At 35.7% G+C, this 288358-nt stretch overlaps 2 protein-coding genes and 1 pseudogene across 8 annotated transcripts in view; 2 read left to right on the top strand and 1 right to left on the bottom strand.

The window, feature by feature from the left end:
- The first annotated feature begins 94063 nt into the window (after positions 1–94063).
- Positions 94064–97323, top strand: LOC130458076 (60S ribosomal protein L31-like; annotated as a pseudogene).
- A 21745-nt stretch (positions 97324–119068) lies between these two features.
- EFR3A (EFR3 homolog A) lies at positions 119069–277117 on the top strand. 7 transcript variants are annotated; one of them, XM_056823077.1, is made up of 25 exons: positions 120939–121230; positions 133407–133547; positions 167818–167894; positions 172162–172289; positions 180866–181016; positions 187540–187661; positions 192604–192753; positions 194403–194537; positions 206968–207046; positions 208338–208473; positions 211470–211634; positions 226719–226833; positions 227481–227532; positions 229297–229469; positions 235656–235731; positions 237494–237655; positions 237942–238073; positions 239392–239459; positions 240644–240771; positions 252173–252264; positions 258504–258555; positions 261790–261893; positions 273056–273105; positions 274525–274619; positions 275902–277117. In XM_056823077.1, coding segments are annotated over exons 1-25 (2595 nt in total). In that variant the 5' UTR covers positions 120939–121220; the 3' UTR covers positions 275904–277117. The 7 variants fall into 7 exon arrangements, 6 of the variants coding, with proteins under 6 accessions (XP_007488406.1, XP_056679056.1, XP_007488408.1 ...); XM_056823078.1 differs by lacking the exon at positions 133407–133547 and having other exon boundaries at positions 120908–121230; XM_056823076.1 differs by having other exon boundaries at positions 274525–277117.
- Positions 277118–285182: 8065 nt separating this feature from the next.
- Positions 285183–288358, bottom strand: part of OC90 (otoconin 90) — a 70236-nt gene continuing 67060 nt past the window's right edge. Inside the window, exons 14-15 of the mRNA XM_056821022.1 lie at positions 285474–285820; positions 285183–285360 (exon numbers count right to left, since the gene is read on the bottom strand). Coding sequence (XP_056677000.1) covers positions 285510–285820 — 311 coding nt within the window. The 3' untranslated portion in view covers positions 285183–285360; positions 285474–285509. The remainder of the gene's footprint in view (positions 285361–285473; positions 285821–288358) is intronic.

Genomic DNA, 288358 nt, shown 5'->3' with positions numbered 1-288358 from the left:
GCAGACAGATAGATCAAGATAAGATGTATTATTTTGGGAGGGGGAATAGTAAACAGAATAGATGGATTATGTTAGGAATAACTTTAAGATAAGTAAATTGTGTGGAATCAGGTTGACACCATGCTAACAAAACAAATGGTGGATAGAGGAATAATCCAGGGACTTTGAATGATAGAGACTGGAGGAAATGCAAAGGTTTCCATCCACAGCAGGGGATGGTTGAGAAGGCTTAGAATCTCGAGGGAAGAGGAGATTCCAGAGGAGAGGCAGCTGGTCTCTCTCTATCTGCCTTGAGACAGCAAAAAAGGTCTGATCTGAGAATGGATTCTGAGCATTAAACTAAATCCCTCCTTGAACTTGAACTCCCCCCCCCAAAGATGCCAAAGATACCAAGAAGTGTGGCAGAAACCTAAAAAGAAAAAGAAGCAGCCTAACAAGATCTCACACAGCTCCTGTGACACTCTGGGTCTGGACATTGGCTCTGCTGTGACAAAGACCAGGGGTCACAAACCTGAACCTCTCAGAGGCCAGGCTGCCAAGCCTGAGTCTCTCAACTTTGGAGGGAGAGAAAGAGAGATTTAGACAGACAGGGACTTCCTTTCTCCTCTTTCCTCTAGACCTTAATTCTTCAGACATCTTCCTGTTTTACCCCTGATCATTATTGTTAGAATAAAGATCTTTCATTTATCCTAAACTGATTTCCTTGTGAGTGAAGGAAATAGTTACAGTGAAAGAGGGAGAGAATCGATTTCTCTCTCTTTTCCCCAAGGGAAGCAGTCATTTACAGGACCAGTTATTAGAGGGAGTAAAAGGCAGGGTTAGTGAGGAGACATATTTGAAGAAGATTGAAGGGGAGGAATAATACCTCTCACCCTCCTTCTATCTTCTGGGGCATATATCATCAACTCCTCCATAACACCCAAAACAACCCCCTAATTCACAGATACTATGCTAAACTCTGAGATTACAAAGCAAGGGAAGACAGGACTTACTCTAAAAGAGCTCACAGGCTAGCTGGGGAGACAACATGCAAACAATTACATATAGACAAGATAAACTGGAGATAATTAACAGAAGGAAGGACCAGCACTAAGGAGGAGATCAGTCTTACAACTCTTTTTCAATCTTCAAATATCTTTATTGGAAGGCCATGCATTGCCTTCATTTACTGTATTTCAAATCACTGTGCATTTAGTTTAGTGAAAACACTGCCTGCATTTTTCTAGAACAACAACAAAAAAAAACCTAAAAATTGTTTCAGGGATGTAGAGAAATATCCAACTTAAATAGCGAAAAAGTGTACCATAATAACAGCTGCACTGCAGTCATTTCTGCATCTCCCATGTTTCTTAAATAACTAGCCTGTCTGATAAAACACAATATAAAGAGCAATTGTGAAAAACTGAGACATTTACATATACTTCTAAAGTCTTATTGAGAATATCCTGTTGGCATTGAATAATCTCATTCTGGATCAAAGATTCTGCTCTGTTTTCATGTTAGGAAGCCCTCCCATCAAACTAAGGATTCTGCGGGGACTTTTCTTGTACTGGTAGGAACTAGGTGGAAGACAGGCTGTACCACTGCTCTCCCCATTAGAATAGCTATATTGGCAGGAGATAGGAGAGGGGCAGGTTCTCATCTCTTAACTATAATCAGAATAGGAGATTCAGAAAGGGCCTAATGGCATCAAAACTTTTCTGCTACCAGAGTTTCATTCCATTGAGACTTTATCATTTATTAAAATGTCACAGGAAATAATCATTCAAACACTTTAAGTCAAGGATTCTCACTTTGGATTTTGAGAAAGATTTCAGAAAGTCAAGGAACTTGCATTTGGGAGAGATGGAAATTACATCTTTATTTTTACTAATCTCTAGTTGAAATTTAGCATTTCTTTCCATTTTTTAAACTCTTACCTTCCACCTTAGAAACAATACTGTGTATTGGCTCCAAGGGAGAAGAGGGGTTATGGCTAGGCAATGAGGGTTAAGTGACTTGACCAGGGTCATACAGCTAGGAAGTATCTGAGTCCAGATTTGAACCTAGGACATCCTTTCTCTAGACCTGGCTCTCAATTCACTAAGCTACCCCCTTTCCTTTTTAAATATAGTCCAAAAACTACTTTAGTATTTAAGCAGTATCTTTGATTTTATCATAAATAGAAATAAGATATTTTCATTTCACATTGTGTTTGTTGCACATATCATGAAATACTGATGCCTTGAAATCGCTGTAATCAGTCAATAACTACTTGCACCATAAGTCCCAAAACCCATTGGTAGGAGTCAGTTGGTTACATTAGACCCTTCAGGGAAATTTCTCTTTGGATAAGTTCTGAGATTTGTTCTCTTGGTTGAGCTCAATTATCTCACTCTCAGTGGGAGAGCCCCTTTACTGTATTACCTGAAGAAAGACTTCTATGTATACTTTCTCTCTGATTTCTATTTTGCTATACAGTTGGATAAATGGGTTTCATTGATAATTGTTCATTGTGAAATTGAAATTTGTTGTGAAAGGAATCAAGCCTTATATACAAAGCATGTGCTCCTCTTTTCCCTCCATTAATGAAACGGGGATCAAAAATTAACATAAATTTCAAAACCACATTTCCTAAACTAATATTTAAGGGAACAGATGAATTCTAGCCCGTGCTGTCTTTCTCTGAGGAGAACAGAGTGGCCAATCATCTGACTCCAACCTCTTACTTCCCTCCTGGGCAGGAATTAAAGTCTTTCTTGAAGAGTCAGGGGTTAGGGGGAGAAAAGACTAGAAATGTTTATTATGCTTTACTCTGAGCCACACAGAGATACCCCAATACAGTATTGTGATTTTTTTCACCAAAGAAATTTCTATAAACAGTCAGTGAAAATTTATTAAGAGTCTCCACTGTGCCAGGCACTGTGCTAACGATATTGGGGGGGGGGAATACAAATAAAGACAAAAGGCAGTCCCTGCTTTCAAGAAACGTATATTCTAATGGGGGAGACAACATGCAAGCAACTATGTACAAACTCCTTATTGCCTCCAGGATCAAATGCATGTTGGGGAGTGTTTGGGAAAAGATAATGAGTTCTATTTTGGACATATTTAGTTTGAGATGTCTAGCAAACATAAAATTTGAGATGTCTGAAAGGTAGTTAGAGATGCAAGACAAGATCAGCAGAGAGGTTGAGACAGGAAATGTAATAAGAATCATTAGTAGAGAGATGATAATTAAATTCATGGAAGCTGATGAGATCACCAAAATAGTAGTACAGATAGAAAAAAGAAGAACGCCCAGGACAGAATTCTGAGGGACACCTAAAGTTAGAGGGAATTATCTGGAAGAGGTTCCAGAAAAGGAGACAGAGAAGTAGTGGTCTGGTAGTTAGAATGAGACCCAGGAGAATGTAGAGTCCCAAAAACCTAGAGAAGAGGGTCAAGGAAGACAATTAACAGTCAGAGGCTGCGGAGAGGTCAAGGAAAATTAAAGTTGAGAAAAGGCATGGAAGAGATCATTGATTACTTTGGAGGGAACAGTTTAGGTAGAATAATAAAGTTAAAAGCCAGATTTTAAGAAGTTAAGTAGCCTATCTTTGGCTTTGCCCAAAGGGCGCAGGGAGGTTTGAGGGAAGGACCTTGTCTTCTAGGCAGGCAATTTAATTTAGATTTTCAAATCTTGGATCTACTTTGACTATGATCCATGAAAGGTCTCAAAGGAAAGAAAACCTGAATGCCACAGAAAGAAGATGATACCACAAAGAAAAGCGCGTCTTTCCAAGTCCAAAGGAAAAGAAAGGTTATGGGTTAAAAAAATGTGACCGTCTCTGAGCACTCTGTACTTTGCAATCCCCGCAATTCCAGGGCCGAGTTGGCCACTTGCTGATGTGGATATTGGAGAACAGGAGCTAAGTGGTCAGTCAAAAAACCTTTAAGTGCCTACTATATGTTAAGCACTATTCTAAGTGCTTAGGATGAAAAAAGGGCAAAAAAACATTCTACAAACAAAACCAATGCAATCAATATTGGAAGGGAAACAACAAGAAGGGGGAGAATTTTATAACAAGTATCTCTGACAAAGGCTTGATTTCTCGAATATATGGAGAACTGAGTTAAATTTATAAGAATAGAAAGTATTCCCCAATTGACAAATGCTCAAAGGCTATGAACAGGCAATTCTTAGATGAAGTAATTAACATTACCCTTAGTCACATGAAAAAGTATTCCAAATCACTATTAATTAGAAAAATGGAAATTAAATGGAAATGTAAACTACTTCACATCTATCAGCCTGGATAATATGGCCCCAAAAAGGAAAATAATACATGTTGCAGAGGATGTGGAAAAATTGGACCCTAATACACCATTGAAGGAACTATGAACTGCTACAACCATTCTGGAGAGCAATTTGGAACCATACCCAAAGGGTCACAAAACTGCTCCTGACCTTTGACCTAGCAATACCACTACTAAGTCTATATCCCAAAATGATCAAAGATAGAGAGAAGGGACCAATTTATACAAAGATGTTTCCAGCAGCTCTTTTTGTTGTGGCAAAGTATTTATTTGAAACTGAAGAGAAATTCATCAATTGGGGAATAGCTGAATGAGTTATGGTAAAGGATTCTAATGGAATATTATTGTGTCATAAGAAATAACAAATAGAATGATCCTAAAAAATAGCCTAGAAAGACTTATATGAAGTGATGTAAAGTGAAGTGAGCAGAATAATTATAACAGCAATCATGTACCATGATCAGTTGTCAATAACTTAACTATTATCAGCAATACAAGGATCCAAGCCAACTCTCCACCACAGAAGAAACAGATGGAGTCTGAATGCAAATTGAAGAATGCCACTTTCCACTTTATCTCTCTCATGAGTTTTTTCTTATATAAGTTGTGTGTCTACTTTCACAACATGATGAACATGAAAATATATACTGCACAAGAGCACATGTATAACCTATATCATATTGCCTGTTGTCTCAAGGGGGGAAGGAGAGGAAGGGAAAGAGAAAACATGGATCACAAAATATCAGAAAAGATTAATAAAACTTGTATTGTCATGTAAAGAGAATAAAATTAAAAAAAAATAATCCCTGCCCTCAAGGAGCTTATGATCTCATGGAAGAAAAGACAAACAAACAAATATGTACAAACTATATATACAAGATGAATGGAAAAGTTAATAAAGGGAAAGAACTGGAATTAAGAGCAGTTGGGAAAAGCTTCCTATAGAAGATGGACTTCAGGGACTCCAATAGGTGGAAATAAAGAGGAAGAACTTTCAAGACATGGGAGATGAGATGGAGTGTCATGTTGATAGAATAGCAAAGTGGTCAATGTCACTATAATGAAAAGTATTTGTTGAGGAATAAGGTGTAAGACCAGAAAGCTAGGAATGAACTAGGTTATGAAGGGATTTGAGTGCCAGGTGGAGAATTTTTTAATGCAATAGGAAGCCACTAGAGTTTATTTATTATGGGATTGGTGTAGTCAGACTTCTGTTTTAGGAAAAACACTTTGGTGGCTGAATGGAGAATGGGTTGAAGTGGGGAGATACTTAAGACAGGCAGAACCACCATCAGGCTATTATAATAATCCCAGTATGAGGTGATAAAAGCCTGCATTAGAATGATGACAGTATCAGAGGAGAAAGGGGGGGTATATTTGAGAGAAAAAACCTTTTTTTTTCCAAAAAGCTTTTGGAAAATGGGTCTGGTGCTCATATTGGGAGCCATGTGCCTCTCTACCTGACTCCTCAGCTCCGCTTGTCCCAATAGAATTAGCAAGAAGGGGGTATCTCTATAGTACCTCTCTTGGATTTTATCTTCTTTTTCTCACAAACCCCTTAAAGGATCAAAGTCACTAGCACCCTGAAACTTAAGAACTAGGGTTATATCCCTGTCCTACAGATCACACTTTTTCTCTCAATCTCTCTGCTTTCTGTGGTCACAGTCAAAGGCCAGTTATACAATTTAGCCTAATGTGTGTAAAGTTCTGTCCAACTCTAAAATAATATGATTCTTATGACCTAAAAATAAGTTTGATTGTAGAAGAACATGGAAGCAAGAGGTCTTAAGGCTGAAGAAATAAGTACATATATATATATATATGCATATATATGTATATATTGCTTAGTGAGAGGATATTCAATGCATGACTTGCCAACAAATCCTACATCATCCAAGATTCCATGCTCTGTGTTGTTTAAGGGAAAGGTTTTTTTAAGAGCATCAGAGAGAGGTCTATATGAGATTATAATTGGATGTCACACAAATTAAAAATGAAGTATACCACTTGTATCTATATAAAATGTACCAATGAATGTTTGTTTAATTGAATTGGTAAATTCTAGGACCATGAGGCTATTATGGAGGCATATGAAGGGAATGATAATTACAACCACATTTTGTAGAGCTTTAGGGTTTATATATAATGTTTCTCATAGTAACTCTATAAGGCAGGGAGTAGCAAGAGAAGTATTGCTTCTGCTTTATAAACAAAGAATCTGAGTTTTGGAGAAATAAAACTTTTTGACCAGAATCACAGATCTAGTTAGTGTCAGAACAAAAAATGAAATCTAGGTCTCCTGTCTTCATATACAGTATCCATTCGATACTGGATAGGTAAGTAGGTAGAATTGAAAGGGCAAATACTATGGGTAAGTCACCAAAAAGCACAGGGCACCCTATCCAATCAGGTTCTGTGAAATGAGCATCAGGCTTGAAGTATGGCAGCTTTTTCTACCCAGAAGGGTCATAAATACAAAACTAGAGTCCCAACACCTTATTTACAAGTGAGAAAACTGAGGCTCAAGGACACATATAGAAAATGATAGAGCTTATATCCAAGTTTAGGTCTTTTCTCTAAGTATAACACTTTTTACTGAACCATGTTATGCCAAATATAAACAGGATTATAGAATCACAAAATTTCAAAGCTGAAGTGACCATCTAGATAGTGATGATCTAGCCCAAGGGTTACTGGGAGAGATTTCAGTGGGTCCATGAACTTGAATGAGAAAAACAAATACATCCTTATTTTCACTATAACATAACTAAAATGTAACATTTACTTTGATTATTTAAAAGTATTATTATTTGAAAAAGATTCATAGACTTCCCCAGACAACCAAAAAGTCCATGATATTTATTTTTAAAAGGTTAAGAATCCCTAATTCAGATCAATTTATAGCTGAAAAAAAACATTCTTTCTACAAATGTTCATGCAAACTTCGCTTACTGGTTTTGAATGAGGTAGAACTCATTACTTCCAAAAGCAAAACATTCCACTTTTGAATAACACTAACTGTTATGAATTTTTCTGGTCAGTGTTCTGGGATCTGCCATCTGAGAGAATGGGGCCATACCCTATCCTGTTTGGCCTTCCTGAGTGCCAGTGAATTGTAAACTAGGTAATGGAGAAGAACATACCAACCTAAAGATTGTAGATTCCTAGGACAAAGTCATATATTTAAAAATGGGATCAAACTTAGAAGTCATCTAACCTAACTCCTCTTATTTTACAAATGAAAAAACTGAGACACAGAAAGATGAAGTGACAGAATTGAACCCATGTCCTCTGACTTGGAATTGACCATTCTGTCCACCATCTAGAACTGTCAGTGCAATATTCCATAGACCTAGGACTAGATGTCTTAGGTCAGGCTTGTGGGAAAGGAGCAAAAAGGCTTAGTAAGAGATCAAAACAGCATTTGAAATGTCCAGAGCCTTAAAAGGATGAAAGTACAATGCCTATATCACCTACATTATCCAATGATCATTGCTTTGTTCCTTTCTCTGGAGAAAAATGCATATGATATTCAGCTGACATCATTCAGAGGCATATCTAGAGTAGAAGCTAACTCTGACAATAGCATTCATCACTGCTTACTCTTCCAGTTCTGGAGCTAGCTTTATGAGGTCTCTGGAGTATGAAGAATCAAAACCATGCGCCAGCTCTGCATAACAGCAACAATCCTCTCTTCAATCCTTCTCCCTCTCTAATGATCTCCAACTTTCCTATAGTATTTTTCTTGCATTTCTGAATTGTCCCCATTATAATCTACCTATGAGGATTATTCTTTTGTGTATATACCTTTTTTCCTTATTTTCTAGTAGAATGCAATATTTTTGAGGACAAAATTATGTCCTATGTCATCTTGATGAATAGATGTGATATGGTTTGTAGAAGCAGAATGGTAGAATGGGTTAGAGTATTCAAGTTAGGGACAAGAAGTCTTGGTTTCTAAGGAAACCTCATATATCTTCTAGCAACAATGCAAGGATCCAGGGCAATTCCAAGGGATTGATGATGAAAAAGGCTGTCCACCTCCATAGAAGGAAATGACAGAGTCTAAATGCAGATTGAAGCATATTATTCTTCACTTTATTTCCTCCATGATTTTTTTCTTTAGTATAATTGATAGATGTGTCTAATTTCACAACATAATGAACATGAAAATAGGAACACAACACATGTTCAACCCATATGATATTGCCTGCTATCTTGGGGAGGGGAGAAGTGTGGAAGGGAGAGATAGAAAATGAATAGCAAAATGTGAGAAAATAATTATTAAAAGATGTAGTGACATGTAATCTGGAAAAATATTAAAAATTAATTTGTAAAAAGATATCTGCTAGCTATGTGTCTCTAGTCAAGTCATTTAACTTGTCTGAAGTTAATTAAGTTTCTGCATTTAATTATTATATTATAACTTATTATATTTATTATTAATTATATTATCATTGTTACTTAAAATTAATTATATAATGTATTTGTTATAGGAATTTAATTAATTTAAATAACTTCTAAGAAGTTAAACTCAGTTTCCACAATGTGAAAAAATAAAATTATTAATAGTACCTTCCTCATATGGAAGGAAATAATAATAACTATACATATGTGTATATATATATGTATATATATATATATAATGAGGATTTATAGTGCTTTAAGGTTTACAAAAACACTTTCCCATTTGATCATCAAAAGTCCACAGATTAGATGTTATTATTATGAGTACTTGAGTGAAAAGGAAATTCAGTCTTTTCAAAGTCACACAACCATTATTTTTCAGAGGGGAGACATGTACCTAAGTCATCCAGACTGAAGCCAATTCTCTATCACAGAAAACTATTTCTCTGTTTTGCACCTAGTAAGCACTTAATAAATGTTTCTCAATTCTTATCCATCTCACCAAAGATTGGACTTTTTCAAGAACACACCCAATTTATTAAGTTTCCTTGAGCTTAATGTTTCTACAAAATGATTGGTGGACAAAAGAAGTCAGAAGAATGAGATAAGTCAAAACATGAAAAATACAGCTCAGGATACATAGAATCCTGACCCAGAGTGACCAGAAGAATCTTGGCCTCTTTTACAATCAGAGATTAGAAATGTAGGTCAGAACTCAATTTCTTTTGACCGCAGGCAAATGCAAAATTCTCAGAGCTAAGAAAAGTGATGGATGTGACAGGTTATAGAATCTAGCTTCCAAATGAGATTTCAGAAAAGGCTCTGGAATTGTTTCAGCCTCTACATAGCAACACCATTAAAAAAAAAAACTCTTTCCCCCAATGTTTTCTTGAAACAAGAACTCTAATTGCTAATGATTATACCCCAAATATTGTGATAAACATATTCCTATAAAGGTGAAATAAGGACAATGTCTGTGAGACAGGACTACACTCCATAAAGCCAAAGAATATGAAAATAAAACTTTTTATTCAAAATTAATGCACTCATATTATCAGGTAGTGTCATGAAGAAAATGAGCACTGTTCCTCAAGTCAGGAGTTCTGGATTCCTGTCCTGACTCTGTCTCCTACTTACTATGTGACCTTGGGGGAAAAAAATCACTCGAGTCCTCTGAGTCTCGGCTTCCTCATCTGTAAAAGAGAAATAATAATACTTGTACTAACTGAAGCATTGTTATAAGGATAATATGAGATGACACATAGAAAGCAATTTATAATCACTAAATGCAATATGAATATTAGCTATTGCTATATGGTTTTATAAAGACAACCTTCCTCAGGGGACATATTTATCATAAATACCCGAGAGAGAAAATTAGCCCAATCTTAATCAGTTGAGGAGGGATTTGAACTAGATTAATTACTGTCAAACTTTTAGGTTTCAGGATATTTTGTCCCATCAAATTATTGAGCACCACACCTCAAAAACCTTTGTACATGTGAGATATATATATATATGTATATGTATGATATTTTGATATTTATTATATTTTGATATTTACCTTTGATATTTATTTTATTAAAGATTAAGGGGAAGCTAGGTGGCTCAGTGGATAGAGCTGTAGGTCTGGAGATAGAAGGTCCTGGATTCAAATCTGGCCTCAGATACTTTCTGGCTGTGAGGCATTGGGAAAGTCATTTATTTAGTATCAATTTGAAGACAGAAGGTAAGGATTTTACAGAAGGAGGAGGAGAAGGAAGGGGGGGAAGAAGAGGAAAAAAAAGAGAAAAAATAAACACATCTTACTATTATTATTGTTACATTTATTTGTGGTTGGACTCAACATATAATAGGTGGCCACCAGGGATTTAATTTCTAAATTCCAAAATGAATTGCTAAAGTAAAATGAATTTATGGTAGTTTATTTACAATAGATGGAAGATATTAAGGAATGAGAGAGAGAGAGAGAGAGAGAGAGAGAGAGAGAGAGAGAGAGAGAGAGAGAGAGAGAGAGAGAGAGAGAGAGAGAGAGAGAGAGAGAGAGAGAGAGAGAGAGAGAGAGAGAGAGAGAGAGAGAGAGAGAGAGAGAGAGAGAGAGAGAGAGAGAGAGAGAACGGACTCTGGCTTCCTCTGAGCCAGTTAGGAATTTTTTTTTTATTTTTAAATCCCTTATCTTCTATTTTAGAATTATACTATCAATTCCAAGATAGAAGAACAGTAAGGGCTAGGTAATTAGAGTTAAGTGACTTGCCCAGGGTCACACCACAAGTAAGTGTCTGAGGTGGAATTTTAACTGAAATCTTCCTGACTCCTGACCCCAGGTGCTCTATCCACTATCCCACCTAGCCACCCCAAAATTAGATTAGATGAAATTATGTCTAAGGTTATTGTAGCTCTAAATCCTGACTCTACTTACAGGATAAATGCATAAGAAAAGAATAGCAAAGTTCTCTGAGATCTGGTGAGGGACAGATCACTATCAAAGTAGAAGTAGATCAGGAAATACATCTTGAAGAAGTTACATTTGAGTTAGAGCTTCAAAACTTTACAAAATTTTAAGTCAAAGATGATGAAGGCAATTCATTAATTATTACTATTATTAATTATTAAAGGCAGGGAAGAAATATGAGTAAAAGTCAGAAAAATTTTAAAATCTTGAGACATTTTACTAGTCTTATTCACTGTGACTAGAACATAGAATAGGTAAGGGAAGCTGAAGGACCTGTAATTCCACTGGTCTCAGGAACTCCTGGGTGTTAAATGTTCTACCAGTGAAGTTTAACAATTTTTGTGCAATGTTAAAAGCCTAAAGTCTCAACAATTTAAAGTCAAGGATTTAAAGAGATGTCTTGAATAAAGATGCGACCCAATTATAGCCTGAAATGTTCTTAAGTGGAGACCAGAATAAATTGTTACTGGGAAATATTTAATAAAATAAATAAAAAACAATAAAGCATCGATAATGCTAATATGTGGTTTTCTAAGTCAACATACAGTACACAGGAATGCTTAGGTATGCTTTCATGGTCTTTGTTTTTATATGAGTTCAATTTGTTGTTTAGTTGTTTTTAATTGCTGATTGACTCTTTTATGACTCTATTTGAGTTGTTATTGTTTTGTTTTTTGGCAAAGATACTGGAGTAGTTTGCCATTTCCTCCTCTAGTTCATTTTAAAGATGAAAAAACTGAGGTAAACAGGGTTAAGTGACTTGCCCCGGGTCACCCAGCTAGTGAGGCCAGACTTGAACTCTATCCACTGCATCACCTTGCTGCTAAATTCAATACTACTGGTCTAGAACACAGAAATTAAATTACTTGTCCTGAATCATGCAGCTATTAAGGGCAAGGTTCAGGACCTTCATTCTGTTCCTCCTGACTTCAAAGGTAGCTCTCTTTCACTATTTCTTACTGCTTCTCAGCAAGTAAGAAGAAGCTATGTGATGTAATAATAATTCATAGCAATATGGCAATTTAAAATATGATTTCTATAATCCAATTTGGGCCAAAATGGGTTGACACAGTGTGTTGAGTGTTGGACCTGAAATCAGAAAGATTCATCTTCCTGAATTGACACTTAATAGATGATTGACCATGGACAAGTCACTTAACCTTGTTTGACTCAGTTTCCTCCCCTGTAAAACAAGGTGGATAAGGAAGTAGCAAAATACTCTAGTATCTTTACCAAGAAAACCCTAAATGGAGTCACAAAGACTTGAACATAAATGAAATGACTGACCACTACCATCAACAACAGTCTAATTTAATCTTTACTACAACCCTATGAGACATTCTCTAGACATTATTACTCTCATTTTACAGATAAATTAATTTCAGCTCAGATAAGTTAAATTACTTGACTATAATTTCATAGTTAATAAATGTCAGAGGCAAGATTTGAAACCAAGTTTTGCTGACTGCAAGTCCAGAATGATGTCCATGTGGGTGTACTACCTCCCAGAAAGAGCTTTCAAGATGAAAAAGGTGGGATGGAGTAAAAATAAATGAATGGGGACCTTGAAGGCCACCTTAAAGAGCCTTGACTTGCTTGGCAGGCAATGGGGAGGTAATGGAGGTTTTTAAGTGAAAGAATGATGTGATTACAGCAGTACATTAGAAAGATTAATCTGGCCCTAGTGTGACGGATGAATTGATAGAGAGAGAAATCTACCTACAAAGAACAGTGGTTCTTCCATCTCCAAAATTAGAGGTCTAAAAATAATACCTTATAAAGTTCAGACTTCATACTGGGGAAATGCCAGCCCTAAATTTAAAAAGAAAAAATCACCAGGTTGTAAAAATGTTTAAAAACCCAGGCTGTGCATTCTGAATGCCAAGGGAATCCAAAAGAGATCATTTGCAACATCTCTGGGCAAATGAAAAGAAACCATAATCCAATCTGGATGTGCAGAATCAGAGTCCTCAGCACCCTCATTCTATCTAAGGGTGACCTGGGTGGCAGCAAGACCAGGACCAAGCTGTTTGTCAGAGGGAATGTCTACTGACAATGCCATTATTCCAAACACCATGGCCCCTTCCATTACAACAAGGCTACAACTAAGAGATAAGGTTAAAGACTATAGCTCTGGAACTACCAGGAAAGAAGAGTTCCTCTCTGAATGAAAGCCAGAAAACCATCTCTCTAACTTACAGTTATAGAGTCCGACTACCAAAGGATTTTGAGATTAAGTGAATTACTCAAGATCTATAAATAGCAAGTATATTTCAGAGTTGAGACTTGAATCTAGGACTTCCTGCTCTAGCTCCTGTGCTGTGCAAACATTCTACATGATCTCACAAAAGCCTAGACTGTTGGAATCTGAAGCGTCCTTAGAGTTTAAAATGTTAGAATATAGAACCTAGAACTCCAGTGGAATGAGGGGCCTCAGAGTTCAGTCATCAAATTCATCTCAAACAAGAATCCCTTTTCCAACAATCTTAACAAGTGGTTATTCGCTTGAAGATTTGTTGGTGAAAGGAAACATAGTACCTCCTCAAGAAATCCATTTCATGATGAAACAGTTCTATATGTTGGAAATTTTTTTCTTAATATTGAGCCAAAATCAGACTCTGAAATTTCCACCTATGGTTTTGGAAGTGAGGAGGAAAAGTTCAGTTTTCTATAATGTCCCTTTAAATATTTGAAGACAACTATAATGATTCCTTCTCCTATTGCTATAAGTCTTCTTATATGAACCTGTCCTCCTCTGGTAGGGTTTCTGGTGTCCTTAGCATCCCAGTCACTTTTCTCTGGATACACTCAAATTTGTCAATGTCCTTCCTAAAAGATATATCCTAATTTACCCAACAAAAGTGAGTATAATCCTATTGATAGGTAGTGAAGGGCAGGAATGGACCTTTAATAAAATAGAGGCCATCCAAGCAATACTAATGAAAAAACCAGAGCTTAGTGGAAATTTTGAAATACAAACATGAGTCAAGAGAAACATTAAAAAGTAAATACAGATGAGGAACTATAAGGGATATAATGAGGATGAAACATTTACATTCCAATATGGGGAGATTACAAGTGAGTCTAAATATTCTAATATCACCTCATTCTAAATATAATTTCTTGAATTTATATTGTTACATTAATAAATGAACCAATTACACTCATTTTAACATATGATCACATGTTGAATAAGAATCAAAGATAAGACATAAAATTCAACACTTTAAAGACTTCAGAGCAAGTCAACCAAATAAAACTTCCCTTATATAACTTTAATTAACCACTTCTAAGTCTTGTTGCTTCATAAATTTTATTTGTCACTGCAGTCCTTCACCTGATTCAGGAACAACTTCTGATTAAAGTAATTTTCTGCTAGAAAAACAAAACAAAACACATGTCCAAAACTGAACATAATACTTCAGATGTAATCAGATCAGGTCAGAGTATATTGGAAGATTATAACTTCCCTCATTCTGAACACTATGCTTCTATTAATTCATTTTAAAATTATATTAGCTTATTTTGCTTACCTTGCCATATTATTTACCAAGATTGATCGAACATAAGAAGAATGTGGTCTCCATCATGTCTCTAGCTCCAGCTTCCTACACTACAGACTGAGGAACTTCTCCTTGGGTGAAAGCTGAGACTCTCCCTCAGCTGAGCTGAGTTATCTTATTCTCAATGGAAGCACTCTCAGAGTTGCTTCACTTTATTGTCAGGTATATATTCTCCTATAAAGACTTTCTTTGATTTCTATTTTGCTATTGATTTGGATAAATAAGTTTTCTTGTCAACTGTTTGGGAGTTCATTGTAGAATTCATATTTAATGGCAAAGAAGTCCAACCCTGGATATAAAACTTGGGATGCTTCTTCCCCTCAATCAGTGAATAATGATCAGAAGTTTAGCTTGAACCTAAAGACAATATCCTCTACTAATAGATCTAATGGAGCACAAAGATATAATTCTTCCCAGTAATTCCTCTCTCTGGGAAGAACAGCCTTTAGTCTCAACCTTTTTCTTCCTCTCAACCTTTTTCTTCCCACTCCTGACAGGAATTAAATTATTATTTAGAGAAGGGTGGAGGAGAAGAGTCTAGAAATGCCTATGACACCCTGATGTGGATAGAGCCCTTGCTAATGATGAGGAGATGAGGAGAAGTGAGGAAGAAAAATAATGACCTGGCCAGGGTCAAACAGCTACTAAGTATCTGAGGCAAGATCCAAAAACAGATATTCCTAAGAATAAGTCCTGCACTTGAAGAGATTATTCCATTCTGAAGCAATGCCACCTGGCCTAAAAGTCAAAAGGCCTGATTTCTTGTCCAGTTTTGTTATTAAATATATCTGTGACTTTGAGCAAGTCCCATCAGTCTCTTCATTTCCATTTATCACCTGCAAAACAGGGTTATCAATACTCAGTCCAATTATCTCACAAGGTTTCTAAGGAGAAAAATGACAGTCTGAAAAATAAGTGAGCAATTTTTAAAGATCTATAAAAATATGATGTTCATTTTATGTGCCTAAAATACATATCCAGTAGTTTATTTTTGTTTGGGTTTTTTATTCAAAGTAGTCTTAATGATCATAATTTACTTGCTTGTCCATGTGGTTATGACTGAAACTACCTCAACAATAGCAGCATGATTTTGATATTTGGAAAGAGAGACTCAGACAGAAGCAGTCAGACCTAGGCAAATTCTGCTTTTCTGGTTACTAATTCCATTCACAGCAGTGGCATGCCATTGAGTGGCAATCCCATTGCATTGCCAGCAAGCCCTGTGTCACTGTATTAAGCAGTTATTTACATTTCAGTAGTAGATTAGATGACTGTGATTGTAGCTTCCATTTTAAAGTCATCAGATGCACTGGAGATTCTTCTTTGCTAACAAAAAGTCCCTGGTTACCTCGATTTTTAGCTTTTCATGCCTAAAAGTAAAAGAAGGAAAAACAAATTAAAAAACAGAATATGAAAAACTATAGCCAACTTTTCTCAAGGAGCTCCCTATATTCCATGGCCCTCAAGTGAACCCATCCTAAAAATTTTGATGGTAGGATATAGGGAAGAGAGAGAATATCTCCACAGGAGATTCACTAAGTTTTCCAAAGATTCAATGAACAACTACAAAACCTATGAAAAGGAATAAATATAGTGTGATAGAGTACTTCATGTTTGGGTTCTGGGATCATATATTTAGAACTAGAGCTATTAAATCCAATTTCCTCTTGTGCAGATGGGGAAACTGAGGCAGAGAGAAGTTAAATAATTTGCCCAGCATCACACAGCTAGGATATGTCTGAAGTGGGATTTGAACCCAAGGTCTTCCTGACTTCAAGGGCACTCCAGTGCCCTCCCCACAATAGCAGCAGTGTCAATAAATAAATAAATAAATAAATAAATAAATAAATAAATAAATAAATAAATAAATAAATGAATGAATGAATAAATGAATGAATGAATGAATAAATAAATAAATGAATGAATGAATGAATAAATGAATGAATAAATAAATGAATGAATGAATACAATTTTAATCAATTAAAATATAATTGGGAAATACTAAACAAATAAACTAAATACAATAGAATATAGATAATGTTAATATATGCTTTTCTCTGCTGATGTGGGGCCATGAGTGTCCTTATATATGGCTTAATGGCCCTCATTTCTTTTTGAGTCTGACACTATTGAACTATACCATCCAATTAGCTGTGTAAAATGTGTCCCCTATTCTGAGTCTTATGTTGCTCTTTTGCAAAATGAGGATAACAATAATAGTTAGATAGCATTTACTATGTTCCAAGTGTAAATCTTGAAATTTCTCAGACTTGTGAATGTTAAAAATTTCCACATTGGGGAATTCTCCATTGGAACAATTCCCTACTGGGAACTTTCCACATTTGGATGTGAGAACTCTACATGGATCAGAAATGGGATGACCTCTACTCCACCCATACTTAGGACTGCTTTAGGGGAAAAAACTCCTTGCTAAACAATGAGGGTACTTGGGCCCATACTTATAGTGAGGCAAAAAGTTCTTTAAGCCATGCCTATTTTTAGAATTAATACAATGGGGTGCTAAGTACCTATTAAAGATCAGGCAACTTGTAAAGTTGCCAGGAACAAAGAGGTAAAAATTTATTCAGAAGTTTTTCTGGTTCAAACTTACTAAAGGGATTAGTCGACCCAGCAGTGTTTTTTTCTGATTCAAACTTACTAAAGGGATTAGTCGACCCAGCAGTGAATTCAGAATGGGCTGCCCTTTGAAAAACGTCTACTGTGATTGGTAGATGGAAGAACTTAGGGGAGGTGACATAGGAGAAAACCCCCTATATAAGAAAAAGTAGAATCTCTTGAAAAACAATCCTTTTGGAGAGAAAATCTCTTGAGAAGAAATCTCTTATGAGATTTGCTTGAAAAATCCTTTTGGGAATCTCTTGAGAGAGGCTCTGGAGAAGGGAAGCTCTTGGAGGACAATCTGTAAGGAGGTCTCACTGGAGCTCCTCTGAGGGAACTCTGTCCCTCTGGAGGCTCTTAAGAGAGGCCCTTTGAAACAGTCTCTGGCTGGAAGGCTCTTTGAGGAGGACTCTGGCTGGAACTCTCTCTGAGGAGACTCTGTCACTAGAATCCTTGCTTAGACAGACCTTGTGGTGAGTGATAAAAGACTGACTGACTGATCTCTCTCTCTTAAGACTCAGGTCTAGGCCATGTTGGCTTAAGGCCCTTCATACTTATTTCCTTTTTCTCTCTTTCTTTAATTCCTCATTGTATTATTAATTAAATTCTCTATAAAAACCCAGTTAACTTGGGTATATTCATAATTGGGAATATTTCCCTGGCAACCACCTTATATTTGATTTAAAACCAAGACACTGTAGTGAAACATATTTTCTGTGGTCAAATTTACTCACCCACTCTTATATCTATCTCGCATTATTTTACTCACTACAGTTGAAGACCTCAACCATTTTAACTCTTACAGTTTATGACCCCAACTCTTTTAACTGCCACATTTTATGGCAGACAACTATTTTAATTATTACAGTTTATGGCGACCCTTGAGAGAAAACTGAGGCAAACGGAGGTAAGTAACTCGCCCATGATCACACAGCTAGTATCTGAGGGTAGATTTGAATTCAAATCTTCCTGAATACAAACCCAGAGTGATCTCTGCTATACCACCAATCTACCCCAGTCTCCTTCATAAAATTTGAAGAAGCTGGATTTCAGAATGATCAGGTCCTCAGCAAACTTGCAAAACAAATAACATCTGTTTGTATTCCAGCTCCATAGTTTCCCTCTGCTAAGCCCTCTGCTCCCTTCCAAATCCCTGCTCTAAGCTCTCTGCTGCTTTCCTCTGGGCACCATATACCCTCTTCGTCTCCATGCAGTGCCCTACATCAAAGATCAATGGCCCCATCAACATGGCTCCAGTAACCACAGACCAACAACGCTCTCTCAACTTGTGCAGCTCTCGCCTGTGTACTTACATAAACCTGCAATGGGGAGTCCACCCAACATTCTTGGGGCCTTATAGTTTTCTTAACATCATGTGTATAACAGTACAAAACAAGGTATAGTCATGTTATCACCCCAAAAGACCAACCCACATTTTTTCCTATTGCCCTAATGATTCTTAGGTCTTGGGGGTTTTGTTTGTTTGTTGTGCTCTTCTTAAGATAACAGATTTAGAGTTGGAAAGGATCATAGAAGTCATAGAGTCCAATCCCTTCTTTTAATAATTAAGAAAATGAGGCTGAGAAAGGTTGAATGACTCACCTGGAGTCTCCCTCCTCTGCTTAAACCCAGGCTGCTACAAACTCTATTAGTTCAGTTAACTGTTTGAGCCCCCAGATCAAATACTAAATCCACTAACACATAAGGCAGGCTTTGGCACTGAGGCTGACTCCTTTATGATTCCAACACATAGTCACAACATAAAGTAATGAAGATACTTTGAAAAAAAATGGCATTCTTAACCTTAGAATTGTTCTTGACTATTCTTGACTATTCAGTATGGATTATTGAACTATTCTTGACTATCCTTCAAAAGGAGGTCTCTTTATAAAAGAAAGTAAAACTAGGAGGTAGCTAGGTGGTATGGTGGGTAGAAAACAGGATCTGGAGTCATGCAGACCTGAGTTCAAATCCAGTTTCAGGCATTTATAGTTGTATGATCTTAGACAAGTCAATTAATTCTGTGTACCTCAATTTCTTCATTGATAAAATGAACTGGAGAAGAAAATGGCAAACCATTCCAAGGATCACAAAGGGTCATACATGACTGAAATGACTGAACAATAATGGAAAAACAAAGAAAGCAAAGGAAATCAGGAGGGATAGAGCAGGAATAGAAACCTCAGTTGGACATCAACTTCTGACAAAAGGTTTTTAAACCTAAAGAGACCACAGAGGTCACTGTGTCCAATCTTTTCAGTTTGATGAAGAGCTGAAAAAATTAAGCCTGGAGGTTGTGACTTGCACAAAGTCAGACAACTAGTAAAATAGATAAGCCAGAATTCAATCCTAGGTCTTATCTGGAGCTTATCAGTCTTCAAATGATATTCAAATTAAATACATGTCAAACAAATAGGAGAGATTATTGATATTTTAGAACAAATGTAGATCTCAAAAAAAAAAAAAGACTGAATCTTGACAGTTTGAACTTGATACTTCTCTGAGATGTTGGCTTTTTGGTCCCTTAAACCACATGTACATGGGGTGTATGGGGTGCTCAGGGAGGGGTAGAATCTCTGGTATGGAGGGCTTGTCGTGCCCTCCTAGGGCAGTTCTCCAGCCTCTGACCCCCACCTGACACCCAGCTCTCACCTGTGGCTCCCAGTAGCTGCTAGCATGTGGCAGCAGCCACACCTCGGCAATGGCTTCGACAGGCCGGCCAAACCTTGTGAGGGTAGCCATTGACCCATAGTGAACCAGGGCTTTGCTCAACCAGCATGTGAAGACTGCTTTGGCTGAACAGACGGAAGAAACCAATAAGAAGGTTCAACGGCTGAGAGGGCGACGCAGCGAAGCACTGTGGAGTGCTTAGGACATGTTGGAGCACAAAGGACAACATGGCCATCCAATGCAGCTGAGGAAGTCTCCAGACGTAACAATTTTTTCATGCCACTGGACCCAGGCTTCCAATGCTGAGAGAGTGGGACTGTCTCTTTGCATCGGCTTTTCCACTGAAATCTCTTTCACGCACAAGTATCTTTGTGCACACTCATCTATCCTAACCCCGTTCATCCTCTTCAAGACCTGCGGTGATGGGGGAGTGACGACGTAACAGGTGGAGGTGACCACTGGCAGTTGTAGTCACGATCCTGCATGTAGGCGGCCCACGGACCAGTGGTCGCTTGGCCCTGTGGGCAGCAGGACGTTCTGCAGCATCCTGGGTGACTGAGCAGCCCTCTCTAGGATAGCACTGCTCACTCTAATCAAGGGAGGGGACTAGAAAAGGTATCCCAAACATTGCCTGCCCTACATACACCTGGTCAGCATACCGCGGCTGGCGGGTCATCCCCTTTAAGTGGTCGAAATCAAATAAAAAAATACAAAGAAACTCCTACTAGGAGCATGGAACATCAGGACATTACTTGATAGAGAAAATACCCCAAGACCTGAGAGAAGAACAGCTCTAATCGGTAAAGAACTGGCGCGATATAACATCGACATCGCAGCCTTAAGCAAAACACGCTTACCAGAAAAGGGATCACACAGCGAACCCACCACTGGATACACCTTCTTCTGGAAAGGTAGAGCCTCAAATGAAGACAGAATCCACGGTGTTGGCCTGACCATCAAGACCAGTTTGCTCAAACAGCTGCCAAACTTGCCTATGGGCATCAGCGAGAGGCTCATGAAGATCCGTTTGCCTCTCAGCAAAGACTGGCATGCCACAATCATCAGTGCATATGCCCCAACACTGACCAGCATAGAGGAGACCATCGAGCAGTTCTACTCTGACCTGAGTGCCATCCTGCACTCAGTGCCCACAAATGACAAGCTGATACTACTGGGAGACTTCAACGCCCGCGTTGGCCAGGACCATGAAAGATGGAAAGGAGTGCTCGGCAAACACACCGTGGCCAAAATGAACAACAACGGCTTACTACTACTCAGCAAAGGCTCAGAGTTCAACCTCACCATCACAAACACTGTGTTCAGAATGGCAAACAAATATAAAACAACATGGATGCACCCACAATCAAAACAGTGGCATCTCATTGACTACATCATTGTACGCCAGCGAGACATCCAGGATGTACAGATCACCAGAGCCATGAGAGGAGCTGAATGCTGGACAGACCACCAATTGGTTAGAGCAACTGTTCAAATGAGCATTGCGCCTCGCCATCCAAAACGCGCCCAGACCGTTCGCACATTTTACAGAGTGAGTCGTCTTAGAGATCCATCTTATTTACAAACATTCCAGTCCTGCCTGGACAACAAGTGTCTGCCAAGGGAGCACTCACTGGAAGCTCAACTGAGAAATGGAACCAGTTCAGAGACGCAGTGAAGGAAACATCAAAGGCAGTCCTAGGCCCAAAACAGCAAAACCACCAGGACTGGTTCGACAAGAACAACACTGCTATTGAAGACCTATTGAGCAAAAAGAACAAAGCCTTTATGGAGTGGCAAAATAACCCAAACTCTGCTCCTAAAAAGGACAGATTCAAGTCTCTCCAAGCCACGGCTCAGCGTGAGATCAGGAAGATGCAAGACCGATGGTGGGGAAAAAAGGCAGAAGAAATCCAGCGGTTTGCTGATATGAAAAACTACAAACAATTTTTCAGTGCCCTCAAGACTGTCTATGGGCCATCAAAACCCACCACCACTCCCTTGCTATCCTCTGACGGTGACACTCTCATAAAAGATAAAAAAGGCATCAACAACAGGTGGAAAGAACACTTCAGTCAGCTTCTCAACAGACCCTCTTCAGTCGACCATAGTGCCCTTGACCAGATCCCCCAAAACCACTTCATTGAACAACTTGATGTCCCTCCTTCAATAGAGGAAGTCCAAAAAGCCATCAAACAAATGAGTGCAGGCAAGGCACCCGGTAAAGACGGGATCCCAACCGAGGTGTACAAGGCCTTAAATGGAAAGGCGCTCCAGGCATTCCACATAGTGCTTACCAGCATATGGGAAGAGGAAGACATGCCCCCAGAACTCAGAGATGCCACCATCATAGCCCTATACAAGAACAAAGGCTCACGAGAAGCCTGTGACAACTACAGAGGCATCTCACTACTCTCCACTGCCAGAAAGATCCTCGCCCATGTTATTATACTCAACAGACTCCTGTCATCTATTTCAGAGCAGAACCTGCCTGAATCACAATGTGGCTTCCGACCAGATCGCAGCACCATCGACATGATCTTCACAGTGAGGCAAATGCAGGAAAAATGCCTTGAGCAGAACCTGAGTCTTGTTACAAGGGAATCACTTTAAAGGACTGATATATATTAATTTAAGGTTGCCAAGGAATTCAGCTATGTAATTCCTAAATGAAACTCAAGTCAGCAGTAAATCTTTTATGGAGTTTAATTACAATAGGAGTAAGAAAGGAATTAGAGATAGAGAGAGAGAAAAAGGGAGAGAAGGGAATAGGGCTTAAATACCCCTTCTGTTTAGGCTGGGCCAAAAGGCCAAGCCCTTAGATAGCTGGGGCAAAGAAAAGAGATCAGTCCCTATTACTCACGTGACCAAAATGGAGAAACAGTCTCAGAGGCCCCCACCTTCAGCTTCCTTCAGAGCAAGCTTCTCAGAGCACACCACAACCACTCCGGCCAACTCCTCAAACCCCCCGAGCCTTCAGACCCCCCTGATCTTTAAGGAAACCATCCAAGTTGCCTCCCCTCAGTTCTCACATCTACCAATCACTGTCCATCAATTTCCCTGTGCCAATGGAGGCTCTAGCTTAACCCAGGACCGCCCAGAGGCTTTGCACATGTCTGTTGAAGGTCATATTTTCAAATAATTAAATCTTTGCTCCTTTGCTACAGCCCTTTCTAAATCCTGTTAACCTGAGTAGGGTAGAGATTGGAATAATTAAATTTTGATCTAGGCTGCAGCCCTTACTCAATCCTGTTAGGACTGAATAGGGTGGAGATTGATTCCAAGTATCTCCATTGTATCAATTCTAAAATCAATCATGACTCAAAGAAATTCCTGTTCTATGCTTAAGCATAGGTCAAAGTCCTTTCCATTGTTCAGCAAAGGGTTTCTGTCCTAAAGTAATCTTAAGAAGGGAAGGAGAAGGAACCTCCCATGCCAATGGGATTCACATTCCAATAGTCAAGACCCACTATCAATAGGAAATTTTTCAAGTATGAAATTTCCCAATGGTGAAATTTCCAACATTTATAAGTCTAAGAAATTTTGAGGTTTACAGTCTCTACATTGTCTTCATAGACCTGACAAAGGCATTCGACACAGTGAACAGGGACTTATTGTGGGTGATCCTCAGCAAGCTCGGTTGCCCAGCAAAATTTGTCAAACTGATCCAGCTCTTTCATGTCGACATGACGGGGGAAGTCCTATCTGGTGGAGAGACTTCTGATCACTTCAACATCTCCAATGGCGTGAAACAAGGCTGTGTCCTCGCTCCAGTGCTATTCAGCCTATACTTCACCCAAGTATTACGACATACTGTGATGGATCTAGACCTGGGCATCTACATCAAATACCGACTAGGTGGCTCACTATTTGACCTTCGCCGCCTGACTGCAAAAACAAAGACAACAGAGAGACTCATCCTGGAAGCTCTCTTTGCAGATGACTGTGCTCTCATGGCCCACCAAGAAAATCATCTCCAAACCATTGTGGACAGGTTCTCCACCGCAACAAAACTGTTTGGCCTGACTATCAGCCTCAGCAAAACAGAGGTGCTGTTCCAACCTGCACCAGGGAGGCCAACTAACCAGCCATGCATTACAATCGACGGCACGCAGCTTTCTAACGTCAACACTTTCAAGTACCTGGGCAGCACCATCGCCAATGATGGGTCCCTAGACCACAAGATTAATGCCAGCATTCAAAAGGCCAGCCAGGCACTCGGGCGGCTGCGCTGCAAATTCCTCCAACACAGAGGTGTAAGCCCTGCGACGAAGCTCAAAGTGTATAACGCAGTGGTCCTCAGCTCGCTCCTGTACGGTTGTGAGACATGGACACTGTACCGGAAGCACATGAAACAGCTGGAGTAATTCCACCAACGCTCCCTCCGGTCAATCATGAGGATCCGATGGCAGGACCGAATCACCAACCAGGAAGTCCTCGACAGAGCCAACTCCACCAGCATCGAAGTCATGGTCCTCAAAACCCAGCTTCAATGGTCTGGACACATCATCTGCATGGACCCACAGCGAATACCAAGACAGGTATTCTATGGTGAACTGTCAGCTGGACTCGGGAAACAAGGCCGACCAAAGAAAAGATTCAAGGATCAGCTAAAGTCCAACTTGAAGTGGGCTGGCATTACACCAAAGCAACTAGAACTCGCTGCCTCTGACAGAAGCAGCTGGCGAACCCACATTAACCATGCCGCCACCACCATTGAAGATGAGCGACGTCAACGTCTTGCCGCTGCGCGTGAATGCCGACACCAGGCCACAACCGCACCTCCCGTAACAACTGGTGTCCCATGCCCCATGTGCCACAAACTCTGTGTCTCAGTCTTTGGACTCCAAAGCCACATAAGGGTACACCGTAGATGAAACTGCACAAAGACAATAGTCATTCTTGATCACCGAGAGACTACTATATATATATACATATATATTCATCTTCAAATAGAGATGAATGCTGAGAGCCTGGAACACAAAATAGGGGAAAAACAGAAATGTCTAACTAGTCTGAACAAATATAAATCCACCCTCCAACAAGGAAGCGGGGGGGGGGGGGAGTGTTTACATTACTATATGGAGATAAAATATAAGGGCTAACGTAATTACTAATAAAATGTAATAGAAATGTATTGAATAATATAATATTATAATAATAATACTGAAAATAACAATAACATAGTTAACTTTTACATAAAGCTTTAAAGTTTACATAGAACATTAAGTACAAATGTCTCATTTAATCTCATTTGGCATAATAAATTCTGATTGACTGAGATGGAGACCTGAGTTAAATTCTTAGGACTTCCTACCTCTTAGCTTCATCAGGAGGAAGTATAGTGCAGAAGACATTGATTCAAATCCAATCTCTTCCATCTTACATATATGGCCTTAGGTGAATCATTTAAACTCTCTAGGACTCATTTTCCTCATCTATAAGTAACTAGCAGGGATCTTTTTGGAATAAAGTTTGACTGGATCCAGTTTTTAAAACTTCCTTTTAAGGGATTTTGATAAAGAGATGATTTCTCTCAGACCATACTTTCTCCAGAGGTATATAGGGTGTTCCAGAAGGACTAGCACCTCTGGGATGAGGTCTCGATGTGCCCTTCTAAGGACTGATCTCTCACCTTTCATATTTACCTGTCACCCACCCCTTATCTGTGGCTCCAGGAAGCTATAGCCTTCACTCCAGTGAAACTTCCTTGGAAAACAGGCTGACTCAAGTTAAGGGCAGCAATCTTCAAGCCTGTCAGTGAGTAGGGAGATGTCTACCCCAAGCATGTGAAGACTTCCACTGGGGGAATGAATGGGCTGATGAGGACAATTTGTTCCAATGATCGTGAAGACAGCTGCTAAAAGTTTGGTCAGACATCAAGATTCCAAGGTCATTCGCTTCATTCCAGGCCATTGCTAGTCATCTTGACTTTTGTCCTATCACTAGATTTTGATAACTCTGGGAGAGTGGGGCTGACATCTTTGCACAACGCTGCCTCACTTAAATCCAACTCAGGCACAGGTCAACATATCACCCTGAGATGTCATCAGTCCATTTTGAACTGAAAGATGAATAGTAACAATAACAATCCCAGCTTTACAGATGAAGAAACTGAGGCTTAAGGATGTGAAGAGACTTATGCAAGGTCTCACAGATAGTAAATGTCTCAGGGTGGGTTTGAACTAAGGGTATCCTGACTCTAATTTCAGCACTTGATCCACTTTTCCACCTACCTAACTAGGTGAACTAAGGGATAATGTGTCCAGGATTGCATTTTAGGGAGATCACTTTGGCAAATAAGTGGAGAATGGACTGGAGTAGGGACAGACATGATACAGGGAAACCAAATAAATGACTATTGCAATGATCTAAGTGTAAGGAGATGAGGACCTACTTCGAGGTGGTGACTGCTGTCAAAGGAGAGAAGTGAGCATTTTCCAAAAATGTTATGAAAGGAAAATGATGGAATTTGACAACTAAAAACATATAGGTTTCAAGTCTGAATGCCTGGGAGGATGAGGGTATCCTCAACAGTAATAGAGATGTTAGGAAGAGGATTGAGGAAGAGAGAAAATAAATGGCTTTTAATGGGGGAAAAAACTAAAATAAGACAAAAGATACATTTCTAAAAATAGAGAGATGAAGAGAAAAAGCAGTATCCCCAGCAATAGTAGCAACAGTAGTACTTTTTAAAATATTTGTTTATTACCTTAAAGTTTCCATGTATCTCCCTTACTTCCTCCCCTCCTACACTAGAGACAAAAAGATATCATTTGACAAAAAGATATATTTATATTTTATATATAATTATGCCTTGCTTGTTTCTATTTATTGATTTTTTTCTCTGATGGTAGAAATACACGTCATTCTTGAAATATTCTTTCTGTTGCTATATATAATAGTATCATAGTTCTGCTTGTTTTACTTGTCAAAATTTCATGTAGCTCTTCCCATTTTTTAAAAAAATTAACTCTCATTATTTCTTACACCACAGTAGTATTCTATTGCAATCATATGTCACAACTTGCTTAGCCATTACCCAATTGATATGCATCTCTTCAATTTCCAGTTATTTGCCACCACAGAGATGCTACAAATATTATAGAATGTATAGGTTCTTTTCTTTTTCCCCTGATCACCTTAGGAAGTAAATCTAATAGAGGAATTGCTGGATCAAAAAGTATATATAGTTTTCTAAATCTTAAGGAGTAATTCTAGATTACTCTCCAAAATGGTTAGATCAGTTCACAGTTCAACCAGCAATGTATTAGTGTCCTCATTTTTCCATAACTTCTCCAACATTTGTCATTTTGATCTTTTATCAGTTCAGCCAATATGATATCTATATAAGATGATATCTCAAAATTGTTTTGATTTGCATTCTCTAATAATAAAAATTTAGAGTAATTTTTCAAATAGTTATATATAGCTTTGATATTTTTCATCCCAAAATTACCTGTTCATATCTCTTGACCATTTATCAAATGAGGAACCTCTCATATTCTCATAAATTTGACAAAGCTTCCAAGAGAATGATATTAAGTCTTAAGGTAGATGAAACCTTTTTGTTTCTCTAGATCTCCACAAAGCTTAAGAAGGGAATAAAATATGGCTAGTTGGCTGGAACAATGGTGAATTTACACCATTCTCCATTTCTCCTTTCTATTTTATTGTTCCATGCAACAAGCAGCATGGTTCAGTCCCAAGTGTTTTGCTACTATTTTAAATTTTGTATGCTGATTTCATTTTTGGTAAAGGAACGGTGATTCAATGGATAAGATGCTGGATTTGGAATCAGAAAAACAAGTCCAAATCCAGCCTCAGCTACTTCTACCTTTATTTCTGAAGGCAAGTAATTTAACTTATACCTGCCTCATTTCCTCATCTCTAAAATGGGGATAATATTAGTAACTACCTCCCAGAGTTATGAAGATAAAATGAAATAGTATTTGTAAAGCACTTTTGTAAACCCAAAAGTTCTATGTAAATTCTGGCTGTTATTATTATAAAAATAAGATCATATTAATTATGTGCTAAGTTCAGGTTTTGCTTTAGAGAATGTAATAAGGAGGAAGACACCGTGGATAATTGATTATATCAAGTTCAGCTGTCTGGGAGACCATCCTCTTAAGTTGGCAGTGAAAAGATTGTCCAGGGGCTCAGAGAATTTTACGAATTTTACTCACAATTTTTTTAAAGTTTCCTAGCTTTTTAGGGAAAAAAGTAACATGAAATTGGCATTTTCATTCTAAATTAAAATCTTTGTAACTCATTACCTCCAAACATACAGGTTCCTTACACTCAAAATTGATCAGGATTTTTTTTCTCTCCCTCCCAAGGAGAGAGGAGGGGAAAGGGAAGAGTAGTTCAGGAGCAGGTCCTCAGGGGTTGCAGATCAATTGTACTGACTTCCTGCAAAAGAAGGAAGGTTAAAAGCATTTCAGAGCCAAATTGACCTCTACATTGATACCTGTTAGGCCACAAGCAAGGGGGGAAATGCCTAGCAAAAACATAGGAAAAAGTTATTACTTTCTTTAAATGTTTTTTTCTAATTCCAATGCTTAGTTACAGTGATCTGTTGTATATTATAAACTAGAAGAAAAAAAACACCTATTAAAAATTCTATTTTAAAAGTAAGTAATAAATTCAAAAGAAAATTGTAATCTAATTTTTTTCCAATATATGCACCTTTTTATTGATATGCTAACTCATTTAACACAAAAAAAGAACATATAACTTATTAAAGTCATAGTCTAAAATTATATCTTATTTTCCTGAGAGTAGGCTGGAATTGTTGTGGTAGACAGCAATTATATTACTTTGTTCAGAAAAATGTTTGAAAAGTCCAAATCCCATATTGAATTTATTTGTCTTCTGTGAAGGAATCTTAACTTTTCCTTTTCCTCTTAAATTTTTATTCCTGAAAATAACAGGAAACTGGCCAATAAGCCCAGCCCTTATGAGCCTGCAAACATCATATTATCAGGATGACTGATTCAATTCCTCATGTTAGGAAAGGCTGGAAAGACTGCCTCTGGGAGAGTTAAGGTATTCTATAATGGAATTGCTTTGGAGAGACTTTGAATTGTGCATAGATATTCTATAACTAGCTCTGTTTTGCTAACTCCATGATGAATGGCAACCTTTTTGATTGTCTATAATTGCATAATCAGACCAAGGGATGGATGTCCTTGAAAGGCCTTTGTGTCAGCCTCGCCTCTTGATTTAACTTCATCTTTTTAGCTGACTTCTTCCTAAGGTAGGATGTCCAGTGAGAAACAATGTTTTAAGGGTCTTGGGTCTCTTCACCATCCAAGGTCAAAATATGTCTCCAGTTCTTTGCCTAAGTCTATATTTATTCTTTTGTTCTAAAAGAAGGGACTGGGGCTTAAACCTTTGGGATTTTTTTACTTTCATTTATTAATTTATTTTATTCATTTATTTAGAATATTTTCCCATGGTTACATGATTCATGATTCCACCCTACCTCCTGTCTTTCCTCCTGAAGCTGACAAGCAGTTCCATTGGGTTACACAAGTATCACTGTTCAAAACCCATTTCCATATTATTCATATTTGCAGTAGAGTGCATTTTTCTTCTGCATTTCTGCTCCCACAGTTCTTTCTCTGGATGTGGATAGTGTTCTTTCTCATAAGTTCCTCTGGACTGTCCTGGAGCATTGCATTGCTGCTAATAGAGAAGTCCATTATATTCGATTGTATCAGTTTGTGTACAATGTTCTCCTGGTTCTGCTCTTTTCACTCTGCATCAATTCCTGGAGGTCTTTCCAGTTCACATGAAATTCCTCCACTTTATTATTCCTTTGAGCACAATAGAATTCCATCACCATCAGATGCCATAATTCAGCCATTCTCCAATCAATGGAAACCCCCTCATTTTCCAATTTTTTTGCCAGCACAAAGAGCACAGCTATAAATATTTTTGTACAAGTCTTTTTTTCCTTATTATTTCTTTGAGGTACAAATCCATCAATGGTATGGCTAGATTAAAGGGCAGGCATTCTTTTAAAGCCCTTTGTGCATAATTCCAAATTGCCCTCCAGAATGATTGGATCAATTCACAACTCCACCAGCAGTGCATAAGTGACCTAATTTTGCCGCATCCTCTCCAACATTTATCACTTTTCTTTGCTGCCATATTGGCCAATCTGCTAGATGTACCTCAGAGTTGTTTTAATTTGCATTTCTCTAATCAGGAGGGATTTAGAACACTTTTTCATATAATTATTGATAGTTTTTATTTCTGCATCTGAAAACTGTCAATTCATATTCCTTGACCATTTATCTATTGTGAATAATTGGGAAACAGTGGCAAACATCTAGAATTTTTTTGTAAATTTGACTTAGTTCCTTACATATTTGGGATATTAAACCTTTGTCAGAGAATTTTGTTATAAAATTTTTCTCAGTTTTTTGCCTTTTTGCCTTTACCCATTTTGAATTTATCTTGATAGAGGGTGTAAGATGTTGATCTAAACCTAATTTTTCCCATACTGTTTTCTAATTTTCCCAGCAGTTTTTGTCAAATAATGAGTTCTTATCCCAAAAGCTGGGATCTTTGGATTTATTGAACACTAGTTTGCTAAGGTCATTTACCCCTAATCTATTCCATTGATCTACCCTTCTCTTAGCCAGTACCATATTGTTTTGATGACCACTGCTTTATAGAACAGTTTAAGATCTGGTACTGCTAGGGCCCCATTCTTCACATTTTTTTTCATGATTTCCCTTGATATTCTTGATCTTTTGTTCTTCCAAATGAACTTTGTTATTGTTTTTTCTAATTCAGCAAAAAATTTTCTTGATAGTTTGATAGGTATGGCACTGAATAAGTAGATTAATTTGGATAGAATTGACATTTTTATTAACTAGTGCTATCCATGAGCAATTAATGTTTTTTCCAATTATTTAGGTACAGTTTTGTGTGAAAAGTGATTTCTAGTTGTGTTAATATAATTCTTGTGTTTTTCTTGGCAGATAGATTCCTAAATATTTTATATTGTGTAGAGTGATTTTAAATGGAGTTTCTCTTTCTAACTCCTGCTGCTGAATTTTGTTGGGAATATAAAGAAATGTTGATGATTTATGTGGATGTAGTTTGTACCCTGCAATTTTGCTGAAGTTGGTGATTATTTCCACTAGCCATTTAGTTGATTTTCTAGGATTCTTTAAGTATACTAGTTTCCTCATTGCCTCTTTAATCCTTCAAATTCTTTTTCTTCTCTAACTGGTACTGCTAGTGTTCCTAGGACAATGTTAAATAATACAGGTGATAATGAACATTCTTGCTTCACTACTGATCTTATTGGGAATGCTTCTAAACCTTGTGAATTTTTAAAGATAGAAGAGTAAGCAACTCGAGGCCTAGGAGTCTGGATGTCAAGGACTTCAGGAGTTGAGTCCATGCTAGATTTTGCAGCCAGCCTATCATTGATGACCCAAGGAACAATCTTAACAATAGAGACCAGCTTAGTTGATTGCTGAGATTCATTCAGCAGCTGTGTTAAATTTGGATAAAAAATTTGATGGGACCAGTGCTAATGGAGGGACCATTAAATATAAGCCTATATTTTCTAGAGACTAAAGTAGTAGTGTATCACCAAGATATCAAAGAAGAACACTCGTGTTTCTTTCTAACTATATCTTTTAAGTCATTATTCCTTGGTTAAAGTTAGTCAGAGGTAAATGGTTAAATGGAATTGGGGTCCTACTCCTTGGTGGCTAACAGTGGCAAACATCTAGAATGAGAATTTGAGCTAATTTCATTAGAGAAAAGACACTAACTTTGAGAGGGAGATAGAGGAGTTTAATTCTTATATAATGAGCCCAGTGAGTATAGTTGCTACAGGAGGAGCTTTTTACTTCCTCCAAACTCTTTTTATCTATTAGTCAAAACAAAGGCTTTGCTCCCCTCTAAAGACACTGCAATGTTGGCTATCCTCTCAAGCTATGGCTATATCCTTTCTCTTAGACACTTCAACACACTAATCATAAAGCAAGCACTTGAATCTTCGTTGTTCTCCACTTCCACTTCCAGATTCCCTTTACCTCTATTACTCAGCAATCTCTCCTCCTTTTAAGTCTATTCCAACAAAATTTTCCTGCCCTTATTCTGACTTCAGTATTGACATTATATTCTCTCTAATTCCCTAACCACCCAGTTCCTCAGCCTCCTTAAACCCTACAACCTACTCCTTACCTTCACCCCAATAAGACATTCAAAATGTATTCATTAAGTGTCAATAGGTACCAGAAAATAGGCTTAATGGTAGTGATACAAAGAAGGTCAAGAAATTGTTCCATTTTCAAGGAATTCACAATAAAAGAGGGAGAAACTGGGCAAAGTTATGTTTAAAAAAAGACATAGATAGATGATTACTTGTAAATAATCAACAAAAGGAAGGCACTGTCATTAAAAAGGATCTTCAAAGGTTTCTTATAAAAGGTAAGATTTTAGCCAAGACTTAAAGCAAGATAGAAAGAAAAATAAAACAGGAAAAAGATGGAGAGAGAATTCCAGGCATGTGAGAAAGCTGTTGAAAAACTCCAGTGATTCCCTCTCACTTTCAAGTTTAAATACCAAATCCTCTGTTTGCTGTTTAAGAACTTGAATAACTAAACCCCACTCCACTTGACTGCCTTCTATTCTCCTATCATCTTTCCAATCTTCTTATACCTCATATACCTCCCCAACATTGACACTGGCCTCCTTAGTGTTTCCCAAAAAAAGACATTCTATCTCTACTCTGGGGCATTTTCTTTATTTGTCCTCCATGCCTGGAATGTTTTCCCTCCTTATGTCTACCTTCTGGCTTCCTTGTCTTCCTTTGAGTCCCAATCAAAATCTCACCTTCTACAAGAAACCTTTCCCAATCACTCTTAATTCTAGTGCCTTGCCTCTGTTGGTTATTTCCTTTTTATCCTGTTGAAAGAATATTTATACATATATGTTTGGAAGCTCCATTAGACTATGAGCTCCTTAAGGGCTTTCTTGTGGTTCAATCTGATCTTAGTTTTCATGACCCCATGGGCTACAGCATACCAAGCCCTTCGATCCATCACTATCTCCCAAAGTCAGGACTGCTTTTTGTCTTTCTTTGTATCCGTTCTATTTAGCACAGTGCCCGGCACAGAGTAGGCACTTGAGAACAGTATCTGATTGACTGAAAATGATCAGTCGGAAGATGTCCCTACACGTAGAGAATCCCTGAATCTCACCTTTATCCACAAGTATTCCCCATTCTTAAATAGAAATCCTGACATTCTTCACACTAACCATTACCTTCTCTCGTTCTATCTTTGTGCCTCTCCTCTTCTAACCTTATTCTTTGACCTCATGAAGAACTCTAATCCCTCCATTGCTCAGTGATTTCTAAGGCTATTACCCCTAATTTATCTCTAATTTCTTCCCATTCCAATCTCAACCTTATTGCTACCGATTCCAATTCTAAATTATCCTCTGCTTTCAAATCCTTTCCAATCACCTATTGTCCTATCAATTAATATCTCATACCAGACCTCAGTTTTGGCCTATTGTCACTATGTGTCCTTTATTCCTAAGCATAGTAGAAAGCAATGAATATACTCTTTTTGATTGATTGGTTGAATGAAGATGAAAGATGAATGCAAGATATTTCTCATGTGTGTATAATAAGGGTTTAGGACAGTTAAGTGGCCCAGTAGAGAGAGCTCTAGACCTGGAATCAAAAAGACCTGAATTCAAATTTGGCCTCAGATACTTACTAACCATGTGACTCTGGGCAAGTCACTTAACTTTGTTTGGCTCAGTTTCCTCATCTGTAAAATGAATTGGAGAAGAAAATGGCAAAACACTCCAATATCTTTGCCAAGAAAACCCCAAAAGGAAATAACCAACAGAGGCAAGGCACTAGAATAGTATCTTGACGAAGAAAACCTCAAATGGGATCACCAAGAGTTCCCACTTGCCTCAACTCTTAGACCACTCATGAGGTTACACCTAGGTGGCTTTTGATTGGTCAGTCTGGGTCATGTGTTCTGACATCCAGGCAAATAATCACACCATGTCAATGCCATGTTAGGGGCTTCTGGCCACCCATTCAGGACATCAGAAATTACACTGTCACCCTGTGTCCTACCTTAGTCCACATGTGCCAGCTAATGAATTATATTTTTATGCTAATTTCACTCAAAATCACCCCCCTCTGATTATTTTGGGAAACTAGCATGTTAGGTAGAAATAAGACTAGAGGATCACAGCCCCCTTTTTGTCAGACTTCCATCCTCTTTTTTTTCTTTAGTACAGCAACTTTAGTCAAGGCAGATGGTGGGCAACTGCCATATTGCTACATTTATCTTACATGCTCTGAACCATGCTTACATAGGCTCTGAACCACCTTCAAGAGACTTTGAATGTGAATCAAGGAATTGTTATAAATTTATACATATGTAAATTTAATATGGTTTTAAATTTAACTTTATTATTTTTCCTTGTTTTGGGGAGAATTGATCCATATATTATTTAATGTGGTTTTTTTAGATCAATAACTTACCTAATAGCTTATCCATACATCCTGTACCAAGTCTATTATTGATATGTTACATTCAAGTTATGTTAGGATTAGATCCTGAGCAGGATCTTATCCTCCTGCAGGGGAATTATGTAATTATCCTAAAAGTCTAAAGTCTAAGATTTAAAGCAATTTTAGAAAATGATATCTTCAATAACCTTGGTCAGGAAAGCAGATCTAGAGAAGATGCTGTAAGGACAATCATGATTTCAAATGGACTACAAAGATGACAACAATAGAGGACATTTCCAGAAATCAAATACTACATTATGATACTCTGAGGGAATCTGTGGATATAATGTACTGAACTATGAGAGGGTTAAACCCTACATCCACTTTCGTTCTTCCCATGAGTTGTTATTTTATTCTGATTGTAAAACTCTTGTGCCACCAATGGCTCCTTGTCAATATGCCTATCGATCATTTTATTTTTTTATTACCCAAATTGTAATTATACTCTATGAAATGTGCAGTATCTTTTGTGTCCTTATGCACCCTAATGGAACATTCCTATAATGTGTAGATACCATATGTGGAATGATTCACTAGGGAGTCTGACATGTTAATTTCCTTGTAAATCAAAAGTAAGGAGACTTACCATGATGGTCTCCCAAAGAATAAGAGTGGGGCATTATGTGAATTAAATATTTAGGGGACTCCAGTTTCAGAAAAACTTACCTCATGTAGTAGGACCCCATAGAGTTGTATGTTTTAATTTGCCAGTGTGGCAGACAAGGTTCCTGACTGGTGAAAGTCAAGGAATGTATGTTAAATTTTTTATGTTTTGACTGGATATTTAAATTGATGGTCACCAGGGATTTAATTTCTAAATCCCAAAATTAATTACTAAAGTAAAATGTAATTTATGGTAATTTATTTTTACAATAGAGGAAAGATATTAAGGAGTGAGAGAGAGAAAGAGAGAGAGAGAAAAAGAGAGAGAGAGAGAGAGAGAGAGAGAGAGAGAGAGAGAGAGAGAGAGAGAGAGAGAGAGAGAGAGAGAGAGAGAGAGAGAGAGAACTCTGGCTTCCTCTGAGACAGGTAGAAATTCTAAGCCCCAACCAGGGAAAAGGATTCTCAACATGATCAGCCTTTCTTGGAGATTCACACCTCCAGAAAGGGCAAGGAATTAAATCAGCCTTTGAACTCACCATGGTGACCATCTAAAATGAAAGCAGTCTGAGGTCTCCTGCATGAGCTCCTCCAGGAGCTGCACTTGCTGTGCAGTTCCACAGCAAAGTTTCTTCACTCCAAATCTGAGTGTCTGTCTTCCAGTTTCTCCTCAAGTGTCTGTCTTCCAGTCCATGTCTTCCAGTCCAGCACGGAGTGACTGATCCTTTGATCTATCCTTGTGTGCCTCTGTTTCCCCTATTTAAAGATCTTTTTTTCTCTTGTGTCACCACCCCTAAATTTTAGAGGAAGGTTTTAGACTAAGTTTAAAAGGACAATAGGTCAAGTAACTCACTCTTTTGGTAATTTTTTCAGGCAAACCAGCACTCTCTCTCTCTTAGACAAGCAGTCCAATTCTTATCTATACAAGTCCTCTCTGGCAATTGGAGTTGCAACATTGAGCTGTTGAGACTGGGACATGTGGGCTAGGAATCTGGGAAAAAAGACTTGCAATGTGGCTGGAGACTTTGGATAGTTAGGACAATTTGATAACCTTTTTCTTTCTTTCTTTTTCTTTACTAATAAATAATTATAAATCTAAGTCTCCAAGATTAATTTTAATTATAACAAAACCCTCAATGTGGCATTTAAAACATGTTAAAGTTTCAGTTGGGTGGAGGGAGCAGAAATGAAAAGAAGAAAAATGCAACAACAAAAGTATGGAGAAATTACTCAAAAACTTGAAAGAAACTTGAGGGAACTTAGATATCCCCTCAAGCACAGAATCAAAAAGCAATGTGGATTCTTTCTGAATGTTGTAGTCAGATAGGTTATGTCCATCTTCCAGCTGCCTCCCAGCAAAGATCAACCTCCAATGGTCTCAGGGAATGCCTTCTTTGACCTAGATCTTTGCCTTGACATTCTCAATAGGGTCTGTAGGCCCTTCACAAAGATATGTATCACATTCCTGAAATAAAGGGCCACATGCACAGTAGATTCCTTCTGGAAGTTGTAGTCAACAGAATAAGTATGCTCACCTTAGAGCTGCTTGATAAAAAAGATCAATCTCTGCAGGTCTGAAAGCAGAGATTACTAAAAAAGATCACTCCAGATTTTTTTCCACATTATTCTCTTTTACATACTGTACATTCAAGCCAGATTGGCCTACTTTCTGTTTCATGAATTTAACATTCTGTCTCACACCTCTATGACTTTTCACATCGTGTCCTAAATGATTGGAATACATTTCCTCAGCACCTACACCTCTTTGGATTCATAGCTTCCTTCAAAACTCAGATTATATACCATCAATTATGTAAAACTTTTCTTTATCTCTGTAGGTGTTCAAATCCTTTCTATTGTCAAATATTATATCTACCCACACAAAATATAAGCTCTTTGGAGATACAATGTTTCTAATTTCTCTTTGCATCATTATATATCTAATATATAGTGCCTTTCATGTACTAGGTACTGAATAAATACTTGTTAATGGAATTGAAAATCAGTGGAATGAAATCAACCATAAAATATTAAAAAGTGAAAAGTGGATTAGAAAAATAGCTGCATTCAAGCAACACACTTAAAATAGTACATTTTTAAAAGAGTGAAATTATGTATTCAATGACTTTGAACAGAACAATAACAAAATTAAGTGTGAAATTCTTTGACAATTATCTAATGGAAATCTCAAGGATCATAATCCATTGACACACTCATAGTAACTAACCATATAAAAAAGCTATCATAAGCAAGTCATAACTAAATATTTAAAGTCTGCAACATTAAGTATGTCCTTTGCAGAGTATATGGTATCGAGAAGGAAAATATGAACAAAATAAATAATTTAAATGGCCAATAAATTATTTCATCTTAAATAGGTGGTTCAAAGGACAACTCCTAGAAACAATAGTGACACTAAAAGAAATTATAACACTTATACAACATGCCAAAATTTATGAGAGCAGGTAAATTAGTCCTTAGGAAAAGGTGTATCTCTGAAAACCCATATCAAAAATATACATAATAAGGTAATTAAGAATGAAACTAAAAAAAAAACTAGAAAAAACAACAAATAGTCCTAAAAGAAGAACAAAAGTAAATATTGTGAAAATCAAAATAGAGGTAAATAAAATTAAAAGATTCCAATAAGAAAAGAAAGAGGTATTTGAAAAAATTAAAATAAAGTTAACTATGAGTTAATTTGATGTTTTAAAAAGAGGAGACAGTAGAATAAATAAAAAAGATCACTGGCTTTTAAGTAAAAAAACAAAAACCTAGGTTCATATGTTGCCTCTAAATAGTAATTCCTCTGTACTCCCTGGAAAGTTACATAACCTCCTTGAGTCTTAATTTCCTCATCTGCAAAATGAGAAGTGAACTAGAAGGCATCTAATGTCTCTTCCAGTACATAGAGAGTAATCCTTGGAAGAGAAAAGAAGAATTAATGATGAATAGAGAAGAAAATAAAATATCAGAATCTATAGTACCAAAAAGTTAGTAACAGATAAAATGAATATTCACCACACACACACACACACACACTAACAAAATAGGAAACAGAAAATCTAAATAGCCTGGATTTCAAAAGAAATCCAGCAAACTATAAATGAATTCCTAAAGAAAAAAAGATTTTTTTTGTTCAAATGCCTTTATAAGTTGTTTATATCAAGCACTTAAATAACAAATAATTCCCATATGAATAACAATTCAGAAAAATAATGAAAAAGGCTAAGTCTATTTTGTGAAATTAATTTGATCCAGATATCCAAATCATTGAGAAATTCAGCAGCAAAAAAAAAAATATTTTAAAACTCACTAAAGACTGTTGATACGAAAATATTAAATAAAATGTTAGCAATAAGACTGTAGCAATATATTCTGATAATTATTCATTTTGTCCACATATTTATTCCAATTACTGAGGAGTCTTAATATTGAATCTTTTATTTTCAATTTCACTATCCAAATGTATTCTAATCTATAATGTAAGTGTGTAATTCTTTAGTTAACAGATTAGAGGAAAGAAAATAAGAAATTCAATAAAATGGGGATCAAAACAATTTGACAAAGATATGAAATGGACTAAAAATCATTACATTTTGAACCTTACACTAAATGAGAAGAGAAAAAAGTCTAGTCTGATTTCCTTCTTTAGGTGGAAGGATATGTTTTATTTCTTCAAAATACAGAATGCTTCAAAATGAGTGTCATGTATACAGAGACCACTCCAATCTTCTCTGTAATCATTCCACTTCTAGTATATGTGCAGCTGAAGCAAGCACAGAAGGATAATTTTTCTTTTTCTTTCTTTTTTGGGGGAGGGTCTGGGTAGGTTTTTAAGGCATTACAAGGTGGTGGAGGGGCTTAGGGAACTTGGGTTAATTTATCCTCAACTGTACAAAAGGATAAAGGACTCAGGCTGGAAGTTTCAGAGACATGCTCACAAGGGATCTAAAAAGGTCTCCAAGCTGAAGTTGCTCAAGCTTGGAGTGTCAGCATAATGACATCAGTCATCAGGAGCATCTGGGATGTGTCACCATACATAGGGATTCTCTCTTCAATTTGGGCTCTATATCAGACCTCTCCCATAGCCAAGATAAACGTTTTCTGCAGTCACATCCATAAATCAACTCTCACCGTAGCAAGGTACAGAGGTGCAGCCCAAAATTGTAAATTGTATATTATAATTATTTATTAGTAAATTGTAGAGGGAGGCATAGCCCTTGCTGACTATGTAGGGGACTTACTGAGTTGGCTTCAGAGCTTCTTTGGAGAAAGGCAAGGGCAAAAGATACTTCAGGGAGAAAAGAGATGTTTTTGGAAACTGAAGACATGAAAAAAAGAGTCCAGCTTTTCAATTTATACCTGATATCCAACTTGCTCCCCCTAGCAACTCTGCAGAAAGGACATTCTTCTAGGTGAAATCAGGCCTTACCTTCTGATTTGAACTGAGATCTTATCTCACAGTTAAATAGCTCATGCACTCTTTTATACATTTTATATGTATTTTATAAATAGCTCATGCACTCTACCATTTTGCATAGATAATGGTTTTATTCACATTTGATTTTTGTAAAGATCTTTTGTGTAACAGATATTTGGTAATTTGTTGTCAAATATAAGAGGCTACCTCTTTCCTTAGAAGCTAAACGATAATGACTTCCCTTCTGAAACCAGACTTTTATCTCTAGATTAAAAAGATATTTGAGGTGTGGTGGATAGATATTATACTAGCCCAAAATAGTTTTTAGTGACTTTTTCTCTTGGAGACATGCTTCTCCCAAATCCCTCAACTAGCATACTTGGCTTTCTTCCTCTCCATGGAAGCATGCCAGTACTCAAGACATTGAATTCATGGAGCTGATTTATACATTTAGACAACCTATGAGGACATACCAGTTTTACATATTTTCTGTTTTATGCTTTGCCAGATAATTATTATTAGAGAATTATTTTTAAAATTTGTTTCCATTTTATCTCTTAAGGACTCCAATAATTTCAATTTATAGATAAGAAACACCTTGATTGATGAGAGCTTTTAAGCATTTCATATTATCAAATCAAATGCTTTTCTATAATCCATAAATAATAAATGCATCATGCATTTAATTGTGGAATAGTATGTGAACTACTGTAGAATTTCACTCATAGAAACTTAACTGTATCCCATGTATACTTGGTTGAGTGATATAATGCCCAAGTTACATATAGAGGATTTTCATAATAAAACTTGTATGAATGGGAAAAAAAATATGTAGGTTGGTACTTGGTATTCTCTATATCACCTTTTGGATGCAGTAATAAGATCTAAATTTTTTTCCACACCTTTGATAACTTTGTCTATTTCAGATCTTGTGAAATGATCGCTCAAGGCCATCACAATTGTGATGTGCCACCTCCAGCCTTGATATAATTTGTATACATATGGATTAATTTGACTGCTTTCCTTAGCCATTCTTTTAGCAGTATTTCTACTTTTGTACATCTAAGACTTGAAAAGTTAAAATCAAAATAAGTATTGTGACTCTATTATTTAGGATGGTGGGTAAAATGTATACTATAAAAGTGTTTACAAATACTTCCTTTTTTCTTCTCATGTTCTTTCATTTTCATCCTCAAATGTTCTCAAGAGGTCTTTTCTGCATTGGATCATTAACTAAGCTATTATAAACTCTTTTTTACCTTCTTTCTGTTATTCTGTTAGAGGAGGAAAAATTTTCAATCATATTTCTCCATAGGATTTTACAAACATGTTTATATTTTAACCTGATATACCGTTCTTTAGGTTTTCATTTCTCCTTTCTTGTGAAATAATTATAGTACCTGTGGACTAAGAAATTTTTAGGATTATTTGATGTTATGGTAACTGACATATCAGCTGAACTTCTATTTGTGATTAATAGTCTATGTCTATGTCCTTTCTTTTTCCCATTGCCATTTTTCACTCAATGGCTTATTTGAATATGTCAGAATGTAAAAATTAAATTCATCTCTAATAATAAAAATATTTTATTTTATGAGGTTTATTAAGGATTATTAGAAATCAAGGATACAAAATAAAAACCACATGCCATGGCTGATTAGCCCATTCAAAATCCCTGAGCTTAGCTTACCACTATACTTGCTACATCATTGCAATGGAAGAGAAGAGTGCATGGGAGACATTACTGGCAATTAAATACCAATTGTGATCTCACCAACTTGGGGACTCAGGTGAGATTATAGGGAATTCTGGGAAATACCAAGGACTTCTGGGGATTGAAGTCTAGGGTTCAAAATCTCCATTTTTACAAGAATCAAGTTGCATTGTATTGTATACTTTAACATTTTTCTCTTTCTTTTTGTCAATCTTTTCTTCTAATTTTGTAATAATTTAGAGCATTACTCTAATGAACTAGTGGTCTAACAGTACACTGACTTGGGAATGATTGCCACACTAGTAAAGAATCATTTTTTTTGTCCTTTAAAATACAATTTTATCTTTTGTGATATTATTTGGAATTTACCATGTCCTATTCGTACTGATGATTCTTTGCTCAAAGAAAGCATTCATTCTATATAGATATGATATTTCTGTATGGTCTGTATGGTAAGATCATCCTTTGGTCTTATTCATTCCTTTTCTTTATTCGTGTTTTTGAATGTTTTTATTAAGCCATTATCAGCTATTAGTGTCCTACCACAAATAAGTTCATCATATTAGATTTCCACACCTGGTAGGGACTTCAATCAATGGCACACAAAATTTAGAAGCTAAGAAGGTTCAGCAAGCACATAAGTGGTATGTAATAGTAGAACAATCCAGGCAACAGGAAGACCTGGGAGAAGATTTAATTTAATGTAGTAGAAACAGCTTTAAATATAAAGTCAAAAGACTATATTTTAATCTTAACTCTGCTTCTTATTAGCTATGTGAACTTTAAAAAGTCCCCCTTCCTCTCTGCTAATCAGTTCATTATCTATAAAATGTGAATGATAATAATTTTAGTAGCTATCTCATAGGGTACATTGTGAGTTTTGAAATATAAAATTTATACAAGATATTTGTGAATGTGAGTAGACATACATATGAATATATTTTACACATATGCATATATATGTATATGATATTAACCAAGGAACTTAAAGAAATTTGAATTAAAAGGATAAAAATCTCACCAAGTCAAAATATAATTGTAATATGTCATTTTTCTATCACTGACTGCCCTGTCACCAGTGAAAAATAGTTTTCTCTGATGTTATTGATTCTTCCTAAAACCATTTTGTTTTTCACCCAAATCCTGTGATCTTCTAAATGCTTACAAATTGATTCTTATTGTTATGATCTAGTCCTTCCTTCCCTGGTCTGACTGAAATCTGAAGGCTCTGGGGGAAGCAAGCCTATCCTTTTCCTCAAGAATACACATGATGTTTGTCCTTTTCCAAACTTGGAGCTAAATGTTCTAATATCATCACTAGAGATTCCATGAGGAGTCTACCTCATTCCCAAAGTTTCTCAATGACCCAGAAAATTGGAATACATCTGTTTTCTTCAAGGAATGTTGGAATCCTTCTCTTTTGTATTGCAAATTCTTATTCACCCATTTCAAGTGCTGCCTGTCTCAGAAGTTTCTAGAGTTCATTGCTGATCTTTTTTGGTGATGATAAAGGTGGAAACAACATTAAATAGCCTAGCATTTTCTCGGGTTCTTTCAGCAAAATAATTCTCTAGCTGCTGTACTCTGAGAATATTCTAATGAATGCCATAGTCTGAGAAATGACCCTTAACTGTTTTTTTTCTTCTATACTTTTGATGGGTTGACTATTTTTCCTACATAACAAGATGTCATATTCCTATGAATATTTGGCAATACCCGTCTCAAAGGACACCATAACTAAAATAGAATCATATTAAATTTGGGAAGAAACATATATTGGTATATGAGTTGAACACAAATATCCAGCTAGTGACAGAGCCACACATAACATTTACAGAGAGATCTAAAGCATTAGCATCTTGGGGGAAATACTGTGAGATGAATCCAGTCATTTGAGCTCATTACATCAGGTTCTTACAAAACTCCCTAGCTTTCTGAGCTAATTCCACATTTTTCATGTTTGTTATTTCATTCCCTGGCCATATTTTGAAAAGATTTTTCCCCTTCTTTTTGTTAAAAATCATAAAAAGTCAGAAAGCTACTTTCCTAAGGCTATTAAATATTTTATGTGAAAGTAACTAACAATGAGGGCTTTTAAAACTACATATAGAATCATAAAGTTTAGAAAGATTTTGGAAATTATCTGGTCCAACTTTCCTCATTTTACAGATGAAGATACTAAGGCTTTAGAAAAAATAAAAGTGGAGTGACTTGCCCATAGTTACAAAGGTAGTGATAAAATTGGGTTTATAACTCTTGGTTTTTTTTATATATAAGCCTTTTTTTCATTATAAATCTAGAATCACAGCAATGTGTAAGGCAAAAAAAAAAAGAATATAGAGATCCTTTGGGACCACCTAAATATGAATTTCCTTCACAGAATTCCTACAAAATATTAAAGATATCCTCTGCTTCAAGCTCTCCAGAGAGGACTAATTCACCAATTCCCTGGACATATCATTTTACTTTCAGACAGCTATAATTATTAAAAGGCTTTTCTTTACCTTGAGCCAAAATCTGTCTCTTTACAATTTGTAGTCATTGCTGCTTCTGCTCTGTGGGCTTTTGTGCAAAGGCATATCATGGTCCGACTTGTCCCTCAAGCCAATTAATTTGGCAGTCATGTGGAGAATCAATAGGAAAGGGAATATACTAGAAATACGAATCAGAAGCCCAAACTTATGAGGCCTATAACATAATGTTAAAGTTGGAAGAAGCCTCAGTGGCCATATGGACTTAGCTAGGGTTCCATAATTTGGGGTCTGTGGACTTGGTTTTTTTTTTATATTTTAATAACTATTTTTCAATATAATTGTCTTCCCTTGTCATCTTATGAAATTTATTTATCCTTTTAAAAGCATTATTCTACTATTGTTCCGTCTGAAATGGATGAGGCTGGGACTTCCCTCGGGATTTGACTGAAAGCTGTACTGTGAGACATCTATAATTTTGGTTTCTAGCAATGGCCCAGATAATTGTCTACCCCAAAACAGCTCTATTGGATGAGCCACGGCATACCCAAGTAACTGGCCTGCTCCCTTCTCAGTTGGTAACCTTGCAGGCATCATTGATGGATGGAAGAGGAGAGCTCTTTCTTTCTCAAGTCTTCTATAAGGCTGAAGAAATTGGAGAGATAGACCTGGAGCATGCAGGAGCGATTGGTGGAGATTATGTGGGTATCCATCCTATGGATCTCTTCTGGTCTTTGGAACCCAAGAAGATGTTATCTAGGCTATTGAAATGGAATGTGATAAATAGCCTCTTCTTGGTTCATCTGGGTGTGTATGATTTAATGCAGTTTTTAAGTAGTTCACCTGACAGTCTCATGGCCAGTGAGACTATGGAAATATGTTCCTTAAGATGAAAGTGATCGTCTAGTGACTCTGGTCCAAAGGTTCTTGCTTTTTGATTTTTGTAGATTTTGTAGATTTTTGTGTCATGTATCCCTTTGGTAGCCTGGTAAAGCTTAATGGATTTCTGTACAATGTTCTTAAATGCATAAAATGAAATATACAGGGTAACAAAATAATTTGATTATATTAAAATAAAAAATTTCCCCCATCTAAACTCATGGAACCCCTAACTCCTTCACTTTAAAAATGAGGAAACGGAGGCCAAAAGAAGGAAAACAACTCATCTGCTTTACAAGAGTCAGTGGTCAGGATGAAACTAGAGATCCAGGTTAGAATAAATGTTAAAATCCTTCCTGCTGGAGCTCCCTATAAGACTAGGTATTGAAATGAAATTTAGAAACCTTAGTCTCAACCCTAGTCATGCTGGGTTAGCAGAATATAAACTCCATGAGGGCAGGGAGGAATTATTTTTCATTTTTGTCCTTGTATATATATATGCATATGTATATCATATCACAGTGCCTTACAGACACATGGTAGCTAATTAATAAATCTTGAATTTAATTAGGAAATGATGTGGTAATCTGTAAAGGATTGTGGCTTAGAGTCATTTGGACCTGAATTCAAATTCTAGTTCTGACATTTACTAGGTATGTGATTTTAGGTTTCATTCTTCTCACTGTTGTTATATTTAAAATAGGTTCTTGCCATAAACTGTAAGAGTTAAAATAGTTAAGGATATAAATTGTAGTGATTAAAATAGTGGAAGATATAAATTATAGTAGATATAAGAGTGGGTGAGTAAGTTGTGACCACAGAAAATATGTTTTCACTACAGTGTCTTGATTTAAATCAAATATAAGGTGGTCACCAGGGAAATATTCCCAATTATGAATATACCCAAGTCAACTGGGTTTTATAGAGAATTTTAATTAATAATACAATGAGGAATTAAAGAAAGAGAGAAAGAGTAAGAAATGAATAAGTATGAAGGGCCTTAAGCCAACATGGCCTAGACCTGAGTCTTAAGAGAGAGATCAGTCAGTCTTTAATCACTCACCATAAGATCTGTCCAAGCAAGGATCTAGACACCAGTTCAGCCAGCCATCCTTCTCCAGAGAGGGATTCTTCTCACTGTCTTCAAGAGACTTTTTCTTTTCCTTATATAGGGAATTTTTTCCTTTGTCACCTCCCCTAAATTCTTACATCTACCAATCACTATAGATGTTTTCCAAAGGACAGCCCATTCTGAATTCACATTTTGTTATCACCTTAATTCACATCTTGCTCTCACCTTTTCTGGGTAGACTAAAACTTCTGAGTAATTCACATCAGGAAAGCTCTGAGTAAGTTTTCACCTCTTTGCTCCTTGTAAGTTCACAAGTTGCCTGACCTTTATAGGTACTTAGCACCCCATTGTATTACTTCTAAAAATAGGCAAGGCTTAAAGAACTTTTTGCCTCATTATAAGTATGGGTTTAAGTACTTTCATTGTTTAGCAAGGAATTCTCTCCCCTAAAGCAGTCCTAAGTACAGGTGGAGTAGAGGTCCTCCCATTTCTGATCCAAGTAGAGTTCTCACATTTTAGATGGGGAATGGTCCCTAATAGGGAGTTGTCCCAATGGAGAATTCCCCAATGGGGAATTTTTTAACATTCACAAGTCTGAGAAATTTCAAGATTCACACTGTCCAATGAGTAAAATGAGTGTTAGACTAGATAATCAATCTAAAATCCTTTCTAATTCTATCTTTATAATGCTAAGATCTCTGTGACTCCTTTCTTTTTGAAGCCTAAGATTCTATTAAATATAATTTCCTTTCCCCTTTCTCCATTAATCAGTCAGCCACTTCTTCCCACTTTAAAGACAAGGAATCTAGGACCTCTCCAGGCATCTTGCTATCTGCCTTGATACTCTCCCCTTCTCTCTCTAACTGGAACAAATATCCTCTGAACCTCCTGAGCCTTGACTTCAGTAGGCCATGCTACACTCCCAGAAAAGACAGATCTTGGTGATTATTAGAACAATATCAACAAAAATCTTGAAATAAAAGGTGGATGAGATTTAAGAATAAGAATCATGAATGATATAGAAAGGGCAGCCAATTCTGGCTTCTTCCATTTGTATAGATAGATAGATAGATAGATAGATAGATAGATAGATTTCTATAAGACATCTTTTTTGGATAAACAACTTAGAATCAGATATTTTAAATACTGTATGACAAAATGTTAAATTAAAAAATTTAATTAAATAATTATTTTAATTAAATGTTATTACTAATATTTTACAATTAAAAGGGTTTTGTAGTGTTAATAGAATAAAATTTTAAAATATTCTATTTCCTTCATGAGATTTGTATTGTCATGTGACTTCTATCATGACATAAGCAATATGAAAATATGTATTATGTGAAAATACAGATATAACCTATGTCTGACTAATACCACCCCTTTGGGAAGGGAGGGGAGGGAGTGAGAAAACTTGAATTCTAAAATGTCGAAAAACAATTGTAAAAAATTTTTTCTACATGTAATTAAATAAATAAAAATTTAAAACCTGAAAAATAAAAAATAAATAAAAACAAAAAAATAAAAACAAGTATTATTCTGGGAAGTCCACTGGTTTCATAAGACCTCCAACAGGCTCTAAGTTACATGCACACACACAGTGTTAAGAATTCCTAGTCTAATTCATATTTGAACAAGTGGTTTCCATGAGTGAATTCATACATGTCATTATCATATTGGGAAAACAGAGAGGTTAATTGGGGCTGAGACTGGCATTCTCAAGAGAATGTGATGGAAGAGAATAGAGTTCATTAGAAAAGAATGCCAAGGATGTTAATTACCTAATTCAATTCTCTGTTATTGGCTTGCAATTTTGTTTCATTAAATATTTTTGTTTTTAAATTAGTCATCTAGCCTTGTCTCCTTTTACCAAAAGATACATTTGATGGGGACATGAACCAAAAGAGAGCCTCCACAAGTCTAAACCTGTTCTATCTGAGCCCAGATCTTGGGCTTCTGAAGTATAGGCTACATCATTATTTTTATAGAAAACTGAGGACCAGAGACATGATGTGATTTGTCTAAGGCCACATCGCTAGTGTCAGAACTCAAATTCTCCAAAATCACATAATCTCAGAGTTGAAAGGAATGTCAGAGACCTTTAAAAGTTCACCTTTACCAAACAAAAAACCTCTTTAGATTACAGTCAACAAAGGGTAATCCCTCATTTGCTTTCATACTTCCAGTAAAGGGGAACCCAATATTTCACAGTACAAACTATTTCTTTAAAGGTAGTTTCCACTGGTTGGAAGTATATCCTGACAACAAGACTAAATCTTCCTCTCTGCAATTTTCACCCATTGTTCCAAATTCTACCCTCTGGGGCAAATCAGAACAAGTCTAGACCCTCTTCTACATAACTTCTAAATTACTGGTTGGCATCTATTATGCTCCCCCAAGCCTTCTCCGGGTTAAACATCTCCAGTTGTTATGATTCTCATATGATTATCTATACTATCCAATTCACTCACCACAATGGTCACCCTTGGATTCATCCCATCATGTCTATTACTTACCTAAAATATGATGATCAAAAGTGAACACAATACTCCAAATATGGTCTGAGCTGAAAGAGTATTGAAGAACCATTATCTGACTCATTTTGTATATTATGTCTCTCTTATCACAGTCCAAGATCATGTTATCCATTTTGGCTTCCATGATACCCTATTGATTCAAACTGGAATTGTCCTCTTCTTAAACCCACAGATTTTAATTTTCTTTTAGAAAATTTGTTCATCTATTTTTCTCCATTTTTTACTTGTGAAGTTTGTTTTCTGAAACCATATGAAAAGCTTTATATTTGACTATTAAATTTTATATTATTTGATTTGGCCCAATGCCCTAAATTGTCAAGATCATGTTGTATCCAAGATCAAATGAATCCTATAATACTGAGACTAGGTCCTGTATTCTTTCCAATGTACCAAATTATCTCTCTTCTTCTAAACTGTCAAGATCATGTTGTATCCTGATTTTGCCATATCATAAGAATACATCTGAGATTTAAAGATAAAAGAGACCTCAGAGGTTATCTAGGCCTACCCTTTTATTTTTCAAATGAAGAACCTGAGGGTCTGGAAAGCTGTGACCCCCCAATACACACATGCATGTGCATGCACGCACACACACATGCGCGCACGTGCACAGTCCCAGAGGTAATAAGTTTGGAACCCAGATCCTCCTCCCACCACTGCACCCTAAGTATCCTAATATGTTAGTTATTCCTTCTAGCTTCTTGTCACCTATAAATATGATAAGCATTTCTTCTATGGCATCATTTAATTCACTGATGAAAACATTAAAGAGTACAAGGACTACAATAGGAGTCTGTGGCATTCTGTTATAGATATCCCTCTAAATTAATCTCAAACTATTAATGACTCCTCTTTAGGACCAGCCATTTAGCTAGTTGTAAATTCACCTATATTTGCCATCATCTAACCCACATCCTTCTATCTTGTCCATGAAGACAAGCATGAAAAAAATTGTCAAATGAATTCTGGAATCCCGAGACCAGATCCTGTATCCTTTCCAATGTCCATGTTGTTTCACTACTTACTTCATAGAGGTATTGTAAAGATCAAGTGTTTCAAGAGATTTACAGCTATATCCATCTACATGTATATATGCCTACACATATATATGTGTGTGCAAAGATATATAGCTATACCTATCTATACACATAAACATAACAATAATAAAAGCTACTATTTATATAGCACTTCAAAAATTTCAAAATACTCAACAAGTAAGTATCATCACATTTTATTTTCCTAATAACCCTAGGAGATAGGAACTATTATTTGCCCCATTTTAAAGATTAGGGTTGGTGATAAGGAATCAAGAACAAAACCAATTAGGAAGCAGTCCCCTTTGATACAACAAAGTACATATAAACAAATGTATTCACCCCTCGACATTCAGTTTTGCTTAGGAACTCCTGGAGCAATGTGCAGTCTCCACAGACATCTCCATGTCATCTTCCACAAGGAATTTAGTCTCTGGATTCCAGGAGGCAGCAAATTTCTTACCCTTATTTTTTTTTCAAAAGGAATCTAAAACTTTTCATTTTAAAATAAAAATACATTCCTCACTGAGAAGGATATCAACACACACATACCCAGGACAATATGGGATACACATAGGAATCACACAAGGGTACATGGTCAAGTCATAAGGCATATGAATCAATTATCAAACATCATAGAATCCAAAGAAATTTTTAAAAATAACTTCTGGGAGAAATAAAGAATATAAAAAATGTGAAAAATTCTAGGAAAAGGGGGCAAAAAATTCACAAATCACAACAAGTTCTTGTAGCAATCCATGTCACATAAACCTGCAACGACAATCACTCACTAACCCAATTTAGCAGTGTGGACAACAGTAAGTTGTCACATCATGAAAGAAAATAGGAAAAAAATTAGGTCTCAAAAAATGGGAAATAGCATTCCCTGGTATGACCCTTTTTTTTTTCACTTTCAAGGATAATTGTAAAAATGGATATTTGAACCCCACACCAAAGGAGCCAAAACAATTGATATTATATATTTGATAAAGAGTGTGATACAAGGAAGTCCTGCATTCAATATATGCCGCAACCTTGAGTCTCACACATGATCAAGTCCTTGAACTCTTTAAGCAGAAAGTCATCAATCTTCATAGGACTGGTTTGGTTTTTTACCTTTTGTGCTTGTGTGGCACTTTGTAGGTTAACTTCTGTGCTCCTTTTTTCCTTGATTCAGACATATTCATTGAGCAAAAGTCTCATGATATAAGTTAGTGGCAGGCTGAAAGTCCAAAGTTTTCTGGGTATACACTATATGTTAGGCAAATATACAACTTAGGTTATTCTATTGCAAAAAGTAAAGCAGTTAAAAGAATCTTTTCAATATTGGTGAAGTGCTTTAAATATAAAAAATGAGAGAATAACTCAAATACTGTATCTCACGTGCAGTAAGAAAAACAATAATGAAAAATAACAAAATTTTATATATTTCAGAATTACAGAGGTAAAATAAAGAAGCTACTTGCTGAAAAATAAGATTCATTTCCTTTAAGTCACCATGATTCACTGAGTGAGTACAAATGAGGTAAATAAAGTAATGGAGGTATAGCATCAATAATACATTTAAGAGGAAAAAAAATTAGAGAAGGCATAAACTGTTATAAAAGGCACATTAGGTCAATATAGATCACTAATATAGTTTTGGTTTTTATTTTTCTTTTTTGAGGTAATATATGTATTGTTCTATAAGGGAAATTTGTTCAAGGATAAGGATTAAATAAAGTGCAACAAAATAATATAGATCCAACAATAGGGAAGTCTTATCACGATCAATAGTCAAATAAAAATCAATACAATAAATTATTCATTATCAACAGAAGGTACTCATTTTTCATGGCTACCATGAATCCATGAGTACCTCTCCCCAATTTTAATCACTGTTGGTGTAGTCAATAGGACTTGGAATGGTCCATCATAAGCTGGTTCAGTCAACCCAGTACATTTTAAATTCTTTATGTAGACGCTATCACTGGGGTTTAAATCAAGAAGTGAGAAGTCTGTGGTGCCTGCTTGAACAGCAGCTCCAGTCATGGAGTTCTCTCAGTTTTGTTTGTAATTATCTGATATATGTGGCAATGGTTGTATCCCTTCCTAACAATGAGGTATAGGCAGGGGTAAATGGTTGTGCCTGAATAGATGAATGTCCAAATAGCATCTCAAATGGTGAAATGTGTAAATCACCTTTGGGTCTGCTTCTGAGATAAAATAGGGCCAAAAGTAGAATTTCAGGCCATTTTAAATGAGACTCCATGCACAATTTTCTAATCATAGTTTTAAGTTCTTTATTCATTGTTTTAACTTGGCCAGAGCTCTGGGGAAAGTATGGTGTATGAAATTTAGGAGTTATTCCCAAATATGAATAAATTTGTGATAAGACTGAATCTGTAAAATGAGTTCCTCTATCTGAATCAATTTGTGTTCGTAGGCCGAAACAATGAATAATTTCTTTCAAAAGAATTTTGGTAACAAAAGCAGATGTGGCCTGAGCAGTAGAAAATTCTTCAGGCCACCTGGTCAGCTGATCAACTATAACTAAACAAAATTTATACTTTCCATATTTTGGCATAGAGATAAAATCAATTTGTAAGTGTTCAAATGATGTGTACGCAAGAAGATATCCACCAAAGGTTTTTCCTCAAAAGACATGTTGATTAAAGGCCTGGCAGATAGGACAGGCTGTACATACTTTGGAGGCAATTGTAGTTACTCCAGGTGCTATCCATACTTTTTTAACAGAGTTCACAATGCCTTGAGTGCCAAAATAGCCATGTTTATGGATGGATTGACAAATTTGGTTATAGAAATTTCTAGGGAGCAAGGGTTTGTCTTCTGATGATACCCATACTCCATTAATTTGCTTACCTTTAATTTTTTTTCCATTTTCCCACTTCTTTGTCATTGTAGAAAAGGGATGGATCGAAATCATTAATAACTGTTAGGGTCAAAATTAACTTAGGCCCTTCTAAGGCCACTAGCTTTGCTGCTACATCTACTTGTTCATTTCCCCTGGAGACAAGGTCAGTACCATGTGTGTGAGCAGAGTAGTGAACAATAGCTATGGCTTTGGGGAGCCAGAGGGCAGAAAGAAGGTCAGTAATAAGGTCTGCATTGGAAATACATTTTCCATCTGATGTTAAGAATCCCCTCTGAAGCCATAGCATGGCATATGCCAAATGCATAATGGGAGTCCATGTAAATCATGACTCTCTTATCCTTTGCAATGACAGATGTGTGTTTTAGAGCTGTAAGTTCTGCACCTCATGTGCTTACATTTGAGGGTAAGGAACCTGATCTTTTTTGTGACATGGATTGGTTCATCTTCATAACTGGAAACATCTCTTTTAAATTCTTTAATAACCTGTCATGTGAAAGGTTTATGTTGTCTTAATGTTAAGACATCCCCATTTGGTACTGATGTGGGCACTTCCCTTAAGGGGAAAAGATATTCAGAGGAATCAGTCTGTGCTTGTGGTTTTCTAGGAGATGTCTATGTGGATACTGAGTTAGTACAAATAGGAACCTGCATGGTAGGGGGATGAGGGTTTTGGGGGGCTAGGATTGGTAGTGGGGTGGGAGAAGGGACAGGGCAGAAAGGGGCATCAGGAGAAGGAGGGGGAGAGGGAGTTTTAGCCAGTAGTTTCTCAAAACAAGAGAGGTTGTTTTCCATCTGAGACATATGAGAATAGTCTGTCTGCATTTCAGGAGAAATGGGATTTTTCTCTCTGAATAGTTTGGAAACAGGCTCATAAAAATTTAAATTAGACATTTGAATGGGATACTCCTTTTCTACTGGATCATGTGAAAAGTGTTTAGAATTTACCAATTGAATTTCTGGTGCTTGTATTTTTGCTTGCAATTTCCAATTTTCAGTCTTTTGCATCTTAATATTAATAAGTAGGAAAAGAAGAATTCCTAGCAGCATTAGGAAAAGGAGCCATTTGGGAACCTTAATGGTTTCCAATTTGACAAAAGTCAAAAGGCTTTTGTATAGAGAAGTGATCATATTGTTCTGTTTTTATTCTCTACAATGATATAGTGTGGCTGTATTGGATTGTTTTTTAGTGTTTATATATATATATATATATATATATATATATATATATATATATATATATATATATATATAATTGGTGCTTCCTTTAGGGGGCAGCTCAGCAGAAAAGGTGAAAAACAAAAAGTGAGTGCTCAATATTAGCCACTAGTGGCAGGGATGAGGAGATTTAAGTCAAGGATTATGGGCTGGTTTTAAGGGTTAAGACTCTTTCTAACTAGAGTGGAAAGAGGTGTTTTTTGTTTGTTTATTTGGTTGGTTGTTTTTTGCTAAGAAGGAGTATAGGAAGCTGAGTGGGGTGTTTTTGTTTTTTTGTTTGTTTGTTTTTAAACAGCATATAGTTAGGAAAGAGGACCAGTATCCCCCTGAAAAGGGAAAATGAATCCCCCTCCACTGGAGTGGGGTTTGGGGACAGAGAATTTAAAGCTTAATAGTATCAGGAACAGCCAGCAGCAGTGACGGGAAAAGGAGTTAGCAGGAACAGCTTCTGTGAGGGAGAGACCTGGCTACCCAGCTTTCCTGGTGGGCAGGTGTAGGCAATGAGCCTGAGAAGGCTTTAAAGAGATTTCATGAGGGAGAAGGGAGAAATAAAACCACAGCAGGAGAAGAAATCTGGTTCCTCTAGTTCTTAGTCCTTTCATTGTTGCCAAAAGTTTTTGTAGTAGTAAAAATAAATAAGTACTCCTATTACTGAAACATATATAGAAATTTTAATGATAAATTAAAAGAGAGAAAAGAAAAAAGGTTCTTTTGGTTAAGTGAACAGAGCAAAAAAGCCATAGATTCACACCTGCAAAACTTTAACAAAAGCACAAATTCCAAAAAAAGAGCTGTGGGTCTCAGCCAAATTTATCTCTCAAGCATCCTCATGTAAAATGAGGACTTAACTTAAAATGATACTGGGTATGTAGCTCAGGTGGGGCATATTTCCCACTTGCACACTTCCAACCTATTTTCTTTTGTTTGTCCTTCTTTCTTTATCTCCTTTCCCTCCTAAAAATACTGTTTTACTTCTGACCACTACCTCCCTTTATTTGCCCTCCTTTTTTTTTTAAACCCTTACCTTCTGTCTTGGAGTCAATACTGTGTATTGGCTCCAAGGCAGAAGAGTGGTAAGGACTAGGCAATGGGGGTCAAGTGACTTGCCCAGGGTCACACAACTGGGAAATGTCTGAGGCCAGATTTGAACCTAGGACCTCCCATCTCTAGGCCTAGCTCTCAATCCACTGAGCTACCCAGCTGCCCCCATTTGCCCTCCTTTTTATCATCCTCCCTTTTATTTTATCCTTTTCCCCTCCCTTTTCTCTATTGAGTAAGAAAGTTTTCTATGCCAAATTGAGTACATATAAATAATTATTCTTTCTTTGAACCAATTCTAATGAAAGTAAGGTTCAGATCTCTGCTTCACTGCCCACCACTGCTCTCATTTCCCCCTCTACTTTAAAAGTTCTTCCATGTGTGCTGCTTATTTGGGAGGTCATTTTCTCTTTTCTTCCTTTCTCTACTCCCTTCTCCCAATGAATCTCTCTTGTTTACCTCTTCATTTTTTTTGAGATCATCCCAATATAATCATCTCAAGCCTATGTCTTCTGTATATGTACACTTTAACTGCTCTAATAATGATAAAGTTCATAGGAGTTTTATCTTCCTCCATGGGAGTATGAGCAGTTTAACCTTATTGAGTCTTTTATTATTTTTCTTTCATGTTTATTTTTTAAATTTGTCTTAACTCTTGTGTTTGAATGTCTAATTTTCTATTCAACTCTGATCTTTTCATCAAGAATGCTTAAGGTCTCATATTTCATTAAATATCCATTTTTTTCCTCTGACTGAGTACACAGTTTCTATGTGTATGTTAATAATCTTGGTTGTAATACTAGCTCCTTTGCCTTCTGGACATATATTCATATAGTCCAATCCCTCTACTCTTTTTCTGTGGCTTCACAGTATTTGAGTTGCTTCCCACTGGTTGCTTGAAGTAATTGCTTTCTTAACTGAGAGCTTTAGAATTTAGCTATAATATTCCTGAGAGTTTTCATTTTGTGATCTCAGTGGATTTTTCAGTTTCTATTTTATTCTCTGTCACTAAACTATCGGGGAAATTGTCCTTTATAATTTCTTAAAACATTATGTTTAGGGGCTTTTTTGATCTTGACTTTCCAATAAGGGATTGAAACTGATGTTCTTAAACATCTCTTCCAGATAAAACTATGTAAATATATAAAGAAACTATAGACTAAGAAGTATAGGAAATATAAAATCTAATCTTGGATTGTCCAATAACTGTGCAAGCTTGAGCAAGTGACCTCACCTATATGAACCTTCTTCCTCATCCATGAAATGAAAGTAATAATAGCTTTTAACCTTGGAAATGAAAATAAGGACACAAGAAGAGGCTTCAGTGTTGATAGACTGAAACAAAAGAAAAGAAAAAGAATGATGTTACTTAGTAAAGGACTATATACATGTTAAACGTGATGGTTTATGATTATCTCTGAATTTTTCCAGAACTAAGTTGTTTGGGGGAATTTAATCAGATCTTGAGATAATATTCCTAGTTATAGCATGCAAAATTGTGAGAGGTTCAAATGACAGAAAATTTGATGAGTGCAGGAGAAGAAATGAGTGGATAAAGAAAGTTCCTCACAATTTTATTTGTTATTTTAGGAGGGCTCATCTTTTGATCTTTATCCCAAAAATTCAACTTCTCTCTCTTAAATATCCTTTCCAGACCGAAATTCTTTGATGTAACTAAAAGCATCCATTGAATTGAAAATGGCCCTTAAGTAAGCAACTTAAGAAATCCCTTCTCTCTAGCTTTAAGTGAAAATGACTTTATAAAGAACAGAAGATACTTTAGGATGCATACTTTTTTAAAAAGAGCTGGAAATTCCAGAAAGGCATATTTAGACAGATGTAAGGAAAAGGCTATTTAATGCTGTATTGCTTGGGTACATCACTTGGGTCACATGATTAAACATTTCATGGCCTCATCAGTAAAATTAAAGAAGTGGGCAAGATGGCCTTTGAGATTCCTTTCAGTTCAACATCTATGATCTTAAATCCATAGGCTAAGAGAGATTCCTAACGAACTCCACTATAAACATTCCTCCAACCTGACATAAACCCACCAATTACTAATCTTTAGGTTCAGTCATTTTTTTTTACTTTTGTTTGTCAGTAATTTCAGGCATATCTGATTCTTCAAGGCTCTTTTTGGGGTGTTCTTGGCAAAGATACCGGAGTTGTTTGCCATTTCTTCCTCAAGCCCACTTTACAAATGAAGAACCTGAGACAAATAGGGTTTGCTCAGGGTCATATAGCTATTAAGTTTCCAAGACTGGATTTGAAATCAGTGACTCCAGGTCTAGTGTTCTATCCATTGTGCCACCTGGATGCCCATTCAGTTCTAAATCCACATAACTGTGACTTTATCTAACTCCTATCATTAGACTTTATACACAATGATACCATGAGATATATTATTAAACACTTTCTTCAGATTCAGATATGTGTCAGTGGCATTTCCCTAATGCTGTAGATACAAAAAGAAAAAGTGACGTTAGTCTGCCAACATCTATTCTTGAATAAAAGCCATCTTGGTTTTTAACACTCATCTGTTTCCCTTTCTAAATATTTTCAACTCATCCCTTTAGTAATACTTTCTCCAATGAAGTATTGATTATTTGGGCAAGCAATAATTTTATATGCTTTTCCATGCACCTGTCCATTTGGAGCTTAATACTTATACTTCATAAGAACACAAAATGGTATATGGGGATGCTGACTTCATTGTTTTCATTTCATCTGGATTCAGCACTATCAAAATAATTTCAAGTGCTAACTTCAAGTAAAGTGGAAAACTTGGGCAATTTTATGGTTGATTAGAGGCCATCCTCTCTGCATAATGTCTTGTCACTCTTGTCCCAGCCACAACTGACTGCTCTCCCCATTGAACCTTCTCATTGGACATGTCACACTCATAAAATTACTTCCAATTTTGGACAAGTTCTCCTTGAAAATGATGATTATCAACCTGCTCAGGAAAGGAAACACAAAGCAGAAAAGTCAAACAGGACTCCAAGGGCAAATTGGCCTAGTCAAGTTCACGTTTCAACTAGGGGAAATCTTAGGATGGAGAAAAGAATATTGCCTCTTCCTCAACTATTTTACACAGGTGAGTTAAGACAGTATAAAATGCTTGCCACATGAAAGGGTTGAGACTAAAAGAGTAAGACAGACCCAGTATATTATTTCCACTGATGCAGCACCATATATCCCTTCTGCTGCTGCCATGAAATGGGAAAATGGCCAAGGATGGGACTATTCAGTATTTAACATGCTATTTTGGGTCCTTTCAGCACAGTGTCAGTAATAGCTGGAAGCAGAATCACACAGTTAACCAGAACTAGGACTAGAAATTCTAATAATGTTCCATGGAATTTCTCCCATAAGTGAATTCAACCTTGATACGCAAGAGAAAGAAACTGGGATTTTTTTTGGTTGCAACAAGGAGATATTAAAATTTTTTAAACAGGAGGATGAGATTATCAGAGTTTTGTTTTAGGAAGATTAATGTGTAGAAAGGAATGAAGAGAAGCAAGATCAGTTAAAATGCTACTGAAATAACCCATGTGAAAAGGAATAAGGGCCTGAACTAAAGTGATGTCAATAGGAATGATAAAGTAGAAAGCTGTTTTAGCTATAGAAATTAAAAAACTCCAACTTCCAAAAAACAGATTTTGTCCAAAATTTATTTACAATTGCATAACTCTACAGTCTGGAAAAAATAAGTGGCCCTTGATAGGAAGAAGTAGTAGGAAAGTTCCACACTGGTTTTATTAGTCCTGAAAAAATTGAAAAACCACCTGAATTCAACAAATGAAATTGACTCCATAATCCTTTTTCTTCATGCCCATTTGGCCTATAATTATTCTTTTCATTTCCATCATTGTTGTTGTCTGCCGATATCTTTGCTTTAGGTGTTTGAAACATGGCTTCTGACAAACCAGGAATGGAGAAATAAAAATCCTCATGATAGTTCAAATGTCACTTTGACAAAGTTCCAATAAATCTGTTTCAATATGTTTCTTTTCTTATTCTTAAGCGACAATGTCTTGTACCTCTAACATTTTTATTAATTCAATCCTCTTTTTAAGGACAAAACATTTATTGTGATTGCATCTGGATGTTCTTTTTCAAGCATGGGCACAAAGTGTTGTTCAAGATGCTATAATGGAGGGGGGAAAAGGATGGAGTCCCCCAACACTGAATTCAGGACCAGAGTGTGGTAGAGATGAAATGGAGCTAAAGGGTGGAGAGAGAGGATAGATAGTTTCTCCCCCCTCCTTCCTCAATAAACCCACACTAACTGTCTTCAGGGCTACAGACTGCTTTTCATCAGAGGCAGGGCTGAAGTAAATCCAGGACTAAACAGCTTCTTCTTCCTTGGGGAAGAAATATAGTTCTCCCCAAAGCTTCTGGTCCCTCTGCCTGAATATTATGAACAGGCACTAGATCTATTGTAAAAAATAGACTCGAATCCAGGACTTCAATCCCCAGAATTCCTTGCTCTACTTCCCCAGAATGCTTTGTAATATCACTGAATTCTCACCTGGGCCGAGAGTAAGATGGGGTATTTAAACCTGGTTGTGAATAGGCTCGGGCTCTCTCTTTTGGACTTCCGTTTTGGAGCAGACAGGTCACTTTTCGTAATGTAGGTGAGGTTGTCTATTGTCTAGGCCCCTGTGCCTAGACATGTGCTTTCTTATTCTGTATTTCTTTAAATCCTTAACCTTTAATAAACCTCATAAAAATAATACTCCTTGCAGAGAGAAGCTAATTTCTACCTGCCTCAGTCTCCCCTAAATTTTAACTGTTACACTATAGAACAGCTATTTATTTGAGGAACACTCAAAGGGTAAGGTAAGTGAGGGATTAGATAATGGGAAATAGGAAGTTCCTAAACCCTAACAATTGAACCCCTTCTCCCCAAATCCTACAGGGTCAGGCTTTTCCTGCCTGACCCTCTGGGGTCAATTGTGGGAGCTGTCTTGACTTCTAACTGTCCTAGTTATAATATGAAGTTCAAAAAGCTTTGGGAGGATGGAGAAGAAATCTTCTTGAGGTGGATAACTTTATATCCAAAGTCCTATCCACTTCTGTTGTCTTCTGTTGGATTCAGGGGGTCTGGATTCAGGGAAGGGTGACCAGGGCTTAGGGGTGCTTTCAGAGCAACCTTTCTGAAGGGCTTCCCAAAGAGAACTGAAGTTAACTGCTTGGGTCTTCTCAGCTCTTCTCTGTTCTTTCTCTGGAATTCTCTGTTCCTCTTGCCCTTCCCCCACTTCTCTTGTTCCTTTGGCAGATTGAGTCTAAGTTTCCTCTCTTACAATGCTGCCAATGCCATTATATCATTAGACTCTGAAAGAAATAGCCCAATGTGACTGAAGAGGTCCTTCAGCCTGTGATAAAGTCACAAGAGGAGGAATGCAGGTTTTCAGCTCAGTATCAGTAGAAATATTAATGGAAATTAACATCTCTTTAAAAAATCTGCATTTAATCAACTGCAAACTCAACATTAGCCAGAGCTATATCACTGAAATAAAAAAACAAAATAGCATGATTTTAAGTCACACTAGTCGAAATAGAATTCTAGTGTCATACAGGGGTATGCATACCTTCCCAAGATGTGTCTGACCTAACAACTACAACCCACTCAGTGATTTGTATTGGGACATGTTATATTGCCAGAAGTAACTTATCAACAAATCAACAAACATGTATAAATGCTTACTACTTGGTAAATAATACCAAACCAGGTACTGGAACACACAAAGGTAAAACAAAAATGGTCTCTGCCCTAAAGACAGTTATCGAAATAACCAATATGCACACTTGAGTAGACACAAATTCAATAGAAACTAAATACAAGGTAATTTGGAGAGGAGAAGTAGGCCTTAGGAGCAGGGGAGATCAAAAAGAATCTCATGTAGGAGTAAGACCTTTAGGAATAGTTTTGAAGGAGACTGAGCTTTCCAGGAGATAGAGGTGAAGAGGGAATGAAATCCAGACAAGAGAGATGGCCAATGTAAAAGTAGGGACAGAATCAATCTATCAAGTATTAAATAGCTACTATGTATCTGATATTATGCTAGGTACTGAGATTCAGGTTCAACGAAATGATCCTATTTATAATGAATTTTTATTCTATTCTTTGGGGTTCAGTAATTTTTAGTAATGTCCAACTTTTCATGACCCCATTTGGCATTTTTTTGGCAAAGATAATGGAGTGGTTTACCATTTCCTCCTCCAGCTCATTTAACAAATGAGGAAACTAAGACAAATGAGCTTAAGTGATTTAGCCCAGGGTAATACAGCTAATAAGTGTGTGAGGCCAGATTCAAACTCAGGAAGGTGAGTTTTTCTGACTCCAGATCCAGCACTCTATCCACTCTACCACCTAGCTGACCCTTCTTCCTATTAGAAGAGACAAAAACACTTATAACAATATGTGTGCATAAATATGAAGTTAATAAATGAGTGTATATAATATACATACTCAAAGTAGTTGAACACAACTTATTACAGGAGGAGGACACTACCAGTTCAGTGAGGGATCAAGAAGGGGTTCATGCAGAAGACAATGTTTGGATCAGATCTTATTGGAAAAGAGGGGCTCTATGAGGCAGAGATGAAGAAGGAATGCATGGGAGGCAACCCCTGTAAAGGCAAAGCATCAGGAGATGGATTGTCATGAGTGAAGAATAAAGGAAGAAAAGGACAGTTAGCTGTAAGGAAGAGTGTGAACACTGCATCTCCTCTCTCCCTGCCTTTGTATCAGCTGTCCACCACATCTAGAATGCATTTCCTCTTTTTCTCCACCTCACAGAGTCTCTTTCTCTTTCTCTTCCTTTAAGATCCAACTCTGCCTCTTTCCAAAGAGACTAAAGGGGTAGGGTGGAGCCCAGGGTGTTTAGGACTTTAAAGGATAAACAGATAAGTTTATTTTTTTATGAAAGGCAATGGGAAGCCACTAGAGTTGATTGAGTAGGAGAATCACATGGTCGGATCCGCACTTAAAGAAAATTGCTTTGGCAGCAGCATACAGGATGGACTCCAGCAGTGAGAGGCTTCAGTAAGGAGACCAATTAGGAAGGTGTTGCAATAATCTAGGCAAGAGGTGATGAGGGCTCTGGACATGGAGAGAAAGGGTCAGATAAGAGAGATGTTATGAAGGTAGACACAGTAAGATTTGGCAATCGATTGGATTCGTAGCCTGAGGGAGAACGGGAAGTCAAGGATAAGGCTGAGATAACAGAATTTAAACATTGAAAGGATGGTGATGCTTCCAACAAAAATAGGGAAGTCTGAAAGAGAAAAGGATTTCAGAGGATAAGTCAAGTTTTAGAAATATTAAGTTTCTGTTGTTCCTGGGATTTACAATTTGAAATATCTACTAGGAAATTGGTAGAGAAAATGGAAAGTTAGAAAAGGACCTTGCATAAAACCTTAGGGAATATGCAAAGTTAGGAGACATTATGTGGATGATGAACAAGAAAAGGAGAGAAAAAAGAGTAGTCATGGAAACCTAGAGAAAAAAAATGATATCAATGAAAATAGAAGTGGTCAGCAGTATTAAATGCTGAAGATAAATTGTGAAAGTTTAGGACTACTAAAAAATTTAACAATTAAGAGATCTTAAGAAATTCAATTTCAACTGAGTGATGACACTGAAAGAGGCTGACAACTCAAAGGATAGAGTAAGAGGAAAGGAAGTGGAGGTAATGAGAACAATCTTTTCTTTTTGTGCGTCCTTTATTGCAAAATTTTTTAAATATTCAATTGCATATAAAATAATTTTTAACATTCATTTTTTAAAACTCTGAGTTCCAAATTCCCTCCCTCTTTCTCCTCCTCCCTCCCTAAAACAGCAAGCAATTTTAATAGGTCATATATCTGCAGTCATGCAAAGCATATTTCCATATTAATCATATTGTGAAAGAAAACTCAGACCAAAAAACACACACAAATAAAGTAAAAAACAATATGATTCAATCTGCATTCAGATTTCATTAGGTCTTTCTCTGGAGGTGGCTTGTAGCATTTTTTATCTTGAGTCATTAGGAATTGCCATAAATCTTTGTATTACTGAGAAAAGTCAAGTCATTCACAGTTGATCATCATACAATATTGCTATTACTATGTATAATGTTCTCCTAGTTCTGTTCACTTCACTTTAAGTTTTTCCAGGTAGACAATTGTTTCAAGGAGTTTGGCTGAGAAAGGGAAGTGAAATATAGAATGAATGCTTGAAGGGAATGTAGCATCTAAGTGAAAGATATTTTTAAGGATGGAAAAGTCTTGGGCATGTTTGAAGACTACAGAAGGAATTAGATGATAAGGAGAGATTAAAGAGAGGAGAATGACTGAAAATGCAATATGCTGGAGAATGTGGGAGGGGATAGGATCAAGTGCACATATAGAGGAGCTGGCTTAGGCAAAAGGAAAGACCACCTCAATGCCAGTGACTAGGAGAAAGGAGAGATGCTGTCAAGAAAATGCTATATATATGAGAGACTGAATAGAGGCTAGTGAGTTTCAATTAGTGAGTGAAAGAGATTAATGTAAAATAGAATCATGTGATTCTGGGCAAAAGCTGAATACTTTAGAAACACCAGTGGTATTTTCATTACCACGGTCAATTTGAAACATAGTTCCATAGCTAGGAGAATGTGAGATCCATAGCAAATTATACTATTCCTAATATTAGGAGGATTCCAAACTTAATTATTCACCTATATCTGAAGAAAAAAAAATTTACCTTTATTCTCTGTAATATAACCCATATAATATGGGCAGCCTTCACCACCCCAGCATAGAGCAAGTAGAAGGGTTATAGAGAAATGTCAAGTCAATAATCCATACTTGAGTGAAGGGTAGTTGAAGTTAATGAAAGTTTGGAGGAATCGAGATTCTGATCTTCTGGCTTACAGCTTTGAGAGAGAAGGCATTATCATTCAGATTCTTTTTTTTTTTTTTTGGTCTTTGACAGAAGAAAAAGAGTCCAGGAAGAAGGTAATATGTAGAGAAGGAAAGTAAAGTGAAATAATATGCTTTGGTCTGCATTAAGACTTTATCAGTGCTTTTTCTGGAGGTGGATGAAATTTTTCATTATGAGTCTCTGGGATTATCTTGGAATACTATATTGCTGAGAATAAATTATTCAATTGTTCATCAGAAAATTTTGCTATTACTGTACACTATGTTCTTCTGGTTCTGCTCTCTTCACTTTGCATCAATTCATGTAAGTTCAAGTTTTTCCAAAATTATCCTGCTCACCATTTCTTATAACTCAATAGTATTCCAGTAAGATCATATACCACAACTTGTTCAGCCATTCCCCAATCAATGGATAACCCCTCTACTGACAATTCTTTACTACCACAAAAAGAGCTGCAATAAAATATTTTTGCACAAATAGGTCCTTCCCCGCCCCTTTTTTTCTCTCTTTGGGATACAGAATGAGTAGTGATATTACTGGACTGATGGGGTATGCATTGTTTTAGAGCACTTTAGAAATAGTTCCATATTGCTCTCCAGAATATCTGGATCAGATCACAACTCAACAATTGCATTAGTGTCTGAATTTTTCCACATCTCCTCCAACATTTATCATTTTCATTTTCTATGATATTAGCTAATTTGATAGGTATGAGGTGGTGCCCCGTGGTTATTTCAATATTAATTTCTCTAATCAAGAGTAATATAGACATTTTATATGACTATAGATAGATTATATCCTTTGACCATTTATTGTCTGGAGAATAATTTATTTTTTATAATTTTGAATCAGTTCTTTACACATTTGAGAAGTGAGAGCCATATTAGAGATAAAAAGTTTTAATTTAATATAATCAAAATTATGTATTTTATATCCTCTAATCCTCTCCACCTCCTGTTTGGTCACAAATTCGTCCCTCATCCGTAGAGTTAACTGATAAACTATTCCACATTCCATACATAAAACATACTAATTTGCTTATTGTATCACCCTTTATGTCCAAATGATGTTCCCCTGTAGACCTTATCTTGGTGTCTGGTGTCAATCCTCAGTTTCTGTCACACCATTTTGATATTATCCCAATTTTTGTTAAATAGTGCCAACTTTAGTACCTTAAATATCTTAGGAACCACCTTCTGAATTTCATTTATATGTGTGCATATATATATATAATAAAGAGTACTAGATTTGGAGTCCGAATCTGGGGTTTAAATCTCAGTTCTGCCACTCAGTGCCCACGTGTCTTTATACTTACAAGTCCTTTCCCCTCTTTGGGCCTTTAGGGTTTCTTTCTGTTTAATATCCTAAGAGTTTAGGGGCCATCCATATCCCCACAAAAGCATACAGACCATTGGAACCCCACACTCTCTAGAGAATAACATCTTCTCTAGGGAAATGCAACAGATAGGACCTGTCTCACTTGAGCAAAGTACATTGGTCCCTGGATCAGAGCCAAAAACAAGCAAAGCCTTGGGGGGGGGGGGGGCAGGCTGGGCTTGTTACTAGACACTGTGGAATCCAGGTCCTTTAGGAAGCCAGATATAACAAAGACAAGCTAAAACTCTGCATTCCCAGTCAATGCACTGAAGGGAATTGGGCAGAGAACTGACTAACACCAAAATGATTAGCAAAATATTATAGGAGGTTCAATGATCCTGCAAAGAGAAGGCTTCAACTGTCCTAAAGTGACTGACGCTATGGGGAAAGAGGATAGGAGTTGCTGATGGATTCCACGCCTGAACCCTGGACACAGAACAACAGAATGTTAAGACTAGAAGGTACCTCAACATTAATATAGTTAGTCCAACCCATATCAGAAAAAGAATCATCACTACAGCAATAAGGGATCATCTAGGATCTCTATGTAGACTTAGAGAGAGAGAAAAATCCCATCATTTCCTGAGGCAGAACATCCCCCTTTGGACACCTTCAATAATTCATAAGGTTTCCCCGACTTCAAACCTAACTTTACCTCTGTGGTACTTCTACCTATTGCTTCTGATTTTGCCCTCTGGGTCCAAATAGAACAAACATTGCAGTCCTTCAGATACTTGTACACAGAAATCAGCAATCCTCTCACCTCCAATCTTCTCTTCTCCAGGATAAGCGTTTTCTAGTTCCTTCAGTTGATCCTGAGGGCAGAAGGAAGGTAGACTTCTATGCCACTAAACAATAATTCCCATTAATCTAAGGATCATTCAGGGGCATTTTCTAAATGTTGTAATAAAGTGTCCTTTGCACAATTAAATGAGAATGGCCTGCCTATTTTCCCCCTGGAAAGGTTTCAGAAAGATTTGTTCCTTGGCATTTCAATAAATAGAAGGCTTATTTTAATCTCAAGAAGATAATTCTGGGAAATGCATAGGCTTTGCCGTGACTTATTTATCCAAATATTCCTCCATTCTATTACTTAAATTAGCAGATTTCACCAAATACCACAAAATAAGCACAACAATACGTTTTGGAGAGGCAAGGAGAGGAGTTAGATGCTAAATTTAAAAGACCTGTTTGCCTTGCACATGATTAGTGGAAGGAATCATAGCTTCATGTCTCTAAACCTCTCTTACAGTGCCATCTAATGCCCTAAAGCTAAGAATTCACATTTCAGAAGCTCTTATCCAAAATGCTTTCTACCTCTAATAAAGTGATTTATATGTATTTGATGAGTACCTCCTGGAGGCATAGATCATGGAATTAAAAAAAAAATGTATCAAACACAGGTCCTATAGTTATCGACAGACACAAATAAGCAACTCATCTACAACTTATAACTGAGAACTTAAGTGACTTGCCTAGGGTCATAGGGCTAGTATATATCAGAATCAATACTTGAACCCAGGCCTTCCTGACACCAAAGCTCTCTGTCCACTATGCTATCACACGCATGCACGCACACACATGGATTAAATTTTATAGCACAATGGAAGAATAGGGTAATATTATTAATATAATGCAGTTGTCATAGTCATTCAGTAAAATAAAAAGCATTTACTAAGTGCCTACTATGTGCTGGGCACTGTGATAAATGTTGAGGATACCAAGAAAGGTCTCCCAAAAGGCCTTGCCCTCAAGGATCACATATTCATTTCATCTCTGAAGAATAAATAACACTTTAACTTAAATTTGGGGTTATAATCCCATTCTTTGGAGTTGAGAGAGATGTTGTTATGGTTGTTATTGTTTAGTCCATCCTTCCATTGCATCTGACTCTTTATGACCCCATGGATCATGCTGTCCATAAGGTTTTCTTGGCAAAGATACTGGAGCGATTAACCATTTCCTTCTGTAGTGGTTTAAACCAAATAGAGGTTAAGTGTCACCCAGGTCCCACAGCTAGTAAGTGTCTAAGGCCAGATTTTAAGTTGGGCCTTCCTGACTCAGGGCCCAGAGCTCTATCCACAGAGCTATCTACCTGCCTCTTGACTGATTGACAAAGAACGTCAGGAATGAAGAATGTCAGAATTGAAAGGAACCTCAGCGGTCATCGTCTAATCCAGCCTATGTCTGAATAAGAATCTGCACAAACATATTTCTCCCCCAAAATTGTCATTTCTTCTTTGCTTGAAAACCCGCAGTGAGAAGGATCCCATTACCTATAAAGACAGAACATTCCATTAGGGGTGGCTCTTATGCTTTTGAAATTTCAGCCTTGGTATCTCTTCAGAGATCCAGATCCCACTGCTTACGAAACATCACCACCTAGTGTCCCATCAGCACCTAAACCTCGGCTTGCCTTTCTCCTCCAGTCTTCCTCCTTTTAAATTCATCATTTCTCTCTCTAGCACCACAACGTACCAAATGTTCCATGGGGATGTGCTTTTATAGTTATCAATCAACCAATAAGCATTTATTAAGCACTTACTATATGTTAAACTTTATGCCACGTGCTGAGACTACAAAGACAAAAAAATAAATAAATAACCTGTCAGAAAAAGGGAGGGTTGGAGGCTGGATTTGGGGGCAAAAAAATAATAAGATCTGTTTTAGAAATGTTGAGTTTGATGCCTTGGGACATCCAGTTCAAAATGACCTCTAGGCAAGTGAATATAGTATTAAAGATTTAGAACTGGAAGGGAGCTTCGAAGTCATCAAGTCCAATTCCCTTCCCATTCTATATAGGAGGAAAATGAGAACCACAGAAGTATTACCAGTAAGGTCCTCTACAACATGGAATAAACTTCCCTTTCCAATTTGTTCTCACATCCATCCTCCATATTTCCATTTTCCTTCCAAGCTCTGTCTGGAAACTCTGAACCCCCTATGTACTGGACTCTTTCTCCTTCATACCACAGTATTTGTTCCCTCTGCCTGGAATATCCTTCTTCCTAATGTGGTCTACTTAGTTTCCTTCCTTCCTTCCTTTAAAGCCCAACTCAAATGCTACCTTCCCCAGGAAGCTTTCCATGATTCTGCTATTATTGGAATAGGAGCTAATTACTGTAGCTTTATCCTTCATCATTTAAATGGGAAAATGCCTGGCACTTATCACAATGCCTGTCTGTAGACACTTAATCAATGTTTATTGGCTGACTGATGTATCTATGTATTAATGATTTGTTGTGTCACATTTCCAGCTTTCACAAAGACTCCACTACTGAGCTCAGCAACTTGTAATAAAGCATGACAATCTGCACTTGGTTTTGCTGTCTAAATTCCTACAACAGATTACAGCAAAAAATAAATACATAAAAAGTTAATAAGACTAACTCTTCATAGTGAGGCTCTCTACTATGCATATATCATGTAATATTACTATGATGATGATATAATTGTTGTTATTAATGTACAGAATTATAACAGTGTATAAATATAACATAACCATGTTCATTCTCACAATATTTTAAAAATTCCAGCTACAATCTAATTTTCAAACTAAATTGTAAACGATAAGTGGTCAGAGATTATACCTAACTATAAACTTTCTGTCTCACAATGGTCTGCACACAAAAGTCACTTAATAAATGCTTATTGGTAAATTACCGATATAATCTAGGACCTTGCCTTGCCCTTTTATCTCTTTGGATTATTGTTTTTGACCTGAGAGTGTTGACTTAAAGAGTTAAAAGTTCAGGACACAAATCACATTCTATTTTTTCTCACACCAAAGTCTCCGTTCTTTGTGTGGGTTTTCCTGAAATTTCTAAAGCTGAAGACAATAGAAGATTATTATATTCCATTTTTTATCATCTCCTATAATTGAGCAATGCAGCATTAACATGACAAATATGAGTCTATTTTCCTTATTTTCTAACACTTGTTTCTCCAGCAATTGTAATAAGGATTGCTTTTCTAAACCTCGGTTTCTTCATCTGTAAAATGAAGATAATAATACGTACTTCCTAGGACTACATTGTGAGGACAAAGCTCTGAAAGCATTTTGAAAACAATACAGTGCTATCCAAATGGAAGACATTCTTCCACAGACTCTGGAAGGATCAAAATGCTATTGGAATGGGAGCTAATTAGTAAAGCTTTATCTTTTCTCACTGATGTAGGGAAATGTCCAGCCTTAGCACAATGCCCACCACATAGTAGATGCTTAATCGTTTATTGACTGATTGATATATTTATGATTTATTATGCCCTGGAGTCATATTTCCAGGTTTCAGAAATATTCTACTACTGAGATGAGCCACTTGCCATAAATCATGACAAACTGCAGGTTGTTTTGCCATCCAATTTCCTGCAGCAGTCTACAGCAACAAAACATTGTTAAGTTTTTCTCATTCAGAGAATCTCTGATAGCATCTGCATAGTGTCAGTTAAATGGTGCAGAGGAAATATCTACAGTCTGGAAAAAAAAATACAAAGGCTGTTTAGAGCTGTGAAAGGGACCTTAAAGATCATTCGATACCAGCACTCCACCATTTTACTGCTGCAGAAATTCAAACATAGAGAGGAAAAATGACAGAGCAGGCCTCAAAACTCGTGTATTTTAAGTATTGAGCATTACACTGTGGCCCAGGGGGAAGAGGCAAAAAGGGGAAAAAACACAAAGATGAATTCATTATATGCACAATTTACACAGACACATAATTGAACTTACACCCAGAGGTATGCACGTACATAGTGAGACAAATATTGGCATGGGTTTATACTTACATAGATGCCCTGTTTATTTGTGTTCCTAAAAGATAATCAGCTCCGACAAACCATTTTTGTTGGATGGATGGAACTGGATGCAAATAATTAGCTTCTATTTTGGGAGGCTACAGTAATCAGTGCCTGTGACACACCTGATTGACTGCCTGCCCCAAGAAAGTCATTGCTTCAAGTGGCAAGGTGGACATATGTTCCATTCCAGTCTCTGTGGAAAGGGGATTAAAAGCTTGACTAATATCCGAAATCTTGGATATGATGGCCAAAGGATCCTTCCCATAACTTGGAGCCCTGCCTCCTGGCAGTGAGCTCATTCCAGGGAGGGACCACACACAAGGTCTGTGTCTACTCTGCAGCAAACAGACTTTAAAGCCCTACATGAAGTACCTTAACAAAATAGTAGGAATAAATTTGTCAGTTTAGCATAGCTGATTCTGTTTTTTTTCAGTCTCCTTTTTCAAATTGGACTTTTTTGAGACTATTATTTGTCTATAAGTTATTTTTCAAAAATAAGATAAGCATTTGTATTTGATGTAGTAAATAACATATGTGCAAAATATTGATAAACCTGTGTAGACCCTCTTATTTGACACACAACTAAGGAATATAAGCAACTTTGTCAATCATTTCAAAGTATTCAAATTATGTAAACAATTTGGGAACCCCCACAGATCAGAGAATAAAAAAGCCCTTCTGAGGTCACAAGCCTTCCTAGGGCTCAATAAGGGAAAACTCTGTATTTCCCCACACTTGAGACTAAAGCAAGTTTGTGTTAACTCAAAGCTAGTGCTAATTAGTTGGTAGAGATTTGGGAGATTTGCTGGGTGACCACATGGAGGATGGCCTTGTTGAATCCAGAAAGAAGGAAGCCTATAAGAACCTCTAAAACATAAGGTGGTGGCTTGGTTTTAGAGCATATCATATTGTTTGCCCAATTTGTAAACAAAAATAAAGATGTTATTCATATGCATTGTATGTTATATGCCAAGACAATTCTCACGGTTCTGAATTCTTTTTTTAAGGCTATAAGAAATGATAAATAAGATGATTTCAGAAAATTCTGGAAAGATCTACAGGGACTTATGCAGAGCAAAATAAGCAGAACTGGGAGGACATTGTACACAGTAACAGCAATATTGTAAGATGATCAACTGTGAAAATTTGGCTACTCTCAGCAATCCCATAGTCTGGGACATCTTGACAGACTTATGACAGGGGATGCTATCTACTTCCAGGGAAAGAAGTGTTGGAGACAGGTGGATATGGATCAAAGCATGCTATCTTTCATATCGATGTATTTATGCTTTTATTTGGGGGTTTTGGTTTTGTATGAGTGTGCTCTTACAATTACCAATATGGAAGTGTGTTTTCCATGAGAATATATGTATGGCTCAGATCAAATTGCTTAATATCTCTGAGAAGAAAAGGAAGAAAAGGAGGGAAGGAGATGGTTTGGATCTTACAATTTTGGAAATGTGTTGAAAATTATTATTACATGTCACTGGGAAAATGAAATATATGAATTTTTAAAATATCTGTGTTTGGATCTTACAATTTTGGAAATATGTTGAAAATTATTTACATGTCACTGGGGAAATGAAATATATGAATTTTTAAAAATATCTGTGTTTGGGTCTTACAATTTTGGAAATATGTTGAAAATTATTTACATGTCACTAGTAAAATGAAATATATGAATTTTTTAAATAGCTGTTTATTTAGCTTCGTAATGTCATGGAGAATCAGGATATGGTACGTGTTTAGGGGTCCAAAAGCTAGACCTTATGTTTCTTGTGCCACTTATAAGCAATATAATCTTAGTAAAGTCATTTAGCTTCTCTGTACCTCAGTTTCCTTCCCAGCAAAAATGGAAATGAATGACAACTGAACATTGTCTTATTGTGTTGATATTGTACCTCAGTTTCCCTCCAGTAAAAATAGAGATAAATACTCATTAAGTCCTGTCAAATTTATTGTGTTGATATGAGGATCCAATAAGCAAGAATCCAACAAGCTTTCCAAAGAAAAGCTATCATACTGTTCTATTCTTTTATTTCCAAATTTGACTCATAAACTCTGAGTAATTTTTATTGGCACATTTTGTTTTCACATCCTCTAAATTTATCTTCTTTCCCCTTTTCAGAGAGACTATTCCTTATAACAAGTAATTTGCTTTCATTTCAATTGTATGGGATTTCAAGCCCAAGCCATACATGAAAAATAATCCTTAACATAAAATGTCCAACAAGGTCATCCAGCTTCTGTTGAAGACTTACAAGAAGGCAAAATTCATTGAGCTTGTACTCTATTTAAACCAGCAGACACTTTTCAAAACTGCTATAAACTATTATTTTGCTAGATTCTCCCCAAACTCTACATTTCCTCTCCACACTGAGCACTCACATAATCCATTTCCTAAACCTATGATGCACTCCCTCTTAACCTTTACTTCTCAGAATTCTCATCATCTTTGCAGATTCAGTTCATCAGACCACACCTTCCTAATCTTTCCAGTTGGTTCCATTCCACCATCTGATTTAACAGTAGATATACCCCTTCAAAACACATGCCCCTTTGAAACACAGCAGAGTCAGGAAGACCTAAATTTAAATCTGGTCTAAGACATTTAATAGCAGCGGGTCCCTGGACAAGTTGCTTAATCTCTGTATGCCTCAATTTTCTCAGCTGTAAAATAAGAATATAATACCAGAGTTGTAAGGAGACTAAAATGAATTAATACTTGAAAAGTACATTTACACACCTTAAAGTTCTCTATAAATATTGTTATTAAATAGTTACTCTACTTCCAGGTAATCATGGCTGCAATCTAGATGCCACACACTTCCTCTCCCCGGCACCAAACGAAACAGACTAGATCAAAGGAGCATAAAAATCACCTTTGGCGGAACAGGACTCCCCAGTATCCCACAGAGGTGAAGGTACATTGGGCTTGAACATTTCCACACTATAATAAGAAGGAGGGAAAGCTTGCACAGAAACCTGAACTGAGCCTCCCTTCCCCCACCCAACCTCCCCCACCAAACCAGAGTGAGCTACCTGAGCGCTCACCGGGACAGCGAGTGAGTGGGGAACGTCTCTGTCTGGAGGGGAGGGGGAACTCCAGGATCCTTGGGATCTGGGGACTGTCAGGAAAAAACGTAACAGGACGGTTTCACTGGAGAACCCAGTGCTGATCAGAGGGGTCCATGGAGCTGTACTTGGGGCTGTTGCACTGAACATCTGGGCGGAGCTGAACACCTGGGCAGTGTGGCTGTGATCAGGAACCCAGCTCTCTAAGAAACCTCTGAGGCTGGGAAGAACTAGTCTGAAGCAACCTAAATTCACAGAAAAACCGCCCATATCACCCAGACCCCAGACCAAAAAGGAAAGGGGAATAAAACCACCAAAGGGATGGCTCACATGGCCCAAAATCAAGCCTCCAGGAAGAAAGGGAAAAAAGTGACTATTGAAAACTTTTATGGTGGAAGTACTCAAGGGAAAGAGGAGAATGAGGAGGAAACCCAAAAAAAATCAGAACATGCCTCCCAAAATGGAAACTATCAACAAGCTCTGGAAGATCTCAAACTGGAACTTATCCAAAAGATGGAAACCTGGAAAGAAAAATGGGAGAAAGAGATCAGCAGTATGACAGATAAGACTGCTCAATTGGAAAAAGAGCTCGAAGCATCCAATAGAAGGGCAGACAAAGCTGAAAAGCAAAACCAATCCCTAACGACCAGAATCAAGCAACTCGAAGAAAGTGAGACCATAAAACAGCAAGAATCAATAAAGCAAACCCAAAAAATTAATGAATTAGAAGAAAACATAAAATATCTCACTGAGAAGGTCACCGATCTGGAAAACAGAGGGAGCAGAGAAAACCTCCAAATTATCAGTTTCCCAGAAAAACCAGAGATAAACAAAAAACTCAATATTATTCTACAGGAGATTATAAAAGAAAATTGCCCCCACATTCTGGAGCAAGGGGACAAAATAGAAATAGAAAGGATTCATAGATCACCCTCTATACTAAATCCCCAAAAGACAACCCCTAGGAATATAATTGCCAAATTCAAGAGCTTCCAAGAAAAGGAGAAAATTCTACAAACAGCCAAGAAGAGGAGCTTCAGATATAAGGGGGCTGCCATAAGGATCACACACGACTTAGCGGCTAACACACTAAGAGACCACAAAGCATGGAACACAATATTTAGAAAGGCAAGAGAGCTGGGTCTCCAACCAAGAATCAACTACCCAGCAAAACTGACTATATACTTCCAGGGGGAAGTATAGGCATTCAACAAAATAGAAGATTTCCAAGCATTTGCTAAGAAAAGACCAGAACTTAGTGGAAAATTTGATATCCAAGCACAGAAAGCAAGAGAAACATGAAAAGGTAAATATGAAAGAAAGGGAACAGGAGATAAATCTTATCTTTTTCTTTAAGTCAAATTCTCTTCTATAAGAACTACATTTACATCAAATTATATATATTAATATGTGGGGAAAATGTTTTGTGTAACTCTCAAAAATTGTATCATAAGAGTAGTTAGAAGAAACATGCATACGGGAAAGATTGGGGCATTAAGAAGATTTGGGGAAAGTTGGGGCAAAGAAAGGAAAAGGGAGAGGAGAACCATCGATAACACTAAGATTTACTTCAAGAAATAGGGGGCGACTTAATAGAATAATCTTTCCCATATAAAGATACACATGGGAAGGGGAGGGGAAGAACTCTCATATGAGAAGGAGAGGAAGAGAGCGTGAAGTGGAATTACTTAAACCTTACTCTCAGTGAAATCAAATCTGAGAGGGAAGAACATCTAGATCCAGTGGGATCCTGAATTCTATCTTATCCATTAGGGCAAGAAAGAAAGGAAAATTAAGGAGGGGGAGAAGGGAGGGAGTATAAAAAGGGAGGGAAGGAGAGGGGGAAGGGGAAGGGAACATAAAAAGGGAGGGGCTAGAAAAGGAAGCATCTCAAAGGAGGGGACTAGGGGGACTGACCTAAAGTAAATCACTGGTTCAAAAGGAAATAGCTAAAGAAGAAAGGTCAGAAATAGGGGAAGATATCAAAATGCCAGCGAATCCACAAATGACAATCATAACTTTGAATGTGAATGGGATGAACTCACCCATAAAACGTAGACAAATAGCAGAGTGGATTAGAACCCCAAACCCTACCATATGTTGTCTTCAAGAAACACATATGAGGCAGGTTGACACTCACATAGTTAGAATTAAAGGTTGGAGTAAGACCTTTTGGGCCTCAACTGATAGAAAGAAGGCAGGAGTTGCAATCATGATATCTGACAAAGCCAAAGCACAAATAGACCTGATCAAAAGGGATAGGAAAGGTAAATATATTCTGCTAAAAGGGAGTATAGACAATGAGGAAATATCACTAATCAACGTGTATGCACCAAATGGTATAGCATCCAAATTTTTAATAGAGAAACTAGGAGAATTGAAGGAGGAAATAGACAGTAAAACCATATTAGTGGGAGACTTGAACCAACGACTATCAAATTTAGATAAATCAAACCAAAAAATAAACAAGAAAGAGGTAAAAAATGTGAATGAAATCTTAGAAAAATTAGAGTTAATAGACATATGGAGAAAAATAAATAGGGATAAAAAGGAATACACCTTCTTCTCAGCACCACATGGCACATTCACAAAAATAGATCATACACTAGGTCATAGAAACATGGCACTCAAATGCAGAAAAGCAGAAATAATAAATGCAGCCTTTTCAGATCACAAGGCAATAAAAATATTGATCGGCAAGGGTACATGGAGAGCCAAATCAAAAATTAATTGGAAATTAAACAATATGATACTCAAAAATCAGATAGTTAGAGAAGAAATCATAGAAACAATTAATAATTTCGTTGAGGAAAATGACAACAGCAAGACATCCTTTCAAACCTTATGGGATGCAGCCAAGGCAGTACTTAGAGGAAAATTCATATCCCTGAGTGCATATATTAACAAATTAGGGAGGACAGAGATCAAGGAATTGGAAATGCAAGTCAAAAAACTTGAGAACGAACAAATTAAAAACCCCCAGAAGAAAACCATACTAGAGATCCTAAAAATTAAGGGAGAAATTAATAAAATCGAAAGTGATAGAACTATTGATTTAATAAATAAGACAAAAAGCTGGTACTTTGAAAAAACAGACAAAATAGACAAAGTACTGGTTAATATAATTAACAAAAGGAAAGAAGAAAGGCAAATTAACAGCATCAAGGATGAAAAGGGGGATCTCACCTCCAATGAAGAGGAAATTAAGGCAATCATTAAAAACTACTTTGCCCAACTATATGGCAATAAATATACCAACCCAGGTGATATGGATGAATATTTACAAAAATATAAATTGCCTAGACTAACAGAAGAAGAAGTAGTTTTCTTAAATAATCCCATATCAGAAAAAGAAATACAACAGGCCATCAAAGAACTTCCTAAGAAAAAATCCCCAGGGCCGGATGGATTCACCAGTGAATTCTATCAAACATTCAGAGAACAGTTAATCCCAATACTATACAAACTATTTGACATAATAAGCAAAGAGGGAGTTCTACCAAACTCCTTTTATGACACAAGCATGGTACTGATTCCAAAACCAGGCAGGCCAAAAACAAAGAAAGAAAATTATAGAGCAATCTCCCTAATGAATATAGATGCAAAAATCTTAAATAGGATACTAGCAAAAAGACTCCAGCAAGTGATCAGAAGGGTCATCCACCATGATCAAGTAGGATTCATGCCAGGGATGCAGGTCTGGTTCAATATTAGGAAAACCATCCACATAATTGACCACATCAACAAGCAAACCAACAAAAATCACATGATTATTTCAATAGATGCAGAAAAGGCCTTTGATAAAATACAACACCCATTCTTATTAAAAACACTGGAAAGCATAGGAATAGAAGGGTCATTCCTAAAAATAATAAACAGTATATATCTAAAACCATCAACAATATCATCTGCAATGGGGATGAACTAAATCCATTCCCATTAAGATGAGGAGTGAAACAAGGATGCCCATTATCACCTCTATTATTTGACATTGTATTAGAAACACTAGCAGTAGCAATTTAGAGAAGAAAAAGAAATTGAAGGCATCAAAATAGGCAAGGAGGAGACCAAGTTATCACTCTTTGCAGATGGCATGATGGTCTACTTAAAGAATCCTAGAGATGCAACCCAAAAAGCTAATCAAAATAATCAACAACTTTAGCAAAGTTGCAGGATACAAAATAAACCCACATAAGTCATCAGCATTTCTATATAATTCCAACACAGCTCAGCAGCAAGAACTAGAAAGAGAAATCCCATTCAAAATCACCTTAGATAAAATAAAATACCTAGGAATCTATCTCCCGAGACAAACACAGGATCTATATGAACACAACTACAAAACACTTTCCACACAACTAAAACTAGACTTGAACAATTGGAAGAACATTAACTGCTCATGGGTAGGACGAGCCAATATAATAAAAATGACCATCCTACCCAAACTCATCTATCTATTTAGTGCCATACCCATGGAACTTCCAAAAATCTTTTTTACTGATTTAGAAAAAACCATAATAAAGTTCATTTGGAAGAACAAAAGATCAAGGATACCCAGGGAAATAATGAAAAAAAATACAAAGGAAGGGGGTCTTGCAGTCCCAGATCTCAGACTATATTATAAAGCAGCAGTCATCAAAACAATTTGGTACTGGCTAAGAGACAGAAAGGAGGATCAATGGAATAGACTGGGGGCAAGCAACCTCAGCAAGACAGAATATGACAAACCCAAAGATCCCAGCTTTTGGGACAAAAATCCACTATTTCATAAAAACTGCTGGGAAAATTGGAGGACAGTGTGGGAAAGATTAGGTTTAGATCAACACCTCATACCCTACACCAAGATAAATTCAAAATGGGTGAATGATTTGAACATAAAGAAGGAAACTATAAGAAAATTAGGCAAACACAGAATAGTATACATGTCAGACCTTTGGGAAGGGAAATACTTCAAAACCAAGCAAGAATTAGAAAGAGTTACAAAATGCAAAATAAATAATCTGGATTACATCAAATTAAAAAGTTTTTGTACAAACAAAACCAATGTAACCAAAATCAGAAGGGTAGCAACAAATTGGGAAACAATCTTCATAAAAACCTCTGACAAAGGTTTAATTACTCAAATTTAGAAAGAACTAAATCAATTGTACAAAAAATCAAGCCATTCTCCAATTGACAAATGGGCAAGGGACATGAACAGGCATTTCGCAGCCAAAGAAATCAAAACTATTAATAAGCACATGAAAAAGTGCTCTACATCTCTTATAATCAGAGAGATGGAAATCAAAACAACTCTGAGGTATCACCTCACACCTAGCAGATTGGCTAACATGACAGCTATGGAAAGTAATGAATGCTGGAGGGGATGTGGCAAAGTGGGGACACTAATTCATTGCTGGTGGAGTTGTGAATTGATCCAACCATTCTGGAGGGCAATTTGGAACTATGCCCAAAGGGTGATAAAAGACTGTCTGCCCTTTGATCCAGCTATAGCACTGCTGGGTTTGTACCCCAAAGAAATAATAAGGAAAAAGACTTGTACAAGAATATTCATAGCTGCATTCTTTGTGGTGGCCAAAAATTGGACAATGAGGGGATGCCCGTCAATTGGAGAATGGCTGAACAAATTGTGGTATATGTTGGTGATGGAATACTATTGTGCTAAAAGGAATAATAAAGTAGAGGAATTCCATGGAGACTGGAACAACCTCCAGGAAGTGATGCAGAGCGCAAGAAGCAGAACCAGTAAAACATTGTACACAGAGACTGATACATTGTGGTACATTCGAAGGTGATGGACTTCTCCATTAGTATCAATGCAGTGTCCCTGAACAATCTGCAGGGATCTAAAAAATACTATCCACAAGCAGAGGATAAACTGTGGGAGTAAAAACACCAATGAAAAGAAACTACTTGACTACAGGGTTGGAGGAGATATGACTGAGGAGAGACTCTAAATGAACACTATAATGCAAATTCCAATAACAGTGAAATGGGTTCAGGTCAAGAACACATGTGATAACCAGTGGAATCGTGCGTCGGCTATGGGAGAGGGAAAGGTGGTGGGAGGGGGGGGAGGGAAGGAAAAGAAAATGATCTTTGTTTCCAGTGAATAATGTATGGAAATGACCAAATAAAATAATGTTTAAAATTTAAAAAAAATAGTTACTCTGTGCCACACAGTGCTAAGCACTGGGGAAAGAAAGATATGCCATTCAGTCTGCATTCAGAGTTAGAATCAGAAATGTGATAATGCTTTCTAACTCCCCAAGGTGTCTGGTCCAATAATATTCCACATGCTTTTTCAAAAGTTATATCATGATGCCAGAATCTTTGAAATTAAACTTAAAAATCATCACCCAATTATTTGATAATAGGTAATGACTTCATATGTGGTGATTATTCCTCTTCATTTTAGGATTACTGTTACATGATCTCAATCAGCAGGAGATTGAGATAGGCTTATAGTTGACACAATAACAAGCACAGAAATAGCCCTTTAAGTAAGAGAAGTAGAAAGCAAGCCAGGCATGATGATGTGGATTTTTCAAGGCATTTTGCCTATATAATCCCACCCATTCCTCACAGTATGCAAGGTAGGCACTACAAACTACAGATAAGGAAACTGAGGACCAAGTGACATACTTGGAATTACACTGCTGACAGTTACCAGAGACAAGACATGACCTGAGGTCTCCTCCCAGCCCCAAAACAACATGTTATTCTGCTAGATCCATGCCTCATTAATTTTTATTTTAATTCTAAATCTATTCAATTTCCTTCCTTAACACACTCTACAGGATTCCAAGACTAAATTGTTAAGCAGATGGGGAAGGCTCCCCTGTTGCCAAGCTCTTAAGGCCAAAAATTCACGGATAGAAATTTCATAGAAATTCCTGGAATTTTGACTCTACTGTTTAGATACTCATTAAAAATGTAAGAGGGTCTTGGTCACAGAGCCAAGCTTAACCATATTTTATATGCAAAACCATCCAGCAAAAGAGAGTTCTTTTTGGAAGCAATCACCCAAATAATGCTCTCAAATTCCAGTTTGATGATCCATGGTGAATGCAGCTAAGATATATACTATAGGGAAAAATATGAAATCCAGTGTATCAAAGACCAATCCCCCCCCAATTCTAATTTGCAACAAACCCATCAATTTCAATATCAATAATAAGTTTTGAGTATAATAGATTATGTCTTTACCTACACTCGTATCCTTGCTATTCACTTTTTCCCTAGAGGCAGCTGGTTGAGAAGTACATAGGACACTAGAATCAAGAAGATCTTAGTTCAAATGTGTCCTCAAATACATAGCTTTGTGAACTTGTGAAAAATCATTTAATCTCTATTGGCTTCAATTTTCGCAACTCTAAAATCAAGACAATAATAGCATTTGTTTTATAGGGTTGTGAGGCTCAAATGAAATAATATTTGCCTGACACATTATAAGCACTTAATAAATGCTTATTCTATTTCTTTTTCCCTGACCTGCCAAGCCAAAGAATAGGAGAAAAAATCACTCAGAACTCAACACTTACAGAAATATGTTTAGCCACACTCTTTGTGGTTGCAAAAAAATAATTGGAAAATGAGGGGATGCCCTTCAATTGGGGAGTGACTAAACAAATTGTGGCATCTGTTGATAATGGAATACTATTGTTCTCAAAGGAATAATGAACTGGAGGAATTCCATGTGAACTGGAACAACCTCCAGGAATTGATGCAGAATGAGAGGAGCAGAACCAGGAGAACATTGTACATGGAGACAGATACACTGATGGACTTCTCTACTAGCAGCAATGCAATGATCCAGGACAATTCTGAGGGACTTATGAGAAAGAACACTATTCACATCCAGGAAAAGAACTGTGGGAGCAGAAACATAAAAAAAAAAATATGATCAATCACATGGGTTGATGGGGATATGATTGGGGAAGTAGACTCTAAACACTCTTGCAAATATTAATAATATGGAAATAGATCTTGATCAGTGACATGTGTAAAATCCAGTGGAATTGCTCATTGGCTATGGAAGGGGGTGGGAAGAGGGAAGGGAAAGAACATGAATCATGTAACCATGGAAAAATATTCTAAATTAATTAATTAATTAATTAAATAATTTTAAAAATTCAATTTTAATGTTTGCCCCTTTCCCTCTACCTTAGTCTTTCTGTAGGCTAGTTACCTTCCATGAAAGGTCTTATAATATTTCTCTGCTCAGGGTGATATATGATAAAGAGAAAAAACCTCATCTTTGAATTTCTCTTTGCAGTTCTAATAACCTTGTCATATCCTTAGCACCAAAATGAAGGTTGTTTGGTTAAGGTGGAAACTTAATAGTTAACCACAATCATTCACCTGTTTTTCACAAGCTCAAGGCCAGGAGCCAACATTTTTCAGCCCTCTGCTTTTCCTAAAATGGCCTCTTGTTGTAGTTTCCTTCAGTGTGCTCAGCTATTTATTCAGGATAGGAATGAGAGTCATTAATACAGCTCCAACACATAGAAGGGAGGAGAAGCAGAGGGGAGGTCAATCTTGCTGGGCACCAGGAACATGTCTCCCTCAGCATTCCTCTTCATTTTGGTCTTCACTGACCATCAGCAGCAGGTCCTTGGCATTCCTCCTCAATTCAATGCGCCAGTGGACATATATAGGTTATGTGACTTTGGAAGTCTCTCTGGGCTCCAGTTTTCTCAACTATAAAATAAGAAGGTATACTAGATGATCTATAAAGTCCTTTCAAACTCTAGCATTCTATGCTCTTCAGTCTTAGTAGAAGTAGAGAGTACTAGGCACATGGTACCCAGCACACACTAGACCATTTACTCATTTAAAGACTTTGCTTAAAGTCAAGAAAATAATGGCTCAATACTGGTGCTGACATAAACTCTATGATAATCAAGGAACTCTACTTCTGAGCACTTGTTTCCTCATATGTACATAGGGATAATAGTATTTATACAATTTACTTCACAGAAATGTTGGGTCTTCAGTGGCTTCAAGTTCAATGTGAGTTAAAACTGATAAAACATCTAGGAAAGAGAATGTGATCAGTCTACATTGGAAGAGTCTGTGTGTCTAAAAATAAGGAAATGGTTGCCTCTCCATACGCTGCCATGATTAGATACTATCAAGTTCACTATGCTGTTTGGTCCACATCAAAGCGTTGATGAACTGAACTGGAAAGCCATGCCAAGGGCAACCAAAATGATGGAGACCCTTTAGGCATCAGTGTGCTGGTAACTGTTTAACAACTGGCTCCAGACCAATGAGAAATATAGACATGACTCACTTTTACTTTTAATCTGCATCATTAACATTTTCTTTATCACCTTTCTCAGAATCAACCATTCACTCCCTATCCTAGATAGAGCCCAACGATCTATGATATTCTCAACTTCCTCCTTCACCACTACTGACTATAAGGATCTTATCAGTATATCATGATGGAGACATGTCTTAAAGTTGGGCAGCAGGTCCCACCCATTAGCCCATATTCTCAGTATAAATCACTATCTTGTTTCCTCTCTCTGGGGTCTGTAGAATCAACTCTGCCCACTAGAATGCTTAACCATACCAACCAACACTTAACAGATGTTTGCCAGACAAGCCCTACTCTTAGCCCTGTTTTGTGGTCAAACATATCCAAGTGCTGCTGACCATCCTTAGCAGACTCAAAACTCTTGGGATGAGGAATAGGATTGGTTTTTGCCTTTATCTTTGTAAGGCATCCAGCATCATAGCATTTTACATAAAGCAGCTATTTAATAAATATTGACTGGGCGGATCTGTAAAACCCTTTATGTTTCATAGAGCAGACTATCATCTACATTCCTTAGATGAGGAAATTGAGACTTGAATATGTGAAATGATTTTTCAAGGTCATATAGTTAATAAGTTGCAGGACCCAGGATTGAAGTTCAGGGCTTCACGCTAGTCCACTACTGTGGGTGGCTCTTTCTGAGCACAGTATTTTTCCACCCCACTGTTTGCTTTAAGGCGATAAAATTTCTCTGCATTTATTACAATACTTTTAGTCTTAAAATAACCATTAAAATCTCTGGTATGATGATGACTTTAGGGATCTATTTCATAAGCTTCTTTAGTACTTTGGGAAAAATCAAAGCAACTGATTATATACAAAACTCTTCCCCAGAGGGACTCACCATTCAATTTCTCTGATACATCAATGTGTGTAAATGCATGACAATTATCAGATTTTGTTACTACAGAATGTATGTCATCTCCTGGGGATTAGCTTTTTTATTTCCCTAGCAGATTATATCCTTACAGGTCCAAAGATTAGAACCAAATCATGTCACCAATAGAGCATTTTTTCCTATGAGTTTTAAATGCTTCATCTTTGCAATTTATGCTATCCCTTAGAAGCCTGAAATTGTTTCCTTCATCAGACAAGATCCTTCCTGGTGTGATTATTATAGAATTGCTTAGGAAGCCTATTTCTTCTACCATTCTATGCATTTTATAGTCTAATATGCTAATAATTATCAATCTCTCCATTTAAAAGCTAGGAGGAACAATACAGAAATACAAAATGAGTGAGATTCAGTCTGTAGATCTGAACTAGATGAACCTTTTACATTTGATTCTTTATAGACTTTTCTTGGTCTCTCTCTATAGTTTCTCCATATTGACTCATTTCTAGGAGTACAAAAAAGTCTAAATAATAGCATGATTGCATAAAAACCAACTTAGCCAAGCAGAGAGGTGAGCAAGGGAAATAATTTCACTCATACTTTTAAGCTAGAATAATAAGTTTCATCCATGTCAGGATTAAGAGTTTCCTGAAGGTTCACTAAGTTTCCCTGCTTTGAGTATGAACACAGATAAAAATCATCTTCAAATGGGATATGCTAAGGAGGATCTTAGATGGAGATCCAGGAGACCTGGGTTCTGTTATGATTCTAACAGGAATTGGCTGAATGACATGGGGCAAGTTTTTCATATCTTGGTACCACCATTTCTTCATGTATCTATTCATGAAAAGCATTTTATAAACCATAAGCAGATATCTATAAATGTAAGATGTTATTAAATTGAAAGGTCTAGACTAGATGATTTTATAGAAAAACACTATATATACATAGGATAAACAGTAAATAATCAAGAGAGGGAAGGCACCAGAAATAAGAGGAATTGGGAAAGGCTTCCTATAAAAGATAAAATTATAACTGGAACTTGAAAGAATCCAGCAAAGACAGGATGAAGAGATGAGGTGGGATAGCATTCTAGGCATGGCTGTCAGCTAGAAGTTGAGAGATGGAATTTCTTGTTCAGAGAACAACAGGTAGGCCATTGTGAATGAATCATAGAGTATGAGGCAGGTGGGAGGAAGGAGAATGTAATGTGTAAGAAGACTGGAAATGTAAGAGAGAAAAGGCTAGGTTATGAAGGACTTTGAACACCAAATAGGATATTATATCTGGCTTATATTTGGCTGGATAGAGGGAGCAGGAGAAACTTGGGGCAAGCAGACTCACCAGTAAGCTATTACAACAATCCAAGCATGATGTAATAAGGACCTGCATCAGGGTGATGGTAGTATCAGAGAGAAAAGAGAGGGAGCATCTGAGAGATGTAATAGAAAGTGAAATTGGCAGGCTTTCAGATTAGACATGGGGAATAAAAGAACATGCAGCATCGATTATGACACCTAAATTGTGCCTGGGGAGCTCTGAGGATAATGGCGCCCTCAAAAGTGATAGGAATGTTTATAAGAGGGGATGATTTAGGAGAAAGGATAAGAGATTGGTAGTCAGATAGATAGGAGGAAACCCCTGAGAGAATAGTGTATAAAAAATTTAGAGAGAAGAGTGTTAATGAGAGTGTCAAAGGCTACAAAGAGAAGAATAGAGCCTGGAAGAAAAGGCCATTGGATTCTGCAATTAAAAGAATTTACTGGTAATTTGAGAAAGAGAACAATTAGGTCAGAGGCTGGATTAAAGGGAAGAAGGAAGTGAGGAGAGAAGTGGAAGCAGGTACTATAGTCAGCCTTCTCATAGAGGTTTGCCACAAAGGGCAGAAGACATATAGAATAATAGTTCAGGGGATGGGAGGATCAAGTGAGGGGTTTTTGAGGATGGGGCAAATCTACATGTTTGTAGGCAGTAAGGAAGGAATTAGAAGACAGGAAGATATTGGAGACAAGCAATAGGGTAGGGATGACAGAGTAGGCAATCAACTGGAAGAGAAAAGATAGAATGGAATCACTTGCAGGTAGAAGGGTTTACTTTAGCAAGGAGTAGGACCAAGACAGGGGTGAAAGAGGAAATAGACGCAGAAGATGTCTGGGTAACATAAGATGAAGAGGAAGGGCAAAAAGAGAAGTTTTGGTGAATAATCTCATTTTTTCTGTTGAATATGAAGCAAAGTTATTGGCAGAGAGGGCTGAGGCAGAGGAAGCCAAGAGGGAAGTTTGAAGAAGGATACAAAAGTTTGGAAGAACCAAGGTAGTCAGTAGGAGAGTGAGTTGATTGCCTAGCAACAGTAAGAGCCCAAACAAGGTTGTGTAAGCATAAATTTGTAGTGATCCCAATCAAATCCATTGCATAATTTTTTCCACCTTCATTTAGCAGCAAGTGAGCAGGAAGGAAAGCAGCAGATGGTGGAGGGATTCAACGATGCAATCACTGATATGATAGGGGAGCCAGAGGCTCAAGAGTGTAAATTTGAACTGGTTCACTAAAAGATCAAGATGGGGAAATGAAAAAAATCAATTAATTGAGGGGGTAATGACCTAAGAGAAATGAGGGGTCAAGGGATTGGAGGTGATAGTATAGGTTAAAAATAAAATTTGGTTAATGGGAAGCACACAGGCCTACAGTATTATGACAGTAGACTTCCATAGGGTTAACCCCAGAACCTAAAAGAGCACTTGTCCCTTTTAGAATCCCACTTGGAAGAGCAGGTTAGAGGAGTGGGCCTAGAATAGGAGTTGTAGTTAATAAAATCATATCTTAAAATCTTCTTTCTCTGTGACTAAGAAGATTTTTCTTTTCTGGAACTGTAGAGCATGAGATCCTAAGAGTACTGAGGAGTAGAAATTGGCACCAGGTGATCTCTAGCCAAGGCTAGGAGATGATGAGAGACTAAATGGTGGGGGTTGGGACACTCACAAATTAAAGTACAATCTTGAAAGCCAGCCTTTCTTATTGCTTGAAGTATTTTTATACCTAAAATTATAAATAGGATCATGAGACATAATAAAAGTCATTTTGGTTAGTAAGTCAAAAAGGAATTTCCACTAGTCTACACCATACTGGTGGCAGTAATAGTATACAAAAGAAGAAAAAGCACAATTACCCTAATTATTCCTAGAATTGCACTACTATCAAAAAGAGATGGCAGCCTTGTGTGATGGAGGGGCAGCAAGATGGCCCAATGGACAGAGTCAGGACTGAAAATAGGAAAGAGAGCTCTGGCATTAAGAGGGGTTAATGAAGGCTTCCCTTAGAAAATGGTGTTTTAGTTGGGATTTAAAGGATGACAGGGTAGTCACTTGTCAGAGAAGAGGAGGAAGAACATTTCATGTACGGAGGACAGCCAGAAAAAATGCCCAGAGCCTGTCTTATTTGTGGAACATCAAGGAATCATTGGATTGAAGAATATGTGTCAGGGAGTAAGTTATAGGAAGACTAGAAAGGTAAGAGGTAATTAAGTTATGAAGGGCACTGAATGCCAAACATAACATAAATTTTCTCCTGGAGGCAACAGGAAGACAATGGAGTTTATTTGGAGGTGGCGGAGGCGTGGAGTAGTACAGAGGTGATCAAACCCACTAGCAAGTTACTGCAGTCATCAAGGTGAGAGGTGGCAAGGTTCTGCATTAAATGGTAGCAGTGTCAGAGGAGAAAAGGGGGCAAATTCCAGAGACGTTGCAAAGTTAAATTGACAGGTCTTGGCAATAGATTGGATACAGGAAGTTAGAGATAGTGAAGAGTCCAAAATGACTTCTAGGTAGTGAATTTAAGGGTTTAGAAAGAAGTGTTGCTCTTTACAATATTTGGGAAATTAGTAAGGTGGGGGAAGTGAAGGTTTGGGGAAAGGTAATGAGTTCTGTTTTGAACATATTGAGTTTGAGCTGTCTGGTGAACATCCAATTTAAGATGTCGAAAGGGCAGTTGGAGAGGCAAGACTGCAAGTCAGCAGAGAGACTGGGGCAGGAACGATAGATTTCACAATCATCAGCATGAAGATGGTCATAAATGAGATCTCCAAGGGAAGTATGATGGACAGAGAAGAGGAGAGGACTGGGGACAGAAACTTAAGGAATACCTTTGATTAGAGGGTGCATCTTGAGGGGGTGCAGCAAAGTAGACAAAGAGGAGTGGCCAAATAGGTAGTAGGAAAACCAAAAGAGAATGGCATCCCCCCCCCCAAAAAAAAGAGAGAAGAGCATATCCAGGAGAGAGTACTCAGCAGTGTTAAAATCTTGAGAGATGTTAAGGAGATGATTGGTAAAATTGAACAAAGTAGTTTCAGTGGAAAGATAAGGTTGGAAGCCACATTGTAAGAGGTAAAGAAGATTGTGAAAGGAGAAAAAGTGAGTTATCTATTGGGTTTAGCTACGAAAGGGCCAGAAGAGAAACAGGACTATAGCAGGGATTGAATCATCAAGTAAGAAATGTTTTTTTCAGAATAGGGAAGACATGGGTATGTTAGTAAGAAGTAAAAAAGGAGGCAATAGAGAGGGAGGGATTAAAATAAGTAAAAGATTTTCCTTCATGAGTTTTTTTTTTAAATATGTGATATGTGTCTTCTGTCACAGCATGGAAAATATGGAAATATGTACTTCATGAAATATTGTTATCAACTATAACAGACCACTTGGGGTGGGAGAAGGTAGAGAATCTGAATTGCAAAATGTCAGAAAACAATTATAAAGAATTCTTTCTATATTCAATTTAAAAAGAATAAAGGAAAGCAAAAAAAGGAAAGGGAAAGAGTGGGGATGACACATGGGGCAATCTGTTGGAGGAAATTAGGATGGGATGTGATTGCTAGAACAAGAAGGATTTGCTCTGGAAAGGAATGAGGCCTTTTCTTCATGTGAAACAGGGGTGAAGGAGGAGAAAGTGGCAGATGGTAGTTGAGTGACAGGAAATGAGGAAGAGGGAAGCAGAGGTGGCTCACAGCAAATGGCCTCAATTATTTCTGTAAAATAGGAGGGAGGCAAGGTTCTCAGCCAACAAAATGGAAAGTTTGAGGGGGCATAAAAGGTCTGGAAGAGCTGCTGTGGAGAATGGGATAGTATATTGATTAATTAGGGAGGTATAGTATGATTGCTTAGCAGCAGTGGGGGCCCAGTTGAGGTTATGTAACATAAATCTGTAATGGACTGAGGCAGAATGGTTACATGTTTTATTTTTAATTTTTTTAGCAGCACAAATGTAGGTGTGAAGTGATCTAAGGCTGAGACTTGGCTGAATATTATTGATGATATGACAAAGCTGTTAGAGATTCAAAAGAAGAGGCAATATGGAACTGAAATAGTTAACCAAGGATTCAAGATGGGGAGAACAGAAAAGAATGGCTAGTGCAGGTGAGATGGTCTGGGAGAGAAGTGAGGGATCAAAGGATTGGAGGTCCCCTATGAGGTGTGGATAGTTATCTAAGGTTAGGTAAGGCAAGGAGAGCAAGAGGGGAAAAGTCAGTAGACTATGGTTGGATGAGGAGATTTTCCAATCCTTGAACTCAGAAGAGGTACATTTGTGGGTGATGGCAAGATTGAGAATATGACCGTCTTTGTGTGTGATGAGGTATGATAGAGGAATAGTTCATAGGAGGAAAGTAAATTGAGGACACAAGTGGTTAGAGTATTTGAGAGAGAATCAATATACATCCTGAAATTTCCTTAGTAGGAATGCTGGAATTGGTGAGGAAAGAAATACTGTTAAAGAGGTCTCAGACTTAGAAGGATGGTAGGGAAGGCATTTGGAAGGAGGTAAGGGAAGTCTGAAGAGAACTACTATCAGGATTTTGATTGGATGCTAGATATGAAGAGCATGAACCTCAAAGAAAGAGAGATTACAGTGAAGGAAGGAAGGAAAACCTGGAACCAGAAGCAATGACTATTCAACACACCTGCTTTGGAGGGTTATCTGAAGAGAATGAATGAAGATATGCAGCAGCCAATACTGGAAAGGGAGATTGGGAGGCTATGACTGAAAGGAAGTTTACTCACCTAGAGTTCCCTATGTAATGAAATCAAAGGTTTGTACTTCATTGTTCCTCACTAAAGGGAGGAGGAGGAGGAGCAGCAGAAGCAGGAGGAAGAAGAAACACTTTGAAAGTAAATATAAAAACATAAAATTCAAAACAGCTTTTGGTTAAAATTTTTATTTTGCTCACAATAAAATAAAAGTTTTGTTTACATGAAATGTTGTTCGATATTTTTTTTCTGAAACTAGGATCTATCTAGCTGATACTTTTGTACACTGTTAATGAACAATAAATGTAACTATAACTCTAGGAACAACTTGGCATTATTCCTGAAATGGAATATAAAATCCATAATGGCTGGGATTACTTTTCATTTTGTTTTTCTATCTTTAATGCCCAGCTCAAAGCTTTCTACTTAAAGGTGCTTAATAAGTGCCAATTAGATTAGGCTGAAACTAGGAAAAAAAAGATAATTATGGAAGAAAAAATTACTTTTTAAAGCCTTTATTTACTTGTTTTTAGTAGAAGATAATAGCACAGAAAAGAAGCAAGCCACAGGTGCACTCTGGAGACTTTTTTTCTTTTTTTTTTCTTTTTTCTTAAAACTATTTTATTTGGTCATTTCAAAACATTATTAATTGGAGACAAAGATCATTTTCTTTTCCTCCCCCCCCCATAGCCAACACACAATTCCACTTGGTTTCACATGTGTTCTTGATTCGAACCCATTTCCATGTTGTTGGCATTTGCATTAGAGTGTTCATTTAGAGTGTCTCTTCAGATATGCCCCCTCAACCCCTGTAGTCAAGCAGTTGCCTTTCCTTGGTGTTTTTACTCCCACAGTTTGTCCTCTGCTTGTGGATAGCGTTTTTTCTCCTAGATCTCTGTAGATTGCTCAGGGACATTGCATTGACACTAATGGAGAAGTCCATTACATTCGATTGTACCACAGTGATTCAGTCTCTGGGCACAATGTTTTCCTGGTTCTGCTCCTTTCCCTCTGCATCACTTCCTGGAGATTGTTCCAGACTCCATGGAATTCCTCCACTTCATTATTTCTTTTAGCACAATAGTATTCCATCACCAACATATGCCACAATTTGTTCAGCCATTCTCCAATTGATGGGCATCCCCTCATTTTCCAATATTTGGCCACCACAAAGAATGCAGCTATGAATATTCTTGTACAAGTCTTTTTCCTTATTATCTCTTTGGGGTACAAACCCAGCAGTGCTATGGCTGGATCAAAGGGCAGATAGTCTTTTAGTGCCCTTTGGGCATAGTTCCAAATTGCCCTCCAGAATGGTTGGATCAGTTCACAACTCCACCAGCAATGAATTAATGTCCCTACTTTGCCACATCCCCTCCAGCATTCATTACTTTTCTTTGCTGTCATGTTAGCCAATCTGCTAGGTGTGAGGTGATACCTCAGAGTTGTTTTGATCTGCATCTCTCTGATTATAAGAGATGTAGAGCACTTTTTCATGTGCTTATTAATAGTTTTGATTTCTTTGGCTGCGAACTGCCTATTCGTGTCCCTTGCCCATTTATCAATTGGAGAATGGCTTGATTTTTTGTACAATTGATTTAGCTCTTTGTAAATTTGAGTAATTAGACCTTTGTCAGAGATTTTTATGAAGATTGTTTCCCAATTTGTTGCTTCCCTTCTGATTTTAGTTACATTGGTTTTGTTTGTACAAAAGCTTTTTAATTTGATGTAGTCAAAATTATTTATTTTACATTTTGTGACTCTTTCTAAGTCTTGCTTGGTTTTAAAATATTTCCCTTCCCAAAGATCTGACATGTATACTATTCTGTGTTTGCCTAATTTACTTATAGTTTCCTTCTTTATGTTCAAGTCATTCACCCATTTTGAATTTATCTTGGTGTAGGGTATGAGGTGTTGATCCAAACCTAATCTCTCTCACACTGCCTTCCAATTTTCCCAGCAGTTTTTATCTAATAGTGGATTTTTGTCCCAAAAGCTGAGATCTTTGAGTTTATCATATACTGACTTTTTTTTAAGATCTGTCACTTCTATAAAAAGTTGTAAGCTTCCTCAGACACTTCCCAGCTGTGTGACCCTGGGCAAGTCACTTGACCCCCATTGCCTAGCCCTTACCACTCTTCTGCCTTGGAACCAATACACAGTATTGATTCCAAGATGGAAGGAAAGGGTTTAAAAAAAAAAGTTGTGAGCTTTTTTATCCAACACTCCTCACAGGCAATGTCAGCTCCCCCTTAAAAATACACAAGCTCACAAAGCATTATATTCAAGTTAATAGAAACTGAGTACTTTGAAAGTAATAATAGAATGTTCCTCAGTGAGTGACCTTCTAAAGACTCCTATAAAATTTGTGACTGACAGGCAAGGGCACTAGGATTTGATTCTCCAAGTGGTACTTCCCTAAATGGCTCCTCTGTCTCTTCCCCATTGCCTGTCTTAAGTAATTCTCACAGGCTGACACACTCAGTTGCTTATTGATCATTGGAGGTGGTCCTACCTATTATTCTCTTCTAATACTAAACTTCAGCTTTCTTATGTTTCCAGCAGGCACTGGTCATCTCACTATCATCACTGTTCACATTTCCCATTGATTCCTGCTTTTTAGTTTTCCTTTATTAGCTTTCTTCTGCTCTAAACTCAGGTCATTTCCCTTTGAGGTTTGGTGCTTTCATTTTCCTTCAACAAATTACATCTTTTTTTTTCCTTTTTCATCTTCTTTTCCACTTGTTAATTCTCTATTTGATGTTCTCTATAATTTTGTACTACATAGACATTTTGTTCTTATCCATTTTCTCAGGGGACTGACTCTCTCACAGAGTTCATATGATGCAAGTCTCTGAGATTTATTGCTAAAACTCAAAAAAAAAGTTCCAATTATTGTTGAGCTTTATTTAAAATTCCATCTTAAATCTCTACCAGTAGGTATCTTGAAGAATTGAAAGAACCTCATCCTGTGTTGAAAAAGCAAGTCTCTCTCTACACTCCCATGTAATTTTGGGGGGGCCATATTTACCAGAGCCATCCAGTCCACACCTACCACTCAGTGTTACAGAGAATTCTAAGGCTGGGTTTTCAGGGTGGGGAGTTGAGGGGAGAGGTGCCTTCTCTCTACTGCCATCACTTGATCTCCACTAGTTGTGTCCTCTCCCTTCACACACACTGTTAGGTGCCAGTGACTAAGAGCTAGTACCATTTTAACATTAATTAGTCATTACAAACATTTTCTTAAATGATATTGTACGAACAAAAATAAACATTTCCCCTAATTGGGGGTTTAGGGAGCAAACATACTATTCCTTATGCTACCTTGGACTCTGAGGGAGAATGGGCCTACTCTTATCCTAATTCCTACATGACACTGATCTTACTAATTTCATATTCAGATACAGCATGAATCCTACATGATTCCTTAATTTAGCTACATTAATCTGGGTCCTTTGGCCATTCCTAAAAGTTACTCCTTGCTTGGGGGCGGGGGGGAGGCATTAATGCTATTGGTAAAACTCAGAAAAGATTATGACTCCTAGATTCCTGTAAATCTCTCCTAACTTCTAACTTATTTCCTTCACCTAAAATAGACAAAAACAAATGTAGAAATCAAGGACTGACATCCTCGTGGCCTCAATGGGGAGAAGGCTCCCAAACTTCTCCCTTTATAGCATTATCTTTCACTCAACATGAGCATAAGACTCAACAAGACACCTCCCCACCTCACCCCAAGAGTACAGTTGAAGAGAGTGAAGTGAAGAGACTAGTCCAAAGCCGACACAGGCCTTTTTAAAGATTCTCTTCATTCAAGGTCCCTAGAGCAGAGAGCAGCAAAGTATGTCCAGGTCAAATTTGTAGACTACAAAAAGTATTTACATTTTTTAAGCAAAGTTTTTTTGAGTGTGTGTGTGTGTGTGTGTGTGTGTGTGTGTGTGTGTGTGTGTGTGTGTGTTTTAAGGTAAAAACCATTCTTAGAACTCCCTATAAAAACAGGGTGGATGGGATGATCTAGTCAATTGAAAAATTTTCCTCCTAACCATATGGTTATTAGCAGACTAGAACCAGTAGTAGAGTGTCTATGGATGCTCAAATATGTCTCAGGCACTTAGATTCTATGTCATTATGACTCTCCCAGAAATAGCCTCTTTAGCCTCTCCTTGGGGAGAGACGCTGCCCAAGGCACTCTATATGTATAGCAGACACTAATTGTATATTCAGGTAAGGTATGTCCAGTACTTGTTGGAATTTTCTATTAGGATACAGTGTTTGAGGGAACACATATCCATTCTTACCCAAATTGTAGCAAGTTCCCCATTTCCCCCAGGGCGATTCAATTGGATTATTTGCAAAATCAAAGAATCATAGGATCTCAAAGTTTAAAGGGACCTCAGAAACCATTTTGTCAGCATTGTGCCCCCCCAAAATTTCCCTCTATAATACATCTAACAGTTCCTCATTCAATCTTTACTTGAAGAATTCTAGTAGGGGAGAAATCAATAATACCTCCTCATAGCAACTTATTACATATTGGTATGACTCTTTGAATTAGGAAAATTTTTTCCCTTATAACAAATCTACTATTGCCTTTGTACAAATTTCGCCCAATAGCTCCTAGTTTTCCCTTTATAGTCAAGCAGAACAGATCTAGTCCTTTTTCATTCAACGACTGAAAATACTTTAGGACAGTTAGTGACTTTCTCCTCTAAGGCTTCTTTTCTACAATCTAGATTATTCATTTGGTTAGGGCCAAAGCAGATTCCAAGTCATGCTTTACAATCTATCCTACCATCCATTATTGTTGTCTCTTTGTTCCTGCATTCCTCCTTCCCTTCCTTCTACCCTGCCAATAATCTAATTTAAAATTGTCTCTGGAAGAGTCATTAGTAGTTGATTCTCTTATGGCTCAACTTACCATGCCTGTGACTTCCCAAACCAAAATATCCTTTTCTGACCACCACTCCCTTTTATGTCTTGTTTTCCCCCTCCTAGAATGTAAGCTTCTCTAAGAAAAGTAATTTCTTGGTTTTGCATTCAGATGCCCATTCATGTTAGGTACAATATAAATACCTAATAATTATTTTTCATTCATTAACTCATATTATCTCCTCCTCAGGTCTATATTCCTCCTAATTCAGTCTCATATTGAATTACCTTCCTTGTCTACCAAATTAAAGTGTTGACTTATATTGATATATATATGATAAATATATATATATATACATATATATATATATATATATATTTCTGGGCCACTAAAAAAAAAATGTATTTTTCCTTCTGATGAACTACTTTCTAGCCATACATTCCTCACCTCGTATTTGTAAAGCTGTTATTGACCTCCCAGGCAAGGTGACTCTAGCAAAGAAAGGTAAAGAAAAAAAGAAGGTAAGAAAGAAGGTAATTTCGTCCATCAACAAGATGGTGACCAAAGAGTATACCATCAATATTCACAAGTGGATCTATGGAGTAGGCTTCAAAAAATAAGCTCCTTGGGCTCTAAAGGAAACCCACAAATTTGCCATAAAAGTGGAAACTTCAGCGGTGCACATTGACACCAAACTCAACAGAGCTATTTGGGCCAAAGGAATGAGGAATGTCTCATATGTAACTGAGTACACTTGTTCAGGAAACACAATGAGGATGAAGACTCAGCAAACAAGCTGTATGCATTGGTTTTTGTGCCTGTCACCACTTTCAAAAGCTTACAATCTGTCAATATTGAAAAAAAAAAAGTTGAATTTCATTTAAAGTTTTGATATGTAAATATATATATATATATATATATATATATATATATATAGTTGGACTCCTCCAATGTCCTCTCCTGTCAAAGGATTTTGAATTCTAGCTCTGTCATCCAATATGCTGGCTACACCTTCTGGCTTAATGTCAACTGCAAATGGCTTTACTAGGTCTCCGAGAAAAATATAAAATAACTCAGAGCCAAAAATAGATATCTTAGGGAAATTCCCCTTGAGTCTTCCTTACCAATAGTAATCCAATTTTTATGAATACTCTTTGAATCCAGTTATTTAATTAATTAAGGGCTGAATCCCTCAGACTGAATTATTATTGTTTAGTCCCATATTTCTATCGTCTTCAAGAATACCGTGATAGAAGTCGCATGGTGGTATAATTTTCTGATTTTTTTCTCTACCTTTAAAAAACTGGTTCAGCATTTGTACTTCTTGAGTCCTGCAGCATCTCTTCCATTCTTAAACTTTTTCAAATATCTTTGATAGTGATCCAACAATTACATTTCAGTTCTTTCAATATCCTAAGATGCAGCTCATCCAGAGTCATTTAACCTCATCAAGGATACCCAGGTTCTTTTTTGCTCTTTCCATTGTAAAACTGGAGATTTTAAACCTTTGACTTCATTCCCCAGAATGTTCCAGAATGTCCAGAATGTCCAGAAGTTCTTAGTATTTCCCCAAATTCCCTATAATCTCTCCTGTGTCTCTACATTGGCGAGATCAAGTTATTGGTATTTAACTGGCTGTAACTCCTCCTACGCCCTCTTTGGCATGATGCATCAATCAGTGGATGGTGGTAAGGTGGGGATTCTGAAAATGGCTAACCAGCCATGGATACATGGTTTTTTATTTCGTATCCTTTTTATTCCTTGATTTCTAATGATCATTTAATAAATCCCTTAAAAATAACATTTTTATTACTTAGATTTAATTTTAACTTTTATACCATCCTTATCTTGGATTTGGATATAATTAGCAAGATTTTAAATTCCTGTCCCTCTTAATCCATCTTTGGCAAAGAAAACAGGAACAAAAAAAAAATAAGTTCAAATTTCCTAGGGTTGCTTCCTTGAATCAGAAGTACCAGGACATCTTAGAGACAAGCATTATTCATGAATACATACTGAAATAGAACATGCCTGCTACTCTCCACTGAAACAACTACTATATGATGGCTCTAGAGAGAGAATGAAGGTAGGTAAAGTGCCCAGGGTGCTTCCTAGGGAGCAGGGTGGGAAGTTACTCAGAGTTCAATCTCTGTTGGCCACCAGGTGGCGCTCAAAGCTTTGAGCTCCATCCCTTTGTCCAGGAACAGGAAGGATTTCATCTGAAACTGCCTTGAGTTTCTTTTGCACCAACATCAATATACCTTGTCTGGATCCTTTAGCTCCCAACATGCTTTTAGTGTTTTATGAAATCCAGGTTCTGCCTCATGTAACCTAGGGTATAAATTATGGAAATCCTCAACAATTCATAATTTATCAAAATGTGTCATCTTCCCTTTAAGATTCAAATCTCCTTCTCAACTTCATGAGATCCAGAAGGATTACATAAACTCATTTTCCAGGCTAAAGTATATTTATAGAATGGATCTGAAAATAGAGACATTAAAACTCTCCAACTGGCTGAAGCAGTCACCCCTAGAAAACTCTGGAAACTCAGCTTCCCCCTCCTCATTCTTCCTGCCTGGACGTTTTTATTTGTGGGGCTGGTCTCCCCATGCTATGGTCAAAGCCCCAAGGAGGAAGAGAAGGAAACATTTTACCCTAATCCAACCTTATAAGACCAGTTACATGAAAGCTCTCTCACCACACTGGTCAGAAAGCAACTCAGTGGAAGTTCAAAGGTCTTTTTCCAGGTATCTGTCTCTAGCATCTCTTTAGCATCTCTAGACTCCCACCATTTGCTGCTAGGTCTGTGACAGGGGAGGACTCCCTACTCTGCTCCATACTGCAAATTTACTGTCTCATTTGTATTTCCAGTATTTCTGACATGTTTCCTCCAGAAAGCAGATGGTTCTCCTTTTTAAATGTTACCACTTCAGCATGACAAATGATGATTTGTATTCTACTGCTTGATGTTAAAATGCTTTAGTTGAACTCATGGTGCTGCAATTTTCATTCTTTTTTGGCAGCAAAAAAAGATCTAGGAAATTATTGTGGTGAAAACCCTAATTTTTTCCAACATGCATCATACTGAAGAAAAAAAAGATATTTGTGGTACCCACCTGCTATATGCAGAATACCTTCTTTCTAACAGATAATAGCTATGGATGCTGACTTTTTGTATTGACAGAGATGTGCTAAGTAATTGCAGATCAAACATATCTTTAAAGTCAAGGAAAACAGATACTGACCTTTCTTGGCAAGAAGAATGAGCTGTTATAAAAGGACCTGACATTTTTGCCAGAAATAACATTTGAATAGCCTTTATGATACAAAAATTAGGAAGGGTTCCCAAGAATGGGAGGTTCTTTTGATGGAGAAGGTAGGTCCCTTCCTAAAGAATTATCTTGTTGGGTTTGCCCCTATTTAGGGACCACCATCTTGAGCAATCTGTTGGGATTTCAGCTTGAGGTGGTGCTTATTGTTAATTTATGTTAATATGCTTTACCAGCTGAAAACTAGAATAAGAGGAGGAGGGCTGATGGCACTCTTTGAGAAGGTCCTAAATAATGATTTAAAAGACTACTTAGTAGGGAATGCTAAAGATCTGGCAGCTGTGGATGCTGTGACTGTACAATTGAATGACCTTCCAGAGAACTGGAAAAGGGTGCAGAATTAGAATCAGAAAAAATAAGCTGTGATTAGAGCAGCAGGGGGATTTTAAATTCATACAGACTGAGCAGAGTCAGAGACTGTGGGTCTCAAAGCATTACCAGTATTGACCTCTCCTTAACCTATATGTTTGCTATTCTCTCCCTAATCAAAAGCCTGCAGTAAGCTTGTTGCTGCTCTGTGAGTGAAGGGAAGGGGATGAACAGAAAAGATGTTGTGAAGGTAAAAACAATCAGATTTAGTAATAAAATGGACATTGGGTGAATGTGAAGGAAATGTCAAGTTGTCAGTCAGAGATACTGAACATGGGTAATCTTGTGCCATTGGCACCCTTGGCATAATTGCAATTATTATTTTTATTATTACTGATTATGTTATTACTGTTACCACCATTACTACTACTATACTAACATAACTATCACCATTACTACCCTGGTAGTGTCACTGGTTCTAGGCTAGGAACTAAAGTAGAGGGTCTTTATGAAAGCATGACTTTCCTAAAACTAGTCAGGAAGAAGTAAGCCAAAAGCATAAGTTCCCAAGGTACAGCTGCCATATTGGACTCACCTTCAGTACTTCCAATGAAAGAGTACTGATCACTTTGCCCAACGATGGAGATAGCAAACCACCAAAGGATAAAAAAAGGTTAAACATTAGAAAGAGACTTTAGAGGTCAAGCAGAGACTATTCTCTTGAATATCATTATGCAGAAAATGGGATATTTGAGATTGGCATCTCAAACTCAGTATGTCCAAAATAAAGTTCATCATTCCCTCCCTTCCCCTCTATAGAGGAAATGATTCTTCTCTTTCCAACTTTCCTATCTACTATAGAAGGGACCACCATTCCCCCAGATACCCATGCTCAAAAGTTTAGTGTCATCTCTGACTCTTCTCTCCTGTTCACCTCACATATCCAATCCAACGTCAATTCTTGTTATTTTTGCCTTTACAACATTTTTTTCTATACAATCCCTTCTCTATTCCTTGAGTTCCACAGATGTGCCACCCTTCATTTCCTCTTACCTTTACTACTGCAAAAGCCTTTTCATTGATTTCCCTACTTCAAGCATCTATCTCCCCAATTCAATTCATCCTCTACTCAGCTCCCTGTACAATTTTCCCAAAGTACCAGCTATCCATTGTCACTGAATACTCAATAAACTCCAGAGGCTCCCTATTAACCCCAGGATCAAATGTAAAATGCTCTGTTTGTCATTTAAAGTCCTTCACAACCTGATCCTTTTCTAGTTTTCTAGTCTTGTACTTTTATATTACTTTTTTTTGGGGGGGGGTGATACAGCTACACTGGCCTACCTGCAATTCTCTAACCCCTTATTCTCTAGGGTTTTTCACTGGCTGTGCTCCCCATGCCCGAGATGGTCTCTCTCCTCACAGCCCACCTCCTCTTCCAAAACTCAAGGGGGCATCCTTACTGCTAGTGTCTCCCTTTTGAAACTGCTTTCCATTTAATATATATATATATATATGTATATATATATACACATACATACATACATATATACATATATGTGTTTTATATGTTCATAGCTATTGGCATAATGTGAATTCCTTAGGTGCAAGAATGCTGTTTTTGCCCTTCTTTATACCTCAAGTGCTTACAACAGTGCCTGGCACAGAGTAAACAATTGATTAATACTTATTGACTGATATAATGTTAGAAGAGACAAAGTTTCAAAATCATCTTGGCAGGTTAAAATAATGTACCCAATTTAGTAAGACAGAAGAATTTGGTTGAAGAATTTATGACCAAACAAGACATAGAGAACATTATGAGAAATAAAATGAATAATTTTGATTGCATTAAATTAAAAGGGGTTTGTACAGGCAAACCAATGCAGCCCAGAATGGAAGAAGAACAAATAACTGGGGGGAAATTTTTATAGCAAGTATTTCTTATAAAGGCTAATTTCTCAAGTATATAGATAAATGAGGCAAATTTATAAGAGTACAAGTTACTCTCCAATTCACAAATGGTCAAAGGATATAAATGGGCAATTTCAGTTCCTAGATAAAGAAATTAAAACCCTACATAGTCATATAAAAATGTACCAAAGTATTATTGATTAGATAAATACAAATTAAAATAACTCTGAGATATTGCCTCCCACTTATCATATTGGCTAATATGACCAAAAAAGGAAACTGATAAATGCTGGAGAAGATGTGGGAAAATTGAAACACTAACACATTGTTGGTGGAACTGTGAACTGATACAACCATTCTGGAAAACAATCTGAAAGCATTCCCAAAAGGCAATAAAACTGTGCATACTCTTTGACCTAGCAATACAACTATTGGGTCTTTTCCCTAGGGATGTTAAAGATGGGGGAAAGGATCTACTTGTGCAAAAATATTTATAGCAGCTCTTTTGTGGCAGAAAAAAAATGGAAATTGAAGGAATATCCATCAATTGGGGAATGGCCAAACAGGTTATGGTAATGGAACTTATTGTTCTTATGGCACTATTGTGCCATAAGAAATGACCAATAATGTGGTCATAAAAAAAAAACTAGAAAGATTTATATGACATGATACAAAGTGAAGTAAGTGGAACCAGGAGAAAAATGTAGATGGTAACAGAAATATTATATGATGGTCTGTTGTAAAGGACTAAACTATTATCAGCAAAGCAAGCTCCCAAGATATCCACAAGGGACTCATGATGAAAAAATGTCATCCACAGCCAAAAAAGAAACTATTGGAGTCGAATTGAAGATCAAAGCATGCCAACTTCAATTTTATTTCCTTCATGAGTATTTGACTGTATGTATAGTAAATGTCTTCTGTCATGGCATGAACAATATGGAAACATGTATTGTATGAAAGCACTGGTATTACCTATATCAGACTATTTATTACCTGAAGGAGGTAGAGGAAAGGACAGAAAAGGAAAATCTGCATCCTAAAACATCAGAAAACAACTGCCAAAAAATGTTTCTACTTGTAATTGAAAAAAATGAATAGGTTTTTTTTAATCCTATTCACAGCCATAGAAGTAAATGTCAGAGTATGAATGCATATTGAACCATACCATTCTCACCTTATTTCCTTCCTAAGTTTTTTCTTGCATGTGTGATATGTCTTCTTTTACAATGTGAAGAATATGGAAATTTGTATTGCATGAGAAACACCAAAATAACTCTCATCAGATTATTTACTGTCTGGAAAAGGGGGAAGAAAGGGAGGGGGAGAGAGAATTTTGATTGTAAAAGGTCAGAAAACAATTTAAAATTCATTCCACATGTAGTTTAAAAAGGGAATAGACAAAAAAAAATATGGTTTAATGTAAAGTCAGCTTTAAAAAATTAAGTGCATAACTATAAGCTGGAGCAGGAATTGGTAGTTTGTCCAGAAAATAGTTAATTTGTAAAAAAAGATGTAAGAGTTTTAATGGAATTACAAGTACATGAATAAACAAATTACATATTAGTCTAAAATGCTAGTACAAATAGGCTTCATTGATAGAGTGATAATGTTCTGAGAGGTTGTATTCTATCCTGCTTGAACCACTATTTCAGACTTCCTTATTATGCTTATCTCCACCTTCATTTATCTCTTTGAGAACCAGGGATAAAATATTTTTATTGTATACCTAGCACCCAGCAGAGCACTCATAACAAGTATTTACTAAGTCTTGGTTGGGTTATCATAACATTGTTCTGTAATTATTTCAGGTGAGTTCATTTTATCTCCAAAGTTAGACTGTAATTCCCTAAGGATAGGAACATCCATTAGAGCTGCCTCTAGGTTGAATGGAATATCCTGACAAGTAGTGAGTTCCCTATCCCTGAAGGTATTCACTGAGAGTTAGAATGACTACTTGTCAGTGATGCTGTGAGGAATCTAATTCAGGTAGTGTCTAACTAGATGACCTCTTGGGTTAACCATTCAGCAAGTACTAATTAAGCATTTATTATATGCCCAGTACTTATTCACTGAAGATCCAAAGACATAAGTGAAACAGTTCCTGTTCTCAAAGAGATTACATTCACAACATAGACAAGTACATCTCATTCCAACTCCTTAGATTCTTTGAGAAAAAAACCTATCAAAACTCATTTTTTACTTATCAGAACTTGGGAATTCTAATATCTAGAATGCAATGGACACTAAATAAATGCTCTCTTGGTTTAGTTTGTGGAATTTGATCATTAAAACATTTATCTCCTTTTTTAAACCATTCTTTCTTTGTGCTCTATTTGTATCCTGAGTCATTAAATAATTCCTTCTGTTCAAGCTTCAGCAGACTCTGAACCTACTTTTATGACACCTTTAAAGCATCTCAAATACTTCACTGTGGTTTTAGCAAGTTAATTTGAAGCACAATTTAATTATAAAATGGGGAGTTACTTCTGCCAAATTACACTTTCAATTAGCACTGTGTTTTTTTTTTTTTGGTCTCCTTTTCAGCTTTTTAACAGTACCCTATGGGCTGGAACTTCACTGGCTCAGACAAAACTTTTATTTCTATGATTTGCACTAGCTGACACTTCTTGCTACTCTTAGAGTTCTCTTTCTTTTCATTTCCAAATGCTAAACTCTGAGATGAGTGGCAACACCTCATCTATGGGATAACAGCACCAATGTTTATTGATGTCTTTTTTTCTTTTCAATACTGGTTGTGTGCCTTTCTTTACTCTCTCTCTCTCTCTCTCTCTCTCTCTCTCTCTCTCTCTCTCTCTCTCTCTCTCTCTCTCTCTCTCTCTCATAACCAAAAAAAAGTAATTAAGAAAAAAACATACAATACAAAAGTCTTGTTTACAAATATATTTCATATTCAGGCCTAGTAGATCTCCACCTCTCTGCTGAGGAGGAGAAGTATCTCTTCTCCAAGACCTTCATTGGCTTTTAGCAGGCTTTTCATTTACTTCATTAGAATAATGCAGTCTTCTAGATAGGCTTGAAGCAGAAGTGATAAGCTGTTGAATACTTTCATTCTCCTGTCCCACTTTTTGTCCCTGTGCTAGAGTCAGAGAGACTGTTTGATCATTTCCATGTAGGCAAGCTACAAACTAAAGCTTTATAGATTCCATTTATTTGTTTTGTTTATTGTCAAGACTTATGAAAGTGATGTAAAAATATAAGTAATGCAGGTTAAAATTAAAAGTGTGTCCTGCATACATTTTTTCTAGAGTCACAGCACTTTTATGAATCAAATTACTCCTCACTTTAAGGTAGGGCTTTCTAGCAACTGTCTCAGACCATTTCCCCCAGGGAGAGTTTTCCTTTCAAAATAAACTGGCAGATGCCTACCTAAATGCCAACTTTGCTAGCCAGCTGCTCAGATACTCTTGCTGACTCATTTGCTCTGAGAAACCTTGGTGAATATAAGCTCTCTGCCCAAGAAAGTTGTAAAAAGTCATCAATAACTCTTTTTAATACCAAAGCCTAAGTCAGAACTTTGCTCTAGAAAATGGAGCAGTTATATCTGTGACTTCCCAGCCATTTCTTGTACATAGCCCCCCTCAATGTAACATTCAAAAAAGAGAACACATATTTTATCAAATGGTTCCTCAATTTCAATGTATATCATATCAATAGATTGTATCTCCATATTAAGAAAACAAAGTAATCTTTTAGGCATATGGAGGAAATACATGTTTAAGAACCAAGGCTAAGGCCCCCAAGACCTGGGGGGGGGGGGGAGAATAGGCTCTGAAATGCACATTTGGAGAGAATGCTCACTTTGGAGAGTGAGCAAGAGGGGAAATAGAAAATGAAAATCCTACTAGTTTCATCTCCTCAAGTTCCTCTTCTTCTACCCAGAAGTCCAAAGGGTAAGAATTTATGAATCATCATTTTCCTGTTCTCAACGTGAAGTATCTGCCAAGTAGGGGACAAGGTCAAGGAAGATGGGAAATTTCTGCCTGAACCAGCAACCTGATCTCCTTGGAGAACCTTGCAGGAGTGGTCAAGACAGTGTTATGACTCATTAAGAGAAGACGGATGTGAACAACTATGTACTGTCTAACCAAGGGGCAGCTAGCTAGGGAAATGGACAGAGTGCTGGGTCTGCCATCACATAGACTCTTCTTCCTGACTTCATATTTGTCCTCAGGCACCTACTAGCTGAGTGACTTTGGGCAAATTACTTAACTGCATTTGCCTCAGTTTCCTCATCTGTACAATGAGCTGGCGAAGAAAAGGACAAACCCCTCCAGTATCCTTGCCAAGAAAACCACATATGGGGGTCACAAGGAGTCAGAAAAGACTGAAACAACAGAATGACATCTTATCCATCAAGTATCATAACCCCTGAGAGCAAGGCTTGAGGGAAAGGGCAGTTTAAGAATGCCATCCATACACTTTGTTGTGTTGTGCACCATGTTGTGATTTTTACCCTCCTCAACCCCTTCTCGCTCTTTCAATGGAGCAAGCAGTAGAATAACTTTTCCCTCCATCACCTTCACTCTAATCAGTAATGGCAGGTCCCCAGGAGCTCCACTGAGAGAATATCTGCTGGGGAAAAGGTGGACACTGCCTCCCCACCTTGGGGTTGGGGCTCTGGTCCCTGTTGAGTCATCAGGAAGGGATGGAGGGAGGCAGTATTCAATACAGTAATGGCTCAGATCCTTTTAAATGTATAAATATCTTCTTGGCAGAGCTGGAGATATGTCCTCCTTGGAGATGAATTGAGGAACCTGACTGGGGACCGTGGGACCTGACTTGACTGCAATGAGAAGGCGGTGCTTCTGCCTGCTTGTCTGGAATGTTTGCTCTTCATCTTTCCTCCTTCTTCCTCCGGACAGCTCTGAGACAGCAGCAGGATGATTGGCTCTCTGACCTGCTTTCCTCCTCTGACAAAGGATGCAGCCCATCTCCTCTGTGGGCAGCTGCACAGCTATTCTTCTGGTGAGTGGAAGAGTGATAAGAGGTCTGTCTCTATCTCTTCCCTTCTCCTTATTTTCTTCCTCCTCCCTCTACCCCCACCACCCCAGAAAAGGAATGGAGACATCTAAAGTCTGTGTAACCTAATATTCAGGTCGACTCTCTTGGGTCTAGGAAAGGAATCAATCGTAATACCTTGTAATGCTCTTTACAGGAATAATTGTATATCATTTTAGTATTATTACTAGATATTAATTATATTATAAAGTCATTTTTGATAGGTTTGCATGTCATTGAGTTGATAATATCTGCTGAAAATCAGTGTTTCATTGTTAAATTATTTGCATATTCATCCTAGATTTTATTTCTCCTATATTCCATGGGGTTGAGAAACCCCATTAATGTTTTCTTTTCTACATTTAGTTTGTGGTCGACTGCCAGGTACTCAATGCCTTGGGACCTAAAGTTCTCAGGAGTTGACCCCCAGCAGAATCAGAGTACAACAATCTCATTAATGTCAAATATAATAAATTAATAATGAAAAAAAAGCCCTGGGCTAAAAATCCAAAGGCTTAAAATTGCTTTCCATCTATGTGGCCTCTGCCAAATCACTTCAGCTCTCTGGTATCCATTTTCTCATCTTTAAATCTAAGAAGGGAACATAGTCCAAACCTCTAGGATTCCTTGGGTTCAGATCCCGCCTCTGACACCTATGAGACCTTGGACAAGTCACTTAACAACTTCCAATCTCAAAACATTTCTGGTAACATCTCTCAAAGATGCCCTCTTTTCTCTGACTCTGCTGCTATCTTGGTGTAGGCCCTCACTGCTTCCATTGCCTATTGCAATTGCCTTCTGGTGGGTCTGCCTGCCACAAGTCTCTCCATCCTCTCTATTCTGCTCCTAAAGTGATTTTCCTAAAGCCCCAGTCTGCTGATGCTGCCCTCCTTTCCCAGGAAACTCAGTAAACTTCAGTGGCTCCTTATCACCCCCAGAATTAAATATAAAATACTCTGTTTGAAGTTCAAAGTCCTTTATAACCTGCTTCTCCTATTCCTTTCCATCATTCTCATATATTACATATTCTTCTCTCCACCACATACTCAAATCTAGCAACTCTGGCCTCTTTGTTGTTCCTTGAACAAGACATTCCATCTCCCAGCTCTGGGCATATCCTTTTTTTTTAAAACCCTTACCTTCTGTCTTAGAAATCTTAAAAGAATCTAAGACAGAAGTTAAGGGTTTAAAAATACTATGAATCTATTCTAAGACAGAAGGTAATGGTTTAAAAATACTATGTATTGATTCTAAGCCAGAAGAGAGGTAAGGGCTAGGCAATGGTGGTTAAGGGACTCGCCCAGGGTCACACAGCAAGGAAGTGTCTGAGGCCACATATGAACCCAGGTCCTCCCATATTTAGGCCTGGCTCTCAATCCACTGAGCCACCCAGCTATCCTCCTTTTTTTAAATTTTTATTTAATTTTATTTTTTTCTGGGTATTTTTACTATCTGGTTGATGCTCATGTTGAAGATGCTCTACCTCTTGATTCCTCCAAGTTCCAGCTAAAATCTTACCATCTACAGGAAGCCTTTTCTAATCTTTCTTAATTCTGGTGCCTTCTCTCCATTGAATACTTCCAATTTATCTTGTGTATATAACTAGTTTGTACATATTTGTTTGACGGTTGTTTCTCCCATTGGATTGTGAGCTCCTGGAGGGAAGGAATAGCCTTTTGCCTTTCTTTGTATGCCCAGTACTTAGCTCAGTACCTGGCACATAGTTGCCAATTGCTGAGTAACTGTTGACTGACAATTTGTGGATTGTACTAGTCAGGGTTCAACAAATTATAACCAGTGGGCCCACAAGTTAAAAATAACTTTTACATTTTTCAAAACGTTTCAACTATCCTCTACTATAACCCTTCTCTTATGCCTCCGAGAAGCAAAGATCTGCCCCCAGATTGTCAAAGACTTGACTGATACTAGAGCGAAGTGATTTGGCAGAGGTCACACAGATGGAAAACAATTTTAAGTCTTTGAGCTTTCAAAGACTAGGATCCCCTAGTGCTGCCTTTGCAAACTCAAGGACAACTCCATATCTTGAGAAGGATGATTGTGGAGGAATATACAAACAGAAGCAATAATTGTTATTCACTTCAACAAAACCATTTGTTATTCATCTATAACACATACGACAATGTGTTAGTCCCAGCGCCTAAGAAGGAAAAAAGCATTCATTAAGTACCTACAATATGCCAGACACGGAGCAAAGCAATTTATAAACATTATCTCATTTGAATTTCTCAGGAGCCCTTTGAGGTCGATTATCTCTATTTTATATTGGACAAAACTGAAACAGACAGAGATTAAGTGACTTACCCAGGGTCCTATAACCAGTGTCTGTGGTCAGATTTCAACTCATATCTTCCTGATTTCATGCTTAATCCACTGAATCACCTCTAGAATGGGCCAGCTTCAAAGAGCTCCCATTATGCACTTAAAAAAAAAAATCCCTTACCTTCCATCTTGGAATCAATACTGTGTATTGGCTCCAAGGCAGAAGAGTGGTAAGGGCTAGGCAATGGGGGTCAAGTGACTTGCCCAGGGTCACACAGCTGGGAAGTGTCTGAGGCCAGATTTGAACCTAGCCCATTATGCATTCTTATCAAAAGCTGATCATCAAAACATCAAAAGTGGGAGAATTCCAAGATTCTCCTTCCTATAAAAATAATAACGTAGCACAATTTTGATACACATGTGACAAATCAGTGGTTAGGCTCTCATCAATCCTCTGAGCTTACAGGTGGAGGAGCAGAGGGAATGCTCTTCACTCTGAACCCCAAAGGAGTAGCTTATTTCACTGTGGAGCAAGTGAGAGAAAATAAAACTGAATCCTAAGAATGTCTTCTATGAGTTGTGCCTATTTGGGCACTGCAATCAATCATAGTAATCTCATTATTTTTAACTACACTTTCTATTTATGCCTCAAAAATAACCCAAGGCATTTTCATATTTACCTTCATTATTTGGGGCTAATAATTCTCATTAAGAAAACAAAACCACCCAGTGGAAATGCTCATTGGCTACGAGGGGTGAGAAAGAACATGAACCATGTAACCATGAAAACATTTTCTTAATTAATCAATTAAATAAAATTTTAAAAAAGAAAACAAGACCAGATAATCATTCCATTTCATAGAAAAACAAGGTATTTCTCTGAGATTTTAAGTGACATATTTTTCCTTTTGACCCTTTACCACTCAAAGTTCATTTCCATAGGGCATGAATCATCGAATTTCACCTTTTTTTTTTTTAACCCTTACCTTCTGTCTTGGAGCCAATACTGTGTATTGGCTCCAAGGCAGAAGGAGTGGTAAGGGTTAGGCAATGGGGGTCAAGTGACTTGCCCAGGGTCACACAGCTGGGAAGTGTCTGAGGCCAGATTTGAACCTAGGACCTCCCTTCTCTAGGCCTGGCTCTCAATCCACTGAGCTACCCAGCTGCCCCCCGAATTTCACCTTTTACTGTAGATCCTAGGGAACATCTAATTCAACCTGTATTCGAGCAGGAATCTCCTTTACAACATCCCTAACAAATCAACATCCAGTTTTATTTAAAAAACATTTGAAGAAATTCATATCCTCTCCTAGCCAGCTTAACTGATGCAGAAATGAGCACCCTGACATCAGACAATAGGCAACATGTGCCAATTGATGGAAACTCTTGCTGCCATTTTAACTACTACCTCCACTCAGATCCCAGTGGAGGTAACCCAGAACCCAGAAACCAAAAACCCTCAAAGTGTGCCCCCCTCAGATCACCAGCCTGCTTCTAACCTTGACCCTCAGAGATATCAATAAGGAAGGAAGTCCACCTTCCTTGCAATACCAGACTCCCTCCTATCTTACTTAGCCCCTGTAGTCATCATTTCTGACATCTACTTTTGTAGGTACTAAAGCTCTAGTGTTCTCAGCACCCATAGGGGCTACTGAAGGCTCAGAAAAGAAGGTTCTCATCACTAAATGTGCTTGGCACTGTCCAATGTTTCAGAATCAGAACCAGACATGATTTTATCAGAGGAAAGACATTTAAGAAGTGGTATTCCCACTACTCTGCCATTGCAAAGCTTGGACTATAGAGCTTTTTCATCTAACCTGCAGATGAAACCTCCTTTATGAATTGTCTCTTTCATTAGAATGTGTTTTCCTTAAGAACAAGGGCTTTCTTGATTGCCTATCGTAATGCTTAGAACAGGATTGTAAACATAATAAATGATTTTTCATTCATTCCCTCATCCATTCATTTCTTATTGATTGACTGATTATTTTCCTCATCTGAGAAAATATATTTCACTTCTAAACTCTAAGGCAGTTTTTTTTCTTACAGTGAGCTATGCATCTCTCATACATGGTTTTTAGTTTTGGCTTGTGAACTAAAGAAAAGAAATTCAATTACTTCCAAATAACAGTCTTTTAAGTAACTTAAGTATATAAATTATGCTCATCTACTAATCTTTTCTACTCTAAACTGTTATATCCTCAGTTCTTTTAACCAATCCTCCTACATGATAGTTTATCAAAATATGTAAAGTGTTTTGCAAATTAAACAGCTTTACAAATATTGCATTTCTAGGTTGGCCTTTTCTTGGCTTTCCCCATAGAGAAGAGGCACTCACCCAGGTTGAAGATGTTTCCTAGTCTATAGTTAGCATAGGACTTGGAAGGTAAGAGTTGGGAAACTTTATTCCTAGAAGTGTTTTACAACTATGGAACAAAGGTATTTCACCTAGTTATGATATAGTTGACAGAAATGTGAATTTTGTTTCTTCACCATAAGATATGCTTTAGACTAACCAGTGAGAGCTGAGCTGAACTTCATAGTACTTATAGAATGAGAGCTAACCTCAGCAGAGAACTATGGTTAGGGCTAGGAAAAGAACTCAGAACTTTCACTATCATCTGCTTCTTGGAAGAAGAAAGACTTTGTATTACTCTTTGCTGGTTAGAAGAGTAGGCTTGATAAAGACAAGTTTTGTCTTCACTTTTCTTCTCAATGCTACATATTTCCTAAGAGATGGAAAGCCCTTAGAGACTAGCCATTGGAGATGACCTGGAAAAACACATAGATCCCAGGCTGAGGGTTTCTATTTTTATTGAAAAGATGTAATAATACTTGAGCATTCCAAAAGGAGTGACCAAGAAGGGTCATCTTGTAATAAAGCATTCCTGACCATCAGTAAATTGTTGTATAGACTATTCCTTAGAGAGACAAAGGATAACAAGATTTGTAGGCCAGAGTCATGAGTTGTTTCTGGTCCATCTATTCCCTCTACATGAGTTTCTTTCCCATGATTTTATAAGTTTGTGCCTGTGTTCCCCTCCACAGACACTGTATACATCAGAGAGAAAGTGTGCTTCTGTTTTATTATTGTTATTTTTGCTTTGCATTCTATTAATGTTTTAATTAAGAGTTTATTTGAATTCTGCTAACTAGTTTGTTAAATAGGAAGAATATAGGTGGGGGCTCAGGATCTATACTCTCTCATCCTCTTCCACTGTCACATATATTCCAGGGCAACCCTTAGTACCTTGAGAACATGAGTTACAGCACTGTGTTAAATTTATTTGTGGTTGGACTCTGAATATATAATAGGTGGTCACCAGGGATTTAAATTTCTAAATCCCAAATGAATTATTAAAGTAAAATGAATTTATGGTAGTTTATTTACAATAGAGGGAAGATATTAAGGAGAGAGGGAGAGAGAGAGAGAGAGAGAGAGAGAGAGAGAGAGAGAGAGAGAGAGAGAGAGAGAGAGAGAGAGAGAAAGAGAGAGAGAGAGAACTCTGGCTTCCTTTGAGCCAGTTAGAAATTTTTAAGCCCCAGCCAGGGGAAGAGAGTCTCAAGATGATGGACTTTTCCTGGAGGCTTCACAGCTCCAGAAAGGTGGGGTCACTTCACTAAGTCAGCCTTTCACTCAGCAAGGTGACTGTCTAAATGAAAGAAGTCTGGGTGTCTGGCTTCTGGCTTCTCCTCAAGTGTCTGTCTCCAGTCTCTCCTCCAAGTCTAACTTTGAGTCAGATATCCTTCATCCAACTCGAAACTAATCTCTTTCTCACCTTTGTCCTCTTTTTAAAGAATCTTTTTCTCTTGTGTCACCTCCCCTAAATTTCACATCTACCAATCACAGCAGACACTTTCTCCAGGATTACCCACTCTTTAGTTCTCACCTTCTTTGGTTAGATTATATCTTTTGGGGTTACTTAATACCTTTTTGTGGTTAAAATAGGTTGATGTACTAAAAATACTGAGTTATCACCTTTTTGTAGATTAAAATCTAAAAATAGATTGTGGCTTCCAATTCTAGATTCACTATAAAGGAAGAGCTAAGTACCTTCACTGTTACAATCAGGAGATAACCAAATCCTATCTTCACAGGTGTTATTATTCCCTACACGTAGCAGGTTATTAGATATTATACAATATAATATATATTATATATATAGATACATACCTTGTACATACCAGATTATTAAGAAATGCTTGTTGAATAAATGAATTAACAACAAATAAAGCACAAAACAAGGGGACAAAATGATATACAGTGATATTGATCAATGTTACCAAGTTTAACTGGCACAGGGTATAAATGGAAAAGAAATTCTGTATAGTAATGCTGAAGTAAAAACCTCTAGATATTTTTTTTAAATAAATTACATTGTGCTGATTATATCAAGGACTATGTTACAGGTCTCCTCAATGAGACTTAAGTTTACTTAAGAAAGCATCTCCTATCTGTTAGCATCCCAGTACAGACTGTGTTAATACAGTAAAAGGGAAGAAAAGAGAGAAAAAATGGTAGAGGCCTTCACTAATTATATAAATAAGTAATTTTTTTTAAGTGATTTGGCCTCAAAATGAATGCTTGTGAAATGTACCACTACCTAAGTGACCTGTTGCTGTAATATTCATTGCTTCCTACCATATTCAGATATGGGGGATGAGGAGATATGAAGACTCATTATAAGCCCAAGCAAACTATAAGAAGCAGTCACCTGCTAGTATCCTTCCCCATCATCTTGGGAGCAGATGACTATTCTATGTCTCTTAAACCCCATTTAAAACACATAAGTTATGTATTAGTTTTGCTTTCACTTTTTAGTGGTGTGGCAGGAGTGCTTAATACATAATACAAAACATAAAACCAATTTAGAGATCATTTGCCACTAAATGTTGATGAAAGAGTAGGAGTGATGACGATGGTAGCCTTTTAAATTGTTCCCTTGAATGTCTAGAAAGTCAGTTATTATTTTTAGTGTTTCTAGTCTCTTCATTGTCTTGATCACCTTCTTCTAAGTGATCTAACTTGTCACCTTGTCACCTCTAACTTGTCAATGTATTTGAAAAGGATTTTCTACCGAAGATGACATCTTTACCGTCACCCAATCACCTGAAAGGTACAAAGTATACACAATACCACTATGTTTATTATTTTTCAGTTATCCAAAAAGAAAACAAAGCATTTGATTTAGGACATCAAAGTATAGCCTTATATTTTCTTCTCTAGCAAGGAATCATTCACATGCATGATACGATCATTAAAATTTTCATTTAGAAATGCAATTCTAGTGATAACTATGCTTTAGTAATTCTCTGATTATTATTATTCCCCGGGAGAATGTAAACTCATTGAGGAGAGAAACTATTTCATTTTTATCTCTGTATTCCTTGTGCCTGAAAGGAAGGAAGCAAACATTTATTATGTGCTTAATTATACACAAGGCACTGTATAAATTTTACTGTTTAGTCATTCAGTCATGTCTGTCTCTTCATGACCCCGTGGACCATAGCTGTCCATGAGACTTTCTTGGCAAACAGAATGGTTTGCCATTTTCTTCTCCAGTTAATCCATTGGATCCTTTTGTCAGGCAAACCAAGGTTAAGTGTCTTTCCTGGAGTCAAAATAGCTAGGAAATATCAGAGGCTGAATTTGTACTCAGGTTTTCCTGAGTCCAGGTCCAGAGCCATATCCATTGCCCCACCTAGCTGTCTACCTGGTACAGTGCCCTATACATATCAAGTTATTAAGAAATGCTTATTGGATAAATCAATTCATATCAAACAAGGACCAAACAGGGATATAAAATGTTATGCAATATCATTGAGCATATTCAGGACAAAGTACAAATGGAAAAGGAATTCTATATAGGTAGGGGGGACCTCCAAATATATTTGTTTGTTTGTTTGTTTGGGGGCAAATGGCTGGTTTGCATTAGGCTAATTACATCAAGTCTCGGAAGATTACAGCTCCTCAAGAAGACCTAAGTTCACTCAAGAAAGATCACCTTGCTTCAGAGAAACCTGGGAAGACTTGTATGAAGTGATGCAAGATGAAGTGAGCAGGACCAGGAGAAGAAATTCTACATTCACAAAATATTGTAAAGACTGTCAACTTTGAGAGACTTACAGACTCTGATCTTCGATATTACCCACTTTCTGACAGAGAGGCAATAGACGTAGGCTATAGATAGAAGTATGTAGAGGGACGTAGTCAATGTGGAAATTTGGTTTTGTTTGATCATACGTGTCTACAAATCTAGTTGTTTTTTCCCCTTGCTTTCTCAGTTGGGAGGTGGGAGGGAGAGAAGTCGGATCTTTGGGAAAACATTAATTAAAAAATTTTTATAACTTTGAGATGGTGACAGAGACAGAAAAACAGAGAGTCTGTGATAGAGACATAGATCGAGAGAGACAGAGATGGAGAGGAGAAAGAGAAGCTTAACTCATGCTGAAAAAACTAAAAGAATAAAAATGTCTGCTGTTCAGACCATAAAAGACAAGACTAGAAGACCAGTCCACTGAAACAGGAGCTAATGAAGGACAATGACTCTGGCTTGGAATTGAATAAGAGGAAGAATAGGATAGGGTGAATTGGGGACATTTGGAATTAGTTTTAATGATCTAAAGCTTTTCTCCAAATCCAAATCAAACAAAACTATAATAATTTCTAGCATTTAGATAGTACTTTTTTGGTTTGGAAAGTATTTTTCAAATATTATCTCACTTGGACTTAAAATAAATCTATTTAAAGTGGTGTGATTATTATCTCCATTTTAGAGATGAAGAAACTGAGTCTAAGAGAAGGGATCATTCGGCTTATAAACATCTGAGGTAGAATTTGAACTCAGGTCAGACTGACTCCAATTCAAAGACTTTTACCCATCCAGCTGCCATCTATCAGTCAACAAAGATTTTAAAGCACCTACTATGCATTCAGGAATAGAGAGAGAAAAAAATAAAATAAAAATTTTTTTTCTTGTGTCAGTGATTCTCCCAGTGAGTACTGCTATATGGTTATAAGTTTGTGAACAACACAATCTCAAAACAAACAAACAAACAAAAAGACAAATTTATATTTGACTCAAGGTACAATGGAGGGTATTAAGTAAGCCTCAGGATATTTCCAAGAAGTGATGCAAGGGATATCATCTAGGAAGTATGTGGCAAGAAGAGATAGGCTGGACACTAAGTGAGAATTGGTAACCATTAAATATAAAAATACCTAAAAAAAGGACTTAAGCAGGTTGAGTATATCTCCATGAAGGATGTATGGAAGAGCACATACAACAATCACATGGAATGAAAAGACATGAAAGATTAAAACAGGAATGAAAGATGTGAAAATCCTTACAACTGAAATCTATTTCATCTTTCTCGAAAGTTTTATTTCAATGCTTCATCTTGAAGACCCGACTCTCTATAGATGTCTTTTAAAAATTTCTTTTTCTTTTTTCTTTTCTTTCTTATTTTTTCTTTTTAATTTAATTTATATTATTTTTAATTCTTACCTTCTGTCTTGGAATTGATACTAGATGTTGGTTCCAAGGCAGAAGAGTGGTAAGGGCTGGATAATGGGGGTTAAAGGACCTAGCTAGGAAGTGTCTGAGGCCAAATTTGGACTCAGGACCTCCTATCTCCAGGGTGGCTCTCAATCCATGAACCACTTAGCTGTTCCTTACATATGTCCTTAATCCCATCCACTCCAATCTCATCCAACAATTTCTCCTCTAAGACTGGAGTTCAAAACTCTCAGACATTTAACTGGCTGTGTGACCCGGGGTGTGCTAGTTAACCTCTGCTTTCCTTATTTCCTCATTTATAACATGGGGATAATAATAGCACCTACTTCCTAGAGTTGGGAGGACAAAATGAAATATTTGAAAAGCTGGAAAAGTTTTGAATGGACAAAAGGCAGACAACTTTTCTGTTATCTGCCCAATTAAATTGAGAGATATTCACCAGCTGAAAGTTGGCCATGAAATGAAGAATGATGTTAGCCACATTTCATGAAGATGATTTAATAAACAATATAGGAAATGGGGAAGATGTCACTGACAAAAATATCCATATAAGTCATTAAGTAGTGAAGGAAATAAAATTTACCTTATTAGATGAGGTGCATTATTCTATCTTGTTGAGATCTTTTGGAATCTGTCTTCTAATATGTTAGCTGTTCACCCAAGTCTGTGTCATCTACAAATTTAATATGTATGCAATGCCAGGCACAAGACGTCTTCTTCCAATTAATTCACTGAGAAAAAAGAAATATTGACCAAAGGTAGACCAAAGACAAATAATTCCACCTGGCACTTTATAGACATCATCTTCCAGGTTGGCATTTATACACTTAGTCCTAGATCCAGACTCTTTCCAAGAAATGGAAGGTGTGATCCTTGACTTGAAAGAGATACCAATCCTGTAGTCCTGGGAAACTGGACAGGAGATAATAATGCCCTTCAGAAAAGCTTCCTATCACCTACTCTAACAGGTTGTTCAGGAGTCTGGATTTAGTGATGGCTTAAAATTACATTCTTTGACTCTTTCATTTGATGCATTTCATTATTTGCTCAGCATACCACGTGTCTTTTTCATGTGTTTCTGCTCAGTTAGCTGGAAGAAGAATCCTCTTTGGAAGATTGTGTGAGCCTTTGTGAGTGCTTTTGTGTATGGACTTCTGATTGTGTGTGTGTGTGTGTGTGTGTGTGTGTGTGTGTGTATGTGTGTGTGTGTATTTTTGTACTGGGGTGAGTACTTGTAGGTGCTGTTACAGGACAAAAAGACAACTCCATTACACCCCATTTAAATGCTAATGTTAGCTAGTATTTTCGTAAATAACCATGACAGATAATGCCTCTCCTCTAATTGTTTAAAATGATAGTGTTTCTAAAGAATCTCTCCCAGCTGTTTTGTCTGTTTTAATCAAGAACTCTTAACCTTGTTATTTCAGTGTGTTGCTCACTATCCATTTGCCCTGATCTCTCCAAAGCACCAATGCCTGGGATGTTTGGCTCTGAAAATAAAGGAGACTCTCTTGTGCAGAATGTGCTTTTGGCAGTGAAAGGGTGGGCTAATGCTCCCTTTGGTTATGGATCTGCCTTGATGCTTCGCTTTCCTCACTGATTCTACTCTTGGGTTTAAGGGTGAGAGGGAAGAATTAAAGGGAAATGGGGAGCCCAGGCATCCTAGAACACTATCTCCAAATGGCCTAAATAGAGACAAATCAGCACTCACACAGAGTCAGGCTCTCATTGCCAGGCAGCCTTTCAATTTAAAAGCTTTCTAATTGGAGGTTAGAATCTATTTACCTTCCTAATGGACGCTATGGCTGAAGATGACTTGGATTGTAAGCAATAAACTATAAATGACCTCAGAGATCATCTAACTTGGAGACAGACAGTTTGGGTATAGTGGATGGCACATTGGGTTTGGAGTCAGCAAGACAAGTTCTGACACTTGTTAGCTCTGTGACATTGGGTAAGTCACCCATCCTCTGTTTGCCTTAGCTTCCTCATCTGTAAAATGGGGACAATAGTAGACTTACCTCCAAGGGCTGTTGTGAAGATCAAATGAAGTCATAATTGTAAAGCGCTCAGCATCATGACTGGCCCAACACAAGCACTATAATAAATGTCAGTAGTGGTGATGAGGAGAAGGAAGAAGATGCCATTCACCAGTTATTTAATTTGAGCCAAATCACTGTGCTTCTCTCTAGGTTCTTTCATCTAAAAAATGATGATAAATTAGCACTAGCCAGGGTTGTCTTGGGGATCAAATGATACTTTTGTAAAGTGCTTAACATAGTGCCTGGCAGATAATAGGCACTAAATTAATGCTTATTCTCTTCCCCATTTCATATGACTCCCTCATTTTATAGATGAGGAAACTGAGGACAAGAGAGGTTAACAGAATTGCTCAAGGTAACACAACAAGTTTATATCAGGATGCACAAGATTTTAAAGCTAAAAGAAATGTGATTTCATTTAGTTCCACTCCCTTATTTTTAGGAATTAAAATTATTATTAAGGAATCCTAGAAGTCAAATGACTAGTCCAAAGTCACACAGTGAAATAATGGCAAAGCTGGATTTGAGATCCAGGTTATCTCTCTTTTTCCATCATAGGACTCTTTTTTATTATTTTAATTTAGTTGTTAATGAAATAGACTTCCTAATTCCTCTATAAAGATCAGGTAAGTGATTTTCCTAAAGCACAAGTCTGACCAGGTCATGCCCCTATTTGGTGGTTTTCTATCACTCTCAGTCTCAAATAGAAAAAAAAACCTCTATTTGGTGTTCAAAGCCCTTCATGCGGTAAACTGAGGCACAAACTCTATGGAACTTTAGGTCTCTATTTTTCCCAAGGGGGAGCAAATATCCTGGGGTCCTGAGACCACTAGAGATCTTCTGGACTTTCCCAGAATGGAGAGATAACTGAGATATGACTTCTTGAAATCAAGAGAATCTTTATTAAGCAGGGGTATACATGCACATCGGCAAATTGGTCTAGTACCAAAAAATACTCAAAATATAATTGTCTGGTGGCAACTACTTTTATAATTCTTAGTGAAGGGAGCTGGGAGAGTGGCTAATCCAAGGATGGATTTAGGGTGGCATGGGTAGAGAGTTCTCAGGGATAGAGATAGACTGTCAGGTACAAAGAGGAATAAAGACATCTTTGGTACACATTTTTTGGCATGCAAAAACATATTCTTTTGTATGATCCCAAGCATGCACTAATCAGTTCCCATACATGAGAATACAATCGGGCATAGAAGAGCAACACCAGCAGGAGCCTTGAAAAGGCTAAATGTAACAGTGAATCATACCAAAATAGCTTGATTAGAGATAACGAGACTGAGACCAGGGATAGAAGCTTTGTGACCAGAGGTACTGAGTTTGAAATATGTTTATGCCCTTTTGGTGAACTCATCCCAGAGAGACCGGGAGAACTGGTATAGAATGAGCCACTGGCTGGTGGACTTCAGCCAGGCCATAATTTTCAAAAACAGTTAGTTTCTTCAAATCATTCTGGGTCTCAGGTAAACAAAGTTGGTTTTATACATCTTCATCACATATACAAGGACAATTCTAGCATATCAAGATAATTTACACCATGCCTTCATACCTTTCTAGTCTTCTTATTTATTTATTCATTTATTTATTTAAACTCTTACCTTATTCCTTAGAATCAATATTGTATTCCAACACTGTTCCAAGGCAGAACAGCAGTAAGGACTAGGCAATGGGGGTTAAGTGACTTGACCAGGGTCATATAGCTAGGAAGTGTCTGAGGTCAGATTTGAACCCAGAATTTCCTGTCTCTGGGCCTGTCTCTTAATTCACTGAGCTACCTGGCTGCCCCCTCCAGTTTTGTCATATCTTACTTCTTTTTCTTACCTCCCCATTAGATACCCTGTGATTCAGTGACACTGGTATCCTTGTTACACCTCACACGAAATATTTTATCTCCCAAATGATATTTTCATTGGCTATCCCTTATGCCTTGAATGCTTTCTCTTCTGATATCTACCTCTTGGTTTTCCTGGCTTCCTTCAATTCCCAGCTAAAATCCTACCTACTACAGAAAGCCTTTTCTGACTCTAAACCCTTTTTCTTTTCTAACCCCTTAATGCTGGTGCTTTCCCACTGTTGATTATCTCCAATTTATCCCATATATAGTTGTTTTTTATGTATCTGTTTGGATGTTGTCTCTTCCATTATCCTGAGTGTTCTTTAAGAGCAAGGCTTGGTTTGGTTTTCTTGGTTTCCCCACATCTTAGTACAATATTTGGCTAATAGTAGGTACTTAATAAATGTTTATTGACTAATTGACTGAGTTTTCAAACAGAATAAAAGCCGACAAACAAAAAAAGATGTATTAACAATATAAACAGCTAATATAAGTTATAGCATGAAACTAAAAATTATAGGGAAGGGAAAGAACAGTGTTGGTTGACAACCACCAAGTCAGATTGCATAGATTTAGGATGTATCTGGCATGAAAGGGGAAGACAAATGATAGGATTGTAGATTTAGAGTGATTAGGAACCTTAGAGATCATCTAGTCTAACCCCTTCATTTAATAAATGAGAAATCATGACCCACAGAGTATAACAGCAGAAGTAATCAGTAATTCACAGGAGACAGTGCCCAGGAAATTAGCAGATATAATAATTACGTCCTTAGAGGTCTATATACAAATGCGCAGAATAATGGGAATTAGAGTTCTTAATACCATGAGGAACATTTGACTTTACAGATATTACTAAAGTGCAGTGGGGCTTAGTGGGATGTGAACTCTGCCTGAAATACAACAATGAAAAGGTATAATTTATTCAAAAGAAAAAAAGGCTGGTGGAGTAGCATTGCTCATCAAGATATTCTCTTGTGTGGAAATCCACACATCAGAGTAAAGAGTGCAGAGCAGAGAATGTTTGAGAAGCAGTCAAGCATGATATAAAGGAATGGACTTTGAGTCAAACAACCTGGATTTGAATGCTTCAGAACATCAGGTAGTTGGTAACTGTTTCCTGTCTAATCACTGTGGGAAGAAGAAAAGCCTTTGGATAGCTCTGGAGCTGGAACTAAGTGCGTATTTGAAAAGGCATTGACTGGCTAAATGGAGTCTCTCTTCCCTGCAGGTAAGTGTGGTAAGGCCTGCTGTGGGTCTCCTAGGAGAAGGGGGCTGTGGGACTCAGGCTCATTGCATCTGGGTACCTTAGGGCCTCTGGGCCATCAAGCACCTCTGTTGCTTCTGTCTCTGTCCTTCCTATTCCTTAGGTGAAGGAGGATTGGAGGATTTCTAACCTTGAAAGGTCTAAAGAGTCAGCACAGCCTAAATCACTCATTTCCAGGACTGAACTCCCTTTGGTCATTGCACCAGACCAATAAATTTCGGTAGAGCCAGGACAGGAGACTGAGGATGAATACAAAAGAATGGCAGGTTCCTAAAGGGGTTGAAGCTTGTGATTAACCTTACTCCTGTGTCAGATTCTGAGGACATGAGAGAATACCTTTACAGTTTGGGGGATTTTGACATGCTATTGATTTGTCACTTTAATTTAGGAAACCTGGGACCTCCTTAGTTTATTGAGCCCACTTAACTTCTTCTATATTATGACACAAAATTTTATTATGTGGAGAGAAACAAAATAGAAATTCTTGGTTGAACAGATGCATACAAATCTTTAGTTACCCTGCTCAGTCTGAGGGCTTCTCTGGTAGAACGTCCTTTTCAGTTACATTTTATTAAGGAGGGGAAGGATACAGATTCCCTGTCTTTACCTTCTTTCCTCTCCTTCTCTTTCTCTTTTTCTTCCCACCCCCATTCTAAATGAAGTTTCTCATCACCTTTTTGGAGCACAAACTTCTAAATTTAGCTGAAAAGTTCCTTACCAGCTGGCCCCCTCTTGGCTATATGTTATTATCTCTCATAATACTCTCAGTGTAAGCAAGTTTATATCTTTGCATGCAAATTAGATATTTTAAAGGTTTATTTCCTCTTTTACACTGTATGGTACCTGAAAGCAAGAATCACAGCATTTCCCAAGCAAATAATATACTGTCAAATATTCTATGGATATTCAATAAATATTTGCTGGCTTGTCATAGACCTCATACATGGAGATGGGTCTAACACAAAGTAGCAGAAAGACCTTTGGATTTGTAGTTACAAGATGTGCATTTGAATTCTGCCCCTAATTAACTGCCAAGTCACTTAACCTTTGTGATTGTCAATTTCCCCATCTTTAAACGAAGGGAGTGGGCAAAATCATCTAAGAGGTTCCTTTTCATTCTAAATAATGTTTCTAAAAATGGGGCAGAATCATCTTGGGAGTCAGAACATTTGGTTTTAAATTCTGAAGGACACATAGGTGTGTGACCTTGGGAAATGTAGGGAACAGATGCCTAATATTGGGCAAGCGAGCATTTCGCAGAGAGTTGGGCATTTTACTGATACTGGGGGGGTGTTCCTAAAGATAGGGAGGGGAGACAGAAGAAATTAGGGTTTAGGGGGATTGAAGGAGGGTTGGAGAGAGGTTAGGCTCCATATTTCATAGGCTTATTATGTCAAGTATCTTGTTAACTTGAAGTGATGTATTTGCAAGTTGTCTCCTCGATTAGAATGTGAGTCGCTGGAGAGGATGGACTTTAATATTTCCTTGTATCTCCAATGAGTTTATTGGCACATAGCAGGCAGTTAATGTTTATAAATCTCCAAATGAGGGGGTTTGGTTGGTCTGGGGGGATCTCTTCCAGCCCTAGATCGATAATGCTATATTAATACTCCTCTTCTTATAATGACGTTAGACGAGGTCTGGCCTAGATGGATTTAGGTCCACCTCAGAGATCATCAGCACCCTTAGTGGACATCGCCCCGCCCCCTCCTCATCCCCTCCCAAGGCTGAAGGAAGGGGGTGGGTCTCCGCCCACGCCAGTGACGCATTGACGTCAGCGCGCGGTTACACAGTCCCGCCGTCGAGCCAGAGAGCCGGGATTGGGGGGGCCGGCGTTGGCTGCGGCGGCGGCGCCCGTTTTCACTTGGAGCGGGGCCTCCGGCACGGCGCCAGTCCCCGCCCCCTTGGGCCCAGGCCTCGGCTCCCCCAACCCGCCTCGGACCTCTCCGTCCAGCCCAGGTCCGTCATCATGGTATCCTCCGGCCTTCAGTTCACCAATCCTCGCTGAGCCCTCAGGAGGCGAGCGCATCCTGGGGCCAACATGCCTATCCGTGAGTGAGGGGGCGGTCCGGGCCTGGGGGGATTGGGGATGGTAGAGGCCCTGAATGGCCGTGAGTCTTAAGCGATTCGTATGACTGAGAATTAACTGACTGTCCAAAACGTCTGCCACGGGCGGAGGGAGGGGGCGGGGCTGAGGAGAGCCCGGAAGCCGGAGCCAGTTAGGGCTTCTTTCTCGTGTGTGTGTGTGTGTGTGTGTGTGTGTGTTTAGCGCAGCCGTTCCCCTACACAGGGGGAAATATTGGGTGTGTAATAGATGTGTTATATTGGGCAAGTGGATGGGCATTTTCCGTGCCACTTAGGACTTCTCTCTTCTTTCGTGTGAGCGTGTGAGTGATTGATTTTTGTACAGCCCTCCGCCAGCTCGGTGCAGTGGGTAATACTGGGTGTGTAATATTGGGGGCAGGTGGGCGGGCATTTCCTGGAGCATTGGGGATTTTACAGAACCTTGGCGGGGGAGGGGGCTAGCGGCAAGCGGGAAAGAGAGAGAAAAAATTAGGAATTAGTGGGATTGAAGGAGGCTGAAATGAGCTAAGAATGGAAGTAGAGAAGAGAGGAAAGCGGGTGCCAGTGAAGGAGGGGAGGGTGAGGACGTCAGGAGGTGAGGAATGGTCCAAGGCTTCTAGCACAGATGCCTTGTAGGGAGGTGTTGGGCTACTAGTCAGACTAGAAGCATTTATTAAGCATTCACTGTTCCAGGCACTGTGCTATGCGTTGAGGATACAGTCAGTCAGGTATCATTTTTAAAGTGCCTATCATGTAGCAAACATTGGAGATTCAAAGTCAGGTAGCATTTATTAAGTGACTGCTGTGTACCAGAGGGCAGCTAGGTAGTGCCTTGTTAGAGTGCTGGGCTGGGAGTCGGGAACTCTTTCTGAATTCAAATGGGACTTCAGACATTTACTAGCTGTATGACCCTGGACAAGTCATTTAACCCTGTTTGCCTCAAGTTTCCTCATCTATCAATTGAGTTGGAGAAGGAAATGACAAAACACGGTATCTTTGTGAAGAAAACTTCAGATGGGCTCAGGAAGATTCGGTCATAACAAGTCAGAAAGGACTAAAATGACTGAAACAACAACTAACAGCTTTTTGCCGGGCACTGCCAAGCACTGGGAATATAAAGTTATCCAAGTAGCACTTATTAAATGCCAAATGTATATCAGGCATTGTGCTAAGTGCTATGGATGACACAGTCATCGAAGAAACATTTATTAAGCACCTTCTGTGTGCTAGGCACTCTTACCTAGAACTGGTGGATATAAAGAAAAATAGAAGGCACTTCCTTTTCTCCAGAAGCTCACTGACTTCTTGTTAACCGACCACATATTAATTGAATTAAGTGAGAAAGTACTGATCTGTAAGTGTAAGTAGAGAATATGGGCTACTTTGAGTGATTGAGATGGAAATTGGCCTTCAGACCAACATTATCATTTCTGGAAAACCTAAGGCCCAAATTGTCTTATATCTACTTTCGATAAGTCTAGGAATAAAAAGGGAATAATCTTTTAACACTGAGTCCTTCCAGCATTTTCAGAATTTTTGGAATTCCTTGGGGGGGGGGAAGGAGTGAATGATTTTTATGGTGCTTTTGATCTGAGGAGAAGAAATTCAGTCTTTGGGAGATTTTTAAAAAGTTGTCATTAAGTTTTACAGTAAACTAAAGTGACTCCTTATGACCTCAGATTAAATATATAAATACATTCCTGTCTTTGGTTTTTCAAACCCTTCCCAACTTGGCCATGGCCTGCCTTTCCAACAGCAGGCATTTCCAAGCTTATTGCAGATTATTTCCAAGTCAAGCTGTCCTGTCTGTTCCTCTCTCTTTTCTTTCTTCACACTGTGCACTGCCCAAGCATCATCTGCTAATTAAGGCTTTCTGATCAACACAGCTTCCCCTACCACAGTTACCATCTATTTATTTTATATATACCTATGTATCCAACTGTTATGGACCTGTTTAGTTTCTTAAAGCTAAAGACTGTCTCACTTTTATGTTTTTGTATCCCATGGTTCTAGCATGATGCAATAGATATTTAAAAACACTTGCAGATTAACTTTTTTTCTTTGTGAAAAAATTAGCTTGTATGTAGTAAGTAGGCTTTACTAGCATCCTGGGGCAAGTAGTGCTGCTCTCTCTCTCTCTCTGATGACCTATTTTAAATAAATTCAGATGTTTATGGCTTTTTTTTTCCTTAAAGGATGCCATGTAAGGGAGAGAAAGGACAGTGATACATATGTGAGTGGAAAGAAGGAATTTTGCATGTTTTGGAACTGGGAATATGTAGTACTTGATTATTGAGGTTGCTTTAAGCTAAGTACTATTTATCTGACCATTCCAAATTCAGAATTATTATAGTTAGTAAATATAAAATTATAGTTAGTAAATAAACTGCTTTATAAATTTTCTCTGCTTTTGCAGATTAATATAGGACATAATGGTGAAATTGAGTTCAATCTTATGTTTTCTCTAATGGAGTGGAAATAGAGATAATTCTGAAGATTTTAGAGCTTATAAAATACTAAAAAATAACATTAAAATGACATTGACTTAAAGATTATGCTTAATTCCTGTTTTATTGATTTATGAATGAAATGGGATAGATTAGATAAAAAAAATCACTTAATTTCATTATCATGGTAAATTAACCATTTTCTTCCTCTTGCCATACAACCTCAATTATCTCAACAGTGCATCACTTTTTTTCTTGTCTATTTCATTCTATAAAGAAAAGGGGGAGAAAGCTGTAGAAGCTTTTTTGTGTGTGTGTCCTTGAAACAATATAACCTCCTAGGTCCTCAGCATCTGGTCAAGGGATATAGAAAAGCAATTCATTTTTTGAGATTTGATATACTTTACAAAATGTTGATTTGTTAAGGGTAACATGTTAAATTTTGCATGAACTAAGCTAAATCAGCACTTTTAACTAAATAGGTGGTTGAAGAATTTGGGGGCACATTTTTTCCCCTGTTTTCTGTTTGGTGTCCATACTTTTTGGCAGCTATTTTTATCCAAAAATATATACATATTTCTGGTAGTCATGTCTCAATAAGAAAATTGGTGGAGAATCATTCATATTAGAGCATTGGGACAGAGGACAGGAATTTTTTTTAAGGGAATCTTAACAGTATAATAACTTCATGTTAGACAAAAGACGAATGATATTATTGCAGAGATCAGAAATGCTTTGTGGTAATTCTCTTTGTAGAGTAAATAACCTTTAAAAACATACTAAAATTTTCTTTTAGTGTTAGGTTTAAATAGTTCATGTACAACTAATTTACCTCTTAAGGACTTTGTAGAGTAAAAATTCTTGTCTTTTGCTTTGTCATAAAAATATGATTTTTTTGTTACTTTAATGGTAAATATTTTATTATGATAATAGTAAATAAAATTATATTTTTATTTTTGTCTTATGTAATTGCTTTTTAAACTGGTGTATACTACTTATAATTAGATCAGGAATGTAGTAGAGTGAAAACAGTAATGATTTCAGGTCTGATCTACAAAAAATTTTTGAAAATTTCTTGAGCTTTTTCTCTTTATAAGACAATGTAAGAGAGAAAAAAATTGAAACATTTCATTCACCTAAAAGTGGAAAGGCCTCTGATAGGAACACTCCTGATAGTGCTCTTTTAATGCTCAGTTTTTGTGTAGCTTTTTAAATTAGGTTCATTTTCAAGATTTTTCAAACCAGGAAACATAGGATTAGAAGAACTTGGTTTCTGAGTTTCTTAATTTTTCATGTCTGGTAAGGTAAGTCAAACGTGTAAACCATCTTTAAAAATCAAAAGATGAGACCGTAAGCAATTTTGGACATTAAAGCATAGTGAATAGATAACTGCTGTTTGACAAGAACACTTACATAAATTTAATCAGAGATGTACATAATGGGTCTAAAAGAAATTAAAATTTTACCTATTTATGATATTTATATTTTTCAAAGGGAATGTTAGGGGATCTATTTCCACTTTAGCTTTTTAGCCCAGTATACTTATGTTTCCTTAGCCTACTGCTTTGTAAAAATGCTTAATGTTTTGTAAAAACTGCATTTACTGCTTTCACAATTTACTCTTTAAGTAGTCAAATTCCTTTGTCACTTAACTGTCAATTAACTAGCAGTCAATCAGTTAACATGTACTAATACTCCTACTAATGTGGCAGGCACTGTGCCAAGTGCCGAAGATAAAAAGCAAAAGCAATCCTTGCTGCCAAGCAGCTCTCAGAGTTTAATGGAGAGACATCATGTAAATAGCTATATACAAATAAGCTATGTCCATGGCATATTGGAAATAATCAAGAGAAGGTAGCATTATAATTCAGGAGGATCAGAAAAAGCTTCTTATGGTAGATGGGGTTTCAGCTGAGATTTGAAAGAAGCCAGGAGATAAGAGAGAAGAGCATTCCAGGCCAAGGCTGGACAGCTAGTAAAATTTCCCAGTCTGGATATGGAATGGCTTGTTCAAGGAATAGAAGGTGTTTATTTCTAGTGTTTTCTTATTAATTGTGTAAAAGTTATTAGCTATTGCTATGGAAAATTGAAAGTTGAGACATCATTTAAAAAAGTCTTTTCACTTAGATTTTGTGTATTTTAAATCCTTGCTTATATGTATTTTTTCTAGCTTGCCACCTTAGGCCAATAGGGAGAATAATACCTAATAAGGTCATTGTGCAGAAAGACCACTATAAAGGTGATACTACTGACACCTCAATGATATTGTTATCCTAGTTTCTGAAATAAGTATTACATTTTTTTTTAAACTTTATCTTCTGTCTTAGAATTAATACTGTGTATTGGTTTCAAGGTGGAAGAGCAGTAAGGGCTAGGCAATGGAGGAAGGGGTAAGTGACTTGCCCAGGGTCACACAGCTAGGAAGTGTCTGAGTCCAGACTTGAACCTAGGATCTCCCATCTCTAGGCCTTGCTTTCAGTCCACTGAGCCATCCAGCTGCCCCTATTGCATTGCTTTAAAAACAGATCTGTTTAGCCTTAATAAATAGTAAATTCATTTCACCAGAGATGCCCCACTCTTACTGACCCAAAAAGATGACCTTCTGTTTGTCCAGAGATGATCATATTTATCACCTTTTTATGATTATTGACCTGAAAGAGGAGATTAACATATATTTTGAATTCTAATACAATAAATTTTGAAATGAGTGATGATCATCACTTCAAAATTTTTATCCTGATCATAATCCTTTATATATGTGTGTATATATATTTTTAGACTTACACACAAGTAGCTGCTACTACTTTTCCTTTATTCATATTAATCCCTCTAAGCCTATACTTTCCCTACTTTCTTCCTCCTGATCCCAAACTAATGATGTAATTATAGAAGTTGAGAATTGAATTTAGATTTGAGTTTCCCTGGTAACTGGTTCCATGGCAACATGTTAGGTTAAAAATTCTAATTGATACAAGAAAGTATACAAGTTTATCTAATATTCTAGTCATTGAATTAAAGTTGGAGTTTAGTATCTGGACTTTGGATAATAGAATAGAAGATGAACAAAAGTCAAATTCCAGTGGACATTTCTTATTATCTGTTCTTGATAAAAGCCAAAGGTCTAAATAACACTCATTAACTTTATCTTTGTGGAGCTGAGGTAATGTGTAGGCATATTACTTTCTGATGGTTTAACTTAATAAAGCTGTGCTGCTTGTTAAGATGTCTGTTAACCTTTGTCTCTCAATTATCAGTTGTTATGAGTGAGATTTTGTTAAATATCAGTCAGTTCATGCTTGAATTCTCCTAGAATGTTGTAAGTGCCAGTAATCTGTTTTGTTCATTGAGTAGGGATCCATATGCTTTAAATTCCAAATATGGGGGAGGCAAGAGTTGACATTCTGTTATGAAAGTTTAGGAACCCAATTTATATTCTTATCCAGATGGGGAACTAGCCCACTTGCACATGGAATAGTATCTATGGGTAGGGCCAATATTCTCAAAAAGGTGATTTTAAACTACTTATAAGCTGAAGGACAAACACTTGTTTTGAGACCTCTGAATTCATTGCCAAGAAACATGGAAAAGGGGGCAGCTGGGTAGCTTAGTGGTTGAGAGCCAGGCCTAGAGATGGGAGGTCCTAGGTTCAAATCTAGCCTCAGACACTTCCCAGTTGTGTGACCCTGGTCAAGTCACTAAACCCCCACTTCCTAGCCCTTACCACTCTGCTTTGGAGTCAATACACAGTATTGACTCCAAGACGGAAGGTAAGGGTTATAATAAAAAAAAAGAGAGAAAAGAAAATAAATGTGGAAAAGACAGAGTCTGAAAAATATTATGGGTAGATGTTACTAATCATTTGCCTTAATCATAAAAGAACCTCTATATTGGCCCTGTAGAATGGGTGATCTGATTATAACACCATCCTAATTAAATAAATTTCAAAATGCATCCAAGTTGCATAATGAATTAAACTGTTGGATTGAGATCTGCCTAGGCTAATTCAACAAACACTTTAATGACTTCTCTGCAAATCAATGAAACCTGGAGACAAATAAAATTTATTGCTGATCACCAGTTTAGTCTATTAATAGTATTCATTTAAATGATTCCCAATTTGCAAGCATTTTATGTTCCTCAGTTCATTTTTGAATTCATTATTTGGAACTTGAAATTTTTTCCACATTTTTCATTAGTTAAGTGGTCTTTCATTTCACCATCTTTATATTGTTTTTATGCAAAGAAAGAGTATATTGTTGAATTTGCCTCCCAGTGCAATAATAGTAAGTCTACTTTCTCAGAACTCTCTTTCTGTTTGACCACAGTAGGGAGAATGGGACTAAGGAAGCTACCAAGGGAGCTAGGCAAAGAATGGAGACAGGAAATTCCTTCAAGGACCATGGTCAGTGGGTAGGGAGAGTGCTAACAACTTCAGCACTGAAGCTGGGAGCATTTGTTTGTATAGAATGGATATTTATAAATTTGGGCATTTGAACCAGAAGAATGCAGGGACCAGAACAAGATCACTAAATCAACCAAGCCAAGGTGTGGCTTTTAATAGAGGACCTCTATAAGCTAAAAGTATTTCTTTTTGGACCTGTTCTTTCTATCAGGTATGACTATTAAGAAGCCTTTCCCTTTGTTATTTTTTATTATCAGTTTTTAATCAGATCCAGTGGGGGAAAATAGAAATGAAAGAGCATGAAATGAATATTTCCTTGAAGTAAGTGGAATAAATGATTGAAGATTTATGGAAGAATTTCTTGGTAGCAACTGTTTTAAAGTGAATTTTGACAATTTTGATATGCTATCCTTATTCGACAATAGAAATCACCAATTATGTATAAAAGGATTGTCCCAAATTTAATAAAGGTAGACTATAAACTGAACAAGATCAGTTTATTAGCAGTGCTGTAAATAACTGTTTTGGTATTGGTTCCAAGCCAGAAGTGATAAAAACTAGGCAATGGGGGTTAAGTGACTTGACCAGGGTCACATAGGAAGTATCTGAAGCCAGATTTGTACATAGGACTTCTTGTCTTTAGGCGTGGCTCTCAATCCACTCTGCTACCCCGCTGCCCCCCACTGCAAATAATTGTTAACAAAGTGGATCAGACTGGCCACCTTCATAAAGCCAGCTGTCCCACTGAGAAGGAGGAGTACCTCTTTATTGATACACAAGAAAGAAGGTGTCTTGGAGTTGTGGAATTTTATGATTGGCTATACTACAGGTAGGCTGGCATTCAGGTAAGGCTAATCATGCCCCTCTCCAAGCAATTAAGGAATGTTAATTGTTTTATAGGACCCATGCGCATCTTTTAGATTTTGCTAGTGGTTCAAAACTACCAGACTTATTATTTCCTTAGAAGACATGAAAATCTCTCCAAATTCCATGAGGCAGGCAAGAACAGACAACATATCTTTTGAGGATGGTACCAAGTTAACTTGTGGGGTGTAAACAGATGTCTGATGTCCTGAAGGTATCCCAGGAGCTACCTGTATCAGAGTCAACTTTTCTTTTAATTATACTGTTAAACTAATTCATAGGGAAAGTCAGACTCCAGGAAATAGAAAGGTATCAGATGTAGGCTCAATTATAAAAATCAATATAATATAAAATCAGTTATATTATAGGATCAATACAGTAGAAACTTCAGGTAACATTTTTTATTTTTTCAAGATGTTGAAGTACTGTGGAGCAATATTATAATACTATTACTCCTCCACATTTTTGAATAAGTGATTAAATAATGTTGGCAGTAAACTCTGCCCTTTGAGAAGTAATGTTAGCTGCTGGTTGCTGTCATTTTGCTTTTGAATATAAATGGGATGTTTCAGTGAGTGACTGAGCATCAGTAGGTGGAAATAGTTGTTTGAGAGGAAAAGGAATAATAGTGCTTTTTTACTTTTCACAGCCATCCTTTAAGAGGAAGAGAGATGAATTCTGCATTTTTCATTGTTAATATTGTCAGTCATAAGAAAATGTAAGAGTTCAGAATGAGTCATTATGTTGAAACATCTTAATGGATTTTGTTTCACAAATGATTCTCTCTGATAGTAAGAGTACCAAGTCATGAGTGAATGTTCTTAAGTTAATGACAATTTCTACTATGATTAATGCCCAAACTGTCAAAATTCTCATTGTTATTTGCTAAACTCTGTTCTTTAATGAGCTTGAATTTTATCAGAGATAGTAAAACCAAGCTAAATCTTTCCTTCCTTTGAAAATTGTCACCTACTTCTCCTGTACCCCTCCCTCCACCCCTAGGTTTTTAAATTTTGGCTTTATTGACAGTTAATTTTCATTAAAGCTTTTCCCCTCTCCCGTTAACACTTTCTTTAAATAGTTTACATACTGAATACATCCCCCTTTCACTTTCTTTGACTGTTAATGCTGGTAGATACTTATACCTCTTGTCCTCAGGAGAAATTCAGTTCTAAAACTTCCACAGTTTATTTTTTATTTCCAGTTGTTGATTTATTTTTGTACCTTTTTAATAATCTTATGCTAGAGCATTTCCTGGCTAATGCTAAGTATTTATTACATCTCTACTATTTAATTGGCTTTTTTTGAATAGCTGCCTTGGAAATTTGCTACAAAGCTGAGATTGCACTTTTAAATGGATCTCACTGGCTGCTCAGAGAATAAAATAAAAGGCAGGACATTTAGGTTGGCCATTATCAATAGTGGAACCTCAGGAACTTATGTACAGTTTGAAGAAATATAACAGTACTGGACTTGTAATTGCAAAGATCATTTCTGACTTAGGAGGTTATTACAAAATAGATACAATTAAGACAAATGATTGAAATTTTCTGACTGATAAAAATGGACATTGATATTATCTTACAGGAATGTTAGGATGCAGTGAGAGAATATATATATATATATATATATATATATATATATATATATATATATATATATATATATACATGGATTTGGGAAATAATTCTATGAACATAGTTTTTTTGGGGGAAGGGTCAGTCAATAAGTATTCAGCATCTACTATGTGCCAGGCACTATGCCAGGAATTGAGAAGACAAATGGAAGTAGAAAGACAGTACCTGCCCTCAAGGGGCTTATTTTTTTTTAATATTTTCTTTTCCCCCAATTACATATAAATATGTAACAATTTTCAATTAGTACAAATATGTAACAACAAAGGAATTTAACATTTGGATTTTTTTTTTAATTTTGAGTTCCAGATTCTCTCCCTCTTCATTCTTCCTCCCATATCTATCTCCTTCCCTGAGAGGATAGGCAATCTAATGTAGATTTTATATGCCTGAACACAGTTTTTTATAAATTTGTAGGAGACTTTGCAGTGAAAACCTAAATCAAGTGTGAGGTGATTGATTTTTTTAAAGGTCTTAAGGGAGGGTGAAATAGTGTAATATAGTAGAAAGCTATTGGACTAAGAATCAAGATCTGAGAACTAAATAACTGGGTGATTTGGGGTAAGTGTCTTTCTTAGTCTTTTTCTTCTCATGTAGAGATAACTATTTCATATTGTTGGGTTCAGAATAAAATGTACTGTAGGAGTGAAATATGCAATTTCACAGTTGAGTTCTAGCTACCAAACAGTTTTTATTGGTGGTAGGTGGTACAATAGATACAGTACCAGGCCTAGCATTATGGAATTCAAATTCAGCGTCAGAAAGTAATGTGACCCTGGGCAAGTCACTTAATCTTGTTTGCTTCAGTTCCTCATCTGCAAATGCAAATGCAAAATGAACCAGGGAAGGAAATGGCAAACCACTTTGCCAAGATAACCCAAATGGGATCATAAAAAGTTGGATGTGACTGAACAACAGCAAAAATTGTTTGCAGAAAATTGTATGGGACTCTAGGGAGGGTGCCACTTCAGTTTATAGTAAATTTAAAGGGAAGATGTTACATGTTAATTGCAAGCTAAAAAAATTTTAAGATGTATTGGTCCAATAATATGAAAAGGAAGTCAGGGATATGTTTTAACAGGAAGAGGTTTGGGATTATTGTTAAATTTGGGTAAGCTATAGAATTTTTGCAGGTCTAAAATTGTTGTTCAAAATTGGATCTTTACATATTTAAATAGAAACAAAACTATTAATCCTACTGAAGAAGTAGTCAGGTATCATGATAAATTTTGAAAAATAAAAAGTGTCTTTTTCTTCTGTACTTCTGAAATATCATTAGCATTGTTGTATGTAGTTAACTCTTTGGTGTTTGGCTGTTTTGTTTGTTTTAAAAGTGGCAGAAAATGATGTTTCTCCAGTGAGTCATTCTGTTGAGTATGATGGAAATTTATTAAAGGATTGTTATATAATATTGATTTTTTTCTCAAAAGAAATGTTTTATTCACCTTTTTTATTGATTTATAGGAGCTTTTCTTAACTAAACTATAAATGAACAAAATCAATAACTTCTGTTTTAGTATATATCATGTTCACTTTTAATAAAGCATAAATTAAATTTTTATTCATATTTTTGTTTCTAAATATATCCCTTCCCTGTCTCCTGCCTAGTGCTCCATTCTTAGTAATAAAAGTTGAAAAAGAAAAAAAGAGAAAAAAGGAAAGACCAACACTGTATCAGCAATGTCTTCCCATAATCATTGCCACCTACCTCTGTAAAGAGGAGAAAAGGATATTATTTTCTCACCTTACTTTGGGATTGAGTTTGTTCATTTTAGGGACCCTATTTAGTTTTATTTATTTTTGTTTATACTGTTGTGAACAGTGATAATTCCCTGGTTTTCTTTACTTGCTCTATATCAGTTTATAGAGATATATGAAATTAGCCTTTTGAATATGGTTTATCATAGCTACATATTTTTAGTGTAAATACTCAGTAATTTGGAGTGACCTTGTTTTTTAATTTGATTTGTAAATATACTTTTTCAAGATCACTGGGCCTTTGAGATCATGTTATTCCAACCAGAACATAAATAAAATTATTCTATACCTGTGCTGGCGAACATATGGCACGTAAGCTGTTGCTGCCAGAGTTCATTACTAGAAAGCCAGAGGGATTTGGGGCAAGGCTGCTCCCTTCCCCTCTTCCACACACCTGAGGACATTTCTCACATCACCTGCCCCTCTGTCCAGCAGCCCAGTGGGAATACTTCCCCTTTTCCTGTCTCTGGGGTAAGGTAGGGGGCACCCAGTGGGGTGGGGGCAGGGCATGGCATGGCACTCAAGTCTAAAAGAGCATTATTGTTCTATATTATCCTGAATTAAGTGATCAATTCAGCTTTTCTCAAAATCTTCTGATAGGGAACTCATTAAGGCAATCCATTCATTTTCACATGGTACCAATTATTTTTTTTTCCCTTAAATTAGGCTGAAAAATATCTCTGCAACTTCTACCCATTGTTCCTAATGCTACTATCTGGGCCTAACAAGAACTAGCCATCCCTTTGCCAGGGGGCAGACTTGCCTAGGTTTAAAACTAGTCATTATGGTTCCTCTAAGTCTTTTATTCTCCTAGCCAAATATTAAAGTGTAACCAGTTCTTATTTAATCTGTAGTCTCTTTACTGTCCTCTATTCAATGACCAATGTGGTTTTCTGATCATATCTCTACTCTCCAAAACTTGAGTGATTCTTTATCACTTCTGAGATCATATGTAAAATGCTCTCACATTTGTCATTTAAATACTTCATGATCTAGTCCCCTCCCTGCCTTTATAGTCTTTTTAAACCTTACATCCTACCACTTACTCTTCTGTCTAGTGACACGACCTCCTTGCTGTTACCTGAACAAGACACTCCATCTCTTGGCCCCAAGCATTTTCTCTGGCTGTCCCCCATGCCTGGAATGCTCTTCTTCCTCATTTCCGCCTCCTGGATTCCCTGGCTTCTTTCAAGTCCCAGGTAAAATCCCACTTCAGGAAGCCTATCCTAATCTCAATACTAGTGCTGTTCCTCTGTTAATTATTTCCTTTTTATCTTACAGATTGCTTGTTTTTATACATTTGTTTGTATGTTGTCTCCCTTACATTATGAACTCTTTGATGGCAGGGATTGTATTTGCCATTCTTTGTGTGTCCCCATTACTTAGCACTGTGCCTTGTATATACTAGGTTCTTAATGAATATTTATTGACTGACTTGTCATAGAGCTTATAACCAATAAAATTTTCAGGTTTTGTTAAAACACCCTATTATCTAGCTTTGCCTGCCCTTCATTTTGCTTGCGAAGCTGATTTCTCAGTTCTGCATTTAAGATTTTATATTGATCTTTCAAAAATTTATTAGCTTGAGTTAGTTGACATTTTTGAATCCTTGATTTTGTCCACTGTGTTGACTACGTCTTTACATTTTTATAATCTTCACATTTGATAATTTATACCAACTATGTTTAAAAAATTAGCACATCATGAGAAGCCTCTGCTAAAAATCTCCCATAAATCCAAATTAGCATTGAATTATTATTGACTGCTGTTTGTGGTTAATAGCTGTAAATTCATACTTGAACTAACATACATTGCTTTCTAAAATGGTAAAAGTATTGGACATTCAGCATGCAAAATATAAAGTTTTATATATAAAATATAAAAAAAAATAAAGTAAATTTATTCCAAAAATTTTCAATCTAACTTTTGACCAAAAAAACACTTGTGACGCCTTGAGACATATAAGTGTATAATTTGCGTTATATTTTTACAAATTATTAGAATTTTCCAAAGTTGTTTTACCTTTATAAATAAATCCTGGTTCTATCCACTTTACTTTCCAGCAATTCATACAAATCTCAGATTCTTGTGAAACTATTTCTTATCATTTCTTACAGCACAGTACCATTTACCATAACTTGTTCAGCCCATGGAATATTTCTATTTCTTTTTCAGAAATAAGGAATAGGAGAATATATTGTATGACCAGTCTTTGACAGGTATTTTTTTTTTGCCAACTATAGGTTTTTAAGTATGGTATAAAGAAACTAGTTTATTACACAAATCTTTTAGTAATACGTTGTTCCAGTAAAGTATAAGTTCCTGGAAGATTTGTTTTTGTATTTTCAGCATTTAGCACATAGTAAGTATTTAATACATGCTTTTTTAAGAATTCATATATTATTATTATACGATTTAAGTGATCATTTAAACAAACAAAAAATAGAGATTAGGAATTTGATTAAGTATCAGAATTGTGTGTGATGCCTAGAATCATTTATTGGTGTAACATTTGAGAATTTCAGAATTGTAATGGACCTTAGACCTAATCTATTATAACCCATATTGGAATGAAAATATCTTTTACAATATCTAAGGTGATTAGCTAGTGATAAAAGACCTCCAATGATGATAAGCTGACCACCTCCCAAGATTGCATATTCTACCTTTGAATATAGCCATAATATATTTGTTTCTTACGTATATGTCCCATCCCCCTAATTGCATATATGCCAAGGTTCTGTCTTTTTTTATTCCATATTTTTTAAAACCAAACTAAACAAGCATTTCCATATACAAAGAAATAGAAGGTAGTACTCCAGTGAAATTACAAATGTATATGTGTTGAGCAAATTTTTCTTCATATTTGTATAATAATAAAGCTTCCCGAGGTGAGAGAAACTTTAAGGTAGGAAGATAGAGGAAGGATAGAAGGTTTGGATACCATGAAGGGGGGGTGGCGGAGCCAAATTAGAGATATGAGGTGGCAGGAATGAGTCAGAAATGCAGGCCTTATTAACTGTCAATGAGCCACAGCAAAACTCCAATCAGTGGACTACTCAAAAGGTTTGTACCTGTCCAGTGATCCAAACTTAATACCACACAGGTCGGAGAGATGATAGAGAAAAGAAAGTGCCTGGCCGAAGGCCAGGCCCCAGGTGAGAGAGATAGAGAAGGAACGGAATTAAAGATGGAGCTTGGCCAGGCCAAGCTCCAGCAAGGATAGACATCAGTGGGAGCTGAGATCCAAGAGGAAGAGAGAGGGCGGAGATTGCTGTGGCTGCTTTTAATGTCTTTGATATGCAAATATACACGATACATAGGGATGATTATCATTGGTTAATGACAAGGTATAGGTGTGGTTTCTCTTAGCCAGGTGAGCACAAAGAAACCTGTTTTCCCGCCTAATCTGGGGGAAGCTGGGGTCAACGGTCAGAGGCTTTCCTAGCCATGCTCAAGACTGAGCATGCTCTCTTCTAAGACAATCTGTACATACTAACTGTTTCCCTTGCCCATAGCTAGGGGTGGACTGCTACAAATAAGTTCCACCAACTAGTGTCCTGTTCCTCCTGTAAAAATTAAAATTAAATCTCAATAATAAAAATGTTATATTGTAGGAGATTTATTAGTGATTTTTAGAAATAAAGGAATAAAAAGGTAACAAGTAAAAAGACCATGTGCCCATGGCTGTTCAACCTGTTGAAAATCCCACTCACCACCATGGAGCCAAAACGCCAAAGAGCCCCAAGAGGACAGCTCACTCGCTAATATCCTCTGTCTACAAGAAGTACATAACAACAGGAAGTCAGTGGACTCCTGGGAAATATAGTTCTTTTTTTAGGGCAACAAATTTTTAATTACACATTTCCCCCTGAGATCTGGTGGAAGACTGGTCTCTCCAATGGATCTTATAAACATAATCAACTTTTAAATTATAATAATTGGGGGGATAAAAGGGAAAAGAGCAAACCCATGATTGCTAGGCTCATTGACAAGCAGTCCCCTTTGGCATAAGAGTACATATACAAAACAAATGCATTCAACCCCACACTGTTCAAATCACCACATCCCAAAGTTCACTCTGGATTTTCTGGTGCAGTGTGTTGTCTGTGGAGGCATCTTCATGGTGCCCTCTCCAAACAGCTCACTTTCTGAATTTGGAGAGGTAACATGTTTCTTATCCTAAAATTGCTCCCCAAAAGAATTTAAACTTTGCAATTAATAATAATAATAATGCATACCCCCCTGAAGAGGATGTTGAAAAACACAGGGATCACTTAGGAATACATGGCTGAGTTATGAGGTATATGAATCGATTGGCAAGAAAAATAAAAAACATCAAAAAATCCAAGTAAAAGAGAAAAAATAACGTGTATAAAATATAAAATATCAAAGTCTTATGTGTAAAATTTCTAAGTAAAGAAAAATAAACCTATAATAGGTCCTTGAATCAGGGCCCAATTAAAATGATTTAAGCAATTGTGCATTTACACATTCAGTAGCCAGGACAATAGAAAGTTTGCCACACTATGAAAGACAGAAAAGATTTATGGGAGCCAGGTAGGAGCCAATTTGAGACACTTGGTAGAATGTGGGACAAGGAAGACCTGCCTTTGACATATGTCAAAACAGTTGCAACCTCGAACCCCAAACAAGTTCAAGGCTTCTTGTCTTGACTCAAAATTTCAATAATCCCTTTGGGATTGCTTGGTCTCTTTGACCTTGTGCTTCATCGGCACTATGCAGTTTAGCTTTGTGCTTCTTTGGCACTGTGCAATGCCTCTTTTTGTATTTCCTTCTCCTGGAATCAGACAAAAATCATTAAGCAAAGTCCCATAATTTTTTAAACGACCAGTGGCATAATTTTTATAGTCTAAAGCTTTTGGGGTATTAGTACAAATGTATTTTAAACTTATTTCACTGCAAAATCAAAAAAGTTAAAAGAAAATCTCAATACTGGTGGCAGGTGCTTCAAATACAAAAAGGAGAGAAAAAATGAAATTCAAACACTATATTGCACATGCAAGCAAAAACAATAATAAAAAATTTTAAATAAAAAAATATATAGCTTACAATCATTGGAATACTGTGTTACCTAAGGAAAGGTAGAATACAAAGATTTCTCACCAAAAATGAGATCCATTTTCTCTTCAAATTTGGCCATGATCCACTCTGTTTGAATGCAAATGATTTTCACAAAGTAACAGTTTTTTTAAAAAATAAAGATCAGTAGTACACCATATAATGCACATTCAAGAAATATCAACATCTCCAAAATTATAATAGCCCATTTAATTACAATAGCAAACAAACACACTATCATTAGGATTCACATGAGTCTGTTATATGACATTTAAAAAACAAACCTTAGAAACTAATGGATACTTGTGTAATGGGTAAAATTATGGATGAGACTGAATGTAATAATTTACAAAATCCTAATGAAAAAAACCAAGTCAGCTGGAAATTTTATGTTGTTTTAATTGATAGTGGAGGAGATTAAGGAGAAGGAAGAAGGAAAGGAGTAGGTTTTCTCCCCCCACCCTACCACCTGCCTGACTGGTACCTAGTGGGGAGATTAGGAGATAAGGTTTTAGAGTATGAAGGAAGAAAGAATCAGCCTGACCTCCAAAGGGGCTCAGCTAAGATGCCTGAACCTGAAATTAGCTCCAGGGCCAAAACTCACCACTGAACTCAGACAATAGCCACCACCATGCCAAGATGTCAGAACGCCTAGCATGCTACCAACCAGAGTCGTCTCTCCGGGGGAAAAGGAAGAGGCAGGAAGTGACGTGCCTTATATAGACAGTTTTACATCACTTTCCTGCATCTCATTTGTACCAAAGATGACTTAGCTTGACTTAGGACAGCCCATAGGTCTGTACTTTTTTTTTTTTTCAAATGTCTGTTGAAGGCCATTTCCTCAGATAATTAAATCTTGAGTTTGATGCAGACCTTCCTAATCTTGTTAAACCAAGAAGGGTGGAGAATGTAGAGTTTCTGAGATCTGATTCGGTTATTCCAAGTATCTGTTATTGATCAGGAAATAGATAAATAAGATCTTCTGAAGAATGGTCTGATTAGGGTGGAATAGTTTTAAAATTCACACTTGTCACAAGTTTTTTAGGTGTAGCAATCTTTCGACCTTGGATGAGATATTTTTATTTTAATCTATTACTGCCATCATTGCAAAAATGTGGCAGAGGAGTCTAGAAAAAAACCAAACCTCTGTACAGTTGATGTTGGGTCTAAAAAACGTTACCAAGAATCTAGATCATTCTGGTGGAAAGGTAGAATAAGGTGAAGAGTTACAAATGGGAGATGCTCCCTCTTGGGAGCCATCCAGGGGTACCATGCCCTGAGAACAACTTTCCAGCTCCTTTGGTATGAGACTGTTATGTCCCATCCATTCACATTTTTACAAATGTGGAGGTGGGGATTATAATTGCACTTCACTTTGGCTACTAAATGGACCCTTACCTGTTGTTACAAATAACTCAGAGTCAGGCAAAATGATCAGTCAGAGTTGTTGAAAGAAAAAAAGAATCTAAAAATCATAAAATCATGTCTGAAGACCCCTTAAAATCAATTTGAGATATTTAGCTAATTAAATTTTCCAAAAGTTGTTATACAGTTGTAACCAGTTTTGATGAAGTCCATTCATCATCTATGTGACAATGAACAAAGCCAAAATAGAAGAAAAAGCTGTTTTGGGGCTTTACAAGATTTTGTTCAGTATAGTTATAGGGGAAAGGTAACAGAATTTATCTAATAGTTAAAACACAGTAGATTAAAATGATTCGGTGTAAGAGAAAATATTGAATACATTAATATATTAACTTAAAACAACAATATTAAATCTTAAAATAATCAGCAAAATACAATAAAATACAAAGACTTTCATAAAATAGTGGAGTCTGAAAGGCTTAAAATTTTCACCTCCAGTCTCTTTAAAGTTCCTTTCTCTATCCGTTCAGATTTCTTTTATCAGAACTGTGGTATTTGCCATAGCGAGGGAGAACATAGGGTTCAGGAATCTCAAACTGAACGAATCTTAGAGACTGGGCAGGCCCAAATGGCAAAGGGTTGTAAGGGAGAAGATGAATTGCTCCCCAGAATCTCAGGCAAGATAATTGAAAGAACCAGAGCACTCATGAATAGTAGAATCAAAACACATCCTAAAACTGGAAGCAGTTTGAAATAGACATGGTACTGATCTTTCATAGAATGTGCCATGCTTGCAATTTACTTCCTATTTGGAAGAGTAACTTCTTCCCTTCCCCCCTGAGGTAAAATGTTAGGGAACAGTTTGTTTCCCCAGCCACATGGAGAGGGAGTTAGAAGGCTAATCATTGCCTAAGGAAAATATACCCTAGGTTTTTACCATTGCCCAGAGAGAGGCTCTGAGTTTGTGAGTTCCGAAGACACAGTGGCAGCTACCAGCAGTCTGGGACTGGGCTGGGGCTGGGCCTGGGGCCAGAGCAGGAGCAGGAGGAGGAGTGATCGGAATCAAGAAGATCAGGAGCTGATGGCTGGGATAACACAGGAGGCTGGATTGCCAGCAGTAGTATGAGCTTGAGCAAGAAGCAGGCCTCTGGGATTTAGCAGCTGGAGTGAGAGGAATCAGGAGCAGTAATGCCAGAGGCAGCATAGAGGAACTGAGGGACATCAGCTCAAGCAGATGGGCTAGAGAAGCGGTGTATCTCTTCTTTGCCAAGAGTCCCCTGGCTAAAAATAGCCAGAACGTTAGGGAGAGAACTAGGCAAAAAGTAGGGAAAGAAAAAGGCAGCAGCTCCAAAGCGAGTTTGGAGTTATCTTGGAGTTTGCGAGGGTGGGTGGGGTGGGCGAAAAGCCTTGGCAGGAAAAACCTAGTACCTTCATGGTTGCCATAAATGTAAAAATTAAAATTAAATCTCAGTAATGAAAATGTTATATTTTAGTAGATTTATTAGTGATCATTAGAAGTAAAGAAATAAAAAGGTAACAAAAAGACCACGTGCCCATGGCTATTCAACCTGTTGAAAATCCCATTCACCACCATCAAGCCAAAATGCCAAAGAGCCCTAAGAGGACCTCCCACTCGCTAATATCCTCTGTCTACAGGAAGTAAATAACAACAGGAAGTCAGTGGACTCTAGGGAAATAGAGTTTTTTCCTAGGGTCGCAGATTTTCAATTATATACTCCCTATCCTCTCTGCATCACAAAAGATATCCTCCACCTTTCTGGAGGTAACATTGGCAGTTTATTCTACCAGGATTAATTCTGTGTCTGTGTATATTGTTGTCTTGGTTCTACTCATTTTGCTGTTCATTATGTCATGTAGTTTTTTCCCAAGTTTTTAAAAAATCAGTCTTCATCATTTCTTAATCTAAGGTTCTGTCTGAAGTTTTCCTCTCTTCTGTGATCTCATCATTTCTCAAGAATTCAATTATCACTATTCAACTTGCCATTGTACATTTCCATTTGAATGTCACAGGCACCTCAAGCTCAGTATGTTCAGAACAGAACTCTTTACTACCCCCAAACAATCCCTCTTCCTAAGTTCTTGGTTTCTGTTGAAGTTACCACTATTCTTCCAGTCACTTAAGGTTTTGCAGCCAGGGGTGACCCATCATTCTCTAATTTTCACTGACCCTTAATCCCCATATATAATCATTTGCCATATCTTGCCTGTTCAACCTTTTCAATTAGCATGGTCACTGTCCTATCCTAGTTCAGATCTTCATTACTTCATATTATTGTAATATAGCTTATTTGTCTCATGTTTCACCTCCCCTTCAAACTGTCTTCCATAATCTGCCAAAGCAATCTTCCTAAAGTATAAGTCTGACCATGTCACTCTCCTACTTGATATGTCCAGGGGCTTCCTATTGCTTTTAGAATAAAAAGCCACACTCTTCTGATCAGCATTTAAAGCCTTCTACAATCTGACTACTGACCTACCTTTTCATACTGATTATACATGACTTCCCATTGCAAACTCTCTTATTCAGCCACTCTATCCTCCTCCTTTCCTCCCTCCCTCCTTTCTGTCCTCCCTCCTTCTGAATTAGTATCAATTTTGAGGCAGAAGAGGGGCAAGAGTTAGGCAGTTGGAGTTAAGTGACTTGCCCAAGGTCACATAGCTAGGAAGTGGCTGATGCCAGATTTGACCCCAGGTGCTTATGATTCTAGGCTCTATCCATTTGCTACCTACCTATCCCAAACTAACCTACTTTCACACATGGTATTCTGTCTCCATGCTTTTTTGTTGTCTCCTATACCTTTAATGCTTTCATTCATCTGCTTAGATTCCTTAGACTCCTTCAAAACACAGTTCAATCAGCAGTTCCTAAATGAAGCCTTTTCTGATCCCTGTGGATGCTGGTATTTTTCCATGATTTCTTCACCTGTAAAATGGAGATAATAATTGTATCTGTTATTTAGGATGATTGTGGGGATCAAATGGGAATACTTCATGTAAAGTGCTTTGCATACATCAGAACACTATATTATTATCTCTTATTATTTTCTTTAATCTTGATTTCAGATCATATTTCTTTAGCTATCTCTAAACTGACTAGGTTTGTTTTTTTTTTCCCCAGTCTGGTCAGTACTTATAGCTTTGGTACTGTTTCCATCTTTTCTTTGACATCCAACCTTTTCTTTAAAAGAAAAATTAAAAAGAAAACAATCTACCCTCTTCTCTTTATATATCTTGCTTATTCCTCTAGTCTTTCTAGCAAAGCCAATATGTGCTGAAATTTGAGTCTCTTTTAACAATGTGAGATTGCCTTCTCACAACACAAGTGGTTTTTGTGTGCAGCCTAGAAAAGTTATGAGAAGACATTATTTGTTTAACAGTATTTGAGTGCTTATGGCCCTATGCTTGGCACTTTAGGTAATCATACAAAAATTAAAAAGACAGTTTTAGTACTCATGGAGTTTACTTTTTTGTTTGCTAAACCACAGATAAAAGTGTTGGGGAAATTTTAGCATGCATGACTAACCTTTTCATAAAATTTAATTTGCATAATTAATCTCTTGATATAATTGAATAAAAAGCATATTCTGATTTCTGTAATAGATGTAAACAAGTGCTATCTACAATTAAAAGGGGACATTTCATATTTCCCAGCATATTTAAGAATATAAAGGGAAATTGGACCATTAAAGTCAGTAGGTTATAACATTTTTTATCCTACTGATAGTAATTTTTTACTTAAAATTAATAAAATATTTGGTGAATATCATTAGTTTATTTTCTGCTTATGATTCCACTGGGTATCACATGTGTTCTTGATTCAAACCCATTTCCATGTTGTTGGTATTTGCATTAGAGTGTTTATTTAGAGTTTCTCCTCAGTCATATCCCTCCACCCCTGTAGTCAAGCAGTTGCTTTTCCTCGGTGTTTTTACTCCCACAGTTTATCCTCTGCTTGTGGATAGTGTTTTTTAGATCCCTGCAGATTGTTCAGGGACATTGCATTGACCCTAATGGAGAAGTCCATTACCTTTGTATCACAGTGTATCAGTCTCTGTGTATAATGATTTCCTGGTTCTGCTCCTTTCGCTCTGCCTCACTTCCTGGAGGTTGTTCCAGACTCCATGGAATTCCTCCACTTTATTATTCCTTTTAGCACAATAGTATTCTATCACCAACATATACCACAATTTGTTCAGTCATTCCCCAATTGAAGGGCATCCCCTCATTTTCCAATTTTTGGCCACCACAAAGAGTGCATCTGTGAATATTCTTGTACAAGTCTTTTAAGGATTTTCTTTGTTCTTTTTTTTGAAAAATCATTTCTTTCTATTAGAGTATTTTTTTCCATGGTTACATGATTCATTCATGTTCTTTACCTTGTTTCCTCCCTAATCTCTCCCGTAGCCAACAAGTAATTCCACTGGATTTTACATGGATCATTAATCAAGACCTATTTCCATATTATTAATATTTGTAATAGAATATCATTTAGAGTCTACAACCCCAGTTATGTCCGCATCGAACCGTGTGATCAAGAAAATGCTTTTCTTCTGTGTTTCTACTCCCACAGTTCTTTCTCTGTGTGTATATAGCATTCTTTCTCATAAGTCCCTCAGAATTGTCCTGAATCATTGCATTGCTGCTAGTAGAGAAGTCTGTTACACTTGACTATGCCACAGTGTATCCATCTCTGTGTACAATGTTCTCCTGGTTCTTCTCCTTTCACTCTGCATCAGTTCCTGGAGGTCATTCCAGTTCACATGGAATTCCTCCAGTTCATTATTCCTTTTAGTATAATAGTATTTCATCACCAACAGTTACCACAATTTGTTCAACCATTTCCCAATTGAAGGGCATCCCCTCATTTTCCAATTTTTTGCCACCACAAAGAGCATGGTTATAAATATTTTTGTATGTCTTTTTTCCTCATTATCTCTTTGGGATATAAACCTAGCAGTGGTATGGCTGGATAAAATGGTAGGCAGTTTTTTAAAGCCCTTTGGGCATAGTTCCAAATAACCATCCAGAATGATTAGATCAATTTACAACTCCAAGAGCAATGCATTAGTGTCCGAATTTTGCCATATCCCCACCAGCATTATTACTTTCCTTTGCTGTCATGTTGGCCAATCGGCTAGGTGTGAGGTGGTATCTCAAGAGTTGTTTTGTTTTTCATTTCTCTAATTATAAGAGATTTAGAACACGTTCATGTGCTTATTGATAGTTTTGAGTTCTTTATGTGAAACTTGCCTATTCATGTCCCTTGCCCTTTTATCAGTTGGATAATGGAGTGATCTTTTTGTACAATTTATTTAGCACCTTAGACTTTTGTCAGAGGTTTTTGTTATAAAGATTTTCCCCAATTTATTGCTCCCTTCTTCTAATTTTGATTGCATTGGTTTTGTTTGGACAAAACCATTTTAATTTAATGTAATCAAAATTATTCATTTTATATTTTGTAATATTTTCTCTCTTGCTTGGTCTTAAATTCTTTCCTTTCCCATAAATCTGACAGGTATATATTCTATGTTCACCTAATTTACTTAGAGTCTCCTTCTTTATATTTAAGTCATTTACCTATTCTGAATTTATCTTGGTGTATCCTTTTTTTTAATTAACTACTTTTGTTTATGTTAGACTCTCATTTTTTGGTTCATAACTTGTATTCATGACTGTATTCCTCATGCAATCAGATTTTCTGAGGTATCCATCCTAGACTCTTCTCTCTAGAAGCTCTCTGCCACTGAGTTGTAGGGCTTTCCCTATGGATTCCTCTTCCTTTGTGCCTCACTTCTAGAACAGTGGCAATTTTTGCAGATATCAAAGAGGACACTGCCCCAAAGTAGGGTTCATCCCCAACCAAGTCCCTGATTATGCAGCCCACCACTGATCTATACCCTTCCCAATTACTATTTTTTCCCACATTTGTTTCAGTCTTCTCCCTGGGTCCATGCTCTCTCACTACCCCATGTTAGTTACCCTTAGCAGTTTAAACTCTACTCTCTCCAACAATATATGATGAATAGACTTTTTAAATACCAGATCCTCTAGGCTATACCTGATTTAAGGCCCCGTTTCCTTTAATAATATCTCTTCATGTAAGAAGTGAATTAATATTTCTACCCAGATAAATATTTTATAAAGTTTATTAGAAAGGGTAGACAATTATTCCTCTAAGTAAACTGACCACGTGTAGCCTGGCCTGCCAGTCCCTTCCTCTTTTCCCTTCCCCTGCCTGCTCTGCTCTCAAGTCCATTCCAAGCAAGAAGCCGGAAGCCCTGTCAGGACCTCCTCCTCCACTCTTTATTATACCGCACATACATGGATGCAAAATCTGGCACAAGACAGGTCAAGCTACTCAGGAGGGGGATGGAACAAACTTCCTTGACACATTTACCCATCAGAACATTCATCAGTAGAACTCCCTCTCACAATCAAAGTAAGATTTCTTTTCCTTTCCTCATCTTTTCAATTCTTCCTCCCTTTTCCTCTTCTATCCTCTAAGGCTTTTTTTTTTTTTCTGAGACCACAGAGGTTGCTAGCCTTTAATTGGATCTTGGCTTATCAAATACTACTCTTTGCTATTCTCCTTTTCTTCCTCCCCTAACTTTTAATATATCTCTACTGTGGTCCCATCAAAAAACTATTGATTGTGGTGGTCTTCAACTTGTAGTCAGAGCATCACTACATGCATTCTCTCTCACACTCATATACTCTCTGCCTCATTTTTATGTCCTGTTCTACTTCCCTCAATTCCTCTGTTCTTTGGCTCCATTCATTTGGAGTTTTGCACTTTTGGTGCTATAGAGTTGGTCACTTCAGGTCTATCTATTTGCTGGTGCTATAGGATTATCTGCCCTCGAATTGGCTCTGTTGGGTGACTACCTTCATTTCTGATGGAGAAGTGAAACTGTGCTGGTGGAGCAGGATTGTGGCCCCCTGCTTACTTTTGTATATGAGGAGTTATGACTGTTTGGCTGTCAGTCTCAGGAAGAGCAAATTTCCAGAGCCTGGATCTGGGGTCATCAAAGGGACTGGAAAGAGGGTAGTAGGGGAGAAGGATGTAGAAGTGGGTGAGTTTTGTGGTAAGCTGGTGTTGTGGTGTCCTTGAGTTTGCTACGGCTGGTGGTACTTTGGAAGGTGACAGTAGGGGTGCTGAGTGAGCTCAGAGTCAGTTTCAGTTTACAGGTTTTTCATTTGAGGGACTGGAGTTGTTTTTTCCTCTTTTTTTGAATCATGATGTCCTAGAATTGTGTTGGTGAATCTATGGCACTTGTTCTGGAGGGGCCTGCTCCTCTCCACACACACCTAAAGAAATTTCTCACATGTTTGTGTCCCTCTTTCCTCCCCCTCCCCCCCCAGCAGCCCCATGGGAGTGCTTCCTTCTCCTGTCTGGGGTAAGGGGGTGGCTCATGAGACGTGAGGATGCAGTTTGGGCACTCTGTCTCCAAAAGGTTCACCATTACTGTTCTGGTCCATGGAGATACCTGAATTTATTTTATCATTAGTGTATAATTTCTGTTAGAGATGTGTAGATTAAATATCTAATTCTCCATCTTGTTGCTTATGCTACCCAAGAATTCTAGTATAGCTTAATTTGAAGACACTATCATTCTCCTCCTTACCATGTTAATAGTTTGCTAATGTATCAACAAATATGAAATTGTGTGATAGGTTTTTACCAGACCAACAGTGTACTTGTGAAGTGCTTGTGAAGGTTTCCATGATCATTTCAGACCACTGGTTATCATCCTCCTCTGAGGATGAAGAGTGTGAAGGAAATTTACTTTTCTGGGATTGCACATGACCTTAGTTCCTGCCAAACATTTGACCTGAAAGCCAGAATGTGGTGAGAGAAATAATTGGGCAAATTAGGTCACTTGAGCCTACCTCCGTGTGTGTGAGTTTGCATCACCTATGCCACCGTGGGTAATGGCATGGTAACAAATGCATTTGATCTAGAGATGATTCTGAAATTGACCTGGGTATAAAGGGAAGAAATAAAAGAGATGTTCCAGGAAGTACTTGGGCTCTATCCCAGGTAATGGCGCTGGGGAGCTGCTGGTGTGGCCAGGCTGAGACCACCCACGTGGCTAGCTAGAATAGTCTTTTCTTTCTATCTCGCTACCTTTTCCTAGCCAAGTAATTCTAATAAACTTTATAAAATTCTAAGGACCTGTGTCTTTTAAATTTAACTCTTACAAAAGTTATTACCTTTTCTATTCATCTGTCATTGATTTCTTTATTCATTTTAAAAGCTTGATCTTTAGCAACTCTAACTCACATTTTATGTACTTTTACAATTAAGCATTTTATATTTTCAATGACCTTGCAATATGAGTGCAAATAGTATTCCATTTTCCATTTCTAGTTTCTTTGAGGAAACTAAAGCTTAAAGAAGTGAAGTGACTTGCCCAAGGTTATAGTTGATGTCAAACATTTATTAAGCACTTATGGTGTGCCAAGTGCATTATGTGACAAGAACTAAGAACAGAACATGAAGGTCAGGGGATTGTCTTTGTACCTTCCATATGTAAAGTATACTTTACATATAATAAGCCTTTAATAAATGTTGGTTGATTGAGTGATGCAACAAATGAGTTCTCAAATTAAATATCCAAATATGGAGACCCCATTTTATAAACATAAGAGATAACCAAAAGATATATAATTACTAGATTATTTACTCTAAAGGAGGGGTAGGGTAGGATCACAGTCTAGTTGAGGAAGATACTTTAAGAATGAGTATTCCATGTTTCTCTCAAAAGCAGTCCTTTAATAAAATGGGCATTAGCAGACCTAATGTACAGGAGTCAACATTAAGTTATCTGGTCTTTGGGGAGATTATGCTTAATTAGTCTCAAAGATTGCCTTCTCAACTCTTAATCTTTGAAGTTAAATATAATACCCAACTTCCCTTGATTATTCAGTAGTAACAAACTAAAAAAATATATTTCTGTCACTTTAAATATCCTACTTTTCCACATATTTTTTAAATGAAGTTTGTGGGCCAAGTTGTAGAAAGATCTGTAACACTTCTACTGCTTATGAAAACCAAATGCAATATTCTCTGATGTGAGCACTGGAGAAGAGCTACTTTGCATGATTTTGAGTGCTATGGGAAAGAAGGATGATAGTAGATAATGGAGTAGTATAATTTGTAACATTTTTTAAGCATACACTATTCAGGGCACTGTGCTGAGAAGGCCTTTTCTCATGGAGTTTACTGTATAATATATGAAGATTATGAAAGACTTGTGCTGCATGGTCTCTAAACTCTTTCCTAGCTCTTATTCTATATACCTATGTTATATCCTTTTCAAATTTGATTTCAACTATGTTATCTTTCTCTTTCAGCTGCAGATTTTATGAACATTCTTTCTTGCTTTCTTCCAAGTCATTGGTAATAATGTTGAACTACTACTTCCCTGAAGTATTGGGCTAAAGAACTTGAAGCAGATTGATCTTAATTCATTAAAAATTATTATTTGGGGGTAGATCTTTTAACTAGTTCTGAATATGCTTATCATACTATTATCTGATGTCTTTATTTTGTCTACAAGGATATTAAAATTGACTTTGCTAGATTTTATTTGTGTGAATTCCCTGAGTTACTACCAATATTGTAATACTGTCAAAGTATGAGATTTTCATTGCATGATCTGTTCTTGACAAACTCATGCTAGATATTAGTGATCGCTCTCTACTTTACTAATTAGATCACTATCTATTTCAGTACTTTACTAAGATTTTACAGATTATCCTGTGGCTTAACTGAAACTTAATAGTCTCAGGTAAGATCCCATGACCTAAAATTCTATTGGGGAAATAAATACTATGTTAAGAATAAGAAGAAAAAAACTTGTAGTATTTGAGCATTATTTTTCTGGATTGAATAATTAAAATAATCCATTCCTCTTTACTGTCATTAGGGTTGTTAGTATTTTGTTTTTGAGAGCATCCAATTCACTCTAGTCCATGGTGTCTTATCTAGCCTTCCTCTGTATTCTTTAAAAATATAGTTTTATGTATATTATATATATATATTTACATATATATGTGTATATATAGTGTGTGTGTCTGACTTTTGTTTTTTATCTATCACAAACTCTAACAGAACATCCTCTTTTCCTGCCAAGTTTTCCATCATTCCTACTAAAATAACTTTTTTCGGATTGCCTATAAGGCAAGTCTTGAAATATTAGTGTTTGTAACCTGTTTATTAAGCAAATATTTGAGTATATGCTATGTTCTAGATCCTGTGGGACATACAAAGAATTATTAGAATCTCTACGCTCTAGGAGGTTATCTGTTTTATATAAATACCTAGAATTTAGTATATTACAAAGGATCTTAGATTTTCTAGGTTGTTAGGAAACTTATCATCTAGCCCAATTGATTTCCTGATTATCAGCTAATTTACGTTCAGTTGCTAGCATTTCTTAAACACCTCCCTATTTTTCTGATGCTGTGCTAACCTCTGGAATTTATTATATATTTAGCAAGTGGTCATCCAGCCTACACTTGAAACCATCATTGATAAGAAATTTGGCATCATTTGGTCACTTTATAAATGGTTCTAAGTGTAATGAAGTTTTTCCTTATAGTGTGCTGAAATCTACCCTTGCGATTTCTATTTCTCTAATTTTCTAATTCTAATTTCTAATTTTTCTCTAATTTCTCCTAATTCTATTTCCTAATATCAAGCAAAGCAAAACAAGTCTAAATCTTCTTTCATGTGATAGTCCTTGAGATATTTTGGGATAGCTATCCATTCCCTACTACCTACCTGCCCACCCTCCAGATTTAGCACTCCTGATTTCTCTTATCCACACTGAGAAATGAACAAAATATTCCTCATGCATTTTAATAATCATCATAATAATAGCAAGTGCTTTATATGATACTTCAAGGTTAAAATTATATATGTTATCTCATCTTAGTGTCATATAAGTGTTGCAGATAGTAAATGCTGTAGGAATTCAGAGATATTGCTCAGGGAGGAAGAACTATATGGAGTGAAATTATGTGAACTGTTAGATTAAAATTAATATCTCCATGTTTTTATTTTCCATAAAGTTTATTAATAATCACTTGAAATAGAGAAAGAAGATAAACATAGATTTAAAGTCTCTTTCCTATTGTCTGACCACATGCATCCTGTAGGATTCTTAGTCCACCTCTCCTGCCTCATTCAGAGAAATAGAGATGGGTGGGGTCCACCCACACCTTTTTATTTACCTTGATGGCCACAGCCCAGGCATACCAAAAATGGGATGAACCCAGTAGGCAATCCGGGAGGGGAAGAGGATGAAACTCTCTCTACACAGAACCCAAGAAATAAGGAACCTTTTATCAGAAAGTATTCCTTCCTCCTAAGAATTAATATTCTTGTTTTTAACACCAATTCCACAAGAAGCCTAAAACTGCATTCTAATTCTTAATTCTTTCTTCTATTTTTCCTATTTACAGCCTGTTTGTGCTTAGTTTTTTATGTTGTATCCCTCATTAGACTGAGCTCCTTGAGGATAGGGATTATCATCTGTCTTTCTTTATATTCCCAGTGCTTAAAAACATTTATTAGACAACTTTTTAAAATTCAGATATTATCATATTAGTGTCTCACAAAATGCAATACCGTTTTATTTTGATTAGGTTTTTGTTTGCTTTAGCAGTAGGTTGGGATCCTTAGTATCTTTTCTCTTAGTGATCTTGAACCAAAAATGTTTATTTCTAATTAGGTATACACCTAAATAATTTCAGAATGAAGAGACTGTTCTAAAAAGGCATTTAGAAAATGATTTTATCCATGCTATGAAAACTTGTTCCACTCTTTAGCAGCTTTTACTTTCCTCTAAGAAAATGTTATGTTATAGTTTTGTGAATTCCCTTTTTGGCCTTAGAGGTAGAACATAAACTGTTTGCTGCCCTTTTCCATGCAAGCATATTTAAAGGCCATTAAGTAATTGCAAAGTATAACTTTTTGTTGTTGTGGAGAATATATCACTTTTTCTGTATTAGTGGAAGCATTTTGGTGTTTCATTGCCCTTCCTATGAGAAACAGAGAATAATTTCCTGTATAGATATGCAAGTTGTTAGATCTCTAAATAGTGCTTTAAACCCTTCTACACATTTTTTGTTCATTTTGCAAGTTTTTGTTCTATCTGAACTAAATTTTGGTTTAACTCTTAGAAAAAGCCATATAGATGCTTGCTATTTTATTTTTAAAATGCAAATTATAGTTGGTATAAAATGTTTTTTTAATCCTTCCTCCATTTTCTCCCTTATACAGACTTCTTATTCTTTCTCTTCATTTCTCATCACTCCTCTCTTCCATCTTTTAAAACAAATACTGCATGAGTTGTTTTCTAGTAAGTAGGAAAAGGGCAGCCAGTACTTTTAAGTAGTGCCTTGTAATTACAATTGTAATTAAAATGAGAAGAAACTGAATTTCTTTTATAGTCCCTGAATCCCCTTTGAGAATTATTGAAGAGCATATAGATGAACATTTTCATGATAGAAACAAAATGAAAACATACTTTCATTTTTGTTTCATGTAACTACTTACCTTCAAAATAATTGGTAGGTATAGGCTTAGTATTTGTGTCCTTTTTTTCTGTAGCCTGTATCTCTTAAGCATTTTATCCCTTTTAGAATATCCACAGTAGGATCTTCTGGTTCCATACTGGTTCTCAAAGCAGAGTCCAAAACCTGAGGTGAACCTGACCCCACCTTGAGTATAGTTGGAAGAGATGGGATCCTCTCCTTCTCTTATCCCCAGCCTGGGTCTCTAGTTTCTCTTTTATCTGTTGTATCATTTCATATTTTACCTGTAGACTAAATCATGATTTAATAAAGTGATTTTGAATTTTGCATTTTCTATTTTAAATATTTGTGATTTTTTAAAAAATGATTATTTCAAAAGACTTGAATGAGACCGATTAAGAGACTACTTCCTGAAAAGTAAAACTGTCATTTTCTTCATATATCATGACAGTTATTTGGAATACTATTTCAAATTCTTAGAGAAATGCTATTATATAGATGTCAATTTCAGGCATAGGGCAGTAAATTATATCTTTTATGTAATAGTATTTTGATTAGTTCTTTAAAAATGACTATAATAGAAAAATTAAAAGTTGATAATAATGAAATTGAATAGCTTACACTTATGGTAAGGTTAAATAGTACCTTATATTCTTAGGTTACAATAGCAAGATGGTTTCTTATAAAGAATGTCAGTTGCTAGCATATAATTCTCTTGGTGTAATGAATTAATGGTTTGTTGTAGTATGGTTCTTAAAGAATCAAAATCCACATAGCACTCAGAGTGTCATCTATGTGAGGTAGAAAATATATATTCAACAAATATTTATGCACATGCCCACATTTTTGGCAGTCAGTGTAGAGACTGGGGATACAGGTACTGAGAATAAAATATCTGCTTAAAAAGTTTGAGAAATCAGTCTGCAAATAGATTAGCAAGCAGTTAACTGGAAAATAGGAGAGGCTTGGGTTTGAATTCCACTTTTAGCAATGACTAAGACATGTGGCTCATTGGGTGTTTTAGCATATTTTGAATAATTGTTTTTTCAGTTTAATAATCTTAATAATAGACAGAGGGTTGAGATGATTCACATAAACTTCAATGACTGCCACTTTAAACTTAAAGTTTATTTAAAGTTCATTCTCTGACTCTGTTTCTTGTTACTTATATGACATAGGTTAGGCGGTCCCTTCATTTCTTTGTGTCACAGTTTCCTTTTTTGCAAAATGAGAGATTGGATTTGATAACTTTTACGCTTCCTTCTAACTCTGAATCTGTTCCTTCGAACATAAGGAAATCATATAACTTTTTTAGGAACTCATTTTCTCTATCTACAATATAAAAATCATGGTATTTGAGTTCAATTACATATGGTTATTGTGAAGATCCTTTGCAGTGTGAAGCCCTTTGTAAAAATTATGGTGTTAAATAAATATCATTTTAGTCTTATTCATATAAAGGGACTTGAACCAAAAGGAAACATAAAGAATGAAAGGTAGGAGTCCCTGTCCTCGTATTCCTCTATCCAGTCTCTCTCATCCTTTTCTTCTCTATTATCAACTCTTATTGAAGCATCCAAAATCATATTTGAAAGGACAGTCATAAAGTCCAGCCTCCTATGTATCTAAGTTGTTAATCTCCTCTTTGTGGCTACTGACAGCTTGTCATCTTCTATCCTTTGCTTTTTTTTTTTCAAGGAGAAATAGAAATTGAAAGGGGAAAACTCCCAGAATTCTTTTCTTGTCCTTTTACTGACTCCAGAGTTCTGGACTCTATTCAGTTGCCCTCATTAGAAGCTCCACTCTAAAAAAAACCAAACTATACAGTATGCGTTCTCACTTTTCTTTCCTATACTGTTGGAGGCCCCGTCCTAATCTGTTTCCTTAGGCCCAAGCTATCCTCTACTAGAAGTATGATGATATAGTGGATAGAATCCTGAACTTGGGGCCAGAGGATTTGAGTTTGACTTTTGTCTTGATACTTAATTCTTTTGAAATCTTTGGCAAGTTGCATCATTCCTCTGGACCTTAGTTTCTTTATAAAATGACAAGTTTGGACTAAATGATCCCTAAAGATCTTCCTAATTAGAAATCCTCAGCCTTGAATAATAGAAGTCCTATCTCTTCTACAACTAGGACCATTTTAGGGAAAGCTTTTCCTGGTATCTAAACATAGGCTGGTAACCTCATTTTCCTGTAGAAATATTGTTTTAAATGGGAGTTAAGTTCTTTAGTATGATTTAGAACTAAACTTCAGGTCTTTAGTGTAGTTAAAACTTTTGTGGATTGCTGTAAAAATTTAACCACTCTTTATACTATTTCTGTGGAAAACTGTGTCCTGAGTTCTAATCATCTGCTATGTAACTATTGTAATATAATACATAAATGGAAGAAAGATTGAAGAAAAGCATCTTTAAGTCTAAATAACTCCATTTGTGTCTTTGTTTTCCATAGCATGTGTATCTGGGAAGAAAGAGCAAATAGTGAAATTGAGAATGAAAGGAAAGTATTCAGTTACATGTGGAAAGAACTTGGTGTAATGAAATACTCCCTTAATGGATTAAGATCCTCTTAAGAAGGATATCTTCCTCAAGTTAAGATCCATGAGTTGTTATTGAATCCTTTTATGATCCTCTATTGACTTGAACAAAAACAGCATGGAGAAGGCTGTGTTGTTTGTTTAGTAGATAGACAGCTTAGACTTGGTGTCAGGAAGAACTACATTCAAATCCTATCATCGATCGACACTTATTAGTTGTGTGACACTGAGCAAATCCCTTATGATCTTCAGGTTCTCTAGCTATAAAATAATAAATGGCATTTCTCTGGTTTATTAAGATTAGGGCTTAAAGTATGATTTAAATATGTCATCATGAATCATGTCAATAATCAAATTTTGTTGATTCTTCCTTTGTAATATTTTTGGCATAGGTTTTTTTGTCCATTCATTTTACATTAATTTATCTAGCTGTTAGAAAATTCTTACTGTGGTTAGTGCAGTGTGCCTGCCTGGTTGTGGAAGAGATGCAACATTTCTTTCCTATTCTGTCCAAGATAGACTTACAGTATGTCCAAATGAATAAAGAAGTTGAAGAGATACAAAGGTAAAGTGCTTTGTTAGCTGGGGTAGTGAGACAAAGGGGGAAAGGTCTATATTTGATTATTGGGGTGAGGGATGGAGATCTGGGAAGGAAAGACTTCAGGTAGGAAGTAGTTCAGTGGGACTTGTAAAGGATGGGTAAGAATTCAACAAGTGAAAAGTAGGAAGGACATGTCAAGACAATCAGATACAGTATTTAACAACATATGGAGAAAGAAAGATGTAAAAGAATGTTCAAAAGGTAGTAGGAGTCTAGTTTGGCAGGACTGCAGAGAATATAAAAGGGGATATGATATTATATTGGAAAACTAATGGATTTTAGAGGGTCTTGAATGCCAGGCAAAGGAATTTGAACTTTACTCCACTAAAGATTTTTGACTAGAGGAGTGTCAGGGATATATAAATTCAACTGCTTTTTACTTATAATCTCCTTTCCCTATTATCATATGCCCAACCTTAATGCTTTTATTTATGCTGTCTGTGGTAAAGGAGAAAGAACAAACTGACTTCAAAATGAGTTTCTTCTTTAAATACTCTCTTTGACACCCTTGGCAAATCACTTAATCTTTCTGGGCCTCACTTTCTTCATCAGTAAAATGAAGGAATAATTCCACTTGACCACTTAGGCCCTTCTAGTTCTAGAGCTATGATATTGTGACCTTTTAGGAATGTCTTCTTCATCTAACTCCTAACTTCTCTTATTTTAAAAACTTTGCCTTCTGTCTTAGAATCAATACTAAGTATCTGTTCCAAGGCAGAAGAATAGTGAGGCTAGGTACTTAAGTGACTTGTATGTGAGGCCAGATTTGTACCCAGAACTTCCCATCTCCAACCCTGGTTCTCTATACGCTGAACCACCTAGCTGACCCCAACTTCCCTTTAAAGGTTTTCCTGAAAATCTTCGTCTTAAGTGATTGATCCCTTCCATTATTTGAATTCTGTAGCACACATTGAATATACTAGTCATTTGACACATCATATATGTCTATCTCTTTTATTATTTCATACTATGATTTTAATATTGAATTATTACTTGACCTTATGTTTTCCTTTTTAAAAAATACTTCCCCCAATAATTTATAAAATAACTTTAAACCTTTTTTTTAAAAAAATGACTCCTGAAGTCTTTCTCTTTTTTTTGCTGAAATGGCAAGCAGTCGGATATAGGTTTATGCATAAAACATTTTTCCAGATTATCCTTTTGGTGGAAGAAAATTTGGGAAAAAAAAAAGAGAGAACTCCAAATATAATGATAAAGCTGGGCAATGGGACTGGGCAATGGGCAGTGACCCTCATGTTCTAAAATCTTATATTTCTCACCAGTTAGACATAAATTTCAAGATCTGTAGTTTCAGTATTAGTCAAGCATAAATCTAAGAAACTGTATTATTAATCAGTTAACCATTGTGTATTATTATTGATCACTCTGTATTGCTGTTATGTGCACCAGCTTTGTGTTGTTCTGTATTATTAATTGCTCAAATTTTCAGTATTTCCCTTAGTTTTGAACTGTTAGACATTATTAATTACCTATAGCGGCTGTTTCCTGCACTATGTCCCCTTATGTTTCTGTCTTTGATGAAAGCATTCTAGGAGGGTAGTGAGACATCTTCTACACTGACAAATGATGGCAAGTGGGACAGTGTGGGGAGCCTAGGACATGCACACTAAGGGCTCTGAAAGTCCAGGGGAATCCCTCAAATATGCACGTGCTCCTTATTCCCTTGCTGGTGTCTGGTATCTTCAAGATCACCTGTGATATGTCAGACCCAAAACCACACCCCTACCTGAATTTGGACCCTCTTTCTCAATGCTCATTTTCTGTGGGTTTTGACCTGTAACACCCTGTAACACCTAGAGAGGGCTATTCTGAGAAAAGGAGATTTTTCAGGCCCTCAGACTCTCAGTAAATATACAAACTTTGAGCTACCCTTACCATCTCTGAGGCAATTTCACCAGCCTATGCTGTTATACTATCTTAAAAAAAAATCTCTTCTCCTTTAAATAAAATTCTTTCATACTTCTGAATTGAATGGAGTTTTAGCCTCCCATTCCTGAGGCAAGACTCTATAACAGACTTGCATGTGTTTTCCCACAACAATAGTATGTATGCTTTGCTCTAGATTCGGACTGTCAGTTCTTTCTCTGGAGATAAATGATATTTTTCATCCTTTGGGATGTGTTGGATTATTGTATTGCTGATAATAGTTGTCATTCACAGTTGTTCATTTTATAATATTGCTGTTTACTGTGTACAGTGTTATTCTGGTTCTGCTCACTTTACATCATTTCATGTAGGTCTTTTCAGGATTTTTGGAAATCATCTTGCTTATTATTATAGTACAATAATATTCCATTATAATCATATACCACAACTTGTTCCTCCTTTCCCCAGTTGATGGACCTCCCCTCACTTTCCAATTCTTTGCCACCATAAAAAATAACTGCTATAAATATATTTGTACATCTACGTCCTTTTCCTTTTTGTTATTTCTTTGTGATACAGACCTAGTAGTGGCATTGCTGGACCAAAGTGTATGTATAGTTTTATAGCCCTTTAGACATAGTTCCAAGTGGTTTTCTGGAGTGGTTGAATCAGTTCACAACTCTCCCAACAGTGCATTTGTGTCTTAATTTTCCTACATTCCCTCCAACTTTTGTCATTTTCATTTTCCATCATAAATGTCAATCTGATAGGTGTCAGGAGGTACCTCAAATTTGTCTTGCATTTCTCCTACAGTGATTTAGATAATTTTTTTCACATAACTATTGATAGCTTTAATTATTGCATCTGAAAGCTGTTCTTTTTCTTTGACCATTTGTCATTTGGGGAATGATTTGTATCCTGATACATTTGACTCATTTCTCTTTATATATTTAAGAAATGAGACCTTTATTAGCAAGACATAATTTTTTTCACTATTATTATTATTGTGTATTACCCTTCATCCTATTTCCCCCAATTTATCTTACACTCTCCATTCACCCCATCAATCCTCAAAAGTGTTTTGTTTCTGACTACCTCCTCCCCCAATTACCACACCCCTCTCCCCTTCTCATGTCCTATTCCCTTCCTACTTTTCTGTAGGGTAGGATAGATTTTTATGCTCAAATAAATATGTATATTTTGCATTCTTTGAACCAATTCCTATGAGAGTAATGTTTAAGAACTCACCTCCTCCTTTCCCCCTTTTCCACATCCACTTAAAAGCTCCTTTGTGCCTTTTTTTATGTGAAATAATTTACCCAGTTCTCTTTATCTACTCCTTTACCTTTATCCCATTGCATACCACCATTGCATATCACCCCTTTATTTTATTTTTTGTTATTAAACCATCATATTCAACTCATACCCTACCTTCTGACTACGGTGTATACTCTTTAACTGTCATAATAATGATAAAATTCTTAGGAATTGTATCATCTTCCCATGTAAGGATGTAAACATTTTGACCTTATTAAGACCATTATACTTTCTCTTTCCCATTTACCTTTTTATACTTCTCTTAAGTCTTATAGTTGAGAGACATATTTTCTATTCAGCTCTGGTTTTTTCATCAGGACTATTTGAAAGTTCTCTATTTCATTGAATACCCATTTTTCCCCTAGAAAGATTATACTCAGTTTTGCTAAATTGATAATTCTTGATTTTAATCCTAACTCATTTGTCTTGTGGAATATTATATTCTAGGTCCTCTAGTCCTTTAATGCAGAAATTGCAAAATCCTATGTGATCCTGAAAGTGGCTCCATGATTTTTTAATTATTTCTTTTTAACAGCTTGTAATATTTTCTTCTTGACCTGAGAGCTCTGGAATTTGGTTACAATATTCCCGAGAGTTTATGCTTTGGGATCTTTTTAAGGAGGTCATTAATGAATTATTTCAATTTCAATTTTACCCTTTGGTTTTAGAATATCAGGTCAATTTTCTTTGATAATTTCTTTCTTCCTTTTTTTCTTTTTTTTTTAAGCCTTACCTTCTGTCCTAGAATCTCTAGTTAAAGTATTAGTTCTAAAGTAACAAAGTGGCAAGGGCTAGACATTGGGTTTATTACTTCCCCAGGGTCATATAGCTAGAAAGGGTTTGAAGCCAGATATGAACCCAGGTCCTGTCTCTAGGCTTGGCTTTCTAAGCTACCTAGCTGCCCTCTACCTCTCTTGATAATTTTCTTTTTCTTTTTTTTTTTTAAGCCCTTACACCTTCTGTCTTGGAGTCAATACTGTGTATTGGCTCCGAGGCAGAAGAGTGGTAAGGGCTAGGCAATGAGGGTCAAGTGACTTGCCCAGGGTCACACAGCTGGGAAGTGTCTGAGGTGAAATTTTAACCTAGGACCTCCCGTCTCTAGGCCTGGCTCTCAATCCACTGAGCTACCCAGCTGTCCCCTCTCTTGATAATTTCTTGAAAGATGTCTAGACTTTTTTGATTATGGTTTTCAAGTAGTCCAATAATCCTTAGATTATCTCTTTTAGACCTATTTTTCTAGGTCAGTTGTTTTTATGATGTGATATTTTACTTTTTCTTCTACTTTTTAACTTTTTAAAAAATTTTTGCTTTATTGTTTCTTGATGTCTCATGAAATCATTAGCTTCTACTTGCCTAATTGTAATTTTTTAAGGAATTATTTTCTGAGGTTGACTTTTGCACTTCCTTTTCAATTGGCCGTTTTTGCCTTTTTTTTTAAACCCTTACCTTTTGAATTAGAATTGTTACTAAGTATTGGTTCTAAGAAGAGTGGTAAAGAATAGTCCATTGGGATTAAGTGATATGTCAGTGGTCACTCAGCTAGGAAGTGTCTAAGGCCAGATTTGAATTTAGGGACTTTCCCTGCCCTCCCTCCTTCTCCAGGCTTGACTCTATAGCCACTGAGTTACTTAGCTGCCTCCAATTCTCCTTTTTTAAAGGAGTTGTTTTCTTTGGTGGATTTTTGAGGCTTTGAATTTAGCATTATTGATTTTGTTGTCTTCTTAGTTTGTGTTTTGGTCTTCCCTGTCACCAAAATAACTTGCTATATTGATTTTCTTTTTCTGTTATTTGATCATTTCCCCAGACTTTTTCTTAACTTTCAACTTTAAAACTTTAAAAACTGTTAAACTTGGGGCTCTGTTCCTGTGAAGAAGGGGACACGATCTCAAGCTTTAGGTTCTTTGTGCAGTAGCTATCTGAGCTAGCTCTAAGAATTTATAAGTTTTCATTCCTGTCAGGGTGGTATGGTTTAAGAGAGGTATGTTTACTACTCTTATTGTGAGTGACCTCTAGCAGTCTTTTCTGCCCCTGGGGCTGTGACCAGCTTCCTTTTGTAAAGATTAAAATTAGGGAATATTGGGGAGACTGAGGCAGGTAGAGATTAGTTTCTGCAAGGAGTATTATATTTTTTAGAGGTTTATTAAAGGTTAAAGATTAAAGAATATACAAGTAAGAAACATGTGCCTAGGCCAGAGGCCTAGACAAGATAACCCGCATCATGGAAGAGAGGCCTCTGCTCCAAAACAGAAGTCCAAAAGAGAGCTAAAAGCTTTTGCAATCAGGTTAAATACCTTCTCAATCTCAGCCCATGTGAGATTAAAAAGCATTCTGGGGAAGTGGAGCAAGGAATTGTGGGGATTGAAGTCCAGAGTTCAAGTCCAATTTTACACTTTGCTCCCCTGTGACTGTAAATACTGGTGCCTCACTGATCCTCCTTGCCTTAGAACCTCAATCTGGATCTATATATGGGCAATGCTACATAGTCCTGTACCCAAAGTCAGCAAAGTGACCCTTCTAATCTCCTGACCAATTGTCTTGTAGGCTGAGAGCTTTAGAAGCCATTGCCTCTGATTGAGTTGTCCTTAAGTGTCTACACTAGCATTGCTGAAGTGTGGGGCCTAGTCTGCAGTCTGCAGTCTACAGTGTGCTGGTCTGCTGGTCTGCAATTTGGTCGGAACTCCACTTCTATCCCAGAGCAGGAGACCTTTTCCACTGACCTGAATTGTTCTTGCTGAAAGTTTGTTTCACCCTATCCTTTTGTGGGTACTACTGTTCATTTGAGGTATTATATCAACTTTATTTGGAGGGTAATTGGAGAGAGTTCAGGGGAGTCCCTGCTCCTTCTCCTTCTGAGCCTTTACTATCAGGCTAAGGAGGTTGGATATATCATGCTTTTGTCAGTAGAAAAATTGAAGGGTTTTGAGCAAAAAAAATGACCTGACCAGATCTTGAAGACAGGTAAAATATATTCACAGTATGAAATGTCAATAATTTGATCTACTTCATAGAAATAGTTTGCCATCCACAGAAATTCTCTACCAAATTTGAATTTTAAAATCATTGTAAAATTAAATTTAACCAGACTAGTAATATAATGTATTTATTACAGCTTGTTAATCTTATATTCATTGGGTGGGTATTAGCAGAATTATTAGCAATAACATTATTTAATGTTATTAAATATATTAATATTACTTTACTATACCAAATATTATGTTATATAATATAATAAACTTATATACTTCATTTATAAATAAATTAATTAATATATTAAATATATAATGATAGCAAGAAATATTAGCAGAATTTGGTGGGGAATATTTTCCAAGGGTTTGACAGCTTTAAATTGATGTCACAGATTAATTAGATAAGTTACAGTACTTAAGTACAATCAGTCTAATTAGAAGTAAGGTGAGCCATTGGCCTAACAACAGCTAAAAACAGGACATAGAGGAAGGAGACTTAGAAAAGTCTTATACAAAATGAAGGATTATTTTCAGGTATCCACAACTGAACTGGAAAAACCATATGAATTTAACTCAACAAGTGAGGCACCTTCATTTCTGTGCTTGAGTAGGTGGTTTTTATTATTATTATTATTATTATTATTATTACTACTACTACTACTACTACATTATTGAATGTTTTCTTCCAATTAGCCTTTAGCATAATTTATAATTCATTATTATATTTAAATAACTATCACTATGTTATCATTTGATAGAATTATAAATATTGCTTACTTTAAAAATGGTTTATTACTACTGAGACTTTTGTCTATAGCCATTTATTTAAAAATATGTAGCTTAAATTTTTTACTTTTAACACCATTGTTCTTTATTATGTTTGAGATGTACTCATTATAATTTCTTTCTCAAGTAAATTTCTATAAATATTTTTTTTTATTATAGAAAAGTAAAATACACTAGAGCTTGGTTATTTCTCACATGTGTCTTAACCTGCCCTGTTGTGTCACTGTTCCCTAATATTTCTCTATTTTATGTGTCTTTGTTAACCTGCAAAATGGCAATATTAGTGGTAATTGCACTACCCAACTCATGGATTTATGAGGAATCAGAGAACCTGGGTTTTGTAAATCATTAGGGCATAAAAATGAAACCTGCTTTTATTAGTTTCTAAAGTTATCTTTCTAGCCCAGATCATTTGATTTAATTATTTTTTAAATATTGGGAACAGAATATGAGACCTTTTGTAGCTTTTTTATTAGGCTTTTTTGAATTTCAATTTCATTATTTGTACAATGAAAGTAATAAAATTTGCTTTGCTTAGCACTGGTGGTGGCTAAGATAAAATTGTTCTGTAAACTGTAAAACTTTTTCTATAAAGATGAGCTGCTTGCTATTGAATGGATACTTAGTACATCACAGATCTTATCACAGTTTTTTCTCCCTAACAGCATTGCACTTGTTTTTTGAGATTATTGTAAAATAAGATAGATAAGATACGCCCTGAAAGTCTTTAGGTAATGCTTAGTGGTTAGTAAAGCAAATACATAAAACTACAAGGCAGAGTATACATTCCTTAACAGTGGTAGGAAGAATCACATTTTATTGAAGGAATGGGGATCAGGGAACTTTTTATGAAGGTGATGCTGTTAGCTGGCTAGATTAGAAAGTTGTTAGATAAATTTAGATGGGTATAGTTTAGGGTAAAGTTATTGCAGAGAGTGAATCAGTAAATATTGTAAAGATGTACACAGAAATAAGAAAGTGTGGAGTGTTTAGGAAACTATGAATGATTTGGCTGATACTTAGAGCAATTTGAGATCTAATACTGGAAAATGAAGTTGTTAGAACAAAGAGAGGCCAGAATGATTGGAAGTATTTTGTATTCATTTTATAGGCAGTGAGTCCAATTGAAGATTTTTGAGCTGGCGAGTGACATTTATATTTTTGTACAGGGTTAGAAGGGGAAAAGTCTGGAGGCAAGAATACCAGATATATTGGCTATTATTGCAGTAGACAAAGTGAGAAGTAATGGAATTCCTAATCTAAGATGATAGTATCAGTAGAAATTCTAGTAGACTGGCAGGGATTCTTAACCTTTTTTGTGTGGTGGACTCCTTTGGTGGTCTGGTGAAGCCTATAAACTCATTCTTAGAATGTTTTTAAGTGCACAAAATACAAGGTATAGGATTACAAAGGAAGCAAATTGAAATATTGTATTGAAATATGGTTATGAAAGTACTAAATAAAACATTCTCTAATAACAGTTTAAGAACTTCTACAGTAGTAGATGAGTGGGGCAGGACTTTGAAGAAGTACAATAGTAATCATAATAACTGATATAGAAAATAATGACATAAAACTTATAAGGTTTCTTAAGTGCATTACATGCGTTTTCTCATTTGTGCTAAGCATCAACCTTACAAGATAGGATCTACGGTTATTATTCCCATCACATAGATGGGGAAACTGAAGCTCCAAATGACTTGCCTGATATCATAGAGCTAGCAAATGTGAGAGACAGAATTCAAATCCAGGTTTTCCATACTTGAGGTCTAGTGCTTTTTCCACTATATTGACCTGCCTCTTAAGACTAAATAAGGAATTGACAATTTAGTCATTTGGGAAATGGAGAGTCATCTAGAAGATGAGTTTAAGCTTTCAAATGTAGATGACTGAAAAAATATTATTTCTATTTACAAAAGAAGGAATTTAGGAATGTAGGGAGAAAGATGATAATTGAGTTCGGACATGTAAAACTTGAGGTACCATAAATAAGAATTTCCATAGAAGGATGTTTAGCAAGTAATTGGACTTTTGAGGCTAGAGATTGGTGTTTGGAGTTTACACTAGTGGAATTAAAAGGAAAGGAATTTTTAGGAGAATACAACCAATACTTTGGCTAAGTACTTATTGCTCACATTTCTATTCTGTTGTAAAACACACTTTTTCTGATCTTTTGGAGGGGAGGAAGTTTGGGTAGTATTGATTAAAATGAGTTGTACAATAGTGACAAAAACTATATATATATATATATATATATACATATATATATATATATATATATATACACACACACACACATGAATGTATCTATTTTTACATTAAGAGAAATAGCTGTTCTAGCCACTCTTTAAAGCTTAATCTTTTATCTGGATTTTATATTTATTTATGTATTTTTACTTCCCCTTCCATATTTTCCCTTAAACTCTTAGACATCTTTAATCTTTGCTTTTTTTACTAACATATCCCTTTTCACTTCAACTGTGTACTAGTTTATCCTGCTTTTGTCTAGGAAACATGAGGATAAAGAAAACCTTAATTTGGTACTCCCTTTACTGATCTATATAATTACCATAGCTGTAGTTCATAGATGCATTTCCTGCTACCTGTTTTCCCCAAATATTTTTAAACTTTTTTTTTTGATCACTCAGATCCCAACTTGTCCTATTTCTTCTCTTCTATTCCCTAATATCCCACTGGTTTCTGTGTCTCTTTTCTCATCTATACAATGGCATTATTAATACATGTACCACATACCTCAGAGATTAATGAGGAATCAGAGAACCTGGATTTTGTTCTGTTTTGTAGATCATTAAGGACTATATAAATAAATCTATTTTTATTAATTTCTAAAGATAGTTTCCTGACCCAAATTAGGAATGAAATTCATCTGCTTTATAGCTCATTTAATGTAATATCAAGAAAGATTCTTTGAAAATGGAGTTGAAAAAATTTACTGTTCATATGAACAAAAAAGTAGACATATGAAAGTGCTGCTAAGTGATGGGCTTTATTTTACTGTTATTTGCTCAATATTATGTATGTATGAAATGATGACAGAATATTTTACTTTTCCTGATAATATTTTTATTCCCTGTAGCTAAGTTTACACAGGGGTAAAGGAGAGGACATTAGGAGAGATAGTAGACTATGATGTTTTAATCAGTGACTTAGAAAGAAAGCACTATAATTTTGTGAATGTCTTGAGAATTTTAGAATTTTATGACTTAAATATTATTTGTAAATTTTTGATGAAAATATTTGATTGAATATAGTTTATTATTAATGAAGATTTTATAATTCTATTTAAGAAATAATGGAGTAAACATTTTGAAAAAATAAAGACCTCTTGTGTTTGAATCTATTGCTTACCTATATACTTAAAAAGGAAAAAAAAATCGTTTTTTTTTTTGAAGATTACATCTGAAGGTGTATATTAGGCTTAGAATTTGAAGATTCAAAATATATTTGGCAGAATTAATCAAGGAGAATATTTGAGTCATGATGATTAATATGTTAGGTGATTGATATAGTACCTACTAGGATATCCCTAAAAAGAATGAGTATATTGTCTTTAATGAACTTTGAAATATCCCCATTCCTCTCTCCTAAGCTTTTCTATAGGAATAACTGATTTGTAATTTAAAACAGCAACACGGGCTTCCATTTTTTAAACTTAATAATTGTCTTCTTTTTGATAATTAATATAGTTATTGACATAGACTAAACAAATTCTGGCAAGTGTGGAATTACTGTAGAGAGTTACCTAGAGCACTGAGAGCCTAAGTGACTTTTATGGTATATGTCAGAATTAAGGTCTTCTTGACTCCAATGCCAGTTCTCTTTCCACCAAACCAAGCTTCTTCTTATCCAGTATATGTAAAGTAATTAAAGTAATTTTTATTTTTGGTGAGGCTAAAGCATTGACAATTAGGAGAATAAAGAAAGATCTTGTGTAGAAGGTGGCTCTAAATTAAGCACCAAAGGAAGTTAGAAATTTAGTAAGGTAGAGAGTCAGAGTGGCAGTATATCGTAGGCATGACTGTTTATCCTGTACAGTGACATAGAAATAGGAGATAGAGTGTCCAGTTGGGTTGGATTATGGGGTATGTGAAGGGGAGAAATTTACAATAAGTTTTGGAAAATGATCTAGAACCAGATATTGAAGGGCTTTAAATGCCAAACAAACACATTTTTTTACCTTATTCCTGAGGCAAAAAGAGACAGGAGTTTCTTGAGCAGGAGAATGACTTGGCAAGAACTATGCTTTAGTAATTCAGCCTGACATCTGTCAGTCAATGCTAGACTAATAAGTCAGCATTTACTAAGTTCCAACTGTGTACTAGATACTGCATTAAGAACTGAAGGTACAAGGGAAGACAGAAAACCAAAACAGACCTTCCCCTCAAAACAAATAAACAAAACAAAACAAAAAAAAACCATAAGCTGGCAGACCAGTATTATAATAGGCCAGATTTAGAGGTAGTGAGATTTAAGATGGTGGTTGCATATGTGGAAATAATAGGATGAATTTAAGAAATGTAATTGTGTGAATGAAATCTCAGAGGAACCTGCACCCCAGTCCAATTCCAGAAAGACTCACCATAAGAGTCACAGAATCAGGTGTCTAGGTTGCCAGCATGGCAGGCCAGATTCCTGACCTGCGAAATGTCCCGAGGTCATGGAAATATGACACGTGGAGGCCGTAGGCCAATTGAAGAATCTGGGGGAAGGGCTTAGATGAGGCTTGAAAAGCTAGTGTGGAAAGCTGGTCCCTTTGCTCCTGGCCCTCTCTCTGGTCTCCCTCTCTACATTCTCCAAGCTCATCTATGTACCTATCTTTGGCAAGTGGTGGTGTGGATGGGACCTGATCTTACTTTAAGTTAGAAAGGCTAGAAACCTTATTTCTCTCTTTCTTTTACTAATAAATGCTTATAATTTGAATATAAAGTCTCCAGGATTCTCATTCATAACATTATAAAGGTATAAGAGAGAGTTCCCTACAATTGTTTGGGTATTGGAATGAGGAAAAATATTTTTTAAATACATTGAAGTTTTGTTTTTAAAAAGATGATGCAGTCTTTGAGAGAAATAGGAAGTTAGGAAGGATAGTTTTGGGCAAATGGAGGATTAGAGATAATGAATTCTGCTTAAGAAATTTTGAGTTCTGAGATATTAGCTAACAATCTTTTAAGGTTTGCAAAATACTTTTCATATATATCCAATTGATCTTCACAGCAATTATTTGAGGTTGGTGCTGTTATTACTGACATTTTATTAAAGAGGAAACTAAGTCTAAAGAGTTTGAGTGATATTCCCAGAGTTATACATCTAGTTGGTGTCTAAAGCACAATTTGATATGGGTCTTCCCAACCACAAGTCCAGGGCTCTATCCACTATGCTTTTTAGCTGTCTCACCATTGATATGTTTATTAGAAGGTGGAAATACTCAGTAAAGCTCATGATGATCCTGGAGGGAGAGATCTGAAAATCATTTGCACAGGAGGATAATTAAACTATAGAAGCTGGATAAAATTACTAAATACAAGATATAGAAAGATAAAAGAAGTCTACTATGACAGACTGATGGGTGAGGGTACTATAATGGGCAGGTCATGGATGATGATCCAACAAAGAAGACAAAAAGAAAGTACATAGATGAGAGATGATCTGAGTCATAAAAACCCAGGGAGGAGAAAGTAGCTAAGAGGAAGGGGGATGATCAACAATGTCAAATGCTGCAGAAAGGTTATTAAAGTATGAGGAGTATTTTTAAAAAATGCAAGTCATGGATTTAGTAGTATAAAGGTTGATAAGCCTTGGAGGGCAGATAGAGGTGGCACAGTGGATAATGTTGGGCCTTAAGTCATGAAGGTTTATCATCCTCAGTTCAAATCTAGCCTCAGACACTTAACTAGTTGTATGACTGGGCAAATCTGCCTCAGTTTCCTCATCTGTAAAGTGACCTGGAGAAGGAAATGGCAAACCACTCCACTATCTTAGCCAAGAGAATCCCAAATGGGATCATAAAGATTTGGACTTGAATGAAAAACAACTGAATTAAAATAACTTTGGAAAGACTAGTTTCATTTAAATGATGACTTCAGAAACCAACTTTCAACCCTTAACCTAGGATTTAGTAATTGAAAAGTGAGTAAAAAAGAGGAAGTGGAGACCAAATATTGTTGGCTTTTTTTAGTATGTGTAGAAAAGAGAGGGGAGATATAGGTTGATATTTTGCATAAGTTGGCTTAAAGATTTTTAAGCATATCAGTTTTCATGTAAACAGTTCCTTAAAATTTAGAATGTAATACTCTTTTTAAAAAGTTATTAATATTGTTTATCTTTCCTTTATCTTCTAGGAATATGCTGCTGCTGTGGTGCTTTACGTCCTCGTTTCAAACGTCTGGTGGATAACATATTTCCTGAAGATCCAAAAGTAAATTTGATCTTCCAACTACTGATCTATTTGCCCCTTTTCTGCCCTCCAGAGCTGTTTATTTTCCCCAGGGTTCTTTCAGACTCCTTTCTGTAGTTTTGCCTTTAAAACCTCCTTATTTGGAGTAGGGTCAATACTTTTCCTTGTTATTTCCTTATATTAACCCATATTAACATTTGTGTCTGTTCTTGAAATTTTTTTGTTTTACTTAGAAAATACTAGAAACAAAAGGATTTTGATCTGAGTTTCCACTTATTTTTAAAATTAATGCTCTTTACCTAGAGATGAAAAGCCAGGGAAAAACAATCTTCCAAGCAAAATTGATTTAATGTAAAGCCAGCTGTTAAAATTAGGTGATCTAATTTTGGTCAGAGACATGATTTAAAGAGCTTATTTTAAAGTGAAAAAGAGGAACTTAACTGAGATTTTATAGTTATAAAGAAGAACTTAATAGAAATTGAACAGAGACTTACTATAGGGGCTATTATTGATATAAAATAACAGGAAAATTTAAAGTATTACACTAGGAAAGTATTATTTTTATAATGCAAAAAGAAAAGCAAAAAGCAAGTTGATTTACAAATTTATTTCTTACACAATATCTTTTTACATAATAACCATAGTTCGCAATTTGCCAGAGCTTGGGTTTATGTGTATTTTGCTGTCAGTCTATGAAATATTGTAGGTATTTGACAGCCTTGATACAGCAAAAAGCCTTACAGTTTTTTTTGTAAGGATTACCAGGATCCTGGTGGTTTCTAATTTAATATATTTTTATTTAATAAAGTATATCCTTTCTTTCAGAAGTATTCTATAAGTAAATGACTAATTAGAATGATTAATTGGGTAGTGCTGCTAAAAGTGACTTAATTTTAAAGAAAATATCTAGGTTGGTTTAAGTTAGTTGATAGGCCTGGCCAATAGCTAGGACTAATGCTTACTAAAATAAATCATTGAACTAAATTAATGTAACCAATATCAACTATTCCTAAAGTTTATCTATTTTATTATATAGGCTATATGTATATACCCTCCTATCTGTTCTATTTCCATTTTAGATGGTAGCACTTAAATTTATATTAGTAAAAATTTCTTTCCTTTTGAATGCTTTGCAATGAGAAAATAGTAATTTTTTGGAGATTTTTAGTTAAGAAATAAATCACTGTTTTTTTTTTTATCATTTAAATTAAAATACTTGAATATCTGATTTAGCCCAGTTTTAAAGTGTTCAGAAGAAATATCAGTCAAATAGTATTTCCTTGATTTATTTCGTTCATCTTTTTTTTTTTAAACCCTTGCCTTCTGTCCTAGTATCAGTTCTAAGACAGAAGAGTGGCAAGGGGTAGGCAAATGGAGACTTGCCCAGGGTCATAAAATGAGTAAGTTACTGAGACCAGATTTGAAAGCAGATTTCTGGACTCCAGGCCTGTCCCTCTATCCACTGTGCTTCATAGCTTCCTGACTTATTTTATTCTAATGATAATGACAACTATAGAATTATTTTGCTTGAATTAAAATTTAAGGTTCTACTTATTACTTGTTTTATTTTATGCCAACTATATTTATGAAAATGCAGATATACAAAATGAATCAACAAATATTTATTGAGCATCTTTGAGGCTACAAAATACTACTATGTGAAATAACAAGACATGGTACTTGAGTGGAATAAATAGTCTATTTGGGGAAAATAAAATATGAAAAGTTAATTTCAGTAAGTGCATTGGAATTATTTAAAATCAAAGTGTTTTAGTGATACACTTAATAAATGGTTAAATTAGTATAATTATAATGTACATTATATAATGCTGTTTGTAAAGTGCTTTTATCAAAATAGCCTTATAAGGTAGGAAGTATTATTGTCTCTCTGTGAGAGTTTAAGTGATTTATCCATAATTGTACAGCTATTAATTAATAACTAAGGCAGAATTAGATTTCAAGCCTTGTGAACTTAACAGTATATCTACTACCCCATGCTGTGACCTATTAGATTTACAAAGTGCTTTGTATTCATTATATCAATTGAGCCTCACAAAAACTCTGTGAGCTGAATGTTATTAATACTAGTTTACAGTTATTATTGGTTAATTGTAGATGATGGACTTGAACCTTGAGAGATTAAGAAATTTCCACAAGGTTATATATCTTGCATCATAGGTAGGATTCAAACACAGGTTTTCTTGACTTCAGTTCTGTAGTGTTACTACTACACTTACTATACTCTGCTGCCTTTTAAGTATATTTTCTTATGATGGATTACTGTACAAGTGTCAATTGATAATCAGTGCTATGAATTTGGAGGAAGAAAGTATATTAATGTAGCCAGAATGGTGTAGGGTTGCTTCTTGGAGAAGGAAAGACTTGTATTAGGTCTTAGAGGATGTATAGGATTTTTGTGGATAAGAGGAAAAGGTGCTAGGTCATTGCATGAAAGAAAAATTGAATGAACAAAGACATAGCAAGGTAGTAATTAGATAACATTAGGTCAGTTGTATGAACAGTATGTAGACTTTTGCCTAAAGTAGCATGTAAAAAGAGTAGTTAATCCTAGACAAATCTGGAGTACATTGAATGAAAGCATATATTACAAAAAAGTAATATTATCTCATTTGATTTTCACAACAACCCTTTAAAATTAGTGCTATAATTATCACCATTTTTTGCAATTGGGGTTACTGAGGAAGATAATGTAACAGACTTGTCTAGGATTACACCAGTAAATACTGTTTTGAGGCAGGATTTGAACTCAGCCCTTTTAATCACTGTGGTACCTATCTGCCTCTAAGATAAGAATAAGGAATTTAGACATTTGTACTCTCTTGAATGGGAAAGTGTGGAATTGTTTTAATTAGGACGTGAAATAATAGATGTCAGAAAATTTTAATTTATAGGAGAAAAGATTTTATTGTAAGTTCATTTGAAATCTGCATCACTTAAAAAGTAAGTTACTTTCTTGGAACAAAAGAAGGATTTAAATGAAATTTTCAATTTGTACAGAGAATAAAACCTCTTAACAACCAGAACTTAACAGATCGATGCCAATAGTTTAAGGAAAACAGTTTGTAGCTCTATTATATTTTTAGTAGAAAGAAAAAAAATTGAAATAAAGAATTTAACAGATATAAAAAAATCTTTATAATTGGAGACGTAGGTTTGAGTGCCATCTCTGAGACTTGCTTTGTAGGTTTGAGCAAGTTAGGACTTCTAGCAAGAGCAAGATTGAGAACTTCAATCTCTTCAACTGTAAAATGGAGAATAATTTCATTATCTGCTTCATATGCCTGCCAAGTAGCAAGTGTTTTCAAGCCTTAATAATTGTATTATTGCTATTTATTCATTGGTTAGTGAGAATAATTAAAGTCATGACCTGAAGCACCAGTTGGTTCTGTATTAATGAAAGATTCAATTTTCTAATGTACTTTGCATCAAAAAGGTAAAAATAAACAAGGTTATCATTTGTAGAAATAGTTTGTCCATCCATTTAACAATTATGTATTCATCATTCTTTATCCCAAAAGAAATTAATTTGTGATATATATTTTAAAATTATAATTTGATTTTATTTTCTGTTTAGTAGGTTACTATAGACTGTAAACTCCTTGAGAGCAAGGTCCAGTTTTTGTCTTTCTTTTTACTCCTTTGCTTTAGCACAGGGCCTGGCACATAAGCATCTCATAAATGATAAATGATTAAAAAAAAAACTTACCTTCTATTTTAGAATTAATACTAAGTATCGGTTCTAAGGCAGAATAGTGGTAAGGTCTAGGCAACTGTGGTTAGGTGATTTGCCTGGGGTCACACACCTAAGAGGTCTCTGAGGCCAGACTTGAACCCAGGACTTTCTGTCTCTAGGCCTGGCTCTCCCCACTGAGATACCTTCCTGCCTCTAAATGATAATTGACTATTTTAAAAACTCCATATGATTATTGATTTAGTTAATGTTGGAAGAAATCTGAGATCCTTCTAGCCCAGCTCCTTTATTTACTAGATGAGAAAACTGGGGCCCAGAGAGGTTAAAGTGGATTGTCAAAGAATTAGTAAGTAATAGTGCTGGGACAGAACTCATGTCCCATTAGTTTGAAGCACTTAGGTATATGACTATGCTGGAACTGACATCAAGGTAATAATAATTAAATTAATCCTTTTGGTGTGAATTGACCTCAATCTTGAGTTTTGGCATTTAAAGTAAATTGAGACTTAAAATTACATGAAATAACATGTTTAAATTTAAAATATTTATTTAGACAACTTTTTGTCTTATATTTAGGATGGTCTTGTTAAAGGTGACATGGAGAAACTGACGTTTTATGCTGTATCTGCCCCAGAGAAACTAGATCGAATTGGAACTTACTTGGCTGACAAACTGACCAGAGATGTTGTCAGACACCGGACTGGGTAAGAAAATCAGTCTCAGCATCTAGGCGTGAATTTTTTCCTATTCCTTTTCTTGGTGCAAAGAATTTTACCCCTTTTATTTTTAAAAATTGCTGAATTATATTATCATTAATTGGTTATAGGTGGAAGGAGTTTTGGAATATCTTCATTGTGAGTATAACTTTATTTTGAATCTGCAGCACAGCACAGATACACTAGATATTTGCTGAGCATGTAAACATATTAGGTTCTGTATACAAAGAGAAAAACATAATTTCCTTTGTTTTCAGTGAGCTTATATTCTGTTTTTGGGAAATAACATGTACAAATTATCATATATATTGTGGGAAAGGAGTGCATCTGTTTGGGCAATCTTTACTGTCAAGGTGGCTGGTGAAGATTTGGCCTCAGGTCATATTAGCTCAGCAGGTAAGTTTAACCTGTCTAGTATATAAAGCAGAAGAGAGAAAGGACTGAAGATTCCCTTCAGGGAAGAGTAGCTAAAACACTCAGGACCAGTAAACAAACAGAGGAATGAATTTACAATACACAGGGAAGGGGAAAATGTAATATGAGTAAACAGAAGAAAAAGAATGAAATAAGGACTGAAAGCTTTTATGGAGATAAAGAACAAAGAACAGAACCAACAGAGAATGATGGGACCCAAGGAAATTTAAACAAAACCTCAAAAAATTCAGGAAATTAGACTCAGGCACTGGAAGAGCTCAGAAAAGAATTCAAAAATCAAATAAGACAGGTTGAAGAAAAATAAGAAAGGAAAATAATAGCTTAAAAAGCAACCTAGGTCAACTGGAAACAGAGGCACATGAATTAAAACAGAAAATAGTATCTTAAAAGCCAGAATTGACCAACTGGAAAATGGGGCAAAAAAGTTAAAAGATGAAAAGAATGGCTTGAAAAGAATAGACCAAAAGGAAAAGGAGGATCAAAAGATGATGGAAGAAATTTAGTCTTTAAAAATTAGAATTAGTCAATTATAAGCTAATGACTTCATGAGACATCAGAAAACAATAAAGCAAAATCGAAAGATTGAAAAAAATTGATGAAAATATGGAAAAATAACCAACCTGGAAAATAGATCCAGGAGAGACAATTTAATAATTACTGGACTACCTAAAAAAATGACCAAAAAAAAAGCCTTGACATCATACTACAGAAAATTATTCAAGAAAAATGCCCTGGTATCCTTGAACAAGAGGGTAAAATAGAGATTGAAAGAATCCACAGATCACCTCCCTAACTGACAACTCTAAGGAACATTATAGCCAAGTTCAAGAGCTCCCAGGCCAAGGAGAAAATAATACAAGCACCTAAAAGGAAATAATTATCAAAATAGATATCATGGAGCCCCAGTCAGGATCACACAGAACCTGGAAGCTCCACATTGAAGGACTGCAAGGCTTGGAATGATATTCCGGAATGGAACTGGGCTTACAACCAATAATCAACTACCCAGCAAAACAGACTATTCTTTCAGGGGAAATTATGGTTATTTATTAAAATAGGTGATTTCCAAGCATTCCTGAAGAAAAGATCAGACTTAAACAGAAAATTCAAGCCCCAAATTCAAAATCCAAGAGAAGCATAAAAAAGCTAAATAAGAAATAGAAAAAAAATTTAAGGACTTCAATAAGGTCAAATGTCTTATATGTCTATATGGAAAGATGATATCTAACTCTTAAAACTTGTTATCATTATCATAGTATATAGAAGAATACATAGAGGATGTGGTAGTAAGCTGTTTAGGATGGTATTTCAAAAATTATAAAACTAGGGATAAAAAGGATAATACTAAGAGAAATGGGAAAAGAAGTAAAATGGGATAACATATATTACTTAAACACTTGCTGAGGGGGGAGGGGATAGGGAAGAGAAAACCAATATAACCAAAAGAGGAGAATAAGATGGAAGGTGTTGGTAAGGGGAATAATATAAGGGAGGGGAAAGGTGGGGAGAATGACGAAAAGCAAAACACTGGAAGAGAGGGAAAGAATGAAAGAAGAAAAGTCAATATTAAATAAATAAGTCATAATGGAGGGGAATACACAGACAGTAATCATAACTATGAATGTGAATGGTATGAACTCCCTCATAAAACGCAAGTAGAAAGCAGAATGGATTAAAAACCAGAATCCTACTATATATTTTCTACAAGAAACAAAAATGAGACATATAGGTGGTACTCTGAGGTACCACTTTATATCTAGCTGTGAATTTCAAAACTACTCAACCCTGTTCAAACCATTCTTTAGAGGATGGGATTTGGCTATTTCCTGATCAATAACAATAGAGATACTTGGAATGACAGAATCAGGTCTTGGAAACTACAATCTCCACCCTACTCAAGGTAACAGGATTTAGAAAGGGCTGCAGCAAAGCTCAAGATTTAATTATTTGAGAATATGGCCTTCAACAGACATGTGCAAAGGGGACAGACCTCTGGGAGGTCCTGGGTTAAGCTAGAGCCACCATTGGCACAGGTGAGACACAGGAAGTGAGGTAGAGGAGAGCTTAGGAGTGCTGGAACTTCCTGTGTGGAGGAGAGTATGATGGTTGGAGCCTGGTGCTTGGAGTGGAGGCCCTCAGACTGTTTCTCCATTTTGGTCACATGAGTGATAGGGACTGATCTCTTTTCTTTGCCTCGGCTATCCAAGGCCTTGGGCCTTTGGCCCAGCCTAAGCAAAGTGGGTATTTAAGCCCTATTCCCTTCTCTCCTCTCTCTCTCTCTCTCTCTCTCTCTCTCTCTCTCTATCTCTCTCTTTCTCTCTCTCTCTCTCTCTCTCTCCTCTCTCTCTCTCTCTCTATCTCTCTCTCTCTCTCTCTCTCATTTAGGAATTACATAGCTGAATTCCTTGGTGACCTTAAATTAATATATATCAGTCTTTTAAAGTGATTTCCATATCACATAGCAAAGTGGCTAATATGACAGAAAAGGGAAATAATAAATGTTGGAGGAAATGTGGCAAAATTGGGATACTAATGCATTGCTGATGGAGTTGTGAATTGATCTTACCATTCAGGAGGGCAATTTGGAATAATGCCCAAAGGGCTTCAAAAGAATGTATGCCTTTGATCCAGCTATACCACTACTAGGTTTATATCTTTAAAAGATTAAAAAATAACTGGTCAAGGTCCTGTTGATACAAAAATGTTTATAGCTAGGCTCTTTGTTGTAGGAAAATTTGGACACCGAGGGGATGTCCCTCAATTAGGGAATGCTTGAACAAATTGTGGTATATGAAGATGATGGAATGCTATTGTGCTATAAAGAATGATGAAATAATGGACTTGAAAGACCTACATGAACTTATATGCAGTGAAATAAGTAGTACCAGGAGAATATTATACATAGAGACTGCAATATTTTGGGATGATCAAATGTAATTGACTTTGCTACTAATAGCAATGCAGTGATCCATGACAATTCTGAGGGACTTATGACAAAGAATGCTATCCACATTGAAAGAGAGAACTGTGGGAGTAGAAATCCAGGTGAAAACATGTGATTTATCACTTATTTATATAGTTGTATAATTTGGGGGTTTGGTTTTAAGAACTGCTCTTTCACAAAAATGAATAATATGGAAATTGGTTTGTATGATAATATATATGTATAACCCAGAGGACTTACTTGTCAACTCTTAGAGCAGGGAGGGAGAAAACATGAATCATATAACGGGAAAAATTTTAATTTGTTTTTTAATTTAAAAAATGTTAAAGGTTTATTTTTACTATTGTTTTCATAGTTCTTTCCCTGTACTTGGGAATCTTTCTTTTATGTGCTTTGGCTGAATTTCTATATTGAGTATTTAAGATTTTATTCTCTCTGAATATTTCATTCAATTTATGTGGTAATTTAGTTTCCTCTGGAAACATACTTTAACTTTTTTAACTCTGAAAGCCTTTATACAAATTGCTTATTTTCTTATATTCAGGACCCCAGGGGCCATAGCATTGTAGGTCCTTCTATCCTCTACTATCTCCCTCCAAACTCTCATGCTTGTAGTTTCCACTGTACTCTTATTATCTATCTTATTGCCTGCCTTTTATTTCTCCTTTTGCCTTCAATGTTTCCCAACATCAGGGTCTTTTGTAGTGCGTTTTATCTTCTTATGTGGCCAGAGTATTTAAGCTTCAGTATTTAAGCATTCAGCTTCTTTTCAACAGTCTGAATTAATTTCATGAAGTATTGACTTCTTTGATCTCCTTGCTTGTCTAAGGAACTCTCAAGTCTTCTCCGACAACATAATTTGAAACTGTTGATTCGGTGACATTCAATTTCCTCATAGTCCAGTTCTCAGTATCACATATTGCTATTTGAAAAATCAAAGCTTTGATTATACAGATCTTAGTCACCAAGGTAATTTCTCAGCTTTTTCATATGTTCTCCAGATTTGCCATGGCTTTCCAATGAGCTAATATCTTTTAATTTCATGGCTATAGTCCTTGTTTGCAGAAATCTTTAAACTCAAGAATATAAAATTTGACACTGCTTCCAGTTATTCTCGCTTTGTTTGCCAGGAAGTGATAAGAACAGTTGCCATAATCTTGGGTTTTTTTGGTGTTTCACACCAACTTTTATAGTCTCCTTTTTCACCCTTATCAAGAGTCTTCTTAATTCTTCTTCACTTTCTGCCATTAGAGTGCTGTCTTGACCTGCATACAGTTTCTTCAGGAGACAAGTAAAATAATCTGGTACTTCCATCTCTTTGAAGACTTGCCACATTTTGCTGTAATCCACACAATCAGAAGCTTTATTATAATTAATGATGTAGACATACATGTTATTTTAGTGTACTCCCTTGTTTTCTCCATAATCCATTTAATGTTGGCAATTTGATTTCTATTCCTTCTTACTCTTTGAAAGCCAGCTTGCTATTCTCATAATTCTCAGTTCACATATTGCTAAAGCCTCATTTGCAGAATCTCAAGCATAACCTTGCTGGCATGTGAAATGAGTGCAATAGGTAATTTTAACATTCATTGGCATTGCTCTTTTATGTAAACTTAAGAGAGAGCACTAGAGCTGGAGTTAGGGAAAGACCTCAACTCAAATTCTGATTCAGACATTTATTAGCTGTGTGATCCACCGTAAATCACTTGATCTCTCTCAGCCCCGGTTTCTTTATCTGTGCAATGGGAATAATATAAATAACCCCTACTTTCCACCATTTTTATAAAGATAAAATGAGATAATAAATGTAACATACTTTAGAATCCTTAAATGCTGGCTATTGTGTTCCATACTCAGTATCTCTTCCAGGGTTAGTATAGTGCTTTGCATACTGTGAATGCTAAATAAATTTCTGTTGAACATAACTAATATGGAAATATGTTTTACATGATCACACATGTATAACATCAAATCAATTATCATTTCAAGGAGTGGGGGAAGGAAGAAAGTGAGGGAGAGAATTTGGAACTCAAATTTTTTAAAAGAATATTAGAAATTGTTTTTTTCATGTAAATAGCTGTTGGATTCAATTTAATGTATCATTTTTTAGGAATTTAAGTTGTTCAGGTGAAATTTCATCACCTCCACTAGCCTTATTGTTAGTAATGCTTCCTAAAGCCCATTTAACTTCCTTCTCCAGGATGTCTGACTAGATCAATAACCACACCAGCATGGTTATTGGTGATGTTAAGATCTTTCTTTTATAGTTCTTTATTCTTGCCACTTACTCTCAATTTCTTCTCTTTTATTAAGTCCCTACCATTTTTCCTTTTATCGCACCCATTTTTACATGAATGATTTCCTTGATATTTAATTTTGAAGATTTCTTTTTTTTCCATTCTATTGTTTTCTTCTATTTCTTTTTAGTGTCTGTTTAAGAAAACCTTCTTATGTAACTCTTTGCTGTTCTTAGGAATTCTGCATTCATTTGGATATCTTTCTCCTCTTTACCTTTTCCTTTCCTCAGCTACTTGTAAAGCCTCATCAGATGGCCATTTTGCTTTTCTGCTCATCTTTTACTTTGGAATATTTTTTGTTGCTACCTCCTATAGAGTATTGTAAACCATTGTCCAGAGTTCTTTAGACTTTCTATTATCTACCAGATCTAAACCCTTAAATCTATTTGTATTTGCACTTTGTATTCATAAGGGATGTTATTCAGGTCATACTTATATAGTTTGATGGTTTTACCTACTTTTTTCAATTCAGGCCTGGATTTTGAAATGAGGATCTTGTGATCTGAGCCACATTCAGCTTTAGATCTTCTTTTAACTGATTGTATAGAGCTTCTCCATCTTTGGCAGCAAAGTATATAATTAAATCTGATTTTGATATTGAACATCAGATGATATCTTACATCTCCTAGGAAAGGCAAGAAAAACAAAAGCTGTTCAAATTTGTATATTCAAGAAAAAAAAATCCTGTCAAAAAAAGAAAAAAATACACTTTAATCTATACCCTGAGTATATAAGCTTTTTTCTCTCTGGAAGTGGATAGCCCATTTCATCATAAATCCTTTATCATTAGTCATTGTGTTGATCAAAGTTTTGCTAAGTCTGTTTCCTTTTATAAAATAGTTTTTGTTGTTGCCTTTTGGTTTTACTCCGGTATCATTTCCAGATATTACCACAGTGTATGGTTTCTCCTTTGTCACTGAGTAATAAAGGAAAACCCAACTAACACAGTGACCATATCACAATGTATGCAAATTGATGTACCTTTAGTTTCTCACCTCTGCTAAAAAAGAGATGTTTCATTGTGTAATATTTTTATTGATGTCTTTTGTCTTTACATTATAGTTATTTAAACCCTTGTATACCAAACTTTCTCTAGTAACAATGAAAAAGAATTAAGCAAAAATATCCAATAGTTATTTTGTTTAATAGTGTATTAATATTATGTTTAACACTGTCATGAGGGAGGAGTAAGTGTATTCCATTATATTTTCTCCAGAATCTTCACTTGTTTTTCCACTACTTGGTGTTTGGCTTCCTTTTAGTGACTTTTTCATTCATACTTCTATGTTTGTTGTGTATATTGTTCCCTTAGTTTTGCTTATTAGTGCATTAATTCAGATAATCCTGCCTCTGTTCCACAGAATTTCTCTTGTCTTCAATTTTACTATATAGTAATATTGGATATTTAGGAGGCACAGTGGATAGAGTGGCAGACCTGAAGTCAGAAGACTCATATTTCTGAATTCAAATATAGCCTCAGACACATAGTAGCTGTGTGATCCTGGGCAAACTTACTAAATCATTTGATTCAGTTCATCATCTTTAAAATGAGCCTAATCCTTACCTTAAATCTTTAAAACCTAAATCTTTAAAAATCTCAAGTAGGGTCATGAAGTTGGGCACAATTGAAATGACTAAAAAATATTTTTATTATTGAATTACATTTATTTACTGTAATTTTTTTTAGCCATGCTTCAGTTAATTAGGACCCACTTTATTATCATACAAAGAAAGCTGCTATCAAATATTTTGGTATATAGACCTTTTGCTTCTGTTTTTGAATTCTCATTTTCACTAACTCCATATGTTTATTTAGTTGCAAAATCTTGTAGTTATTCTCTCTATAGCATCTATTCTGAATGTGTCCTATTTTTCTAGTCACAAAGCCAACACTATTGTATTTGCCTCCTAAGTGGTCTCTTTGCCTTAAGTCTCCTAATCTATCCTACACTCTAATCTATCCTACACTCATTGACAGTTATTTTCCTAAAATACAGTACTTACCATGGCACTCCCTTCTATCCTTTAATGATCTTTTCATTAAACTCTAGTCTCTCCCTGTTGTCTCTATTAAAAATAAATTAGCATTAAGATTCTTTACAACATTGTCCCTTCCTGTCTTAATTTTCTGACACATTATTCCTTTCAAATACTCATAGTCCACATCTATTGGCCTGCTTTCTGTTACTTATTCATGACCCTTCATTGCTTATCATTTTTGCTATCTTCCATGATTGGTATGTTCTTCCTCCTTTCTTCTACCTCTTAGAATCAAGACTATTTAGACATCACCTTCTATTGATAGAGCATTTATTAAGTACTTACTCTTTGCCAGGCACAGAGTAAAACACTTAGGGATACAAAAATAAGTAAGAGATAGTTTCTACTTTCTAGGAATCATATAAAGAGCTCATAAAGTAGAGCTGAATAGGGGAGGGAATTGAGGCCAAGGGATGCTGGCAAGGGGGGGCGGGTTAGGAAAATCTGGAGAATAGATCTGGGAATGAAGTGAGAATGGCCTGGCCCATTCATGAAATGATTGTTAATGGTAGATACCATTTAGAAGAGTGGATCTCAGGATGGAATTATCTTCAGATTCAGTCTGCTGATGAGTGGTGCGAGGACTAATATCTACATTAATCTTTCTCAGATCCCTTTTTAATGATAACTTTGTATGAGGCTTAGCTTATGGTTTCTTTAATGACTTTTAGTCCTCTTTGAGAGATCTAATAACTTCACTTAAATTGTGAATTGTGGGGGGAAATTGTGTTAAACTTTTCTATTATTTGACCGTTTAAAAAAGTTTTATTTTGGATAACATAACCTTTTATGGGATTTAACTGAAGATTAACATAACTTTGTTATGTTTCACTTTCTATATTTAGGAATGTTTTAATTGCTATGGAGGCATTGGACCAGTTGCTAATGGCTTGCCATTCTCAAAGCATCAAACCATTTGTAGAAAGTTTTCTGCATATGGTAGCAAAGCTGCTGGAGTCAGGAGAACCAGAACTACAAATGCTTGGAACTAATTCTGTGAGTTAAACCATTATGCTACTCTAATTATAAGATTTCTTAGGCTCTGGAATGTCATCTTTTTTTAATATACTGCCTTTATCAGATAAAGGAGAGAGAGAGCCAATATAATTAGATACAATTAAAATGAAATGTTAAAAACTAATATAGAAATTGAAAATTCTTTAGTTATTCCTTTGTATTAACTATGTCTATTTCCTATTACTGAAATCTGTGAATTTAGGAGCTGACCATACTTAGTTTAACTTTATGTCTGCTATCTTTTCTTCTCTTCCTATGGTTCTATTTATTTCTATTTGGTTTTGTCTACCGCTTATAGCCTTCCTATATGCCATCATCCCTTTTTATTTCTCTGCATGCCCTGTCCTCTAAGCTTAGTTCTGATTTCATATTCATCTATCTCTTTGTATAGATATAAGATAATATAACTTCAACTGGAAAATCCACAAATAAACATTTATTAAGCATCTTTTGTGTGGGAAAAAGACCTAAGCAAATCATTGAAGATTTAGAGACAAAAATGAAACAGGCTCAGCTTTCAGAGCACTTACGTTGTAATAACTAGGATTGGAGATGTTATATACAAGGTAATTTGAGGAAGGAGAGTTTATATCTACATGGAAGAGTCAAGAATGACTATGTTTAAGGCACTGACTGAGCTGTGCCATGATATTGCAAAGGATACTGAGAGACCAAGGAGGGAATGCCTTCTATACATGAGGTACAGTTAGTACAACAGAAGCTGAGAAGGCGATGGGCATGGTCAGAGTCACAGGAGCTACTTCATCTTTTATACCAGCATCCAGAGGAAAGAAATAAGGAAAAGTGGTATGGGCATATCTTCCATTTACAGCCACAGAGGGTATCTCCTCTTCTTCCATCTTCCATCTCCTGCTAAACCATATTCTGTCTGATCTTCATCTTCTGGAAGTGAGAGGAGTGGAGAAACAGAATCATATGCCTTTTAGCAGCTCCTTTCATCCTGGGTTGTGCATGTCTTGTCCTTCATCTCCAGTAGTTACTGGGAAGAGGAGAGATATCTCTCATTTCATTACTAACATCATTCATACCTTGTCATATCCTACTTGTCCCAGTTTTTCTGAACCTCTCTAGATCATCATTGAATACCTGTCTCTATTCCTCACTACCAGATTCTTTATTCCCCACTCTTCAACCCTAAAACTATCCACTCTTTTCATTGTGTCCTTTGAAATACTTGCTTCATAGATAGCAAACTTGATTTCATCTTGAATCTTTTCCTTTCCTATTCTATCTTCTGCCTGCCCTAAGACCTGACTCCCTTCTTATGGCACAACTTTCCTAGCCACTTTATGGTACTGGTTGTATTTTACTCATTTTCCTCAGCTTCCTGGAGGAGAGAGGGGATTAGAATATTCCTTGCTTCCCATTCACACTTCCATGGTTTTTTTCTTCTTCAATAATTCTCATCTTACACCCAGTCAGAATCATGGTAATTGTTGCCTAAAGACCTCCAGGATACTTCTTCAGTGAGTTCAGTCCCTGGCCTATAATTTTTCTCCCTTCCCCAATTCTTATCCTAATACTAAGAGATTTCAATATGCATGATGCTTCCATGACCTACTGCTCTACCCTATCTTAGCTACAAAGATTATTTGACCTTTTGTCTTGCCATAAATATATGTAAATGTACCACCTCCATGTTCAAGAATTCTGAAATCTCCCTATCTGACCATAATCATTTTGCTTTCTACTTCTCCTTCTGCTTTCCCTTGTCAAATTTTGTTTATATCTGCATGGTGACCTTCAGCCCCTCAACTCCTGTTTTCTTCCAGGCCATCACTTCTGCACTATCCATTCTTCTCCTTTCCCAATGTTGATCATTTGAAGAACCAGTTCAATTATACATTGATTCCTTCTTTTAAGCTGCTTTTACAGCTTAAAGACATCCACTGTCTTTGTTCCTATGCACATACTACTGAATGAAGATGGAGAAAATCATGCAACCAGTTCTGATTAGATTTTATATAACCACAAGTGGGTCCTTCCTGCTGTTAAGTTATCTTTTATTCTTTCCTTAGCAACTCATTATCCTCCTCTCCACAGCAGTTCTTCCAAACCTTTTCATGCCTCTTTAAACCTCCTGTGACTCTCTTTAGCCCCATCTTCTCAATTGAGAACCTGGCTTCATATTTAATAGAAAAAAAAAAAAGACTCTTCACCATGAACTCCCCCAAATGAAAATATACTCTTTATTTCATATCACGAAGATTCCTTCTGCCATGATCATCTTATACTCTGTATCACATGAAGAAATGCTTCAACTCCTTACCAACACAAACCCCTCTAACTATACAAGTGATATCAGTCTATCATGTGTCTTCCGTATTGCCTTCACTATCATCTGTACTCTCTCACTTATCATGAACCTCTCTCCTTGTCTACCAGTTACTTTGTGCCTACATCTCCTCCATCCTCAAGAAACCTCATTTGATCCTTCATTTACATTATCATCCCATATATTTTACTTGACCTTTGCAGTTAAACTGAGAAATCTGTTTACTCTGGTGCCTCTACTTTCTCTTCTTTCACTGTCTCCTTAGTTTTCTTCATTTTGGCTTCCTGGCTTACTATTTAACCAAACCTATTCTCTCCAGTTAAGAATAATTTCTTATTTGCCAATGCCACCCTCCTTTGGTCTCCCTGCAACTTTTGACACTAATGATTATTCTTTTCTCCTTAGTACTTTCTTCCTAGCTTTTCAGAACATCAATGTTTCTCATTCTCTATATGTTACAGCTCATTCTTAATCTCTATTTCTTTATTTTCACTCAAGTCTTATCCACTAATTGGCTGGCTGTCTCACTCCTAAACCCTCTTCTCTTCTTTCTTTATATTACTTTGCTTGATAATCTCATCAGCTCCCAGAAATTTCATTTATTATTTCTATGCTAATAATTCTTTTTTTTTTTAAACCCTTACCTTCTGTCTTGGAGTCAATACTGTGTATTGGCTCCAAGGCAGAAGAGTGGTAAGGGCTAAGCAATGGGGGTCAAGTGACTTGCCCAGGGTCACACAGCTGGGAAGTGTCTGAGGCCGGATTTGAACCTAGGACCTCCTGTCTCTAGGCCTGGCTCTCAATCCACTGAGCCACTCAGCTGCCCCCTATGCTAATGATTCTTAAATCTATTTTCCTACCCCAATCTCTCTACGGACCTCTAGTCTTGCATCTCCAACTGCCTTTTAGACATTGTGAACTGAATATTTCATAGACATGTTAAATTCAACATAACTAGAACTTAATTATGACAATACTGTTATTTATCTAATGCCCTTTATATACTGAACAGTGTACTATGTACTAAGTGCTTTACAAATATCTCCTGGTCTTTATGATAATCCTGGGAAGTAGGTGCTTTTAATTATCTTTATTTTACAGTTAAGAAAACTGAAACAGACAGGTTAAGTGACTTGCTTAGGTTCACACAGCTCATTAAGTATCCAAGACTGAATCTTAACTAAGTTTTTCTTGACTTCAGGTCCAGCACACTGTCCATTACCGTACTTTGTTTTCTCTAAGTTGTTATCTTTTTTCCCCAAACTTTCCCCACTTTTAAACTTCCCTATTACTATAGAAGACAGCATCATCCTCCTGGTTCCTCAGATTTTTGACATAGGAGTCATGCTTGACTTAGATCTCTCATTCATCCATATCCCAGTCTGTTACTAGTTTTCTACTTAGTTTGGCTGTGATTTTTTGTTGTTGTTGATGTTGTGAATGAAATGTAATATAAGTAGATATAGGCATGTTTTACTAATATTTACTGGAATTTTGATCCATTTTAATGAAAGAGACAAATACTTGTTATAAAAGATGCCTGGTATTAGTGAATAGAAAAATAAAGTTTTTAATATTTTTCTTTTAAGGTCATGTTCATTTTATCCTCTATTCCCATAATATGTAGACCTTTTATATACTTTTTGTATTCACTTATTTAAAAAAAAAAAACATTATCTTGTGTCTTAGAATCAATACTAAATATTTGTTACTAGGCAGAAGAGAGATAAAAGCTAGGCATTTGGCATTAAATGACTTGCCCAAGATCACACAGCTAGGAAGTGTCTGAGGTCATATTTGATCCCAGGACCTCCCATTATTAGGCTTAACTGAGTCATCTATCTAGTTGCACCTTTGTATTCACTTTTGAAGCAGAAGCATTTCATTTCAGTAAATGGACATATTCAGGCAGTGGAGAAAATTGTTCTTTTTCCCCCTAGGATTACTGGATTTTTTTTTGGTTTGTTTGTTTGATTTTACTTCAAAATTTGAAAAGTGATATTATGGTGTAGTAGAAAGAGTACTGATATGAACTCATGAAGACCACAGTTGAAATTAGCTCCTTATATGCAATACTTTCAGTTTCCTTATCTATATGATGAGTCTAGTAATACCTGTCATGTTTACATTACAGATTTATTTTGCATATCAAATAAGATTGCATTTGGAGGACTTTTCAAACCTTAGCAATTGCTGTATAAATGATAGTTATTCATAGGATCTTCAGTTTAGAGCTGGAAGGGACCTTAGAGATCATCTGTTAGTGGCCAGGTCTCATATTTTATGGATGGAAAAACCGAGCCCCATAAAGTGTAAGTTACTTGCTTTAAGGTCACATGGGTAGTAAGTACCTAGCAGAGTGGAGATTTTTTGTAAAGTAAACTCAGATGGGGGAAAAAAAAAACATTGTGTCATTATCTTTTCTGCATCTTATAAAATGATCACTCATAGCATTTTCCTCACAATTATTGTGTGAAGTATAGAGTTTAAAATTTTCCATATACGTATCTGAAGGTATGTATGATAATTTAACCATTACCTAGGTGTTTTTTATATAACATATAGACACACAGGATGAGAATTTGGGTCACAAAGTATTCTCTAACTTACTGGACAATGGTACGTTTTTTTCTAGTTCCTTGAATGGAAAGAAGTATTTTATATTTCTTTGGAGCAGTATGTTTTCCATTTGTGGCAGCTAGGTGGCTCAGTAGGTAGAGCACTGGTTTTGGAATTAGGAAGATTCACTTTCTTGAGTTTAAATCTGCGTCAGCCACTTAGTAACTTGGCAGATCTGGACAAGTCACTTAATCCTGTTTGCCTCAGTTTCTCTTTTGTCAATTGATCTAGAGAAGGAAATGGTAAAGCACTTCAGTATCTTTGCCCAGAAAACCCCAAATGGGCTCACAGAGAGTTGAATGTGACTGAACAACATCCAAGGGTAACATTAGCTGTTTCCAAAAATAATCCATCTTTCAGAATCTTTGGGAACTCCCATCATTACTTAGAACTTTGAATAAATTAAAAGGAACTAATTTTCTTTCCTCTCAAAAAAATTTACAGACAGCTAAATTACAGATAGCTAAACAGACTTGTTAAAAAATTAATAATTTGGCATTTTCAGAAGCTGTATTTTGATGAGTGCAGTTTTAGTACTGTGCCTCTAAAATGCTCATGTATGATATCTAGCAAATTCTATGAAATTATAGATTTCAAAGAATGGCATATTTCTAAAGACTTGTTGCAAAGTAAAATTAAAAAAAATGTTTTTGAAGCTTATTTTAGTTTTTTATTGTTTTTCTCCACACAAGAATGCCTATAAAATCTTAACAGATTCCCATAATTCATTATTCTAGGACCTGGTTAGATGGGTGAGGTATTTTTAAAATAGGACATTAATATTTGGGTTTTTGAGATGCCATAATATATTTTGAGGGTGCATGTGTGCATGTCTAAATCATTTACTCCAAAAAATACACATGTATAAACATAACTATGATTATTTTTAGTTTACTAGGGAAGAGAATGATATAAATTTACTTAATTTATACTATCAGATTAATCTTCTTTTCAATAATAATTTTTGGTCCATATCTGTGATTTTATTAACATCTGCCCAGTATGGAATCTTCATGTACAAATGCAAATAGGCACTTTCTTTACACCTTTATAGGCTTGAGATAATTGTCTGAGACACTGGGGGATTAAATATTTTGCTCAAGGCCTTGTCATCAGGCTGTCAAAGATAGAATTTAATTCTAGATTTTTCTGTTTCCAAGGTGAGGTCTCTATATCTCTTTGCCTTTCATTATTGTTATTATTATTTTTGTTATTGGTATTGTTATTGCTGTTATAATTAATGGTTGACATTTTTATATATAATCTCACTTCTGTTTAAACTTATGTCCATTTCTACTTGTTTTATCATGAGTAGAAATATATAAGAATTCTAAAATGCTAATTTTATATTTAAAGAATAATTCACTCATATTATATTAACCAGATTGCTGTTCAGTATTTAACATTATTTTAAATTTTTATTATTGATATTAAAAAGGGCCTTTTATTCTGGTGAATATGTTGTTCTATTTTTATAGAGTTTTTTATGCTTACAGAATTATTCATTGAAATAATGTTAAAAGCTTTGCAAATTTTTTGACTTTGAAGAAACAACAAAAGTATTTATTGTTGCCATTTTTTTTGTAGTTCGTCAAATTTGCAAATATTGAAGAAGATACACCCTCTTATCATAGACGTTATGACTTTTTCGTTTCTCGATTCAGTTCCATGTGTCATTCCTGTTATGATGATCCAGAGGTACAGAGAGAGTATGTATCATTTTTATGTTAACTAGATTTTAAGAGACCATCAAATGATCATGTATTTCTCATTCGTACTCATGTTGCATAACAAAAGGAAATAACAGAAGTATATACCCTAATCATCTCTAAAGTGCAGCTTATATATATATATATATATATATATATATATATATACGTATATATATTCATATATATTCTATGCTGCCTCTCAAATACAAGTACAAAAATATAAATTAATTTCAGTGGAGAGAGAGAAATTAGGAAAGGTCTTCTGTAGGTGGTGTCATCTGAGTGAACCTTCAAGGAAGTTTTTTAAATTTTAAAAGGCAGAGGTTATAGGAGTATGTTCTAGGCATGAGAGATCTTCATTCAAAAGCATGGAAGTAGGGGATGGAATGTCATGTCAAGAGAATAGCTAGTAAGTCATTTTGTTTGTGTATGAATTAAGACTTTTGAGTGACAAATTCAAATCTGTTAAGGACACAAAAGGAAGAATTTGGAGGTAGTCAGGGACATTAATTATGAGATTGCTGTAATGGTATAGGTGAGAAGTAGTAAGGAACTGAACTAAGATATTGAACATATTACAGAAAAGGGGATATGCATAAAAGGTGTTATAATGGTTGAACTGACAGTATCGAACAGTTGATAAGACATAAAATAAGGGGAAGAGGGAAGAATAGAGAATGGCTCTGAATATGTGAACTTGAGTAGAACTGGAATCTGTAGGCAAGTTTAGAGGAAGGAGAGATTTAGGGAAAAATGGGAGTTCTACTTTGGATATGTTCACTTTGAGATATCTGTAAGACATCAAGACAGAGCTATCTAAGAGCTGGTGATTGGTAGTTGGACACTGTAGTTATGTCATGAAATTTCCTGAGATCACCAAGAGAAGAGAGCAGGGCCTTCGAATTGACTCAGTTTTTGAGCAGGATGAAAATGAAATAGCAAATGAAATTGAAAAGTAAATATTGAGGTAAGAAGGGTAGCCATGAGAAAGCAGTAACACAGAAACTAAGAGAGGAGTGTTAAACAGTATAAAAAGCAGCAGAGATCAAGGGGAATGAGACTGACAAGAGATTATTACCCACATTTGGTGGGTAGCAAAGCATTGATCACCTTGGAGAGAGCAGTTTTATCCATGTATTTGGGTTTGGAGATTGTCTCCCAAAATTTAAACTTATGATTCAATAGTAATCCTAAAGTGGTATTGGGAAAGAATTTTGAAATGGGAAGCAATAGACCAAACTACTCTAGTTCATGCTTGGACAATAAACTAGCTCTGTGACTTTGAGTAAATTACATAACTTGTCTGTTCTACAGTTAACCTTGACAAGAATAAAGTGATTGAAATAGGTGAGTTCTAAATCTTTCCAGCTCTAAAACAGTGACTCTGATATTCTCAGAATTTCAAAACCTTAGAATTAGGTTATGTAATTGGGTTTTTTTTTTGGTCTTGTTTTTTAAAAAAAACCTTACTTTCTGCTTGAGAATTGATTTCCAAGGCAGAAAAATGGTAAGGGCTAGGCATTTGGGGTTAAGTGCCCTTACCCAGGGTCATACAGCTAAAAAATATCTGAGGCCATATTTGAACCTAGGAACTCCCATCTCCAGGTCTTGACTCTTATCTATTGAGCCAGTTGGGAGCCCCAATAGTCATTTTTGTAAATTGCTTTTTACAAGATGGTTTCTACTGGCCCATAATTCAAATTCTCCTCTTATGGCAATTATTTTAATTTTTAAAATTCATTAAGTGCCTTATATTCTTCAGTCCACAGTTATCACATTTGAAATGGAAGAAAAAATATCAAAGTAAGTGTTTACAAAACCTAATTACAAAGAAGTTAAGTGGTACAGTGGAGAAAGCAGTGGGCTTAGGTAGGAAGACAACTTCAAATGTGGACTCAGACACTAAATCTGTGTTCATGGATGAGTCATTTCATCCATCTGCCTCAGTTCTCTCATCTATAAAATAAGGATAAAATTCACATCTACTTCCTAGAGTTGTGAGGATAAAATAAGATCGTGATGTAAATGTTAAAATATCATATAAATATGAGATATTGTTATTATTGACACTAATTTTTTAAAGTGCATTCTCTTCCTGTTGTCATTAAAGCAAATTACAGTTTCTCCTTTGGTTATAACATTGGCTAATGAGGTCATGAACTTGTATTTCATTATTTCTCATTAAAACAAAACATTAAAACAAAGATGATATAGAATGACTTAAATGATAAGTCTGCATGATAAAAGATGGTCTTTAAAGGTCTTTTAAAAGAAAACATTGTATTAAGGGACCTTTTTGTTGTGGTATAGCTCCCTCTAGTGAAATATGTAGTCTGAATATATTTATATGTAGTATAATTGATTCTTTTACAAAGTTGGGTTTTTCAAATTTATTTTAGTGAAATTTAATGTTTTAAATTCCTTCATTCCTAATTAAATTGCATTTTATACTGTACCTCAATTTTAAAAATTCTTAAAAGTGATGAAATAAGCCTAGTTTCATTTTTGAGATTTATAAAATAAATGAATAAAAACATAAAAAATCTCATGGACTTTAATTTTCATTTTTATAAGCTAAGATTAAAAAGCCAACCCCCATTTTTCCATCTTATAATTCTACCTCTGAAGTCTGTGATTTCTTTCCTTACATGTAGCCTATAAAGGGCAAACATCTTTATAAATTTCTTGGAGTGGTTGAATTCTAGAAAATAAATCCCATGGAATGTGGGCCATAGTTTTAACAAATCATAATCTAGGCAAGACATAGAGAATCTAGGTAGCTCAAGGCTGTGTACCCAATTCTTTGACTGTCCCCACAAACAGTGGAAGGTAGGGAGGAAACTAACCAGGATCTTTAATGTAGCAAATAAATAAATAAACTTTTTAAAAATTAGTACCTCAAGCAGTATAGGGTTGCATATGACTAGGCAAGCAGAAGCAAATTTACTTGGCAGGATATCTGCTTTGACTGACTTTTAAGATTTTGTTAAATGTTAAGGAATACAAAATTATTTGGTTCTTTTTAAAGGGAGGCTACTGCATTCTGAAAGGCATAGTAATAATGATATACTTCTAATTTGCAAGTCTCCTATAGGAGGATACTTTATAAGCAGCATTCCCCTGTAGCCTCTAAATCCAATTTCTAGAGTAATACTCTATCACTTAGATTATTTCACTAACCAAATCTTTGTAGACTTTTCATTAGCTGCTGTTATATTTCAAGTAGACTTAATAGAGGTGAGCTGATAAAAACATTCAAATTTTTAGTTTTCAAAACTAAAGAATGTGTAATTTAATGTACACTCTTTGAAAGCAGGGACTTCACTTTTGTGTTTCTATCTAGTGTCTGGCACATAATAGATGCTTAATATAATTTTGTTTTAAATTTTTAGAATTTTAAAATTTGGATAGTGACCACTCATTGATTCTTTAGTTAACTTTTTCAATTGCCTTCTCTCTTAACTTATATTTAACATTTGTTCATCCTAGTGCTATAACATGAATCCAGTATGAATTTGATACTTCTAGGAAAATTCATCATTATCTTAAAAATGGAGAATACAAAATTTATTATAATTCCCATTATTAATTTTTGAGATGGAATCTTAACAAGATTGGTAATTTATAGGCCTAAACCCACTGTTAATTAGCATGGACACTTTTACCTATTTCATTTCTGACCTGGGCCATTTAGCACCTCTTCATACATCTTGGTGGCCTCCTAATCCCTGGGTGTGGAGGAGTCACCATATTCTTGCTGGGCTTAGTGTGGAGTCAGCTTTAGTCCTACTGAAGCTCAGAAATACTCAATCACATCCAAACTGAATCATTATTATTAAGAGTACCTATATTCAAATATATGTCACATATATTTTTAAATGAATCTATGTTTTTTCACCAGTATGGATTCTTTTGGTTTTTGTCATAGAATCATGATGGTGAACCTATGTGTGCCATAGATGGCACACGGAGACCTCTCTGTGGGCCTGTGCAGGCCCCTGGCTTGGCCAGCTGGGAGTCTGGCCGAGCCTCAGAATACAAGGGGTGAGGCACTCTATCCTCCCTCCACCATTGAGGCAGAGCTCTGCCATGGCTTAGCCATCTTTTAGCCCTGCCTGTCCCAAACAAGGGGGTAAGGGGGCGTGTCTTAGGGGTGGAACATGACCCTGACTTGGCCAATTGGCAGACCAGCCTGGCCTCACCTCCAGACACAAGGGAAGGGTATGGGCATGGAGCTCAGCAAGGGGAAGGTATGGACACAGACCTCTGCCCTGGCTTAGCCAACAGGCAGCCCAGCCCCACCATCCTGGCCCCTAATGCAAGGGTGGATGAGGCGTTGCATGCATGCAAGGGGTGGGGCTTGGCATGCAGTAGGGGCATGACATGGGCACACAAGTTTGTGGGGGTGGGGCATGGCATTGGTTCTCTAAAAGGTTTGCCTTCACTGACATAGACCATGACCCCTGTGATGTATTAATGTTTTAATAGTTGATAGAGTGCTTATTATATGTCAGACACTTGATTTAAGTTCTGGGAATAAAAAGGAAACCAGTTGCTTTGCCTGAAAGAATTCATCTCTTGGTATCTAAGCTCAGTGATTAGGCTTTCTGTTAGGCAGACTGGTTTTGGGGTGACTCAGGTGACTACCGATCCTTTACCTGAAAGATTTTTATTATTTTGGGTAAGAGTTGCTAAGACTCACCAAAGCCCATGATATTTCAACATGGCCTCTGAGAACTTGGTTAAATATATAATAAATATTCAATGAAAATATTATTTGATGTCAGACTTTGGTGTCAGAGAATATTTCCATTTTGTGGCCTTCAGGTATGGTCATTGTTTTCTCAGTTTGTTGCCTTCTTGCTAAGTCAAAAAAACTACCTAACTTTTCTTACTCTGATTAAAAGAACTTGAACATTAAAATTTTTTTTCTTCCTAGAATCCGTGTAGCTGGGATCCGAGGCATTCAGGGTGTGGTTCGCAAAACAGTTAATGATGAGTTACAGGCAACTATATGGGAACCACAGCATATGGACAAAATTGTTCCTTCTCTGTTATTTAACATGCAAAAATTAGAGGATGTTGACAGGTATTGTATGAAATTTCTTTATGTTGACATTTTTATGTAGAATATAAAAATTTTAACTGGAATCTGAGTAATTATTTATGAGGTAGACTTTGAGAGGGAGGATTAACAGTTCTTTTATTTTGCTAAAAATATTAATTTAGTTATGAACAATTAATTTTCTTTCTCAGACCTCCACCCAAGGAGAAAAGAAAAGAAAACCCTTATAATAAACATTCACAGTCAAGGAAAATAAGTTCTTATGTTCACTGTGTTTAAGTCTCATTCCATATATTTATTCCATTTTCCTTCTGCCTTAAAGTCCCTCTCTGTTAGGAGGATGATAATGTATTCCATCATTAGTCCTCTTTGGAAACCTTTGGGAATTGCATTGATGATGAAAGTTATTTTTCTTTATAGTATTGCTATCCTTAAGTAAATTATTATTCTTATTCTATTCATTTCACTTTTCATCAATTCTACAATTTAGGATCCTCCAAAATAAATAAAACCTTTTGTTTCTAATGGTACAATAATATTCCATACATTACACTGTTATGCTGCTATTGAAGGCTTATACTCCATTACCTTAGCTTCTAGTTATTTGTTTTTCTTTCTGTATTTTTCTTTTAATCCTACCTTTGGGATTAGGAAGTTTGACCTCCCTTTTAATCCCTGTCCCATCCCCTCCAATTTTTTTTCCTTATTGAATTTGATGTATTTCTACCCCAGAGAGAGAGAGAGAGAGAGAGAGTGTTTAGCTGTCCTTTGTCCTTTTAAAAATATTAGTGAAATGCATGTGATGTTTTTCTTCTCTGCCCTTTTTATATGTGCATATTTTCTTTTCATATGTCCCAGTTATGAGAAATATCATAATTTTTTTGTTACACAAATGCATTCCTTTTGCCAACCATTTTCTTTTTTCTCTAAACCTTTACTTTCTTAGTATCAATTCTAAGCAAGTGAGGTTTGTGGTAGACGTGTTTATAAAGTCACCACAAATACTAAATTAGCAAATACTGAGCTATTTCTCCTGAGAGAAATACAAAATTAGGTTCCTTTAGTCTCTGGTCATGACATTTACTTTAGCACTTTCCAGAGTGTTTCACATATAGATTGATGTATTTCCTCTTCCTTTTTTCTGAATGTACTCCATTTTTTATTCATTAACATTGAATTACAAGAAGTAGCACTGTAATTCATGCCTCAATTAAAAGTCATTTTCTCTGTAAGGTACATCACAGACTTCTTGTGCTGAGGAACACTAGTTAGCACTTCAACACTATGCTTGGGGGCCACTTTAAATAGCAAAATCATCAACAAGAAGCACAAAAATATAAAAAATGTGGTACTCAGTATGCCATGAATGACATCCAAAATTAAACTTTAAATAAAAAAGCAAAGTGTTACCTTGTTCGACTTCAGATTGAAATGTCAATGTCAGGAGACTCAAATTTTTTGTTTTTCTGAGTATGTCCATGCGTGACCATCAAAGTACTGGGAGTATTGGTTTTGGGTTTCCAAATAAAATCTAGTGAGTAGGTGACTTCACAGATATGGAATGTAAAAATAGTGAGGATTAATAATACTAATGAGTACTTGTATTATACTTGACAATAAGAAATTGTTAAAGAATCTTTAATTTTTTTACCTATTGTTTTTCTCTTTATCAGTCGCATAGGCCCTCCTTCCTCTCCTGATGGTGATAAAGAGGAAAATCCTGCTGTATTGGCTGAAAACTGCTTCAGAGAATTACTGGGCCGAGCAACATATGGGAATATGAGTAATGCTGTTCGACCAGTTTTTGAGTAAGTAGTATTTTATTATTTTTCTTTGATTGCCCTAGTGCTATGATGAGTAATCATTCCCAGTGTACTCTTAAGCTATATGAGTAAGACCAATATGACCAGGATTTCTATTATATTACAGAGCAGCTAATTTCTTAATTATTCTTAAATATCTTAATATTCTTAATTATAGAATCTAAATATATATATAAATAAATAAAAGCATTGTATTATAAATACAGGATCTCACAATAGAAGTTAAAATTATTAACTTACATAAAAAAATTTTTTTTAACCATGAAGTAAATTTCCTTGGCTGACTAGGAACCAAGAGATCTCAATATATGTAAATTACTGAAAATAATACTAGATTTGAGTATTGAGAAATGTGGTGATTAAAAAATTCAGAAAATCAATTCCTCAATCTAGTTATCAGTAACCAAAAAATTAATTGACCAGTGATCTTTCTTGTTGATAAAAGACAAAGACATTAAGAATCTTGAGTCATTAAATAAAATTTTGGGAACTCATTATTCAGCTTTCGACTGTAAGGATAATTTAGGGTTGTGACCTAATCTAAATTTGATTTTTGGTCGCCAGGGGGATATCCCAAATAAAATAACCAAGTCAGTTTGGAAATATATGGTGATTTAATCAATATATAGGGAAGAAATCAAGGAGAAGAGAGAGGGAAAGGTATAGGATTTCTCTTGCCCGGCCTGTGCCAGGTGAGTTCAAAGCCCTCCTCCATGAGGTCCTTGAAGATTAGAGGCTTTCTCTAAGAGGATAGTGTTTGGAAGGTAAAGGAGAGAAAAATCAGCCTAAACTCTGAGAGATCTCAGAGAAGAGCCTCACCTGAACTAGGTTACTAGGCTTCCTCCAGCATGGTATCAAGGAAAACTCACCGCTAAACCCGGACAATAGCAGCCGCCATGCCAAGATGCCAACATGCTCAGCAAGCTGTCGCCAGCCACCTCTCTGCCATTAAAGAGGCCGGAGAGAGGAAGTGACGTGAAATATGTAGACGGTTTTACATCACTTTCCTACATCTCACATTTACCAATGATATCTTAGGCTTGACTTAGGACAGCCTGGGGGTCTGTCAGTTGTTTCTGATTTGTCATTTGCTTGCACATGTCTGTCATAGGCCATCCTCCTAAATACTTAATCCTTATGTATAGGTGTAGACATTCCTGATTTTGATAGACTAAGTAGGGTGGAGTAATCTAAAGTTCATACCCCCAAGCCATCTCTAATTGATGGATACCTAATGAGGAGGCAGACTTAGACATTTTTAGTCCCTCACTGATCATGTGATTCCACTGACTAGATGAAGAAATAAATCTAAATATAGTTAACAGTGACCTCCATTCACCTCATTGGGGGACCGTGGAATGCTACTCTGCTATCCCAACACATATTTGATTTAAACTAGTTCTTGTTTCCTAGATAAGATGGGACTCACAATCTTGCTACTCCTAAGTGTAGAAACTACTTTTAGATGGGGAATATGAGAGTATTCTTAGGATTGTTAGGCAGTAAGGAATGATGGAAGAGGTTTAAAATATACCAAATCATATTAGAAATAAGGACAATACAGAGAATTAGTTAGAAATGAAAAACAATATAGCATCAGAAATAAATCTTCTCGGAAACCAGAAACATTACCTGAAGAAATTAAATTTGAGTGGCTAAATGACTTAGTGTATAGAGAGACAGGAGGTCCTGAGTTCAAATGTGGCCTCAGACACTAGCCAACTGTGTGACCCTGGGCAAGTCACTTAACCCCAATTGCCTGGCCCTTACTACTCTTTTGCCTTGGAATTAATACTTAATATCAATTTTAAAACAGAAGATTAGGGTTTTTTTTTAAATGAACTAAATTTTATTTATCAAGGAATAAGCAAAAAAAATAATCTAAATAAAATATTTAGAAATATTAAAACTTTATATTTTTCTGGAAACACATACATTCTCCAATTGAAAGACTTAGTTTAGGTTGAAATTATATTCCATCTTCTCTTTTCTTTTTTTTTAAACCCTCACCTTCTGTCTTAGAATCATTACTAAATATTGATTCCAAGGCAGAAAGGCAACATGGGCTAGGCAAGTGGAGTAAAAAATTTTGCCTAGGGTCACACTACCATCTTCATTATTTTTAGGACGCAGCTTATCTTCATTGTAGAAATTAAAATACAGATAACTTCATTTTGCAAAATATTTGTCATGTAGTTAAGTAATATAGAATAGTTATTCTTGAACAAGAGATTTTTTTTTTAAATCTTAAACAATATTTTATTTGGTCATTTCAAAACATTATTCATTGGAGACAAAGATCATTTTCTTCTCCCTACCCTCCCCCCATAGCTGTCGAGCGATTCCACTGGATTTCACATGTGTTCTTGATTCGAACCCATTTCATGTTGTTGGTATTTGCATTAGAGTGTTCATTTAGAGTCTCTCCTCAGACATGTCCCCTTAACCCCTGTAGTTATGCAGTTGCTTTTCCTCGGTGTTTTTATTCCCACAGTTTGTCCTCTGATTGTGGATGGTGTTTTTTCTCCTAGATCCCTGCAGATTGTTCAGGGACATTGCATTGACACTAATGGAGAAGTCCATTACCTTCGATTGTATCACAGTGTATCAGTCTCTGTGTACAATGTTTTCCTGGCTCTGCTCCTTTCGCTCTGTGTCACTTCCTGGAGGTTGTTTCAGTCTCCATGGAATTCCTCCACTTTATTATTCCTTTTAGCACAATAGTATTCCATCACCAACATATACCACAATGTGTTCAGCCATTCTCCAATTGAAGGGCACCCCGTCATTTTACAATTTTTGGCTACCACAAAGAGTGCAGCTATGAATATTTTTGTACAAGTCTTTTTCCTTATCATCTCTTTGGGGTATAAACCCAGCAGTGCTATGGCTAGATCAAAGGGCAGACAGTCTTTTATCACCCTTTGGGCATATGAACAAGAGATTTTAAGAATATCGAAATCCAGATTTTCAGGGAGCTATGTACCAGAAATGAACAGCTTTCTGAGGAATTGTTCCCACTTCTTGTTACTTTCAAATGTTGTAAAAAATACATATATTTTAAAACTAGTATTGACTATAAAGATAGCCAAGCAAGCTTGCTTAGTAAATTTTTATGTTTATTTAAATTTAAACAAATTTATTTCAATGAATAGATTATAATGATTTTTCTTTCACTTCCTCTGTAGTCTTATATCAGGATTATTTTTGTTTTTATTTTCATTCACTTTATATGTGCTCATATTCAGTCTTTATTCCATTTTCTGCTTTTTTTTACTTGGCATTTTTTCATGTAGATGTTTATATATTTCTTTGTGCTTGATTTATCTAAGTCTTAATTGCATTATAATATTCCATTTTATTAATATGCTGCAAGTTTTTGTTCTGTTCTTTTACTTATGTCCAGCTTTTTGTGACACATTTGGGGGTTTTCTTGGCAAAGAAATGATTTGTCATTTCTGTCTCCAGCTCATGTTAAAGATGAGGAATTGAGGAAAACAAGGTAAAGTGATTTGCACAGGATCATGCAGCTAATAAGTGTCTGAGTGGAGATTTGAACTCAGGAAAATGAGTCTTCTTAATTCTAGGCCCAGCATGCCACTGTACTGCCTCACTCCCTCAACTTCTGTTTAGACATTCCCATATTATAGGACATTTAAGGAGTTTACACTTCTTTACTTCTTCTGAGAATGTTTATTTATATTCTTTGGATATTTTGAATTTTTTGAGGCAGGGATTTTGACTTTTTATTTGTCATTATCTTATGGATTCAGACACTTATCAGAGATAACCAATATAGATTTTTCATAGTTGACCTTTATCTACCTGCATTGATTTTGTATGTGAAAAACATTTCTAAATTCAATCAAGTCAAGATAAAATACCTGTTTTTTTCTTTTGTAATTGTCTTCAACCTTAGTTTATTTGAGTAAGCCATAGCTGTGACATATACTTGATCAAGTCAGGTAGGTAGGTGGCTAAGTGGATAGAGAACCAGGTCTAGAGAGAAGAGGTCTTGGGTTCAGATTTGACCTCAGGCACTTCCTATGCATTACTTAACCCCAATTGCCTAGCTCTTCTTTTCTGACTTGGAATTGGTACTTAGTATGGATTCTAAGACAGTAGAAAAGGGTTTTAAAAAAAGATATTTGATATGATTCTCTTCTAATTTTTAAAAACGTGATGATATTTAATATTCATGTTATTTATTTATATCTAGTTTATTTTAATTTGTGTTATAAGATGATCTAAATCTTAATTTCTGCCAAATTCTTGCCAATATTTCCAGCAAAATTTCTATCAAAGAGGGAATCCCTTCTTAGGTAATTTTTTATTTTTATTTTTATTTTTTTAAAACCCTTACCTTCTGTCTTAGAATCAATGCTGTGTATTTGTTCCAAGGCAGAAGAGTGGTAAGGGCTAGGCAATGGGGGTTAAATGATTTGCCCAGGGTCACACAGCTTGGAAGTGTCTGAGGCCAGATTTGAACCCAGTACCTCCCATCTCTAGGCTTGGCTCTCAATCCACTGAGCTACCCAGCTGCCCCCCCCCCCATTTTTCTATTTTTAAAGTCCATTTACCATTATTCTTGATACAGCCTTTTAGTTTGAAATCTAGTAATGCCAAACTTCCTTCATTTTTACTTTTTCCCACTGATATTCAATTAATTTTTTCTCCTTTTACATGAATGTTATAATGTATCTCTCTTCCCTTTCACAGAAAAACTCTCAGACAAAGCTTTCCATACTTCCTGACTTCTATAATGCCTTTAACTTTTCACTTTTCATTCACTTATGTCCTTTTCATTTCATATCTAACTCTACCACTTGTCCAGAATGTCTTAAGTGAAATTTTTCTCTCCAAAGTCCCAGTGGGATCATAACTGCCATAAATAATATTTTCTTTACAGTATTTTTTAAACCTCTTTCCATTATTATTCAATATTATTACCACTCTCTATTCCTTGATATTCTTTCTTTTCTTAATTTTCTTGTCCCAACTCTCTTTTTCCTCTCATCAGTCCTCTGTACAGCTTCCAAAATAATTCTTACAACCAGTTATCATCTTTTAATGATTTGACTATTCCACGGACTTTTGACTATTCCTTTTCTTAGTCTTAATTCCATTGGCATACCCTACCAACCTCCTGAATAATCAGTTTACTATATCTAACAATTTATTCTATCAGATTTCTTTACCCTTCTACCCTTTACCATACCCTTGTTCCAGTTAACTTCTTACCTTGTTTTGACAATTTTCTGACTTGCCTAGGGTCATACAGCTAGGAAATATCTGAGACTAAATTTGAACCCAGGTTCTACAGATTCCAGACCTTACATTCAATCCACTGTGCTACCTTTTTAAACACTGGGGTGGAGCCAAGATGCTGGCTTAATAGCAGCAAAAGCAGAAACCACTCTGACAATCCTTACCAAAAAAAAGTGGCTCAAATTAATAGGAAGAACCCATAAAAAAGAGAGGCTCTTCTGCTGAACACAACTTGAAAGATATGCAGAGTGAGTTGATTTTCATGGGGTATGGAGAAACTGGAAATAAAACTGCACAAAGAGGCGTGCTGGCTGGCTAATACACTGTGTGGCTCTCCCTGCTCCTAGCCTGCGTGTCCCCCCAACCCCTCCATGTGTCAGACTCCATGACTGGGCATAGACTAACTTCGGGATCCCAGGAACCAGGCTATACCAACAAAAGAGTACCTCCAACCACTTGAAGTCTTAGGTGCTGGTACCACCCCAAAGTGAGGCCCAGTGGTCCATAACACTGGACCCTTTCAAATTTGTACTGCTGTAGTGAAGACGTAGCCCTAGGCAAAATAGCTTACAGTGATGATCCCTAGAAGCCAGCAGAGGAGACAGACTCAGCAAGAAGCTTTGAGAATTCCTTAGTCTACAAGTAAAAAGGTAGAGAAAATGAGTAAACAAGAGAAAAAAAAACATTTAAATCTTGAAATTTTCTATTAGGATAAAAGAATAAAGGACAGAACCGAGATTCAAGCAACCACTTGCAAAACTTAAACAAATAAACAGGAATTGGCCTCAAGCTCTAGAAGAACTCAAAAAGGAATTCAAAAATCAAATAAGACAGGTAAAAAATTGGAGAAAGAAATGAAAGTAATACAAAAATAAAATAAAAGCTTAAAAAAGAAAGATTGGTCAACTGGAAAAAGGCATAAAAATCCAATGAAGAAGAGTTCTTTTAAAAAAAAAAGAATTGACCTATTGGATAAATGGGCAAAAAAGAATGAACCAAATGTAAAAGAAAGAACAAAAGGTCATAGAAGAAATTCAGTCTTTAAAAATTAGAATTGGGCAAGTAGAAGCTAATGACTTCTTGAGACATCAAGAAACAATTTTAAAAATCAAAAGAATGAAAAAAATGGAAGAAAATATGAAATCTTATTGAACAAACAACTGATCTGGAAAATAGATCCAGAAGAGATCATTTAAGAATTATTGGAATACCTGCAAGTCATGACCAAAAAAATGCCTAAACATCATATTACAAGAAATTATTCAAGAAAACTGCCCTATTATTCTTGAACAATAAAGTAAAATAGAAATGTAAAGAAACCACAGATCACCTGTAGTAAATCCCTAAATGATAACTGCCCAGGAATGTTATAGCCAGTGTGAGCTATGAGGCCAAGGAAAAAACATGGCAAGCAGCCAGAAAGAAACAATTCAGATATCATGGAGCCCCAGTCTGGCTTACAGAGGATCTGGCAGCTTCCACATTGTGAAGGACATCAAGGCTTAGAATATGATATTCTAAAAGGCAAAGGAACTATGTTCACAACCAAGAATGACCTAACCCATCAAAACTCAAAACTGACTATATTCTTTTAGGGGAAAGTATGGTCATTGAATAAAATAGAAGATTTCCAAGCATTCCTGTAGAAAAGAGTAGATTTAAACAGAAAATTTGATGTCTAAATACAAAATACAAGTGAAGCATAAAAAGATAAATAAGAAAGAGAAAAAAATTAAGGGCTTCAATAAGTTCAATTTATTTATATACCTGTATGGAAAGATGATATTTATATCTCTTTTAAATTGTTATCATTATTATAGTAGTTAGGAGAAGTAATAGTCAGAGGGTATGGTAGTAAGTTGTTCTGGAAGATAGGTAAAAAATAAAAACTAGGGCTGTACTAAGAGGATTTTATTAAGAGAAATTGGAAGAGAGAACTAAAATGGGATAAATTATATCATAAAGTGGCATTGGGGAAAAGAAAAGAAAAAACTATTACATTGGAGGGGAATATGAGGATATTACTTAAACCTTACTCTTATTTGAATTGCTTCAGAAAGGGAAGAATGGCCAGATTCACTGGGGTATAGAATCATTTCTTGCCGTAGAGAGAAGTAGAAGGGGAATAAGAAGGGGTGTGATGGGAATAATACAAGGGAAGGAATCACTAAAAACATAACACTGGTATAGAGGGAAAGGGGAAAAGGAGAAAGGGCAGGATTAAAATGGCAAATCAAGATAGAGGAGAAAACACATAGTAATCATAACTGTCTGTAAATGTGATGAACTCACCCATAAAAGGGAAGCAGATAACCAAAGTAGATTGAAAACCAGAATCTTACCTTATGTTGTTTAAAAGAAACCCAGTTGAGTCAGGTAGACACAAAGAGAGTAAAAAGTAAGGTGTGAGAGCAGGATCTCTTTTGGGTTTCAACTCTCTCTCTCTCTCTCTCTCTCTCTCTCTCTCTCTCTCTCTCTCTCTCTCTCTCTCTCTCTCTCTCTCACACACACACACACACACACACACACACACACACACAGTAGCAAATGTGCTTTCAGACAAAGCTAAAGCAAAAAAATAAAGCAAAAAAAAGATTAGAAAAATAACGAAGGTAATTACACCTTCATTAAACGCAGTATAGACAATGAAGAAAAATCAGTATTTAGGCAAATGGTTTAGCCTCCAGTTTTTAAAGGAGAAACTAAAGGAGCTTAAGGAGGAAAAAGATAGTAAAACTATACTAGTGGGGGACCTCAACTATACTAGTGGGGGATCTCAACCTTTCCCTTTCAGAACTAGCTAAATTTAAACAAAAAAAAATATGAAATGAACAAGAGAAGTAAATGAATTTTTAGAAAAGTTAGCTATCATAGATATCTGGAGAAAATTGAATAGGGATTAAAAGGAATCACATGGCACATATACTAAGATTGACCTTGTACTGGGGCATAAAAACTTCACAATTAAATGCAAAAAAGAAGAAATAATTAATGTAGCTTTTTCAGATCATAATGCAATAAAAATTATAATTACTAACGGTTCATGGAGAAGCCAATGAAAAATTAATTAAAAACTAATTCTTCAAAACTGGTAGTTTGAAGGACAAATCATAGAAATAACCACTGATTTCATTGAAGAGTAGTACAATGAGGAGACAGCATATCAAAATTTATGGATTACAGGCAAAGCAGTACTCAGGAAAACTTATCCCTGAGTGCTTATATCACCAAAATAGAGAAAAATTAGAATTCTTTGGGCATACAATTAAAAATCTAGAAAAAGAACAAATTAAAAATCTGTATTTAAAGATTAAATTGAAAATCCTAAAAATAAAAGGAGAAATTAATAAAAATGAATGTAAATGAAATATTGAATTTATAAAACCTAGAGCTGGTTCTATGGAAGAAAAAAAAAACAAATAAAATGGAGAATTGGTTAATCTGATTTTTTTTTAAAAAAGAAGAGAATCAAAATGACCAGTATCAAAAATGAAAAATTCACTTCTAAGGAATAGGAAATTAAAGCAATTATTAGGAGCTATATTGTGTAATTATATGGCGATCAATTTGATAATCTAGAATGGACAATCTAGGAAATGGAAGAATATTTACAAAAAATTTAAATTCCTATATTGACAAAAGAGGTTAAATAAACCTATCTCTGAAAAAGAAATTAAACAAATTAAAAATCCCTAGGGCCAGATTGATTCACAAGTGAATTCTGTCAATCATTTAAAGAACAATCAATCCAAATAATACAATTTTTGGCAAAATAAGCAAAGGTAGAATCCTACCAGATTTTTTTTATAACACAAATATGGTGCTGATACCTAAACCAGGAAGACCAAAAACAGAAAAAATTACAGACCAATTTCCTTAATGAACATTCATGTAGAATCTAGCAAAGAAACTATAGCAATACAGGACAAAGGATTATTTATTATTACCATGTGGATTTTATATTCAGAATGCAAGGCTGGCTTAAAATTAGGAAAACCATTAGGATAATTGATTATATCAATAATCAAACAGAAATTTCATGATTATTTCAATAGATGCAGAAAAAAAATCCTTTGACAAAATACACTACCTATTCCTATTGAAAACACTAAAAAGCATAGGAATAAAAGGGTCTAATAAGTAATATTTATTTCAAACCATCAGCAAGTATCATCTGCAATGGGGATAAGATAGAAGGCTTCCTAAAAAGATAAAGAGAGAAACAAGGATGCCCATTATCACCACTGTTATTTAATATTGTATTAGAAATGCTAGCTTTAGCAATTAGAGAAGTAAAAGCAATTGAAGGAATTAAAGTAGTCAAGGAAGAAACTAAACTATTACTCTTTGTGGATGATATGATGGTGTATTTAGTGAATCATAGAAAATCAACTAAAAAGCTAGTTGAAAAAATTTAAAACCAGCAAAGGTACAGGATGCAAAATCCACATAAATTCATCATCAGCATTTTTGTATAATTCAAAAAAAGCTCAGCAGCAAGACTTTAGTAAAAGAAAATCCATTTAAAATCACTCTAGACAATATAAAATATTTGGAAATCTGTTCCCTGAGACAAACACAGGAATTAAATGAACACAATTACAAAACACTTTTCACACAAATAAAATTAGATCTCAGTAATTGGAAATGCATTAATTGCTCATGAGTTAGTAGGCCAGGTTAATATAATAATGACAATCCTTCCTAAAATTAATTTACTTAACTCAGTGCCATACCTATCAAAACAAATAAAAAACTTTTGTACAACTAGGAAAAAGTTAAAGAACATTACAAGATGTAAAATCAATGCTTTTTTATTATATTAAATTAAAAGGGGTTCGTACAAACAAAACAAATACAAACAAGATTAGAAGAAAAGCCACAAACTGGGGACAATTTATTATAAATTTCTCTGATAAAGTTCTCATTTCTCAAATTTAATAAGAATTAAGTCAAATTTGTAAGAATCTAAATCATTTCCCTATTGATAAATGGTCAAAGAATATGAATGAGCAGTTATCGGATGCAGAAATCAAAGCTAGTCTTATGAAAAAATGTTATAGATCCCTCTTGATTAGCAAAATGCAAATTAAAATAAAAACTCCATATACCTTTCAGATTGGCCAATGTGACAGTAAAGGAAAATAATAGTTGTTGGGGGAAATGTGGCAAAATTAGGATGCTAATGCATTGCTGGTGGAGTTGTGAATTTATTCAACTCTCCTGGAGGGCAATTTGGAATTATGCCCTAAGGGCTATAAAAGAATGCATACCTTTTGGTCTAGCACTACCTTTGGGTCTGTATCCCAAAGAGTTTTTTTAAAAATGGGAAAAGATATGTTTATACAAAAATACTTATAGCTGCACTTTTTGTCTTGGCAAAGAATTGGAAACTAAAGGGATGTCTCAGTTGGGGAATGGCTGAACAAAATGTGGTATATGATGGTGATGGAATACTATTGTGCTCTAAAGATTGATAAATAGAATGATTTCAGAAAGAGCTGCAAAGACCTACATGAACTGATGCAACATGAAATAAGCAGAACCACAAGAACATTAATCACAGAAACTGAAATATATGGAATGATCAAATGTGGTAAACTTCAGTATTAATAGCAATACAATGATCTGGGACAATTCTTATGGATTTATGAAAAAGAATGCTACTTACCTCTAGAGAAAGAACTGTTAAAGCAGTGGTTCTCAACCTTTCTAATGCCGTGACCCCGCAATATAGTTCCTCATGTTGCAGTGACCCCAAACCAAAAAATTATTTTGGTGGCTACTTCAAAATTGTAATTTTGCTACAGTTATGATTTGGAATGTAAATACCTGATATGCATTATGTATTCTCATTGCTACAAATTGAGAGGTTGAGAACCACTGTGTTAGAGAATAGTACAGATGAAAAAAATATTGTTTATTTTGGTATATTGGGGGGATTGGTTTTATAATATTATTCACTTACAAAAATGAATATGGAAATATGTTTTGCATGATAATACATGTATAAACCAAACCACATTGACTTGCTCCTCAATTCCAAGAGGAGTGGAGGAAAGAACCGAGCAGATGACTTGAATCATATAACTTTGGGGGGTCGGGGGGAATCACCAACATGATTGCCTTCTTATTCAACTCATGTTTTTCTCTTTTCACATTCTTTCTCCCATAGAAGCCATAAATTAAAGGACTGAATATATTTTAGATCTTTAAGAAAATTATTCAGTAAAGTTTAAGCTCTTTATATTTAATGCTTTTTTCCTTGTAAATTTTTTTTATTTCATCCTTGTTCTTAATAATATGCAGAATTGAGGTTTTATGTTTTTTTTATCCTTTGCTCAATGTATTATCTTATTTTGTTGTTGTTGATTCATTATCATTCCACTTGTGGTTAGATGATTGCTTCCCTTTTTTGCCACTTCTTTCTACTTTACTGTTTTATGTCTTATTACTATATCTAGTTTTGTATTAAAGTCTAGAGTCTAGCTTGTCAAAATTATAATAATGGTTTATTTAAGCATCATTGCATATTAGGGAAAAAACATTCAGTGGTTCTCTGTTATAATTATGTTCGTTGTCTATTTTTATGAAGAAAACAGAGTCATTGCATTACAGATAGCCAAACAGCCTTTGCATGAGTTGATTTTCTTTAATAATAGACAAATTGAAATATAGGCTGTATAACATCAATTTTCTTCAAGTTTGCAAAGCTTTCTCATTTTGACAAGTGACATTTTAGTTTGCTTGTTTTTCATGCATATGAAATATAGAAATTATTTGTATTGGGAATGACTGCTTTATTATTGCATTCTATGTAAATTCATCATAAATATTGAATTTTACAGTATAGTAGATCATGTAGCATTGTTGGGGATTGCAATGTTTCACATAAATTAATTATTTTGGAAGTTAAACTTTCTCCTTTTAAACTTCAAATGTTTTTATTTGCCTGGATGTGGGGAGGCCAGCAAAAATAGGCTTTGGTTTTGGTTGTGGTTGCTTGACTTTTGCTTAAAGGTTAATCTCAAGAAATGGAGTCTTTTTTTTTTGTACTTTAGCTTCTGTATATTATTCATCAGAGGAAAAAGGTGTTGATATTTGTGAGATTTGATCATGCTAAAATGGATTTTTCTTTTACTTATAGACACTTAGATCATCACCACCTATGGGATCCCAATGAATTTGCAGTCCATTGCTTTAAAGTTATAATGTATTCCATTCAGGTAAAGTTTAGTTTCTTTATTTTAATTACTAAGTAACAATGGTTTTGAATAATTGTCATTTAAGTCTTCAGTCAAGGAGAGTCAATATATAGAGAGTAGCTTAAAATTTCACTAAGGCTTTTCGAACACCCCATATGGAATATTTACTATTGAATTCAGTTGATCTCTTAACTTTTGCTTTATTTTTCCTAATCACTTATCAAATTTCAGGCCACTTGGGCAAGTTAAGGTGACTACAAAATAAGTTAGTTATAGAGGAGTCATATCAGTGATTTTCAAAGTGATCTTTTTTTATAATTATGTAGAATTTCTTTTTAAAATGAATTTTTACTGATAGTTTTCATTTTTACGTCACCTACATTTCCTAATATATCCTTTCTCCTCTGAGAGAACAACTCCATGTAACAAAAAATGGAGGAAAAAACATTGGCCCCAAAGATAAGATATAAGAATGCATTTTCCCCCTTTCTTTGAAGGGATGAGTAACTGGGTCTTTGGAACATTATGCATTTATACATACATGTTTGCCTATGTGTGCATATATGTGTGTATATAAGGTGATATGAACTAAGTGTGGTAGTAAATGGAGGATTCAGAGAGGTAAAGCTTAATCCTTCCTCACCAACCCAGAATCCTGATTTATTAAAACAATGGAGACAGACAAAATATACTCCCCAGTCATATAAGTCATTATTAGAGGTAATGTAGCATGCTGTGGTAGACACTTGGATGGATTCAGGTGAACCCAGTATGTCCCTTAGCCTTTCTGGGCCTTAACTTCTCCTATTATTCACTTTTCCTTGAAAGGCAGACAGTATTTGAATAATGTTGACACATAAAACTCAGTTGTATTTTAGTGACAGATATGATCAAGATAAGCATAATTTTAACATTCCAAATGATAAATTAAAAATTCACCTTTTTCTTAACTTGAATGTTTTGTGAAATAAAGAACTGTTTAATGAAAATTGTAATAAATTCACATGATAGAGTAAAATAATTTTTTAAAGAATAAGAGAGATATCTAAAATATCTTTTTTTTTTAAAACCCTTACCTTCCATCTTGAAGTCAATACTGTGTAATGCTCCAAGGCAGAAGAGTAGTAAGGGCTAGGCAATGGGGGTCAAGTGACTTGCCCAGCATCACACAGCTGGGAAGTGTCTGAGGCCAGATTTGAATCTAAGACCTCCCTTCTCTAGGCCTGGCTCTCAATCCAGTGAGCTACCCAGTTGCCCCCTCTAAAATATCTTTTAAATGTCAGGTGTTGGTTTTTTTTTTTATTTTTGTTAGGCACAGTATTCTCACCACGTGATCCAAGAGACCCTTGCACATCTTGATGTTCGAAAAAAAGACTCTCCACGTGTTCGAGCCGGGATTATCCAGGTTCTATTAGAAGCAGTGGCCATTGCTGCTAAAGGATCTATAGGTAAGTAATACTGAAGGAAATATTTAGTATGTTCTTCTGTTTAATGAATATTTTTGTAGGATTAGCAGCATATGAAAAAGTTTTCTGGGAGTGAACTTGATCATAATACATGGCTTTTTTTCTTAAAAGTTTTAATGCAAGTTGTTATACTTTGTGCTCATTGTATGTATGTGTGTATATGTATACACACAGGTAGCTATGGTATGTATGCATGTACATATATACACACACATACTTTTTCCTAGAAAATTTGAATAGTCATTTTTTGTTTCTAGGAAATATTTTTAGATTAATCTAATGACTATTAACACTATATGCAAAAATTTGTGGTATGGAAAGAAGAGAATCCCATTCCTCTTGGAACTTATAATGTAGAACAAGAGATATGAGAATGTCATATAGAATGTATAAATAATTGCGCTAAAAGTTAGAAATTGAAAATCATACTTTATTAAATGGGAAAAGTAGAAAAATATTAGGGAACACTTCATGGAAAAGATGTCACTAGGTCTGGGCTTTGGAAAGTGGTCAAGAGTTGTTTGTGAAGACAGCTTAGGAGAGACATTTTGTTATGAGCAGAAATAAGCTACAAAAGGATAGGACAAGTTCAGAGATTCAGTTTGACTGTAGCTTAGCAGAACAATGAACTAAGTAGAGACATCTTGGAGATCTTTGAATATCAGGTTAAGTTATTTGAATTTTACATATAATGGAAAATTTGGAGAATTTTGAGGAGGAAAATGAGTGACAATAACTCTGTGAAGGATAAAATATATAGAAACAAACAATAATTCAGTAGTCAAATGAGAGTATGAACTATGTGAATTTCAAAACTACTCAACCCTGTTCAAACCATTCTTTAGAAGATGGGATTTGCTATTTCCTGATCAATAACAATAGAGATACTTAAAATGACAGAATCAGGTCTTGGAAACTACAATCTCCACCCTACTCAAGGTAACAGGATTTAGAAAGGGCTGCAGCAAAGCTCAAGATTTAATTATTTGAGAATATGACCTTCAACAGACATGTGCAAAGGAGACAGACCTCTGGGCGGTCCTGGGTGAAGCTAGAGCCACCATTGGCACAGGGAGACACAGGAAGTGAGGTAGAGGACAGCTGAGGAGTCTGGGGACTTCCTGTGTGGGGGAAGGAGGTTGTTGGAGCCTTGTACTTGGAGTGGAGGCCCTGAGACTGTTTCTCCATTTTGGTCATGTGAGTGATAGGGACTGATCTCTTTTCTTTGCCTCGGCTATCCAAGGCTTTGGGCCTTTGGCCCAACCTAAGCAGAGGAGGTATTTAAACCCTATTCGCTTCTCTCCCCCTCTCTCTCTCTCTCTCTCTCTCACTCACCTTTCTTCCTCCTGTTAGTAATTAAAAACTCCATAAAAGGTTGACTGCTGACTTGAGTTTTCATTTAGGAATTACATAGCTGAATTCCTTGGTGACCTTAAATTAATATATATCAGTCTTTTATAAAATTGAGACTAGAAAGTAGTGAATAAATGAAGGAAGTATATGGAATTGATAAGATTGAGGGACCTTACATGGAATCACAAATGTTCCTTGGCTTGCTAACCTGGGTGACTGAAAAGGAAAAGTAGAGATTTCTAGGTCACATGACCAATAAGATGGATGGCCGGCTCAGAAGGGATAAGTTGACTTACCCAAAGTCACAAGGCAATAAATCATGTAGATGAGAAAGCCTCCAATTTTTCAAATAAAGTCTTTGACAGTCTGCCATCAGCATACCTTTCCAGCCAAAATTGGTCTTGCTATTCATTACCTGTAACACTCTATCTCTTCTGTGACATTTGTACCGGATTTTCCAGAGACCCAGAAAGTACTGATTCTTCAACTTTGCTTCTTAGAACCCCTAGTTTCCTTCAGAGTGCCACTAGCCATTAATCGCTAATGCCTCCCTCCTGAAGTTTTTCAATTTTACTTTGTATATATTTAGTTTGTATATATTGCATACCTATAGACATACACATTGTTTTACCTGTAGAATACAGTTTTTGAGTTCAAATGCTATATATTTTTTTACTTATATATCATATGTAGTTCACAGTATCTTGCTTAGAATAGGTATTTAATAAATGCCCAAGTAAGGTTTCCTGATTTCCTTAATAGTTAGTGAATATTATCCCTTTATACTCTATTAGCTGCTCTCTTTGGTGAGACTCATTGTCATCTCCACTGAATCTTCCCCACTCTCTCACGACAGGCTCATCATCATGGAGAGTGCCTCAGCTTTGCTACTCAGACCTATTTAGTACCTTTCATTTGCTTCTCCCTCTTAAATTGAAGGCCTGGAAGACAGAGTAAAGAGCTGTTTGAGAACAATGACTTCTTTTTGTATCTCTAGCACTTAGCACAATGTCTAGCAAATATTAAATACTTAATAAATGCTTATAATATTTTATCATCTATTTATTTTGTACATGCTTTGTATTTACTCATCTTGAATGTTATGTCCCTTTATCGCAGGAGTTCTTAAACTGTGATCCATGAACATGAATTTCATTTTTGTTTTATAATTGCATTTCAGAATAACTGGTTTCCTTTGTAATCCTATGTATTTTATGTTTTAAAAAAAAATTCTGACAAATAGTACTATCCCTAGACTTATTCAGATTGCCTAAGGAGTCCATGACACAAAGAAGGTTAATAATAACCTTAGTCTAGCAGAATGTATGATTTTTTAAAAAGAATTTAGGATTCTTGAAGAAAGAAAATAACTTACATTTTGTGTTTGTATCCTTAGCCTCCAGCACAGTATTTGGCCTATATTGTTGTCATTTTAAAAATGTTTATTGATTGACTGACATACTAACATGATAGAGTTTTTTTTTTTAAGTCCTTCAGATAGTTAAGATTGTGTACTTAGAGTTTAGCCCAAATCTCTCAAAGAGAAGGTTACAAAATATTCTCATTTTTAATTGATAGCCTAATTTTGTAAAAAGACATTTATTCTCATACATGATGTTTTACAGGCCCCACAGTACTGGAAGTATTCAATACCTTACTGAAGCATTTACGTCTCAGTGTTGAATTTGAGGCTGGTGAAAGACGGGGCTCCATGGGTAGTGTCAATGTAAGCACGAGCACCAAAGATAATGATGAGAGGATTGTCCAGAATGCTATTATTCAAACAATAGGTAAGTGAACTTTACTTTCAAATATTAATGATTCTTGAAAAAATATGAGTTAAGCACAGCTTTTAATTTAAGGTAAGAGATTTACAGAATGAGTTTTTGAAAGAGAAGTACTAGCTAGCTTCAGTTATATGTTTTCTCTATTTCTCTTCTGCTAAGTGATTAAAATGTTGATTTTTAAAATTTTGCATATCTATTATGAAAATATTTTATAAAGTTAAAATCATTGTTTTTTCTATATATAAAATAGAGATGAAACAAGAGAGCCATATTTTCATTGAACATTTAAACGTTTTTAAGATATTTCCTGAATTGGTTAGGAGAAAGAATAAATTTGCAAATGACTACAATATGGGCCATGTTTTTTTCCCTCAATTGAGCATCAGTATAGCTGTATTGTAGAATACCTAGAAGGGACTAAAATATAATAAAACTGGAAAGATAAGAGTTTAGGTTGTGAAGTGTTTTAAAAGTCAAACAAGTTTATGATGTTTGATTCTGGAAGTAATCTTGTACACGTATGCTAAGAAAAGGTAGTTGCTTCATCTTTTTTTTTCATCTCAATCTATTTTACTTTAGTATATTTAATTTCCTATTTCTCAAAATGACTGAAATATAATATCAAAATAGTAAAATATGATAACATCATTGACTGCATTAAGAGGGAAAGAGATCTTCACCAATCTTGAGTATTGTGTTTAGATCCTAGCACTCTATTTTAGGAAAGATATGTTTTGGAAGGCATCTAGAGGAGGCTCAACAAGATGATTCAAGAGTTTCCAAGTTTTTATTCCAAGATTTTATTATTCCAAGTATCTCCATTGTTACTGATCAGGAAATAGCTAAATCACATCTTCTAAAGAATGGTCTGATTAGGGTGGAATAGTTTTGAAATTCACAATAACCTCCCTGAGGCCTGAGGAAGAGTACTCTCTCCCGATGGGTCTTGTAAACATGCCAGCTATTAAATTACAATAGTTAGAGATAAAGGGGAAGTTAGAGAGAGAGAGGGAGAGAGAGCAAGATCAATGTTTTGCTGGGTGCATTGACAAAAGCCAATTAGGGGGCAGTCCCCTTTGCATTGAGAATGAACATTCAAACTAAATGTTCAATCAACCTTCATTAATCAACTACACCCCAAGGTTCATTCTTGATCTTAATGGAATGTAGGTTTTCTGGTATGTTTCTGCAACAGTTCATTCTCTGTATTTAGGAGTTTTTAGCAAGCTTCTTCCTTGAAGATCTTTCTCGAACAAAAAAACATTCAAAATCTTGGATTTTTATTAAAATACAATCCCCCCTGAATTGAATGTTTAAAAAAAATCCAGTTCAGCTCAAGATACATTGTTGAGTTATGGGGGTATATGAGTCAGTTATTAAAAGAATTCAAAAACAATCAAAACAAAACAAAACCAAAAATATATTAAGGGAAAAAATATGGAAGAATGTTAAACTTTGGGGTGAAGGAAAAACTAAAATTCAAAATCAGAATCAAAATACCAAAATCTATGTGTATAAAATGTTGAGTAAGCAAGAATAAATTCATAATAGTCCCTTTTACAGGTCCAATTTAAAGTAATTTTCTATCCCACAAGTCTGTAGGACAGAAAGCAGTAATATTTCACTTACCCATTTTCATCCAAGACTACAGGAAGTTACCATACTATAAGAAGGAAAGGAACTAGAATTCTATTTTGATAGGGAAGCGTCATTCCTTGGTCTGATTTTTAGTTGTTCTCAGGGATATAGGGAGCCAGCATGATAGTCAAATTTTGGTACTTGTTATGAGTACTTCACAAAGAGTGTAGATACAAGGAAGTCCTACAACTTAACGTATGTTAAGCATCGCAACCTCAAGTCCACATTAGTATTTCCTGTGTCTGCTCCTTGTTTTTATCCCATTTTCTGGAATCAGACACAAACATTAATCATAGTCCCATAACATTTTATCAATTAATGGCAGGTTCCCACAGTTTAAAACTTTGGGGTATGTATTGATATTATAGCAAGTATGTGTGTGTGTGTGTGTGTGTGTGTGTTTATTAAACTTATATTACTGCAGAGAGAGGAAAAAATATTTAATTGTATGTAACTTTAGTACAAGAAATGAGGAAAAGGGGAAAAATCAAATATTATAATCAAAATAAAAGAAAAGCTATAATAAAAAAATAAGGGAAAAAAGAAAAAAATCAGGAATTCAATGTGTTCTTGAAAAACAGCATCCACTTGTCAATGGATTATTATCTTCAATGCATGTGATAGGATACAGTCAATCAGTCTCAACAGAAGATGCTCTCTTTACATGTGAGCAATGAATCCAAGAGTCCTTCTCTACAACCTTTATAGATGTTGGAGTGGTTAACAATATTTGGAATGGTAGCTCCCAGGGAGACTGAGTTGCTCCAGTAGTGAATTTCGAAGCTATTCCACCCTAATCAGACCATTCTTTAGAAGATGTGATTTAACTATTTCCTGATCAGTAACAATGGAGATACTTGGAATAATAAAATCTTGGAATAAAAACTTGGAAACTCTACATTCTTCACCCTACTCGGTTTAACAAGATTTTGAAGGTCTGCATCAAACTCAAGATTTAAATATCTGAGGAGATGGCCTTCAACAGACATGTGCATAAAAAAAGGACAGACCTCTGGGCTGTCCTAAGTCAAGCTAAGTCCTCATTGGTACAGATTAGATGCAGAAAAATGATGTAAAAACGTTCATATAAGGCATGGCACTTCTTGGTCCCTCCTCTTTCCATGGAGAGACGACTCTGGCTGGCAGCGTGCTAAGTGTTCTGACATCTTGGAGTGTTGGGTGGTGACTTTTGCCTTGGAGCTGATTTCAGGTTCGGGCATCATAGCTAAGTCTCTTTGGAGATCAGGCTTTCCTCCTTCATACTCAAAACCTTACTTTCTAGATCTCCTATCTCCCTGCCCGGTACTAGCCCCTTCCTTCCTCCTCCTTCTTAAAATCTTCTCTACTATATCAATTAAATCATCATAAAATTTGGCAGCTGACTTGGGTATTTTATTATTTGGGATTTCCCTTGACGACTACTTAACTTTAGGTTTTTTTCAGTCTTAACCATAATTTTGCCCTTTACAGTTTGGCATACTCCAGAGTCCATGATAACAAATCCTGACTGCCAAGATTAAAATAGTTCCTTAGGCCTCCATTGAATCAACTGCCTTTTCAGACATGGAGAATAAGCCAGTGCAAGTGAAGAGATTATGCCTATGATTTCAAACCATTATCATTGATATCTCATTGTAAGGGGGACAAGGAGTTAATTTTTAAAGAGTTGGATTTTATACTATAAAAGTGTGGTCTCCAGGAATTTAATTAATTCCAAAGAGATTTTATGTACAATTTCATTACAAAATTTACAAAATTAGAAAGTGTGAAGCAAGAAATCAGAGAGAGGATAAGATAAGATATGTAGCCTCAGCACTAAGTAATTTATCTCTGCACCATTCCCCCCCCCCCCCCCCCCCACACACACACACACCCCGCAGGGAGAGTTGGCTTCAGCCAGCTGCCGAGGACCTGGGGAAGCCTCTCTCTTAAGAGTAGGTCTTTCCTCTGAGGCTGGTCTCTACAGAGAAAAACCAGCAGTTACGAGTCAGCCTTTAACTCACCACATGTCAGTCTAGTCAGCAGATTCTTTATCAGCTTCACCAGGAAACAGGGTCTCAGGTCCAGTTAGCACTCCAAGGAATGAAGAATTCCTCCTGTCTCCACTTCCAAAAAATGAAGAACTGACTCTCACCGGAAGTAACAGCTCTTTTTAAAGACATTTTTTGCATCACTTCCTGTGTCTTCCCCGAATTTTACGTCTACCAATCACAGTTGATGCTTTGCTTTAGAATTGCCCAGAAGGCAGTCAGTCGATTCCGATTCATCACCCATTATCTCACACGTGGGTCACAGACCTCACCCACTTAATGAGTGAAATGGGATGTTTGCACCTTTAGTGATTAAATCTAAAAGTGCCCTGTTCTAAAAATAGGGGTTACAACTTAATTTTCACATCATCATACTTATGCAACAAGTCAAGAGTGACCAGAAAGGGATAGAAATGTCCTCATTCCTCAATCACTAAAGTCAAACAAGATTAAAAATGCCATTGGAGCAAAAGTCAAACAATCTCACCTTACCCAAACATGAAAATAGCATAGTTAAAGTCTACTTTGTGTCTGAAATATATGATCTCTTCATTGTACTGTACCAGTGATCTAAGAAGCAGGGGAAGTCAGCTAGAGATCATAGTCTTTAACTGGGGAAGAGAAACTAGTCTGGGAGAACCCATGAAAAAGAAAATCAGACCATCTGAGAAGTTCTACAGAACCCAGAGGGAAAAGCACAAATAAAACCTGGTCCAGGCAAAAGGTCAGAAAGAGATAATATCACAAATCTGGGGAAATCTGCACAGTTCATCCAGGGGAATACAAAGTAAAACTGCAGATGTAACCATTTTCCCTCATCTTCCATCCAGAACAAGTTCTCCTCAGCTGGAGGAAGGGAAGGATGGCACCCCACCAAGATATAGGCCCAGCAACCTCCACATATAGGGATGAGGGATATGCCAGAATACAGCTTGTAGCTTCTGGGGCAAGCTCACAGGGAAAACCAGATGAATATAATATCCATCCACAGACTGCCAATTGAAGCAGCTCAAGACTTTTGAGAAGGAAAAGCCCCATTCTTTGATCTCAGAAACATCATTGCAAACTGCTTCCAAAGAGGAGGGCAAAAGCCAACCTTCAGAACCAATGCCTAGGAAATCAGAAGTCCACTGTTGCAAGAAAGAGAGGGACAAACACAAAAATAGATATCATGCTTCAACTAGCCCAAATGAAATGAAATCAGAAACCATCCTAGACCATACACAAGATATACAGACCCAAAATGAAATTGACATGAATAGGGAAAAACAAGCTACTGAGAGGCTAGAACAAAGTGATGCTGAAGCATAAATAATGATAGGACAGACTGATTATAAACCTAAAAGCAGAAAAACCCCTTACTCTCTCACTTTCTCTCTCTCTTTCACTCTCACCCACTATCTCTCTATAACATGAAAGATAGCACACACACACACATACACAGAAAATCTTATACCAGCAAAGGAAAGAAAAATTTACGTGTATTCTTACTCACATCACACAATCTTAACCACTCTTACTCACACTCATACAATTTTAACCAATCTTACACACACTGACACCATACTGGATATAAATCTGACTCATATACATGTTTCTCTACAAGAAGACAGAAGAATCTACAGTGAAGGTGAGACAACAGTCAATCAAGTATGTTTCCTGCACAGAAGAAAAGACCAAGACCAGAAAGAATCCTTTCAGGACCATCATAGACTTTAAATGAACAATAAGAAACAGACAAAAGAACTTTAACTCATAAACTATGTAGAACAAAGAACTTCAAGGAAAATGTCATGTAAGATGAAGTGTCATACATATTAACATCACATTAGAGACACACATCCAACATGTACACAACTCCAGGACAAGACAGAAAAACATAGACCACATCAGTCAACACATGAAGAGGATCCATCTATAGGGAGCAAGTATGTAGATGCCACACAACATATTTAGAACATAACCATAAAACACTGATTTAGGGGCCTTGTCATAAATAAGCGAGGCCCATGCTAATGAAAAATGCATATACTTGTAAATAAATTTCTTGCAAGACTCAAACAGGTAGAAAAGAACTAGAAAAAACATTTCTGTCTGCTTGACTCCAGAGCAGAACTCATGTGTGTATATATATATATATATATATAATATTTATATATATATAATATTTATATATGTATGTATCATGTGTAATGATTTGTAAGGATAATTTTAGGGTTGTGACCTAATCTAAATTAATTTTGGTCTCCAGGGAATATCCCAAATAAAGTACCCAAGTCAGTTTTTAATTTATGGTGGTTTAATTAATATAGAGGGAAGGAATTAAGGAGATGGGAGAAGGAAAAGATGTAGGATTTCTCCTGCCTGGCTTGTGACAGGGGGAGTTCAAAGTCCTCTGCCACGAGGTCCCTGAAGAAGATTAGTGGCTTTTTAAGAGGATAGTGTTTGGAAGGTAAAGGAGAAAGAATCAGCCTAAACTCCAATAGAGCTCATAAAGATGACTCACTTGAATTAGGCTACTCAGCTTCCTCCAGTATGGTATCAAGGAAAACTCGCCGCTAAACCCAGACAATAGCAGGTGCCAATCAAGATGCCGAAACGCTCAGCATGCTCCGCCAACCACCTCTCTGCCACCAAAGAGGCTGGTGAGAGGAAGTGACACAAAATATATAGACGGTTTTTACATCACTTTCCTGCATCTCACATGTACAATGGTAGCTTAAGTTTGACTTAGGACATCCCAGGGGTCTGTCAATTGTTTCTGATTTGTCATAGGCCATCTTTCTAAATACTTAATCCTTCAAGTTTGGGTGTAGACATTCCTGTTTTTGTTAGACTAAGTAGGGTGGAGTAATCTAAAGTTCACAGCTTGTACAGTAAACATACATGTACATAATGTAAATTTTAGAGCAACATACTAACACAGGGTAGGAATCAACTAACAATCTTAATATATCTTAGATCAGTGAAAAAGAATAGTCAGGGCCAAAAAGGGAAGTTCAAAGCTCAGAGAGCCAGCGACAGGGAAAGAAAAGGGCACATAATATAGGCACTTATATATCTTAAAATATTGTAATAGCTAGAGAAGTTAAGAAAACATGGGATAACATAAGAGCTATAAAAATGTTACCATAGTTTAGAGATCATTCAGATATTGTTGCCAAATAGTTCCAAATCAGTATTGTTGCATATTGTTCTGGGACACTATTAATCCAAAATGTGTTAAATTATAACAAAACCACACCTACCCCACATATTTTCCCAGAACCTTGTCTTAGTATTGGCTTGAGTAGCTAAGGTAAGATAAGAGTAAGATATAGTTGAGGGAAAAGAGATATTTTTCTTTTGGGGGTGGGATAGAAAAATAGATAGTTAAAAACTAGGGTTGTTAAGAACCAAAATAATGAGTTACTTGTTAAATCCTGGTGCATTGTTTGGTTAGCAATGCACAAGACAAAAAAAAAATTTGTAATGTAAGAAAAATCTGGGGGGTTGCAATGAGAAGACAGGCCGAAGGAGAGATCAGCTGAAGAGCAGTGGAGGAAAGGAAATCTATTCTACCATTTCTTCTACCTGCCATCAAGATCTCTGTTCCTGAGGAAAAGCTGGAAAGGACTCACACAAACCCTTGAGCCCAGCCCACTGGCTTCTTCTTAGTCTGTACTAACATTCCCTGAAATGATTTAGGATTTAGTGATGAGATATATTAGCTTAGAGATAAAGAGAGCAGATAGCTGGCAAGGAGGCTAAGAACTTTGGGGTTTGGGCTCCTGCCTCTTGTTCCAGCACCTGGGGGTTTAGCTTGACAAGGCAACCTCCCATTTTTCCTTCAACCCATTTAAACTTTCCTTTCAAATAAAAGCCTTAGTTGTCAGATCTGAGTTTGGCCTATTTCCATAACGAAAGGAATGTTGGGTAATTGGGGACAGGAATACTGTCTAGTCTGTGGCAAGATGACTAGATCTGTTACAATCTCCACTGAGGAAGATTGAGTAAAAACCTTCCTCAGAAATAGCTGAAAGGGGAAACAAGACACCTTTTTTCCTCAGCTTTTGTTCTCCTTAGTGGTTTGTACTCAACCTTGTGAGCTTACATTCGAGGGTAAGAAAGCTAACCACAGAGTATCAAACTTGGTAACTATTGCAGCTCCTCTACAGAGCATGCCATCATCCATCCCTCAGAAAGGAAGAATCATCTGTAAATGTTAAATCCAAATTATCTAAAGGGGTGTCTAGCAAATTCTTATGAGGTTTATATTATCAGCAATGGACACTAAAGATGTACAATCATGTATAGGTTCTCCAACTGAGACATAGGAGAGAGGTCTTCCATCTCTGTTTCAGGAGAAATAGTATTTTCCTCTCTTAGTAGTTCAGGAACAGGCTTGCAAAAGTTAGACTTTTTTGGATGGATTCTTCCTTTGCCACTGGACCATGGAAGAAGTGCTTGAAATTGTCCAATTGAATTTGCATGTCAGTATGCATTTCAACTTTAATTTGCCATATGGTAGCGTATTTTGGCTTAACATTTAGGATCAGGAAAAGAAAATTTCCCAACAACATAAGGAGAAGGAGGCAATTTGAAACTTTAAAGGTTCCTAATTGGGCGAAAGCCTGAAGGCTTTTTTACAGAGTAGCATTGGTGCTGCTCATCATTGTAAATAGGTTAGATGAAAGGAAAGAGAAAAGGAAATAATTTTCAATGTATTTTTATGTTTTTTTGAAAAATTATTTTTTATTACTAGGGGTGGGAATAGGATAAGGAGTAGGGGTGTTTTATTTTATATGATGTTATATAATTTATTTTTATTTATTTGCAATTTTTTATTGCTTCTGCCCCCAGGTGGTAGAAAGGCAGAACTGCATCTCGGGGGGGAGGGGAATTGAGTGCTCAATACTGACCTCTAGTGCCCAAGAGGCAGCACTGCAACAGGGAGGGGTTAGGGGCTAAGTTAGGGTAGGGGGTGGGAGTAAGGGTCTTGGTTAGTGTGATCCTGTCTGCCAGAAACAAAAATGGAGCATATGGCACAAAGCAGGGTGGGTTTGGGGTTTGCAGGGGATTTTTTCCCCCAAAGCAAATTTGCTCCATATTAATACTTGCTTATTGTGTGCCAGCTATTCTTTTAGGTTCTGGAGCAATTAAAAACATTCTTTACCCCCAAGGAACTTAAATTGTATGGGGAGAAATAGCTCATATGCCTTCATACTTCAGCAAAATTAATGTAAGAGTCAGGGAGAAAGATTTAGCATTTGGAGTGGAATGGGAATCAAGTTAGGCATTGATTAGAGAGTTTTGCTTGAAGTATGAGATTTTATAAGGCAAAGATTAGGAAAGCATGCATTTCAGAACTAAGTGTTAACTAGCATAGAGGCACATAGTTGAGAGGTAGTATTCCTTGTGCCAGAAACAGACAGGCTTGGTTTGACTGGACCATAGGATTCAAGAATGGGTATAATGTATAATGATGAAAGGAAAGATAGGTTGAGGCCAACATATGAAGGGCTTTCAAAGTCAAAACAAACTTAACTTTTTAAAAAATGATCAATAGGGAGCCCTAAGAATTTATTGAGTAAATTGTAGAAAATGAAACAATAAGATTTGCATTTAAGGGAAAATCTGGCAGTAGTGTGGAATATAGATTGGTGTAAGGCATACATACTAGTTTTGGGATTATTACATTAGTCCATGTGAGAGATGATGAAAGTCTAAACTAAGGTGGTAGTTGTGTGAATAGAGAGGAAGTTTGTGAAAAAGAGTTGTGATGTAGATAAAAAGATCAAGGAAGACTTTGGCAATTAATTGACTATGACAGGTGAGAAATGATGAGTTGTGGATAACAGATTATGAATCTTAGATTAAAAGAATGGTGATGCCCTCAAAAGAGAAAAGGGCATTTTCTGTTAGATAATTGGGTTTGAGGAGAAGGATAATATACTCTTATTTTGGAGCTATTGAATTTGAAATATCTAAGGATTTAAAATAAAATCAGTAAAAAGACTAGAACTGGATATGTCAAATCTAGCTAGAATCCCATCTTCAAGAATCCTTTTTTAGTACCTTTTATATTCTTTTCCAGTTTTTTTCTCTATGTATCTTAAGGTGTTCATAGATGTTTGCAAGTTATTTTTCTCATTGAAACGTGAGATGGGATAGGAAAACCATCCACATAATTGACCATATCAACAAGCAAACCAACAAAAATCACATGATTATTTCAATAGACGCAGAAAAAACCTTTGATAAAATACAACACCCATTCCTATTAAAAAAACCAGAAAGTGGGGGCAGCTGGGTAGCTCAGTGGATTGAGAGCCAGGCCTAGAGATGGGAGGTCCTAGGTTAAAATCTGACCTCAGACACTTCCCAGCTGTGTGACCCTGGGCAAGTCACTTGACCCATACATACATACCAATACACAGTATTGACTCCAAGACGGAAGGTAAGGGTTTTAAAAATAAATACTAGAAAGCATAGGAATAGAAGGGTCATTCCTAAAAATAATAAACAGCATATATCTAAAACCATCAGCTAATATCATCTGCAATGGGGATAAACTAGATTCATTCCCAATAAGATCAGGAGTGAAACAAGGATGCCCATTATCACCTCTATTATTTGACACTGTACTAGAAACTAGAAACATTAGCAGTAGCAATTAGAGAAGAAAAAGAAATTGAAGGCATTAAAATAGGTAAGGAGGAGACCAAGTTATCACTCTTTGCGGATGACATGATGGTCTACTTAAAGAATCCTAGAGATTCAACCAAGAAGCTAATCGAAATAATCAACAACTTTAGCAAAGTTGCAAGATATAAAATAAACCCACATAAGTCATCAGCATTTCTATATATTTCCAACACAGCTCAGCAGCAAGAACTAGAAAGAGAAATTCCATTCAAAATCACCTTAGACAAAATAAAATACTTAGGAATCTATCTCCTGAGACAAATACAGGAACTATATGAACACAACTACAAAACACTCTCCACACAACTAAACTAGATTTGAATAATTGGAAAAAACATTAACTGCTCATGGGTAGGAGAAGCCAATATAATAAAAATGACCATCCTACCCAAACTTATTTATCTATTTAGTGCCATACCCATCGAACTTCCAAAAAATTTTTTTACTGATTTAGAAAAACATAACAAAGTTCATTTGGAAGAACAAAGGATATCCAGGGAAATAATGAAAAAGAAAATACAAAGGAAGGGGGCCTTGCAGTCCCAGATCTCAGACAATATTATAAAGTAGCGGTCATCAAAACAATTTGGTACTGGCTAAGAGACAGAAAGGAGGATCAGTGGAATAGACTCAGGGTAAGTGACCTCAGCAAGACAGTATATAACAAACCCAAAGATCCCAGCTTTTGAGGCAAAAATCCACTATTTCATAAAACGTGCTGGGAAAACTTGGGAGACAGTGTGGGAAAGATTAGGTTTAGATCAACACCTCACACCCTTCACTAAGATAAATTCAAAATGGGTGAATGACTTGAACATAAAGAAGGAAACTAAGAAAATTAGGCGAACACAGAATAGTATACATGTCAGACCTTCGGGAAGGGAAATATTTTAAAACCAAGCAAGACTTAGAAAGATTCACAAAATGCAAAATAAATAATTTCGACTACATCAAATTAAAAAGATTTTTTACAAACAAAACCAATGTAACCAAAATCAGAAGGAAAGCAACAAATTGGGAAACAATCCTCATAAAAACCTCTGACAAAGGTTTAATTACTCAAATTTACAAAGAGCTAAATCAATTGTACAAAAAATCAAGCCATTCTCCAATTGATAAATGGGTAAGGGACATGAATAAGCAATTTTCACATAAAGAAATGAAAACTATTAATAGGCACATGAGAAAGTGTTCTAAATCTCTTATGATCAGAGAGATGCAAATAAAACAGCTCTGAGGTATCACCTCACACATAGCGGATTGGCTAACATGACAGCAAAGGAAAGTAATGAATGCTGGAGGGTATGTGGCAAAGTAGGGACACTAATCCACTGCTGGTGGGGTTGTGAACTGATCCAACCATTCTGGAGGTTAATTTGGAACTATGCCCAAAGGACAATAAAAGACTGTCTGCCCTTCGATCCAGCCATAGCACTGCTGGGTTTGTACCCTAAAGAGATAATAAGGAAAAAGACTTGTACAAGAATATTCATAGCAGCGCTCTTTGTGGTGGCCAAAAATTGGAAAATGAGGGTATGCCCTTCAGTTGGAGAATGGCTGAACAAATTGTGGTATATGTTGGTGATGGAATACTATTGTGCTAAAAGGAATAATAAAGTGGAGGAATTCCATGGAGTCTGGAACAACCTCCAGGAAGTGATGCAGAGCTAAAGGAGCAGAACCAGGAAAACATTGTACACAGAGACTGACACACTGTGGTACAATCGAACATAATGGACTTTTCCATTAGTGTTAATGCAATGTCCCTGAACAATCTGCAGGGATCTAGGAGAAAAAACACTATCCACAAGCAGAGGACAAACTGAGGGAGTAAAAACACGGAGGAAAAGCAACTGCTTGACTACAGGGGTTGAGGTGATATGATTGAGAAGAGACTCCAAATGAACACTCTAATGCAAATACCAACAACATGGAAATGGGTTCGAGTCAAGAATACTTGTGATACCCACTGGAATCGCGTGTTGGCTATGGGATAGGTTGGGGGGGAGGGGGAGAAAATGATCTTTGTCTCCAATGAATTATTCTCGGAAGTGACCAAATAAAATAATGTTATTAAAAAAAAAGAACTATGGGAGTAGAAATGCAAAATCAAAACATATGACATCACTTATCGTTGTATGTGTGTGTGTGTGTGTGTGTGTGTGTATGTATGTAATTTTGGGTTTAGCCCTTTAAAAATTGTTCTAAAGCAAAAAATGAATAATGTGGAAGGTAGGTAACAAGTGACAACATTTTTACAACCCAGTGGAATTTCTTGTTGGCTTCAGGGGGGATGAGAGGGGGAGAAGGAAGGGAAAGAAAATGATTCATGTAAATATGGAAAAATATTTTTAAAAAGAAATAAAATTAAAAAAAAGAAAAACAAACTATGTCCAAATGAGTACAAAGTATAACTTTTGTATTTCTTAAGAAATACAAAGAAAGCAAGGTCTCTTATCACTTTTTCCTATCTTCATTTTCTAGGGTAGTAACTTTTTATTTAGTCGGTACTTAATATGTTCATTTAATTGAATTCAGTTGACTAAGTCTAAACATGATTTTGAAAAGGAGAGTTATATAAACCATAATGGGCATATTATTTACTGACTGGAAATGAGATAGCATTTGATTCAAATATCTTTTGTTAAACAATTTGTAAGCTCAGACTAACTATGTGATTGGTAAATGGAGTGAGATATTTATTTGGGGTTGAGGAATTGCAATTTTAAAAAATGAGTTTAATTAATTTAGAATTTTTTTCCATGGGTAAATGAATCATGTTCTTTCCCTCCCCTCCTCCCAAACCTCTCCCATAGCCAATGAGCAATTCCACTGGGTTTTATACATGTCATTGATCAAGACCTATTTCCATATTATTAATATTTGCACTAGAGTGATCATTTGCATCCCCAATCATATCCCCATCGAACCATGTGATCAAGCAGTTGTTTTTCTTCTGTGTTTCTATTCCCACAGTTTTTTCTCTGAATGTGGATAGTGTTCTTTCTCATTAAGTCCCTCAGAATTGTCCTGGATCATTGCATTGCTGCTAGTAGAGAAGTCCATTATGTTTGATTGTGCCACAGTATATCCATCTTTGTGTACACTGTTCTCCAGGTTCTGCTCCTTTCGCTCTGCATCACTTCCTGGAGGTTCCAGTCTCCATGGAATTCCTCCAGTTTATTATTCCTTTTAGCACAATAGTATTCCATCACCAACATATACCACAATTTGTTCAGCCATTCTCCAATTGAAGGGCATCCCCTCGTTTTCCAATTTTTGGCCACCACAAAGCGCTGCTATGAATATTCTTGTACAAGTCTTTTTCCTTATTATCTCTTTGGGGTACAAACCCAGCAATGCTATGACTGGGTCAAAAGGCAGACGGTCTTTTATCACCTTTTGGGCATAGTTGCAAATTGCCCTCCAGAATGGTTGAATAAATTCACAACTCCACCAGCAATGCATTAATGTCCCAACTTTGCCACATCCCCTCCAACATTCATTACTTTCCATAGCTTTCAATGTTAACCAATCTGATAGGTGTGTGGTGGTACCTTAGAGTTGTTTTGATTTGCATTTCTCTGATTATAAGAGATTTAGAACACTTTCTCATGTGCCTATTAATAGTTTTTATTTCTTTCTGTGAAAATTGCTTATTCATGTCCCTTGCCCATTTACCAATTGGGAAATGGATTGATTTTTTATACAATTGATTAAGCTCCTTATAAGTTTGAGTAATTAGACCTTTGTCAGAGGTCTTTGTTAGAAAGATTTTTTTTCACATTTGTTGATTCCTTTCTAATTTTGGTTGTATTTGGGTTTCTTTTTGTACAAATCTTTTTAATTTAATATAATCAAAATTATTCAGTTTATATTTTGTAATATTCTCTATATCTTGCTTGGTCTTAAAATCTTTCCTTTCTCATAGATCTTCCAGGTAAACTAGTCTATGTTTACTTAATTTACTTAGTTTCTATTTAAGTCATTTACCCATTTTGAATTTATCTTGATGTAGGGTATGAGATGTTGATCTAAACCTAATCTCCCCCATACTGTTTTCCAGTTTTCCCAGCAGTTTTTGTCAAATAGTGGGATTTTGTCCCCAAAATGGGATCTTTGGGTTTATTGTACACTATCTTGCTGAGGTCATTTACCCCAAGTCTATTCCACTGACCCCCTCGTCTGTCTCTTAGCCAGTACCATATTGTTTTGATGACCACTTGTTTTATAGTACGTTTTTTTTTTAATTATTTCCCTTCATATTCTTGATCTTTTGTTCTTCCAAATGAACAAGGAATTACAATTTAGAATAACACTCTGCTTTACTGAGATAGGGATTTTTGGAAAGGGAAGGGAAAAGGGATTCTTACTAGGTTTAATTATAGGAAACAGAATGAGGGAGTACAGCCAGCATATATAGAACCAGTTAACTGTTAGAGTGTTGCAGAAGTATCAAGATTATCTCTGACCAAGAACAGGAGTAATTAGAAATTGTTGAGGTATGTGGAAGTCATGGGGGCAGTCACTGCAGGTCACAGTGGAGGTCCTTAGGGCTTGATCTGGGGGTGTGATAGTTAGAACAAGTTAAGGGCTCTGAGATTCCCAGGGGTTGGTACTTTGATGGTAATTCAAAACAGAAACATATTTTGGGATACTGGAAATTCTAATTTATTTAATTCTAGTTTTATGTGCTATTGGAAATAAAGACATTCTTTTTCATATTTTATAGGTTTTTTTGGAAGTAATTTACCAGATTATCAGAGATCAGAAATTATGATGTTTATCATGGGAAAAGTACCTGTTTTCGGAACTACCACACATACATTGGATACCAGTCAGCTAGGGTTTGTTGTTTTTTCTGTTTTCTCAGTCTACTAATTTGAACTTAATTTTAGATTAATGTGCTTCTGAAGCAGAAAGGAAAGTAATCTTCATATTTGTGTAGCACCCTACATTGCTTTTATAAAATTTATATCATTTAAAAATTAGTCAATTTTAATCTTTTAATATATTTGTCAACTTTTTTCATTTTTACACTTTGTTTTGTTGGCGTTGTTTTTATATCATAAGTATGTATAGATTACTCTTGCCATTCTCTGTACATAAACAAATATATTACTATAAGCTGAACTCATACAAATAAGTCATATTATGTATATGTAGGCATTGGAAACCCTACTTAGATTTATTGGATCATACATTTAGAACTGAAAGAGACATTAAAAATTATTGGAGCAATGCTTTCATTTTACTGCTTTGGAAAATGAGACCTAGAGAGTTAGTTACTTGCCTGAAGTCACAAAGGCAATAAAAAGAGGATCAAGGCTTTGAACCAGAGCCATCACTTTTTCCATTGTGTTTGATCTTAAGCATATAAAAGTGTGTTTTTTAAAAAAATAATGATATATTCAAAGTCAGTAGTAATGTGATTAATAATAGGTAATGCAAATTTATAATACTAAATGTAATACTTAGGAACTTTATATTTTAGGGATTTGGGGACCAGACGGATTCAAATAATGTTGCTGAGATCTTTACTTATGGTAAGATGGGCTATGGAACTAGGAGGGGAATCATCAAAGGGTATTAAGTGAAAAGATTTGAACCTGACAAGTCTATAATTTCCCACATAGAATCTTAGTAGACTGTTACAGTTTAACGTTGTCTTAAAGATCTAATTCAGGTCTCTCGTTTAGAGATAAGGAAGTAAGGATTTTAAAAATTTAGGTGACTTGGACCAAGATGACATTCTTTAAATGAAAAATCAGGTGGAAAAAATGGCTTCTTAATATAGCTTGTAGTAGCAAAGTCAGAATTGCAACTTGGAATTCCTGACTTGGAGTCTATTAAAACACAGAGTGACAGTTTCTCTCATATTTAAATCTATGTCTCTTTTTCTTTTAATAATATTTCAAGTCAAAAGAGGGTAAGCATGTTACTTTGAATTAGTTACTTTAAATAAGTGAATGGATTGTAGTTTATTAGCACAGGTAATTCATTTTTGAGTCAGATTTCTTTGACATGAATTAGAGCATAATTTAATATTTTGGCATGTAATAAAGCAATAATTTCAAAATAGATTAAGAAAATTAGATACCAAGAAACAAATTGCTGGTAATCATTTGACATGCCAGAAAAGGAAGACCTTCAGTTTTGAGAAACTACAATTGCAAAAATGTTTATTGAAAACATTGTGTAATGAAATGAAAATGTTTTTAAGTTATAAAGTAAATATTTATTGTTTTTCACACTGTTATTCATTATTACATTAATTCTTCATTTGGAAGTAAAGAAATCCTTAACCTTATTTCTTTAAATGTATTGTATAATTTGTCTATATTTTTGTGATTTTATGCCTGTGCTCCTTAATACTAGGATCTTCCAGGAGCCAGGGAGCTTTGGGACAGATAGAACCCTTAAGCGGAGGAAAGACAAATGTCCGTCTTAGAAGCCTTTATGTCAGGGCTGTTACTACTACTGCTGCCCAGTAGGGACTTATTTTCTCTAATCAGTAGAAAGCAAATAGTCTAATCCTAATACAATGTCGACATTGACATATGACATTGACAATGTATTCACTGTTTATACACTTTTAGTGCAGAATCATAAAAAGTGAATTAGCAAACTGGAATATAACTTAAAGCTCTGTATTTTCCCATGTTCAACACAATACTATTTATCCAAATTGCTAAAAAGTATGTAAAGCTTAAAATTTTTCTAAGTTATCTTGCAACAAAAAGAAAAATTCATTGACCATTTAATTTTATTTTGGGGGCTATGCCATTATAGTTTTAAAGAACTGCTTCTTATAATCATTCTCTTTATCCATTCCAAAAATACGGACTTCACTGATTAGATTTTAAGAATTTTGATATTCAGAACATTTACATTTTTAAGACATAAGGTATAATAGAGACACTGAGATATAAATCAATTAACTTGTATGCATAATGAGTTCCAGTTTTCAAAATGAGAAAGTTATTATTTTCATTTAAAGTAAAAGTGGGATGAGTTTTATGTAACTTAGTTTACAATTATTCTGATTGTTTAGTGTCGCTTTTTGGAAATTAATATTCATTATAGTTATACTATGTCAGAATGACAATACTATTTTGATTATAGTAAAATACTTTTAAGTTTGGGCTAACCAAATTTTCTTATTTGGTACATTCTAATTTTATTTCTATTTCAAGGAGATGTTTATGTTTATGACTTCTTGAAAGAATAACTAGGAACTTTACTTTTAAAAGGGTTTTGGAAAAAATAAAAGATTTTATAATAATGGTGTATGTTTATATTATTCTTAGGTAACATCTGGATACAAAGCTAAGACTATTGTTACTGCATTACCTGCCCCATTTCTTGATCCTATATTATCTCCATCTCTAATGGAAGACTATGAATTGAGACAGCTGGTCCTGGAAATTATGCATAACCTCACTGATCGACATGACAATCGGGCAAAACTTCGAGGAATCAGGTATTTGATTAATTGAATTGAAAATTGACATAATGATTGTATTTTCATTATTTAAAAATTTTTACATTATTTTAAATTAAATAATTAGATAAGAGAGATTATTAAAGACTACAGATTCTTTACCTGGAGTCCATTGGGTCTAAATCTGCACCTTTGGGTAGATTTCAGGGGTTCCATGAATTTGAATGGGAAAGCAATTAACTTTTTATTTTTTTTAACCTTTGATTTCCTTTATAATCATATATTTTATTTTGTGCATCTAAAAACATCTGTAGAAGGGGTCGATAGACTTTATCAGATTGACAAAATGATTTATGACATTAGAATGTTCAAGATCTTCTAATAGACCCTTGAGGTTTCAGAAAAGACAACCTGGGATCAGCTAGTGGATTGAGAATCAGGCCCAGAGATGGGAGGTCCTGGATTCAAATCTGGCCTCAGACACTTCCTAGCTGTGTTACCCTGGTCAAGTCACTTAACCCCCATTGCCAAGCCCTTACCACTCTTCTGCATTAGAACTGTAAAGGAGAAGAGTTATTTTCTAAAAAAGTTTGGACTGGATTATATTTAAAATAGGGTCTCCAGGAATTTAATTTATTCCAAAGAGATTTATTTACAATTTATTTACAAAATATAGAAAGAATGAAGTGGGAAATCAGAGAGAGGATAGGGTAAGATATCTAGCCTAAGCACTAAGTAATTTATTCCCGGTTCCTGGCTTAACCCAGTCAGGGAGAGTTAGTCCTTAGCCAGAGAGTCCTCGGCAGACCTGGGGATGTCTCTCCCAAGAGATAGGTCTCTCCTGAGGCTAGTCTCTTCAGAAAATCCAGGAAAGGAGTCAGCTTTTTCACTTACCATCTGTCAGTCCAAAGGGAGTGTTTCAAGGACAGTCTCACAAGGAAGAGGGTTTCAGGTCCAATTAGCAGGCTGAAGCCTCCAACTTGAACTCAGAACTCAAACTCCAACAGAAAACAAACTCCTCTCTAAAGATCTCAGATGATTCTCCCACAAATCTCTTAAGATTCTCTTCCTTAGGAAATTGTAACTGCCTTTTAAAGATACTTTCTTTTGTGTCACTTCCTGTGCCTTCCTCCAATTTTTACATCTACCAATTACTGTTGAAGTTTTGCTTTAGGACTACCCAGGGAGCAGTCAGTTTGATTCTGATTCTTCACCCACTATTCCAGACATGGGTCACATACCTCCCCCATTCAAGTGTGAATGGGGTGTTTACAGCTTTGGTGATTAAATCTAAAAATGGACAGATCTCCCCACTCAATTTTATGTAGAATGTTTACACTTTTGGTAATTAAATCTAAGAATGGGCAGGGGAATTAATTTCATTTTCACAATCGGGGAGAATTCAATTTAATCTTAACAGAACCAATACTAAGTATTGATTCCAAGATGGAAGGTAAGGGTTTAATAACAAAAAAAAAAGAAAAGACAACTTGTCTGTCATTTAGTTAAGATATAATGAGTTGTTTTCATATGTATGGGTGAATGGGGTGTTCAGGGAGGGGTAGCACCCTTGGTATGGAGGGCTTGTCTTGCCCTCCAAGGGCAGCTCTCCAGCCTCTGACCCCCACCTGACAACCAGCTCTCACTTGTGGCTCCCAGTAGCTACTAGCATGCGGCAGTGGCTACACTCCAGGCAGTGGCTTCGACAGGCTGGCCAAACCTTGTGAGGGTAGCCATCGGGTCGTCGACCCCTGATGAACTAGGGCTTTGCTCACCCAGCATGTGAAGACAGCTTCGGCGGAACAGGCGGAAGAAACCAACAAGAAGGTTCAACAGCTGAGATGGTGATGCAGCAAAGCACTGTGGAGTGCTTAGGGTGTGTTGGAGCACAAAAGACAACACGGCCATCCAATGCAGCTGAGGAAGTCTCCAGGCGTAACAACTTTTCGTGCCACTGGACCCAGGCTTCCAACGCCGAGAGAGTGGGACTATCTCTGTGCATAGACTTTTCCACTTAAATCTCTTTCACACACAAGTATCTTTGAGCACGTGCATCTATTCCAACCCTGCCTACCCTTTTCAAGACCTGCGGCGATGGGGGAGTGGTGACACAACAGGTGGAGGTGACCACTGGCAGTTGTAGTCACGATCCTGCATGTAGGCGGCCCTTGGACCAGTGGTTGTTCGGCCCTGTACCCGGGGCAACAGAGACATTCTGCAGCATCCTGGGCGACTGAGCAGCCCTCTCTGGGACAGCACTGCTCACCCTAATCAAGGGAGGGGACTAGAAAAGGTGTCCCAAACATTGCCTGCCCTACAAACACCCGGTCAGCACCGCGGCTGATGGGTCATCCCTTTAAGAGGTCGAAATCAAAGAAAACAAAATACAAAGAAACTCCTACTAGGAGCATGGAACATCAGAACATTACTTGACAGAGAGAATACTCCAAGACCTGAGAGAAGAACAGCTCTAATTGGCAAAGAATTGACGTGATATAACATCGACATCGCAGCCTTAAGCGAAACACGCTTACCAGAAGAGCGATCACTCAGCGAACCTACCACTGGATACACCTTCTTCTGGAAAGGTAGAGCTACAAGTGAAGACAAAATCCATGGCGTTGGCCTGGCCATCAAGACCAACTTGCTTAAACAGCTGCCAGACTTGCCTGTGGGCATCAACGAGAGGCTCGTGAAGATCCGTTTACCTCTCAGCAAAGACCGGTATGCCACAATCATCAGCGCATATGCCCCAACACTGACCAGCACAGAGGAGACCATCGAGCAGTTCTACTCTGACCTGAGCACCATCCTGCACTCAGTGCCCACAAATGACAAGCTGATACTACTGGGAGACTTTCGGCCAGGACCATGAAAGATGGAAAGGAGTGCTCAGCAAACACGGCGTGGACAAAATGAACAACAACGGCCTACTGCTACTCAGCAAATGCTCAAAGTTCGAACTCGCCATCACAAACACTGTGTTCAGAATGGCAAACAAATATAAAACAACGTGGATGCATCCATGATCAAAGCAGTGGCATTTCATTGACTACATCTTTGTATGCCAGCGAGACATCCAGGATGTACAGATCACCAGAGCCATGAGAGGAGCTGAATGCTGGACAGACCACTGATTGGTTAGAGCAACTCTTCAAATGCGCATTGAGCCTCGCCATCCAAAACGCGCCCAGACAGTTCGTGCATCTTGCAATGTGAGTAGTCTCAGAGATCCATTTTATCTGCAAACATTCCAGTCCTGTCTGGATGACAAGCTGTCTGCCAAGGGACCACTTATTAGAAGCCCAACCGAGAAATGGAACCAGTTCAGAGATGCAGTGACGGAAGCATCAAAGGCAGTCCTAGGACCCAAACAACACAACCACCAGGACTGGTTTGGTGAGAACAACACTGCTATTGAAGACCTGTTGAAGAAAAAGAACAAAGCCTTTATGGAGTGGCAAAATAACCCAAACTCTGATCCTAAAAAGGACAGATTCAAGTCCCTCCAAGCCATGGCACAGTGTGAGATCAGGAAAATGCAAGACCAATGGTGGGAAAAAAAGGCAGAAGAAATCCAGCGCTTTGCTGACATGAAAAACTATAAACAATTTTTCAGTGCCCTCAAGACTGTCTATGGGCCATTAAAATCCGCCACCGCCCCCTTGCTATCCTCTGACAGTGACACACTCATAAAAGACAAAAAAGGCATCAGCAACAGGTGGAAAGAACACTTCAGCCAGCTCTTCAACCTACCCTCCTCAGTCGACCAAAGGGCCCTTGACCAGATCCCCCAAAACCTCATTATTGAGCAATTTGATGTCCCTCCTTCATTAGAAGAAGTCTAAAAAACCATCAAACAAATGAGTTCAGGCAAGGCACCCCGTAAAGACGGGATCCCAACCGAGGTGTACAAGGCCTTAAAGGGAAAGGCGCTTCAGGCATTCCATATAGTGCTGAACAGCATATGGGAAGAGACAGACATGCCCTCAGAACCCAGAGATGCCTCTATCGTAGTCCTATACAAGAACAAAGGCACACGAGCAGCCTGTGACAACTACTGAGGCATCCCACTACTCTCCACTGCTGGAAAGATCCTCGCCCATGTTATACTTAACAGACTCCTGTCATCTGTTTCAGAGCAGAACCTGCCTGAATCACAATGTGGCTTCCAACCAGATCGCAGCACCATCAACATGGTCTTCACGGTGAGGCAAATGCAGGAAAAATGCCTTGAGCAGAACCTGAGTCTCTACATTGTCTTCATAGACCTGACAAAGGCATTCGACACAGTGAACAGGGACGCATTGTGGGTGATCCTCAGCAAGCTCATTTGCCCATCAAAATTCGTCAAGCTGATCCAGCTCTTTCATGTCAACATGACAGGGGAAGTCCTATCTGGTAGAGGGAGTTCCGATCACTTCAACATCTCCAGTGGTGTGAAACAAGACTACGTCCTTGCTCTTATGCTATTCAACCTATACCCAAGTATTACGACATGCTGTGATGGATTTAGACCTGGGCGTCTATATCAAATACTGACTGGATGGCTCACTATTCGACCTTCGCCACCTGACCACAAAAACAAAGACAACAGAGAGACTCATCCTGGAAGCTCTCTTCGCAGATGACTGTGCTCTCATGGCCCATCAGGAAAATCACCTTCAAATCATTGTGGACAGGTTCTCTACCACAACAAAATTGTTTGGCCTGACTATCAGCCTCAGCAAAACAGAGGTGATGTTTCAACCTGCACCAGGGAGGCCAACTAACCAGCCATGCATTACAATCGACAGCACGCAGTTTTCTAACGTCAACACTTTCAAGTACCTGGGCAGCACCATTGCCAACGATGGGTCCCTAGACCATGAGATCAATGCCAGGATCCAAAAGGCCAGCCAGGCACTCGGGCGGCTGCGCTGCAAAGTCCTCCAACACAGAGGTGTAAGCCCTGCGATGAAGCTCAAAGTGTATAACGCAGTGGTCCTTAGCTCGCTCCTGTACAGTTGTGAGACATGGACACTGTACCGGAAGCACCTGAAACAGCTGGAGCAATTCCACCAATGCTCTCTCTGGTCAATCATGAGTATCCAATGGCAGGACCGAATCACCAATCAGGAAGTCCTCGAAAGAGCCAACTCCACCAGCATCGAAGTCATGGTCCTCAAAACCCAGCTACAATGGTCTGGACACATCATCTGCATGGACCCACAGCGAATACCAAGACAGGTATTCTATGGTGAACTGTCAGCTGGACTCGGGAAACAAGGCCGACCAAAGAAAAGATTCAAGGATCAGCTAAAGTCCAACTTGAAGTGGGCTGGCATTACACCAAAGCAACTAGAACTTGCTGCCTCTGACAGAAGCAGCTGGCGAACCCACATTAACCATGCCGCCACCACCTTTGAAGATGAGCGACGTCGACGTCTTGCCGCTGCGCGTGAATGCCGACACCAGGCCACAACTGCACCTCCCATAACAACTGGCGTTCCATGCCTCATGTGCCCCAAACTCTGCGCCTCAGTCTTTGGACTCCAAAGCCACATGAGGGCACATCAATAGATGATAATGCACAAAGACAATCGTCATTCTCGGCTCCCAAGAGACTACTACTACTGAGTTGTTTTCATAGTAATTATTATAATTGAAAATTTTATCACTTTAAGTTAGTGGTATTTACATACATTATCCTATGAGAGCTCTCATCATACCCTTAAGGTATATGTTATCAATATTATGCTCATTTTACAGATGTGGAAGCTGAGTTTCAAACAAGTTAAATGACATCTGTTACAATATTAGTACATGTTGAAATTGAGATTTGAACCTAGAGTTTTCTTGACTAGCATCCTGTTCACTATATCATATTTTTCTAGTTGTTAATGCAGTTTAAGATGATAATGTACCTTAAAGAGGGAACCATTTCATGTTTCAGCAACAATGTCTTTGAGTAGCTATTAGTTTAAACTCATGATCACCGTCTAATTTTTGCTTTTAACAAAAAGATTGGTTTTACTTTGAAAATAACAATGCTCTTAATAAGCTAATGCTACTTTTGTGGTTCTTATAAAAATTGAGTTTAGAAAACTATTAAAACACATGTATGATTAGAATGGAAATTAATGTAAGAATATTGAAATAGGCCATTTTCAGAGCTGTTGTTTCACAAGTGACATTTTGATATAAATGTGTTCCATTAAAAATATGTATTCCTTGTTTCCATAGAATCATACCAGATGTAGCTGACCTTAAGATAAAAAGAGAGAAAATTTCCAAGCAAGATGCAAGTTTTATGAAAAAGGTGAGAACTTTTAGTATAGAATAGTATATGTATTAAGTTTTAAATATCTCTTTTAGTTTCATTTTAATATAAAAACTATATCTTCAACATTTGAAAGTACCATAGAGATCATCTAGTCCCAAACTTTTGCCCAATATAGAAATCTCTCTAATATTATTGATTATTGGTCATCTCTTCTCTGCTTGAATATTTAATAACTGGAATTTGCTATCTTACAAAGCAATTAATTTTTTTTGGATAGCCATAATGATTAGAAACAGTAATCTTTTGTCCCCCTTCTGCCCACTGGAACTCTTCTAATTATTTAAAACCTTTTTCCACAGGTAGATTTTAAAAAGATGGTTATGTTTCACTATAACAGCTGAACATTTTGAATTCAATGCATTTATTTTTGAGGGAAAACCCTAACAATACTTCATCAGAGGTTAACATAATATCTTTTTCCCCCTTTACACTTATATTTCAATATAAATGGTTTCCTTTATATTTAATAATATACTTTTAAAACAATTATCTTTAGAAATAATCTCCAAGCTTTAGAAAACTTCTTTCCAAAAAAAAAAAAAAGAGTTCATCTCTCCTGATTAGAGAAATGCAAATAAAAACAATTCTGAGGTATCTCCTTACACCTAGCAGACTGGCCAATATGGCAGCAAAAGAACATGATAAATATTGGAGGGATGTGGCAGAATTGGGACACTAATACACTGCTGGTGGATTGTAAATTAATCCAACAATTCTGGAAGGCAGTTTGGAACTATGCCCAAAGGGTTTTAAAAGACTTCCTGCCCTTTGATCCAGCCATACCATTGCTGAGATCATACCCCAAAGAGATAACAAGGGAAAAGACTTGTACAAAAATATTTATAGCCTTGCTCTTTGAGGTAGCAAAAAATTGGAAAATGAGGGGATGCTCTTAGCTTGGGGAATGGCTGAATGAATTGTGGTGATGGAATATAATTGTGCTGAAAGGAATGATGAACTGGAGTAATTCCATGTAATCTGGAATGACTTCCAGGAATTGATGCAGAGTGAAAGGAGCAGAACCAGGAGAACATTGTACACAGAGATGGATATACTGTGGCACAATCAAATGTAATAGACTTTTCTACTAGCAGCAATGCAGTGACCCAGGACAGTACAGAGGAACTTATGAGAATGAACATCCACATCTAGAGAAAGAACTGTGAGAACAGAGACACAGAAGAAAAAATTATGATCGATCACTTAGTTTGATGGGGATGTGATTAGGGTTTTGGCATTAAATGATCATTTTGTTTCAAATATAAATAACATGGAAATGTATTTTGAACAATGATACATGTATAACCCAGTGGAATTGCTTGCCAGCTTCAGGAGGGGGGAGTGAAGCATGGAAAAAATCATGAACATCATGTAACCATGGAAAAATATTCTAAATATATAAAATTTTTTAAAGAGTTCATGACATACAATAAAATTTGGAATCTTTTCTCCAGTCTAAACTGTTTTCCCATTTTACAAATTAGAGAATTGCAGTCCAGATAGATTAAATAATTTAGTTAATTCACACAGATAGCAGAAAATAGTTTAGAATTTAAACCTGCTTGCTGCTTCTGTTAGGAGTTATTGAACTAAATGGAGGTGATCCTTTATTTCTAAGCTCTCCATCACTATGTCAGTAATTTCAGTTAAGTTTCTCCTTAACTGATAGTCATATGCTTTATTAATGACCTACTCTTAAGTGACTTGGTTTAAAGGATATCTTTCTAAAACTTTTCAGAATGGTCAACAGTTATACCGGCACATTTATTTGGGCTGTAAGGAAGATGACAACGTTCAAAAAAACTTTGAATTACTCTATACTTCACTTGCTCTGATAACTATTGAACTGGCCAATGAAGAAGTGGTTATTGATCTTATACGAGTAGCCATTGCTTTACAGGTAACATCCCAATGGTTGAGAGTCTTATTTCCTTTTCATACAGATAGACTAGGAGTTGATGCTGATTATAGCTTATCAATACAGAATAAGTAAGCAATTTAATTTAAAAAAATTTTTAAATACTGTTAGTAATCATTTATACTTCAGAATTTTCATTTTATCTCCATAAATGAATATTATCTGTATAGGTTTTTATACATTTTGCATTGTTTTAATGCATATTTTTCCAGAAAAATGCTAAAGCAATATTAGTATTTGGACTACTCATGTTTATTTCTTATTAAAGGATAATGCCATCATTAATGAGGATAATTTGCCCATGTTTCATCGTTGTGCTATGATGGCATTAGTTGCAGCATATCTCAACTTTTTAAGTCAGATGATAGCAGTTCCTGCTTTTTGCCAGCATGTCAGCAAGGTAATTTATTCAAAAATGTTCATTTCCATCTTTTTAATATGTTTTCTTTAAGTTTATTTTATCTATTTTTGTTTTATGGAATATAAGATCATTTGAAATAATTCTATAAAACTGGTAATATAATCATCAGTTTGTACATTTATCAGTGTTTTCCAATAATTGCTTATCCTTTTTGTTTAATATATATGATTTTTGTTGTAAGTACTTATTAAAATTTTCATTTAATTATGTGCATACAACCCTTCAGTTCAAACTTAAATTTCTGTAATTTTCTTATATCTTGGCTTTTACTTTTAAACCAAACTACTGATGGATCCAAGTCCTACAAGGTGAAAATGCTAATTGTTTACTTAGCTAATCTAAATACAGCATTTTCTAAAAGTCACTGAAGTACATTTAGTCAACTGCAGCTTTAGTTAATAAGTGGTGATTTCAAAGGTTTCATGCACTTTTAAAAGTGCCTTAGTAACCTCAGTAAAGAATTCTGTTCAACATAACTTTTACTCTTTGAAATTAATTTTCTGGTTTAAAATAATCCCATTTTTAAGATTTTTGTTGCATACTCAGGTTACCATATTGAATCAAACCCTCTCCAAAATGGAAGCTATTTAGAGCAGTGTACAGAAGTGACACTAATGCTGAGGAATTGTTAGCATAAAATAGATATTTATTATCTACTCAGTTGAGACAAATTTGAAAGGATAGATTTTTGGCAAAAAAAAAAACAAATTAGTAATATCTGAGAGAATAAATACTAGTTTCAGTAAATCTTTACTATCAACAGTTGCATTTCAGTGAAATTGTAAGAGATTACTCTTAATGCTTTTTGAAATAATGGTTTTCATTAAAGTCTTGATTTAACTATATTAAGTGGGGCAGCTTGGTGGTACAGTCGATAGAATGTCACATCTGAAGTTAGGAAAATCCAAGTTCAGATCTTGCCTCTGACACTTACTAGCTGCATGACCCTGGGCAAGTCACTTGAGTGTTTTCCTCAGGTTCCTCATCTATCAAATGAGCTAGAGATGGAAGTGGCAAACTAGTATCTTTGCCAGGAAAACCCTAAATGGGGTCACCAGGAGTCAGACACAATTGAAATACATCAGCAAAAACAAATTATAAAGTAAATTTTTTTTTTAATTGTGAGGTTAAGTGAAGTTGAAAGAAGTCTACTGAATTCCATACTTAGGATGTTGATCTCTAAAGTAATAGTCATTTGAAGTACTTATTTATAAATATTTTGAATAATTTTTTCCAAATTAATAAGTAAATAATTTTGGTATGCTTTTAAGTGATGTTTTTCAAAAATATTTTTCAGGTTATTGAAATAAGAACAATGGAAGCACCCTATTTTCTACCAGAACATATTTTCAGAGATAAGTGCATGTACGTTAAGATTTTTTTATTGTACAAGAATTATCAGATTTTTAAGGAATGATTATTCCCTATAGTGTTTTTATTATAATCATTTTTTGTTTTCTTTTTCTTTATGTAATTCCTATAACTCATCCCTTTCATTGAACTAAAGGTTATTTTAGGTATTGAACTTGCAAATATAGATACACACTTAACTACAGATAGTTTTAAAGGCAAAGAAGTATTTGCTTTGTGGCACATTATTAAGGAACGCTTTTTTTCCCCCATTTTTTGTTTTTGTTTTTCCACTGTCTCTTACAATAGTCCATAGCTGCTTAATAAAATATTTATTTTTTTAACTTGTGGCTAAAACCTTGCAATTAACTTGTGTGTCTTAGAAAGTAAAACTCACAATAGAGAATATTTTAAATATGTTTCTTTTAGATAACCCTTGGTTTTAAGCATGACTTCCCATAAGAAATAACCATTATACCACTGTTGACTGAATGAATAATCAGTATATTCTATTCTCCCTTCCTTCCTCCCTCTTAAAAAAAGAGATTTGACCAAATCCAAACTGCATTTTATTATAAACAGAAACAGCTATGTGATGTCATGTTTGATGAAACAAAGGAAGTGAGTCAGAGGACTGTGGTTTTGAGTCCTGATTCTGATGCTTATTATTACTTTGTGGCCTTGAGGAGATCATTTTATTCCCTCTGAGCTTCAGTTCCTCATTTATAAAATGAGGAAGTTGGACTAAAGTTGTATTCTAGTTTTAAGCAATGAATTTAGGACTGTTCCTGGGTGAGATTAGTTTAGTATTATAAATTCTGAAGTTTCCCTTTTCTTTTTTATTTCCCATTTGGCTCTCTGATTGCTAGAAAAATTAAAATTAAGTTAAGCAATCATTATTAACACAAAATATTTATACTAGGGACACACTCAAAGACCAAAAACCTCAGTGTTTTTAATGATAACTCATGTTATTAATACTTAAATCAAAATCAGCTAGTTTGGGGATAATTGTTTAAAATGTTTCAAACTTATATAGTCTCATGTTATTATTGCCTATACTATTTCGGCTCTTAAATAGAATATAGTCATAAAATCAACATACTTAATACTGAAAGTATTGGTTTCTTGGCCTCTGTGTTTTCATCTACCAGCATTTAAACATCAAATAACAAATAACAAACTGTTTGCTTTCACAGGCTTCCAAAGTCTCTAGAGAAACATGAAAAAAATTTGTATTTCTTGACTAACAAGATAGCAGAATCATTAGGGGGCAGTGGATATAATGTTGAAAAACTAACAGTGCCATATGTGCCACAAGTAACAGGTAAGATGATAATTAGATATTATTTTTATGGCAATATTGAAATCATATCCTTTCATAATGATAGTACAAATTCAGTATATGTGTGTACATGTACATGTGTACACATTGTCTTTAATGTAGTCAAATAACTGGAAAAGCAAGTATTATGCTATTTAGAAGGATCGGCCTAATAACATTTCCTCCTAAAGATAGTGAGAAGATATACCTAATTACTATTCAATCCACATTCCTAAAATAGAGAGATATTCCAAAAGTTAAAATAAGATAGTACGTTATCTTGCTTCCAGAACTTTAAATCAAAGAATAGGTAATTTTTCATCTGATGCTTAAATTTTCTCAGAACTGCTAAGTTCAGTAAAATCAGTCTTCCATTATGTATTGACTGTACAGACTCAAGTAAACGAGATACTCTTGACTACAGATTAGAAAATAAAAGAACATTATATATGAGGAGATGTTTCTCTCACTTCTGCTTCCTGTTACTTTATTCTTTCATTTTTTTCTATCTAAATTATATTTATTTTATGTCAGATTAGTGTGTGACAGAAATGCAAGCTATTGAAGTAACAAAAAATGAAATTTGTGCAAGCTCTGAGAACATTCAATTTATTTTGTTTCTGAATAAAGGTATTAGTCATTTTCTTATACAAATGAGATCTCCCAAAAAACAGGTTTTCCTCAAACATGATGTACATAGTAAATGTTATTGTCTTAATGATATTTAGATGTTCCTACATTAATAAATTATCCAACTTTCTTTTTGCTTTTATTTAACTTTCTTTTGTTAGCCTTAATATTGTTTCCTCAATTTGAATGTTCAGATATCATAATTGAATGAAATGTAACATGTTGGCAGTAATGTATCCCTTAAGAAAACACCATGTTCATTACAATTAAGTGCTTTAATGGGACTATAATTAAAATAATAAATTTTTCTCAATATCATCATAGGTTTATTAATAGAACTAATACAGAATGTATATAATTGTTATAGTAGTTATGCTTAATAATAGTATGTAGTATAATTTAAATGATTGTGTCAATTTTCTCAGATTGTATTCCTCAGGAATTTCTGGGAAAATAAAATGTTTAGAATAAAACACAGTAGTAGAGTTTATATAATGATAAGACTTAATATTTTTTCATTCTTATGAAATTTTTGGATTTAGCTTTGTTTCCTTCAGGCAAAAAACCTCATAAACACAGACACAAGCACAAAGGTAAATCCAAGTGTCAGTTTTGCCTCCCCCTTTCCCTTGCTGCCCTGTAGGAAAAGTACACACCTAGTTTAAAATAAGAATGCTTTTAGTAGACTTTTAGAAAACTGAACCAAAAGACTGTTCTATGTAGTTGTGATCTTAGTGATTATTCTTACCTTTTCTATAGCCATAGTTTATTTCTCCTTTTTTTGCTCATTCCTCCCCATGTCTTTTTTTAATTCTTAGATAAGCTTAATTTCAATTTAGTTGTTGCATTTCTATTTTTTCAAAAAATGATTAGTTTTATTTCTCTCAGTAAGTACCTTGTCACTTTTTATTGCCTTTCTATCATTGATCTGGAAAATTCTGAAAATCTTAGTAGATAAGAACATGTAAGAATTTTCTTGTTTTCTTATTTCATATTAATCAGTGAAATATGTATTCAGTAATACTTAAAGCTTATGGAATTAATGGATGTAGGATAGCAAATGGTATTGGGAATTGAGGCAATTCAGTGAGCCATGCTGACTCCATCTTGTAACTATTTCTAGAGCTACCTTAGTTTCTAGTCAATCATTAGTCTAGTCTAAATTGTGTTTTGTGGTAAGTTTTAATTAAATATGGAAAATGGGGGAAAAAAACCTTATAGTGTTTGAACCTAGACCTGGGTGGCCAGGAAACTAGATCACCTACTATTTAGAGACACCTTAGCCAAGGTCCTATATTGTGTTGACCAGAAACAAGTCAGATTCAAAGATTGATTTAATATGTTTTCTTAGAATTATACATCTTGAGCCATATGCTTTATCTGAAAACTGGACCCATATTGATCAGCCAATTATTGTTTTCATATTCCCTTTAATTGTATATAGACATTTGGATGGAATGAAATAGCTCTTTATCTGAAATCAGAGAATTGTACCTATTCACCATCCTCCTCCAATCTTGGAAAATCTCTAGTCTTTCATTCAATTAGAAAGAGATTATCTAATTTTATGTTGTTTCTTTTTAATTAATTGACCACATTTGATTTGATTGTTTTTAATGTCTAAAAGTTTGTGTCCTTATGTATCTGTGATCCAACTCTGAGCTGAGGAAGGAACTTAGTTCCAATTTGTTAAGTGGTTGGATGCATTATTTAACAAGTCAATATGTTCAGAAGATTGAACCTATGTTTCCTCAGTCTTTTCATCTTTCACTCTTCACAAATTGAATTAAATAAGAATAGTGATTCCACCTTAGGACAGTTAGTTATTAAATCATTAAATTCTTGCTTACCTCATGATTGCTGCTTTTTATATCTTTATAATTCTAATATATGTGAGTTTTGAGGGACTGTTTTTAAATGTCATTTTTTTATAAAGACCTTTTTCTCATGACTTTCATATCACCTCAAATATATTTAGCATTTTAAAGGTACTTTTTAATATTACCAAATATTTTCAAAATCAGCCTATTTGACGTTTTTGAGAAGAGGAAATAACTTAAAATATATTGGTGACTATTATAGTGAACTATCATTTGTTTAAGATCTGAACAATTAGATAAACTCTCTAGACTTAAGAAAATCAGTGACTGTTCTGTGGAATTTTTAAATGGTTAGGGATTGCAAGTCTCTATGAAAAATTTAAAAATACTTCAAAATCATTAGTGAATTAACAGTAATAATCAGAGTTAGAAGAGACTAATAAATGAATATTCAAGTCAGAAGCCTCATTTTCTAGTTGAGAAACCTGTGGAAGTGAAATTACTTGTTCATGGTTACTATATATATATCTTTCCAATGTGGAACACTTTTCTTAATTTTTTTAATTAAAATTTTAATATATATTTTATAATATTCTAATCCTTTGAACCTTGGTAAACCAATAAAAGTCATTAAATAATGAAATCTTAATTGTTGGAAGGGATCTTAGAAACCACCTTCTATATTTTAAACCTGAATAAGAATTCCTCCTATATTGAACTATAATTAAATGTTTGAATACTTCTTATTCTACAGCTTATTTATACTCTTTCTCTGCAGGCTAAACACTACCATTTACCTAGTTCTATCAAGCCATTCTTTTTAAAAATCTTTTCTTTTAATTAAAAAAAATTATTTAATTCATTAATTTATAATATTTTGCCCATGTTTACATGATTCATTTTCTTTCCCACCCCCCTCTCATAGCCAACATGCAATTCCACAGGGTTTTACATGTGTCATTCATTGATCAAGAGCTATTTCCATATTATTAATATTTTCATTAGGATGATGAACCTACATCCCCAATCATATCCCCATCGACTCATATGATCAAACAGTTGTTTTTCTTCTTTTTCTACTTCCACAGCTCTTTCTGTGGATGTGGATAGCATTCTTTCTCATAAGTCCCTCAGAATTATCCTGGATCATTGCACTGCTGATAGTAGAGAAGTCTATCACATTCGATTGTGCCACTGTGTATCAGTATCTGTGTACTGTGTTCTCCTGGTTCTGTTCCTTTCACTGCATCAATTCCTGGAGGTTGTTCCAGTTCACATGGAATTCCTCCAGTTCATTATTCCTTTGAGCACAATAGTATTCCGTCATCAACAGATAACCCCAATTTGTTCAGCCATTCCCCAGTTGAAAGGCATCCCCTCATTTTCCAACTTTTTTTGCCACCACAAAGAGCACAGCTATGAATATTCTTGTACAAGTCTTTTCCCTTATTATCTCTTTGGGGTACAAACCCAGCCGTGCTATGGCTGGATCAAAGGAAAGGCAATTGTTTAAAGCCCTTTGGGCATAGTTCTAAATTGCCCTCCAGAATGGTTGAATCAGTTTACAACTCCACCAGCAATGCATTAATGTCCCAATTTTGCCACATTCCCTTCAACATTTATTACTTTCCTTTGCTGTCATTTTAGCCAATCAGCTATGTATGAGGTGGTACCTCACTTGTTTTGATTTGTATTTCTCTGATTAGAAGAGATTTAGAACACTTTCCTGTGCTTATTGATAGTTTTGATTTCTTTATGTGAAAATTCTCTATTCATGTCCCTTGCCCATTTATCAACTGGGGAATGACTTACTAAGTCGTTCTTGAATGGCATGTTATTGAGGTTTTTCACAGCCTGGTCACCATACCTGAAATTTTGTCAGCTAAATAATGTCCATGTAAGAGCACAATGTTTCCAGATGCAATCCAAAAAAGATAGGATACGAAGAGAATATTATTTCCCTATTCTTGGACTCTTAAAACCTTTGCTTTTTCTTTGAAGCTGCTAATTTATAAGGGCCTTTTAGTCCCCTAAACCTCAAGATCTTCATCACATGAACCACCATCTATCTATGCCTACCCATTGTTGTATTTGTGATATTTTTTTACCTGAATTTTTTGATATTATATCTTTATTAAATTTCTTCTTCATTTATCTGACCCAATGGTTTTGCATGGTAAGATCTTTTTGAATACTGTCTTTGCCTTTAACTATGATAACTGTCCTTAGTTTTGTGCCTCTGAAGTTTTCTATATGTGTTTATGCCTTTATCCAAGTTATTAATAGTTAAATAATTCAAGAAGATCCCTGGGTTCTAATGGAGGCTTTTCAACTTGATGCCAAATCCTTACTTATCACTCTGGAGGACTGACTATTCAAAAATAATTCTGAATATCACTTAACTCTACCATTTTATCTTGCTGAAATTTAAGCTATAATTTATGGATTTTTATTTTCATAATTTAAAAAAATCCTTACCTTCTGTCTTATAATCAACACTGTATATTGGTTCCAGCACAAAGGAGTTGTAAGGAGTATGTAGTAAGGGTTAAGCAGCTTTCCCAGGATCACAAAATTAGGAATGACCAATGTCAGATTTGAACCCAGGACCTCCCATCTCTAGACCTGCCTCTCAATCCTTTGAATCATCTAGCTCCCCCTTATTTTAATATATTTTTTGGATTTCATTTTAACAATCTCTTCAAGATAATATTCTAGAACAGCATTGTTGAATCTTTTCAAGATCGCATGCCCAAACTGTAACTTAAGCTGCTTGAGAGACCCCCACATTACCACAGAGAGTGGTGATAGAAAGTGTTCACATTGGGTGGCTGGCCAGAGGGGCAGGACATGCAAAAAATGTCCTTGGGCACTGTGGAGAGGAGCTGTGGGAGGGGAGCAGCCCCCTCCAGGATGCCAGGGCATGCTTCTCCAACACAGTTCTAGAGCTTTGCTATAAAATCGGTTCAAAGTATATTAATTAAGTTGTTATTTTGTGTAAGACACTGTGCTTACATTCTTTCTACTCTGTACACATTTTACAGAGAACTATGTACTTTTTTATGTACTGTTTGAAGGAAAGCATTAATAACTGTAGCAGGAAGAAAGACTTTGTATCAGAAATGACAGCTGAGTTAATCTTGAAGTCAAAAATTTCTAGTGTTGGAGAAGGGAGAGTTCATTTTAGTCATGGTGAATAAGCTATGTAAAGACTTAATTAAGTTTGAGGAACTGACAGGTATAGTTCAAATTGATTAAATATTAAAGGATGAAAGAGTATCGTTTTGAAATAGGTCTGGAAGCGTAGGTGGGACCTACATTATAGAGGACTTAAATACCAGGCAAAAGATAACAACATAGGCAATGGGAAACCACTGAAAGTTTTTGAGTACAGAAGTGATGTAGTCATATATGTGCTTAAGGAATATAAATTTGTTACCTATATGGATGATAGAGTAAAGGATGGAGAGATTGGAGCAGGAAGAATAATCTAGAAGCTATTATAGTACTCTGGGGTAGAGATGATGAGAATTTAACTTAGAATAGCAGCCTGGCAAGTGGAAAGCAGGGGGCAAGAAGCCATAGATGTCATGGAAATAGAATTAACAAGAGTTAGTAATTGATTAGATATGAGGAATAAGGGAAGATACCAAAGGATGTCACCAAGTTTGAAATTTTAAATGACTGGAAAATATATAGGAAAAGGATGGTTTGGAGGAGGAATATTATTGAAAAAATAATTTGAATTCCATTTTGGGCAAGTAAATTTAAGATGCTGCTAGGACAACTACTTGATGGGACATGTTCAATTTGTAGTTTGCAAAATGGAAATAAAAATCAGGAGAGAGACATGTTAGCTATATGGATTTGGAAATCATCTGCATTGAAATGATACTTTAACAAATTATGAGTTGATAAGATTACCTAGAGAAAAAAGATGGCTGAGGCCTAGAACCTTAGGTTCCATGGTTTCATGTTTGAGAACATAATGATGGTCCAGCAAAGGGGATTGAGAAAGACTATTTGAACAAGTGGGACAATTGAGAGAACAATATTACTGAAGCCAAAAGAGGAGATAGTATTTAGTATCCAGAATAGGATGTTATCGAGTCCAAAATTTCAGGAAGGTCTACCAGAATGACGATTCAAAAAAGACTATCGTATCTTATAGTAAAAAGACCATTGGTAATCTCAAAGAGAACAGTTTCAATTGAGTTGTACTTGCTGGGAATTGAGAAATAAGGGAAAGATAAGGAAAAGGAGGCAATGATTATAGGTGGGTCTCTCCCTCAAGATTAACTATTGAAAGAAGTGGGGCACATGAAAAATAGCAATTAGGGAAAATCCAAGATTTCATTAGCCCAAGAAAATGGAAAGAATGAAGCAGAAAGATACAATATTAATATGGAAGTTCATTTAACAATGTTTGTTTGGGGTTCTGGGGGGGGGGGGAGATAAAAGGCAAAGGGAAAATATGAACTGTTTGTGTGGGATTAGGGATAAGAGTTCAAGTAGGGGTTAGAAAGAAAAAGGAATTTCATTTTGGCAGAGATCATTTTGCAAATTTTAGTTTTACTCCACTCTGCTTAGTCTTTAGAATTCTAGCAACCAGGAATGTATACCCCCCCACTTAAGGATTAAGTGTCAGGGAAGAAGGCCTATGACCAGCAAGCAAGTGCTAGCAAGTGACAAATCAGAAACAACTGATGGACCCCCTGGGCTGTCCTAAGCCAAGCTTAAGCCACCATTGGTACATGTGAGACATAGGAAGTGATGTAAAAGACCGCCTTTATATTTCGCATTGCTTCCTGTGAGAGGGATGCTTGGCAGACTTGGCCCAGGAACGCGACCCTGGAGGAGCTCAGTGTGAGACCTCAGATTACTTTCCTTTTAGACGGTCACCTGGTGAGTTATAAGGCTGACTCCCTTTTCCCTTGGCTTCTGGAGAGCCCCTTGGCCGAGGCCTCTGAACTCCTGCCTGGCTCAACCCGGACCAGAGTAATTCAATTCCCTTTTCCCTCTCTCTCTCACTCTTAATTTCTTCCTTCTATTATAAATAAACCACCATAACCATTCTGACTTGAGTATTTTATTGGGATTTAGAATTTAAATCCCTGGTGACCAACTAAATTTATATTCAGTCTCAACCCCTAAATTTACCCTTAATAATTTTAAATAAAGGGAGCAGGAGTCAGGAGGTTAGTTAACTCCACATATTGTTAGGATGAACATTGCCATCGTAGGTCAGTGAGATCAGTTTCTATGAGTCAATGAATTCAATTTCTTTGAAAAAATAGGGAGTAGCTGGTAGAGATGTCAAGGAGTTCTGCCATGTGTCTTTTTCATTAAACAGTTGATGACCTACTGAAATTTAACTCATATTTCATGCTAGCCTCTACAGTATCATCCTAGCATGGTGGTAGATGATGCCCATTTAAGAATGGAGCTCAGTTCCCAAGCTCCAAGTCCCTGGTAGCACTTGGCTCTGTAATACTTTTGATTCTCTGAGGCCTAGAATTTGTGTTAAATTTGAGTCTCCGTCAGAATGAGCCTTCCTTTGCTTCTGATGCCTACAAACTATTAAGTCTGTTGCCCACTCAAGGAGGAAAAAGAGCTTTGAAAGAAAATTTCTTTGCAAAATATTATTGAAGAGTGGAAAGAAAGGATACATTAAAGTTAATTCCAGTCTTTTGAACTTGAGATACTGAAAAAATATCTAGCATATAGCAGTAAGAATAGAGATTCCATTGAGATAAACAGGTAGTAGAAGGAAAATCATCTTAAAGGTAAGTTGTAGGGGCTATGCTCTCTCTCCCTCTAATGAAACATTGCCATGTTGTTTGTGATAAGTGGTGCTTGTGGTGATATGATGTGGTATAAACAAGTAAAATTATCCTTTGGACAGAATAATGGGATTAACTGGATCTTGGATGAAAGATGGAAGCTAAATATAGAAGATCTATAGATATATATATATATCTATATATAGATATATATATATAAAATAGTTGAAGCAATGAGATTGAAAATCTAATGTCAATGTAATAGAGAAAAGAACAACTCTTGAGCCCATAGGAACACACACATTATACAAAGTATCAAGAACAAAGAACTTAGGCAATGAGAAATGAGACAAATAAGGAATTCCAAAAGTTGAAAATATAGTTCCAGTATTATAGTTAATTGTTTAAGAAGAAATAGAAGAGGGAAAATTTCAGAGAGGAAAGGTTAACCACTACTTTTAAATGCCAAAAAGTCAAAGAGGATGGGAAATAGAAATTTTATTTAGTAAATTTAAAGGGTGCAATTTTGATAGTGTATGGTTGGAAGATGATAAAATATTAGTAGTGGCAATTGCAAAGAAACTATGATTATTAAATTTTCACAAAATTTGGCACTGAAGGTAAGATTGGATTTAGATATGATCATCTTTGGCAGTAATGCAAAAAAAGTCCCTAGTGGCCACAGAGGTTAGGTCCTACATAAATAAGAAATGGTATACAATAGCTAAAAATGCATATAACACAGAGGTCGCTTTTTAAAGATTTTTATTTAATTTCTTGTGATTTACTTTTTAGAATTTGTTATATCAATACATATATTAATACTAGTACAATTATGTTGATATCTTCCTTTGATAGTTTCTAGTTCAGTGATACTGGTTAATTTTCATAAATCATTAATGTAAGTTTGAATGTAAAATACTTCCCTTCCTAGGGGAATGTTTATTAAGGCACATGATAGAATCTTAAATATTCAGAGCTAGGCAGATATTTTTATAAAGAGCCAGATGAAACCATTTAATGGTCTTTGAAAACAAACTATAGCATTGAACCATAAATGAGAGTAAGGTTGTAAATGCTTTCACTTACGATCTAAGGGGAGAAAAATCAACAAGTACTATTGAGATCCCTAATGTGTTCATTGGTTTATTTTTCATGTCCTTATATGCAAATTTATTAGCCATGCAAAGGTATGTCTTTTCATTGACATTTGTTTTGAGGTCATAGTTTTCAATAATAATAATAATAGCTAATATTTATGTAGTGCCTACTCTTTGCCTGACACTGTGTCAGGTGCTTTATGTATATTGTCCCATGTGATCCTCAGAAAGTCCTTTGAAGTAGATGCTTTTATATCCATTTTATCAATGAAGAAATTGAAGCAGAAGTTAAATGACTTGGCTAGTATCACATAGTTTGAAGTCTATAGAAAATGAACCTTTTTTATTACATAATCTAATAAAAACTTTTCTTTTTAAATTTATAGTTCCTCCCTCCCATATACACCCTCAGTAAAAAGAATGTAAAAATATTTGGGAGGTATAATTTATTTTCTTTTATAGAGACAAAATTTTGGTGTTCAGATCAAGTCTGCATTAAATTATAAATGTTATAATCTTTTATATGCAACTAAGTAACTATTTTTTGAAGTTGCACAGAAGGGATATTTACATCATTATTTTTCTAGTCTTAGTTCATTTGCAAATTTAGTCATTAGCTAAAGGAATTTTAATAATTATGTTGTTAAATAGACTATTTTAATTTAATTTTTTTTAAACCTTTACCTTCTGTTTTAGAATTGATACTGTGTATCGGTTCCAAGGCAGAAGATCAGTAAAGGCTAGGCAACTAGGGCTAAGTTATTTACCCAGGGTTTTGCACAGCTAGAAAGTTTCTGAATATAGGTTTGAACCTAGATCCTTCTGACTCCAGTCCTGGCTCTCTATTGAGCCTCACTTCCCCAAAATAGGTCTATGTGTGTGTTTCACAAACATATTTTCAAGAAATATGCTGGTTTGTATTATACACAGGTTCACAAGGTGGCAGCAAAGTGTTGTTTATGGTGGCTCTAGTTCTCTAAATACTGTTCCTGAAAATTGTCAGTGATATCTTTTTTAAAGAAGAAATCATGATTACCTTTGTACTTAATGAATGTCTAAAACACTACAGTGAGAAATGAAATTTCTTCATCTGAGGGGAGATTTATAGAATAGAATAGAAGGTGGTCTTGTCAAACTTGAAGTAATAATGCAAAGGGATCTTGGGGAATTCGTTTTTTTTTAATGCTGGGGCTCCAATGCCCCAGGGATTTCTCTCTAATGCCATCTGAATTCTTTGCAGTTTAGTAAGGAATAACACAGTTCTCAGAGAATATATTAGACTAATACATTTTAAGTCTTTGAAAAATAGGAGCCAGGAGCCAGCTGGCTAAGGTGGTAAGTGTGGTCTCTTGGATATTATCAGTGGGATAGTATTATTATGGAATGATTACCTGCCATACTCATAACAAAAATTATTCATAAAATGTATCTAAAAACATTTTTTCTTTTATGAAAATTACTATATGAATTGTGTAGGGAACAGATTGAAATAGGGAGGAAGTTGAAGTTGAAAGGGCAGTTAAAAGTCTTTCATTAGTTAAGATGAAAGGAAATTTCTTTCCTTACTAGATCCTTACAATAGACAGTTGAAGAGTTGAAGAGAGTCTACACTGGTTTTGTGACTTTGTGAGTGGAGAGAAGGATCTGATTATAAGATATGTCATAGAAAAAGAAATGACAGTGAGTGTGGACTTGAAGATCACACTAAGTTACCATATGTGGATTACTGGAGGGATGGTAATGTTCTCAATAGCTATAGGAAGACAAAGAAAAAGGATGAGTTTAGAGGGGAAATTATGAAATCTGTTTTATAGATAAGTAAAATGTATGTTTGGAGGAAGAGTAATAATTAGTCAATTTGGAGAATAAAAAGACTACAGAAGAGGGGGTGATGAAGGACAAAGCTTATAACTCACCATCTTTAACACTGACCATATACTTGAATTTTCTTTTTCATATTTTTCCTTAGGTAGAGAATGTTAGTACTCTGTTTTTTAAAATATTAAAAGCAATATTAAAAATAAAAACTGAATTTTGTTTGTGATGGAGAAAAAATATTATTTTTTTCTAGATGAAGATCGACTTTCCAGACGGAAGAGCATTGTAGACACTGTATCCATTCAGGTGGATATTTTACCAGGCAGCAACCCTATTGATAATATGGTAGGTTTTTGAAAGCTAACCTGGGAACCTTATTTTGATGTCAATTGTTTTTGTTAATGTTTTCCCATAATGAACCTACACAGAAAATTATCAATGACTTATTTTTAAATAAAATAAATAGTATGCTATCAACTTTACCTTTAGTTAAATAGAAATATTTAAGACTTATAATCACTAAAATGATTTAGCTTGATCCTTTTAATGTTGAAAAGTAGTTTTATACATTTGTATAGGGTTTACATTTTTTTCCTATCTTTTGATTTTACAAAAGCATAATTTTCTAGTATTTCCTTTTCCAAACCACAAAGCCTTACCTTATGACAAAGAAATAATAGAGAAAGGAAGAGGAAAAAAAAGTTCAACAAAACTAATTAATCAAAGCTAATCATGTCCAAAACAGAGATAAGGTGTTGAGCAGACATCCTTCCTAAAACTATTTAAGCTTTATAGCTATGCTGCAAGATCTTAGAGAAATCTTGTAGTATAAGTTCATATTAGCCATTGTGGAAATTGTACTAAGAAATATAAAGTATTAAATCCACAGCACATCATATTTTCATATCATTTTATTAAGTATATTAGCCACAGATAATAGCATGGAATAGAATTATTCTGGGAATTTTTCCACTGGTGAAATTATAATTCTGACTTTAATATTATCAAGTAAAAAAGATTATTTATTAATTGACTTTTTTGAAACAATCATCTCAGTGTTTGCCCCTTATTTTGGAAAATATAGTAGCATAGCTATACTGCTACTGAATTTTCACCCATTCATGTAAACCTAATCATCCAACCAAGAAAATCACAATAATCAAGTAGAAATAACAGCTGGAAAATCTTTTCTCTATTTTTATGCAAAAATGTTTTACCTCTTTTAAGAAATTATTTACCTTTTAAGAAATTTTGTTGTTCACTTACACAGAATAAAGCATTAAAAGGGTATGTGTCCAAAGAGGGAAGGCCATTACCTAAAATCGACTCTGTTGTTACTCTTTGGCAATTCCCAGACTTTGAGGTTTCCTGATAGTTTATTTTTGTTGAGAATTGATCTTTCAGACAATGGTGTGGTAGCTAGGGGTAGCAATGGCTGTCTGGTTTGTATAATGCACTATTTTCACTAGTAGAAATATAGTGTCTGGCTTAAATCTTTTTCTGTTGTCTCCTGGCATTGACATGACTAGATTTTTGAAAGCCATGCCAGAAAAGCGAAAGCTCTGGCAGATCTTATCAACTAGGAAATGTTCCGTATACAATTCTGTAATGGACTATTAGATCTGTCATTCAAAAAGCAGCCTAGTTCAGAGAGTACCTCACATAGGCTGGCAACAGAATGATTATTTTTTTTTTTAAATGAAACTTACTCCCTTCATTGTCCTAGAGGGGTTGTGTCTGCATTAGTAATGCATTTCCAAGCATTAAAATGAGCTTTGAGGGTATCAAGAACAATTTGTTATGTTAAGCAATTGAATTTAGTCAGAAACCACCTTTCTCTACTTACATTTTTGTTTGCTTTAAAGCTAGTATCAACTTAATCTCCCATTAATAGTTGTAGTAAGTAATATCTCTTCTTTGGTGTTTATCTGTCTGGTTACTACTACTCACTTTTAGATTGGTTACTTTATAAAATATGTCTAAAAATAGTCTTTATATTTCATTTTTACTCACTTTTCATTTCACTATCTTTTATATATTTTAATATTTGGTTGATATTATTGAAGTAATGTGTAAGTTGATCTGAAAAGTCCATTTCATAGAGCTATTGCATGAAATATTCACATGGGGGGAAGTACTTCAGTGTTTTTTAACAGAAGATGAATTTTACATTAAAAGGCATTTATTACCATGTGTTCCCATTTGAAGCTCCTGTACTGCAAATTTGGTTCTATATTACTACAATAAAGGCAAACAAGTCACATCCAGGGCATCTGAATAGTCGAATATACTGCAGCATTAGATTCAGCTGAGCCAAACTCCAGCTTCAAACTTATTCACCAGGACAGCATTCAGCATTAAACATATTGGAAATGTTTTCACTAATACAAGGTAACAGTACAGAGGTTCCAGTTAGGCAATAAATACAAAATTTTTAAAAACATGGAAAAGGGCAAATAGGTGGATTCTGGAAACTGTAGGCTGCTAAGCTTGTTCTTTATGCTTTGCAAGATTCTAGAATGGATTTGTGAGCATTTATAAGAAATAGAGCTGATTACTGAAAGTCAGTGTGGATTTGGTAAGAATACTTATCAGACAGACAAGTATGTCTTGATTTTTGCGAGATATTTAATAAGATACCTTTCCGTATCCTTGTAGACAAGATACAGTTTTCTTCATACATTCTAGCCCAACTGTCCAACTTGCTATTCCCTGTACATGGCATTCCCTCTCTCACTGTCAGATCTTTACACACATTCCTGTTTTCAGAATTTCTTCTCTTTTCACATCTGCCTCTCCAGAATTCTAAGCTTTTTTTCAAAGCACCAAGACTTTAATGATACCCCCCACCCCAATTAGGGCTTTCTCCTTGTCCCTTCTGCCTCTTACAAAAAATTTACTTCATATATGTTTTATATTGAGATTAAGAATAGCTTAGTAACTACACATTAGCTTATGGCTCTGAGTAATTCACTGAATGTTTCAGCTCTTTAGGCAACTCTCTGAAAAGAGAAGTTATAGAGAAGGTGCCAAGCCTACATTGATAAAGGGAGTTAGCTTGTTTGATGAATAGTTCCCACAACAATAAAATCACTGAACCAATCCTCCATTCTATGTTTTACATTGAGTTATATACATAAATATTTTCTTCTCAATAGCATATAGCTAAATAGTCTAACATCACTTTTTATTTTAAGAAAATTAAAAATGTTAATATTATTTTAAATAACATTTGTGTGGGGGTAGGGGGGTATTTAAGTAGCCATGACAGTTTCCAGTGTCGGGAAGACCTGAATTAATGCTTCACAGCTTATACCTACTGTGTATCTCTGTGACCCTAGACAAAATACTTAACCTTGCATTGCCTTAGAGAGATAGTGACAAACACAGACACAGACAGAGAGAATGAGAGAGACACACACACACAAGTCCTCTCTCTGTTTACTTTAAGAAGCATGACCAGAGGGGGTAGCTGGGTGTCTCCGTGGATTGAGAGCTAGGCCTAGAGATGGGAGGTCCTAGATTCAAATCTGGCCTCAGACTCTTCCTAGCTATGTGACTCTGGTCAAGTCACTTCATCCCAATTCTAAGACAGAAGTTAACTGGTCAAAAAAAAAAATACAACTAGATTCAAATGCGCTATTTTCACAGGCTTTTATGACATACAAGTTACATTTTTTTGAGGGTGTTTAGGATTAATTTTAGCAATCTTTTTGGTTACCAAACCTTTGGGTTGTCTTTTTTCCTAGTCTTTGCTATCTATGAATTATTTTGTCAACTCTTACTGTGCTTTGCATTCTTTATTTGCCTTTAGTTTGTTTTAAAGTGAGTGAATTGAACTAATAATCTTAAAATGAAAGAGTAGATGAAGGAAATGGAGTAGTCCATAAAAGAATAATAAATTGACTTTAATGTACTATCAGAAAAGCTACTGTCTCTCTTTTTCCCAAGCTCAACTATATTAGCCCAATGAATGATTAGTGTGCAGTTGTGAATATGATTTTCTTTTGCTTTATATAGTCAGAACCTAGCTTACAAAAAAGAAATCACTATTTGATCCTCTTCACAGTTTTTCCATTTTCAGAAACTTCTATTTCCTATTGCCTCATTTCCTGTTGCCTGTTTAAAAAGGGATGAGGAGGGTTGTAGTCAACTCTTGATTAAGAGAGACATTTTATGAAGTATAACTTTTTTTTGCTTTTGTATAGTTATATTTTTTTCCTTTATGCTTAAGGTGCTTGAGTTGACATTTATTATAAGAATAGAAATCTTGAATATCTGTGTTGGAAAATTGTTTTGTTCAAATGTATTTTAAAATATACAAGTTAATATATAAAACCCTTTGGTGGGAAAAAACTTTGAAAGGTAATGTAAATTACTTTAAGAAATTATATGAAAAAAAAATTCAAAGAGCTTTAAATCAAATGAATAGATAGTTAAAACTCTACTATGTTCCCTGCCAGGTGCCTTGAAAAAACTTATATTCTGCTATGGAATTCTTTTCTGGATCAGATTCTTGCCAGCATAGGAAATAGTGCTGGAGTGGAAATTATGGTCACCTTGAAGGGAAATAACTCACTGACATATGTCCTAGATTTAGTGCATCAGATTTTAAAGGGTCAAAAGAAAGGCTAAGCAGAGTTCTGAGGAATAAATTGTGTATAGGAGAGATGGAAAGCAGTCAAGAATGATATTCTGAAGGCACAAAAAAGGACAATTGTATTCCAGTAAGAGAAGGAAGATGACTTGTCAAATGAAACTAATGTAGAAGATTAGAGAATTTATTGACCAACTTTAACTGAAAAGTGAAGGGTACAGCTGTGCACATGTACAGTGGAAGCAATTGTAAATAATGTGAGTAGCTATAGTATCATCTCATGCTTTTATAAGAATAGTATGAGGAGTACAAAATCTTAGAATAAGCAGACGAAGAAAAGTAAAAATTGTATAATTTGCATTTTCCTTCTTTTTTTCTGTGCCAAAGAGATTTACCAGTGAGACAGTTGATATCTAGGATAAGCAAGGAGAACAGAATCTACAAATTATAGACCAATACACTCTACTTTGGTTCCTGGCAAAATTCTCAATGTATTTCTAGTGAGTTTATTAAAAGGAAAGGGGAAAAAATATATAACACAAATAACCAATAAAGAACCAGTATTGATGGACTAATATTTGTTTTCAACATATGAAGATTGGCTTCAATTTTGTTGAATTGAACAATAAACATAGAAACAGCATAATTTGGGATATCCTTCAAAAGGATAGACAGCTGATCTCAGAATCAGGATGGCCTAGATTCAAGTCTGTCTCTTACACAAACTACCTATGTGACCTATGACAGTCATTTAGCCTTTCAATGTTCTAGTAAGCTCTTGGACTCTAAATTACCGAAGAGTTTCCAGACTCCGTTGGTAGAGGAAGTTTCAGGGATAGCCAGCATCTTGATAAAAATAGCCAGCAACTGATAAAATGTCAATGAAATACTAAGGATAAGATAAATCATGGGTTTCTCTTGTCCTTCAGTTATGTTGAAGAATATGCATGGATTTATAGGTCTTTGCTTAGCCACACTTAAAAAGAACTTACTAGAAATACTCTTATCAACCATTTGTAAAGGAGTTAGATGTTTTAATTGTATATGTTACAATCACTTAGGAGTCTGGATGAAGAGGGAAATGGTAAGCAAAGCAGGCACAAGAAAAACCACTTACAGGCTGAATTTATGCCACCTTTTTATGAACTATTGTCCCTGTCACTTAGCCTTGCGACCATGGTTCCTTCAAGGAGAAGACTGGAAGGTAGATGCCTACATGGGAAACTCACCATGCCTTTTCCTATTAGTGAAGAATGACTGGGAATAACAATACCTTAGATTGTTTGCTTAGCAGGAGAGTTCTTTTAACTAAACTGCTCCATTTCTTGTTTAAATGATGTAAAGGCCCTTGGGGTGAAGACAGAGTAGAGTGAACTAAAAGTATTGTAACAAATGGTAAAGAATCTCTCTGCTGGGCTAAACTGGAGAGTGGAGATAGGTAAAATGAGATTGTGAACCCAAAAAAAGAATCTGGAAAAAATAGTGAAGCTATAAATAGGAGAATCTTAGCTAAAAGCAAGAGTAGACAGAGACCAGTGCTTTATCCCTATACATTGGATGGAATATTTTGGCTTTAATAGATTATTCTGCTCTTAGGGAGCATCACATTAATTAAAATAAAACTATACCTTTATTCTTCTGCTTATCTTAGGGGATACCATATATTGCAGCATAGCAGGTGATCCTTATCTATGCCAAACATAGATCAGTTCCAATCAATTTATCTAAATTGCAATTTTATTATTAACCACATGAATTTTTTAATTTACAATAAAATAACCTTATTAAACAGAGGGTTATTGGCACAAGCAGTTTTTAAATAAATTCTCCAGCTTCTCTTTTGCTCTATTTGGCATTCTGTGATTTGAGTAAAGGAAAAGAAAAAAAAACTACCTTGAATATTCTGAGATCACTTATGACTAGAATACAATGACATTTATAGCAGTCTCTTCCTCAACTAATCTCTATTTAAATAATTTTTTTCCAGGTCAGTACTACCACTGAAGAAATAACCTTTGAAGCATTGAAAAAAGCAATTGGTGAGATTTGGAGAACTTTTATTTCTCTAGTAATTTTTTAACATTCAGCTTTATATTGATGTTTGTTTTAGATGTCAGAAGCAAGGATCAAAGAATACTATTTTATTGTCTTGTTAGACATACAGTTAATTTGAAGCTATATCATCTGAGCATCTTAAATCATTTTCTCAATATGGGAAGGTTTTCTCTTTTAACTATTGTGACTTTTCTAGAAAAAATTATTAAAACTTTAGCTGGCATTTGCATAGTATTTGAAGATTTACCAAGTGACTAAACATTTATCTCATTTGACCCTCATACATAACCCAGTGTACTAGTATGCCCTTGACAGTGGGGATAAATTGTTATCTCCATTTTATATATGTGAAAAATGAGACTCATAGTGACTTGTCTAGAATCATATAGCTAATAAATATCAGGAATGGGATTTGAACCTAGATAAATCTACCTAATTTTAACACTCCTTTTGTTATACCACATTACCTCTAAGTAAACTACCAGTTAACTAGAGGTCAGATTTCTAGCAACTCTGGAACAAAGTCGTAATTTTTGAGTAAATAAAAACAAACAGTGGTACCAAGGTCCATTCCTGCACTCTTCGAAAGAGGCAGGGGGAGGGGAGTACTGGGTAGCTCAGTGGATTGAGAACTAGGCCTAGAAATGGGAGGTCCTAGGTTCAAATCTGGCCTCAGACACTTCCCAACTGTGTGACTCTGGGCAAGTCACTTAACCCCTATTGCCTAGCCCTTACCCCTCTTCTGCATTGATTCCAAGACGGAAGGTAAGGGTTTAAAAAAGAGAGAGAGAGCCATGGATCCCACCTCAGAGTTAAAAGGGAATTTTGAATTGCAAATAAACATTAATAACAAGAGAAGCAGTAGGGACTGGTTACGTAGAAGAACTAGATAATACTGGGATAGAAGGAAATAGTGGTACTGGGCAACAAGTAGTCCTTTTTACCTCATTAGTTCCTAACAGTACCATTGTATAAGCAATTATATAAAATATTGAACAGTGTAGATTGATGAATACCCCCAAATCATTCAGAAAAAAATTAAATTAGATTCAATACTCTTAAAGAAATGAAAAACAATTATCTATAATTCATTTTAAGGTTTCTATTCAAAAGTAAATGAATTTTTTTAAAATCAGTGCTTTAAAAGAATATACTTTAGCTATTTAGAACAATTAAACCTAGATTTTCCGCAACGCATTTTGAAAGTTCCCTTTTGTGTTAGTGATGTTCTTGCTTTCTGTAACTTACATGTAGCCTTTTTTTTGAACGACCACTTCTGATTTTGCTTCTCAGTGATTCTTTCAAATAATTTTCATCATTAATAATGCTCTCTTCCAAAATCTTCATTATCAATTTTCTTTGTTAATAATGCTCTTTTCCAAAAATTGTCATTATTATAGTTCACTGCTAGCTAGAAAAATAGCATGGATATCTCCTAAGTAAATCCATTTTGCATAATTTTAAATTTTGATAAATATGGGAAATTGGTGATTGAAGGGAGAGCACTTCTAAAACAGCATTTGTGAATGGTAGATATTCACGGTAGAACTTCCAGTATTCCAGGAAAGGTAGAAGATGGAAAATAACTAAGGATGCAGAATTTAGAGATAGAAATTTTCCTGTGATACTTGTATGCTATACCCATTTATCTACTTTCTTTAACAAAAATTTTCAGTTCTGTAAGATTTTTGTAAAAAATTTTTTTTAAAGAAAATTGGAAACAGTTTATATAGCAATACTACTTTTATAGTTATTAAAAGTCTCTGGTCCTCAATTTCTCTCTGAGGAGATTGAACTAAAGGCTGTTTTAGTGCCAAATACCACTAAACTAATATAAGTTGAGGAATACTTATTCCTAGCCTAAAACTAATTGGAGATATGAAAGTCGCCCAACAATTTATAGAAATTCAAATTTTTTAGTATTCGTTTCCCCCTCTAATTTGTTTGCTTTGTGAAGCCAGAGATCAGCATGATGGTTTTCCTTACCCAGCCCACTCATATGTCTAAAAATCTGTGCAGATTATTTGTGAACTTGTAAGTATGGCTTGCTTTCTACTTCAAATCATAGAGTGAGAAAATACAGTTATAGTGATGAAACAGCAATAAACTATAAAATAACTTCCCTGTCAGAGTAATGGATGTTTGTAGACAATGAATTGATCATTGGAATGAGAGCCAACAGATATTTTGTTCTCTTATCTATTTCATACTACTATCCCAAACTGATATTATCTTGAGGAAAAGGCACTTAAAATGTGGATCAAGACAATAAAAGCTGATAGCATGTGATTTCAAATTCTATTAAAATCTGATGAAAAATTAGTACATTGATTTAAATCAGTTCAATTCCATATCTCTACTTCATTTACTCTACTTAAGCAGGTAGTTGGTGGATCAGTGTAGAACTTGGCTTGAAGTCAGGAAAAAACAAGGTAGCTTCAGCTTCTGAGTATCTTTATGTTCTTGGGCAAGTCACTTGGCTACTATCTCCCTCATGTTCATAAAAACGTGCTTTCTAAGGTTATCAAGGATAAAATAATTTGTTTTTTTTTTTTGTAAAGCACTTTACAAAACTTAAAATGCCATCATTACACTAGTGATGATTATAACCTTTAAAACTGAAATACAAACTTAATCTGTGTGGTGAAGCATAATAATAAATAGATTCAGTTATGGTAGTAAAAAAATTCATTCCTGATTTGTTTCGTGTACTGATATCTTTGTAATATTAAGAAATCTAAAGTAAAGGCTCACAGTATAACCCTATGAAGGATTTAAGGAAGTCTATAGGCAAAAATCCTGCAGCATGTGCAGCAGGAAAAGTAGGAATGACTTGGTATCCACAGTGGTAGGGGAGATGTCCACATCTCTGAAAACACAGGTTGGATCACAACTGGAAGTAAAATGTCTATAAATTTAGTAGATAAACCAAAAATGTAAACCTGGTGCAGAAGAGGACTTACCATTCAAGTCTCCTTATTTGTAGTCTACTCTTTTACCTAATAAGCCTTCTAAATATGTTCCTATGCTTAGTTGCAATCTGCGAGAAATTTCAGGGATGTTGTGTTTGTTATCTTTTAATCTCAGCCCCACTTTTAAATCAGTGTAGCTCCTAACAGTAATCATGTATGTTACTATATTTGTGAGAAATGTATTGCTATTAAAGGTGCTTTTGAGGTAACTAACTTGTAACTTGATCCATTTTTATATTTTTAAAGATACCAATGGAATGGAAGAACAAGAAAAAGAGAAGAGGCGCCTTGTGATTGAGAAGTTTCAGAAAGCACCTTTTGAAGAAATTGCAGCTCAATGTGAAACTAAAGTGAGCACAATTGTGTTTTGGAATAATGGCAGAACCTTTTTTAAGTAGTTCTTTTTTTTTTCTCTTTAAATAATATATAATATTCAGTAAAAATACAAATGAGAAATTCCAAATAGAACTGATGAAATTGTATAGAAATTGAATTCAGCTTTAAGTTTTGCTGTAAAGGGGACAGCTAGGTGGCTAAGTGGATTTAGAGCTCATCTTAGGGTTCAAATTTGGCCTCAGAAACTACTTGCTGTGTGACATGGTCAAGTCACTTAATTTGTATTGCCTAGCCCTTTACTGCTCTTCTGCCTTTGAACCAATATATAGCGTTAATTCTAGGAGATAAGGTAAGGCTTTAAAAAAAAAGTTTTGCCGTGGAACCAGAAATACAACATAAGGGGTTCTCAAGGGAAGACACAAAGCATAGTGAACGTTAAAGATGCCTAAAGAACAAAATTCAAGCATGTTTCTCAATCTTGATTCATTTGGGTTAAAAGATATGCCATTTATAAAGTGTTATATTTGATGACTTGCAAATTCATTTTCATTTGTGAAAAAATATTTTCTAATTGAACTTAAAAAAACATATAGAAACAATTTTTGACAATTGTTTTCTGACATTTTATTATAGTTCAGATTCTCTCCCTCTCTCTCTTCCCCATTCCTTAAGGCAATAAACAGTCTGATAAAGGTTATACCAGTGTTTTCATGCAATACATATTTCCATATTACTCATGCTGTAACAGATGACATATCACACAATAGAAAACTCATGAAAGAAATATAATGGAAGATAGCATGCTTTGATTTATGGTCAGACTGCCAACAATTCCTTCTTTGGCTGTGGATAGCATTTTTCATTATAAGCTCCTTATGATGAAAACTTGTTTTACTGAAAATAGCTTAATCTTTCACAGATGATCATTGTATGATATTTCTATTAGCGTATAGTGTTTTCTTTTTTCTGCTCATTTCACTTCATTTTACATCAGTTCATAGAAGTCTTCCCTGATTTTTCTGTATTCATCCTATTCATCATTTTTTATGGTAAAATAATATTTCATTACAACCATGTGCTACAACTTGTTCAGCCATTCCCCAACTGATTTATGCCCCCTCAGTTTCTAAATCTTTGCCGCTACAAAAAGAGCTGCTAAAAGTATTTTGGTACAGGTAGACTTTTTTCTCTTTTCTCTTTGGGATATAGACCTAGTAAGTGGAATTGCTGGGTCAAAGGTTATACATAGTTTTATGAACTTTCCAGAATGGTTGAATCAATTCACAGTTTCCACTTTTCCCACATCTCCAACTTTTTTCATTTTAATCATGTTAACTTATCTGGAAAGTGTGAGGTGGTATCTCAGAGTTGTTTTAATTTGCATTTCTCTAACCAAGAGTAATTTGGAGAATTTTTTTATATGACTTATAGTTTTAATTTCTTCCTCTCAGAACTATCTATCTGTTCATATCCTTTGCTCATTTTTCAATTGAGGAATGCTTTGTATTCTTATGAATTTGACTTAATTCTCCATATATCTGAGATATTTAGCCTTTGTTGGAGACACTTGCTATAAAATTGTTTTCCCAGTTTCCCTTACATGCTTGGTTGTATTGGTTTTTTGTACAAAACCTTTTTATTTTAACAAAATTGAAATTATGCATTTCATTTTTCACAATGTTCTCTATGTCTTATTTGATCATCAATTCTTCCCTTATCCATAAGACTGACAGGTAAACTTTCCATGTTCTCTTAATTTGTTTATGGTGCCATCCTTTATTTCTAAATCTAGTAGCCATTTTGACTTTATTTTGTTTTATATGCCTTGAAAAGTTGGTCAGTTCCTAGTTTCTGCATTCCTTTTTTTTTTCAGTTTTCCCAGCTGTTTTTGTCACATATTGAGTTCTTCCTCCCAAAGCTTAAATCTTTGGGTTTATCAAATACTACATTGCCACAATCGTTAACTACTGTGTGTTGATTACCTAACCTATTCCATTAATCCACTATTCTCTTTCTTAGCCAGTACCCAATTGTTTTGATGATTGCTATTTTATAGAATAGTGTGAGATCTGATATATCTAGGATTCTTTCATTCATATTTGGTTTTCATTATTTCCCTTAATATTCTTGGCCTTTTGTTCTTCTGGGTGAATTGTATTACTTTTTTTCTAGCTCTGTGAAATAATTTTGGGATAGTTTATGACATTGAATAGGTAAATTAATTTAGGCAAGATTGGCATTTTTTATTATATTGACTAAGCCTATACATTAACAATAGTTGCTGGATTTGTTTTGAAAGGTAACCCCTCCAGTGTTTTATGATATCTAGTTATTTTTAACGGAATTTGCTATTCTGTCTCTTGCTTTGTTAGACTTTGTTGGTGGTAAAAAGAAATCCTGATGATTTGTATCCTGAAACTTTGCTAAATTGCTAATTATTTCTATTAGATTTTTTTTGTTGTTGTTGTTGATTCTCTGGGGTTCTCTGTGTATAACATCATATCATCTGCAAAAAGTGATAACTTTGTTTTTCCATTGTCTGTTTTAATTACTCCAATTTCTTTTTCTGCTCTTATTGCTAATTGTACTAGCATTTCTAGTACAATATTATATAGTAGTGATGATAAAGTAATGCTTCACCTCTGATCTTATTGGGAAGGTTTCTGTTTTCTCCCCATTAGAGATTTACGGATGGTATATTTGATAGATGCCATTTATCATTTTAAGGAAAGTCCCATTTTTTCAATGCTTTCTAATGTTTTTTAATAAGAAATGAGTAGTTTATTTTGTCATAAGCTTTTTCTTCATGCATCCTTCCTAGATAATCATATGGTTTCTATTGATTTTGTTAATGATATGGTCTTTTACACTGATACTTTGCCATTTTAACCATCTCTGCATACCTGGTTTAAACACATCTGGTCATGGTACATGATCCTTGTGCTATAATGCTATAATCCTTTGCCAGAATATAACATTTTTTCATCAGTGTTTTACAATGTTCTTTCTGTTTTACCTCTTTGTGCTTTAAGTATCAGTACCATATTCATGTTGGAAAAGATCTTTCTTCTCTTATTTTTTCAAATATTTTATGCAGTATTGGAGTTGGTTCTTTGAATGGTTGGTACAATTCACTTGTGGGTCCATCTAAGCCAGGAACCTTTTTTTTAGGGAATTCTTTGATGGCTTATTCAGTTTCTTTTTCAGTGATGGAGTTGTTTAAGTATTCTCTTTTCTCTTTTGGTGATCTGGGTAGTTTATATTTTTGTAAATAACTTTTAATTTGTCAGATTTATTGGAATGTAATTGGGTAAAATAACTTTCAACAGTTGGCCTTAATTTCTTTATTGGCTGTGATTTTGGCTTTTTCATTTTTGATACTTTTTTATAAAACAAACTTCTTTTTGTATTTATTAATTCATTAGTTTTCTTTCAATTTTATTTATCTCTCCTTTGATTTTTTTTAGGATTTCGCCCCCATAAAATGGAAGAATATAGCAGATTTTCAGGATTTCCTATTTGGTGTTTAATTGGGAATTTTTAATGTGCTTTATTTGCATGACAATTTCATCATTCTAATCTTTTCTCTATTTTATTATTGTAAGCAGTTAGAGATTTAAATTTCCCCCTAAATACAGCTTTGGCTACATTCCATATATTTTGGTTTGTTGTATCCTAATTGTCATTTTCTTTAATGATATTATTGATTGTTTCTATAATTTATTCTTCAGACCATTCTCTCTTTAGGCTGAAATTATTTAGTTTTCAATTAATTTTTAGTCTTTCTTCCTTTTTTGGATGTAATTTTAATGCTTTATTGTCTGAAAAGGATGCATTTAATATTTCTACTTTTCTATATTTTGGTTGTGAGGTTTTTATGTCCTATTAAATGATCAGTTTTTGTGAAGGTGCCATATACTACAGAGAAAAAAGGTATATATTTTTTTCTATTCCTACTCAGTTTTCTCATATCCAACTTCTCTAAAGTTCTATTTTACCTCCTTAACTAATTTCTTGTTTATTTTTTGGTTTGATTTATTTACTTCTGAGAGATGGAGGTTTAAGTCTATCACTAGTAATGTTTTACTATATATTTCCTCCTATAAATTATGTGATTTCTCCGTTAGGAATTTGGATGCTATGCTGTTTGGTGCATATGTTTAATATTGATATTGTGTCATTGTCTATTCCTTTAATCAAGATGTATTTCCTTCCTTATCACTTGATTTAGATCAGTTTTTATTTTTTTTTTGTTGCTACTTCTTTTTTACTTTGGTTAAGGCATAATAGAATATGCTCCAGCCCCTTTCTTTTACTCTGTGTTGTATCCCTCTGTTTTAAATGTATTTCTTGTAGACAGCATGTTGTAGGATTCTGATTTTAATCCACTACTATTATCCTTTTCTGTTTTTTATTGGCTAATTCTTCCCATTCTCATTCATATTTATGATTGCTCATTGTATGTTTTTCTCCATCTAATTTTCTCCTTTTTACTCTTTTCTCTCTCCCTTCCCCTCCTCCTTTTAGCCTTTCCTGTTCACAAATTTTTGCTTCCAACCACTGTCTTCCTGAATTTGTCCTCTTCTTTGTCCACCCCTTTTTCTCTTATTCCCCCTTCTCTTCTGTGTCCTCTGACACCTTTCCTGCCTCTTGATTTTGGAGGGGGGAAGAGCATATCAGCCCAACTTATTCAGCTTACTCTCTTCTATGTATACTCATCCTAATAGTGATAAAATTTTTAAATATCTTGAGTATTTTAGGTATCTTGAGTATTGTAAGTATCTTAGGTATCATATATATCTTAAGTTTCTCAGCTATCACCTTCCCAGGCATGAATATATTCACTCAATTCAACCTAATTGAAACCCTTAAGTTTTCATTTTATCTTTTTATGCTTCTCTTGAGGGTCGAATTTGCTCATCAGATTTTCTTTTCAGTGCTGTCAGTGTATAACATGTGATGTAATATAGCCAGGTAATGATGCCAGTTGATCTAGTGATTTTTGCAGTTCAGATATCATTCTAAGAAAATCACTTTGTAAACCCTAAAACCCTTAAAATGTGAATTATTAGTGGTAGTAATAATCAGGATTCAAGCCTTACCTCTTGACACATTCTGGGTCTATGATTATGGACTAGTTAGGTAACCTCATACTGCCCCAAACAGTTATAATTGTTAGAGAAGATACTGATTAGAAATAGAATTAGAAAGCTCCTGATAGGAAGCTTATTACACTATAGGAGTCACATGTTTGCTCTAAAATAGCAATAATCATTGTAACCATTAATATTTTGCTTGTGTTTTGATAATATATTTGATATTTGATAAAATATTTTATAATAGCCTTCCTCTCCCAGAGAGAGACATCCTTCAATCCTTTATACTATGCAACTGAGAGGACATGGAAATTTCATTATCATATAGAAAATTAATTATTGCTGTATTTGTTAAAATCCTTTAAAATCAAATTGATAAAATTACTCAGTATGAAATACAATTAGGGAATCTGGTAGAAGCATATATATTTTCATTGTCCTAAGTTGCCATATACCCTCAAAAAAGCATCACCATTCAGCCAGCTTACTGTTGATGTGCCTCTCCTTACTTAGCTAGTCTGGACTTTTGCTGTTCTAATCTTCAAAAACCCAAGATATTGAAGAAGAAATATTAATATTCTACTCTGTTTTAGGCAGAAGTCTGTCAAAAGTAATTTTATTTAATTCAACATTATTCCATAACCAAGTATATCTATCCTAGAAAGAGAAATGTCCAAACTGGCATAGCCTCCCTGAATCCTTTTTCCCTTCCTTAGACATGTTCTCTACCCCAAGCTCCAGTACCTCTAGATAACATGTATTGGAATTTTGAAAAACATAAAAAGTAATAAGTTAAAATATTGTTTGGATTAACATTCCACAATAGACCTACTTGAGTTCTTCCTTAACCTCAAAAGTTGAAGTCTTTCTTCCCTTTGTTCAATGTCTTAATCTTCAAATACAAGAAATAACATTGCTCTTAGTTGATTATATTGTGCTCACTTAAGAGCAAGGGTGCATTATCTTGTGATCTTCTCTCCATAAGAGTTAAGTTTGGTTATCACCCTTCGTCCATTTTCCTGAGGAAAGTTGTCTACACACTTTTAAATAGAGAAAAGTCTAAGAATTTAACAAGAAGAAAATATTATTTCCTAATATTTTCAGTTGAATTAAAAAGGTTTTGACTATATCCACACTTTCGTGGCAGTGCTGGGCATCAGAGTGGGATTCCCCCCTAATCCCCCGCCCCCATGATTATGACAGCCTATAGATTTAAAATGACCTTTCCTGTATAGCTCACTTGACTTCTGCCTTGATGGTAGAAGAGGAAGCTAAGAATTGCACAATCTTTAGATTGTCAATAAATTTTCAATTTATTATTAGCATACTAACTGATCAGTGACTGGATGTATTGTTAGAAGATATTCTTGTTAATAATTAAATGAGAAGAAAGAAGTTACACCTAAGTGGAAAGAAACTTATATTGGTTGACATTATTTATATAGTAGGGCCCCTTATTCTCAGGGATGCTTTTCAAAACCTACTGCAGATGACTGAAATTGCCAATGTAAGTGAGCACCTGCTGATACAATATGTATGTGCTTTTCTCTACCCACTCCTTTCCCTCACCTTAGCAGCAGCTTCCTAACCTGCTCCCACAAAAAATAACTTTAAAAAATGAAAGTGAAGAAAGTGAGGAGAGGCTTTGAGTTGACTATGGATAATTGAAACTGAATAAAACAAAAACAGAGATAAAGGGAGCTTACTGTATTTATATTGCTGGAAATGAAGTGGTCGTGAAGTTCTGTGAAGTTCTTCTAAGATCTTCCAAATTAAGTTAACATATGCTCTGATAGTGACTTTAATGCAGAGATGAGAAAGGTGAAGTTGTAGAGAAACAATTAGGAATTAAAGAGGCCAGGACTCCTTTACCAATTGTTATTGTACCAATAACTTATTTAATAATGGAATTAGATGATCTTTAAATGTTTGTTAGCATTCACTTTTCTTAGGAATATCATTTAGGGCATGTTCTATTTCTTTTTCTAAGAAAAGTTTATATATTCTATTTCTTCCTCTAAGTCTAGGCAGAGTATGTTTTTGTAAGTATTCTTCTATTTCACATAAATTGTTAAATTTGTTGGCATACATTTGAGCAAAATGCCTCCTAATAATTGTTTCAAGGAAAAGAACCTATGTGTTCTAAAATATTTATAGCAGCTCTCTTTGTGGTGGTAAAGATCTCGAAATCAAGGTGATGCCCATCATTTGAGGAAGGTCTGAACAAGTTATGGCATATGATTGTTATGGAATACTACAGTGACGTAAGAAAACTAAGGAAAGACTTAATGAAATTATAAAGTAAAATGAGCAAAACCAAGAGAATATTTTATATAGCAACAGAAATATTGTTTGAAGAATGACTTGTATATGTTCACCTTCACAGAAAGAAACAAGCAAGACTTAATTTTATATATACATGCATGTCTGTCAAATAATATCTTCTCTAGTACAGGAGGTGAGAGGAAAAATACCTGAATTTCAATGTAACAAACAAATTTTTAAATCTTAAAAAGAGAGAAATAAGAAGGGTCAAAGATTTTATAGAAACCTCACACCTTTAGATGATGAACACTTTCTTCAACCAAAGAATTGATTAATATTGGAAATGGTAAGCCACTTAATCTCAAGAAGAACAAAGGATGCATTTTTTTGCAAAATAATGTTAGTTATCAATTAATGAGCAAAACCTCCAAGTTAACTGTCTGTATAGTCAAATCATTGATTCATCAGCCATAAAATCAGAATTCGTTTTTAAACATTGTGAAATAATAATGAGAAAACTATTTGTAGAGTTGAAAAAACCTGAATCAAAATTGGTAAATAGCAGCATTGATTCTGATTTATTTAGAGGCTGAAGGGATATAAATTAATATGATAAAGAGACAAATGAGCTCAGAAAGTTTCTTGGTTATTCATAAACATCTGAATTATTTTCTAGAGAAATGGCAGCCAAATGTAATGCTGAGTTATAAGATTTCTAAAATCTTATGAAAAAAATGTATCATTTCATAAAGCAGAGAGATGCAATGGAGAGTTAAAGCTATTTAAAGAAATCTGGGCAGAATATCTATCGAATAAGCAAAGTGTGATTCCTTAGGGCAGAGAACTACAAAACAGAAGAAAAATAGAAAATATTTTTTAACAAAATATATCAAATTGGTCTCTCCATCAAGGCCAAAGGAACCACCTCTCTTAAGCCCCTAACTTCATCACCCAGAATATGCTTTATAGAGTAGTTAGAAAAGGGACAAAAAAGAACAAAGATAGAAAAATCAGTAGGATTGGATTAAAAGTGAATAGAAGACATGTGACTTATACTCAATGTTTCTGAAGGAGGGGAAGATACCAAACTGTGGAGAAAATATCCATACTTGATCCTAAGGAAAAAATAGGCTAGAGAACTTCAGTAACTACTAAATTATATGCCTTTTCTATATGTATAAAATCTTTGAAAGTCATTTATACATGAAATGAAAGTATCTGCATTGAGAGTATTAATAATGATGAATAAAGAGACTTCTGCAAGTGAAATATAACAGTGGACTACATCTTCTGTTTCACAATAGCAGAAAAATGTAGATCCCATTTTGCATTTTTTTCATTAAAAGTCTTTTTAATTTGGTATATCAAAATGCCATCATACCAGGACTTTTACAAGATATGTTCAAAATCATTCAAAATTCCTTGGAAGATGCATTAACAAAAATGACTCTCTTACCATAAACATCAGGTGAGGCAGAATAAGGAGATATTATATATGGCTAACAGTGTTTGCTACTTGATGACAGAAATTCATTTTCTGTGAATAATGAGATGTTCCAAATGCTCCCATTTATGGATAATGTAATATTACACCCCACCTACAATAATTGCAGAGCCTTTTGAAGGATTTCTAAAAGGAGTTCAAACTAGAAAGAATTAGATGAAAAATATCTGATAACCTAGATGTCCATGTTTATTTTGACAGACAACCTATGTAAGGCTTCCTAAATTAAGTTTTTTTCATGCATCCCTTTGGTAATCCAATTAATCCTGTGATCCCTCTCTCAGAAAAATGTTTTTAAGTAATTGAAATCTAAATTCCCTGAAATAGCTGTAGATCCTATGGGGCAGTTGAGAGATAAAGGGGGATGTGTATATGAGTATATAGTTATTCATATGTTTGTGTGAACATATGCACACTATAAAAAATGGTAGACTCTGAAAAAGACCAGAATTAAATATGTCATCAAAGAATTATATGTTAGGAAGAGAAGACAGGCTCGTGGAATGGTCATACCAAGAGTTGAAAAATAGACAGAGTGATACATTGTTATTCTCATAATTCTAGGGAAAAGCACAGATATAGTTTTTTCTAATTCACCCTGTTGTGAATTCATAAGAAGACATAGATGAGAGTTGTTGTATGTGTGGTCCACAATCTTCTTCAGGGACTATCTCAAATGATGAAATCACATAACCATCTGAGTAATTAGGAAGGAACTATTTAGGAATTATTTAAGTTGTACATGTAGATAAAGCAGATTTGTTATTATTTTATATTATGAAATTTGTATTTCCATTTTTTATCAGGAAATAATATTCCTTTTGAAATGAATTCTATAAGCAGCATTTTGCTGTACAAATGGCTCCCAATTTTTAAACATTTATAGATCTAGGAATTTTATACATTGATTTTATAGATGTATTAGTCAGTCACTAGCCATGACGTGCTTATTACATTCAAGGTGTGGTGGAGAGAACCTGAATATGTAGTTACAATATTAGTGTTCAAAGCACTATTTACTGACCTCATTGGGTCTCAGCTTCTTAAATGAAAAATAAAAGTTGCACAGGATGATTTCTAAGATTCCTAGCTAGCATGAGAGAGTAAGATAATTGAATCTCAGTGAGGTCAAATAAATTGCCTAAAACAAAGCCTTTTTTTTTTACATGACTAGAATTCTAGTCACCTGACTCCCAACCTAGTCTTTTTTTCTAATATATTTTAAAATGATTTTCTTGAAGTTATTGCTTGATGTTACTATATACTAAAAGGGAGGAAAGAAAATGAAATTTTGCAATTTTTTTTTACTTTAAACCTTTTTAGTGAAAGCTACTTATATTTTTCATGTACTAATTCACTTGATAAATTAAGTTTAATGCCATCAATTATAAAGATTTTATTTGATATTCAATTGAAAACTGATCAAAAATCTTTTTTACAACATCCTTGATAAATATTTATCTAGCCTTTGTTCAATAACCACTTGGGGGGAGGAGGGGACTCAACATTCCAAGATATCCATTTCTGCTTTTGTAAATACTTTTTGGAGAGTTTTTCCTTCAGTAAGTCTGAATTTGCCTCTTTGCAAATTATATCATTCCTCTGAGTTGTGTTCTATGGGGCCAAACTTAATAAGTTGTTATAATCAAAGCATTTATATGGTAGATCCTTTGTTTTATAATAACCCTGAAGTGTAGGTACTGTAGATATTATTTTACAGATGAGGAAACTGGCACTCAGAGAGGTTAAGTTACTTGCTGCCATGGCCACACAGTATTAGAGGTAAGATTCAAATTCAGGTCTTTCTGTCTGCAAGTTCAGTACTCTCCTATGCAACACTATTCCCCATTATAGCCCTTCAGATTCCAGAAGATATCTATCATGTTCTCATTAAGTCTTCTCATTTCTGAGCTGAATATTTTCATTTCTTTCAATGAATCCTCCCAATGCATGATCATGAAATTCTGTACCTTCCCAATTGTCCTCTGAATACTCATCAGCTCATCAGTGGCCATTGTGAAGTATGGACTTGACTTTATTCCAATAGAGTTGACTAATACTCAAGTTAGACTGCATCACAACAGTGTTGAATGTTGCAGTTACTGTGTAAGTAGAGAAACCAGAAAAAAAATTTGAGAATCTTACCCATTCGTCACTTACAAATCAGTATTTTGACACATGGATTTAGAAGCACCTATATCTTACTGTTTTACATGAGGCTTATGTGTAAGGATACAAGTCATTGAAAAATGCTCAGCTCTGTTTAGAATTTTTAATGTTCTCTTCTCCGTTATTCTCTTTCCCTTCATAGGCAAATTTTCTTCATGACAGACTTGCACAAATACTGGAGCTCACCATACGGTAAGGATTTACAAATTTAAAACCTTGGTGGAATATACAAATTTTTTTTTGAGATAAATTATGGCAAGCAGAATTTAAACAGTTGTGGTAACTTTTAAGAAAATGGAAGTCAGCATTTTCTTCCAGAATAAATATTTCTTTTTTTCTACTTTGCCACTCTCTTTTGCTTCTGTGATTTTTTCCCCCCTAGCTTTTTGCAAAGGCTTTGGGGACTGTTAACAGGTAGCATAATGCCATCTTACATACTACAGGGCTTTAGCATGATCAAGATAAATATTATGACTCAAATAACTGATTTTTTTTGACAGATGGATTGAAAGGGATGAAATAAAATCATAGAATTTATAATTCATATTAACATGTCACTCCCTGGCTTATTAGGATGTGTAAACCCGTTGCTTTTATGCTAAAATAGCCTTAGATTTTTCTTACCTACCTCATATCTGCTTTTTATAGTTTTTGTTTCTTTTATATAAATGGCATGCTTATCAAATTTTTAGTAATGACAAAGCTGGGACTAGCCAACAATCAAAATTCTTGAGTATTGCAGAGTGCTTTACATATGTTGTCTCATTTTTTTTCTAGATAGTAGGATTCTAGAAAATTAGATGCTCAGTGACAGAATAGGAGACATAAAACTTGTGAAAATCACTTTAAAGTCTTAACTTGACTATAGTGGGTTTCAAATTCAGTATGAGATAAAAGTATGACTTTTATTTTGAACCATCTACTCTTCATTCTATACTGTACTATATAGTAATATATATATATATATATGTATATATATATATATATAGTACAATTTATTCATACTTTGAGTACTTTTTTAAGTCCTCTAGCATTCCAGAATTTTTTTTAAATTACAGACTACCCAATAGCATATAATAGAATTTCAGCAGATTTACTTTCCTTCTCATCTATTATTTCTTCACTTTTTCCATCCCTACCTATTTTGAATAGTGATTATATTCTATATTTTCCATTGCCCTTTTCTTGCTCTTCTGTGGCAGACATACTCTTAATTGTTGAGGTACAAACTTAAGCTTCTGTCTTTAGTGAGATGAATACTTTTTTAAAAAATATCATAGTCTAGTACATAATATTCCTGCTTCAATTTGCTGAAACTGAGTAAGCCAAAATGCTTTTTTTTTTTAAGCATAAGTCTTTTATTTAAGTCTGACCTAGGGAACCAAGTACAGTAGCTTTTGAATTATCAGGTGTTTGGACTTGAATATTAGAATTTCAATTTAGAGTAATAAGTTGAGTAGTAGTGCCATCTTTTTTCTGAAAAATATCATATTCTCTGTAATCTAATTAGGAAGGCCATTTCAGTGATATGTTTGAAAATAAAATTCTCTAGTAGGGAAAAAAAGCCAATTTTAAATATATGTACTGATGATTAATTTTTTTCTTTTACAGTCCTCCCCCGAGTCCATCAGGAACATTAACCATTACATCTGGACATGCCCAGTACCAGTCTGTCCCAGTTTATGAGATGAAGTTTCCAGATCTCTGTGTGTATTGAGTCTTATGGAGTCTGCTGAATCATATTTAGTATAAAGTTGAAAATCAAGGCCAAAATCAGTTTTTAGGGTTAATTTGCTTCATCCCAGTTAAAATATTTATTCAAAATAATTATGAAACTAAAGTTGAACCAAATGATTGATTGCCGGAGCAAATTGGGCATTTTTAAACTGTATTCTCTCAAGTACATTGGAGCATACAGATTTGTCATGCCAATTTGTTTTTCCATTTGAATATTGGTTTTAAAAGTTGAGCAAGTAAAGTTTTTACATGTTCTATAGTACATTTTAAACTTTTCAGAAATGCTTGTTTCAAATGCAAGTTGTTATTTTTTCAAATAGGAAAGGAAATTTACTAACATAGAGAATATATATGATGTATTTCTTAATCTTATAAAGAACTGTTTTAGCAAGAATGGCTTTGGCTTCCTGTCACATAGAATAGTAAAGAAGTATATTTGCTCACTAACGTGGAAGCTTGTGTTTGGTGGCTTATTCTTCTCTGCTTTAGAATAAGTTGTAAAAAACCACCAATGCTTATTTACAATTACAAATTACATTTGAGTGATAGTGGTCAAAGGCTATAAACTATAAAATATACTTTTACAAATCTGGTACTGCTATATTGTTTTCTGCTAAAAATTTAACTGTTCTTGAGAAGCATAAAGCAACTTCTTAGAGCACCAAATTGTGCAATATTTTTCACATCATATATATATATATATATATATATATATATATATATATATATATATATATATATATATAGTTGATGGGCCATGCTTTGAAATTGCAGTTGTAGTTTGCTGCGGCTCCATTAATTGAGAGAGATATATTTAGTATAGAAAGACATTTTTAAGAAGTTAATTGTTCACCTGTGAATTCACAAATACAAAAAGTGAGAAGTCTATACATTTCTCTTCATAGTATATTTAAATTTACAGTAACATTTTACATATTGATTATTTTTTAATCAGTCCTACAGTTTCAACATTCCCTAATGTTGATTTAAAGTTTATTTTGTAAGATTTGAACCAAATGTACTGACATACATCTGGTTTTTTAGACTTACTTTAGACTACCCTGTGGTTTTAGAGAACAAGTGTGCTGAATTTCATAGGTTTATATTTCTGCTAATAGCAATGTTACAGTGTATGCATACTGACATGCTTTTGATAATATTTAAAATGGGTATGTATTTTGGTGAATTCCTTGGCACTGGGTCTTAATAAACACTTTTTTTCTTCATGGTCCGTTTTGAAATTCTTTTCAGAAGATTAAAAATCATCTGTTCCACAGTCCAGTACCTTGAGTGGAAGATTTTTCAGCCTACATTGCCATTTACATGAAGCAGCATAAGCATCTCAAAGGCTAAAAGGAACTTAATATTTTAATTTAGAAAATTGTAATAAAGTGTTCATGTGAATTTGTGTGTATTATTTAGGCTCTACTGGAAAAATGAAGAGAAAATAAGGAAAGTCACTGTAAATCTTATGAATATGTAAACCAAAATAATGATTCCCCTTGATGCTTTTTTGGAAGTATAGTAGTGCATGCCCCATGTTGTAATCAGTTAAACCTATGAAATGACACCTTAAAACAAGATGGAATGTTCTCAAAACCCAGCCATTTTCCAGTGAACAGGGTACTCACAGTTGTAGACAACAAATTAGCCTCTCCAATATTCTATGGAGTCTTTTGCTGCTACAGCTTGACATCCTATTCAAACAAGAGTTTTTCCATCAGTACTTTTGCCATTTGCCCACATTAATTTTCTTTTTAAGGTAAGATATTTTTTGACCTACATTCTTTTTTTTTTTTTAAGAATTTAAATGGGGGGACAGAATGCAGAACAATCATCATCCACTCGGATGTCATTTTATAAATTAACACTGTGTGCTTTTGTATGAAAAAAAGAAATATAATTTAATAATCTATGAAAATAATAAATTACGAATGTATTTTCATTTGCACTCATGCAATATACAAACTGCTGTACATATTTTCTTTTTTGGGAAATTTAAATTTGCTGCATGTATTGATCGCATGTACCCTTGGAAATATAATTGGCCTTTATTGCACCTTTCACTTAGTTTGTTTATCCATTGTTGGTTTGAGTTTTTCTTGGTTTCACCACAGTAGATTCCTATACATCCTGGATTACTGGGTCTTACTCTGGTGTTGGTTGTAAGTTCTGAGAATTGATATTTTCTTTGATTTATTTCTTGTGTCACGGGAACACTGCAGATACTTGTATGTGCATCATTAAGGCATTTTGGAGACAGTATGGAATTTGTTTACCATCTGATTTTGTTGATATTTTTTCCTGTAGGTATTAAGTCGAATAAACTGTTAAGTATTCTAATTTCAATGTATGCAGTTATTTTGTATCATATTATTTTTCTTGAGTAGTTTTAGTATTTAGAATATGCAATGTGTGTGCTGGGTCTCTAATACCTGTGACTGTTTCATTAAAAGTTTGACTGTCACTTCGAGTCCAACTGATTTTGTATGTGTTTCATCTTTATTTTAAATTTTTTTCAGAACTTTCTGTATTTTGCAATAATAGTAGATTTTGCTTATTAGTTCAAGATAAGATAAGCCCCATTTCCAGAAGTAAGACACATTTCTTGTGGTGTTAGATATGGAAATGAGATTACTTTCTTGTTTTATCCATGTTGGCATATTCTCTACTAAATGTAATGAATGCAATTTCGTGAATTATAAGGATACACTGTGTGATTCACATGTAAGCAATAAAATAAACCCCCCAAAAATCAAGTAACCATGTCATGTGCAGTTTTATAGCAAATACTGCTGTGGCTGTTTATTTGGAAATTATATTTTTGAGTAAAAAGCAAATGACTTCAATTATCAGTATCTGCTCTTATATTTAAGAATATTTAGAAATCTAGTTGTTACATAAATCTAAGCCTACCTTTTGATAAAGATTATATTATGTATAATATTTGGTTTTGCTTTTGTTTTTAAATTATAGATGATGAGTTATAGAATTAACTTGAAAATCAGTACTACTGTTATCACTTTTTTATAACTGTTTGAGAAACCTTAAGTGCTAAATTTGAAAGAACAAATAACGCAAACTGAGATGGAGAAAGAAACATCTAGCCACATTTTGGAAATCTGTTTCTATTTTATTAAGCCCTTCACTTAAATCTTTGAATGGGACCACAAGGTTCCATGTAGTCTTGTTGTCTGAGCACATGAATCAAGGTATATCTGATTTGTGATTCAGAATTTATTTATTAACTGTCATGTCCTACAGCTGTGACTCAATCACTTAGATTCTTAGGTTACTGAAGTCTCTTGCTTCATACCCTTGACATTTTCCATGATACTCCCAATATACCCTATATGTCTAGTATTCTTTTTTATGAATTTCATCCTTAAAGATGATTTTTTTAATAAATAAGTCATAAAAGAATAAAATAAAGTAAAAGTAAACCCAGAATGAACCTCATTTTACAGATGAGGGAAAACAGTAATGACTAAAATTAATGTGAAAATTGTTGAATTTGGAATTAGGAAATTTGTGTTCAAATCCTACTTCTAAGACTGTAATTTCTTGAATAGGGATAAGTCACTTAACCTGTCTGAGTCTCAGTATCTACCTTACAGGGTTGTTGTAAGACTCATGTGGGATAATGTATGTTAAATGCTTTGCAAAATATAAACTGTTTGCTGTTATTTATCCTGAGTTATATTATTTGTAGCAAAATTAGAGCTAAAATATAAAAGAGGGTATCATCTTGTTGAGTATTTTGTGAAGGGAGATTCTTATCAGGACATGAGTTGGACTAGGTAGCTACTGAGGTCCTTTCAACTCGAATTTTGTAGTTTTTCCTATCCACATGCGGCTAAATGCCTAAATAGGCTTTTCTGAGAGTGGATAAGATTTAGAATCCTTCTCATGATATAATCATACATATGCCCCTCTTTCCAGAAACCTTTCCTGTAATCAGTGTTAAATAAAATAAATCAATACCTTGCTCATATCTGTAAATGTCTTTCTGCATTGTAGCCCATCTCTCTACCAAGAAGTGGGAAACATACTTAATCATCAATTGTTTTGAAGCTCTTATTCCTTCATTGATCACACTTAAGTCTTCCAAATCTAGTGTTCCTTCTCCAGACTGCCAACAACCCTTTGAATTAGAATTAGAATTGAATTGAATTATATTAGAATATAGCATTTAAAGTCCTATTCTCCATGAACAAAGTAGATTCACAGTAGCACAAAGGAAATGTGAAATGTATAGATCTAGAGGTGTCTCCATCCCAAATGTTCAAGTGGGCTATTTGTGCCCAACATGTATTAGAGCCTTCTGAACTCATATCAGACTGATATGAACAGGCTATATTCTGATCCCAATATCATGATGTCATTGATTCTCTTTGAGAACAAAGGATTCACAACTACCATTTGCTAGGCATTGTACTCAGCACTTTACAGTTATTAACTTATTTTATCCTCACAACAATCCTGACGGGGTAGGACAGAGTGCTATATTCCCAATTATACAAATAAGAAAAATGAGGCAAATGGAAGCTAAGTGAATTACCTTACATCAAAAATCTAGGAAGTGTTGGATACAGGATTTAATACTTGAACCTATCCACTATATTCCTAGCTTCCTGGGGAGTAACCCATAAATAACCTCATCAAATAATTCTGGGAATCTTGTAGGTAAGTCAATAGAGGTAGGTACTCCACAGATACAGCTCTTTTCTCACTAATGTAAAGATAATTTTAGTGTTTTGACTTAAAATCTAAATAATTGGTCATGTGAATTTTAAAACTATTCCCACCCTAATCAGACCATTCTTTAGAAGATCTGATTTAGTTATTTCCTGATCAATAACAATGGGAATACTTGGAATAACAGCATCAGGTCTTGGAAACTTTACATTCTCCACCCTACTCAGTTTAACAAGATTTTGAAGGTCTTTATCAAACCCAGATTTAATTATCTGAGGAGATGGCCTTCAACAGACATGTGCAAAAAAAAAAAAAATGAATAGACCTCTGGGCTGTCCTAAATCAAACTAAGTCCTCGTTGGTACAGATGAGACACAGAGAAGTGATGTATAAGGCACATCACTTCTTGCCTCTTTCTCTTTCCCTGGAGAAATGACTCTGGCTGGCAGCGTGCTAAGCATTCCGACATCTTGGCGTGTTGGGTGGTGAGTTTTGCCCTGGAGCTGATTTCAAGTTCGGGCATCTTAGCTGAGCCCCTTTGGAGATCAGGCTGATTCCTTCCTCCTTCATACTCCAAACCCTTACTCTATTACCTCCTGATCTCCCACATGATACTAATGGGGGAGGGAGAGAAGAGGGAGAGCAAAAAACCTACTCCCTCCTTCTTAATCTTCTCCACTATCAATTAAATCACCATAAAATTTGGCAGCCAACTTGGATATTTTATTATTGGGATTTCCCTTGGCAACCACTTAAATTTAGATTTTTTTCAGTCTCAACCATAATTTCGCCCTTTACAGTAGCCAGGTATGATTCCCAAATAATAAAATATCCGTCAGCTGGGAATTATAGAGATTTTAATTAATATAAATGAAGGAATTAAGGAAAAGAGAAAGAATTAATTTAAACTGCTCTGGCTCAGGCTGAGCCAGGCAGTAGTTAAAGGCCTTGGCCAAAGTGGCCTTCCTGAGTCTAAAGGAAAGGGAGTCAGTCTTATCACTCACCACGAGACTCTCCAAGGAAGCTCCAGTCCTCCACTGAACTCGATCTCCTGAACTGAGTTCCGAATCCTGAACGGACTTTTAGCCTCCTTTTAAAGAGAATTTTCTCTTATGTCACCTCCCCTAAATTTTTATGTCTACCAGTCACAGCAGACATTTTTTCTAGGACTGCCTATTCTTTGTTCTCACCACTCTTTAGTTCTCACCTTCTCTGGTTAGATTATATCTTTTGAGTACTTCACACTTCTTTGTTACGCTTGCCTTTTGTGAGTTACTTGACCTTTTTTTGTGATTAATTTAACCTTTATGGGTACTTAACACCCTTTTGTATTAGATCTAAAAATAGACTTAAAGTTCTAGCTTCACCATAAGGTATGAGTTAAGTACCTTCATTGTTCAATCAGGAGTTTACAACTTTGTCTTCCCCTAAAGTCTGTCTAAAGTATGGGTGGAGTAACGTAAAGTTCCCAAGACATTCCTGATTCTTGTTAGACCAAGTATCTCCATTGTTACAATAAGGAAATAGCTAAATCTAATCTTCTAAAGTACAGTCTGAGTAGTTTTTAAGATTCACACTAAGAAATTACAGTATTCACTTAAATCATATTATAGCATTTAAAGAATGTTGAGAAGCATAATATAGATGACAAACCAGTGAAAGACATCAGAAAGGACTGTGGTGAAAAAGGAAATCCAGGAAAAGAACATCTAGGAGGAAAAGATCTTCAATATTATCAAATGCAGGAACAGGACCAAGATAGATAAGGACTTTAACATGATGATCATACTTGACTATTTGCCATTTTGGAGAAAGCAGTTTCATTTAGAAATAAATTCAGAAACCTAATGTCAAAGGTTTGAGGAGTGAGAGGAAATTAAAATACCTTAAGTAACTTGTTTGACAGTGTTCTTAACCTAGTAAACCAGGGAAATGGTATATCTAGTACAGTGATGGCAAGATTGAGTGCCCAAGATGCAAATGTCCTCAGGCACCTATGGAGAAGGGAAGGCGAACAGCCCTGCCCTGTGTCCCTCTAGCTTTCTATTAAATTCTTTCCTCTGATGCATGCCACAGGTTCACCACCAGGGGTCTAGTATATGGACTTTCTTCTCATTGTTAGAGATTGATTGTTCAATGGCAAATGCTTATGTGAAGGTTGGGGCAGAGTTGGGGAAAGTGAGAGAGAAAAGAGATCTTTAGTCTTTAAAATGTCAGCTTTGAAAGAGAATATGTGACATTCCAAACTCTTCAGGTCAAAGACTAGGAAGAAACTGTCATGTAAATGAGTTGGCAATCCCTTTCATGTCCCTGTCCCCTACTTACTAAATTAAAGACTGCAGGAATTTCCCCTTGGTGGTGGGGGTGGGGGTGGGGCGGTCTGAAACTTCCTCTTGGCTGAGCTGAATACCTGATTCCCAATAGGAGAGCTCATTTACTCTCTATTGTATATATTCTCCCAATTATACTTTCTAATTTCTGTTTTGTTATCAACTTGGGTAAATGTGCAATTCTATGTGTGTCCATTGTGAAACAGGGCAGCAAACCTTGGAGATGTGTGCGTATGTGCTCAGAGACAGAGAAAGCTTGGGGGCCTGCCTTTCCATTAAGGAAGTCATCAGAAGCATCATTTGGAGGGTGTAGCCACGATGATAGAGTAGAAGGTGCATTGTAGTTGAACTCTTCCCAGCATTCCTCTTGGAACACTTTAAAATAACCCCTCTGGTAGAATTGTGGAGACAGCCAACAAGAGGTCAGGGGTAGGCACAGTGCTAAGGACCTTCATGCCCTTTTAACTTTGAGATAATCAGGAAGTTTCCATGGCACTCGTGATAGGAAGAATCAGACACAATTGAATAGATAATGACAACCACAAAAACCATATAGTAAACAAAATACACATCCTGGTAACTGGTGCTGAATCAGGAGAAACCACCTAAGTGCTGCTGTCAAAATCCAGACTTCCATACCTCCAGACCAGCAGAATATCAAAAGGCTGCTGATAACTTTGTGATGATGTGGATATGGTAAATTTGAAATTTTACCAATAACTTTGAGATCATTTGGATGTGTCGATGACAGCTTCAAAGAGGCACTGATAGGAGTTGGTTTTTTTCCCCCTAAAAAAAAGTAAAAAAATGAAATCTCAAACTCCTGCTCCCTGATTACGCTTCTATCACCACTGAGTCCAGGGTGCATACAGCTCCCAAATGGAATCCATGGTTACAGGAGTGACACTCTATCTTCCTATCTTTTCCCCACACTCTCCTGGTCTTCCTTCCCCATTCCACATTCCCACGTCACCTGCCTTGTACTGCTTTTCATCAATGGCATCAGCCTTTATCGGCTTATTTCCCCCCCCCCACACACATACCCTCTGTGTTTAATTGAAGTGATTGCCACCTCATTTCCCACTGCCAATTGTGGTCTTTTCCAGTGAGTCCCCAAATATCTGGGCATGTCTACCTCCATTTATTAATTCATAAGTTATGAGTTCATTCCTATTCAGAACCTCAAACCTCTCCCTCATTACTAGGCAAGGGTCTCTAACTACTTTGGATGCCTAAAAATCTTATACTGAGTCCTTCTTTGTTCTGCATTTGTTAAAAACTGATCTCAAGAAAGAATGTGATACCCTTCCTTTAAATATAAATAACTCATTTAAAAAAAATTTGCTTTTTAGGAAGGACAGGGAAGAAGTGTTTACCTGAGGAAACAGAATTATAAGTAGAATCTGAGCCTTGCACTAGCCAAAGTGGAGGAGGTCCGTGGGGATTAAAGGGACTTCTAAATGACAACAGAGTGAAATGATAGTGTCCAGAATGGGGAAAAATTGATTATTTTGGAGTGCCCATTCTTCATTTGTTATTATATTTAGTATACTCTATTTACTGAATGGGATACTGGCTCAGAGCAGTGTTTCTTCTTTGCCCTGGAACTTCACATATTTTTCATGCTATGTGCTAGCATAGAGCACAGAAATGGAACTTGTGAATGGAAGTTAGAGGAAGAAGGTGCAGGTTTTGTTCAACATAAAGACTTCTCTAACAGAGCTCTAACAAGATGCCCTTAAGAGGCAAAGAAGTCTCCATCATGAGGAATGTTTAGCAGAAGTTGGATGACCACAGAAGATATAGACTCCTGAATCAAACGGGGTGGGACTAGATGACCTCTGAAGTACTTTCAGATTGTTGCATTTTCACATTCTCTCTCTTTTTTTTTTGCTTTCCTTGATAGAATAAAGAATTAAAATTCCTCGAAAGAATAAATGAATTAAAATTTTTTCTTTGCTAGAGAAAACTTTTTACACTTTAAGTTGCCTAATAAAAATATACAATTTACAAATACAATTATAATTACCTCTCAAAGCCTGCATCCTCTCAACAGCATGATCATTAGTAGTGTGAGATTTTTTAGCTTTTCAAAGTATCATTGATAATGTATTTTATTAAGAAATATCTTTTTTGTTGACCTGCTTAAATTGTGTTCTTCCTAAATAACCCCATGAAAAATCAACTTGAATAGAATTATGGATTGTTAGAGCTAGAAAAGGGACTTTGAGGTCATCTAATCCAATCCCTTCATTTTAAAGAGAGGGAAATGGAGACCAGAAAGGGAAAGAAGCTGGTTTGGTGACTGCACAATGGAGGCAATGGCAAAGGCAGAACTTCTGTATTCCCAGGTCAGTGATCTTCCACAGTGCCCCACTCAACATGTGCTCCACCTCTGGGACTGAAAAACTATTACAGTCACGTGAATGCTGCTATATAATTAAGGGTTTTCTATTCAGTCATTTTCAGTCATGTTTACCCTTTGTTATCCCATTTGGATTTTTTTCTGGGTTATATATATATATATATATATATATATATATATATATATATATATATATATATATATGTATATATTATCATGCAAAACATACTTCCATATTCATTATTAACAGAATTCTCATAAATTAATGAAAACCCAAATAAACTAAAGAGAAAAATAATATGCATTCCTACTGCAACAGTTCATTTCTGTAGAGGTGGATAGCACTTTTTGGTCATAAGTCCTTTGGAATTGTCCTGGATCATTGTATTGAGGAAAGTAGCTAAGTCTTTCCAATTGGTCATCCCGCAATATTGCTGTTACTGTGTACAATGCTCTCCTGGGTCTGCTTATTTCCCTCCACATCAGTTCATGGAGGTCTTTCCAGCTCTTTCTGAAATCATCCTGTTCATCATTCCTTATAGCACAAGAGTATTCCATCACCATCAGATACCACAATTTGTTCAGCCATTCTCCAACTGATGGACATCACCTCAATTTTCAATTCTTTGCCACCACAAAAAACTGTTATAAATATTTTTATACAAATAGATCCCCCCCCCAATTTTTTTATCTCAGAGTATAGACATAATAGTGGTATTATAGGATCAAAGGGTATGCACAGTTTTATAGCCTTTTGACATATTTCCAAATTGTATTTGGGGTTTTCTTGCCAAAGATATTGAAATGGTTTTGCCATTTCCTTCTCCAGCTCATTTTACTGGTGATGCAAGCAGGGTTGAATGACTTGCTCATGATCACCCAGCTTATAACTAGCTAAAGCCAGATTTGAGCTCAGGAAGATGCGTCTTTCTGACTTCCTGATGCTATGCCACTAGCTGCCCGGAAGTATGTGGCACAAAACTTAATCAAAACATCGTTTATCTGATCTGCTAACTTTGCCAAGAATAGCATTCAAAGTCTAAATGTTCAGGGAATGAGCCTTTCAACCCTCTTCCCATGTATACACCCAGTAGTATTTGTTCATTGCCATCTAAAGTGGTAAAGTTCTAAAAACATGATTAATTTGAATGTTTATTAATTTCCACAATACAATGCATGCAGTATAAATCATACAAGAGATACACCCTGGCCCCTCTGGTTTTGCATTAGAACAAGTCTGGCAATAATAATGACTTATGTGTGTCCGAGGGCTCTTAACTTTCAAGGCGCTTTATTTTCTCAATTCTCCCATCATACCTGTGGGGGAAAAATGTAGAAGAGTCATTACTATAATGAACCATTCAGCAGGTGAGGCATTTAGGGGCTCCGGAAAGCTTAAGTTTGGAATAACATAGATCTAGAAGACCTACTTTTGCTGCTTTTAATGAAGGAAACTCAAATTATTGTCAATTGGCTGACCTGGAACCGGTAGAGACAAATGGCTTCCCCAAAAACCTTTTCTTTCTTCTGAAACCTCCCCCCAAAGAAGCCACAGATTCTTCGCTGCTCTTCTCATCAGAATTTGAGCTCCTGCTCCCTAAACCGGTGGGAGCCAAAGGCCATTCGTGGCTAATGTTTTCACATAGCGTTCCATTCTCCTGACATCTGGATCTACTCCAGAATCTGAAACTTTCATTGAACAATGCAGCAGCCATACACTCGGCAGCAGTCTGATCACAGGAGCAGAGAAGCTTCTCACAGAAATTCTGCCCTCTACCTAAAAAAGCAAAGGCAACATAATGAGCATCCTTGGAATGTTAATCATTATTAATAATTAATTATCCTATATATTATATATAATAAAATAATTTATTCTAAATAGCAATGTTAATAATAAAAACAATAGTTCATATATATATATAGGAAATCTTTACATTTTACCAAGACTTTTCTTACAATAGCCTTGTGGTAATATGGTATGATCATCTTTTTAAAGTGAGGAAACTGAGACTCACTCATTATCACAAAGTAATTGACTGTGGCTGGTTTCAAACTGAGATATTCATGAATTTCAATCTGAGCACTCTCTACCACCTCTTATACAGAAAGCTGTCTATTGCTTCATCAGCCTAATTTTGTATTCTAGTAATATATGGAATCCTCTACTAGTCAGTGTTTATTGATCTTTGAATCATTGAATTAATGCAATTGGAATGGAAGTATACTTTGAATATAGTCTAGTCTAAGCATGAGTACAATCTTAAAAGATGACCTTTTAATTTATTATATTATATTATATTATATTATATTATATTATATTATATTATATTATATTATATTATATTATATTATATTATATTATATTATATTATATTATATTATATTATATTATATCATATCATATCATATCATATCATATCATATCATATTATATTATATTACTATATTATATTATTATATTATATTATGTTATGTTATATTTATTATATTATATTTATTATATTACTACATATAAATTATGATATTATTACATATAAATCATGATATTAGTACATATAAATTATGATATTATTAAATATATGATAATATATAATTATAATAATAAAAAAAAAGTTCAAGCCTTTGCTTGAACAATTCCAGTATTAGAAAACTCACGTGATGCCTTACAAAGCTGCCTTTTCTACTTCTGGATGGCTCCTAAATTTAAAATATTTTTTATATTTTTCCTATGTGTTCCTCCTTGTAAATTCTATTCATTGCTCCCAATTTTGCCTTGTAATGTCAAATAAAACAAGGCTTTGCTATCTCCTTCGTATGACAGCCCTTCACTGATTTGAAGACAGCTATAGCTACCCTTAATCTAATCTGGTCTTCTTTACTCCAGTCTAAACATCTGTAATTCCTTTAGCCAATCCTCTTCTAGTAGGGCTTTCAGTTCCCTTAACATCTTGGTCACATTTGTCTGGACACACTCCAGCTCATCAGAGAACTAGACACAACGCACCAGCTGCTGTGGAGGAAAGCAGAATAACCACTTCCCTTTTTCTTGGCTTGCTGATCTTCTGTCATTTGTATCTGCCTGACAAAGAATTGGAAACTGAGGGAGTGTCTGTCATTTGAAGGATGGCTGAATAAGTTGTGGTTTATAGTTGTAATGAAATATCATTGCACCATAAGAAATGACAAACAGGACAAGTTCAGAAAATCCTGGAAAGGTTTATATGAACTGATACAAAGTGAAGTGAGCAGAACCAGGAAAACAAACAGTGCATACAGTAAGAGAAATGTTGGACAATGATCAACCGCAAAGGACTAAACTATTATCAGCAAAGTAAGGTTCCAAAGTAACCCCAAGGGACTCATGATAGAAAATTTTACCTAAAGCCAAAGAAATGACTGTTGGAATCTGATTGCACATCAAAGCACACCATCTTTCACTTTATATCCTTCATGAATTTTTTATTGTATGTGAATCACAAAATATCAGAAAATAATTGTGAAAATTATTTTAATTAATAGTTCTTAATATTATATATTATATAATTAATAAAAAATAATTATTTCTAATGAACATAATTAAAAAATAAAATAAAGTTTAAAAAATTGTATCCACCCAAGAACCAACTGTAGTATTCTTTACACAATAGGCACTGAATAAATGGTTAATGGAGTTAATTTATTGAATTACATGGCAGGATATAAATAGCAATTGTTCTGTTAGGTCACAGTCATTCCCCAGCACTTCCCCCAAATGGATATAATTTTACTTTCCTTACAGAATTCATAGGGTCTTTATGAGGCTTAGATGAAAAAGATAAAGGCCAAAGTACTTTGTTACAGTAAAGTCTCCTCACAGTCTTACATGTACTCTTCCCCCTGCACTTCCAAGCACTCTTTTCTTTTTTTAAACCTTACCTTTTGTCTTAGAATCAATACTTTCTATTGGTTCCAAGGCAGAAGAGTGGTGAGGGCTGAGCAATGAACATTAAGTAACTTGCCTAGGGTCTCACAGCTAGGAAGTATCTGAATCTAGATTTGAACCCAGGACCTCCTATCTCTAGACCTGGCTTTCAATCTATTAAGCCACACAGCTGTCCTGAGAAATAGTATGTTTAAGTAAAGCTAATGCCATTTAAGATAATAATTTCATGGAATTAGGGAACTTTGGAATCATCTGTTCTAATAAAGAGAAGCTATGTGGCATAGTACCTAGAGTGCCAGACTTGGAATCAGGGAGACTCATCTACATGAATTCAAATCCAGCCTCAGGCACTTACTAGCTGTGTGACCCTGGGAAAGGTATAGTCTAGTTTGC

The sequence above is a fragment of the Monodelphis domestica genome, chromosome 3 (genome assembly GCF_027887165.1).
Source record: "Monodelphis domestica isolate mMonDom1 chromosome 3, mMonDom1.pri, whole genome shotgun sequence".
Classification (NCBI taxonomy): Eukaryota; Metazoa; Chordata; class Mammalia; order Didelphimorphia; family Didelphidae; genus Monodelphis; species Monodelphis domestica.
This window is presented reverse-complemented; position numbering and strand designations above follow the sequence as displayed.

Excerpts from the sequence above, each read along its gene's own strand:
- EFR3A (XM_056823076.1), top strand. Across the intron at positions 192,754-194,402 it reads AAATTAGAGGATGTTGACAG|TCGCATAGGCCCTCCTTCCT; the intron begins GTATTGTATGAA and ends TCTCTTTATCAG. Across the intron at positions 252,265-258,503 it reads GCAACCCTATTGATAATATG|GTCAGTACTACCACTGAAGA; the intron begins GTAGGTTTTTGA and ends ATTTTTTTCCAG.